General features: G+C 35.2%; 31 protein-coding genes, 3 long non-coding RNA genes, 3 other non-coding genes and 4 pseudogenes across 59 annotated transcripts; 20 read left to right on the top strand and 21 right to left on the bottom strand.

Annotated features, from left to right (window-relative positions):
- Nucleotides 1-6,304: 6,304 nt before the first annotated feature.
- On the bottom strand, nt 6,305-10,384 carry LOC103864340. Its single transcript, XM_033289529.1, has one exon. It carries the CDS (start codon nt 7,960-7,962, stop codon nt 7,636-7,638), a length of 327 nt encoding a protein of 108 aa, XP_033145420.1. The 5' UTR covers nt 7,963-10,384; the 3' UTR covers nt 6,305-7,635.
- A 977-nt stretch (nt 10,385-11,361) lies between these two features.
- LOC103864339 (calmodulin-binding transcription activator 3) lies at nt 11,362-16,751 on the bottom strand. The gene is made up of 12 exons (XM_009142095.3): nt 16,440-16,751; nt 15,720-15,839; nt 15,518-15,633; nt 15,334-15,422; nt 15,111-15,153; nt 14,801-15,014; nt 14,607-14,705; nt 14,249-14,529; nt 14,096-14,153; nt 12,416-14,004; nt 11,713-12,030; nt 11,362-11,646 (listed from the first exon to the last, which is right to left on the bottom strand). The coding sequence occupies exons 1-12, from the start codon at nt 16,477-16,479 to the stop codon at nt 11,518-11,520; spliced, it is 3,096 nt and encodes a 1,031-aa protein (XP_009140343.1). The 5' UTR covers nt 16,480-16,751; the 3' UTR covers nt 11,362-11,517.
- A 3,742-nt stretch (nt 16,752-20,493) lies between these two features.
- On the top strand, nt 20,494-20,566 carry TRNAR-ACG. The gene has a single exon. It is a non-coding gene; the product is annotated as a tRNA-Arg (tRNA).
- Nucleotides 20,561-22,117, bottom strand: LOC103864338. 2 transcript variants are annotated; one of them, XM_033289505.1, is made up of 5 exons: nt 21,891-22,117; nt 21,733-21,809; nt 21,431-21,551; nt 21,053-21,343; nt 20,561-20,969 (listed from the first exon to the last, which is right to left on the bottom strand). In XM_033289505.1, exons 1-5 carry the CDS (start codon nt 21,981-21,983, stop codon nt 20,739-20,741), a joined length of 813 nt encoding a protein of 270 aa, XP_033145396.1. In that variant the 5' UTR covers nt 21,984-22,117; the 3' UTR covers nt 20,561-20,738. The 2 variants fall into 2 exon arrangements, with proteins under 2 accessions (XP_033145396.1, XP_009140342.1); XM_009142094.3 differs by having other exon boundaries at nt 21,431-21,563; nt 21,891-22,116.
- Nucleotides 22,118-22,714: 597 nt separating this feature from the next.
- Nucleotides 22,715-23,667, top strand: LOC103864433 (AAA-ATPase At1g43910-like). The gene is made up of 2 exons (XM_033289369.1): nt 22,715-23,073; nt 23,198-23,667. Exons 1-2 carry the CDS (start codon nt 22,715-22,717, stop codon nt 23,613-23,615), a joined length of 777 nt encoding a protein of 258 aa, XP_033145260.1. The 3' UTR covers nt 23,616-23,667.
- A 220-nt stretch (nt 23,668-23,887) lies between these two features.
- Nucleotides 23,888-26,214, top strand: LOC103864337 (bifunctional aspartate aminotransferase and glutamate/aspartate-prephenate aminotransferase). Its single transcript, XM_009142093.3, has 9 exons — nt 23,888-24,198; nt 24,280-24,493; nt 24,576-24,669; nt 24,748-24,851; nt 24,924-25,172; nt 25,240-25,353; nt 25,431-25,685; nt 25,774-25,887; nt 25,957-26,214. The coding sequence occupies exons 1-9, from the start codon at nt 24,083-24,085 to the stop codon at nt 26,095-26,097; spliced, it is 1,401 nt and encodes a 466-aa protein (XP_009140341.1). The 5' UTR covers nt 23,888-24,082; the 3' UTR covers nt 26,098-26,214.
- Nucleotides 26,215-27,203: 989 nt separating this feature from the next.
- On the bottom strand, nt 27,204-32,000 carry LOC103864336 (F-box/FBD/LRR-repeat protein At1g16930). Of its 10 annotated transcripts, XR_004457148.1 has the most exons (5): nt 29,150-32,000; nt 28,915-29,055; nt 28,695-28,839; nt 28,486-28,582; nt 27,204-28,415 (listed from the first exon to the last, which is right to left on the bottom strand). XR_004457148.1 is itself a non-coding variant. In XM_033289482.1 (4 exons), exons 1-4 carry the CDS (start codon nt 30,065-30,067, stop codon nt 28,575-28,577), a joined length of 1,212 nt encoding a protein of 403 aa, XP_033145373.1. In that variant the 5' UTR covers nt 30,068-32,000; the 3' UTR covers nt 27,204-28,574. The 10 variants fall into 10 exon arrangements, 6 of the variants coding, with proteins under 6 accessions (XP_033145373.1, XP_033145372.1, XP_033145371.1 ...); XR_004457146.1 differs by having other exon boundaries at nt 27,204-27,644; nt 28,304-28,839; XR_004457147.1 differs by having other exon boundaries at nt 28,486-28,839.
- Nucleotides 32,001-45,554: 13,554 nt separating this feature from the next.
- Nucleotides 45,555-47,956, top strand: LOC103864334 (inositol-3-phosphate synthase). The gene is made up of 7 exons (XM_009142089.3): nt 45,555-45,938; nt 46,049-46,117; nt 46,198-46,581; nt 46,658-47,000; nt 47,097-47,273; nt 47,356-47,544; nt 47,625-47,956. Exons 1-7 carry the CDS (start codon nt 45,751-45,753, stop codon nt 47,805-47,807), a joined length of 1,533 nt encoding a protein of 510 aa, XP_009140337.2. The 5' UTR covers nt 45,555-45,750; the 3' UTR covers nt 47,808-47,956.
- Nucleotides 47,905-49,394, bottom strand: LOC103864335 (3-hydroxyacyl-[acyl-carrier-protein] dehydratase FabZ). Its single transcript, XM_009142090.3, has 4 exons — nt 48,841-49,394; nt 48,703-48,763; nt 48,475-48,619; nt 47,905-48,299 (listed from the first exon to the last, which is right to left on the bottom strand). Exons 1-4 carry the CDS (start codon nt 49,037-49,039, stop codon nt 48,042-48,044), a joined length of 663 nt encoding a protein of 220 aa, XP_009140338.1. The 5' UTR covers nt 49,040-49,394; the 3' UTR covers nt 47,905-48,041.
- A 1,777-nt stretch (nt 49,395-51,171) lies between these two features.
- TRNAI-AAU lies at nt 51,172-51,244 on the top strand. Its single transcript has one exon. It is a non-coding gene; the product is annotated as a tRNA-Ile (tRNA).
- A 1,481-nt stretch (nt 51,245-52,725) lies between these two features.
- Nucleotides 52,726-60,244, top strand: LOC103864333 (ethylene-responsive transcription factor ERF056). Its single transcript, XM_033289509.1, has one exon. It carries the CDS (start codon nt 53,902-53,904, stop codon nt 54,610-54,612), a length of 711 nt encoding a protein of 236 aa, XP_033145400.1. The 5' UTR covers nt 52,726-53,901; the 3' UTR covers nt 54,613-60,244.
- A 2,086-nt stretch (nt 60,245-62,330) lies between these two features.
- LOC103864332 (putative nuclease HARBI1) lies at nt 62,331-67,609 on the bottom strand. The gene is made up of 2 exons (XM_033289486.1): nt 66,135-67,609; nt 62,331-65,600 (listed from the first exon to the last, which is right to left on the bottom strand). The coding sequence occupies exon 2, from the start codon at nt 65,568-65,570 to the stop codon at nt 64,311-64,313; it is 1,260 nt and encodes a 419-aa protein (XP_033145377.1). The 5' UTR covers nt 65,571-65,600; nt 66,135-67,609; the 3' UTR covers nt 62,331-64,310.
- Nucleotides 66,523-67,592, bottom strand: LOC103864329 (glutathione S-transferase T3-like). Its single transcript, XM_033289368.1, has 2 exons — nt 66,928-67,592; nt 66,523-66,619 (listed from the first exon to the last, which is right to left on the bottom strand). The coding sequence occupies exons 1-2, from the start codon at nt 67,590-67,592 to the stop codon at nt 66,523-66,525; spliced, it is 762 nt and encodes a 253-aa protein (XP_033145259.1).
- A 15,942-nt stretch (nt 67,610-83,551) lies between the features above and the next one.
- On the top strand, nt 83,552-86,990 carry LOC103864328 (probable trehalose-phosphate phosphatase E). Of its 4 annotated transcripts, none has more exons than XM_009142084.3 (12): nt 83,552-83,761; nt 83,912-84,153; nt 84,240-84,380; nt 84,981-85,052; nt 85,174-85,266; nt 85,426-85,482; nt 85,586-85,687; nt 85,860-85,937; nt 86,060-86,129; nt 86,275-86,345; nt 86,454-86,546; nt 86,679-86,990. In XM_009142084.3, exons 1-12 carry the CDS (start codon nt 83,758-83,760, stop codon nt 86,733-86,735), a joined length of 1,080 nt encoding a protein of 359 aa, XP_009140332.1. In that variant the 5' UTR covers nt 83,552-83,757; the 3' UTR covers nt 86,736-86,990. The 4 variants fall into 4 exon arrangements, with proteins under 4 accessions (XP_009140332.1, XP_033145385.1, XP_018513697.1 ...); XM_033289493.1 differs by having other exon boundaries at nt 83,610-83,738; XM_033289494.1 differs by lacking the exon at nt 85,586-85,687.
- A 10,265-nt stretch (nt 86,991-97,255) lies between these two features.
- LOC117133354 lies at nt 97,256-97,765 on the top strand. Its single transcript, XM_033289367.1, has 2 exons — nt 97,256-97,579; nt 97,661-97,765. Exons 1-2 carry the CDS (start codon nt 97,283-97,285, stop codon nt 97,763-97,765), a joined length of 402 nt encoding a protein of 133 aa, XP_033145258.1. The 5' UTR covers nt 97,256-97,282.
- A 527-nt stretch (nt 97,766-98,292) lies between these two features.
- LOC117133393 lies at nt 98,293-103,817 on the bottom strand. Its single transcript, XM_033289469.1, has 2 exons — nt 101,785-103,817; nt 98,293-101,684 (listed from the first exon to the last, which is right to left on the bottom strand). Exons 1-2 carry the CDS (start codon nt 103,763-103,765, stop codon nt 101,380-101,382), a joined length of 2,286 nt encoding a protein of 761 aa, XP_033145360.1. The 5' UTR covers nt 103,766-103,817; the 3' UTR covers nt 98,293-101,379.
- On the top strand, nt 98,636-100,090 carry LOC117133395. The gene is made up of 2 exons (XM_033289513.1): nt 98,636-99,002; nt 99,092-100,090. The coding sequence occupies exons 1-2, from the start codon at nt 98,697-98,699 to the stop codon at nt 99,377-99,379; spliced, it is 594 nt and encodes a 197-aa protein (XP_033145404.1). The 5' UTR covers nt 98,636-98,696; the 3' UTR covers nt 99,380-100,090.
- Nucleotides 103,818-120,278: 16,461 nt separating the features above from the next.
- LOC103864325 (NDR1/HIN1-like protein 13) lies at nt 120,279-123,578 on the bottom strand. The gene has a single exon (XM_033289504.1). The coding sequence runs from the start codon at nt 121,341-121,343 to the stop codon at nt 120,477-120,479; it is 867 nt and encodes a 288-aa protein (XP_033145395.1). The 5' UTR covers nt 121,344-123,578; the 3' UTR covers nt 120,279-120,476.
- A 236-nt stretch (nt 123,579-123,814) lies between these two features.
- On the top strand, nt 123,815-125,004 carry LOC103864324 (PLAT domain-containing protein 2). Its single transcript, XM_009142078.3, has 2 exons — nt 123,815-124,135; nt 124,285-125,004. The coding sequence occupies exons 1-2, from the start codon at nt 124,064-124,066 to the stop codon at nt 124,759-124,761; spliced, it is 549 nt and encodes a 182-aa protein (XP_009140326.2). The 5' UTR covers nt 123,815-124,063; the 3' UTR covers nt 124,762-125,004.
- Nucleotides 125,005-125,009: 5 nt separating this feature from the next.
- On the bottom strand, nt 125,010-126,964 carry LOC103864323. Its single transcript, XR_004457172.1, has 3 exons — nt 126,755-126,964; nt 125,868-126,298; nt 125,010-125,769 (listed from the first exon to the last, which is right to left on the bottom strand). It is a non-coding gene; the product is annotated as an uncharacterized LOC103864323 (long non-coding RNA).
- On the top strand, nt 126,310-127,544 carry LOC117133397. Its single transcript, XM_033289528.1, has 2 exons — nt 126,310-126,703; nt 126,795-127,544. Exons 1-2 carry the CDS (start codon nt 126,632-126,634, stop codon nt 127,080-127,082), a joined length of 360 nt encoding a protein of 119 aa, XP_033145419.1. The 5' UTR covers nt 126,310-126,631; the 3' UTR covers nt 127,083-127,544.
- A 5,990-nt stretch (nt 127,545-133,534) lies between these two features.
- LOC103864321 lies at nt 133,535-134,816 on the bottom strand (annotated as a pseudogene).
- Nucleotides 134,817-135,359: 543 nt separating this feature from the next.
- On the bottom strand, nt 135,360-143,538 carry LOC103864319 (protein CELLULOSE SYNTHASE INTERACTIVE 1). The gene is made up of 8 exons (XM_009142076.3): nt 143,443-143,538; nt 142,979-143,131; nt 142,545-142,618; nt 139,280-142,349; nt 136,581-139,125; nt 136,028-136,482; nt 135,820-135,936; nt 135,360-135,720 (listed from the first exon to the last, which is right to left on the bottom strand). Exons 2-8 carry the CDS (start codon nt 143,048-143,050, stop codon nt 135,583-135,585), a joined length of 6,471 nt encoding a protein of 2,156 aa, XP_009140324.2. The 5' UTR covers nt 143,051-143,131; nt 143,443-143,538; the 3' UTR covers nt 135,360-135,582.
- On the bottom strand, nt 143,060-150,152 carry LOC103864317. The gene is made up of 2 exons (XM_033289531.1): nt 143,443-150,152; nt 143,060-143,131 (listed from the first exon to the last, which is right to left on the bottom strand). Exon 1 carries the CDS (start codon nt 149,537-149,539, stop codon nt 149,315-149,317), a length of 225 nt encoding a protein of 74 aa, XP_033145422.1. The 5' UTR covers nt 149,540-150,152; the 3' UTR covers nt 143,060-143,131; nt 143,443-149,314.
- An 8,792-nt stretch (nt 150,153-158,944) lies between these two features.
- LOC103864316 lies at nt 158,945-161,200 on the bottom strand. The gene is made up of 7 exons (XM_009142074.3): nt 160,899-161,200; nt 160,705-160,790; nt 160,492-160,638; nt 160,303-160,411; nt 160,092-160,215; nt 159,395-159,668; nt 158,945-159,314 (listed from the first exon to the last, which is right to left on the bottom strand). Exons 1-7 carry the CDS (start codon nt 161,188-161,190, stop codon nt 159,207-159,209), a joined length of 1,140 nt encoding a protein of 379 aa, XP_009140322.2. The 5' UTR covers nt 161,191-161,200; the 3' UTR covers nt 158,945-159,206.
- Nucleotides 161,201-161,472: 272 nt separating this feature from the next.
- Nucleotides 161,473-161,546, bottom strand: TRNAV-CAC. Its single transcript has one exon. It is a non-coding gene; the product is annotated as a tRNA-Val (tRNA).
- Nucleotides 161,547-161,556: 10 nt separating this feature from the next.
- LOC103864315 (UBP1-associated proteins 1B) lies at nt 161,557-163,059 on the top strand. The gene is made up of 2 exons (XM_033289492.1): nt 161,557-162,887; nt 163,048-163,059. The coding sequence occupies exon 1, from the start codon at nt 161,663-161,665 to the stop codon at nt 162,761-162,763; it is 1,101 nt and encodes a 366-aa protein (XP_033145383.1). The 5' UTR covers nt 161,557-161,662; the 3' UTR covers nt 162,764-162,887; nt 163,048-163,059.
- A 904-nt stretch (nt 163,060-163,963) lies between these two features.
- On the top strand, nt 163,964-165,008 carry LOC103864428 (annotated as a pseudogene).
- Nucleotides 165,009-171,834: 6,826 nt separating this feature from the next.
- On the bottom strand, nt 171,835-173,574 carry LOC103864427 (F-box/kelch-repeat protein At2g22050). Its single transcript, XM_033289491.1, has one exon. It carries the CDS (start codon nt 173,521-173,523, stop codon nt 172,399-172,401), a length of 1,125 nt encoding a protein of 374 aa, XP_033145382.1. The 5' UTR covers nt 173,524-173,574; the 3' UTR covers nt 171,835-172,398.
- Nucleotides 173,575-175,370: 1,796 nt separating this feature from the next.
- Nucleotides 175,371-176,330, bottom strand: LOC103864314 (elicitor peptide 6-like). The gene is made up of 2 exons (XM_009142072.3): nt 175,886-176,330; nt 175,371-175,629 (listed from the first exon to the last, which is right to left on the bottom strand). The coding sequence occupies exons 1-2, from the start codon at nt 176,099-176,101 to the stop codon at nt 175,534-175,536; spliced, it is 312 nt and encodes a 103-aa protein (XP_009140320.1). The 5' UTR covers nt 176,102-176,330; the 3' UTR covers nt 175,371-175,533.
- Nucleotides 176,331-177,426: 1,096 nt separating this feature from the next.
- LOC103864312 (protein MIZU-KUSSEI 1) lies at nt 177,427-180,445 on the top strand. 6 transcript variants are annotated; one of them, XM_033289506.1, is made up of 2 exons: nt 177,427-178,693; nt 178,967-180,445. In XM_033289506.1, the coding sequence occupies exon 1, from the start codon at nt 177,899-177,901 to the stop codon at nt 178,661-178,663; it is 765 nt and encodes a 254-aa protein (XP_033145397.1). In that variant the 5' UTR covers nt 177,427-177,898; the 3' UTR covers nt 178,664-178,693; nt 178,967-180,445. The 6 variants fall into 6 exon arrangements, 2 of the variants coding, with proteins under 2 accessions (XP_033145397.1, XP_033145398.1); XM_033289507.1 differs by having other exon boundaries at nt 178,963-180,445; XR_632199.3 differs by having other exon boundaries at nt 177,660-178,866.
- Nucleotides 180,446-181,325: 880 nt separating this feature from the next.
- Nucleotides 181,326-183,434, bottom strand: LOC103864311. Of its 2 annotated transcripts, XM_009142069.3 has the most exons (10): nt 183,145-183,430; nt 182,971-183,066; nt 182,793-182,867; nt 182,644-182,712; nt 182,449-182,525; nt 182,273-182,361; nt 182,070-182,199; nt 181,900-181,990; nt 181,768-181,833; nt 181,326-181,676 (listed from the first exon to the last, which is right to left on the bottom strand). In XM_009142069.3, exons 1-10 carry the CDS (start codon nt 183,313-183,315, stop codon nt 181,557-181,559), a joined length of 984 nt encoding a protein of 327 aa, XP_009140317.1. In that variant the 5' UTR covers nt 183,316-183,430; the 3' UTR covers nt 181,326-181,556. The 2 variants fall into 2 exon arrangements, with proteins under 2 accessions (XP_009140317.1, XP_033145386.1); XM_033289495.1 differs by having other exon boundaries at nt 181,768-181,990; nt 183,145-183,434.
- Nucleotides 183,314-184,961, top strand: LOC103864310 (annotated as a pseudogene).
- A 159-nt stretch (nt 184,962-185,120) lies between these two features.
- On the bottom strand, nt 185,121-185,831 carry LOC117133406. Its single transcript, XR_004457184.1, has 2 exons — nt 185,730-185,831; nt 185,121-185,635 (listed from the first exon to the last, which is right to left on the bottom strand). It is a non-coding gene; the product is annotated as an uncharacterized LOC117133406 (long non-coding RNA).
- Nucleotides 185,742-186,571, top strand: LOC103864308 (protein translation factor SUI1 homolog 1-like). Of its 2 annotated transcripts, XM_033289524.1 has the most exons (3): nt 185,742-185,820; nt 185,994-186,075; nt 186,244-186,571. In XM_033289524.1, exons 2-3 carry the CDS (start codon nt 186,039-186,041, stop codon nt 186,531-186,533), a joined length of 327 nt encoding a protein of 108 aa, XP_033145415.1. In that variant the 5' UTR covers nt 185,742-185,820; nt 185,994-186,038; the 3' UTR covers nt 186,534-186,571. The 2 variants fall into 2 exon arrangements, with proteins under 2 accessions (XP_033145415.1, XP_033145414.1); XM_033289523.1 differs by lacking the exon at nt 185,742-185,820 and having other exon boundaries at nt 185,864-186,075.
- A 1,292-nt stretch (nt 186,572-187,863) lies between these two features.
- LOC103864306 (F-box/kelch-repeat protein SKIP6) lies at nt 187,864-189,387 on the top strand. Its single transcript, XM_009142066.3, has one exon. It carries the CDS (start codon nt 187,933-187,935, stop codon nt 189,040-189,042), a length of 1,110 nt encoding a protein of 369 aa, XP_009140314.1. The 5' UTR covers nt 187,864-187,932; the 3' UTR covers nt 189,043-189,387.
- LOC103864307 (shikimate kinase 1, chloroplastic) lies at nt 189,360-191,962 on the bottom strand. Of its 2 annotated transcripts, XM_009142068.3 has the most exons (12): nt 191,802-191,880; nt 191,438-191,520; nt 191,071-191,324; nt 190,937-190,989; nt 190,819-190,873; nt 190,660-190,732; nt 190,475-190,562; nt 190,299-190,381; nt 190,079-190,208; nt 189,921-189,999; nt 189,766-189,830; nt 189,360-189,687 (listed from the first exon to the last, which is right to left on the bottom strand). In XM_009142068.3, exons 3-12 carry the CDS (start codon nt 191,288-191,290, stop codon nt 189,619-189,621), a joined length of 915 nt encoding a protein of 304 aa, XP_009140316.1. In that variant the 5' UTR covers nt 191,291-191,324; nt 191,438-191,520; nt 191,802-191,880; the 3' UTR covers nt 189,360-189,618. The 2 variants fall into 2 exon arrangements, with proteins under 2 accessions (XP_009140316.1, XP_009140315.1); XM_009142067.3 differs by lacking the exon at nt 191,438-191,520 and having other exon boundaries at nt 191,802-191,962.
- Nucleotides 191,963-192,223: 261 nt separating this feature from the next.
- Nucleotides 192,224-197,208, top strand: LOC103864305 (putative F-box protein At5g44220). Its single transcript, XM_009142064.3, has one exon. The coding sequence runs from the start codon at nt 195,808-195,810 to the stop codon at nt 197,044-197,046; it is 1,239 nt and encodes a 412-aa protein (XP_009140312.2). The 5' UTR covers nt 192,224-195,807; the 3' UTR covers nt 197,047-197,208.
- Nucleotides 197,209-197,701: 493 nt separating this feature from the next.
- LOC108871633 lies at nt 197,702-198,847 on the top strand (annotated as a pseudogene).
- A 4,417-nt stretch (nt 198,848-203,264) lies between these two features.
- Nucleotides 203,265-204,625, bottom strand: LOC103864304. Of its 2 annotated transcripts, XR_004457168.1 has the most exons (4): nt 204,405-204,625; nt 204,160-204,323; nt 203,845-203,966; nt 203,265-203,590 (listed from the first exon to the last, which is right to left on the bottom strand). It is a non-coding gene; the product is annotated as an uncharacterized LOC103864304 (long non-coding RNA). The 2 variants fall into 2 exon arrangements; XR_001958184.2 differs by having other exon boundaries at nt 204,160-204,623.
- Nucleotides 204,626-218,585: 13,960 nt separating this feature from the next.
- On the top strand, nt 218,586-220,468 carry WRKY59 (probable WRKY transcription factor 59). Its single transcript, NM_001302064.1, has 3 exons — nt 218,586-218,803; nt 218,887-219,042; nt 220,252-220,468. The coding sequence occupies exons 1-3, from the start codon at nt 218,586-218,588 to the stop codon at nt 220,466-220,468; spliced, it is 591 nt and encodes a 196-aa protein (NP_001288993.1).
- The last annotated feature ends 1,640 nt before the right edge of the window (nt 220,469-222,108 follow it).

Genomic DNA, 222,108 nt, shown 5'->3' with positions numbered 1-222,108 from the left:
ATTTAGCAAAACCAACTCATAACAAGCTCGACACTATTATACACATAGTCGCTCACATCGGAAGTTGAAAAAGACATTACTAATATATAAGATAGATGAGATAATCTAGTTATCACCAATTCGTTTTAAGTTTGAAATTCATCTAACTTAACATGGTATCAGAGCCCTATCTACACATTCCAACTTGATCCATATTGATCTGGCCCAAAGTTGGCCTATCGATCTTTGTTCGAACATTCCAAAAATGACGCTCAAAGAGTCATTATCTCATGAAGAAAATATTAGAGACACAATCTCTCATATCGGAAGTTAAAAGAGACATTAACTAATATGTAAGTAGATGAACGAATTCAATTGTCACTATATCTATCTTATAAAAATAGAAGTACACTTATAAATTAACTCTTAATTTTTAATTTATTTACATCTCAATGCCACTGAAGTAATAAATTTACATACTTTTTAGTATTCTTGTCTTTTATAGTTTAATAAATGCATTTTCCTAAAATGAAATACAACAAATTATGTTCTACTTATTTAAGGAATCTTCCTATAATCAAGCTAAATAATAAATTACACTTAATCAATACCAAAAATATAACAAAATGTTCATTACACAGACTGGTTATTTTTTAGTTTGGTATATTAACTATGTCTAAAAAACATAGAAAATATTATAAGAAATACATAATATAAAACACACAAAATTATAAATAATATATTCAATTATTTGATCGTATAAATCAAATATAACCATAGACAATATTTTTGTTTTACCTAAATTTTTGATCCATAAAAAATACATTTACACCAACATACGGGTTATATTTCAAAAATATGGATATAATAATTGACGGATCAAAGAATAAAATAAAATTATTCGTTATAAATTATAAAATTTGTGGGTTTAGAATAATATTAAACAATTATTCAATACATATAAATTTTATAAATATATATTACCATTTATATAAGATAATTAAAAAAAAAAGAATTCTAGTTAGTTTTAGATCGAAAGTTTATCTAACATAACACGTACAACATTTCCTTTTGAGTCTTCGGACCTAAACATGCTCTTGGCCACGTCTTAAACCAGATTTCTATATGTCACCAACCACATTTACACCAACGTTAAAACACAAAAACAAATCAAGATTTTAACACTTGAGAATAGTCGATTTCGCAAGACCTAGCAACAAAAATCACCATCACCGTTGATAATACAATTATTTATATTATCTGAATTTATGAGTATGGTTTTTTCTTTCCAAAACGTATAGCAGTTTTCTCAAAATTGGCATTTGGGTATAGGGATTTTTGCAAAATTGACCTACAACTTAAAGTCAAACACAAAACTAACCTCCCTTTTTTTTGAAAATTGGTTTTGCCCTATTCACCCCATAAGTTCAAATAATTTACGAAAATGCCATCAATTTTTTTTTTTCTTTTTTTTTCGAAAATGACATTTTTACTCTCTCACCCTCATCATCTTCAAGTAATTACAAGATTGCCATTGTCATCAATACCACAACCACCATGAACAACCAATTTGAAGCTCTTAATGCTCCCAAAATCGATTTACCCTTCTTCTTTTTCCATTCTTGTGAACTAAACACAACATATCTCTCACTTTCTCTCAACAATGAGCTAAAAAAACCCAAGATTTTGATTCTAAAATTTTTATGGTTCATAGAGTCATAGAAGCTAACGATTATGGGTGGGTGACTTTCGTTTGTGATTCTGTGGGCTTGGAGAAGCCTTATGTATGCTAAGGAACTTATCTCACCAATTTAAGGTATGACATCGAGTTTTTTTCCAGATCTGTTCGTCAGACGACTTACTTGGGAAGTCGTCTGGCTGTAGACGACTAACCTTTCAGTCGTCTGGCTGTAGACGACTTACCTGGAAGTCGTCTGGTCAACGCAGAGGTTATTTTTGCAATTGACTTTGAAATCTGTAACCTGAGACGACTGAAAGTTAAGTCGTCTACTATTGTTTGGTTTCAAAAAAAATTCCAAAGAACCTAGACGACTTACATTTCAGTCGTCATAGGTTAGTTTTGCATTTGACTGGATAATTTCAGAAGTTTGACTTCCCCAGACGACTTACATTTCAGTCGTCTGGCAAAAATTAAAATAATAATATTTTTTAAAAGTAGACGACTTAAAGTTAAGTCGTCATAGGTTAGTTTTGCAATTGAAAAAAAAACTTCAAGATTTAATTATACACAGACGACTTATAATTCAGTCGTCCACCAGACGACTTAATTGTAAGTCGTCCAGGACTTTTTTCCGAGATTCTGGTCAAACCTCGTAAATCCTGGACGACTTACATTTCAGTCGTCTCGTGGACGACTGAATTATAAGTCGTCTGTATATAATTAAATCTTGAAGTTTTTTTTTTCAATTGCAAAACTAACCTATGACGACTTAACTTTAAGTCGTCTACTTTTAAAAAAATATTATTATTTTAATTTTCACTAGACGACTGAAATGTAAGTCGTCCAAAAAGTCAAACTTCTGAAATAATCCAGTCAAATGCAAAACTAACCTCTGACGACTGAAATGTAAGTCGTCTAGCTTTTTTGGAGTTTTTTTTTAACCAAACAATAGTAGACGACTTAACTTTCAGTCGTCCGAAATAACAGATTTCAAAGTCAATTGCAAAAATAACCTCTGCGTTGACCAGACGACATATAGTTTAGTCGTCTAGACAACTTAGATTGAAGTCGTCCGCGTCTTCTCCACTAGTTTTTAAGTCTTCTACATTAGTTTTTGAATAACTTGTATTTTTAAGAGTGATAAGTAACTTCAAGATATGTAAAACTCATATTTACAAAATATGTTCTCTTCCTTAGTTTTACTAAATTTGACTAAGTTTTTCAATGCAAACTTATAAAAAATATGATATGCTTTGACTAGTTACTATTGTTTGTTTCCATCTCTTACCAACATTCTTGTTTATTATGATGAGAAAAAGGCCATTGGAGTTTATTATTGCATATGAGAGATCCAAAGATAAGAAAAAGGCTACTGAAGTCTATTATTTCATTGATTTGTAAATGTGTAAACACATTGTTAGCACATTTAATACATCTTGGAAAACATTATTACTGATTTTACAAAAAATTCACAACTAAAAGAGTATACATGCAATTCACAAAACAGACAACAAACAAAACTATTATAGATCATTCATCTACAAAGACAAGCTTGGATTCCACTTGAGTAGACAAGACCAGACAACTTTTAAGAAGTCCAGACGACTTCTAAGAAGTCCAGACGACTTCCAGGAAGTTCAGACGACTTTGCCAGAAGACTTTTAGGAAGTTCAGACGACTTCCAGACGACTTTACAGGAAGTCCAGACGACTTTTAGAAAGTCCAGACGACTTCCAGACGACTTCCAGACGACTTCCAGACGACTAACAAGTAAGTCGTCCCAGAAGTCTTCCAGATCTGAAAAACCTGCATTTTAAATCCAGATCTGAAAAACCTGCATATTCAAAAACGTTCAAATGGCTTAAAAACAGAAAAAATGAATGGAAGATTAGATAAATCTACCTTTACAGAACACACAAAAATACATATCAAAAAATAATTGATCTACCTTTAAATTAGTGGAAGATGAGTACCATCTAATTAAAAACCTGCAAAAAAAAAATAGATTAGTAACAAAGACATGAGACAAAATTGAAAAATTCATATATAGTTTGGTGTTTTCAAGTCAAAGAGATTAGAGTGGGTTTGGAGAGTTTTAGTTTGGGAAAAAAGTAAGAACTTTATACAACAAGAAGTTACCAAATGAAGAAAAATCAGACATAAGAACTTACCAAAACGCTCAGAAAAATCCAGACAACTTCCTAGAAGTCCAGACGACTTCCTGGAAGTCCAGACGACTTCCTGGAAGTCCAGACGACTTCCTGGAAGTCCAGACGACTTCCTGGAAGTCCAGACGACTTCGTGGAAGTCCAGACGACTTTGTCAGAAGACTTCCAAGAAGTCCAGACGACTTCCAGACGACTTCCAGACGACTAACAGGTAAGTCGTCCCAGAAGTCTTCCAGATCTGAAAAACCTGCACATCAAATCCAGATCTGAAAAACCTGCATATCCAAAAACGTTCAAATGACTTAAAAATAGAGAAAATGAGTGGAAGATTAGATAAATCTACATTTATAGAACACACAAAAATACATATCTAAAATTAATAGATCTACCTCTAAATTAGTGGAAGATGAGTACCACTTGATTAAAAACCTGCAAAAGAGATAGATTAGTAAGAAATACATGAGACAAAACTGAAAAATTTATATAAAGTTTGGTGTTTTCAAGTCAAAGAGATTAGAGAGAGGTTGGAGAGTTTTAGAATGATGAACATTACATTTTTGTTGCAGCCATTTGAGAGGAGGAGAGAGAATGTGTAAATTTTTCTTTATATAGGGAGACAAAAAATCCAATTAGATTAAATATTTTTGACTCAGACGACTTCCTGGACGACTTACATTTCAGTCGTCTGGTGAAGAAATTAAAACAGACGACTTACATGTAAGTCGTCCAGAAGAGTTTAATATTTTTAGCGGGAAATTAAATATTTTTAGCGGGAAACTAAAATAGAAGACTTTCTAGACGACTTACAAGTAAGTCGTCTGGACGACTGAAATATACGTCCTCCGGGTAAATTATTCAACAGACGACTGAAACTTTCCAGACGACTTACAAGTAAGTCGTCTGGACGACTGAAATATACGTCGTCCGGGTAAATTATTCAACAGACGACTGAAATATAAGTCGTCCACACCCTAAACATAACCCCTAAACTTAATTATCTAATTAAACACTTCATAAAACCAAATCAAACTTGAAAAGTGTTTACTATACACAGAAATAAACACATATAAGTGAAAACTAATTTTTGAAAAAAACATTTTAGTTTTCCAAAATCTAACCCTAACAATACATACAATACTACAACATATGTTTGCCAAACTCCTAAACCAAAGTATTTCATGATTCACTACTTCCACTCATCTATCTTCAAAACAAATCAATTTTATCATATCTTAATTTATATCAGTTAAAACTGTTTATAATTACTTGATTTTTATTTTTTAAGCATCAAAATATTTTTTTACAAGATTTATAAATTATTTTTAAAGTAAACTGGTACCGGACGACTTACACTTCAGTCGTCCAGACGACTTCCAACATCTCAGACGACTCAGACGATTTACTGGGGTTATATTCGTAAAAATGGCTTCTGTTTTTTTGTTTGGTCACAAGGGGCTGAGCTGTAATTTCACTAGGCTTTTAGGTTAGTTTTGCATTTGATTCAAGTTTGAGTATAGGTTTGGGATTAAAATCAAGTTGTGGGTTAGTTTTGGCAAAAACCCCTTGGGTATAAGAGGGAAATTAGATTTTGATCCACGCTTTCAAAGCGCGGGTTTATTATTATTATTTTTTTCAATTGACAAATATTTAGTAAATATAATATTTTCATATATTTGTGTTTTATTTTATAAAAGACTTAAACTTTTTATCTTTATTTATCATATTTCATTTTAAATAACTATTTATGTTTAAAAAATTAAACTTTATTTCTTTAACAAATTAAGTTGGTATAACTCTGATAAATTAATTTAATTATGTGGTTAATATTTTAATAAAAAATAATTATATACTTTTATTAAAGATTTATACTTTTCAATGAATTTTTTTTATGAATGCTTAAATTATATTAAGAAAAGAAAAAAATAATAACTAAGAATAATTGAAAAAAAAATATTTGAACTTGGACTCAGTGACCCAAATGAAAAAAAATGTGAGAATTGGATCTGATTTCTTAATCGGCTCAAATGGCCCAAGAGAGATCTGATGTGGGCTGGATCCAAAAAAAATGACCTAATATAGATATGTTATTAATATTACTTGATTGCCCTTAATGAAACATGTAATGTTAGTAAAAAAAAAGATAGGCTAATGTAAAAAGGATAATAAGATCCTGCTTTAATAATATATATATATATATATAAGTTACATAACTTTGATTGCGGCAAATAAAGCCATCTCAACCGTTAGATATATGAATTATTTTTCCATAAATATAAAAAATGACATCAGTAGACCCTAAAACTCGATTTTGTATTTTGTATCTTGTTAACGAAATATACTCACAAAAAATTATATATATATATATACATATATATATATATACATTATTTAACACTTTTACCAAACAAGTACTTTGGGAGTAATGAAAGTGGATATTGGTTGATGTCAGATTGATTTCCGATTTAGATTATTTTTTAATTGATCACAAAATTAGTATTCAACGTATCAAGCACCAGATAGTACGTATTGGATACATACGTCATGCATGGTGTATTGTTATAATTTGTCCAGATTCTCGTGAGTTCAGTTGATATGATCATACAACACTTTTTGTTCTTTTGTTTGAAAGATGGAACATGAAAACGAGACTTTTCCCCTTTTGTTCTCTTATAGAAAGAAATAAACGTGAATGATTCGGAAGTTACGGTTTGCACATCCACGCAAATACTTACATTCGAGGAAGTTTCATTGCACATCGTTGGTTGGGCGATTATCTCAGATAGCTCTTTTTAAGTTGTTCTCACAAAAATAACACTAAAAATAATAAAATGACTAAAATAATTTTTTTTATTTTGAAAATTTTAATATTTTTTTTTTTAAAAAAAATTTGAACTCATCCCCAAAACTCAACTTCTTAACTTTAAACCATAAGTCTTAGATTACTTAACCCTAAATATATAAATGCATATTTACCATTTAATAAAACTTCTTCTATTCATTTTTTTTTTTGAAAATCTATTTTTGTGAAAATAAACAAAAAAGACTATCTAAGGGAATTTCTAGTTTTGTTTTTGGTTTTATGTACTTCTTTTTTGTTGTTGGACCAAAGCCTAAATAAATTATTATGTGAAAAGATTTTTCCTCATTTCCATTATATGGTTTAACTATCTCGAGAGCGTATTATTATAATAATGTTAAGTTATGAATAAAATTGTATGTTGTTTTAGAGAATAGCCTTTTTGGAAATGGGTCAAGTTCAAATCAGTTCAAAATTTTGGTTTGGTTTAGTTAAAATTAATTTCAGCTTTGGTAGAAAGTTGCAACAATTTTTTAATACTAATTTTACGAAGTACAAAATTTAAGTTTATTCAATTTTATTTGGTATATATTTAATTAAAAGTAATAATTTATAGTAAACTTCAGCTTAATTCATTTGTTTATTCAGCTCAGTTGTGCAAAGTTATATATATATATATATATATACACATATAAAGTAATCATTTTTGGCGAACTTCACTTTACTTAATTTGTATATTCAGTTCAGTTGCACAAAGTTTTGCTTCAGTTTGGGTTTGGTTCAATACTTTTATGTAAATATCTTCTTTACCGTATGAATAATTTTGATATTTCGGTTGGATAATTTTGATTTGGTTATTTATCTCCCGTAGTTTTATGATTTATGAAAGAAAATGTAACCTATAAACGGAATTAAGCTTTTATTTGAATGTATTCAGTTTATAAAAATTGAATATAAATACTTATATCACAATAATTTCACTCTTTATTATTAAAAAAAAAAGACAACAGTTACAAAATAAAATCAAGAACATGGCTAAACAAAAAGTTCTCAAGAAGATGTCTCAAGAACTTAAGCAGCTTGAGGTGAACAATGATATGTGACATCGATTCTTCAATCAATTTCCCAACCGAAGCTCGAATGTCACAAGTAAGAGATTGTTTAACCTCTACGCCATCGAAAACTCTATCATCCTCATTTTGATAATCTTCTTCTTCGTCCTTTTTCGAATCATCTGCAAGCAAATGGGGCGGAACTACTGATTCTTGAAACTCCCATTCCTCAACACTAAGTCCCCATTCTTGATAATCGGTTCCTGCCATCGCTAAAGCCTCCATGGAAACGATATATAATTAGAAGACAGTGATTGTAAAATGTGGTACAATTTGTTAGAACTTTCTTGGAATCTTTTGAGCTCTTCTTGTTTGATGAGTACGTGCGGCTAATGACGTTATACATATAGGCATGTACGGATGAGACATTTCTCTTTCTTCCCTGTAATCAATACCAAAAGATCACGAGACATGCTTACAAATCAAACCGTTGAATTGAATTGAATTTCTAAATTGTCAAATACTTTGAGCGAAGCAATATGAACACACAAAAAAAAAAGAACAACATTCTCGTGATTCTTTCTAAAAGTAGAAGAAGACCATTTTGCATATTTCACTATAGAAGGATCTAAAGTATATATATATATATAATACATATATTTGTATTTATCTAGTTTAGGAAATTTTTAGTGTATAAACTAATGATAAATCTATATAACCCTAATTAATCTTATTCTATGACAATGGATACAATTTTCTATTATAATTATTATAATAGAAAATTGTATTATGATTAATGGAAATTCTTAGGGTGGAGGTTTTTAGCAGAATATAAGAAAACGTTTCTTAACTTTTAACTAAAAAAACTCAGAACCGGCTCTTAAATAAGATTGGGTAGTGGATACATTAGGGTTCGTTCTCGCTGGTCGTCTACTCTATCATTGTCCCCTGATATATGTTTGTCACTGCGACGACGGGATGATTAAATCCATAATAAAACGGAAAGTTTAATGTAAGAGAAAAAAAGCAGAAAATTGCAGTATGTCATGAGTATGTGAAATATGTTCAAATCCACCCTAGACCTATTTTATATAACATATTACACCTAAAAATATACAGTAAAACCTCCATAAATTCCCTTAACAATATTTGGCCTACAATAATTTATTAATTTATAAAGTTATTAATCTAATTATTTAAGATTTATATTTTAAAAGTATTATTTTTAAAAAATATATATTTGACTTCATGATATTATATATTCATTAAATTTACTAGATTTGGATTTTGTCTCTTTTTACTAGATTATTTATATATTTTTTGTATCAAGAAAAAAAAATATATCCTTGAATATAAATGCTTTTTGGATGTAGTTTAATAAAATAATACCAAAATGAAAAAGGATACATATTTAAAATTTCAAAAATAAACAATATAATGTTTTGTTTATGTTTATATAAATTTATACAAGTTTTATATATATAGTGATTATCAATTTATTATTTTAGTTAGAATATATTTACTTAAGATAACTTTTTAAGAAAATTATCTTATTATTTTTTGAAATATGTTATAGTTGGGATTATTTACAATGTTTAGATTTTCAGCAAAAAGGTGAAACCATTTTTTTTTCCACAAAAAACAATAAAAAGGTCTATTTGCGGAATAACAAAAAAGGAAAATTAGATTTTTAGAGAGAGAGATAGGAAGAGATAGAGAAAGATTTTGTTAGATACTATATTTTATATATATACTTATTTCATTTTTCTTTTTTGGTGTTATTGAGTCTAATTTCCCTAAAACAAATGTAGGAAGACAAAAAATGACTTCAAAAAGGGAGAAACTTAGAAGATAATGAAGCGTTAGTCCAGCCATTGGCTATATTTGTTTTTTTATATAAATATATCTAATGTATTAAGGGAAAGCTTAAAAAATGAATGTTGTACTGAGCATTTTGATCTTCTTGAAATGGATTTTTGACAATAAAAAAGTATATTTTCTGAGTAATTAATCCGTAGAGAACCATGCATATCTATACTATTAAAGCAAAATCTTTCTTATGATTATGCCCCTGACTTTTCTAATTAATTACAAAATTTTCCATTAATTTTTTTAGTGACTTTTGCAATAATAAACCTGATTTTGCTGGTCAAAACAATAAATTATATTTGTAAGAGCAGTGGGCTTGGGTCTATTAAAGTAAATTAAAATATATGTTTGCTTTGCCGTAAAACAATTATTTGAAATGATTTAAAACAGAAAGTACCCAGAACCGAAAAATTCAAAATTTTTATATATCCATACCACACAAAATATCAATATATTCAATCACTTTAACCAAAACTCAACTTCATATATAACCAAAATTGTTCATATATTTCTAAACCAAAAACCACAACCAAACTGAAATCGAAAACCAATAAAAGCAAATTAGAGTCGAACGAAAACCAAAAATGTTTATAACGAAACAAATTAGTTAACAAAAAGTTATATCAATAAATTTGTCAACAAATATATTCCCGCGCTTTGAAAGCGCGGGTCAAAATCTAGTCTATACTATTAAAGCAGGATCCTATTGTCATAATTACCTTATGGGCATGTTTCCTTCACTAACATTGCATGTTTCATTAAGGGCAATTAAATAATACTAATAACAAATCTATATTGGGTCATTATTTTTGTATCCAGCTCAAATCAAATCTCTCTTGGGCCATTTGGGCCTATTAAAAAATCAGATTCAATTCTCACTTTTTTTTTCTTTGGGCCATTGAGTCCAAGTTCAAATAATTTTTTTTTAACTATTCTTAATTATTATTTTTTTCTTTTCTTAATATAATTTAAGCATTCATAAAAATAATTGAATTTTTTATTGAAAAGTATAAATATTTATTAAAAGTATATAATTTTTTTAATTAAAATATTAACCACATAATAAATTTAATTTATCAGAGTTATACCAACTTAATTCATTAAAAAAATAAAGTTTAATTTTTAAACATAAATAGTCATTTAAAATGAAATACGATAAATAAAGATAAAATTTTTAAGTCTTTTATAAAATAAAGCACAAATATATGAAATTGTGACATTTACTAAATATTTGTCAATTGAAATAAAAAAACAAAAATAAATCTGCGCTTTGAAAGCGCGGGTCAAAATCTAATCAGTTCTTAAAGGTTAAATGGATGTGTCTGTAACTAATGGCAGGACTGTAAATGAAAAGAGATATTTAAGAAACTTCAGCTCCACAGAAAATCTGCACGCTGAAGACAAATTCTTTTGTGACAAGTGCTGCATTTAAAAATGCTGAATCTTTCCTTTTTTTTCCTTAAGTATTGACCTTGCATTTACCACTATTACCTGTATTACCTACATGGAATTGTATAAAAGGAGGTCTCCTTCTAATTAGTAGTACTTTAGTGCTACCTTCAAAGTTTCAGTTTCATACTATGCTAACTGTGCAGTTTACAAGAAGCGCAGAAGAAGCTGGAGATCAAGAAACCACCACACATCTTAGTTACACAAGAAGCTATTTTACAGAGTAGTCTTCCCACTAGAACTGAAACTCAGCAACACACAGTAAGAGTATGTGGACACTGAGTACTCTCTCTTTAGGGTTGTGGTTCAAGTCGGAAGCCGTCTCAACCATGTACAGTTTAATGACGAGGTTACACAATTTGGTTATAAGTTGATTTATGTTCATATCGTCAAATATATAAATTAGAGTAATAATGGATGCAGTTACATAACATGATAAAAGAGTGGATTACATAAGAATTTACAAGTCTAATAAAGTCCATAACTATGACAATATCTCACATAATAGGCTTGAGAGTGGTTTCAAGCGTTCCACAAAGTTGAGGACATAGGCATCATCAAAGTGTCATCATCTCCCAACAATGCCTCAATATCTATCAGATCATCATCAAAACAAGTTGCTTCTTCTGAATTTGCAAGAGCCTTTTCAACCTAAACCAAAAGATTTAATTTTCATTACACAAAGATTAAGCTCAAAACCACATTTAGTATCATTACCTTGCTTTCTTGGATGTCGTTGACCACATTTAGTAATCTGCGGTATTGATCTCTAGCTTCAGGATACTGAACCATTGACTTAACTCTTGCAAGAGCCTTTTCAAGCCTTTCCTCTGTTTGCTTTCTACCTTGCTTGAAGAAATCATCATCTTCTTCTTTCTCTGTTCCATCTTGCATTTTGGTAACAAGTGCGTCTGACTTAAACCCACGCAAACCAGCTCCTTTCCTTCTCCAACGCAGTATCACCTTCTCTAGTATCCCAACAGACCAAATTATCTTCCTGTAGTTTTTCCTAACCTGATAACCTCTTACATGAGCCTGCACGTTGCCAGTTTTGAACCCTTAAGCATTTCATTATCACAACCAAATCGAATCAAGATCATTGGTTTGGTTTAGGGATGGAATTTTTAACCGAACCGAACTCGCCGAACCAAACCAAACCAAAATTTTGGTTAGTTCAGTAATGAGTTGGACTCAATTCCGCAGATTTGTTTTCTTTTCAAAAAATAAAATAATTGTTAACCAAATTTCGAACCGAACTAACCTACTAAACCAAAATTTTTAACCGAATTATCCGAAATTATCTGAATTTTTAACCAAAATAATCGAAACCAAAAACTTCGGTTAGTTTCTATAAAAAATTTAAAAACTGAAGTACCCGAATACTGAACCGAACTTTTTTCCAGTTCAAAAGGTTATGTACCTGTATCTTGATGATTCTTTGACGAGTAATCAGATAATCTTTCCTTCCCTTGTAACCACGGAACTTGTTCTGAATCCTGATCGCAGCAGCTTGCACGGAATCATCACTATGCCCTCGTCCTTGTTTGTGTGTTTTTGGAGCAAGCATTGAAAGAGCACGCTCTTCCGACATCCCCAGCTTCCTATCACCAAACTCTTTCATCTGCTTCTTCTGGAAAGACTGAGCCCTGAAAACCTGATGAATCCGAGCCGCCGCTTGGCTAGCGTTGCGCACAGCTGTGAGAGAGTCTGTTAACGCCGAGCTGGACGGGCTAGGAGCTGCCTCAACCGCTCCTCCTAGAGATGTTTCCGCGTTTTTCTCATTCAGACTGAGCAAAGAAACATGTGTTCTCAAGGCGTATTCCGAGAGATAACCAGCGATTCCTTTGTAACCATTAGCGTAGGCTAGATCAGAAGGTGTGCTTCCTGATGGGAAGTCCGGATTCGGATCAGTCAAAGTTCCGGGAGATGCACCGAGAGCTATGAGAGAACCTATTATCAGCTCCCTGCCAAAGAAAGCTGCCCAGTGAAGTGCAGTCCAGCCATTCACGTCGCGAAAATCAACGCTTACACCAGCGACTATCGTCGGTTCTAACGCCCAGTTGTAGCCAAGAGCAGCAGCAAAGTGTAGTACACCTTGTCCACCTTCGTCCAACACGTTCGGACCTTTCCCACCTTCTGCTATCTTTTGCAGAAGCCATGAGTGTAAGCTTTCCTTCAGAGCTTCCTGCAAGAGGTTGTTCTTCATATTCTCTTGAGAGATTTCATTCATCAGCATCTGATCCAGCTGGTCATCGTTCTCGAAAAGCAGTAAGCTAATCTTCTCGCTCACTTGGGACAAATCACTGTCGTTCCCCCCGGGAAGAGAAGAGTTCGTGCAATCAGATTTCGAGCACAGCAGTTTAACAAATCTTGCCTCCAGACTCTCAATAGAGTTGCAACCGGTGGAAGAATCATATGTTTCTCTATCAAAGCCTTGAGACTCCAAAACCTTGTACTCGAACTCACGCACTTCGCTGCATGCTAACCTGTTGGAACATGTTACATAAAAGGGAACTCTTCCAGCCTCATGCATAGGGGCAACGCACTCGAGTATACCATTAGCTATAATATCCGCTGGAACTTCTGTTTGCCCAAACATGCAACACCACTCTCCACTCTCAGCCATCTTTAAGAACTTTCCACTAACAAGAACCTTCACTTCACAGCCCACATAAGTCCAGTTCGGAGCAAAGTCAATGATGCTAAAGAGCTGTTCCTTTGATAAGGAAGGACTCATAACATATCCACCATTAGACACATCTTCACTCTCAACTTCTTCCCAGTAGGCTGTGGAACTCGAATGAGTAAAAGACTCGTTTGCATCGGCAGTAACACCAACATCTCCGAGTTCTCCGAGCTCTTTGCTCATCCAGCGGTTGAAACTGTCCATTTTTTTCAAGCCTTCTTCACCTAATGCACCGTCTAACAGATGCTGTTTCATCGTAGATAGATATGGAGCTTTTTCACTTGAAGCTAAATTGCTTAGCGCATTTGGCTCTATATCTACAGCTGATACAACAACAAAAAAGTTGAAGGTTAGCTTTTAAAAACATGTAAATTTTGACCTATTACTGAAACAAGCGGAGTGAGAAGTATAAACCTTGTCCTTGTAACCACAGTGAACGATCAGATGTAAGCCCTGAATTTAACTCCTGATTCTGTGAACGGTTGAAAATATAATATCATTCACATGTTCAATGAATACATAGACTATCAATCAAAAACAAGGAGTTCAGATAAGTACTGTGTGTACCTGGCTTTTGACAATGGACTCCTGTAGACTGGCAAAATCTTGCATAGTAAAAGAGTAGCTTTGGAGCATTTGATCAAGCCCTTCATGCTCACTGTGAGGCTGCATAGGTAAACCTTCACCTCCAGAACCACAGTTTCCCAGTATCTCTTCCCAGGTTTGGGAATCAATGGATTTTTTGTTTTTTATGCTATTTGTTACAACAGGACCGTTGATAGTTCTGCCTTTTTCTACCATAGTGGACGAGGAGATTGTGTGAATCTCTTTCTGATAGCTATCCCTCGCTTCTTACCAAAAATAAATAAAAATCAAATACCATACGACGTTTTGTAAGTATCAAATCAGGTCACCGAGAGCTTACGCGTCAAAGACATCTGATAGTAAGGATCAAAACTAGTAGCTGGAGGCTGCTGAAGTGCTTGATGTGAGTAAAGTATGGGGCTCCCCTGCTGATTGTATGCTGTAGATGAAAGAATGAATTATGCTATGCATAAGATAAGATACCACTAAAGTAAGGCATCCTCCACGTGACATTATGTATGAAAGAAGAAGCACCTGATTGTGCATCTTCAAGTTCTGGGGTGTGAACACCATTGACACTTGCTGAGTCAGTAGCTTGTGACTGATTGTTGCTGTGATCATATTGGTTAATGCTGCCAGAAGCATAACCATTACGTTCACTGGTGTAGACTTCCCCAGTTTCTTGAGAAGATCGAGTAGAATCTTCAGTCCTTTGCATCCGATTATAAGAAGTAGAAACTCTACTACCCTGATTCATTTACAAATCATACACTCAAAGAGTCAGCTTCCGCAATAAGAAAATAACAGGGCAGAGAAATGAATTAACAACAGGAAGAAGTCCAACCTTAACTTCGAGATAATGGACAAAAACAATGTGGGAAAGCTCTCTGCATAGGCAACCAACAAAAAACAACAAGAGACTTAGTAAAGGAGATTATTATATGTATTGAATTCTTTTGAAGTTATAGTGCTTGAAGGTCAATGTTCTCATCAACTTCAAAGACATAGTAAGAGGGAATCTAACATAATAACGCAAGCAAATGCTGTTTAAGTTATAATAAGCTTACTCTTGAAGCATCCAATAACTGCGTCTTTGAAAATTTTCATTGTCTTGTCCATGCGCATAGTAACAATGTAGAACATCAACGCTTCCAGCCTACAGGGGATAATCATGAGCAAGAGAAATCACTACCAGCATCTTGATGACATCAACATATCTTATGATCTTATGTTATGTTATCATCTTACTACCTTCAACCTCTCATGAGCTTCTTTAACTGTCTTTCCATCTCTTTTCTTCCTCCAGTTGTGACCGTCTTTCCTGAAGTATCTGAGCACCTTTCGATCAAACAGAAAAACAGATCCACCTGAAATAAGACAGTGATTCAGTACAAAAATCATTCTTAAAACTTAAAAATGGGTGTACACGACCAGGAGAGATGATGAATTTTACTTGCAGGTGTAGTAGGTGGCTCAGTAGAAATTTGAAACTTTTGGTAATTCTGTAAGATCTCACAAATTTCAGGAGGACGAAGCCATCGATTCCGTGCTTCTGAAAGTATTTGGCCAACATCTGTGGAGGAAACAAAAAAAAAAACTCTGAGATCACTCTATCTATAAAGCTTTTAAGGCAATCTATAGTACATTTGGTTGGTAGCTTCAAATCTAGTGTAGCTAAAAAAAGAAGTCAACTTCCTGTTACAAAGCAGTTAACTAAAGTAAACCCAACTCAATATAACTGAACCCTTTCTTTCTTTTATTCTCAGCCAAAGATTACATGTCCAAATAGTGAATCTTTTCAGCTTATACAAACCATAAACAATAACTAAATCTACTTAAATGATGATTAAGACTAAACCAAGAATTAGATTAGATTTGTTTTCAACTTAAACAAGTATTACAAGCAGACCATGTAAGTGAAAAAAAAATAAACGTTACAAAATGAAGAATATTCAGATAAAAATATGCTTTCGAGAAGAAACTATTCACTCAGACCAATCAATACTCATCATGGATTAAAATAAACCCCTTTTGAATAGATAAAAAAAAAGATAGAAATCTACAAGTTTCATATAAGTTGTACACCAAATAGATCGAAAAATATTAAAGATTTTTACCTAAATATATATTTGACCCATAAAAAAATACCCAAAAAGAAATATTAGGAGATCACCTAGTTCGTTATTAAGGCCAAAACGTCTTGCTTCCGCCATGGATTCCTTTTTGCGATCTCAGAGTCTCAAAGCAGACATCAACAAAAAAAAAAAACTAGGAACAGTTGAAAGCTTTCTTCTTCTTCTTCTCAGAGAAACAGAGTAATCAAAAGAGGTGGAAACGAGAATCGAAAGGATCAAAGTGAAGATGAGAAATCGACCAAGGAAGCATCTGAGTACTGAGAGAATGAGAGAGAGAGAAGAGAGAGAGAGATGGCCGCCGAAATTGAATTTCTAGTCAATTTCCTCTGACGCAGCTTCCGCGACTCTGCCTTTTTTTTATTCATTAATAATTAATCTTTCTGTACTAAATTATAAAATGGGTTATTTGTTCACGTGTTCACACTACATCCTGCTTTATAATTCCTTGTAATAAAGCTGCTAATCAACTTTATTATAAAGTTTTATAAAATGAAATCTTAATTCGGTGAACTATTATCTTCATGGACTCTGATCACAGCCATTCTCTAAAATTAGTAATTACCCAAAAAAGTTTTTTTAGAAAAATCTATACTAATCTGAGGTAACGGCAACCTCTACATTTTCAATCCAGTTTGGCATATTCCCTTTGACGTATTTTTAAGCCCATTAAAAATCTCCAGGCATGGAATGTTAGTTGGCCTATAAACATAAGTAACTTGAGTCCGTAAGAGCACACACATCAAAATAGTCTTTTCTCACCCAAAATATTACTTCAAAAAAAAAAAAAAAAGAGATTGTAGAAAAAATGGAGAAGAGTCTTTCAACATATTTTAAGAAACCCTTTTAGATGATAATTGTTGTAGTTTTACCATGTTTTTTTTTGTTTTTGAAAATCTATTGTATTTGTTAATATTAGGGCTTCTTTTTGAAATTTATAACTTAATTATTTATAACTATGATGTTAGCAACATCCATGTTTACTTATGTTTCTAGTTAATCAGAGAAAACTACTCTCATAAATAAATATCTAGATAGCAACTTTTTGTTAGAGATTAAACTAATTAGTTGTAAATACTTTCCTTTAAAAACGATTTTGTATTAGATATTTCATAATTTTAGGTGTTCTAAATATATTATCTGGTTCGTTTTTATGGTTTAGCAGCAATATAATAATCCTAGATGATTTGATGATTATTTTCGCCTCGAATATAAGAAATTGATCTTACAGTTATTTGGATATATATTTCATTAAAGATTTGGTTTTTATATTTTTATTTCCTCGCATACTAACTGGTAATTTTGGTTAAAATATTTATTGAATCGGTCCTTTTAATTTATGATTATGTAGACAATACGAAATTCTTAAATTTGATTGAGAGGTTGTACCAATCTTTTCAATAACATCCATGAGAGACGAATGATTGACATGGAAGCTTATCAGATTCATCATTTTATAAATATTATTTCATGTGAATTATAATGTTCTCATGTTTTATTAGAAAATGTATGGCCAGTTGAATTACTAAATTTTATATCTTGTGTTATGTATGATAGATGAATGTTTGAGAAGATACAATATTGGTTTATAATTCGGTTTAAGAAATTAAATGAAACAGTATGTCTAAATATCATAAACATAGCATATATTTATGAATAAAGGATTTAAAGCAAATAAAATTATATTTAAATTTTTTGTTGTGTGAAAGTTACAGTGGGTGATATATTGAATAAGTCTTTAAATAATATTTAATATTTCAAATATAAGTTTTTTATTTAATTTTGTGTAATATTCTTATTTATATTTAAGTTTTAAAAATAATATATTGATAGGACACTATTAGGTAAAAAAACATACATTAATAAATTTTCTACAGTATGATCCAAATAAATTAAAAAAATGACACATGAAAAAAATCATGACTTATATTTTAATAGATAAGATAATAATCAATAAGATGGTGTTATATAAAATGTCACTGGTCCACTTTCAACTTCCTTTCTTTTTAATTTATCTTCTTTCATTTTCTTCTTCTTCATTTTATCGGCTTTCAATTGTTCTTTTCGACATTCTTCGCTACAAAATGGAGATTCACTGTATTTTTATGATACAACAACACAATCATTAATTCAACTGCTGTAAAACAACTAATATTAATAATAAAAACGGAAACACATACTTGTACATGTAGATATCATTCTTCTTTTCATTTATAATTTTCTTGCAAAAGCTACATTCATTTTTGAAATAGCTTAGGTAGTGTGGATCTTTTGGAGAAACCATATGAATGCCTTATAAATGATTTGACTGAAATTAGATGGGGACAAAGATATTTCAATCATGAGACTGTATGTTATATACTGGAAAAAGCTTGTGAACTACATCATTTTCAAACTTATCCAATATTTAATTCTAATATATTTTCTAGATTTGTATCTTAAATAGGTCTATTAGTTTAAGTCATATTAAATATTTCTTTATAATGATTTTTTTGAAAAGATCTTTCTATATGTACTAAATATTTTTATGAAACATAACAAAATTTTATCCAATTAATAATACCATATCTCTATATAGAGTAAGATTTCATTTCCTCATGTTGCTACTTCATCAAAAGGTTATCTAAAAATTTGAAAGCTAAACATAATTTTTCTAAACTTAAAAACAGTTTCAAATTCTCATATTTTATTATTTAAACCAAACCTCTTAAAAACATGTAATAACCTACCAAAAATATACAGATTTGACAAAACATACAATCTTCTCAGCACCCGATGGACCATATCATCTATATTTCAGTCTATGCAAATACGACCACAAATGAGCTTCAACTAAATCCATTTGGCCACCCAATAGAGCATACGAGGAGTCCAAATAAGGAGAACCAAACCAGTAACTCGATTTAACAAGAAGATCCATCGTGTTTACTAAATGGGTCAAACCGACATTGTTTATGAATAATCTTCAAATCCTTCAATTTTATTTGATTAAAAATTATTTATGGAAGCAATGAGAGTCTGAATATCACCTATAAGCCATCCTAGACGTCCTAGCATGTGCCAGCATCCTTCAATTTTATTCAAATAAAACATATTGTTTGAGTAGAAAACATTATGAATAACACTTCATTCGGATTCACCATTCGAGTTATCATCACCACATTAATCACCATTTTAATCAAACTCGTCTTCATTTGCTTCATTTGTAGTATCATCAGGAATATTTTTGTATTCACGGTTATTCGGATCAGTAAGAAAGATGGAATCGATTGTTATTCATGTACCTCGACTTCATTGATCCACAAATCTTGTTGAAAAGTGGTTCTTTTCCACTGACTATTCAGCCATGAGATGTAAGTTTAATACCACATAACCTAGTTGTTCTCAAATCTTTAATCTAAGGGTATAAAATGAAGCTAACATGATTAATACGAAAGCCTCAATTTTTTTGTATCTTCGTCCAACATTGACATCAAAAGCTCCAAATTTTTTTATGATGACATGGTCGAACCATTCACATTTGAAAATGACACGTTTCAATTTTAATAACCGGTGAAATTCTACTTCAATAATCTCTTGAAAAATCCCTAAGAATATGTTCCATGTGACATATTATTTTAACTCTTTTTTATTCGTACATCAATCATTAATGAGTCGTAAACTATTTCGTCATCAACTATTCGTTAATTTGCACTTTTACAACAACTCTTCTTCTAAGTTGGTAATTCATCGTAAAATTACATGTATTTTTTATGTATTTTTTGTCATAACGTCGTCAATTTACTACCAAAATTTGTCGTAAAATTTTGTCGTTATACGCATGTTTTCTTGTAGTGAGTTTCTTAAGTTTTGCAAGGTTTCACTTCTTAGAGGTGGTGTCGATCAATTAACAAACCAGCAAGTTCAGATCAATCCAAGCTCTAAAAGAAGTATTAACCCCAACCATTTGTTTGAACAGCATTCAATTAACAAACCATCAAGTTCAGATCAAACCAAGCTCTAAGAGAAGCATCATCCCCAACCATTTGGTTGAACAGCATTCTATTTATGATGCTGAATGTTATTTAGTTGGACTTTATCACAATGATGAACAAAGACTCCATGGCCCAATGGATAAGGCGCTGGTCTACGAAACCAGAGATTCTGGGTTCGATCCCCAGTGGAGTCGATTACTCTTTTTTTTTAATAATCATGTCCGAAATATGAACTACAAAAGACGTACGTTTTATATTATAAAATGAGACCATCGCCAAGAAACCACACGAACAACAAACCACTTTGGTCAAAGCATCTTTAGGAAAACCAGACCCTACGTACGAAACCTAAAACTTGAACTCATTTTAGACCAAGGAAAGGCTGCTCTCACCACCCGGAGGCCTCCTCGCTCCACCATAGTAATCCCGATACTCGGACTTGCCGTCTGCAAATATATTGTTCCCCCTCATCTCCCGCGACTTAGCTGAGCTATGCATCTTCTCTGAATAACCAGGAGGGATCTTATCAGATTTGAAGATACCGTTGCTCGTGAGTTGCTGAAACTTGGGGTTGTTGTGGTGTATCTTCCTTGATGACTTCACAACATGTTAAAAAGCGATGCAATTGTCAATCTATAACCATCACAAAGTTAAAAAAAAATAACAAACTTAGTACTTACATTGGAGGCTTTAGCAGATTCCTCCAAGTTCTTGTTTCCTTTAACTTGCTGTTTTGTTGCAGCTACTTGGGTTTCAGGAGGAGGAGGAGATGCAAAGATGTCGCGACCAGTGATTGCTTTGGTCTTGGAGTTGGATAACTGCTTCTTTTTGCTCTTGGAGTCGGCCTGTGTTTGCACAGACCTGCCCAACTCCTTAAGCTTTGCAGCCTCGGGTGAAGAGGTTGTTGTTGGTTTCTTAGGAGTCGCAGCAGCGTTGTTGTTCTCTTCGCCGCTGAAGGATATCTGACTATCCTGCAAAAACGAGAGTAACCAAACCATTATGAATGAATAATCCTTACAAAGAATGGGAGAAGAGACCAGAAGAAAAGAAGAAGTTACCTGATCATGATGGTAATGGATCCTTGAAGTGTGAGTTGGATCACCGTTGGTAACGTTACCATTATCAGAGAAGATATCACTACCAGTCATTTCCTTTAGCTTGTGGCCACAACAGTTCTTCCTGTATGATACACTGAAAGGTACACATCATCATACCGGTTATATATTAAACCGGTGGTTTAGCTTCACTTCACTAACCAATGTAATATATTATACTAAACCATGTAACAAACTCAATTCCTAATTACAGTAAAATCAAGGATTTGAAATATTGAAATCAGGAAGAGATTGGGAATGGTTACTTCTTGTTAAGAGATTTGGCTTCCTTGTTGGTGGTTCTACCACCACCGCCAAGGACATCGCCGATGTCATCAGACGGCTGCGAAAAAGAAGATAGAAATTTTGGAACTGAAACTGAATCAGACGACGAAGGATGATGATATTTTGGAGGAGAACGGACCTGGTTGGAGGGATTAGCGGCGGAGGAGTGGTGGATCTGGGGCCAAGAGAGAAGATCGGCGGTGGAATGATGGGGATCGCTTGATCGCTCCATAATCTCTCTTTTGATTTGATTTCGTCTTGTTTTTTTTTGTAACTGTAAATAGTGTGCCTGTGAGAAGGCTTTTTAATCTATTTTTCTGTCAACAGATTTTTTTTTTTCTAATTTTAGTGGAGGTTTCTTTTCTATTTTACACTAATTTAAATTAAGAATTGACAACCCACGGTTTGTTTTTTTTTTCATCAACAAATTCGATTTATTTTGTTTAGTTATGATTCATAGAAAAATGTATATAAATCATTTATATTTTATTATTTTAATGCGCGGATTAAAAATTTAGTAACAAGAAATATTTAAATTAATGTTAAATGTAGAAAATGCAAACTTTCTTCTTCTTTTTCTTGGGTGAAAATTGCAAACTTTCTTGTTCACTACTCTCGAATTCCTTATAAATAAGCACATATAAGTCTCCAATTCTTTACCAAAGCTCCTCTTTAACAAAAAAGATGGTGACTCTCTATAGTCAAGTTTTTTTTTTTCTGAAAAAGTAAATGGTTAAACCGGATCTATTAAAGACATAAATCTAACTTCTAGATGGAGGTACAGCCCACGGATAGACCTTCTCCTGGATATTCAAATGAGCCGAAATCAATAGCTCATATCCGTGTGGCCAGCGGAGTTCGAACCAGGATTCGCCGTATTGGGTTTACCGGTTTAGTCTCTATAGTCAAGTTCCTTCAGTATCTGCAATTTTCTCTCTCTACACCTCTTTTTCTGCAATCACGATGCTCTTTCGTACAATCCTCAACGAGGTTGTTCCCAAGCGAATCCGAGAATATGTCGCTCTGAAAGTTGTGGACTTCTTCTCATCTTACTTTCAGTCGAACTTCACCTTTGTTATCGAGGAACAGTGGGAGTTTGCTGATAACCAGACTTTCCGTGCGGCTGAAGTTTACTTACCCACGCGTCTCGCCGGACTCTCCACCAGTGAACTCCTTGTTGGTTCGAGTGATCTCAAGAACCCAGCGGCTGAGCCAAAATTTGGAATCCCTGTGAATACAAAAATCATAGATGAGTTTGAAGGGATTCGCCTTGAGTGGACTCTTCACTCTGTTGAGACTAAGAAGTATTGCCGGGAGAAACGGTAGGCTCTGTTTAACTTATACCTTTGATCTCCTTTTTTTTTTTTTTTGAATTAACCATACTGCTCTCTGCCCTGCGACCATATAGCCCACACACTCTTCATTCTTCTTCTCAAGCGTATGAATCTTCTTCTCTTCTGGGCAGATATCGTTGTCTGGTCTACTGAACTTTGTGGATGGACTTTGGTCTAGCTGCGGAGAAGAAAAGATCATAATCTTCACAACAAATCACAAGGAGAAGCTCGACCCGACTTTGTTGAGGCCGGGAAGAATGGACGTTCACATTCTCATGGACAATTGCACACCCTTTGTGTTTAAGAAGCTTGTGGCTTTGTACCTTAAAATTAATGAACACGTCATGTTTGATCCCATTGAGAAGCTTGTCCTTGAAGTGAGTGCAACTCCGGCTGAAGTCACGCAGCAGCTCATGGCTAATAAGGACGCTGATATTGCGTTCAAAGGTCTCCTTGAATTCTTGGAAACCAAGAAGATCAAAAAGGAAGAAGATTCCAAAGTGGAGGAAGCAGCGCCTGCCCTAGTATAGAGGGTCAGTGCAACCGGCCCTATGGCCCATTTCAAATTCTTTTTTTTTTTACTTTTATTAACGTACATAATATTACGTGAGCAACCAATCTTTGTGCTAATAATGTTATAAAATATGATAATATAAAATATTTTAACTAAAACTAAAAAAATTCGTGAATTTGTTTAATTTTTTAAAATAATTTTAATAAGCATTTAAATACAAAAATTGTTTAAGTCTTCATGGCCAATGCGACAAGTTAATGATAACGGGCGTTAACAAGTCTTATCATCTGGGTTGACGGAGTTAAAAAAGTTCACGTCCGTTAATCTTCCCAAAAGAGAAACTTTATTAGTTCCGGCGATATTATCAGCCGCCGGCGACTGACAAGGGTTGGTGGCCAATTCTTTTAAAACTATAAATAAATAATTTTACCCTCACCAAACTCCTCCAACAATCTCTCGACTCGACTCTACTCACCAACCCCAATGTGTTCTCAGACCTCCGCCGCCGTCATTTCCTCCGCATTCACCGCCGCACCGTACCCAGATTCCAAGAAACCAATCGGGTCGATCCGGTTCCAACCACTCCCTCTCTCCCCCTCGTGAGTTTCCTCTCTCTGTTTCAACATTCTAAAGTTTAGAACTTTTGAATTTAGATTTGAGCTTTGGTATGCAACGGTTAGGTACTGTAAGGTTTCATCTAGAATCAGTGCCATGGCCAAACCAAATGATGCATTATCAGTAGATACTTCACTTAGCCCTCGTGTCAAAGCCTTGAAACCCTCCAAGACTATGGTTATCACCGATCTTGCCTCCACTCTTGTTCAGTCCGGTGTTCCCGTTATCAGACTCGCTGCTGGAGAACCTGATTTCGACACACCTCAAATCGTAGCTGAGGTTTATAAAACATACATTTCTCCCAAGTGGTTTCATTATGTTCTCTCTCTGGGATTGTGCTGAATCATTTTGTCTCATGTAGGCTGGGATGAATGCGATTCGAGATGGTTTCACTAGGTACACGCTGAATGCAGGTATTACAGAACTTAGGGAAGCGATCTGTCACAAGTTGAAAGGTAAAAAGATAAAAACACTTTTTGCTTTGTGTTTCAGTTATGTCGGAAAATTGAGTTAAAATGTTTGGTTTTTTTCAGAGGAGAATGGATTGTCTTATGCACCGGATCAGATCTTGGTTAGCAATGGAGCTAAGCAAAGTCTCTTACAAGCAGTGCTTGCTGTTTGCTCTCCTGGAGATGAAGTAAACTAATAACTAAACTTCTTTGGATTTGTTTTGTTTTGTTTTTATAACTATGGAGTATTGTTTTTGTAGGTTATAATTCCAGCACCGTACTGGGTGAGTTACACTGAACAGGCGAGGTTGGCGGATGCAACACCTGTGATTATTCCTACCAAGATCTCTGATAACTTCTTGTTGAATCCAAAGGATCTTGAATCTAAGTTGACTGAGAAATCTAGACTGCTTATCCTCTGTTCTCCTTCGAACCCTACTGGATCTGTTTACCCCAAGAGTTTGCTTGAAGAGATTGCACGGATCGTTGCTAAACATCCAAGGCTTATGGTATTTAGCATTAAACACACAGCTCAATCTTTTGTGGCTTCTTTGCTAAATCTGTTTCTTTTGTTAGGTGCTATCAGATGAAATATATGAACACATTATATATGCGCCTGCAACTCACACAAGCTTTGCTTCTTTGCCTAACATGTATGAAAGAACTTTGACAGTAAACGGTTTCTCAAAGGTAATTTTTTATTATTTAATCTTTGGTTTAGTGTTAACCGATGTAAATCTTTACTGATGATCATATGATATGTGAAGGCTTTCGCTATGACGGGTTGGAGGCTTGGATACCTCGCTGGTCCTAAGCATATAGTGGCAGCTTGCAGTAAATTACAAGGTCAGGTTAGTTCAGGAGCTAGTAGCATTGCTCAGAAGGCAGGTGTTGCTGCACTTGGGTTAGGAAAAGCTGGAGGAGAGACTGTAGCTGAGATGGTGAAAGCATACAGAGAGAGACGAGATTTCTTGGTTAAAAACTTTCGTGAAATGGACGGTGTTAAGATCTCTGAACCTCAGGTGCTCTTCTCTTTGAAGCTATTTACTTACTAGTATCTTCTTCAGTCTTTCTTGTTCTTGATTGTTAGTGTTATTATTTGCTTTGCAGGGAGCCTTTTATCTCTTTATTGACTTCAGTGCTTACTATGGATCAGAAGTTGAAGGTTTTGGTTTGATCAGTGACTCATCCTCTCTTGCATTATACTTTCTTGACAAGTTTCAGGTAAACCCTTTTCACATCTACATAGTTCTTTAGTTAAAAGTGTTGATATGTTTTTGTTGTTTCCAATAGGTTGCAATGGTTCCTGGAGATGCTTTTGGGGACGATACTTGTATTAGGATTTCATACGCCACATCTCTCGACGTTCTACGAGCTGCAGTTGTGAAGATCAGGAAAGCTCTTGAGCCACTCCGAGCCACTGTCTCCGTGTAACGGTTCGGACACACAAATGTGTTTTTGATCGTTTATATGATGTTGTAAACTATATATCTACCTTGTCTTCAATCCAATAAAATAACTCTATATAAACAATTCTGATTATTTTTCTTCTTGATGTTTTGATTAGTAATCCCTAGTCATGATCTAAGCTAAATATCAAATAGAAAGAAAAATAGCACCTATATATGTAAAGAACCAAAAAAAGGTAGTTGCACTATTCAGCATACACTATTAGAAATCACATATTATACAACCATTTAATCATCACTGAAACAAATTAGGAACAATTGATGTGGATAAACACATAAGAAAATAAAGTAGGAACAAATTTTTTTATCAGCAAGAATCATAAACAAAATGATTTTCTCAGATTTTTTTCAAAAAAATGTGGAAAACAGAGACAAAATACCTAAATGTAGAACATAGATCAATGTTTTAAAACTACAAATTGGAAAATATCTAAAATTGAAATATATTAAACTATATATAATAAATAAACAGTAAACCAATAATATAATCGTAAAATCAAAACAGAGTGTGTTTTTTCTCAAAATGTGTGAAAACAAAAATATAAACTAATAAGCATATATGATAGATCAGTAACCTAAAAGGAAATCTTACAAAGAGATTTCTATGATAGATAACAAAAAGGCTATGATGATCAAATTCAAGTATGTGATGTATAAAGATTTTTTTAAGATATTAAAGAGAAGATGAAATGTTTATTTAAAAACAACAAGTTAGAAAAAAGTTAGTTAAAAAAAGTGAACAATAAATCTTACTGTAAAATTTGTCAAAACTTTAGACATGGCTACATAAAAAAATTATGGGCCCTTATCTTTGTGGGTTCCAGAGCTCTTCAATCAACATGACTCATTGTCAAAAAGTTCATGGTCTGTTCGTACAGTGTTCTTCAGAAACAAGTTGTACGTCACATGATTCCTTCTAAGTTTGAGCAACTATGGTTTCGCTTGTGGACGTTACCCGGTTATGTAAATCTTCAGCAAAATCCCTTTCGGTTAAGTTTAGGTTGATTCAGTTCAGGTGGATCCCACGGGAGAAAAACAAAGCTGCCGATGCTTTGGCTAAGAAAGCTTTGCGCCTTGAAACTATTGTATTGAACTCAACCCTTAGGGGTCTTTAAAGTTTGAATGAATGAATGAATGTGTTACAAAAAAAAAAAAAAAAAAAAAAAGTTAGAAATGGTAGCGAAGCATATTATCCCTCTCTAGCAGTCGTAAAAATTGGCCAAAACAGAGGATCAAAGTGTAAGGGAACAATGGTGAAGAACAACCACACACACTTTTCTGCCAAACCGTAAGGGTTTATGAAACAATGGTGAAGAGAAAAAATCTTCAAAAAGCTGGAATGGACCATGAAGAACCCAAAAACCATAAACAAACAAAAACACAGCGGCACCTCCCACTCTAAGCATTGCATCACAAACACACACAGAAAGACAATTTAGTTTGTTCATGGGTCATTTGCGACGCAGGTGTTCCGGCAACGCGTCCATGGTTGCAGGAGAAGTATTGATCAACCTACTTTATAAAACAGGCATTAAATGATGTAGAGCATTAAAGTAAACAAACTCGGCAAACTAGGAAACACTTGAAACAATGTAAGAAACAGTCATGAGAAAAAACATGCAAGTTCTTAAAACTAAAGTCTAAAACACCTGTTCCTCGCAAAGGACTAAATCATATCTTACCAACAACCTACGTCAAATCCCATACAAATAAACGGTTTTGGTCAAAACAAAAATATACAAGCGTATTTTAACAATATATCACAATAGTATCCTACAGAGGGGATTAGGCAGTCAACCCAATAAAAACTATACATGCAACAGGTCGAGCCATTTGGAGGCGGACAGCTCAATTTGACTTCTCTACGCATATATAACATGCATACATAGGTGTCTACTTACTCGTATACCTTCATATTAATTGTGTACATTATAACATGTCATGCATACTTAATTGTGTACTTGCTTTCTTATTTTATCACTTAATTCGTACTTCCTTGCTTGTTTTTTGTGTTTCCTACTTTATTGACGTCCTTGATTCATTGATTAGTTCTATCTTTTTTACTTGACTTTTATGATAATGTATATGCTTTTCAATATTTTCTTTGATAATTGATAAGTTAAGCGAGTGATATACGTAAAGTAAATAAATTAGAATTGCATATTAAGTACCGTTTATGTAACACCTCAACAGTCATCGTCTGTGAGTCTCTACGGACTCCACATTCGTCTGACAGCTTATTCTTGAAAAAAACATGTTTTCTTGAATTACAAAAGATAAAACCTGAGAACACAAAAAGGTACCAAATAGCTCAAAATAGGATTATTGGTTGGCCTAATGGCTGGAAACAAACCTTAATTTTAATGCCATTGCATACAAAAAAGGATATTATCAGAGACGGCCTTGAAAGCTGGCTCTCCTAATCCATGACAACTTGACACCTCATAGATCTTCTCGGGATCAATTTGATTTCGTTGATGATGTTACAGAAACTCGCACTTAGTGTCAGTTTCTTGAGAGATGAACCATTCTCTAGAAAGTATTTTGCTAATTTCATCTTACTTGATGTTCCCGTGAGTGGTGTCCCTTCCTTTTGTATGTTTACAACGTAAGGTGTCTTCAGATGAACAAACTCAAGAGATGATTGGAAACATTGTGGCACTGTTGAAAGATCAACCTGCTCTGTTTCTGGAAGACAATCAAATTCCTGATTCAATATAAATAAGAGTTTAAGTGCTTGTTATCATAAATCTTAGTGAACCCATGAGTAAATGAGACGCACCAAGACGGCCGAGTGTACATTTGGGCAGCTCTGAAGGAATGTTGGTAACATTTCCCACGATGTTTCTTGGAAGGAAGCATGCAAGCGAGTCAAGTTAGGGAACTGAGGTAGCTGTTCCATTTTGCAGAAATCATGAATAACCTGAGAAGTGAGGAAAACATGGCTTCACTGAGACATGTGATAAAAAAAATATTTATACACAAACATAATGCTATTGAATCAACCATGTACATACCTCTAGAGTAGCAGCAGAGATGATCATCTCGCTTACTGTAGATAACCCGGTAAGAAATTTACCAAGCATAGATATCTTGGACGAATCATCTGGTTCCAGTGGCTCACAATATTCCACATTAAAGATAACATCAATGTCTACCTTTGCAGAGGGACCAATGTTGTGTATTACGAAGCTGTCAGATCGGTGATCACTAAGTGTCATAGACTGGAGTCTTGGAGCATCAATTGCAACAACATGACCTTCACTTTCCCAACGCTCACATTCTATTTTGAATCTCGTTAGCGAATGGGAACGCACACACACAGCTTCCAGAGAATCATTGGGATCACGGGCTATGGTTAACTCCTCGAGAACATGACAACTTGATATCAGAGTTTCCAGAGTCGAATCACCATCGTACTTGACCATCTCTAGATGCATAATCTTGACACATGGCAACGAAACAGATTCAGGATGATCCAAGAATACGCGGTAGAGATGTATGTTCACCAATGTCTCACATGAATAGAGAGATAAAGGCATCTTAACTAACTCGTCCTCATCAACCTCATTATGAAGATTAAGATGACAAACTCTACGCCTTACAACAGCATCGATCCAAGACTTGAAACGAGATGCATCATGGTCATAAACCTGGTAGATCAACTTGAATCTCTTCAAGTGTTGCTCACTGTCGGAACACAGAAACTTATCAATGAAACCCACAAAAACATCATCGTCTGAGAATTTATTGGAATCTAAATCCAGAGCAGGAACATGTGGCCAGAGATTTCTCCAACGTTTTGACAACACACTGGTACAGACCGATTCCTCCGTGGAGAGGTTAGAGAGTATTTTACATAGCAACAAATCAGGTAAGTTGCTTATCCTGTCAGAGATGCTCTGTTTTTCTTTGGCAGAGATTTCATCATCCATGTCTAATGTCTAAACCCTGAATTTTAGAGGAATAAATCAGAGATCTCAACGTTCAACTCAGAGCAAAAAAAAAAAGAAAAAAAATAACAAACAGAAATGACCTGATAAATTACTTTCAAAGTTCTTTTTTCATGCGAGGCTAGGGGGATGAAGTAGATTTTCTTGGTGCGGAAGAAGACGGGAAAAAAAGTGAGAATAGCAGTGTCTCCTGGGAGGAGATAGCTTTCTTTTTGACTTCTTAGATATTTTCAAGATGCAGACAATTTATGAACTGCCTACGAGTTATTACGTGCGCCGTCTATTTTGTACTCAAAATAACTATAAGAACAATTTTTAGTGAGCAGTTCTTATCTACTCCACAACAATCCCAATGACTGAAAATTAATTGCATCACGAACTAGAGCTTTTTGTTTTGGGATAATTAGGTGAATATACAAATTTTGCCATAAAATTAGTAAAGTGTGCATATATCCCTTATATACTAAATCACAAGTCACACAACCAATCCTATTTTGTCACATGTTTTAAGTTTCATTTATCAAAAAAGTTAAAAAAAATTGAAACAAAGCAGTTTTTGACATCTATATTTCCAACGAAAAAAAGAACAAAATTTTTGTATTCTTTGCCACGATCTCCACCTCCTCATCCTACATTAAAATCAGTTATTCAACAAATTTGTTTATTAAATGGTTTCAAACAGTTTAATTTCTTCCATGAGGTAACTGATGCTTTCATCTCTCCCATAATTTTATTTTGATATTGATAACATCCTATCCTCATCTTTCTTTTTCTTTTCTGGACGAATTTTCAATCTGATGGTGGCTGTATAGTAAATGAATAAGTGATAAAGTATCTTAATTCCAGCAATTAATTATGTTTTGTTGTACAGTTTGCATTCCTTATGTTTTTGTTTTTTATTTCTTTTTTTTTTCAGAGGAATCATCACTTTTCTCATTACTGTTTTCAATGTAGAAAATGATTCTCAGCTTAAAACAAATAATTTAAATTGAAGTCGACAACGATTGAAGAAGAATTAAAGGGAAAGGAGATAACTTACACGAAGACTCTCAACCCACATTCCTGTTCATGTTTTGATCAATAGGTCAGATGCAAAACCTTTTAATTATTCAAAGTAGGCATATAACAAAACCTTGACCACTAAATTTGTTTCTTTTTAAACAATAGTTAGTGTTGTAAACATTGTATGGCTGACCAATTATTAAATATCGAATTGGTAAAACTCTTAAATGACTAATTTTGGACAGTAATTTATATAATAAATATCATAGGATTAACATATATAAATATATCTAGATATGATTGAGGTGAATTCGTTAAAACAAAAATAAAATATTATAAATAATTATTTAAGTATGCTTACATCTACAATAATATTGGTCAACCAAGTATACTATCTAAAGTATGCAATTTTTTAATATACTTAAATATCATGTTATCATAATTTATTTTCTTCCGATTATTCAAATTTACTTTTACTAAATTAAACTAAAAAAAGGTTTTTGTTATCAATTAAAGATAAGAAAAAAAGAACAATGAATTAAATACCCGAGCTTTGCTCGGGTGAAATATACTAGTATACTATTAAAAGAGAAGTACCAAATAGAAATACTCCTTAGTTTTACAACTTATTTACATTAAAATGCCACTGAAATATTTATTGAACATATATTTAAGCATGTTTGTCTTTTCCTAATTTAAATAATAGATTTAAGCATTTAAAGTCTTTCCAAAATTTAAATAATAGATTTCTTTTATCAAATCATAACCAAAATAAATTTCCTAATATATTCCATATTAACATATTCCATATTTTTAATATTTATAAGTAATAAATAATAAAATAAAAAAAATCACACATCATAATCAATTTATATAACATATAAATAAAATATAAAATAGTTTATTCATATATTAGTATAATGCTTTCATAATATAAGTCCAATTAGTTATAAATATTAGATTTGTTTATATGATACATTCATTGTGATATAATAGACGATTAAAATCACAAAATTTAATATACAAAGTAATAAATAAAATTGTTACGTTTAAAAATGTTATATTAACAATTATGTAATATATTTTAATTTATATATATATATATATATATTATACCATTAGTACATAGAAACAAATTAAAGTGAAAGCAAATATTTATACGGTCACAGGTCAAGCTCTAGAAATAAATAACAACAACAAGATAATTTTTTTTTAACAAATTTATTTTAATTGAAACTATAGTTCCAAATATGTTTATATATTTTATGTATTTATAAATTTATTTTCTTTATTTTTAAGGAAGCTTAGATTTTGAAATTAGAAAAAAATATGACCACCTCTATATTATTTTAATTAGAAAATTTAAAATTTATATTAGAATGTTTTATTAAATTTTTAATTTTTATTTTTATTATAACTGCAAAGATTAATTTTCAATATGAATTTATGTTTCAATATTACAAATGCATCATTTAATATAAACAAAAAAAACTAAAAACATAAAATAAATACCCTGAATACCCACCCGGTCGGGCGGGTCAAGGTCTAGTTTTAAATTAATTTGCGAGATGATGTCGATGAGTAAAATGACTGAAATGTCCTCACGTAGCGATTAGAATTTAGAATCATAGTTCATTTTTCCTTAGCCGGTTATTTTGTCATCTTTTGCCAACACGCATGTATTTAGACTACGACATCTACATATCGAAAAATGTGGAATTACAAAATGTCGTAATATCATGTTGTACATACGTGGGCAACTCTCGAACATTAAAAAAATAAATTAAAAACCTATGTCTCCATCTAACCAGAGTTAGACATGAACTATATTTTTGAAGCCTGCTAAGCTTTTTATTGGGTTTAACTGTTGTAATGGATTTTGTTCATTCGGCAGCCATATTTTAGGGTTTCAGTAGTTATAACACCTCTATATATATCAACCTCTTAAACAATCTATGTCCATAACTTTCTCCTTCATATATTTCTATCAGTGTCGCTTTAACTGGGGTAACATGAGACTCATAACGATCAATATTCATGTTTTAAAGCGATCGGTATAAAAAATCCAGTACCATTTGAGTGAAGAAACATGTCAGTGATACTAATGAGTCTTCCCACTATTCCATTTGAGAGACAATGATAATGAGAGTGCTAATGCAAAGGATACTCAGGGACAAGGATGGACAAAGGATACTGGCCAGTCGTAAAAGGATTGCATGCTTGCAGTTTTAACTACCGCCACTTGGATTCAATTCACGCTGGAAAAGACTATTTACAATGTTTGATTTTCAGTAAAAAAAGTGAATCGTTTTTTTACAGCAAAGAAAAATGTAAATTTTTTAATTAACCGAGCAACATATCAACATATTATTGGATGGTGCCATTATTTGATTTGCTGTTAAGGAGTAACTTTTCTACAAATAATTCTTGTTTTACTACATCATAACATTGGCATGCAAGCAGATCCGTGATAGTGTGAACTCAGACATAAAAACATTCAACAGAAATGAGAACACACAAAATACTACTTCGTCCTTTCTAAAATCTAGTTAATAGGACCACTCATGTTTAATCAAATTAAGTAAATAACTCCACACTTTGGATGGTTTGTGGTTAATGCTTCGTCTTCGCTGCATTATTAACATTCACTCACCAGGTCCACAGCTATTCACGACTCTTTGACAATGATGTTTTAACAATCGTGATTCAATAATGTTAGTACGTAGTACAATTTTCACCATGAAAGTTGAAACATATGTATACATAACAATATAGCTGTACTAAACTTAATAAATACATATATTAGTCATTGGAAATGACAGTCTATCGTCCATAATGAACATATCTAACTATAGTCAGACAACACATTTGACAACAACAAAAAACTATAGACAACACGTAGAAAATATGATTAAACGGTTTTACAAAAAAAGAAGAAGACATTTTACGACAGATATATAGTTCTATTCCAACACATTCGTGTCCATGAAGGGACTGTTCAATATACATTAAGTTTGCCAAATAATTATTCTTTTTTTTTTGAGGAAAAAAAATATAGTTCTTCTTACGTTTGCCAAATATAATTTTATCTATATGTAAGACACAAAACAAGAGATACAGCAGTGTCACATAACCGGGATTAGTTGTAGATGAGTTTAATAAATTATTATGCCAAGCATCAAACAGACCGTCGTGTTGACAAAATCTTATTGACAGTCGAGAATATGGTAATTTCTAAGTATTGGGAGCAATCTGGGCACTACTCTAGCCTAGCTCAACCACTTTTAGGAAATTACCTCCCCACGAAGATCGTGTTGACAGTGTCGTATTGACAGAACCGCTTATGCTTTAATTAATGCAACGGACAGAATCGGGACTTGCGATTGAAGATAGAAATCAAAGCTTATCAAAGATGAGATAAGTTCTGGAAAACTTAGGAATTTAGAAGAACATTGGAGAGAGAAAATATAGAGAGAAGTTTTTATGAAATTATTAGATCTTTTCCAGGCGCCGTAGAGCCAAGGACTTCTGTAGTAATATGACAACCGGGGAAGAGCTCGATTCTGATAGGTTTTGACTTGAGCTTTATTGTTAATGACCCTGAGTTAGCGACTCGAAATTCTTGCTGGTGAGGTAGCCACATCGACGGAGAAAGAATCTTGGGATTAATGATCGTTGTGTGGGCTCCGGTGTCTATGAATGCGATGGCGCGAACCGGTTCTTCTTGACCAGATGGGTCTAAAATCATCACTGGTAGATGAGGAGTTTGTATGTCGTCATGTCGCGATATTTTTGTAATTTTGAAGCAGCAATCATTTTCTTCTTCTGCAGATGAATCAGACGAGTTGTCATAATCTGAGAAGCCACAAATAGCATCGTTGTCGTCACTATCATAAGATAGAACTGATTCTAAATCGTGGCCTTCGAGATCAATATCTGGTGCTATTTCAGATATTGAATTGATTAAGTACTGCTTCTTTTTAGCTGACTTGTTTGGACAGTTTTTTGCAAAATGTCCTTCCTTTCGACATAGAAAGCATTTTGTTGATTTCCTTAAGCCTCATTTTTTCCGAAAGAATCTCTTGCGTCTGAATCTGTCGGGGCGCCTAGAGAATCGTTTTTCCGAAAGAATCTCTTGCGTATTGTTGTTTGATATACTTGCTGCTGTCTATATTCGCCAAGTGAATTCCACCATTCTTTAAGGGCTCCAGATAGTCTTGCTGTAAACTGCTGGATCACCAATTGCAAAGGGGATGTGATAGCTTCAGAATTCATCCACGCATGAAACTCGTCGAGACGATCATTCCACTTTTCAAATGGTATATCATCAAAAGTGAACACCATAATTTTTGAAGAAAATTGCTTCGTTGGAATCTCTTGATTTGGAGGTTGATTTGGAGGCGCATAGTTCATCTCTTCGTCGCTGGAATAGACTTCGTTGATATCTGGCTCTTTCTTTGGAGTACTTGACCCTTCTCCGATTGCAAATTGTCTTGGTAGGGAACTATCATTCGATTCGGTTTCATAGTCACTGGAATTTGTGTTTGAATAGTGACTAATTCTCGTAATCTGTCTGGAAGACAAGGGTTGTTGATCCTTTTGAACGGGCAATTCCAGAATTTCACTAAGGTTATTGAGCAGATTGGCCATTGAAAATTCGATTATTCCAATGTCCTTTTCTTTCTTTTTGCTGTCTTCTGCTGACTCATGGCTGGAGGAAGATGTAAGAGTCGGTTTCTTACTAGGGTTGACTTGAAATTCCGATTCTTTTGAACGTCGAGGCTTGGATCGAGTCGTCTTGGTATGATAGTTGGTTGAAGTCGAACCATAACGAGATGTAAAGACTTCATCAGAGGACAGAAAGCTCGGAACCGAGGATCTTGTTTTTTGTGTTTGTTGACCAAAAAGGAAGCCAGGTGAGTAGGATCCTTGGTACATTGGTATGCTTGAAGGTGTGCCGCCAAGGGGATCAAAGTACGCATTAGCTTGCTGGTTTTGAACCATGCTTTCTAGACATTTTTGGAGATCTCCTAACTGATATTTAAGACTAGTTGTCTCTGCTTCTTTGTTGTGAAATTGGGTTGTCTTTGCCATCATTTGTTTCGCCATGGTCATCAGCAATTATTACGATGGAGCGAATGGTTCTCAAAATACGATTTCGAATCCGTCTATTTAAAGGGCTCAAAGAATACTCTCGCAGATATGCTCAGCAGAAGTCCAGTAAAAGAAATACAAATAATGGTATCAGAGCCTGATTCTCAGACTTGCGTTATGATAGATCGAATCCTTGTTTATCACTGATTGTTTTAAGAAATCTGGAAAACATCCTCTCATAATGTCTACCTCAAATCCTACATCCATTGATTCCCAGTTTGCAATTTCTACTTTCCCTCGTAGTAAAAGCCGTTCTTCCTCTTCAAAAATAGATTCCCTATATGAAATCGAATATGTTCCAGGCGACCAACTACCCGAAACAACCCTTCCCCTTGTAAACCCATATGAATATTTTACAAAAAAGCCTAGCGCCTTTTCTGTTAAAGGTGTTCGAGATCTCATAAAACTTTCATCAAGTCGGAAAGTCATGGAATATGTCCAGTCCAGCAAATTCTCGTCTTGTCAAGTTCCAGCTACAGAAGAAGAGCAATTTATTTCTCTAAACATCCCAGAAAACCTACCTAGGTTATGGCAGCAACAAGGCTATACTCATCTTCACTTTGGTGTAGTACGAATTGGGTTAACCTTACATGCGAGAAAAGGTTTACCTGTCATTGCTCGTATAGCTTTAATCGACTCTCGATTAAAGTCCTACCAGCAAGCATGCATTGGAACGGTTCAGACAACATTAAATGCAGGAACAGTATTTATAACACTGTTTCTAAACTTTAATGTTTCTTTACAAGATCCAAATCTCTTAAAGACGCTTAAAGTTCAACTTCAACTAGTCGGAGCACCTATGCAAGAAAAAAGTGTAGCAGCTACCTTGCATCATCAAATAGTCTACCGAATTCAAGACCACGCACTTGATCTTGTACTTCCCTCGTCAGACGAAGCACTATACCTCGAAGTCACTTCAGCATCTCAAGCGCCAAACTCGATACAAATCCCTCGACAAATTTCTCGTGAAGAACTGTTGCGCCGACTACCGGAGTCATGGGTAACAAGTTACGAAAAGCTTCATCAAGCTACTCAATCACCCATTCAATCATCTGAAGTCAGCTTTCACTCTCGAAATGATGGAACAACCGAGATCAAATTCGAAAAACCCCGATCATCTTTCCGAAAGCAGTTGTTCACTCAGTTCGCAATACAGATTGATGAACGAAGCTTCCACGGTCCAGCAAAAGAACAAAATCCAAAACCAAGTTCTTTTGAAAAGGATGAAACTGTGATCTATCCTTTCAAAGACAAAGACGGACATTGCTACTTCGATGTTTGTTCATGTGCTACTTGTGATGAAGCAAGTTACAGCTACGAATCTGATGAAAATATTCGCATACGTCGAAGAAAGAAGAAGGACCCACTCTACAAAATATATCTCGAAGGAGACACATCTGTTGGTCCACTTGGTGAAGGAAAGTACGACTTTATAGTTCAATACTCTGAAGAGAAGGATGAACCAAGGCAGCAGATCATGATGATCAACCCCAAAGACTTCCCGCCACAAGAAGAATTTTTAAAGAACAATGTTGCACATTGCCCAAAAATTCTTTCTCAAACCGTGGACTCATCTGGTCCTAGCCTGTTAAGTCAAGCGGAGAAGGTTCTCAACTGGCAAACAGAAAATTCACTGGCACAAAATCAACTCTTATCGACCATAAATCATAAGGTTGATCAATTGGCAGAAGAATACAACAGCAGATTACTCAGCCTTCAAAAATCGATCACTGATATACACGGTCGACTAGGCTATCTCCATCAAGAAATGATGACCATGGCGAAACAAATGATGGCAAATATAACCCAATTTCGCAACAAAGAAGCAGAGACAACTAGTCTTAAATATCAGTTACGAGATCTCCAAAAATGTCTAGAAAGCATGGTTCAAAACCAGCAAGCTAATGCGTACTTTGATCCCCTTGGCGGCACACCTTCAAGCATACCAATGTACCAAGGATCCTACTCACCTGGCTTCCTTTTTGGTCAACAAACACAAAAAACAAGATCCTCGGTTCCGAGCTTTCTGTCCCCTGATGAAGTCTTTACATCTCGTTATGGTTCGACTTCAACCAACTATCATACCAAGACGACTCGATCCAAGCCTCGACGTTCAAAAGAATCGGAATTTCAAGTCAACCCTAGTAAGAAACCGACTCTTACATCTTCCTCCAGCCATGAGTCAGCAGAAGACAGCAAAAAAAAAGAAAAGGACATTGGAATAATCGAATTTTCAATGGCCAATCTGCTCAATAACCTTAGTGAAATTCCGGAATTGCCTGTTCAAAAGGATCAACAACCCTTGTCTTCCAGACAGATTACGAGAATTAGTCACTATTCAGACACAAATTCCAGTGACTATGAAACCGAATCGAATGATAGTTCCCTACCAAGACAATTTGCAATCGGAGAAGGGTCAAGTACTCCAAAGAAAGAGCCAGATATCAACGAAGTCTATTCCAGCGACGAAGAGATGAACTATGCGCCTCCAAATCAACCTCCAAATCAAGAGATTCCAACGAAGCAATTTTCTTCAAAAATTATGGTGTTCACTTTTGATGATATACCATTTGAAAAGTGGAATGATCGTCTCGACGAGTTTCATGCGTGGATGAATTCTGAAGCTATCACATCCCCTTTGCAATTGGTGATCCAGCAGTTTACAGCAAGACTATCTGGAGCCCTTAAAGAATGGTGGAATTCACTTGGCGAATATAGACAGCAGCAAGTATATCAAACAACAATACCATTGCTTCTTGGAGAAATCCATAGAGAATTCATTGGTACACCCACACACCAGAAAGAGCAACTACAATAAGAATTCTTCTCAGCAAAGTGCTGTTCGTTAAGGAAGAAAGACCTTTCAAAACACTTTGAAAAACAGACACGAAGATACTACGCGCTAAATGGCCTTAACAATCCAAGCCTGAAGCACGTATACCTCTCTTCCATCGACGATTATCTTAGTCAGAAGACTAAGCTATACATCAGAGATCAAGGTCAAACAATAGAAGACATTTCCATCGGACAAATACAGCAATATGTCTTCAGAACGTTGGATAAACTCTGCAAACAAAAAGAATTTTGGACAGAGTTTATGGATAGATCAAAGCAACTATCGAAGATATGCTCCCGACCGGATCTATCAATCAAGTGTTCTAAGTCCAAGAAATCTTGTTCGTGCGACCCACGACAGATTCAGACGCAAGAGATTCTTTCGGAAAAAATGAGGCTTAAGGAAATCAACAAAATGCTTTCTATGTCGAAAGGAAGGACATTTTGCAAAAAACTGTCCAAACAAGTCAGCTAAAAAGAAGCAGTACTTAATCAATTCAATATCTGAAATAGCACCAGATATTGATCTCGAAGGCCACGATTTAGAATCAGTTCTATCTTATGATAGTGACGACAACGATGCTATTTGTGGCTTCTCAGATTATGACAACTCGTCTGATTCATCTGCAGAAGAAGAAAATGATTGCTGCTTCAAAATTACAAAAATATCGCGACATGACGACATACAAACTCCTCATCTACCAGTGATGATTTTAGACCCATCTGGTCAAGAAGAACCGGTTCGCGCCATCGCATTCATAGACACCGGAGCCCACACAACGATCATTAATCCCAAAATTCTTTCTCCGTCGATGTGGCTACCTCACCAGCAAGAATTTCGAGTCGCTAACTCAGGGTCATTAACAATAAAGCTCAAGTCAAAACCTATCAGAATCGAGCTCTTCCCCGGTTGTCATATTACTACAGAAGTCCTTGGCTCTACGGCGCCTGAAAAAGATCTAATACTGGGATGGGATTCATATTATGCCTTCAAGAAAAAATTTGATATCTCTATCGAACCACACGGATTAAAATGGAGAAGCCTCTTCAAAGCATTCACGTCAATTCCACGACTTTTCGCAATTGAAGGATTAATTTCTCAAGAATTTACAAAGATCAAGGAGAATTTGACGGAGATTTCTTGTGCAGACTCTCATACAGAATTCCTACAGAAATGCAATAACCCGCTGTGGTTAAATTCGGAGTTCTTTGTTTCTTTGCCATTCAAAGAAAACATACAAACAACTCCGACTAAAGCTAGTCATGCGGGAATGCCACCAACCCTACTGCAGCAAGCGAATGAAGAATGCGACCAGCTAGTGCAACAAGGAGTAGTCTCTGCAACAAACTCGCCATGGGCATGCAAAGCCTTTTACGTTAACAATCGTGCAGAACAAGCAAGAGGGAAGCTAAGACTAGTCATCGACTACAAACCACTGAATCAGTATCTACAAGACATCAAATTTCCGCTACCAAACAAAATGGCGCTTCTTCAACATCTTCAAGGGGCAACTATTTTCTCAAAATTTGATCTTAAGTCGGGATTCTGGCAACTTGACGTTCATCCTGAAGAAAGATACAAAACTGCGTTCTGTCTTCCTAATCGTCATCTGCAGTGGAACGTCTTACCTTTCGGACTCAAGACCGCACCATCATTATTCCAACAAGCGATGCTTCGTATATTCAAGCCTCTACTTCATACGGCTTTAATTTATATTGATGACATACTGTTGTTCTCGTCTACCAAAACCGAGCACATTCAGCTTCTTCAGCAATTTCAAAAAATTGTCATTCAATATGGAATCATGCTTTCGGCCCGAAAAATGGTCATAGCCCAGCCCAAAATCGACTTCCTTGGAATGCAAATCAAAGATGGCAACTTTACGCCTCAGGCCCATCTGGCTACGATGCTCTTAGATTTTCCCGACGTAAATCTCACAAAACGACAAGTCCAACAATTCCTCGGTGTAATCAATTATGTTAGCGACTTTATCCCGCAACTTTCGCAGCTGACAAGACCCCTACAGAAAATGCTAACGAAGAATCCACCAAATTGGACAAACCGACAAACCAAAGCTGTCAGAAGCCTAAAAGTAGAGGTGCAGAAGCTACCGCCTTTAAAGATTCCCTCCACTGGAACACGCATTTTACAGACTGACGCGAGTGACAAATATTGGGGAGCCATTTTATTCGAAGAAATAAATGGAAAACGTCAAATCTGTGGATATAAAAGTGGACGCTTTAAAGATTCCGAGATGCATTATCACTCTACTTTCAAAGAAATACTGGCCGTCAAAAAGGCCATCGAGAAGTTCGAGTTCCATCTGATAGGACACCGATTTCGCATCGAAATGGACATGTCATCTTTTCCGAAGATGTTACAATTCAAGCAGAAGATGGTCCCGCATCAGCAATTATTACGATGGAGCGAATGGTTCTCAAAATACGATTTCGAATCCGTCTATTTAAAGGGCTCAAAAAATACTCTCGCATATATGCTCAGCAGAAGTCCAGTAAAAGAAATACAAATAATGGAAAGCTCTTCCACAAAAAGCTACTATGACTTCGCCTCAAACATACCCGACGACGCTCATTCGCTTATCAACAAAGAAACCCTACAGGAGCACCTCCGCAACAAGATCTTTGCCTATCAATCCATCATCATGTCAAGATACGGATCCCATAATCATCTTATTTCACCTATGGGAATTCACCCGGACTACCCGTTCGCTCATCTCTACAGAATCGAAAACGCTTACTTACCAAAAGAAGTTCTTTGTTTTCTCTGGTACCTCTGCTCGATCTACACTATTGGCATAACCTTTGATATTCAATGTTATATCAGTATATCAACACGCAACTCACCACCTCTCAACGAGGTCACAGGGAATGCCTTGCAACATTTCTGACCTGGTTGGCGCCATTATCTGCCTGGAACGGTAAGTTAAGGAAATCAGCGAAAGCAACAGGTTTATCATTCAAGAAGTTAAAAAGTCAAGGCGGTCTCAACCCTTTCTTCAACCCTCACACGATATATTTCTTCCATCGCCCTGTTCAAGTCAACAAAAAAACCGGTAAAGTCCACGCACTGCCTACTCTCATTCACCACAATGACTACCAACGAGGAGTCAGACCAGATTTCAACCTCAACGACAACAAGCCATTTGAAGACTTTCAAACTCATGCGTTCCGCCTCAACAGTGCCACACAATCATTTCCCATTCCCTTCGTCCCGAACTGGTTCTATTACCCAATAGACTACCAAATGAGTCTCGACGAAGATCTGCAATTCTACTTGGATAAGAGTGACGAACCACAAGTGGTTAAACGAGCGCAGAAGAAAGAGAAGCGTAACTCTGAGTCCCAGGAATGCCCGCCAGAATATTTTCAAGACGCCCAGCTCCCAGACGACTCTATGAACATCGATGAGGTTGGAAGAATGTTCAACATTGATATCAACGACGACTCACAGCAGCCTCAGGAGAAAGAGCCAGAGAATGTGTACGAATATCCAGGAGATGTATTCGAATGTCCAGATGATCACTACGGATGTTGTGAGAAACACATCATCGAGTTCGAAATGGACCACTAAGCAAGTCGTCTGCAATGTTTAATTATGTAAGATAAGTGTGTTATTATGTAAAATAAGTATAATGAATAATGATGTAAGCGATGATGTAATCGCTACTAAAGTGTGATGTAAGCGATGATGTAATCGCTGAAGTAAGCGCTTATGTCAGCGCCCTATCTTGTACTATAAATATGTGTGTACCCCCTTTGTGAAATATCATCTAATAATTTCATAAAAACCTCTCTCTATATTTTCTCTCTCCAATGTTCTTCTAAATTCCTAAGTTTTCCAGAACTTATCTCATCTTTGATAAGCTTTGATTTCTATCTTCAATCGCAAGTCCCGATTCTGTCCGTTGCATTAATTAAAGCATAAGCGGTTCTGTCAATACGACACTGTCAACACGATCTTCGTGGGGAGGTAATTTCCTAAAAGTGGTTGAGCTAGGCTAGAGTAGTGCCCAGATTGCTCCCAATACTTGGAAATTACCATACCCTCGACTGTCAATAAGACTTTGTCAACACGACGGTCCGTTTGATGCTCGGCATAAAGAAATTACCATACCCTCGACTGTCAATAAGACTTTGTCAACACGACGGTCCGTTTGATGCTCGGCATAATGGTATCAGAGCCTGATTCTCAGACTTGCGTTATGATAGATCGAATCCTTGTTTATCACTGATTGTTTTAAGAAATTTGGAAAACATCCTCTCATAATGCCTACCTCAAATCCTACATCCATTGATTCTCAGTTTGCAATTTCTACTTTCCCTCGTAGTAAAAGCCGTTCTTCCTCTTCAAAAATAGATTCCCTATATGAAATCGAATATGTTCCAGGCGACCAACTACCCGAAACAACCCTTCCCCTTGTAAACCCATATGAATATTTTACAAAAAAGCCTAGCGCCTTTTTTGTTAAAGGTGTTCGAGATCTCATAAAACCTTCATCAAGTCGGAAAGTCATGGAATATGTCCAGTACAGCAAATTCTTGTCTTGTCAAGTTCCAGCTACAGAAGAAGAGCAATTTATTTCTCTAAACATCCCAGAAAACCTACTTAGGTTATGGCAGCAACAAGGCTATACTCATCTTCACTTTGGTGTAGTACGAATTGGGTTAACCTTACATGCGAGAAAACGTTTACCTGTCATTGCTCGTATAGCTTTAATCGACTCTCGATTAAAGTCCTACCAGCAAGCATGCATTGGAACGGTTCAGACAACATTAAACGCAGGAACAGTATTTATAACACTGTTTCCAAACTTTAATGTTTCTTTACAAGATCCAAATCTCTTAAAGACGCTTAAAGTTCAACTTCAACTAGTCGGAGCACCTATGCAAGAAAAAAGTGTAGCAGCTACCTTGCATCATCAAATAGTCTACCGAATTCAAGACCACGCACTTGATCTTGTACTTCCCTCGTCAGACGAAGCACTATACCTCGAAGTCACTTCAGCATCTCAAGCGCCAAACTCGATATAAATCCCTCGACAAATTTCTCGTGAAGAACTGTTGCGCCGACTACCGGAGTCATGGGTAACAAGTTACGAAAAGCTTCATCAAGCTACTCAATCACCCATTCAATCATCTGAAGTCAGCTTTCACTCTCGAAATGATGGAACAACCGAGATCAAATTCGAAAAACCCCGATCATCTTTCCGAAAGCAGTTGTTCACTCAGTTCGCAATACAGATTGATGAACGAAGCTTCCACGGTCCAGCAAAAGAACAAAATCCAAAACCAAGTTCTTTTGAAAAGGATGGAACTGTGATCTATCCTTTCAAAGACAAAGACGAACATTGCTACTTCGATGTTTGTTCATGTGCTACTTGTGATGAAGCAAGTTACAGCTACGAATCTGATGAAGATATTCGCATACGTCGAAGAAAGAAGAAGGACCCACTCTACAAAAGATATCTCGAAGGAGACACATCTGTTGGTCCACTTGGTGAAGGAAAGTACGACTTTATAGTTCAATACTGTGAAGAGAAGGATGAACCAAGGCAGCAGATCATGATGATCAACCCCAAAGACTTCCCGCCACAAGAAGAATTTTTTAAGAACAATGTTGCACATTGCCCAAAAATTCTTTCTCAAACCGTGGACTCATCTGGTCCTAGCCTGTTAAGTCAAGCGGAGAAGGTTCTCAACTGGCAAACAGAAAATTCACTGGCACAAAATCAACTCTTATCGACCATAAATCATAAGGTTGATCAATTGGCAGAAGAATACAACAGCAGATTACTCAGCCTTCAAAAATCGATCACTGATATACACGGTCGACTAGGCTATCTCCATCAATAAATGATAAACCTGTTGCTTTCGCTGATTTCCTTAACTTACCTTTTACCTGCACATAGCACACTATAATTTTTATAAGAATTTGATATCAAACTTCCAATCGGAGAGAAAATATTAATTTGGTATTTACTTTGTAAACTACATGCATCTTCTAGAATTCTCCGAAACAAAAAAAAAAATATTTCTCAAAGAAAACAAACAAAAAAGTTAACTTCCACTCCATGAGTCCACAGACTCCACACTTCACACATGTAGCCAATAAAATTTCCTTGGGACCCTCTAGACTCCACAAACGGTCTACCTTACCGTTAACGGAGGCGTTAACTTTCTCACGCGCTCTTCAGACGTGACACCACATCATTCGCCACGTGTAGACCCAAAAAGACCAGTTCCACATAACAGATTGCGCGTGTCGTCCACTCGTCTCTCGGTGGCTAAACACTGTCGTTTTAACCGCGTCTCTCGTCTTTCTCGCTACCTCTCCCCTCGGGGTCCTTCGAGAGTGTCTTCACAGATTAACAAAAAACAAGACTTGTCTTCACGTATATAGACAGACCCAAGCTTCCAACGTGTCTCTCACATTCTAGTTTCATCCACGCGTGTGAACCAAGCAAACACGTGTGGTTTAGTGGCTCTCAGTCTCTCTTGGGCTTAGAGTAGTGGGCTCGCTCGTCTCACTGAACCAACCATCTCCTCTCAGACCATCACAAACATTACGCCACGTGTCCCTCCTTCTCTATATATCCTCGCTCTTGTTCGTCGATTCAAGATCACAAAACCAAACCAAACACTAAAGAGAGAAGATGTTCATCGAGAGCTTTAAGGTAGAGAGCCCGAACGTGAAGTACACAGAGAATGAGATCCATTCTGTGTACGATTACGAAACCACAGAGGTCGTCCACGAGAACCGTAACGGTTCTTATCAATGGATCGTCAAGCCCAAAACCGTCCAATACGATTTCAAAACAGACACTCGTGTCCCCAAGCTAGGGTAATCAAGTTTGAATCTTTAACTCGTGTTCTGTAATAACCGGGATCGAATTCATCTGGGTCGGTCTTAGAATCACGAACCTTCACTCACGTGACATTTTTGATTTATAGGGTTATGCTTGTTGGTTGGGGAGGAAACAATGGATCGACTCTAACCGCTGGTGTGATCGCTAACAAAGAGTGAGTCAAATCTCAAATGTTTTGTCTTTTGTTGTTCTTTCGGTTAGACTTTGGTTTGAGATGTCAAGTTGTGTTGCCAGAGGGATCTCGTGGGCGACTAAAGACGGAGTGCAACAAGCGAACTACTTTGGCTCACTCACTCAAGCGTCTTCGATTCGTGTCGGATCTTACAACGGCGAAGAGATCTACGCTCCTTTCAAGAGTCTTCTCCCAATGGTGAATCCAGACGACGTTGTGTTTGGTGGTTGGGACATTAGCGACATGAACTTAGCAGACGCTATGGCTAGAGCTAGAGTCCTCGACATTGATCTCCAAAAACAGCTTAGGCCTTACATGGAGCACATGGTCCCGCTCCCTGGTATCTACGACCCTGACTTCATCGCTGCGAATCAAGGGTCACGTGCTAATAGCGTGATCGAAGGTACCAAGAAAGAACAAGTTGATCACATCATCAAGGACATGAGGTATAACATAACAACATGTGTAAGACTTTTAGAGATTTGTTGGTTGGTTTTGTGTAATTGATTGTGATCTTTGTAGGGAGTTTAAGGAGAAGAACAAAGTGGATAAGGTGGTTGTGTTATGGACAGCCAACACAGAGCGTTACAGCGATGTGGTTGTAGGGCTTAATGATACGATGGAGAATCTATTGGCTTCTGTTGAGAAGAACGAGTCTGAGATCTCGCCTTCTACGCTTTATGCTATTGCTTGTGTTCTTGAAGGCGTTCCTTTCATCAACGGGAGTCCTCAGAATACTTTTGTCCCGGGGCTTATAGAGCTGGCTATATCGAGGAACTGCTTGATTGGTGGGGACGACTTCAAGAGTGGTCAGACTAAAATGAAATCTGTTTTGGTTGATTTTCTTGTTGGAGCTGGCATCAAGGTAAAAAGAGAGAAAGAAAGCTTCTTTGTCAAGTAAGGTTCTTTCTTGTCAGTGAAGTAACTTTGTGAGTGATCTTTTTTGTTTTGTGTCTGGCAGCCTACTTCGATTGTGAGCTATAATCACTTGGGAAACAACGATGGGATGAACCTCTCAGCTCCGCAGACTTTCCGGTCCAAGGAGATTTCAAAGAGTAATGTTGTTGATGACATGGTGGCTAGTAATGGCATCCTCTTTGAGCCTGGTGAACATCCTGACCATGTCGTTGTCATCAAGGTTTGTTTTTTTTGAGTCTAGAGTCAGTAGTTCTTCTTTTGTTTATACACACGTTTCAAAGTCTATTGTTGTGTGTTGGTAGTATGTACCGTATGTTGCGGATAGTAAGAGAGCCATGGATGAGTACACCTCGGAGATATTCATGGGAGGGAAGAATACAATTGTTATGCATAACACTTGTGAGGATTCTCTGTTGGCTGCTCCAATCATCTTGGATCTTGTTCTTCTCGCTGAACTCAGCACCAGAATCCAATTCAAAGCCAAAGGAGAGGTTTGTGTTCTCCTCTACCTAGTACTTGAGTTTCTCCTGTGATCTTGTTTTTTCATGTTTGAATCTTTTTTATATTACAGGGGAAGTATCACTCTTTCCACCCAGTAGCAACCATACTCAGTTACCTCACAAAGGCACCTCTAGTACCGCCTGGAACGCCGGTGGTTAACGCTCTATCGAAGCAGAGGGCTATGCTGGAGAACATTCTTAGGGCCTGCGTTGGGCTTGCCCCAGAGAACAACATGATCTTGGAGTACAAGTGAGAGGACAGGGAGGACGAAGAAGAGCAAAAAGGATCTAAAACTTTAGCTTAAGCTTTTGGATCAAATGTGTAATAGACTTAAAGAGTAACTATCTTTGTGTTAAACCAAACTTTATTTATTTTATTTATATCATGAATCTCTTCATCACTCAAGAGAGACATTAATACAGAACACACAAGGCCAAGAGAATCACAGAAAAAGAAAACACATATAGCAGCGAGTGAGACTGTGAGATCAGGACGAAGTACCTGCAGAAGAAACTATCGTGAACTCGCCTTCGCAGACCAAGGAGGCACCCACATAAGCTTTACCTTCCATCTTAGCAAGCCCGAAGCGTTTCTGGAAGCTGAGGATAGTCATCCTCATGACCAGTGTGTCTCCTGCAACCACTGGTTTGTGGAATTTCACTTTATCAATACCGCCAACGAAGAAGTTATCTTGAGACCCTCCTACTTCCGGCAGCATTACTATGCCTCCCACTTGTGCCATTGCCTAAAGACGCACACAAACTCAACTTTTTAGTTAAGCTACTCATAAAACGACCATTTTAATTTTGGACCGAGCTAGACATGATCATTAGGCCCAATTTACATCCTAAAATCATATAAAGATGTCACACTAACCCAAAGGTCTAAAACTAACGTGAGACTTTAAGCATTGTTGTTACCTCAATCATGAGAACACCAGGCATGATGGGTCGATCAGGGAAATGACCGGGGAAGAAGTTGTCATTGATAGTGACGTTCTTAATAGCTACAGCTGAAACACCAGGCGTGTACTCTATCACTCTATCCACCAGCAGTAACGGAAACCTAACAAGATCGAATTAAAGAAACAAAATGATCAAAACTTACAAAAGAAAACGCTTCAATTCCTAGAAAAAAAGTGTACGTACCTGTGAGGCAATATCTCTTTGATCTTGTTAATGTCCATAACCGTTGGAAATGCTGAAAACTCTGGAGATTAAAAGAAGAGAAGAGTTGAGTTAGTTGGGGAAGGATTGAAATGTCAGAAAGTCCAGAAATTTTATTACTGAGTTCGATTGGGGTATCTTTTTCGGATGAGACATTATCGGCATTGTTGAAACAACGAAGCGCAAGGGAACTAGGTCGCTTGTTGTGTATGAGAGAAACAGAATGAGATCTTGAGGAAAGAATGAGAGGGATTCTTGTCTGATTATCATGATGACTCGAGCTCAGGGAGAGTACCGAGTTCAACGTAGTAATAGCCATTATCAAAGAACACAAACAATGAAGAGAGTTTGCCTGCCCCTCATGCTTCCCCAATATGCTTAAATATCCCTGTCACAAAACTATTTTCTTTTTTCTTTTTCTTTTTTTCTTTATATCAAAACATGTTTAAAGACCTTTACTGACAATGTTGTGGAGGAAGTAAGAGATTAGATTCATTTTCTTTAGGCATAACCAATACTGTTAGTTCCACGTGAATGCTTTAATTTAGTGGATTTAAGGTAGAGATACTAAACTTCATCAGAGACAAATTAAAAGAGAGATTCTTTTCTTGATTTCCCGAATTCTCTCTCACGAAAGCAAAGAAGTTTTGCTCAAGTCTGTTGGTATGGGAATGCCGGTCTTTGCGATGAGTTGCTTCAAACTATGATAAACCTTGGAGAGTATATACAAGGAAGAGAAGAGGCGGGAATATGGTTATATGGATGTAGAAGAGAAGTGAAGTGAAGAGTAGAAGACTGTTATTGAAAAAAAGTATTTACAGGTTGCAACTATAAATACATTTGATAATTGTTGTTTTAGCTCTATCGAATTACAAACTGAGAAGTGTAGAGTGACGATTGTAAGACGAGGTGATAGCTCGTGAGAAGTCACCAGTTACAACTGTTAAGAGATAGATAGGAATACGACTTTGATTCTTATCAAATTGGTGCGGTGAGCATGGATCGAACACGCGACCTTCAGATATAAGGATCACATAATATTATATATAATTGTTCTCAACTGAGCTTGTTAGGCTACCATCAGAGTGATGAAATTGTGTGTGGCACCACTATCTAACATCACAATCACTTCTATTTTTTCCCACTAAACCTCTCAGTTTTGTGGCTCAGTTTTGTGGTTGTTGGTGATGGTTGGCCCAAAAACACATTCAATGATAACTCCATCAATTATGTACTTGTACCACCTTCAGCTTGAACTGTATCGAAAAATTTCTCCTCTATAAGATCCACTTATTACCCTTAAATAACTGTCAGCACTTGAAGTTTTTTATTGGCACAAACATGACCATAAAATGTTTCTCACTACACTTGTAACACAGTTTGTTCTTCATGTGATATTCATACTCTGCTGGTGTTAAGTGTCTGCGATCCTTCTGGCCAGTATTAACTTGTTGTTGGCCTTGCTTTAGAACTTGTTTCTCTCCTGTACTACCACCTTCGAGTAGCAATGGTTTTGTACGCCAACTGTTTGTTGTATTGTACGCTAGCTGATGATGAGTTTATGTTGGAACCAAAAGCGATCTTGGAAACACGTTATGATAAGGAGCGATGTTTGGAGGTTCTATTTCAGTGGAGAGGCCTGCCGCCTTCCTCAGCATGAGAGCGTGTGGATATCAGTTTCCTTCATTTCAGCTTGAGGGCAAGCTGAATCTTGGCGAAGAGGGTATTGATAGATATTGGAGAGTATATACAAGGACAAGAAGAAGCGGGAAAGTGAAGTGAATAGTAGAAGACTCTTATTGAAAAAGAGTATTTTCAATTAGGAATAATGTTGCAAATAACAATACAGTTTGAGCATTGTTATACCTCAATCATGAAAACACGCATGATGGGTCGATGAGGGAAGAAATCGTCATTGATAGTGATATTCTTAATACCTACAGCTGAATCACCAGGTGTAAAACTCGATCACTCTATCCACCAGCAGAAAAGGAAACCTAAAGATCTAAGAAACATCAATACCTCTCCTCCACAATGAACAAAAAGATCAAAACTTAACTCATCAACTGCTAGAAGACTAAGAAAAGTGTACCGTATCTGTGAGGCAATATATTTCTGGCCTTGTTAACGTCCATTACTTTTGGGAATGCTGGGGCCTCTGGAGATTCGAGAAGCGAATAGACCGAGAGAGTGAGAAGAATTGAAATGTCACAAACGTCAGAATGTTGAGAAGTGGTGGAGGAGGAAGGATTGAGAGGGATTCTGGGGTAATTATGATGATGACTCAGTGAGTCAGAGCTCGGAAGAGTAAGGAGTTGGACGTAGTAGGCTAGTAGCCATTGTCAAAGTAACAGTGAAGACTGTGTTTGAGAGAATGTGAGACAAAAAGAAAAAGCGGAGATAGGTATGACATAATAAATATTAAATAGTTTAGATATAGGTAAATCAAAAGGCCTATTAGCTCAGTTGGTTAGAGCGTCGTGCTAATAACGCGAAGGTCACAGGTTCGATCCTGTATAGGCCATATTTTTATTTATTTTTCCATGCATTCTCTCTCAACATCATACAAGCTAAGTCATACACTCATAAAACTAAACTCTAATTTATAAAGACCAAGCATTGAATCATACAAAGTATATGCATGAATGTTCTTCTCCCATTTGACTAATATTAAAAACTAATTGAATTTACCTGGATCCAAAACATTGGGTCAGGTTCATGAACATTTTAGCATTATTTTTAGATTATCTCGAACATGAGTTGTGGTGACATAGTTGACGTGTCAAGATGTCGTCAACTACTTTGATGAAATTTATTAGTAACGGGGTATTATGAATTTAATAGGTGGTTTATTGGAGATGATTTATAGACTTTGATGTGTATCTTTCAAGTTGAAACAACGTCTTTAACAGTCTTTATTTTTATAGTAAAAATTTAGTGAGATATTACCAATTAAAAATGTTCTAACATAAATCTAACTATATTAAATGTTATTTTTTTACCACATAAAAAATTGGTTATTGAGAATATTCATGCTTTTCTTCTGATTTGACATTTTTTTAAACTATGATTTGACAAATTTGAGGACAGTTTTGATAAGTAACAATCTTTTGAGGAATGCAGCAATTTCACATCACTAGATACCTTTATAGTTTATAGACCTTAAATATTTTCTTTGATGTTCATCTTAAATATTGGTTCTATCAAGTTGTCTGAAACACCTATTTAACACTCGCGTAAAAACACCTATTTCCAACTGCCATTTCGTAGTCCTAGATCCTATTGCCCTTGTTGGCTTTCTTGGCTATTTCCAACTTCACTTATGATTATCACAAATTCATCCTATTTCGTTATGCAATTTCCAAAATCATCCGTTTCATTATATATAACATCAAATTCCTTAAAATAAATGGACTTTGTGGTCTTTTCAACCGGAATTATAACTAAACACTTGGTAAAATGGCTCCTTTGTGGTAAAATGACTCCACTTATGAATCCTCTTGACGTTTGAATTCAATACCTCATGCATGAGTCACACCAACATTCACATGGATGGTATTTTTATTTTTTTTTTGTGCATAAGGTGATATCTTATCTATTAAAAGAGAAGTACTATTTTTATCTACTATTTAGAAGTTTATTAGGACCATTTCATTAATCACATAATATGACATAATAATTAATAGGAATATTAATAATAAATTAATTTTAACTATAGATTTGAATTTTATCTTCAGTTATAACAAAATCTGTTGAGAAAAATCTAACAAAATCCTATTAAATTTTTAAATAATTTTTATTAAATATTACATTAATTAATTTCGTAATTAAGTAATATAATGCTTTCATTTAAATAAATTATCATCTACCACTAAAACGGGTTCAAATTTGTTAATCATGTCAGATTTTTTTTTATACAAATGAAGTTATTAACATATGTTAAAAATTTATTTCTACAGCTATATATTTTCAAAAATCATATGTTGAAGAATATTTTTTATTTGATTATTTCAAATTATGAAAACTCGAAAACGTAATAAAAAAGGGTAAATGTATAAAACAAACTCCTATATTAATAAAGTAATAAGAAACCTAAACAATAAAATTAAAGAATTATAAAATACATAACACTAAGATATAAATTGTATATTTAAATTTATATAATAATATCAAAATTAAATATTTATAAAATGAAAATATATCCGCACAGTGTGCGGAATAAACTCTAGTTTTTTTATTATTATAAAGTATTTATAATCCCCATTCTTCTTTGCCTAGCCCGTACCTAGAACGTAAAGTCAATAGTGTCCACATAAAACTACAATAATCTAATAAGATGCTATATATCATCAAATGCGCATGTATATATTAGTTACTAGAATCTCACATATTTAAAGAGCCTTTTGTATTGGTCCTTTCAGTTAATGGTAAAATGGTTTGCAGGCAAGTTGGCTTTTCAAAGAATCTTAGAATCAACCGTTTAGTTATTGTGTTTGTTGTTCTGGCTTTTACAACCTTTTTGTAAATTAAACTAAAGAATATTTATCAATTCTTAAATGTGTACGAAATGGTCTAAAATCAAAGTAAATGTGAAAAACACGTAGCCATAGTAAATAACTCTCCAACTACCATGTGCCATAAGTATTTACTTCACCACTATCTTCAACCTCTATCATCAAAAATAATATATCTTGAAAATTTATAATAATATGAAATCATATAATTAGTTTGAGCTTTTTCCAAAAATTGTTTTGTTTCCATACAAACCTAAAATTATATGATCAGGTCACTAAACACATTTAAAAGATTCAAATCGTGGAAGCTTGCGATTGATTGGATGGTCCAAAACCTTTGAATTATTCCCCAAAATTGGGTCATATATTGTGTGTTAAAACCTGGAATTAAAACATGTCTTAAACCCAATAAAAACATATATTTTATTTCTCCGACCGGCTAGGTCCAAAGCACATCTAGACATGGCAATCTCCTATTGGTTCTTACCTTCATTCATGATTAATATAAAATTTGATGATATTTGTGATGAATATTTCTTAAGTAATGTTTAGACGAATTCAATGGATACAGCCGTTATAAAAGCCGTTGCTTTTTCCTTTGTGTATTATAAAAATCTCACCTTTACAAAACTCAATTGCAGCCATAGATCTCTACTTCGATCCTCTCATGGAATCCAAGCCCCTCGGCCTAAACCAGCTCACACCATACCAAACATACCAGATTCAGAAGCAGCTCAACCATAGGCGCAGCACAACCTCAACCCTCTCTCCAAACCAAATCCTAATGAAGAAACTCTCACCTTCTTCCTCCAACTCCCAGAAGCTCTACAAAGGCGTAAGGCAAAGGCATTGGGGAAAATGGGTCGCTGAGATCCGTCTGCCTAAAAGCCGGACCCGGCTCTGGCTCGGAACGTTTGGAACCGCCGAGGAAGCTGCCTTGGCTTATGACCAAGCCGCTTTTCAAATCCGTGGAGATATCGGAAAGCTTAACTTCCCAGACATCAAACACGAAGAGATCAATTCTCTCCCTTCCTCTGTTGATGCCAAGCTCCAAGCTATTTGTCAGAGTTTGAGAAACACAGAGGAGACTTGCTCTGTTTCGGAGAAATCAGAAGACATGTGCTCTGTTTCGGATAAAACAGAGCTTTTCTTGACAAAAACAGAGCATATGGAAATGAAATTCTCCGATGATTCACCAAGAACCGACAAGAACTCGTTGTGGGATGAGTCTAAATTGGAATCTTCGTATTCAGAACAGGGCATAACGTTCCTAGAATTCTCGGATTCTGAGTTCGACGAGATTGGGAGATTCGGACTTGGGAAGTTTCCTTCGGTGGAGATCGACTGGGATGCGATTAGCAAATTTTCTGAATCATAATGCTTACGAAGTATTTTTCCTTTGTTGGTCGTTTAGTGTGTAGATAATCTCCATGTGTTGGTTTGGCTCGGTAAGTTTTAAAGTCCTTGCCGTTTAACTAACCGTAGAAAATCTACTTATCCGAAAACAACAGTTATGTAATTTTCTTTTGTTTTATACTTCACTAGCATAAACCCGCCCGTAGGGCGGGCGAGCAAGTGAAAAGTAATTGAAATTATGTTATATTTTAATATGTGTAAATATTTTCAATTTATTCTAAACTAAAAATAAAGTTAATCTTTAATATCTATTTTAGTTTTTATTAAAAACCAAAGACCTGATAAATTAATAAGAAAATATTTTTCATTAATGTAATTTATTTTACCTTTTTTATCTTTGCTATACCTTTATTAAAAAAGTAAGTAAATTACTTGTGATTACAGTTGAAATTTAATATACAAATCATGAATTATTTCATTCTTATATATATATATTTTGAATATGTTGATATTTTTCTTTTCTTTTATATATTTTAAACCTATTCATGATTTAGATAATGTGAAAAATGAATCAATTTAAAAGTTGTTTCTAAGGTTAGTTAAATAACATAACAATTCAAAATTGATTGTTTAAGAATATATATATTTTATCAAATTAACCATACCATCCAAACAGATTAAGATTATTAAACAAATATTGTTTTTAGAGTAGAATTGGCTGTTATTTTTATTTGATTACCTTTTGAATATAATTATTTATTATTAAATTTTGTTGTTTTATTTTCATAATATTATATTTTGAATAGATATATTGCGTACTATATTTTTGGACTGAGTAACATTGATTTACTGAATAACTATGTTAAATAATTTTTTTATAAAAGTATATTATTATGAAATTAATTATCTATTAGAGTATATTGGTATAATATAAAGTTATAAGGGTAGATTCAAACCATAATTACTTTGAGATCATAATATGCAGATTTTGATGCTATAAAAGATAATGTATCTTTACGGTATTTAAACCAATTTTTTTTGCTTAAGTTCATAAAGAACTTTGGTAAGCATATAATTTTTTTTTAGTAAAACTTGGTTAAACTGCTCGGTTGACCAACTGGTTTAGAGAGATATAGAGAATCTTAAAATTTACTGAACCAACTCTGCATCCATGTTTGTATTTCTCTTCTGATTGTCCTCTGCTGTTACCATTTTTGTTGTTGTTGTAAAACCTCTGTTGTTACTTCTCGGACAGAGCCACATAAAAAAAGCAATTGTTGCATACTCATTCTTTTCTTCTACTTGATTGGTTAAGTAGACTCAAGTCCAAAATAGTTTACAAAGCTTTCATGAGTCAAAATATAGACACGTATAAACATTATCTTACCAACTCTACTATTTTCTTTTTTTTTGTTTTTGGTAAAATTTACAAAATTATGCTTATCTTACCAACTCTACTATTTTTCGTTTTGTTAAAATTTACAAAATTATCTTACCGTGGAACATGTAAAATATGTAATCATTTATATTTTTTATTGTTTTCCTTTATCCCTCATCTTTGTTGTTGAGGAACGTTACCCCATAGTCTAATACTCTAATCTCTGTTGACCTTTTTGCTCTCCTACCTTGGCTTTGTAAGAGGAATGCCATTGACAATGGCCCCAGCTTTGCGCACAGCAAGGATACCATTGGATCAAGCTGTGTACGAAAAGAAGAACCAAGATGGCCAGAATCATCTTTCATCTTTCATTATTTGTTAACACTTTTTTTAAATCGTAACACTTCTTTCACTAACAGCGTAGTTTTTCACCTTATAGACACACCCTTCCCAAGGTACTCTTTTCCACCATCCATGAGCTCAAGAGCCTCGCAGATACCAATGAAAGCTCCACTCGAAACGTTGACACCCCTATACCGTTATCAGATAAATATCCATCAATCATGACTTTCATTTATATGAATCCAAATTAATCACTAATAAACAATTAACGTGAGACCAAAGAACATATCCAAATCATGAAATCTAGGTGAAGGATCAATGAAAACAGAACCGCCGCAAGAATCATCTAAACATTATCAAGACCATAATCGATGAACGACCCTCCATCATCTTCTCACAATATGTATTCACACTATCTAAAGCCTAAAGGACACAACATTGGTATGTTTTCTAATCTTTATTAAGTGCATATATATAGGAGTTTACCATAGTGTATTGTCGTTTTGCTTCAATGGAACACACATGGGGCTTCTGCCGCAGAACCTTTTCGAATTCATGTATATGACACTTCAAGTACCGCTCGATGGTTGTAATATCCATAACTTACCAGGATGACTTTCCTAGGATCTCGATATATATATGCCTTCCATCTTTATTAATTCCACGATTCATTTCAGGATAGTGCATTATGATGTTCTCCAATTCTTTGAACCTGTAATCATGTTCCGAGCAATAAAGCCAAAAACGTTATTAACTTGGGCTTGCTACTACGTACTCCTTTCTGTTACATCTAATGACCAAATATAATATCCAGTTACCTTTATAATGTGATCTGTTCCAACTTCATTTTTCCATTTAAACATGTCTTCCCATCGTCGAGGAGGTTTACATTTCAACGGCATAGATAGAAACTTGGAGGCAAGACCGCTGTCGCTGTAACATCCTCGGAGGAAGGAGATCTTAACTTCTGCTTTCGGAGAATGTTGAACTCGAGGAATTTAGAACCTCCGGTATTCTTCAATTTGGCGGCGACCATATGCTCGTGAGGTAACGAACTGAGGCAAGCAATGTAAGTTAGCAGAAATAGATTAAAAAAATTGGGAGATGGAGATCCAATCGAACCAATGTAAAGAATCAATCTCATGGTCGATGATGATTGATTTATATAACTAGTTTGGGAGAGGGGAGAAGTTGAAGAGAGTTGAATACTTTAAGTTCCTTAATTTTAGAGCGCAATAATGGAGGAAGATGGGTGATGTTGGAGATGTGTAACGAAGGTGACGATTTGTTAACCGAAGTAAGTTTGACAGAGATCTCGAAGAGTCGAGGACGATGACTATTGTATCTGACGTGTCTACACCATAGATCTCCTATTTCCACCCTGTCATCCAACGTGTCCTCACAGGAGAGAAACAATCTCTTCTTTATATATAAAGATTCCTTTCAAAATGATGTCTTGAAGTTTTTTTTTTTTTAATACATACATTTTCATTGTGTTTTTGTTATATAATAATGATAAATTGTAAACTTCGAAGAAACTAGTTGTGTTTTCTGAATTTCGATTAGCTAAAAATGGTGAGAAATAGTTAATCATAATAATAATACATCCATAATCAAGCTTTTAAGGACACAAGAATTAAGAAATCCACTTTCACCTTAAAAAGTAACACTAAAAATATAAATTAAAATTACTTTAACCAATCAAAACTTTTTTTTTATAAAGTCTCATTGTTCACACGGTATCTAATAAAAGTAAAATTAACATAAAAATATAAAAACATCATTTATTTTGAAACATAAAAACTCTCTAAAACATCATGTATTTTGGAACAGATAGAATATTATCTTTAAAAAAAACTTTGTGAGAAATACTTGTAAGATTGATTCTTGATTTCGTTCTTCTTATATGTACATAATGGACTCCAATGAAACTAAGACCCATGAAGTCACTAAGTAAAATAAGTCGACATCATTCCCGTTTTCACAAACAATACTTGTTAATAGCAGTGATTGTGTATCTATTTGAGTTTTAAGGCGACTGTGTGGACTCTATTTTAATATTTGTGCTCCCTCTTATATGTATTCCTAGTATTTTAATTTTTAACTAGTTTTTACCGCATTACATTGGACCAAAAATGGTGCATATTTACAATATCTTGTAGAGTTTTGTCTTTTTAACATTTAATGTACGGGATTGGCTGAGATTGTGATACTGATACTGTGATAAATGCGATGTCCAGTTATGACCATGGAAACTTATCATTTATGTTTTTCTTCCAGTTATGGTAAACTATAAATTGAGTGCATGCTGCATTATTGTTTGGAAAATATGTCTGGAAAAGAACAACCAATTATTAATCGGGTCTCTTATTAATCTCTAACTAGATTAAGACCCGTGCTTTCGCGGAATAAACATTATATATATAAATTATTTTATGTATAATATGTTTTTATATATTATAAAATAATAAATATATATTGAATAATTAAAAGTCAGTAACTATTACATATATAAATAAACTGGTGCAAACATATAAATTAATTTTATTAATCCAAACAATATTTTTTCTATTCGATAAGATATATAATTAAATTTAAATCATAATAACATCCATAGTATATTTTTAATATTAATGTCTATTAAATTATGTTTTTTACTCATAAAGTTTTTTGATCACTTGTATTTTTTATAGCAAACATTTTAAATTACTCTTTCATCACCTGGCTAGCCATCCGTGATAGGCTCTCCACCGGTCGTCGTACAAGCAGTTGGGGTCAACCGCAGTGCTGCATTTTCTGTGGGGAACCAGATGAGACAAGAGATCACATGTTCTTTGCTTGTCCCTATACGTTTATGGTTTGGTTGAAAGTGACAGAGAATCTATTTGGATTGGATCCTGATCCTGACTGGGACATAACTCTGTCTCGTCTGCTCATGGGTTCGTACGATCACCTCACCTTTATCCTTCTGAGACTGGTCTTCCAAGTGTATGTTTACCTAATCTAGTGTGGGCGTAATGAAAGAAAACACAAAAGCAGCAACAAGTCAGTGGACCAGCTAGCAAAGTTGATTGATAAGACTGTAAGGAACCGTATAACTTCCCTCAAGTACACTTGCAACCCGCGACTGCAGGGCCTGATGATCCGATGGTTTGAAGCACACGAAAGTACAACTTAGGGGGGATTAGTGGGAGATTGATTTTTAAAGAGTTGAAGAATTTAAAGATTCTAGTGTTATTGGTAACATGATTCTTAAAGTTCTAAAAAGTTTGGTGTTATTGGTGTGGTGATTTTACAATTCCATATAAATCTTTTGTTATTCAAAAAGTTAAGTATTTTTAGATTTTGTAATTCTATTAAATTGTGGTGTTATTGGAACAATGATTCATTATATTTTAACTCACTACTCAAGACTTTCAAAATACTAGACTTAACCCATGTATTCTCAAAGTTGAGATGACAAAATCAATAATCTCTTTATCAAACATGCAAATATAATACGTGAGAAGCATTATCAATTCCATATAATCTCTTTTATCAAACATGCATGTATATAACTATAGATTCCATGCACAGTCACACTACAACACATCAAAATGATAAACCTAGAATTCTTTTATACACTACAATACGTTGAATTCCCTCCACAAGCAACTCTATTAAAACCTTGGTTTCCTCTGAATTTCATAGGCTATACTGATTTTTTTCTTTATCACCCATTGCAATCTTATGTGAAGTTAATCAAATATTAGTAAGAACATACACACAAAAATATTTTATCACAAACAAACAGGTAAACATCAAAGTTCTTGCTAGTAGTCTAAACAAATAAAATAATGAAAGCAAACATAAATTTGAAAGTAACAAATATAACAATCAAACCATTTTAATACATGATATAATGAAAAACAGAAAAATATATCATAAAAAAAAAGAGATAAGAAAAGAGAGAACCAGAAACTTGTATTACCTTGCGAGCTTTGATGATAAAAAAAAAAGCAAAGAACAATTCTAGAACGCTCATTTTCTTTAAACACAATTGAACACTTATTTTGAATATATTATATGGAAAATAGATAAACAATAGTAGAAAAAGTTAACATAAATCACAATAAGTCATCGCCAATCAAGCCAAAAGAATATATGGATTCTATAAATATGGGAAGATATATTGTCAGAATCAATGAAAATATTTATAGAATTAAAATCCTCTTGACTTTTGAAATCAGCTTGAATTAGCTCCCCACTAACTCCCCCTTAGTTTAAGTAGTTTCAGTTTCCTTGTCTAAGTTTAATCTTTTGAACTCCATATAGTTGTACATATATTATTTTAAAGTGATCAATTAATTTAACATTTCATCAAAAAAAAATTTAAATTACTGATAACAAAATTTTCATTATGAGATTAGTAGCTTTTGTAATTTATAATTTAAAAAAAATAAGTTGTCAATGTTTGTTCAAAGCTTTTATCAAAAAAAAAATTGTTCAAAGTAAATTTCAAAATTAAATATTTATCTATTTTATATGGTGTATAGTTTAATTTAAAATGATATATATATATATATATCTATTTTAATCTTAATAGTTAATTAAATAATACTTTTTACTTATATAATTTTGTAATCATTTGTCTTTTGTTATAACAAAAATTTAAAATCATGGATCACAAAATTTGAATGTGAGGCTTTTAACAATTTTAGTAATTTATAGTCATTTTGAAAAATTTAAAATATAACATATACCAAAAATCTTAATTTTATTATATGGTTAATATAGTTGGTTAATTTATTTTAATAATTTAAAATTAAACAAATATGATAGAAGATACACTAATTTTTATTAAATCTTTATTGTTCAAAACCATTAATTGTCATATATACTTAAGCCACATTAGGCATTTCTGTAACTTTTATTTAAGGAAATAATAACATTAATAATGAATTTATTGTTCGTTTAATAAAAATTTATTAAATCATTAGATGAAACAACCTATTTCTCTAGTGATTTCAAGAATCATCCTAGTGATGACACGTGGCTACAAAAAGAAGTTAATGTTTTTCAATTAATATATAGGGGATATATTAATTGAAAAAAATTAGAACATTTTAGGTAGTCATGCGTCATTCATTGAATACTTCTCAGAATTTTTAGAAAAAATAGATTGGTTCATCTAGATATATATTTATTAAACTATCAAATTGATTAATAATTATACATATAATATTTTTCATTTTTCCTTAAATAAAAGCTACATATGATTTCCTATATATTATTTGAAGATCTTTTAAAAAATTAGAATCTAACTTCTGCTGGATTTGTTACAAATTTCCAAAATTTTAGCCCAAAAACGATTAGCCAATATTTAGCAGATCTTGAAAATATTGACTTTTACTTCTTTTTTTTAACCAAATTTCGAATGCAAATTGACCAAGAAAATCTACTTCATCAATGATCTCTTCTTTCCTTCTCCTTTTTTGGTCAATCAAGTTTACTAAGATGCATATCTATGCTTCTTGTGGTTTGTGGAACTCGTTTGTAAGCAAGGGATGCAGTTTACTTGCTGATGAAGCATAAGGAGGTAGGTTACTGAATTTGGATGCGAGTTCAATTTCTGATAAGCTAAAGTTGATGGTCTGTGAGGACTGTGGAATCGATCGAAGCCTGGTCAATTTCCAAATGAGCTACTTACCCTTCTGATTTGATCAGTACCCTTGAGTCACTCCTGCTATCATCAACAATGACCGGAAAAATAAAATTTTTTTGACATATGTGAGGACCAACCTTCCACGCGCTTGTGTGTGTATTCAAGCAGACATTGTACAAATATCAAGTGAGTTGCTAATAAAGCCGAATTCATATCACCCTTTACTACAGTGAGTTTCAGTGTTCTGGTTTGAACTTTTGATCAATGATACAACATAAGCAAGACCACATGTGTATCTCTTTATACCACATCCTTAAACAATTTAAAACCTTAAAAGCATAAACTCTTGTTTTGGATTAAAAATATTATCATTACAAACAGAAACAAACTGATTTTAGAATAGAATAATTAATTTTTACAAACATAAAAAAATGGAAGCATAAGTTCTTTGTTTTGGATTGAAAATCTTTCTATAATGCCAATCTCCTTGCGTTTGTCGTCTACACACCTAGCAAACCTTGATCATAACCTGAAAGAGGAACTAAGAGACTTGGACAAAATGAGAGATTCAAAAGTCAAAAGCAAATGGATGGTGGCAATAAGGATTTGATCAGTGTAAGGTGCTGATCCACCCTTGCATGGTGACAACAAGGATTTGACCAACAAAAAAAAAAACATAACTCACAATAGCAGTACGCCCACTAACTATTGTAAACGCTCCCAAAGGAAGATATAAATTCTTACGGCTAAGAAGAAAATTGAACAAAATGGCAAGTCTCCGCTAGTCAATTTGTATATGTGCCCCTAAAACTCACTAGTTGTCCAAATCTTAAACGTGGAAATGAGAAGGCCAAACCATCAACGATGGACACTAAGAGAAACTCTGACAAGTAATGCACTTGAAATAGGATCAAGAGCTACCTGAATTGGTCCGGACTCTCCCACACCTCCCTCTAAAACTCTACTAACGTCCAAGGCAGAATACACACGTCAAGATATGTGTTTAGACCGTAAATGACCTGACTTAATCATGATTATGTTCAAATTCGGGGAAGGTCCGATGGAGAGAGCTTATGGGAGTTAGTTATGAGCATCATGCCGCTAGTTTCATAGTCTAATCTGTTTGCAAGTTGAAACTCATTCGCTTAACTCACAGTAAAGTTTGACTTACCAATAAAAGACGTAGGAGTAGAGGAAAGAACAAATTCACAGTAAACATCTTTTGGCTTATTTACGATCATGAGACTCTTAAGATTTAAGAAACTCGATTTCACGATGCTTACATAGCTCTTTTGACTTTAATGTCTTGCGATCAAAGGCAGCGAAGCGGAAATAGGTTTGGATTTTTTTTTATTGGTATCTTGGGGTTGGGGATATCTCGAGCTTCCATTTTCGATGGAATTAATAAAGTAGGGTTTTGTGAATACTGGGTTTACTAAGAAAAAGAAAAAGACAAGATTTTGAGGAGAAAAAAAAAGAGGATCTCAAAGTTATCATTGAACTGGAGTAAGCACAAGAGGAAGGCTGACGTGAGAGAGAAGTTGAAGAAAACATGACGAGAATCAAAGTTTAGGTTTTATTTGTATATGTATGTATTTTTATTTTAAATGTAAAAAGCTAAATAAAATTAAAAAAATTGATAATAATTTTGATTAAGTGCTAAATGGGATTTTTTTATTGGTATCTTGGGGTTGGAGATATCTCAAGCTTCCATGATTTCGATGGAATTAATAAAGTAGGGTTTTGTGAATACTAGGTTTACTGAGAAAAAGAAGAAGACAAGATTTTGAGGAGAAAAAAAAAGAAGATCTCAAAGTTATCATTGAACGGAGTAGAGCACAAGAGGAAGGCCAACGTGAGAGAGGAGTTGAAGTCTTGAAGAAAACATGACGAGAATCAAAGTTTAGGTTTTATTTGTATCTATATGTATTTTTTTAAACGTAAAAAACTAATTAAAATTAAAAATAATTTGATAATAATTTTGATTAAGTGCTAAAAGGGATTTTTTTATTGGTATCTTGGGGTTGGGATATCTCGAGCTTCCATGATTTCGATGGAATTAATAAATCAGAGTATGAGCATTGGGGAACCCTTTGGGGTTCACAAAGATTTTTTAATTTTTTTTTGTAGGTTCATGAATAGTTATGAATCTGTATTTGTTGTTTTCTGCATTGGTGAATTTCAAGAACGAGTTCATAAGAATAAAATAATAATATTTATTTTATTATTTAAAAGTTTCAAAATATTCAGAATACATGAATAAAATATTAAAATATATTATAAATATTTTAAAACTTTTTATTCAATACATTAAGAGTAGATTACATAAATCAAGAAATTTAATAACATACAAAGCTTATTCATCTTCATCACCAAACTTTTGCCATATATTTTCCATTAAATCAGCTTTCAAACGAGCATGCTTCTCTGGATCTCGAACTTTTCTGCGCATGCCTAACATATCACCGACATGAATACTTTCTCTCCTTGTCACCCTCGAACTTCTGCTTGATTCTCCTGACTCGAACTCAGAAGTATCAATTTGAGCGTATCCGTGTCGTTTGTTCTCTACTATCATATTGTGCAATATAACACAAGTTCTCATTATCTTTCCTATCTTTTCCTTGTCCCATTGTAGAGCGGGGTTTTTAACAATTGCAAACCTCGATTGCAATACTCCAAAAGCCCGTTCGACATCTTTTCTGGCGGATTCTTGCTTTTCTGCAAATTTCTCGGCTTTAGGACCTTGAGGAAGTGGGATGGATTGGATAAATGTTGACCAGTTTGGATAAATTCCGTCAGTAAGATAGTAGGCCATACGATAAGTGTGGTTGTTGACCTTGAACTTAACTTTAGGTGCTCGACCATGTAAGACATCATCAAAAACAGGTGATCGATCAAGAACATTGATATCGTTGAGGGTACCTGATAAGCCGAAAAATGCGTGCCATATCCAAAGATCTTGTGATGCCACGGCTTCTAAGACAATTGTCGGCTTTCCTGAACCACGTGTGAACTGACCTTTCCAAGCCGTTGGGCAGTTTTTCCACTCCCAATGCATACAGTCGATGCTGCCTATCATCCCCGGAAACCCCCGTACCTCTCCAACATCGAGTAATCGTTGAAGATCCTCGGCTGTAGGTTTTCGTAGATACTCTTTTCCAAACAATTGTATTATTGCATCAGTGAAATTTGCCAAACACAAACGTGATGTACTGTCACCAAGTCGGACATATGTATCTCCCGATTGACCATATGCCAGCATACGTATAGCTGCCGTACACTTTTGAAGTGCAGATAGCCCGTTCCTTCCGTGAGCATTTCGTCTTTGCTGAAAGTAAGGAACTTCACTACTTAGGCGTTCGACAATGCGAAGGAACAATGGCTTGTTCATTCGAAAACGCCGCCTAAACAATTCCGGTGGGTATGTAGGATTTTCCGTGAAAGAATCGTTCCATAGTTGAGTGTGTCCTACTTCCCGATCTCTTTCGATATAAGCTCGTCTCCTCGGCTTGTTGGCTTGACCATCAACTATTGCGTCGATGTAATTGTCAACTACTTGGTCGACTATTTCGTCTAAAGCTTCATCAACTTCATCCGTTGATGAGGAAGACATTTGTCAAGCACTTTATTTATGTTTTCCTTCCTACAAAAGGCAAGTAGGGGGTTTGTAACTCCATCATTTTTTATTTATATTCCATCAATAGAATTTGTTTGTTTCCATAATCATTTATTTTTCATAATCCTATATTTTCTTTTTCATAATCCTTTATTTTTCACAATCCTTTATTTTTCATAATCATTTATTTTTCATAATCATTTATTTTTCATAATCATTTCTTTTTTATAATCATTTATTTTTCATAATCCTATATTTTATTTTTCATAATCATTTATATTGCATAATCCTTTATTTTTCATAATCATTTATTTTTCCTAATCATTTATTTTTCATAATCCTATATTTTCTTTTTCGTAATCATTTATATTGCATAATCCTTTATTTTTCATAATCCTTTATTTTTCATAATCTTTTATTTCATAATCCTATATTTTCGTACTCATAATCCTTTAAAGAAGTTGTAATTTTTTTTTTGCAATTTTCATTTATTTCAAAAACCTTTATCTTTTTCATAATCCTTTTATAACCCAAGCTATTACTAAGATGCATGTTTTATACCTTGTTCCGTGTTTGATTTTGTTTCTGTATGTGAAGATGGAGAGGAGAGCTGACTTCGTTCTTCAAGATGAGAGATTGTCCCGATGAGAGCTGTTGTAGTGAGCTGGTCCGGACTTGGAGTTACTTTCTGAAGATGAACGATGAGAGCTGTTGTAGTGAGGTTGTTCTTACTTGGTGCATGAGCAATTGAAAGTAATAGAAGTGCAATTGTTTTGAAGTGAGATAAGTGCAATTGTGTTAAAGTGAGAGATGTGAGCAATTGAAAGTAATAGAAGTGCAATAATATATAGAGTTCGAAACCATATTACATCCGTGAATCAACTTGTCACTGACACAATACATAGTACATCATCCGTGATTGAAAACTAGTGTAGAAAGATACACAAGCCTACACTATCCCGTGACAAACAAACAACAAGGCTTCACCTGCAACAACTACTGACCTCCAACACCTTAACTCCAACCCGTGACCTGCACTCTCAGACCTGCAAAAGATAAGAAAACAGAGTCAATACAGCTAAACATAAACAATTTGTTCGACTCATAAAGAAGTTCAAGCATTCAACCAACAAGTTCAAGGAATCAACCCAAGCAAACTCTCGAATTCAACCAACTAGTTCATCGATTCAACCTAAGCAAATCAACCTAAAATACAAGTCACTCACCAAATTAAAGCATTTCAGATATTAGTTTTTTCTTAAGGGATAGTTCTTGATTAGAAAGTGTTTCTTCATTTTTGGCAAGGAGACGATCTAGGATCTTTTGTTTCGAAATGGTATTTTTCATAGCTAACATGCTCTGTACTTGATCATAAGCTGCTTCATTCCCATGCTTCCTGCGCTTCGCTGCTTTGCTCGCCTTAACACCAGGAGGCCTAACCTCTTCGTCGTCAGCCACCACCTCCGGTCCTGCTTCCTTCCTCTTCTCCTTCGCACCATCTTTCGACAACGAGTGTGATCTCCATTTCTGATCAAACCGCAGCTCCCTCCAGCAATGTTCAAGTACGAACTTGGCATGATAGTCGTTTAAGAAGATGTCATGTGCAGCTTTCATGACATCATTCTCATTTTGACCACTCGCTTGTTCCTTCAAAGCGGCTTCATGGCAACCCACAAACTTGCACACCTGCTCATTAACCCTTCTCCACCTCTGCTTACATTGACTCCATTCTCTAGGAACGGAGCCAATGAGCTGAGGGCTTGAGTTGAAATAATCATCTATTCTCTTCCAAAACGCCCCTGCCTTCTGCTCATTGCTGACTATAGGATCCTTACTCGTGTTCAACCAAGCGTTGATGAGCACAAGGTCTTCTTTGGGTCCCCACTTTCTCCTGTCCAATGGCTTAACTAAACCGGGCGAGTTACCATTAGCCTCAGCAGAGTCAACGTCTATTTCTTGATTGCTCTGCGAAGCTAATAGATTAACAAACCCGGCAGAGTGTTGGGAGAAAGGTTCCATTTTCGTTTAGGTTTTGTGTGGTGTTTATATGTTACTGTGTTTTTAGTTGTGGATTTCCTATGTTTATAAACTACTTTTTCGTGTGATAGGATAGGACAATTAAACAAAGTCTACCTACCAGACATTCATTAGAAAAGTTTTTTACAGACCAAGTTGTTCACATAGAGCAATGAATACACTTCAAATCAATCGCATATATTAACTACAGCAAAGTACAATCGCAAATTGATCACAGCAACCAACAACCAAGTGAGCATTAATTATAGTTTTATTTAAGTTGTAGTTAGACTACTAGTTCTCGTTGTAGTTTGCTTGGCTTGTAGTTCTAGTTATAGTTGTAGTTATCTTAAGCTTTCATGAAGTTCTATTTCTAGTTAAGTTGTCTCATACGGTTAGGTTTATATTTAACAAGTTCAACTACCTCTACTTTTAAAAAAGCATTAACATTATCAAACACACATATAGCAATCAAGAATTTCTAACAAACATTTACGAACTACCTCTACAGGGTTGTTGAGTGCTACCTTTGCTTTTCAATCGAAGCTGACCTTCTCCAGCGTAGCCACCTGGACGGTGAGGTAATCTACCTGCTCACAGAGGATTTTAACCTGTTCCTGGACATGGAAACATCAAAGAATAAGTGTTAGTCACGCAAAAAAATTACAAAACTATAATGTTTATGGAATGAAAGAGCAAGGAAAGTTGACTAACCTCCAGTGTCTCAATCTGCTTACTGAAATTCAACGTCCCCAACATCACTTGCTCAGCCTCCTCCACCCGCTTAGTCAACCTTTCAATCTCCTCCTGCACACCTATCACCCAAGGCTGACGATAGTGGAATCCATCAGCCTTGGTTACAACATAAACAAATATCAGAGACTTGTCGATTCGTAATCCCAAAAACGATAATCAAAGCGTGTAAAATAAAACTTACCTCGTAGTTCTTGCAGGTGAAGAACCGCTTCCCCGGAAGAGTGTCGTAGTCGTCCTTCCGGCGAACCTCATCAATGATTCGCCCCCCACATGGACACCTTCTAGGAATCCCGTACTCAGAATCGGGGACGGACCCTAACTTGTTGATGTAATCCTTTTGCCTCTTTGAATGTCTTCTCTCCTCTGCCGGATCCATCTGTGCCACAAATCGCAATTATTAGCACACATTAACGACATATTATGATTAAATGAACCCTCAATCGAACTCCCATATCGATTAAGAACTCTAAAAAAACCCCCAAATCGATTTTAAATCACACAAATCGCAAATCCCTTTCGAACATACAATCGACGCTAACACACCGTGAATCTAAGTAATACTGACCTAAGAGCGTCGAGAAGTGATTACAGAGTCGATTTGATGGAGAAAACCTCCAGAATTCGCCGTCGCACGGAATATCGCCTCCGAGAAAAGAAACCCTAGGTTTTTCAGAGAGGAGAGAAATGAATCGAGTTACGCGGAAACCCTTTCTTTCTCGTCGTCAACGCGGAAAGGAGAAGTCAATCAGTGATCGACGCGTGGCTTGAACTCGCCTCTTACGGGTTCAGTCCTAAGGCCCGGTTCATCGAATTAAACCCATTTTTGATTTTCTTTTAATCAATCGGCCCTAAGAACTCGAGCCCACGAACCCGATAACAACCGCTAATGCGGATGGTCTTAGGGTTTTGTGAATACTGGGCTTATTGAGAAAAAAAAAAGAAGACAAGATTTTGAGGAGAAAAAAAAAAGAAGATCTCAATGTTATCATTGAACGGAGTGAGCACAAGAGGAAGGCAAACGGGAGAGAGGAGTTGAAGAAAACATGACGAGAATCAACGTTTAGGTTTTATTTGTAACTATATGTTTTTTAAAATGAAAAACTAATTAAAATTAAAAAATTTGATAATAATTTTGATTAAGTGCTAAATGGAATTAACATTAATATAAGTACTAAGTGGACAACAATGCCAAAATTGATTTTAAGTGGACAATATATATGTTTTTTTGTTCTTAATTAGCAAAATTCCCTTTAAAGAATAGATACATGCCACTTGATTTTTAAGTTTACAAGAATTTTTTGGGGGTATTTTTTTTACAAGAGTTTCCTAAGATACTCTCCTTTTAAACAGTCATAGATAGATTCCACGATTCCAATTTTACAAGAATATATAGAAATATATCAAAAATATGATATTTATAAGGTTAATATCATCTCTTTTTTTTGAGAATATCTTAAATGAAATCTTATAACAACTTGATCGAATATGAGATATATATTGTACTCCTACTTTATCACTGCCTTTAAATTTATATACCCCAAATTAAAGGCACTTCGCTTTCTACTTCTTCTATCTTATTTTCATTTCTTTATAGCCAAGAGGACGACAATGATTGAACACAAATTATTTAGTCATGTCCTCTTTACACTGATTTTTAATATATAAAACACTCAAAAACATGGTATGGTTATTTCAATTGAAAGTAATACACTTCGAAAAAAAACTAATAATAACCATAGCTTAATGTTTGAGTTAATCTTAAAATCCACAATTTTTATATAAGTAGGACTGAAAATGAATATTGTTGTTTGAATTAAATAAATATCCACTTGTTTGTGTGCACTATATATGGTGTGAATAATGAAGGGGGATTTTGTGTCTTGCACATTTTTTGGGACAAAGATGCCCACCATTAAAGGAGCTTAGTGTCTCATCAAGTGTCCGATAAAAAGTTGTAAATATTTTAATGGATCCCCTATATATTAATTGAGGAACATTTGAAAAGATGTAACCTCAATTTTGTATTAATTAAAAGAGGCCCCAATGCATAGGTGGCACTCAATTAGGTAGTCAATTACATTCAATTGAAAAATAAGTAGGTCCACATTCGATTTTTATATGTTGTTAGATACATAAGTTGGTCAAACTATATGATATAGTGATATGATATGATATTTTCTTTCCTTAAATAAAACCTACGGAATTACCATAAATGACTAATATATATATGACAATTAATGATTTTAATAATAAAGATTTGATAACAATTTATATCTCCTCCATCATTTTTTGTTTAATTTTATATTATTAAAATAAATTAAACAATCAAATTAGCTATAAAAATAAAATTTAGATTTTTTCGTATATGTTATATTTTAAATTTTTAAAAACGACAATAAATGACTAAAACTATTAAAATTATTATGTTAAAAATTAATGATCAATGGTTTAACATTTTTATTATAAGAAGATACACATGATTTTAAAACCATATGAGTAAAAAATATCATTTAATAATAACATAAATATATATATATAGATTAAACACTATATACCATAAGATTACATAAATATTTTAATATCAAAACTTTAAATGAATTTTCAAGAACGTTTATAAATTATAAACTTATTAAAGATTTCAGATTGAAAATTTTGTTATCGATGATTTAAATATTTTGTTATAAAACGATATGAATGATCATAGAACCGTATGATTATAAATTCTTATTTAATAAATAACTATACAAAATATACTATTCTTAGAAAAATAGGTTGGTCTATCTTAACTTATATTACACTTTTTATTAAACTAACTATCGAATTGATAAATAACGTACCAAAAAATGTTTTGCACTTTCCTTAAATAAAAGCTACGAAATTACCTAATATGATTAACGTATATGTGAAAATTAATTATTATAAATAATAAATATTTGATAACAATTTTTGTGTCTTAGTTCTTTTTTTTTAATTTTATATTATTAAAAGATATTTAAAAATCACATTAAATATATAATAAAAACATTTATATTTTTTCTTATATGTTATATTTTGAATTTTTCAAAACGTCTATAAATTATTAGAAATTTGAAGATTCCCACTCTGAAAATTTTGTGATCAATAGATTATTTTTTTTGTCATAATAAGTTACAAATGATCATAAAATTGTATTAATATGAACTTTTATTTAATATTATAAGAAGATACACATGATTTTAAAACCATATGAGTAAAAAATATCATTTAATAATAAAACATATATATATATAGATTATACTATATACCATAAGATTACATAAATATTTTAATATTAAAACTTTCAATGAATTTTCAAAAACATTTATAAATTATAAACTTATTAAAGATTTCACACTGAAAATTTTGTTATCGATGATTTAAATATTCAGTTATAAAATGATATGAATGATCATAGAACTGTATGATTATAAATTATCATTTAATAAATGACTATATAAAATATACTATTCTTAGAAAAATAGGTTGGTCCATCTTAACTTACATTATATTTTTTATTAAACTAACTATCGAATTGATAAATAATCTACCAAATTTTTTTTGCACTTTCCTTAATTAGAAGCTACGAAATTACCTAATATGATTAACGTATATATGAAAATTAATTATTATGAATAATAAATATTTGATAACAATTTTTGTATCTTAGTTCTTTTTTTTAATTTTATATTATTGAAAGATATTAAAAAATCACATTAAATATATAATAAAAATATTTATATTTTTTCTTATATGTTATATTTTGAATTTTTCAAAACGTCTATATATTATTAGAAATTTGAATATTCCCACTCTGAAAAATTTGTGATCAATAGATTATTTTTTGTTATAATAAGTTACAAATGATCATAAAATATAACGCATATGAATTTTTATTTAATAAATATTCAAACTAAATAATATATATATATATATATATATATTTATATATATATATATATAAATACTAATGATTTAAAGCAACAAGATTGGCTGATCAATTTAGTCGTCCAGTTGAAATCTTTCAAAAGTATGTGAAAGACTAAAGTCAAAGTAAATATGGATTTAGAATAGTAGTTATATTTTACTAACCGAAATACCGAAAAACACCGAACCGAACCGAAACCAACCCGATATTCGGATTGAACACCCCTAATCCAAATGAAGCCAAACTATTGTTTCATTCTCTAAAATATAATAAAAATAATAACTTAATCCCGCGCAAGGCGCGGGTCTTATCCTAGTTGTAATGTTAAACCTCCTCAATTAAGTTTGTTTTGGTTAAAAATCCCTAAACAAATATTAGCGAAAATCTAATTTTATTTAATGAAGTAAACCTTTGCCGGTCATAATAACCATTACTAGTAAATTTTTAGTTTAGGGATTTCTAAATTAAGTAAACATAGTTGAGGAAATTTACTATTGAAAATTAAAAAAAACAAAATATAATAACACTATCTAAAATTTAGTAACTTTAATTTTCAAAATTAGCATTTTGAAAAATTTCTGTAAATATATGGTCTCATTTATTTTAAAATCAACATTATATGTATAAATTGAAAATGTAAAAACCCAAAAAATATAACAAAAGTTATCTAAATATTTACCTTTGATAAAAATTATCTAAAGTTAAAAATGTAAAAAACAAGAAAATATAATAAAAAATTATATCTTATGTAATAAAAATGACGTTAAAAATCTTTAGATAATTTTTATTCTATTTTCTGGTTTTTACATTTTTAATTTATACATACATAATGTTGGTGTTAAAAACAAATCAAACTCATATATTTGCAGAAATTTTTGCTGCTAATTTTGAAATTTAAGTTACTAATTTTTAGATAATCTTATAAAATTTTGTATTTTTTTATTTTTAATGATAAAACTCCTCAACTATGTTTACCTAATGTAGAAATTCATAAACTAAAGATTTACTTGTAGTAATGGTAATTATGACCGGCGAGAGTTTAATTCATTAAATAAAATTAGTTTGGAGGGTTTATTCATTAAATACTTAGTTTATGAGTTTTTCTCCGAAACAAACTTAGTTGAGAGGTCTTAACTTAATACTAGCTTTTGATCCACGCGCCCACGCGGATGTATGTTCGATGTAATTATATGTTTTCGTAGTTTTAAAAACATTCTTGTTACTGTTTCATATGTTATTGAGTTCTGACATTGGTGTATCTTGTTTATTCGGTTTAGTGTACATTTATAAACTATGAAGTTTTATTCTTCTTATATTGTATTTTTTTTCTTTTGCTTGGTAAACTAAACATAAAGTGCATAATATTAGAGCATGTAGTTGAGGTTTAATAGTATTATTAAATAAGAAAATATATAACTAAAATAAATATATTGCATTAAAAAGAAAAGCAATTGTAGTAATTATATTAACAAATTGAAAAAGAAATTTTTTTATTTTGTTTATATAGCGTTAAAAAAATTGATAGAAACTATAAAACCAATTGGAAAAGTAACTCCAAAAATATATTAAAATATATATATATATATATATATATATATATATATATATATATATATATATGTAGTAATTATATTAACAAAGCTTAATTATATGAATTGATTTGGGCCTTTTGGTTATGATACTGAAATTACTATCATTTGTAACCCAAAAATTAGTGGACCTGAAACAAAAATCAAAGGTCATATAATATTTTTTTTCCAAAAAAAAAACAGAAAACGACTGTCTTTATTGACTTTTCACTTTCCCATATAACATCGGTTTCTCCCACTGATCTCTTCGTCGGTGATGTATGTTGTTCTGACGAGATATTCTGAAACGCCTGTGATTTTTTTCACTAAAAGGATTAGAGAAGATAGATCTATTGATTACGCCTGAAGATCATGGCATATGAAGGTTTTTCCTAATCTACTGATCTACAGATTTGTTTCGATTATTTGTGAATTTTATAAAATGATATGGTGCTGAAGCTATTGGGGAAGAGGTATATATAGCTTGTTAGGAAAGGGTTGAAACATTCGCGTATTAATAGCTAAGATTTTGTTACTTGTGAATTTTTAGTATTAAATAGCGAATATACTATACAATTTTATTCTAAGAATGTATTTTTTGTTAGTTGCTTATCGAATAAAGGTTTTTAAATATTAGATTTTTACGTGATCTACAAGAATATGAACAAATAAGGATGTTGTGGTCGTTGATTGATATCAAATATTTAGAAGATTTATTAAATATAGAAATATATTATGGAAGGTAATCATTAAGGTTAATAATAAATGTTTTACGTGATTTGCAAGATTAGAAATAAAAAAGGATTATTCGGTAGTTTATTGATATCGTATTTTCTTAAATACAGAAATAGATATTGTAAGGTAAATTTTATTTTGGAAAATAATAAATGAGTAGTTATTATTTTGAATTATTAAATTTAATTTGAAAAATCGTATTAAATAATCAAAATGTCGAGTTTTAATGCCAGTGGTATATGTTGGTAAATATTGTGAAATACTTAGGGTTAAATATTATTTGTACTTTCCTTTTAATAGTTTAGATTGAAATATAATTTTGAGTATGGTGTGTTAAACTGTAGATATAGGAAAATATGATTTTATAACCATAGATTTGTATATACTACATATACAAATTTTGAGCATGGAATTCCATCGGTAAAGTTCTAACAAAAATATCTTATAAAATGATAAAAAAAGGAATAGTATAAAGCAGAATGAGCAGCATGTTTTCAAACGAAGACAGTAAGAATCCCTCTAGAACATTACATTTGTCATTTTGTAACTGGATAGATTTTAAGTAAAATGAAATTTAAATATTTAATCAAATGCATAAATAATAATATTTTGTGGTCGAGATATCTGTTTTATAGTATTAATGGTTTAAAAATAAGATCATAATTTGATATACACGAGTCTAATAAATTGTTAATAGTCTAATACTTTTAAAAAAAAATTAGAATATAAAAACTAAAATGTTTAATTAGGACACTAAACATTTTCGAAATTGACAACCAAATATCTTTAGTTAATTTTTTATTCAAGCATGTATTGTAGCAATGCATCAATCTAAAGTCACATAAAAAAATCAATGATAAATCAAATTTGATGTATAACTAAGTTGTTGTGGATAACTAAGGTTCCAAATAGTAACGGATCGCACCGCACTGCCGTTAATAGTAACAATAACTTTTACATATACCTATACATTTTTATGTGTTATTACTATTAAAACTGTACCGCACTTATCTTTCAGTCATTCTGCACATTACTGTTTTGAGTTTAAGTTCCTTTAGAAGTTTTTAAAGCCACATAATTTTATGAAGAGTCTTCCGTGTAAATTTTTTTCGGCTTCAACAAAAAAGTAAACATTTTCTTTTGCCTAATTAGAAGAGTAAACTTTGTGTTTTGTTTTCTTTTAGATTTTTTTTAGATATCAGTAAATCGCCAATATACATTACATAAGCACTAGGAACACCTATAACCAATTACTATTGTCTTTATATTAGTATTTCTTTTTGTCAACCTTTATAATTAGTATTTAGAATCAAAATTATTTCAATATATATATATATATATATATATATATTTTCTTTTAAATATTGCTATTTCCTTTATAATTAGGAGGATAAACATCAATTTTATTTTTATTCTATATTTTTAAAAATGTTATTTCACAGAAGTATATCGAAATAAACTAATCTCTATTACAGTGTTTTTTTTAATTATAAAACAACAAAATATATTGAAAATTGCCTAAAAAGTGTTATGTATTGGATATGATGTCCAATCCGGATCATAATAAACCGTAAAAGTCAGGTCATAATCGGAAGACGAGAATATATCTTGACCGTTTGTAGTCAATAGAATTATCCAAATCTTTGACTTAGAATCAAACTAATCCAAAACGTGTGTAAACTTTATAGAGATGGATCAATCTCCGGAAGCTACTAATTAAAGCATTTCTAGTGTATCATTTCATTTTTATTCTAAAATGGTGCAATACCAAAGTTTTACTCCAATATATTATTTTATTTTTAATTCCAAAAAATAATATTCTAAAATAGTTCCACTTTTATTTAATTAATAATTGTTAATAATACTTTCTACTTATAAAAAAATTACCATTTAACCCCAACTATTTTTTATTTTTACAAAAACTCCATATAAATATGATTTATTTAAATTAAATAGTTATTATTAAAAAGTACAATAATCATAAATATATATATGATAGAATATTTTAGTTCAATAATGAACATTAGAATATTTTTCTACAAATAGTCATTTATTGCATTTTCTAATGAATAATGAATTTTTTTATCTTTGATTTTGCTAAATAGAGCAATACATTTTTAAAATCAGTTATTTTTATCATTTGGACAATGCTTCACCCATCGTCGCGGTTCCAGAAATAATTTACTAGATTACTAAATCACTTTACTTATTTATTTTATATTTTTATGTTTAGTTTTGATATTTTTATTAGTTTATGCATCCTTATTTAAAATTATTAAATATTATGAAAATCATATTTTTCATGTTATTGTATTACTGTTAAATATTTAAGTATTAAATAAAAATAAGGAAAAGTAATTAAATAAAAATATTTAAGATTAAAAGACTATTCTATAAATTAAAAAAAAAAATAACTCCTAAATAGATTAATAGATAATATTACTCCATAAATGAAGTAGTTCTAACCACAGCGCCATTTTAGAACTGAAAATAAAATGGAATTAGAGTATACTTTATTCCAAAATGATATTTAGAATAAAAAATAGAATAGGATTGAGATGCCCTTACATAGCTTCCACATATGTTCCCAATCACTAAATTGCAGCCGCTCAATGTTGTATAATTAAGAATCCAAGATCATGTTCTCTTTATTTTTTTTCTTGTTAAAGTATTAGTGTTTTATGTAAGCAAGAAACAACAGGACGTCGAGGATAAAATATTTCCAGATTTAATAAATTGAAAAATTCCAATAACGGGTTAAAATTCACTCGTTATTTTTGAAGAAATTCACTACACAACTGGAATTTATTGATGCTTGAGTTATTGTTTGATCAATATTTACTCTAGTTATTAAATAATATTTCTTCTGCAGTTTTATATTATATGATATTTTACTTCATTGCATACCAATAAGATTTTTTTTTAAATCACTAAAATTTATAGTTTAAAGTTATTTACTTAATTTAAAATAAAATAATAAAATAAAATTATTTATAATAAATAATTTTGGTAGTTGGTTAATAGGATATTTCTCAGAGGTAGAAGCAGATTCACACCACCTCAAAAAAACAAAAAAAAAACTGTATAAAACAATATATGCATTTAATACATTCAATATTTTTTACCTAATATTGCATTTAAACATTAATATATATATATATATATATATTCATATATAAAAATATAGAAAAACATAGACAAAACAAAATATTCTTTTAAAATTTCTAATAAAAATCTTCAAAACATTTTTTTTGACATTATAACTTTCATTTAAACTACAAAAATAAATAAATAACATAATATTATTATTAATTATATTTTATTAATAATTACTATATTTTATAAATAATTATTATACTTTATCATAATAGTATGTTTTGATATTTATAATATTATATATGTTAATACTGGTAATCTATTATTAAACTGCTATTAAATCTTATAATCAACCAATCATACAAATTGTTTATTACCGATAGAAATCGCAACCACATCCTTGAATTCTCGCGAGCGTTTTAGCCATGAGACTTTAAATAAAATACTTAATTAGGTTATTATAACCGCCGGACGGATAAATTGCTTGAAGCTTCTTATTTATGGCTAATTTATCTAATTAGTTGATATATTTTTCGCCCCCAATAAACTGATTTTTATTTTTTCTGTTGTTCCAACCCTAGTTTAAGATGGCACGATAAATTTAGTTTAAATATTGTATATTTTTGGATGTTGTATAGTACTCTTTTCTGTGTAGAGATCGGTCACGTGGTGGGTGGAGACAATTTTGATTCGTTTCACGTGAAGTGTCGGTTCCAAAACCTGGCTGAGAACTAAACCTATAAAGATCATGTACGATATATGCACAGTAGCGAATCCAAACTAATTTCTGACTGGGTGCACACCGTGTAAATTTACCAATGACAATATGTGTATATATGAAATTAGGCTGAGAAAAACACTATTTTTAAAAAATATTATGGGTGCATGTGCACCCCCTCTCTCCTTACTAGCTTACAATAAATACTTTTGTTTTTCTTGCTGCACAGATTGTAGCTACATTCCATGTGCTCTAGAACATAGCCTCGCAATGTAATGAGTTCTACTGCAAACAATTGTTTATTACTTAGTATATATAATAATTTTTTTTTTGTAAATCTAGTATATAATTTTCTTCTTAATAGATGTGTGCAATCTATTGGTTAAATGTTTGAAGTATTACTACGGTATGCATGGTTAGTCTGCTCAGAATTCTCTTATTACTGCAACCCGGTCCGTCTTATTATTTATATGAACATTGTGCAAATTTTAGTTCCATGAGAACAAATAAAACAGTTTGCAAAATGAATCTTAAGTTTTTGAAATCTTTAATTATTATAAGAATTTTCAAAAAAAAAAAATTGGATCTAATGCAAATGTTCCTTTTGCATGCATATGTCTAGGAACGACACTGCAACATAAAATTGACCAACTATATATGAGATTATAGTTGAGTCTTTCATTCAAGAAGCATGACCAATTAATGATAAACAAAATATAATCGTGTAAACATGTTGACAAAAAATCAGTTAAACATTTTTTAACTTTAATTTTTTTTAAACTTTAAAATTATAAAAAAAAAGCTAGCAAAAATACTAGAGCGATTTAAGTTGTATCATATCCATAGATGGGAACATGTGGAATGCCGCTCTTTTCTTCTATTTTATGCCAACATATAACAGTTTTTTTATTTTTTGAAAAGGACATAACATATTTTTCAAAACAGAATTTACATAACATAGTTTAAAGTTCAACAATATAACAAAGCTTTATATAAAAAAAAAAGCTTTTATATAAAAGCTGGTGCTCTCACTACTACAAAATGCTACAAAATAGTAGCACACTGCAAAATAAACACAACGGCTGAATCAATTTTTGCTTTAATCATTTTAAACTTTGATTGGTAAATATTTTAAATGATTTTTTTTTAAAAAAATATTTTAAATGATGAATACAAACCAGTCTAGTTAGCAATCACGTAGTCGCCTCTTTGTTGACACCATTCAAAATGTACAATAGTAACTTTGAATGACGAATTAAGTGAATTGTAAAAAAAAAAGAAAAAAAAGAAAGAAAGTAGTAGTAACTAGTAAGTGTCAACATCAACCATCAGATGTAGATAAAAGACATCTGAAGAATCAGGATCTCATCACGAGCTCAGTAAAGACGAAGATCTGTATACCTCAAATCTCAACTAATCAACTTTGTTTTTTCGTTAGATCTCCAATGAGATGAGAAGACATGAACTATTAATAAGGGGATTTGCTTAGTTGCTTTTTCAGGGACTACGTGCCAGATGTTGACTGGACAGTAAATAGTTGTTAACTACCTAGCCATGTGGCATTGAGTGAACTGCAACAGCTGTTAACACAGTAAGACCTAATAAAAACAAAAACGTGTTTGATTGTAGTTTGGTGATTCTTTTGTCTCGTTATAAAACTGCATGTTAAGGAAAATAAAATAAAATAAATTGCATGTTATGGTGATTGGTTTAGAGCACTTTCATAAATAGAGCATCACAAAATATATTAATAAAAACAGTAAAGTAAAAAAGAGATTAGATACCGGTTCTTGTTAGGACCTTTGAGATTCTCAGAAACCCCATTATACATTTGTCAAGCTGTGGATCACTCACTTGCTTTAAAAATTAAATTTAACTCATTACTAAAACAACATTAGAATGACATTACTTCATGGTTTAGATACTCAATGTGAGGTCGTGACAAAAAAAAAATTACTCAATGTGAGGTTCTGAGCATTGATTGGGGTTGCTCTTATATTTTCTTTTTGTCAAAGAAGGGGTTGCTGTTGTATGTGTGTGTATTCCAAGTCTTATTGGTAACCTTAAGATAAGGCAATGGTGGATACATTTTTGATTTCCTTTTTAATCACCTAGTTCCTAAAGGAAACCTTGATAGAATCTTTAGGTTACACGAACCAATTCTGAATATCCCCTATATATTAAAAGAGAAACATTACAACATATTTTTGTAGCCACATGTAATCACCACAATCATTCTTAGAATCCTTATAAAAATATATTGGTCCATATAAAAATATATAATAAGCGTTTTATTAAACTAATCATAAATTAATCATAAATGTTCTTCATTATTTTCTTAAATAAAAATCACGGAATTACCTAATGTGGTAAAAGTATATATGCCAATTAATGATTTTGAATAATAAAAATTTGATAAAAATCAGTATATTCTCTATCATTTTTAATTTATTTTAAAATAAATTAAATAACCACATTAACTATATAATAAAATTTTAGATTTTTTTGAATATGTTATATTTTGAATTTTAAAAAACGAATATAAATGACTAAATTTGTTAAAAATCTCACACTGAAATTTTTGTGATCCATGGTTTAAAATTTATGTTATAACAAGTGCAAATGATTACGAAATTACATAAGTATGAAGTCTCATTTAATAAATATTATATATATGCATATTAATATTTTTTTAAAATAAATTATATACAATTTCGAATTTGATTTGAAATTTTTTGATAAACATTTTGAACAATTATTGACAACTTAATATTTAGATTTTAAACTTTGCATTGAATGTTTTTAAAATTATAAATTACTAAAACTATTTAACATCCCATGATTTTTTATTGTTATCATTGATTTAAAAAATTTGTTATAAAGAAATACAAACGATCAAAAATAATATGAGTATAAAATATTTTTAACAGATGTCAATATTAAAAATGTACTATATATCTATGTTAATATCATTTAAACTTAATTTTATAACATATAAAATAGAAAAAGTGTTTGTCTGGATAAATAAAATTTATTTAAGTATTTGTACCAATTTAATTATATACATAATAGTTACTAAATTTTTAATTATTCAATATATATTTATTATTTCATAATATGTAAAAAATATATAATACTTAAAAATAATTTATATATAATATTTATTTCGCGCAAGGCGCAGATCTTAACCTATTTTTATGTATTTTAACTAGTTTTCGGATTATATTTGTCGTGTGTTTATGAATATTTTATTAATATATTTTAAACTTACTGCAAATTATGATATATCTTGTGAAGTACACATAAATGATTTCTCATCAATAAAAATGTGAAGGCAAAGCCTTATATGTATATAACATATATACAAATATTAGTCAAGAAAGACTTATTCATTGGCAAATTTATACATGGTAACATGGTAATCGTAAGGTCATCTTCATAGCTTTATGTCATGATGTAGGATTGTTAATGGTGTATATATTCCACAGTAGAGTTTTCAGTGTTCATATCCCACTATAAAATCGTTAATGGTGTTTATACTCTACGTAGAATTATCAACGGTGTTTATATCTCACTGTAAGGTCATTGACTGATAAAAAAAAATGCATCAATGCTGTAGTTATGCCTTCATCATCGTAGTTGGATCTGAGAATTTCATGGGTAGTTCAAGTTCACCATCACTCTACTAGATCAGTATAATATTTGCCGGAGTCTTTACCCATATATTATATTCGTAGACTAAATGCATAGCTGATAAAACAAAATGAAGATTCATTTCTCGAATCTTAAATTTTAAACAAAACACAACATGGCGAATTGTGAGTTTTACAGGATAGTATTGTCATATAAATGGATATTTTATCAAGGTATGGGATCTTATTGTCTTTTTAAGTGGTACAGAAATATCAACTACGGAAATTAGGAATTAAGTATAAGTTTATCTTGTGTACAACTAAAGTGGAAGTAGTTATCTGGATCATGAACTATACGATCGCACAATAAATCTTGATAACTAAAAGTTTTAGTAACAAGTTGTTATCGTGAATGATGTGAAAGATGGCGTTTTTAAAAAAAAACTTAATTTGGCTTGTGAAAGATGGTGTTTACATGAACATATAGCATAAATTTTGAATAGAAGAGATAATTTTTTTTCCTTGAGCACACATCTAATATGAAAACGGATAAGTATCATATATAATGCTTATTTACATTCATAAGACAATTGTTTTGTAATTATACTTCACTGGTTTAGATGTTCGAACTATTTAGATATTGTCTATCTATACTATTATTTGTAAAGTGATTTTTCGCATTCGAGCTTTCACATTAAAAATTAGAGCAGTTAATATCGTTTATATCCTTAATGAATATTCATATATAAAATTTTATATAATTTAAAACGAATTTTATATTTATAATATTAAATTTTATAATAAGATAGTTTTTATATAGTGTGTTGTTATCTTGAAATAATATTTTTCTATTATAATATTTTTACAAAAACTAAGATATAAAACAATCTATAATTAAATAGTTATCAAGCAAAATTTGTATAAAGATATTTTCTAAAATATTTTTAATATGTGAATATTTTTAAAAAATTTAAAACAATTATAAGCACATATATTGTATTGAAAAACTTTGTCATATATAAATAATTTTATCTTTGATTTAAATTTTTCTAAAATATAAGAATAACTTATTATGCTGGTTTTTAAATTAATAAATCATAAACTAATAAGTATCTATAAAGATTATGTCATTGTTAAGTTGTAGATAACAAATAATGTTTTGATTTTCATTTAAATATAATATTTTCTTATTCTTACAAATAGGAACTCCAGATTTATTAAAAACCATGTAAACAATGATTTTTGCAGCTTCTGATGATTGATTGATTGATTAAATTACTTTGAATTTAAAAATTAAAAATTTATGGTTAAACGGAACGTGTAAATATATGTCACGGTCAAAAAAAAAAAATATTTGATTAATTTCCAAAAATAAATATCTATTTATTCTGGTGTCAGCATGATCAATTTGGACGGGACCACGTGACACTTGATGGTAACGCACCAGCGCCCGAATATGTAATAACCAAAAGATATCGAAAGCAAGCCATCAAGGAAGTCACCTAAGGGACCCGGCTACACGTGTACAGTATAGTGGGACTCGCACTCGATGGTTTCGACTCGGACACAACACAATGTCTGAATTTTCATTTGTTTATAATATTACTTTTTAAAATGTTTTCTAACTTTCTTGCAACTATAAAATCAGTCCACCCCCTTACTCTCCAATCATTCAGTCTGATTTTATAACTTCAAATTCAGGTTTAGATTTTTATCCTAAATGGGTAAGTTTTTATGTTCTTGTTTTTTTCTTATAATGAAATTTTGGTTCTTAAAACCCTTTGACAAAAAAAATGGTTCTTGCAATGTATATAAAACACACAAAATACAGTCACTTATATGCTATCTTCTCTGTTTCAATCTTATTTCCTCAGTGAGATTCATCGAAGAGAATATTACTAAAATGTTGGAGACAAAGATCATCTCTAAGTCGGAAGTTTTATATGCTGGAGGAGACGACGGAGACACGTCGCCGGCGACTAAAATTTTTCAAGATTTTCAGATCAACGAAGAAGACGTCGGAAGAGGAGGAGGGCTAATAAGATCATGGGTTGATTCCATGAGAGCATGTTCTCCTACTCATCTCAAACCTTTCGACAACCAATCTTCTTGGATCGTAATGTCTTCTTGCTTACCTCTGTTTTTTTTTTGTAACATTAAATCACAAAGTATTTTATTAACGAGAGAATTGTGACTATGTAGAAAGAACATCCATCAGCTTTGAACATGTTCGAAGAAATACTTCATGAATCAGAAGGAAAACAAATCGTCATGTTTCTTGATTACGATGGTACTCTCTCCCCCATTGTTGATGATCCTGATCGCGCTTTCATGTCTAACAAGGTACGTTTCCAGTTTCTTTTTAGCGCAAAAAAAAAAAAAGCGTTTCCAGTTTCTTAATAAACTTTTCAGAATTTTTTTAAAATATTTTTTCCTGCTAACCTTCAAGATTAGCATCAACAAAAAAACACAGTACAAGGTGTATTTTTACGTTTGATCTAATAAATATCACATAACACAGTAACGAGTAAAATAACATAATATTCCATAAAACGCATAACAACGGTAAAGAAACAAAGTTTCAGTTTTTTTTTGGGTTAAAAATAGTCTTACCATTTCGTTTAGAAAGAAATAAAAAAAAAGTTCACAAAAATAAATTTTAATACTTTCGATGAATTTATATTAGTTAATAATAAAGATTGCAAAGTTCGAAACTTAATTGAGTTTCTTGAATTACTATTGATTTAAAGTAATCAAAAATAAATAAATGCAAAAGAAATTGATGAATTTATGATAAATGATTATTGTGCTTTCTTAATATTTGTGAAAATATTAGAAAATTTACGAGTGGATGTAGTAAGAAATACAGAGTTTATATAATTTGTCGGTTACAATTTGTTAAGTTATTTTTTGTTTCCAATTTGTATGAATTCTTTGTTTCAGATGCGAAACACTGTAAGGAAACTTGCAATGTGTTTTCCAACAGTCATAGTTAGTGGGCGATCTAGAGAGAAGGTATCATATAAGCTTTATCTTATAAAAACCTTTAATTTTTTTTTTGTTTGGACAAAATCGTCAATTCTTTATTTTGACGTATTCACAATTAATTAACCAAAAGAAAATTATGTTTTTTCAGGTTTATAGTTTTGTGAAACTAACTGAGTTGTACTATGCTGGAAGTCACGGAATGGACATCAAAGGACCAGAGCAAAATTCCAAATACAAAAAAGTATGGATACATGTCTAGAGGTCCACAGAAAACATAATCGATATAATAAAGTCTTTTCCTTCTAATTTTCGTTTTTTATAAAAAAAAATAGTAATTTTCATTTTTATTTTTAAAAATACTAATTTTCATTTTCCCCTCATTTCTTAAAACACAATCCAGAAAACCCAATCTCTTCTTTGTCAACCCGCGACGGAGTTCCTTCCGGTGATTAGTGAGGTGACATTCTACATCGATCAACTATGATTTTTTTTCTGTAAATTATATCAATATTTTTTCACCAAAAAAAGATTATATCAATATTTTTGTTTTCTTTTTCTAGGTGTATATGAAACTAGTCGAGAAAACAAAATCGATTCAAGGAGCCAAAGTTGAAAACAACAAATTTTGTGCTTCTGTTCACTTTCGATGCGTAGACGAAAATGTATGGACAAAATAAATCATATATTTTATATCAAATTTAATCATATAAGCAATAAGAGATATGTTAGTAGCCTCGTTAGGTATGTTCAGATACACTCAAGTTGATTTTGTTATGTTTTTAGCAATATAGTTTAAAACAACTTACCACTAATATATAAATGATGAACTAACAGAAATGGAGTGACTTGGCCCATCTAGTTCGATCAGTTCTGAAGAACTACCCCAAGCTCATGCTTACGCAAGGAAGAAAAGTAAGTTTAGTTAACAAAATTAGAGAGAAAATATTGTTTTCATAAGTAGTGGATGTCTCTCAACTAATTAAGATTTTGTTTTAATCATGATTATTTACTTTTTCGGTCTGATTTAATTTCAGGTGTTGGAGATTCGTCCAATCATTAAATGGGACAAAGGCAAAGCACTTGAGTTCTTGTTAGAATCCCTCGGTAAAACATTATGTATACCTAATTAATTGATTGCAGATTCATTGTTCACAAACTTCATAGTGGTGGGGTATAAAATGGTCCTAGTGGTTTAGATGTTAAAAATTATAATTGTTCACTAATTAAAATGAGCATTTGACATGTGTAGGATATGAGAATTGTACCCATGTCTTCCCTATATATATTGGAGATGATCGTACCGACGAAGATGCCTTTAAGGTATATAAATATTCTTAATGCCTCGACAAATAATTTATTCAAAGGTATTTAAATAGATAGTTTAAATTAATCTTTATATAAATATTGATTGAAGTGACATTGTAACAGATTTTGAGAGATAAAAGACAAGGTCTTGGGATCCTTGTATCCAAATACGCGAAGGAGACCAATGCTTCTTATTCTTTGCAGGAGCCAGACGAGGCAAGCTGTCTTACTCTGTACACATAGCACATAATTTTTTCTTTTTGAAACTACACAGCACATAAATATTCTGTATCTTCTTGGTCTAATGTGGATTTCTGATTCATTTTATTTTTTAACTTGGTTTAATAGGTTATGGATTTTTTGGAACGTCTGGTGGAATGGAAAAAGTTAAAGAGTGGGGAATGAAGAGTTTACAAGTACATGAGAATCATTTTCTTTTTTACTTTTTGTTATTTATTAAGATTCTAACGTATCAAATGATTAAAAAATAAACAAGAAGACAAATTGAGGTTCTTGATCCTTTTTCCATCTTGTGTTTTGTGATTAGTCCCTTGTTGCTATCAACGCGAATCTTCAAACTGTAAACATATAATTTCATGGAGAATATATACTTCTCTGAAGTCCGAACAATATATTCGAAATCTAATCGATTTTTCTACACCAAAACATGATCTATGTATATATCTTTTGAGATCTGAAAATTATGTAGTAAACATATACTTGCAAAATTTAGTTCTACAAAAAAACGGTGACGAAATCTTAATATCACATGATTATGTATCATTTGGAAACAATTTATATTACACGCTCTTTTTGTTATCTCCGATATTAAAAAAATGTTTTTCTTAATTATTTCGAGCTTCTAAACTGTCAGAGCTGTCTATGAATAGATTGCTAGGACGGTTTTAACATTTGGCATGTATGACACTATGACTACATCATGAGATAAATCATATAGACAACATGAGCCCCATAATGGGAGCTGTCTTATTAAGTATAAATGGTAGGACGATTTAAACATTTGGCATGCAAGACTACATAAGACAAAATCATACATATACAACATGAGGCATAATGGGAGATTTAGCATAATCGTATTAAGTCGGTGCTGTAATAAAATATGGTTTACTTGAACATTTTGTAGATTTCAGTAATGCATAAGTTAATATGCTAATTATGTATTTCCAATGGAATCTCATGTGAGGCAGCTACATATGTGTTTAATCTTTAATACTTTGGAAAATAAAAATAAATTAATTAAAGTGATCATTCAGACAGAACATTACGATATGTATAACCGATCGTCGAAGTTAAAAAAATAATGTGCATCGATGTGTCATTTCTGTAATCACTCCTCAGTAAATGAATTATACGGATTGATGTTTTAAGCTCTTTTAGTCATTAAGAAAATTAATACATTTTTTTTGTTTTACTTATAAAGTTTCTCCACTCATATTCTTACATTTTAATTTATGTTTTAGTTTAAAAAACATATGTGTTAATTATATTCTAAAATATTAATCTTTCAAATATAATAAAAATCTAAAATAGTCAAATTCAGAATAAGAATTCATATATCTTCCAATCGATTCTCGTTGAGGCAAACTACATATATGTTAATTATATTCACATACAACGATATATTACATATGGCATGAAGTAAACCCTTTAACAAAAAAAAAAAAACATATGGCATGAAGTATTTATCGAATGTATCAATAATCTTGGAACATACTGACTGATAAAGCAAATCCAAAATCGGCCCATTTCAAACGGTTAATGGAGACTTCACAGAGATGACTACTAGGTCCTAGAACATCTCAAACAAGACTTCAAATCCTTCAATTTTGAGAATTTTAGCTTTTTAACAAGTCTTTAAACTCTCAAATTTAAAGTTTTACAATTCAAAATCTTAGGGCACTGTTTATTTTTCATTTTAATATTATGTATTTACGTATAATTCTACTAACACTAATTTTTGTATCATTTAATTTTTATAATTATATCTCACTTAAATATTCAAATATAGTTTTACACATATATTATTATTAGTACCTAAAATATATTAATATATTAAATTAAAATAAATATAAAATAGTATTATGTAAAACAGAAGTACTATGTATATGTAGTTAAGAAATTCATATATAACTCTTTTCTCTAATTGACACTTTCTTTTCACAAATTAAAGATTATATATATATATATATATATATATATATATATTATAAATATTATGTTTTTTATTATTATTGGGTACTTGTTATTATATATGAGGATTAAAATATAATATATAAAAATATTTAAAGATATATTTAAGGTTTATTGTTGGAATAACTTACCATCAAACTCTCTTATAAAGGATCACCTTACTTTAAAATGAGTTTTCTTGTTAGAGATTTTTTATTGACTAGTGTACATCCCCAAAAATCGAATATCTACTCTGTATTCAACCAATGTTTCAATTATCATCCACATTCATGACTGACACTGAAAGTCTGAAACCATTTGTACAAATATCATAAATATCATTAAACAAATATTGTGTATAATTTCTTGTTAGTAGAAAATTGTATCAGTTAACTTATTTATGAATTATAATTTTGTATATGTAGTATATTGTTTCCTTCATTTTAAAAAGTTATCTCCTTCGTCTAATTGAGTAATGTTTTTTTTATATATATTTGCCATTACATCTAAGTTAGACTAAATTCAAACAATTAAGTTTTTTTTTTGAAAAAAAAGGGTTAAACCCGGGTGACCGGATCTATTAAAGACATAGATCTAACCCTTGGGTAGGAAGTGCAACCCACGGATAGATCCTCTCCCGGATATTCAAATGGGCCATAAGCATGGGCACATATCCGCGTGGCCAAGGGGAATCGATCCCTGGCCTAGACCAACAGGGCAACTCCTCCTCTAATGGAAAGCACTAGACCACCACGATGTGGTTAATTCAAACAATTAAGTTATCAAACCGGTGTTACATAATCGATATAAATTCTCAGATTACGAACATTGCGTGCTATCTTGTTTGTTTTTGTGTTTATTACATTATATATATATATATATATATTTCTTTCAATGATTTTTTTTAACTTTCTCTTAAAAACCTTTTATTTATGTTTGTAATGATGTTTGTTAGTAGAAAATAAAATATTGGAGAGTTCATATATAGCTAATGAACAAATATAGGAAACGATAATTGGTACAATATTTTTTTGGAAAAAATGCAAGTGTGGATCTAAAATCCTAAAACAATATTTAATTTAAAAACGGAAATGTATGTACTTCCAGAGTCCAGAGTCCAGACTCCAGCGTGTCTGTATGTGGGACGATGCTCCAAACTACTTGGTGACATGTGAATGCATGTGGCTCATATAGCACATGCCCAAATTATAAAGGGCAAAACTTTGATCACCAATCCTTTTACCTGAATAATTATCATCTCTGACACGTCTAAATTAAAATGGATTAATTTTTTTTTTTTTTGCGAAATCTGTATGTCTGAGTGGATGGTGAATTATCAAACGACAAATAAAACAAATTTTAAAGAAACCAATAAAGAACTTTTAAAATTTAAATGAACTTTTTATGTAGAGCCGCCAAGAGCGAAGGAGAGTAGGGAAACATAAATAAGAGAGGCATAGGCGTGCGCTCCAACCAACAAACCATGTGAAATTATATATGACTACAAATAAAGACAGGTTTGTATTTTTCCAATTTTATAGAATAAATATTTGTTTTTACATTAATATGGGTTTAAGAGGTTATATATCTTATGATCAGACTGAAAAAGTCACTATATCAGTTTATTTATTTTTTACTTTTTGATAATGCGTTTTATCAAAAAAAAAAGGATAATACATGCATTCAACTCAGCCATAAACCTGACTTCAAATAAAGACAGGTTTGAATGTTTCCAATTTTATAGAATAATTATTTGTTTTTACATTAATATGGGTTGAAGAGGTTATATATCTTATGATCAGACTGATAAAGTCACTATATCAGTTTATTTTATTTTTTTTACTTTTTGATAATGCGTTTTATCAAAAAAAAAAGAATAATACATGCATTCAACTCAAACATAAATATGGCGAAGTACATATTTTAGAATGTACATTGCTAAAAATTCTTTTAGTAGATTAATGTTCTTTTATATATTCTTTACTTCATTTTAAGCCAAAAAAAAACTGAAAACAATTATAAATACAAACAAAACCATTTCTTCGATGTAAATTGTTGTTCGCTTTTTCGCTCCAGCTCATTTTTGTATGCGAAAACAATGTATATTAATCCTTTATCCCAAATTTTTTATTTCATTTTTGCATTAAATCAACATTAAAATTTTATTTCTTAAAAATGTTTGAAAATAGTGTCAGTCTAATCTAATGAGTAAAATTGTCACATCTCTCTATATTCTTTTAATATTATAGAGGGATGCCTGGAGCAAATTCATCTCTATAGTAGAGCTATTCTATTTTAGAGTAAAATATAAAGAGGAAAATAGTGTTCCACTGGAGATGATATTATGAAGTGCCATTTTTTGCCATGGAAGCCTAGCAATTTGGGTCTTGACTGTATATCATTTATAGAATTTATAGAGTAAAAGAGTGGGATAAAAAAAATTGTGATTAGTCTAGTTTTCGTGCTTCTTGCCAATCAGGTGAAAAATGCAGAAAACATATTTACTCTCTTTGTGTTAAAAAAAACATATATACTCTCTTTCTCGCTAGTATTGTTTTGTCTTGTCTTTTCTTTATTTGTGGTAATATTTTCTCCTCTTTTGGGCAAGAGAAAAGTAGAGTAAACACAAATTTTTTTTTTTTGATAAAATATTAAATTTTATACTAATTTTTAATTTTTGGCAGAAATACAGAAACAATACGAAGAAGACAGAAAACCAAAATCTAAACAACAAATAATACAATAGGGAAAGAAACGCTACAAGAACAACCAATAACTAGCCTTAGAACAATACACTAACGAGAAACCTTCTTCACGACTAAGAAGATAAAAAAACTCCAACCACATCAATCCAGCCATGACAAACACATGTTGCAGCTTCGTTGGAGAAGTACGAAGCTTCAACCATATCAGATCCGCCACAATAAAATTCACCGCAGCTTCTCCGAAAAAGTATGAAACTACAACCAGATCAGTCCCGTCACAACGAATAAAGAGAATGAGAAGGAACGGAAATGAAAAATTATTCTTTATAAATAGTAAAATAGAAAATGAATAATAAGAAATCTATTATTCTTTTTCATTATTTGGTCACCAGTTAGATCCTATGCAATCATTTGTAGAAATAAATAATATTTTATGGTATTTAAGAAAATTTTAATTATATCACAGAGAAATATGTTAGTCAGATTCGACAGTCTAAAAATTGAATTACTTAATTTCATATGATTCTTACTTAAAACTCATCCATTAAAAATAGTATATATATATATATATATATATATTGAGGTTATATTCAAATTAATAAGAAGACATATAATATTCGACAAAATATATTCCAAAATGGGCAACAATAATGTTATCATGATTAAGAATGTGAAAGTTCTCCAAAGTTGCCCTGAATAAATAATTGAGCCTATTTATTTTCACTTTATAGTGGAATATCTTTATCCACAATTATTGTTTCTCCACTTTGGTTTTCTGAAAATGACTACTCAACCTTTTCTTGGTATGTAGCAGTGGCTAAAGTAATTGATTCCTAACGTATTTTCGATAAATTAATAAAAATCATACACATTTAATATAATATTTGATGTCCATAATATAATATTAGCCCAAAAAATAAACATTGTATTTTTTAATGTGTAGTGGAATTCAAGAATCCACGGATTTTGTCTTTGTACTTATAAAAGACTAGTATTAGTTTGTTCTTGAGTAGAAATAACTTTCGTAATTAGTTTAAAAATTGGGATATTTTGTCAGTGAAATTATAATATTTAAAACAGTTAAAAAAATTTAAACTGAAAATGTTTTATTTACATATAAAGTTATTAAACCATAGTGACACTTATAACAGAAACCAAATGGAATGAGAATATCGGACTGTATAACAGTTTTGGCACCAAGTTAAGATGTGTTCTGGAATGCTTAATCACAAATACAATACAAACATAACTGGATAGATTAATTAAAAGATACGGGATCGTCACAAACACCAAACCGTATTGCTAAAAAAAAAACACAACAAACTGTATAAAAAGGAAGAATTTATATTTTACCACAAATTTGATAATTTTGTAAGAACCTTTAAAAGTTTATCATTTCCATAAATATCTTAAATTTATGATGAAAAAAACTAAACTAACATTTATAAATATTTAATAATAATTTATAAAACATTAATAGAAGTTTATAAACCCAATTCTTCCCTCTAAATACAAAATCCTGAACAATAATCACTAAATTATAAACTCAAATGTTAAAGTATTTTTGATCAAAAGTATTTTTGAAAATTGATAAGCAATTTATGGTATTTTTAGCAATTTCTCATAAAAAATTCGTTTAGCTATATATATATCTGTTCATTTTTTCTGCAAATATTTTTTTGAACAGTAAAATATAGATACATGGAAAATTAAAATGGTTAAAAAAAGTTTTCTACCTAGGTATTTTTTTTGTCAAGATTTTCTACCTAGATAAAATTTGAAATTGTCACATGATAAAATCACTCAAATCCACCACCAATAGCTCTTTCAGTACCAAAAAAAATAATGTAAACATATCCGATAGATAACAAGGATATGTAGTTGGTTTGTGGACCAAATTGGGGTTTAGTAAGATTAACGAGGTCCAATACTGTATATTGGAACCCAATTTCTCAGCTTAAAGTCAGTTTCCATTCCCTTATTGATTGTCGTCAAGAGTATCCTCTCGTCTCAGACGCCGGCAACATCTTCGACCCCTGCAACTACGCTGTCTCTTCTGCTAGCTACCCCGCCACCAACACTGTCTTCTCCGCAGCTGCGCATCAATTCTTTTGAGTCAAGAACAGCCATGATGAGGCTCATTGCTGTTCCGGAAATGACATTTCTTGTCTTTCCCGACGAGTTCTCTAGTACCGGAATTCATGACTATACTATTTGCTGTCCCGGCTTGTCCTCTGTGAGGAAAAGAGTTTCAACCTTCTCACCATCTTGCTTACCGATCATTTTGCTATCTGGATTCACTTGAGATTCACCTAGTTTCCCGGGTCATCACTGTCGGTGCTAGAGCTGATCAAGCCAACTTAATGGAGTTCACTTACCCGCTCTTCGACCAATGCCGCACTTGTACCTCATCCTCCTGTCTATACGGTTTTGGGTGTGCATCTTGGTCTCGAGGTCTCCTACCTCTAGTTACATCAAGCGAAGGACGCTTATCACCTGAGACGATTCACAATGGACAAAACTTGGGTTCAGCCCCTGTGGTGAACTCTTTAATTCACCTCACTTTTTTAGACCAATCAAATTGCCATGTAGGATTAATGAAAGAAAAAATTAAAATCCTTTAAAAAAAGGCAAATAGCTAAAGAAAAAAAAAAGGAAAACGCCTATCTATTAACGCCGTCGGCTTCTTATTAACGAAGGAATAGAAGAATGTGATCTCCATCTGCAAGTTCGTCCCCATCGCCCACAGATATAAGAAGCTTTGTTTGTCAAGTTGCTTTCAAATCCTATATCGATTTCACCTTCTTGAAACAAAATCAAGTCATGTGGCCTTATGAGCTAGAAAGAGAAGTTTGTGACTGTAATACTACATCCTCTCTTTTTCCTATCAAAGGTTGGTCCTTTTTGCTCAATCATAGCTCTGTCTCATACACTGATACACGCTTCTCATATAATGTTATGGAATGTCTATGTATGTTCTTCTCACACACGCTTCTCAGATAATAATACTCCTTAATGGAGTTTTAGGGATCCTTTTTGATCAAATCTTTTCTGAACTTCAGATGCAGAGAGAAACAAAGGAAAGAGGCTTCATGGCTTTAATTTGTGAATAGGAAGTTGATGGAAATGAACAAGCTCTTGATGGAGGAGAATGATAGAATCATTCCTATGCAATGCTCTACTACTACTACTACCACCTTACATATGTAGTCACACTGATCTGCTTCTTCTTTTTTCCAGGTCGCAGAGATCATCAAGGATCGGCCTTCATGGTTCTGTGAACGCACGAGCTAGCTGTTGTTTATGAATGTGTTGTATTCTTACGAGACTTTAGAGAAGTGAAATCAATGCAATGCATACAACTACAAATGCGAGCTCTTGAATCTGCTGTTGTTTACGCTAATGTTCCTTTGATATGCATTCATTGACTAAGCAATATTGTCCTGCTTTGAAGTTGTTCTCAAAGCATTTGAAAGTTAAGGAACATGTAGTGTTGTATTCTTATGAGGCTTTAGAATCTGCTGATAGATTTTAATATAACTGCAACGTGATCTTCCATTTTTGATTCTTGCATGTGGATGAATGTTTTTTTGTTTTTTTTTTTCTTTTTGTGAAACTTTGGGATATGAGGAAAAACTTTGAAATCTGTAAGGCTAGTGCTCTGCAGATCCGATTATGTACCCATCATTATTTTTTTTGTAGCATTAAAGCCTAACTCCGATATTCATGTTATTTATTCCTTTATCTGTTTGTTTCATGTCAAAGAGTCTGGAGATTTATGAAAGATATCGATATTCCATAGGCATATGCAATCCTGAACCTAATGCTCAATTGTGGTTCCTGCTGTAGCATTCCATGTTTGTTACTATGTTTTCCAACTGTCGATTCACATGATTTGGCAAGAAAGAAAAAACGACATGAAACCAAACCAACGGCACCGGAACAACTTCTGCGACAGCTTGACAAGCAAGTTCGCAATCGTCTCCTATCCCTTCAGAAAGTGAAGAAGGGAAGATATGACAAGGGACTGCAAATTTGGTTTGCTGCAACGATTTAAGTTTCAGGCTCGAGGAGTTTTTTTTTTCTGAATAAAACTTTGATTTGAAAGCAACTTGACAAACAAAGCTTCTTATATCCGTGGGCGATGAGGACGAACTTGCAGATGGAGATCACATTCTTCCATTCCTTCGTTAAGAAGAAGCCGACGGCGTTAATAGATAGGCGTTTTCCTTTTTTTTTCTTTAGCTATTTTCCTTTTTTAAAAAGATTTTAATATTTTCTTTCATTAATCCTACATGGCAATTTGATTGGTCAAAAGAAATGAGGTGAATTAAAAAGTTCACCACAGGGGGTGAATCCAAGTTTTGTTCATTCACAATCGATCTCAAACCCCCTTAATTGGATCTTTCAACTTCGATGTCTCCGACTATGCCATGTTGTTCCGAACAACAGTTTTAGGATCTAAAGTGATGAATTTCTATGGTTTTTTTTTCATTCCTTTAACACTTCTATCTTCTGTTTTGTTGTTGTATTTGTCGTTTATAGTTTTTCCGTCGAGATTATCTCCGGATGTAACCGTTAACCCATTGGACTTTTAGTTTTTAATATAATATTTGGTGAACCAAAAAAAAGTAACAAGGACATACTAAAAACTCAAACGCTTCTTCTTTAATTTTATTTCAAGAAAATGAACGTCATCTATATAAAGGAAATACAATAAAACCATCACAAAAGCTACATACATAGAATCTTGAGACGGGTTATTTAAAGGGAAAATTGGATAAATAGGACACTTTGAACTTGGATTTGTCACATTAGGATTTCTAGAAGATATTTTAGGAAAATAGGATTTTAGATCTTGTAAAATACCAAAGTACCCTTAATTTACCAATTATGTTGAATTTAAATTATAAATTATAATAATTTTCGTAATAAATTTTAATGTTAAAATTAAAATCCATAAAAATTAAAAAATAAAAAAAACACTAAATGGGAAAAAAGGAGACGCGGGATGCCGCAAACCTAATTCCCCTTTCTCCTTGTCTTCTCCGTCGTAGACTCGTCGCTCTCCCACGGCGATTTAGGGTTCAACGGTGAGAAGCTCTGTTCTTCGTCGGTATTTCATCAGCCCGTGGTCTCTACTCTCGTCTCCGTCACCATCCTTTTCGATCTCACTGAAGACACAACGGCTGCGAATCGTTCTTCCTCTTCGTCGGGTCAAATCGATTTTCGAAGTGTTCTTCCATCAATTTCGCCTCTCAATCTCACAATTCTTCACAGAAGGTATTGGATTACATCTATAGATTCTCATATTAAACGAAATCGAAGTGTTCTTCCATTAAAGCTTGATTTTTTTTAAAATGATTTGGCGTGTTTCTTAAACTAATTTTGTTTCACGGATTGGTTAAACATCTTATACATTATTATTTGTGTGATGATATTGAAACCTTTACATGTTGAACTAATAATTTTGTCACGGTTTGTAGCTATGTCTGAGGAGCTACCGAAGAGGCTTTTTAAGGAGGGCGAGGAGCCCCGAGTTACTCAGATCAACAACAACTGCAGGATCGACTACATAATCCGAAAGTTCCAAGCGTGGCTGCCAAAGGAGTTGGATGTCGTGAAGAAAGACCCGGTTTTTCATCAGATTTTTAAGCTCCATGAGAATGGTCTTGGATACTCTGCGAGGGTGATACACAGCTTCTTGTGTAGGGAGCTGGTGACTTTCTTACAGCACGAGCTATGGTTTGTCTTTGCGAGGAGACCGCTTCGATTCTCATTGCAAGAGTTCCACGCCGTAACCGGGTTTGAATGCGATACTCACATATTCGATTGAGGAGTTTGAAGAGTGGAAATATGATGGTGGTTTCTGGAGCAAGGTTTTGAGGAGAAAAGATGGAACAATTACACTCTTCAACCTGTGGACTAAGGACAAGGAAGCTGTAAAGAAATGGAGAATGCAGATCGCATACGTCTTATCTACTTGGCGATCATTCTTTGTGTGGTATTGGCGAGAGATGAGAAGCTAATATCCCCCTGAAGTACATCGCGGTGGTCATGGATCTTGACAGAGTTCGAAGGTATCCTTGGGGAGTTGCTGCTTATGACCTTCTCTGCAAATCCATAGCCAAAAATCGTTCCCAACTGAAGGAAAAGACCACTAGCTATGTCTTGGATGGCTTCTCATACGCCTTGCAGATTTGGGCAATGGAAGCGGTGCCAAAAATCGGGAAGCTTTGTGGAAAAAAGCTGGATAAGGGTTTCAAGGACGGTCCTAGATGCATAAACTGGATGGGAGCTGCGAAGGTGTCATATGAGGAGATCATTCGCTTGGAGGAGATTATTACACCCAAGGTAATTTTATCTATTTATGACGACTCTTTCCGGTTTGAAATGAGTAGTTAGTATCTAACTGTATTTCCCTTTCTTGTGTAGGATGACATCTACCCATACATCTCATGGACAGGAAATTATGATGTTGTCAAAGCTCAGGCGTTTCGCAGAGATGATGATGTGGAGGATGACAGAATCAAGTTCTGATGGAGATGATAAAGAAGGGGCATGATTTTAGTGAGCATGTTTGGGAAACTGAAGAAAATGAAGTGATTTCTTTATCTCTCGATGACGAATCAGCTGTGAATGATGAAGCAAGCGTGAATGTTGAAGCAGCCGAGAGTGATGACGACTTTCAGACTCCGAAAGGATCAAAAAACGTTGGTTCTAGATCAAAGAGGGGTAAAAAGAGGCTTCCCGATCGTGGTATGGAGAAGAGAAAGCATAAGGTTCTCGCAAGTGGCGCAAAGCAAGCTCCTTTTAATGAAGACATGAAGGCTTTTATGACACAGTTGTTTGAGCACAACTTCTCTGGAATGGAACAAAGGATACAGAAACAGATGGCCGAGACATTTGAGCAGATGCGGACAGAGCTTAAACAATCACGTAAGGAAGCCAGCGTTGAAGTTGAGCTTGGAGAGCCTTCACCGACAAAGCCATCGACGAGCCAGGCACCGTTGAGGAGGTCCACACGCGGGGTAAACAAACACTAGTCTTCACCATCCTCTTCAATGTTATTTTGTCTTGTTTAAGTTCGTGGTTTGCGTGTCTGTTTGTTTTATTGGCATCTAAGTTATCGGCCTGAATTTTGTTGTACTTTATAAGGTCTCGGTTTGTATGTGTGCTTGGTGTGTAAGTGTCCTTGGTTTGTAAGTGTCTTGTTTGAACTTATGTAATGGTCTGGAACTTTTATGTAAAATAATTATGTAATGATAATGTATTTTGGTGTCTCAATTATTGCTTATTTGTCATGATATAACAGGATGGTTCCGAGACTACATTCGATGTGAATTATAGTGAAGCAGATGATTTGGGTCGCGGGATAGGTACACAAGGGGTTGAAGGGCTTTCTCAGACGTCGTATGTGCCAGGCTTTGATCCATCTCAGGACAAAAAAGAAGAAGACTGGTGGACTCCAATGACTTCGGTCCGAGGTTCAGTGGATAATCCAGTAAAGAAAGAAAAGACAGAGATGAATACAGCTCCACCGCCGTCACAGTGGGAGAAATGGTGCAAAAGAAAAGGTCATGGACTTCAGCTTAGCGATTCACCATTGCCAGAAGATGCTTCTCCGCAGGCGTCACTTTATTATATCTCCGAAGAGTCATGGAAAGGATTCACGGAATGGGCATTAAAGCCTATACCTTTAACAATTGGTCCTACATGCTTTAATTTGTCTGTAGCTACAAGAGTAGTAAGTGCTGGAAAATGGCTTGGAAACGAGGTAATGAATCTTGTACTAACCTTTAGTGAATTTATCTTCCTAACACTTCTTATATGCTATATTACTTAACTTTCATTGTAAATTTTTAGGAGATGGATGCGGTTATGTTTATATGGCGTGTGAACACTACATTGAATCGTTGGGCCCCTCGGCGTGTTGCTTTCATGAGTGCTATGTTTTGCCTCCAAGTAGACGCTGCATACAAGAAGTTTTTACCAAACAAAAAAGCCTATCAATTGCCTGATTTCCTTCTTGGGTACGGCAGAGGAGAGCTTCCATCTCATGGGCGGACTGATCTAGTTTGGGGTGTTGATGTTGATCGACTCTACTTTCCTCTGTTTGTAAATGGTAACCATTCAGTTCTTTTTACATCCTAGTATACATTTCTTCGTTTACAAATTTTTGTGGACTCGAACGCAGGTAATCACTGGGTTGGTGTCTGTGTCAACATCATTGAAAGAAAAGTGGAAGTCTTTGATTGCGGTCGGGGAAAGAACAGACAGTACGTTGAGAAGTTTGCTGCTATCATTCCTAGGATAGTGAAGTCCGTTGCACCACAAGAAAGACAGAAGCAGCTACTCCTCTCATCATATTCTATCGTGGATGTGCCTATGAAGTTGAGATTGAACAAAAGTTGTTGTGATTGTGGTGCATACGCTCTGAAGCACTTGGAATGCTCGCTGCTTGGTCTTGACGTCAGTTTAGTGGATGATGAAATCATTATGGGTTGTAGACAAAAGATTGGAGTGGACTTATGGGAGGCTGCACACGACCCCATCTTTGCTGAGGTTATGACACGATATGTGCCTTCACCATGGGAGAGGTCTGAGGTCTTTGACCTGGAGGATGATTGATTAACTGTGATTTTAGTAGTTTGGTTTGTTAGAATTAGAAAACAACTTTGGCTTTGGTATTTGATTTGAATTAAGAAACAACTCTAGCTTTGATTTTGTATAAATTATGAAACAACCCTATAAAGAACAAAATCATAAAAACTGAGGACCCAAACCCTAAACAAACCCTTAACTAAAACCATAACCATAGACATACCCTAACCAAACCCTTAACTAAAACCATAACCATAGACATACCCTAACCAAACCCTAAAACCATAATACAATCATGATTCTTAATCATACCCTAAACAAACCCTAAATCTGTAATTCATAGTCAAACCCTTAACCCTAAACAAACTCTAAAACCATAACCGTAGACATACTCTAACCAAACCCTTAACTAAAACCAAAGTACAAATTAATCCAACGCCTCAAACACACACCTATTTATTGATTATTTTTGTACATTGGTCACTATCTAAGTACGTCCGTCTACTATGTTTGATAGATGTTTAAACACTAATTTAGAGGGTTCAAAGACAAAGTTCTTGTGGTGTTATCGATAAATTTAGTGACTTTTTTCTGCTCTGCCTTAGCTAGAATACGCGTTATGGGAGTATGAAACGACGTAGTTTTGGTTATTTTTTTGACCTAATCTCTTTTCTTCCTCATTCTTCCTCGACAGAGAGATTGCAGCGGCGAAAAGTTGGAGATCGACTCCCTCATGTCTTCAGTAAATTCTTCATCCACTACAAGAGATCGCCTCGCGAAACAACGGGGAATTCCCACAAGATGCAATTGCGGTGAGGCAGTGAATCGTTTCACTTCAAAAACAATTCAAAATCCGGGAAGATTATTTCATTGTTGTCCTTTGGGATCTCAAAAGGTTAGTCATGTTATCATATAACTATCTCGTTGTTGTCCGATGAGAGTAGAATTAGTCAATCTAATTGTGTATTGGATGTTACTGATGAAGGACAAAACCCACTTGTTCAAATGGACTGACAAGTCAGTTGTTGAGGAGATTGAAGACTTCCAAGACCTGTTTGACGTGTTACTCGTTGACAATTCCGAGTTTCAGAAATCAGTGAGAGCTGGTGAGGCCATGATGACACGCCATGAGAGTAGAATTCAAGAGATGGAAGATGCAATGTGCCATTGCGAAGAGAAGACCTTGGAATGCATTAGGGAACTTAGGGGCATAAAAGCTTTGTTTGTGTGTTGTTTGGTGATGGTCTTCTTGTACCATATCTATGCATGATGTTCAACAAAGGCAGCGACTTCGCGCACAACTACTTTTATGTGCTTCCTCAACTTGTTGTTTCTTTTTTTCAAAGTTAAGACCATGTTTCTTGTTATTTCGAGGTGATCATCATCTACTGAAACGAATTATTTTGCAATTACTTTGGTTATTACTAGAATAAATCGATTTGTCTCTATAGTATAGCAATACCAAATTGTCAAATAGGTTCTTAAACAGAAGATCAAATTATTTCAAAAGCAATAAAGAAAAACAGAGACAGATGCAGACACATAACAAACTAGATGGGTAAATCGCATGTTCCTCTCTTGTGTCCTTCAGTTCCACAACGGCTACACTTATGCTTTTTATTCTTCTTTGATCCTTGAGAAGATGCGATCTTGTCTTCTACTGATTCATACCTTCTCTTTACTGGTCGACCAGCACTCTTTCTTGTCTTTGGTGGTAAAACCTTTGCAAGTTTAACCTCAGCAGGGACATTCCATTCTGACTCTACAACTGCTATTGGATTAATGGAATCTGCATAGGCGGTTCTCCACGCTGCAGTGCTGTATAAGGCGTCAGTGAATCTGTGCACTTCCATACCTGTCAATCTCAAAAAAAAACTTGATCAATATGAAGTCTATATGATGAAAATCCCGAAAATAAATAATTCTCAAGTATTCATGTGTTTATACTTCCATACCTCGTGAATAAATTGCAGGAATGGCGTGTCGGCAAGGAATTTTTCCTATATCATACTTACCACATGTGCATGTTCTTCTTTCCAAATCAACATGACAATCATATATGTCTCCTTTTACAACCGATCTGAAGTTGTCAACCTTGTAAACCTGGAATCCTTTTGCCTTCACAATTCTCCTATCAATCTTTCTCTCCACCTTAGCGGTTAAAGGATCTAGATGCTTTGAGCTTAACAAGCGACGCTCATAGAACCATCGAGTCAACAGTTCTCTTATACTATCAAGCAAAGGAATAACCGGATATTCTCTAGGTATTCTAAGAACTGAATTTATAGACTCTGCAGGGTTCGTGGTCCTAATGTCATACCTGGAGCCAGGGAAGAGAGAACGAGCCCATTTGCGCACATCAGCCTCCCGTAGATATCTTCCAAGCTCAGGACTCATATCAAAAATTTCGGTGATACGTTCTTGAAATTCAGTGTATCTATATGCCCGTGAAGCCTTTTCCACCAACGCAGTCAATCCTTTTGTCTTGAAAAATGAGACCACATTGGTCAATAAGTGATGAATGCAAATTCCATGTGCTGATCGAGGGTAGACAGTCCCAATAGCTTTAGAAATAGACGCATTTCTATCTGAGACAAAAGCTAGGTCTTGACAATCAGCAATAACCACTTTCAACTGTCTGAAGAACCACCCCCATGAATCGTCATTCTCTGAATCAACAACCCCAAATGCAATCGGATACAAATTAGAGTTACCATCTACAGCAGTAGCAACAAGAAGTGTCCCTTTGTATTTATTTTTCAGAAAAGTTCCGTCAACGACAATCACCCTTCGCATTGCATTGTAGAATCCTCTAACTGATTGCCCAAATGACATAAATAGATACATGAATCTTCCCTTCTCATTAGTTTCATAGTGAGTATGCGTACCAGGATTTGCTTCTTTAATCATATGCAAATATGCTGGTATTTTAGAGTAACTGCGATCTGGTATACCTCTAGCAGCTGCAATAGCAAACTCACGAGCTTCCCAAGCGTGCCAATAAGTAATCTCACAACTATGCTCCATTCTCATAAATTGAATGATGTCATTCGGTTTTGGGCCATCGTTTGCATCATCAAATCGATGTTGTATCAGAGTCCCAATTGTTCTTGCTGATGCTGTTTTTCCGAATTTCCTTTTCTTTGAAGGAGCACATGAATGTCTTCCATCATATTGGTTGATCATGAAATATGTAGACCCATCTATTCCTTCTGCACGCCCAGTCCAGTTGCACAATGCATCCTTACATCGAATATACCACCATTTTCTCGTGGATTTGATAATAGTGTAATCGAAATTATTCTTCATCGCCAAAATTTCCATTGTTGCCTTCAGAACCCCTTTACTTGTGAAAATTTGATCCTTCTTCACGAAGTCTCCTCTCCAAGCTCGACCATCCTTATCACTGTCTCCATTGTTTTGACAAAGTTCAATGTTTTCACTCCTTAAAGGACCGCAACCATCTGCAGCGACATGATTCGTTCTTTTAACAAAAGACTCCTTTGACGGCTTGACAAACTCTGCTCGATTTATCTCAGGAACTTCTTCATCCTCAACATTACTTGAATCACAAGGCTCCTTATTCAAATCGATATGGACTCGTTCCTTTTGATTTACACCAGAAACAGAGAACATCACACACAAGGTAGTAGACGATTCCCTCTTTGCATAGCCCACAAAATTAGATGCTTGCCGATTATTGGTGATAATAATAGGAGGATTCCCTTTTTGATTCAACAACGAATAACTGAACTCGGCATTAATGGCATTATGGTCCACCCCATAATCCTCACACACCATTATCTTGAGCTGCTTCAACGTAGTAGTAGTTGCTAATGTTACCATTCGACCACGCCTTTCTTTGTCTACCACGAAACTCCAGTCATCACCGCGACTACACATCCATTCACCCGATTTGACATAGATTAGAACCATGTTGTGCTGATAGAGAAAAGAGAGATGATTATGTCGATGAAGAAGAGAGAAACACAAAGAACGACGACAAAAGATCGTGGGAGAAGGAGAAAAACGTGGGAGAAAATATTCTTGGAGATATTTAGGGAAGATTTAGTTTAGATTTAGGAAACATCTTTAACCGATTATGGAAGTTTCCATATTTTTCGGATTTCCTGTAGAATGTATAACCTATGTAAGTCAGAACACAGTAGAGTAGATGTGAAACATATTCTTCCCTAGACGCCACATAAGGTAAAAGACAGACCATATCATGGCTCCAAATATAGATAAGGTATATCAACGCATTGTGGCTACATGTCGTTATCAAGCTAAAGGTATAAGAAAGATATCTTTCTTGATTATAACGTAACGTAACCTAGCTTTGGTTAGAATATATAAGAAAAGATAGGTTACGTTGTATACCAAAGATATATCTATGTATAAACATTAGTAGCCGAATTCTAGACTAAGTAGATGACCAGAATGAGTATTGTAACTGTAACTAGAAGATGAAATAAAATATGATTCATTTAAAAAAAAAAACAATTTAAACATAAATATTGTCATACTTATGTTTCCAATAGTTTTGATATTTTTTAACATTTTTAAAATTCAGTTTACAATTTTTTCTATTAAAAAGGGTAAAATATGTCCAGAATTGTCCAAAATATCAGAAATCCTATTGTGACAAATAAAAGTTCAAAGTGTCTCATTTTTCCAATTTTCCCTTATTTAAATACAAACTATGCATGTATAAAAATAAAAAGGGTCTATATACATACGATAGTTTGATCCCAAAAAAACTTAAATTAAGACAGAACATATATTCATATTATATATATATATATATATCGATATTTGGACTTACATGGATTCCTTTGTTGGTGGTAATTAGCCTTATTTCACCCGTTTGACATCAGCTGAATCATCTTCCATCCAACCTTCTCTACATTTGTTGGAGGTTCATTCCTTTGTGCTCTCCTGCTCTCACATCAGATATAGACGATGTTAACTTCTTCATCTCTGTGTTGTTTACGCAAAAAGCGAGATATCGAAAGCGAGATATCAAAAATAAAAGACCTCCTTACTCTTCATGTATTCCTCAAAAGGTATATGCATGTCATTCCACCTGGTTAGTCACCATTTTCACTAGTTCAAAACAGTTTGTACACTTTCGTCTTTCTTGTGCAATGATATGTGAGACCATAATAAACACTTCTAAATTAGAATGTCAAAAGAGAGACTTCCTCATAAATTCACAATTTTCATCACTATCCAACAAAATCCTTTGTAGCAATACAAGCCCATACATGAAAAGTACCAGTCACCTTCCAGGAACCATTTATAACAATGATATCATGTACAATTTAATGATATCGGAGATGAGAAATATGATGTGATTTCATGTTGTGATCGAGTCCCAAAATTTTGCCTTAATCTTTGGAATTTTATAAACTTCTTACTCCATTCGTTTCGTAAAGTATTGTTTTGAAATTTTATTTTAGCTTTACAAAAAGTGTATTCTATATTTTCAACACCGCATTTAGAATAAAAATCTAGTCTTAACCTATTGTTTTAATGTATTAATTAGAAATATAAATTTATTTAATGCATGAATAGAAGATAAAATATAATTTTTAAATAACTTTCAATATATGTGAAATTTTCAAATGACATTTTTGTGAAATAGAAAAAGTATATGTCTCCAATAAATTTAAATAAACTATCATTTTGTCATATCAAATATACTTAATAAACTATGTAAATTTTATAATGATTATCTTTTGGTAGTCATAGAAAAAAAAACAGAATTAGAAGAGAGATGCCGTTAAAGAAACAAAGCCGTTAGTTAGTATTCGAAAATAGACCAATTTAATAACGCTAGTGTAAATTTTTTTATAAAGAGTGTGACATATTTTTTCTTCTTATGTTCAATATTTTGCATATTGTGTATGTTGATATGGTTTTTTTAAGAGTGCATCTTGATATGACTTTTCAAACAAGTACATATAACATGTAATTTGCTAACATAATAACCCGATTTGACTACATAACTCCACTTATTATTGTCACGTTTGTGTAAATAGGATTAATCGAAAGAATTTATATAAAGGTTGACTAATAATTATACGCTTTGCAGAATGCAATCATATCAGCATTCATTCACCAGATTCCATCAAAACTCCACAATTAAATGTACTTGACTGAGAATAATATTTAAGATGGATGATTTATATCAGCACTAATACACAAGATTCCATAAGAATTCTGTAGTTAAACATATCTGGACGAGAATATTAAAAAGATGAGTGATTTTCTGAAAAGTGTTAGTGTTACAACCCTTTAAAAAATGACTTATTCTTGGGTTCACCCTATGGGGTGAACCAACCAATAGGATTATGTTATTTTAAATTTGATATCTATTATAAAAGTAAACAAAATATTGTCAAATTATATTATGTTTTTAAAATAAAAAAATAAAAAAAAATAAAAAATAAAAATAGTAGTAATTACAAAAAAAATATTTTTAAGAAAAAACTAAACCCTAAATCCTAATCCCTAAACCCTAAATCTGAAACCCTAAACCCTTGGGTAACCCCTAAACCCTTGAATAAATCATAAACTCTAAATCAAAAACACTAAACATTAAAACACTCAAGGGGTTTAGGATTTTAGTGTTTTTGATTTATAGTTTATGATTTACCCAAGGGTTTAGGGTTTATCCAAGGGTTTAGGGTTTCGGATTTAGGATTTAGAGATTAGGATTTAGGGTTTAGTGTTTTGCTAACGACGTTAACAATATTTTAAAAAAAATTATTTTCTTTTGTAACTACTTTTTTTTTTACCTTTTTATTTTACAAATATAATATAACTTGACAATATTTTGTTTCCTTTTTAAAAAAGATATCATATTTGAAATAATGAAATCCTATTGGTTGGTGAACCTAGAGGTTCACTTCATCCTAGGGGGTGAACCCAAGAATAACTCCAAAAAAATTCGTTCGATTTTTATGTCCAAAAGGGGTTATACGTTTTGCATTTTGTTTAAAATTAGTTGATATTCAATAATCACTCCATACTGAAGAATCTAAAACTATTTGAATAAACTTTTTAACCGGAGGTCTATCAAAACCTACTGTTTTTCTTCCATAAGAAGGAAAGTACTATCTAATTAATTCTTAAGAGTCTGTTTTCCAAAAATAGACTTATAAATTTTAGAGAAAAAATCAACCGAAATATCAAAATTTGAATTTAGAACTTTTATTATCAATGATAAAAAAATGATTCTCAAATTATATAATATACAGACACCATATTTTTAGTTTTGTTTAATACGTACCATTTTCACTACTCACTGACTCGATATCAAGAACCTTTTACAATCGTAAGCAACAAATTATCAAATTCAAGACATATCTTCTATTTTCTTGTATATATGGTTGATGTAGGAGATGGATTACATCCCTCTACAAGGCCCATCACATAACAGGCCCTAGCCCGACAAGGTCGATCAAGCTTAGTCGGCTTAGCGGCTAGAGACGTCAGCTCGACCTCAGAGTACTTTAAGCCGGTCAGCTAAGCCGATCAGCTATACTCGGCTTGGATGAAACAGTACTAAGGCCCACATACTCGGCCTTTGGGCGACAAGGCCCAAAGGATAGGCGCGATTAGGGCACCACGCAGAAGGGCACTATAAGAGAGAAGGAGGAGGCAACGAAAAGGGGGACTTTGGGAGAAATCACATACTAAGCGGCTAGATTTAGGGTTTCCTAATCATCTCTTTGATCTTGTCGTTTAAACCTCTGATCTTGTCTCCTTACCTTCGATCAGTCTTGTAACCCACTGTGTTGATTCTAATAAAAACGTCTTTAGTCATCCCATTTTCTAAGTTATCATTCTAATCGACTGAATCCTGTACAAACAATTGGCGCCCACCGTGGGGCTGACTAAAGCAACGTTCTAGATCTACATGGCTCAAGACGACGCCGCCTTCGGCGCCCCAGGCGAGGAACCGACGCCTACGCCTGCGGCCGCGCCGCCCATCACCTCAGAATTCATGAGCTCCGTCATGGCTCGACTCGCCCGCCAAGACGAAGTCCAAAAGACAACCAACGACCAACTCGCTGCGTTGGTCGCGGCGCTCACAGCCCCTGAGGGACAAACTAGCCGTCCCCAGCTGACACGCCGCCGCCTCTTCAACACAAATCCTACGGCAGCCGGAGTCGACCATATCTCTGACGACTCGGAGCCTAACGAAGCCTTTCTCGCAGACGCTCCCCCAGCAGGCTCAGATCTCACGACAATACGCGAGCTCGCCGAGCTCAAACTAAGCCTTCAACAAATGGGAGAGAAGATCCACCATGTAACCAGCGCAGCTCCGCAAATAGAGAGCGTACTCGCCGCAACCTCGCGCACTCCTTTTACTCGCGAGCTAACTAGCGTCCAACTCGGAAAGATAGAAAAGCTGCGCCTACCTGAGTACAAGCCCGGCGGAGACCCGATAGAACATATGACCGCTTTTAACATCGCGATGGCGCGAGCTCGTCTCCCCGACGACGAAAGGGACGCAGGTTACTGCCAGCTGTTCGTCGAGACTCTTCACGAGCAAGCCCTGACTTGGTTCTCCCAGTTGGAGGAGAACTCAATCGGATGTTTCCGCGACCTATCAGCAGCTTTTCTCAAGACATACATCATGTTCACAAAGCGCAGCGCCACCGCGTCCAGCCTATGGAACCTCAATCAGAAAAAGGATCAGAGCTTGCGCGACTACATGGAGAAATTCAAAGCCGTAGTGTCAAAGATTGAGATCCCAGACGGAATCGCTATCGATGCATTGCGCAACACCTTGTGGGTCCACTCCAAGTTCCGAGAAGACCTGTACCAGAATCCAACCAAGTCGCTCCAAGACGCTATCGCACGCTCCGATAACTTCATCCGAATGGAGGAGGACACCAACGCAATCCTCAGCAAGATGAGCGCACCCAAGGCTCCAGCGGCTAAGAACGCAAATGCGCGACAAGAACCGCGCCAGCACGCTCCAAACGACAAAAACGGTCCCAAGGATGGTTACATGTATGTCGTGAACGAGAATAACACACCAATCTCCACTCTCGTAGTTCGCGGGGAGGGGTGGAACAAGTGGGTAAGAGAACTCGAGTCATCCGACCAAAAAGTCGATTCTGTTTGCACCACCCAACCCGCAGCTGGAGTCGGATCAGCAGCAGGACCTTCCCGGACCGTCGACCTCACCAAGCATTGCAAGTATCACGACGTCAAAGGACACGATACCTCAGAATGCAAATCTCTCTACGCGCATTACCTCTCGTCCCTTGCAAGCGGCGAGTTTAAGTTTGAGCCATTGAAAGCCAAACCAAAGAACGGTAAGAGCTGGAGCAAGAACAAAGAACGAAGGTCCCAGCGCAAAGCCACTGGCAGAGGTCGACAAAACGACGCTCCGCAACGAGACGACGAGGAAGAAACCCCAAGGGATAACGGCGGGGGAGACTCCTCAGCCGACGAAGAGCATCCGGCTAATCGCAGACGCATTGAGGTTATACTCTCTCAGCAATCCTTGTCGTCCGACGAAGATAATGACGATTCGCCTGTACCCGGAGACCTGAGAGACAGCCTTAAACGGCGGCTCGCACCGGAAAATGGAAGCGATACCACACGCAGAGATCTCCGGACGATGCTAGATGCACGAAAGTCTCGGCGCATCTCGACAAGCGTTGGCAACAACAACGAAGGGCCAGTCGGCGACCTCCGAGACAAACTCAATGCCGGAGTAAGCGATCTCCGCGTGAAGCTTAACAAGTCAAAATCAACAGACTTACGACGACAGTTGGAACGAGCTAACGGTCAACCTCAACTTCCACCTCCTGATACCAGCGTACCAAAAGACCTCCGCGCCTTACTGAACTCCAAGCGAGTCCAAACGGGACAGTCTTTAAACGTCATCATGGGGGGTTCCCCTAGCGGCGACTCAGTCCGTTCCGTGAAAGACTATCGTCGACAAGTCACGACGTCCCAGAAGTGGCCGAGTAAACCGTCGAGTCATCCTCCAATAACCTTCTCATCAGATGACGCTGAAGGTGTTCACGCGCCCCATAATGATCCCCTCCTCGTCGTCCTCGGAATTGGAGAGTATGATGTCACCAAGATCCTTATTGACACCGGGAGTTCCGTTGACCTCATCTTCCGAGGAACTCTGCAGAAGATGGGAGTCGACCTCGACGACATAAAAGCGTCCTCCAGAACGCTAACAGGATTTAACGGGTCATCCGAAACCATCTTGGGAACGATCCGCCTCCCGGTGCGTGCATGCGGTGTTACTCGAACGGTCAAATTCGCCGTCGTTAGCACAAAAGCTCCGTATCACGCTATACTCGGTACTCCTTGGTTACACTCGATGCAAGCTGTCCCTTCCACCTACCATCAGTGCATCAAGTTTCCCGGCGCGGACGGGAAGATAAAAACATTGCGTGGGGACCAAAAGGCCGCTAGGGATCTCCTAGTCGCCACGGTCAAACTCCAACGAGCGTCGCTACTCGTGAACTCAGTGTCCCCTCCAACCCCAAAAGTCTACTCCCAGGAAAACGAGGTCCTCGAGTTACCTATTGATGACGCCGACCAGAGCCGCACCGTGAGAGTTGGCGCATACCTCTCCGAAGAAATGCAGCAGTCAGTTCTGGATTTCCTCAGACAGAACGTATCCACGTTCGCTTGGTCCATGGCAGACATGAAAGGCATTGACCCAACTATAACGACGCACGAGCTAAATGTCGACCCAACTTTCAAACCTATCCGACAGAAGAGACGTAAGCTCGGCCCCGATAGGTCTAAGGCCGTGAACGAGGAAGTCGACAGGTTACTCGGTGCAGGTTCGATTGCCGAGGTCCGCTACCCCGAATGGTTGGCAAACCCAGTAGTCGTCAAAAAGAAAAACGGCAAGTGGCGCGTCTGCGTCGACTTCACCGACCTGAACAAAGCCTGCCCAAAGGATAGCTACCCTCTTCCCAACATCGACCGCTTAGTCGAGTCTACAGCTGGAAACGAGATGCTAACCTTCATGGATGCCTTCTCCGGTTACAACCAAATAATGATGCACCCGGATGACCGCGAGAAGACGGCCTTCATCACGGATAGGGGAACCTATTGCTACAAAGTCATGCCATTCGGCCTGAAGAACGCCGGAGCAACCTACCAAAGGCTTGTGAACAAAATGTTCGCAGATAAGCTGGGTACCACCATGGAAGTGTACATCGACGATATGCTGGTTAAGTCGCTCCATGCCACCGATCACCTCCGCCATCTACAAGAATGCTTCGAAACTCTCAACAAGTATGGCATGAAGCTAAACCCAGCAAAGTGCACGTTCGGGGTCTCTTCTGGCGAGTTCCTTGGTTACATTGTCACACAGCGAGGAATCGAGGCGAACCCAAAGCAAATATCTGCGGTTCTAAACCTCCCGAGTCCGAAGAACAGCAGAGAAGTGCAGCGGCTCACGGGCAGGATAGCCGCTCTAAATCGATTCATCTCCAGATCCACCGACAAGTGCCTGCCATTCTATGATCTCCTGCGAGGAAATAAAAAGTTCATTTGGGATGAGAAGTGCGAGGAAGCGTTCACTCAACTCAAACAGTACCTGACCACGCCCCCAGTACTCGCTAAGCCAGACGTCGGTGATGTTCTATCTCTCTATGTCGCAGTATCACAGGCTGCAGTCAGCAGCGTTCTGATAAAAGAAGACCGCGGCGAGCAAAAGCCCATCTTCTATACGAGCCGACGCATGACAGCACCAGAGACGCGTTACCCAACTCTAGAAAAGATGGCTTTAGCAGTCGTTGAAGCAGCGCGAAAACTACGACCATATTTCCAGTCGCACTCCGTGGAAGTACTGACTGATCAGCCTCTCCGGACAATACTCCAGAACACTAACAGATCTGGCAGACTCACAAAGTGGGCTATCGAACTCGGCGAGCTCGATATCATCTACAAGAACCGCACGGCAGCGAAATCCCAGGTCCTAGCCGACTTCTTGGTCGAACTGGCCCCGGAATTAGAGCAAGATCTCACATCCCCAAGCTCAAACTGGACACTGCACGTCGACGGATCGTCGACCAACAAGGGGGCAGGCGCCGGAGTCCAATTGCAGTCCCCGACCGGTGAGCTAATCAGACAATCTTTCAGCTTTGGCTTCCCCGCGTCAAACAACGAGGCAGAATATGAATCTCTGATTGCAGGACTCCGCTTAGCAAAAGCCGTCAAAGCTAAACGACTAAGCGCTTATTGCGACTCCCAGTTAGTCGCCAGTCAGTTCAGTGGCGACTACGACGCCCGCAACGATCGAATGGACGCCTATCTCAAAATAGTGCAAAGCCTGGCAGCAGAGTTCGAATTCTTCGAACTCATCAAAGTTCCGAGAGGAGAGAACGTCTGCGCCGATGCCCTCGCCGCCCTTGGCAGCAAGCTTCGTGATCAAGTGAAAAGAACCATCCCGATACATCGTATCGAGAAACCAAGCATCGACGTCCTAACCGATCAAACCCTCATCGCCCAAGTCATTGAACCCGCCACTCCAGACGACGATGGGTTTGGCCCTGACTGGAGAACTGAATTCATCAACTACCTCTCGAAAGGGGAACTCCCAGCAGAAAAATGGGCAGCTCGCCGGCTAAAAACCCGCAGCGCCCATTACGTTGTTCTCGACAATGAACTGCATAGATGGACTGCGAGTAAGGTGCTCTTAAAATGCATCCATGGCGACGAGACAGCAAGGGTTATGGCGGAAACGCATGAAGGCGCCGGTGGAAATCATTCGGGCGGACGTGCGTTAGCAATAAAAGTAAGGAGTTTAGGTTTCTTCTGGCCAACAATGAACGCCGATTGTGAGTCTTATGCGAGAAGCTGCGACAAGTGCCAACGGCACGCACCCAGCATCCATTGTCCAACCGAACTGTTGCGAACAACCACCGCTCCCTACCCGTTCATGCGATGGGCGATGGACATCATAGGACCACTCCCTTGTTCCCGCCAAAGACGCTTCATCCTCGTCCTCACCGACTACTTCACCAAATGGATCGAAGCTGAAGCATACGCTCAAGTCACAGACAAAGAAGTCCGCGGCTTCGTCTGGAAAAACATTATTTGCCGCCACGGACTGCCCTACGAGATCGTCACCGACAACGGGTCACAGTTCATGTCAGGCAACTTTAAGGAATTCTGTAGCAAGTGGAACATTCGACTAAGCCCGTCCACTCCACGTTACCCGCAAGGTAATGGCCAAGCCGAATCCTCCAACAAACTCATCATCGATGGCATTAAAAAGCGTCTGGACCTCAAAAAAGGTCACTGGGCTGACGAACTCGACGGAGTCCTATGGAGCCATCGCACGACTCCACGAGGATCGACTAAATCGACACCCTTCTCTCTCGCTTACGGTGTTGAAGCCATGGCTCCTGCTGAAGTTAACGTTTCAAGCCTCCGACGTTCCAAAATGCCTCAATACGTCGAGCTAAACAAGGAGATGCTACTCGACGCCCTCGATGAGATAGAAGAACGGAGAGATCAAGCCCTGCTGCGCATCCAGAATTACCAACATCAGATTGAGAGCTACTATAACAAAAAGGTCCGGGCCCGACCTCTAGAACTCGGTGATCTCGTCATGCGCAAAGTGTTTGAAAACACCAAAGAGCTTAACGCCGGTAAACTCGGCGCCAGGTGGGAAGGACCATACAAAATCATCAAAGTTGTTAAACCTGGCGTATACCGGCTCCAAACCTCGCGCGGAGAAGAAGTCCCGCGATCATGGAACTCAATGCATCTACGACGTTTCTACTCGTAGAAGTATCTTAGTAAAAAAAAAAAAAAAAAAAAAAAAAAAACGAGTAGATGCACCCCCGTGGTCACTTCTACTCGACCGAGTAAATGCGCCACTTACGGCCACTTTTACTCGGGAGAAAAACGAACTACGAATGGCTTGATCCTCAACCGAGGTACGTAGGCAGCCTTAACAGGTCCAGCTGTAACAAAAAAAAACAGAGTAGATGCACCCCCATAGTCACTTCTACTCGACCGAGTAAATGCGCCACTCACAGTCACTTTTACTCGGGAAAAACGAACTACGAATGGCTTGATCCTCAACCGAGGTACGTAGGCAGCCTTAACAGGTCCAGCTGTAACAAAAACAAAGTCAAAACCTTACCTAGGTCTCAATTGAATAAACAATGACTTTCACATCGTGGTTCCCGTGCCTCCAGCAGAGGATACGCGGACACTCACATTCCTTTGCTCGCGGCTATGTCCTGATCAGACACTTGGCTCCAGGACTTTAACAGTCACGGTTCACCTATGCCTAAGCATTGAACCGACTAAACAGAGTGAATCTTTGCCTTTTCTCGACTAAAATGTAACGGCTTAGCTACCCGATTGCTTAATTGTCACTGAGGAAACGGACAGAAGGACCTTTCACTCTTGTACTCAATTCTTTGTTATCGACTTTTGGACAACTCCAAAACGAAACATGATGACAGCCGAGTAAAACCAATTACCGGTTCATCACTTGTCTATTTGCAAAAATTAAGAATATGAAAATCTGATGTTTCAAAACACAACAGATAAGTGAAATCGCTTAAGGGTTGCAAATACTGACAAGAAACACAAAGTAGAAAGAGTTTTAAAGTACAACAACAAGGTCTATCAAGACCACCGATGAAAGCATCCTAAATATAACATACAACAAGATCAGACGACAACGTCTTGGTCATCCCTACTCGGGTCAAGCGCTTCGATCGTTTCTTCTTCAACGACTTGATCGCCAAGGCCTTCAACCTGAGCAGAAGGGTCTGGAACTGGCAGGTTCGGGACCATCTCTTCAACAAGCGCCGGCGATGACCCGTTCTCCTCCACGCCCACTCCGTCCTCTTCCCGCTCCTCAGATGAAGAAACCAAGACCGGATCTTCAGCGGCTACATCCCCCGTATCCGTTTGAATCGCTTCCCCGGTCTCCTCGGGATCGCTCCCGTCGGGGCGCTCCTCGATGGTAGTTCCTTCGGGAACGACGATACGCTCCGACAAAGCAGAAGTAATGTCTACCATCGGCTCATCGACTGGATCTTCAGTCGCCTCGCGGGAAGTGATCAACTGGGAGGCTGATTCGTGGCCAATCAGACCAACATTTGATCCATACGGGTCGAGTACCCCCATGAGCTCTTCATTCACAAATCGAGAAGGGAGGCTGAGAGGAGAGAGAGCATAATCATCCTCAGAGAACGGCTCGAGGTAAAGATTGGCGACTTCAGCCTCATACATCTTCTCCTGCTCCGAGAAGATGTTGATCATACTCGGCGGAATCGCGATCCCGCTATCTTTAATCATCTCAAGGCATTTTTTGGTTCCTGAAGCCTGCCCATATAAGTTCTTGGCCTTCTCTCGCGCGATAAGGCGATCCAGATAGCCCTTCATCTTACCGATACAGCGAGTAGACTTGTCCGCCATAGCCGTTTGGACCTTGATCCTCTCGCGGGTAACCTCCTGAACCCTGGAATCCCTCAGGCGTTGCCTCTCTTTGACCAGCGTTCCGACGACGGCGTCCCTCTCTCCCTCGAGCTCAGCCTTCTCCTTCTCAAGGGAAGCGACCAATCGCTCTAAGCGAGTTTTCTCGCGGAGAGCGTCCTTCTTCGCAAGACGGTCAGACTTCAGCTTGTCTTCCAACTCCTCGAACTTAACTCGGAGGACCTCTTTCTCTTTGGCCGCTTTGTCGCTGGCCTTTTTGTTCTCGGCGCGTAACCTCTCGATCACGCCCAATCTGGTCCGTGCGAGTTTATCCGAGGCGCCCAGCTGGACCATCGTCTGCTTCAAAGTGCTGTCGTACTTCTCCACGAGATATTCATGCTCCCGTCACTCTGCGTGAAGCAAAAGAGACTTAGAAAAATTTTTTAAGAAAGAGAAAGGGAAACAAGGGGAAAACAAGTTTACCCGTCTGCCCGCCATAGCCGCGTCAATGTACTCCTTTTTGAAGTATAAGTCGTCGACCGGCGGCAACTCTTTGGTCCCGCCACGAATCTGACGAGTCAGTTCAGCACACGGAAGTGGATTCAGAACCAACGGAGTCGCCTCGTCGTAAAGGAATTCTACGTGATCCGGGAAGTGAACTCCTCCTCCCGCCTTCCGCGGAAGCGAACCTCCGCTTCCCGCACCAGTCTCCCTCGCAGAAGACGAAGGGGCTCCCTTACTCGACGGAGATTCATCCCGTGAGCCATCTCCGACTTCGGTAGCTGGTTCCCCACTTCTAGAAGGAATCTCGGGAGCAGAAGTCCCATCGCCTTCCGCTGACTTCTTCTTCAGTTTCTTCTTGGGACGCTCCTCAGGCGATCCCCGAGTAGAATCGGCCGGATCGTTTCTTTCCGCACCATCATTCCCTGCGGCAGTTGGAGTCTCCATAGCCCCAACAGAAGTCTCTTCACGAGACCTTTTCTTGCTCTCCTTTTTCTTCTTCTTCTTAGCCGCGACTTCAGAGACATCGGCAGAAGGTTGTGCCTCTTCCAAAGGGACACTCCTGTTCTTGGCCTTGGCCCTATTGGCCTTCCTCTTTGGGGAACTCTGAGCTGGCGGCTCAGAGTTCACATCTCCATCTGTGGAAACAGGCCTGACTTCTGAGGCACCGGCAGAAGACGATTTCGTGGAGAGCATTTGAAGCTTCCCTTTCAACAGGGCACTTAAGTCGGGAACTCCCTCCATCTTTCTAGCTTGGTTAAGGAGTTTTTGTTGCTTCCGAGTAAATAGGGAGAGACGTGATTTGCGGGGACCGAGTACACAAGGAAGTCTCGATTCCCAATCAACTATATAAGAAAGAGAAATCAGACACGGAGACTATGAAAAAGGTTCAAGAGCATCTCTCTAGGGTAAACGGCAACTTTACCTCTGGCGATCCTAGCTTGTTGCCGACGTATCCACTCCCGACTAAGATCCGGCCACCTGAGATGACTATGCGTCGCGATCAGTTGAGCAGTCTCGAAGAATTTCTCTGGATAGGCAATTGTATTGGGATGACGAACTGCAAAAGAAAAAGGGAACATCAGAACCATCGACCAGAATACGAGTAAACAGACAAATTTCTACCAAGTTGCTGATTCCATAAAACGCGATAATCGTCCCCCGGCGGCTCCTCGAAGGCATGCTCGTCGGACTTAATGAAGAAGTAAGCGCGTTGCCAATCCTGCGTCTTGTTGGGATGACCAGTCAAAACGTTGTAACTCGCTCTCATCTTTACCGAGAAGATCCCGTTAGGCTCCGCCTTCGTGAAAGTCAGCTCCTCAAACACCCTCACGCTCATCGAAACATCCATCTCCGCTGCCATAACCATCAACATGACGGCTATGCGCAGCGACCCGTTCAGCAGCTGAGAAATGGCGATATCCCGACGAAATGCGTAAGACGTGATCAGTCTGGGGATTGGGAACCAGAGCTTCGTCTGATCCTTGAAGTAAGATTCATACACGCACTGGTAACCAACCGGTGGCGACCACGGCCGCTGATCGGTTGACGGAATGAGGAAGGTGACTCCAGCGCCACCACTCTCTCTTAGCAATCTCTTCACGGTCTCGTTGGAAGAACAGGAACTGAAAACGTTCCCCCACGATTGAACTCGCGGGTCGCGTAACGCTTCGGGAGGCAGCGAAGGTAGTTCTTCGAAAATCCCACCAGGGTGATATATCACAGGACGACAGTCTACTTCGTAGAACGGAACACTTCTCGGAGCAGGGAGACGGCCTGACTGGTCGATACGACCCCTCCGACGAGCCCGTCTCCTAGGTCTTACGACAAGGCTAGGCGCTTCAGAACCACTCGCCTCTCTATCCTCGTCCTCAACGTTTTCTTCGATTTCTTCGCGAAACTGTCTATGGGCATCAGCGACCAGAAGGCGCTGGGAAAGGCTCATGTTCTCCGTATCCCGCAGAGCATCACGATGGATTATGTCGAAATCCTCCAACGGACCCCCGTCCGCATCCCTAGCCGGGCTTGGCGAAGTAGATATATCTTTCCCTTTTTCCTCGCGCGATAGCCGATTCCCTGAAGCCATATCTCTTCTACTCGGGGGGACGACTAAACCAGCTAGAACGCTAGCAAAAAACCCTATGCTACGGAAGGCTTATCTAGAGAGAGAAAATAAAAGTAGAGAGAAGGGAGAGAAAGTGGAATACCTGAGCTTGCAGAGAAGAATGACGAAAGCAAAGGAGAGGCGCCTATTTATAGCAAAAACGAGGCGCATCCTTCGAAGCGTCATCATTAGGTCTACAAAGGCCTAAATGGGCTTCAAAGGCCGCCTAAATGCCCAAAAACCTACTCGCGACGGTTCGGTTTCTCGCCAAAACCGGTTTTCAATCAAGAAACCGGACCGAAATTAATCTCCGGTTCTAGCCCGAACCAATTCGACAGAGTTAACCATCCAAAGACCGCCTGGACTCCTAATCCGAGAAGTTTACCTCCCGAGTAAAACACAACGCATCGTGAGAAGACGTAACGCGGAGCGACTAGACGCGGCACGCGACTAAAACCATACACCAGTAAAACGAGCTGTCGTCGGCATTAGGCCCTGTTATATGAGCGAACCTGACCCACAAATTCACTGAGACCGACAAGCCGCTCACAAGTGAACTGGGGGGGGACTTATTGTAGGAGATGGATTACATCCCTCTACAAGGCCCATCACATAACAGGCCCTAGCCCGACAAGGTCGATCAAGCTTAGTCGGCTTAGCGGCTAGAGACGTCAGCTCGACCTCAGAGTACTTTAAGCCGGTCAGCTAAGCCGATCAGCTATACTCGGCTTGGATGAAACAGTACTAAGGCCCACATACTCGGCCTTTGGGCGACAAGGCCCAAAGGATAGGCGCGATTAGGGCACCACGCAGAAGGGCACTATAAGAGAGAAGGAGGAGGCAACGAAAAGGGGGACTTTGGGAGAAATCACATACTAAGCGGCTAGATTTAGGGTTTCCTAATCATCTCTTTGATCTTGTCGTTTAAACCTCTGATCTTGTCTCCTTACCTTCGATCAGTCTTGTAATCCACTGTGTTGATTCTAATAAAAACGTCTTTAGTCATCCCATTTTCTAAGTTATCATTCTAATCGACTGAATCCTGTACAAACAGTTGAGCTAAGCCTAAACTGCATGGAATTGTGAGTGGTACTCGGAAACAAAGTTTCTGTAAAACTTGGAGACAATTCTTCTTCTCTTTTATCTATTGGATTCATTATATATGTACAAGATATGTCTTTTTTTTTTTTAGCAACAAGCATTCATTTCATTTTAATAAAAACCATACAGAAATTAAAATGAGTTTAGCCCAAAGCAATATGGGATGAGAGACAAGCTTTTGCAAGCCCATCTGCTAGCCCATTATTGGCTTTTGGGGTGAAACAGAAACGACAATAATCAAAGGGAAAAGATGCAGAGAAAGAAATCGCGTCGATGTCAGATAGAACTCCGTAGAGTTCCGTCGTATGCCGGCGAGAGGAGATTGCTTGGACAAGCACTTGGGAATCTGATCGTATACAGATTGTATAGTAGTTTTGCGAAGCAGCGTGGAGGAGAAATTATGCAGTTTAGGCTTAGCTCAACCATATATACAAGAAAATAGAAGCATTATATCCCACCAAATTCTTTGAAATATGGATACTTGTATTTTTATTTATTTTTGAATAATATGTAAAATTTATTCTTAAAAAAATATTTTTTACAGACTAAGCTACTGGAAATAAAGATTGTAAAACATAACACAATTTTCTTTTAAACTCCTATCGTGTCGATAGGCCATACTTGAAGGACAGCTCTGTAACGTCGAGTCCTCCTTGAAACCATTGTGAGGCATTGATTTCAAATCTGCCTATCAATAATTTTTAACAGTGCAAAGGCCAGAGTTGGTGAAAAACACCATGCCGTGCCATTATTCTTTTTTCTCCAAACTGAGTAAAAAATCATTTGGAAGCTATATCTCAGGAGATAGAGCTCTCGCAACGGTCGAGAGTTGTCAGGCAGCAACTCACTGATGTTTTTCATTGAGAGGTGAATCGGGAGAGCAGGAGACCTCGAGTCAGATTCCGCCATATGTCTTGAGAGTAGATGGATACTTGTATTTGTAACATTATGGTTTGAGCAAAGAATTAGGAGATGGACTCATCTAAGAGATTGACGAATTGTCAAAAAGTTGATTGACCATAAAATCTAAATAAGCTAATTTTATATGTAGTCTCCGAAACAAAGATACATCATAAAAGAAACAAGCTCTGTTTTTTTTTTCTTTTTTTTTTGTCAGCTACCCATTTAAACTAGATCAAGTGGTAGTCAGACGAGCCAGTTTTTCGAAGAGCACCTCCGTCTAACCGAATCTGATCTATATGGGGAAAAATATAACCTATAGTCTTTGCTTCTTTTGCTAATTCGTCACCCCGACCATTCCTACTCCAAAAAAATATGAAATAAGCTCACATCCTCGAAATCATCTTCTAATCTATGGAACACCTTGATCTCTCTATTGTTCACGTTTTCTTTTGTCGCTCAACAATAGTGTAAAAACAAAGACATTTGGAGAACAAATTAAAAATAAACAATTGAACATTACATCATAAGTATAAATCATTACAGCACACTGTAACTCTACGACGCAATCACCTTATATGATATAGACTGTCAGTTCTTGAACTCACTCTCACAATTCTCCGACACAATCTCGACCTTCTTGGCATCTAATAACCCCTTAACCTTAACATCACAAGTCACCACCACTTCCTTGTTCTTTTTCAATGGTCCTGCTTCATAGTCCGCCTTAAGCTCCATCATCAGCACCAAACTCACCGGTTGTTTCGATCCCCGAGGTGGCATAACGGCGTTCTTGGTCGACCCATTGAGCTTTACATTGACGTTGTCAGATCCAGACGCCGCTTGGGACATCTTTGGGAATTTCCCGCGTCCCAGGCTCTTGTTCTTGTACGTTAATGAAATCATACCGGTTTTTTCCATCATATAGCTTACCCCCATGTTAGACGTCGGATTCTCGGCTCTCAACGTGATCTCGATATTACTAGGTTTTACCGTTAATCTCTCGACTGCGAAAACTGGAAGAGTGGGGTTGAAAACGAAATGAAGGATAAGGGTGATTGCACCAATGATGAATCCAAAAAAGATCAAGATGATAAAGAACCACATAAGACGTTTAGAGCACCCATTCTTTTTGTTTTTCTCCGGGTTATTACGGCGTTCTTCGACGTATTTTGCGTGTTCAGGAGGAGGAGTCCAATAGACTTGATCTCTCGGTACCTGGACAACGTAAGTCTCTAGCTCTGGGATTGAATGGGGAGGAGGGAGAGACCGTGGAGGTGTGGCCAGGATTGGAGAGAGATTAAGAGAATGATTACGCCAATGGTGTGGTGGAGGATCTTGAGAGGGCAATGCGGAGAGACTCGAGGTTGGACGGTGCCAGGCGGAAGGAGGATCGTCGGATTTGTCATCGTCAGATTCATGGAAGGTGGCGGAAGGAGGAAGCCGTGGCCCCTCCATAGAAAGGTGGGAGTTACTAGGATGTGCGGTGGAGATTGGCTTAGGGGGAGCACGAACGAGAGAGAATTGAGAGATGATGCGAAAATTAGGGTTTGCATGGGAAAAGTAAGTGGTTGTTGTTGCACTACTCAAACTTTTGGTTGGCTTGGAGAAGATTTTGCTATTTAGAGCTAGCCAACTCACCTTCAGGTTTTCTCTTTCTGTTATGATAAACTATAATCTAGTTTGATGATTATTAAAGAAGACGTTATTAACGACGTGGTTCTTTTGACAACCAATATTCTGAGACCAAAAAAAAAAAAAAAAAAAAAAAATATTCTGAGACGAATTAATCATCTCCTTCTTACAACAAGACTTATTATTAGGGCATCTGCATCAGTTGGTATATATCTAATACAGTTTCTTATGATTAAAATAAAGAAACAAAAATTAAGGCAGTAAAAGAAAAAATCAGAAAATACTCGTGAAGGGTCTAGATATTATATTAAGAGAGTGAAAGACAAATCGGAAAATGCTCTAAGCTTTGTTTGTTGGCAAGTTCTAGTCTCATGCTCGTTAAGAATGTTTTCATGTGTAATCGATTACAAATTGCTCATAATTACCAGTTACAAAAAAAATGTTCATAATTAAGGAATGAGTGGGTATGTTGTTTTTTTTCCATATTGAAACAACATTGAGACTAGTTTTAATCAATCAATTATACATCCATCAAACAAAATAACGCCATCAGCTTAGTCCGGCGGCCGCCTCCTCGTGCGGTGGCCGGCCTCCATCTCTATCTCTCTCGTCTGTCTCCCGTCTGTCTCCTTCGTTGTTCTGCGGCATTGAGGGTGGTGTTTGACTGTGTCTCAGATCTGGTCGCTCCGGCCATAGATCTAGGGTTAACAACGGCGGAAGTCTCTAGAGGACGGTTTCTTCCACCTTTGTGCTTTCCCTCGTCTGAATCGGAGCTCGCCAATTTTTTTCCCAGATCCAGTCTTGTCCCGCCGAGTTGGTGGCGCATGTTGTGTCGTTAAGCTCCTCGTTGGCTCGATTTACCTCCGGGGTGGCTCCTGGTGGTGGCTACAGCTGCGTGTGGAGTTGGGGGTCTAGGGTTTGCCGGAACTTGGAAACTCGAGTGGTGTTGAGGCACTGGTTCTTGGTAACTCTAGATCTCTCTTCTGAATCTGAGAGCCACCGTCGTGATCTCAGGTGGTGGCTGCACGTGGGTTTCGTCGAGGATGGAGACGTCCGTCCGGTTTCCCTGTGGCGTCGCATAGTGTGTGGTTTCACATGGTGCGCTTTGTGGTTTAGCTCCCGTGTGCTTCTTCATCGCTCAGAACTCAGTGGTGATGACGTTTGTGGCCTTCTCCGTCGCTAGCTTTTCTCAAATAATCTCAGCAGGTTCGTGTTCGTGGCTTGGCAACAACTTCTGGCTCGACTGTGTTTTTGCTGGTGTGATAGTAAGTCAGCGGGGGCTCGAGCGTGGCTTCGGTTTAGTTGCCTCCGGAGGAGCTGTCCGTCTACCGATCCATATTCTCTTCGGGTTGCACTGTTGGTCTTCGGCTTATTTTCGTACCGCCGATTGTCTCTTTTATCTTGCTTGCTTTGGGTCCGTGGTTGGATTTTGCACTCTGCTTCGCTCTGAGTTATCGGCTAGAAGCTGTAGGTAACTGTTGCATTCAGGGTTTGAGGGCGCCCTTTTCTTAATGCTTGTGGCAATCGGCCGGTCTTCTCATCTAGTTTTAGGGTTGTAAGGTCTTACCTCGTCTTTCTATTACTTTGTTTTAACCGATTGTGCTACGTTGTTGATCAGTCCGAGCCTTTATTTGCTGTCTATAGTTTGTTCTTGTGTTTTGTTGTTGTTTTTATTCCCGCTACTAGTCATCTATTGTATCGTCTGTCAAAAATTGAAAATTGATAATAATATTTAACATTTTACCAAAAAGGCCAGAGACAGATTCTGGTTTCTAAATTCCCTCCCCAAATTATTAAACGTATTCAAACCGGAGACTTTAAACACAAGTGTCTCGGGTCATTTCCAGTTGAGCCAGTTTGTCATAGGTACCATCGTATAAATTCCATGAATAATATAAAAAATAACACAATATTTTTAGAAAAATTTATTCGGATAGAAAGAAACACTTTTAAATAGAAACAATTTTGTATCTTCAACTCAACTTTATCTTTCAAATCTAATGTTATCATAGATAAATTTATATATCTATATTATTTTAAAAAATAAAATTAATATTAGTTCTTATGTTAGGAAAAAGAAATATTATTCTTCTGTTTTTAAAATCTGATATAGTTTATATAAAAAAATTGGTGTTGTGATACATGAAAATATAAAGGAAAATCGTATCTTCATATGGCCAACAATTTTATACAGCCGAAAGTTTTGGAAAAAGCACACAGAATTAGTTGTGTCCACGTGAAACATGTTGAAAACACTATATTTAACCCCAAAAGGTATTGAATGCAAAAATTAAGTATTCCCAAGGAGTAGTTTCGTAATCTGACAACTCATGCCGACCTCTTGGCCGAGTTAACGACGTGCTTGTAGGATCCCTTATAATATTCTTCACTCATCACACCGACCAAACACGCCACGTCAAGACACACCCCTGCTCCAAAAAGCAGACGATAACTACCATTTTTTCTTGAAACACCTAGTCAAATTTATTAATAGTCGGACAGATCAGATCTCTCTCTAGTTCATACATTTAATATCTCCAACGATGGCTCGCCGTGACGTTCTTTTTCTCTCCGTCCTCCTCATCCTCGCCACCGTCTTCTCCATCTCATCAGCCGTAAGCTCCCTAAATCTCATCATCAGCACTAGGTTTTACTTTTTTTTGTCCTCCTATTTCTCTTTGGAACTTCTTGTCTTTGGTCTAGTTGAAAACATTATTTTCTTGAAAATAACGAAAACATTTAAATAGTTTTCTTGATTTTTCAGGACGATGAACCTGATTGTGTCTACACATTCTACCTCCGAACCGGTTCCATTTGGAAAGCCGGCACTGAGTCGATCATAAGCGCTAGGATCTACGACAAGTACGGAGACTACATAGGGATCCGAAACCTAGAGGCATGGGGTGGGTTAATGGGACCAGGTTACAACTACTTCGAGAGGGGTAATCTCGACATTTTCAGTGGGAGAGCGCCTTGTCTTCCGAGCCCAGTCTGTTCGTTGAATCTTACCTCCGACGGCTCCGGCGACCACCACGGTTGGTATGTCAACTACGTGGAGGTCACGACGGCTGGAGTTCACGCTACGTGCTCTCAGCAAAGCTTCGAAGTTGAGCAATGGCTTGCGACTGATACGTCGCCGTATGAGCTCACCGCTGTAAGGAATAACTGCGCGGTATCGCTGAGGGAGAGTGTCGGTCGCGTCGGGTCTGAGATCCGGAAGACTCTCTCTTGGATCGTATGAAGCAACGAATGAATGGATGCTGTGTGTCTTGGAGAGTTGTTCTATGTCGTCATGTGAACGTGTGATGCCAATAAAAAAAATGATTGATCGAATAAAGATTGAGTTTTTTGGTTGTGTATGACTTAATCAATTATCTTGAATTAAGAGTGAATTTTGTTGGATTAAGAAAGGGCCAACAAGAGATAATCACTTGGTAATGTATTTTGGTTTTGATAAACTAAAACGTTCAAAGTTAGAATATTATATGATGATGTCAAATATTTACCAAACACATAAGAGTACAAAGGGACGTAGACCTTTTATTTATGATCTAAGTCATCATTAACGTGTTAATTTTCTCCCCACATTATTAGCATTTAATATTAAAGTGATGGATCTTTAAGGAGAGCATTACACTATATGTTACATTTTACAAGAAAGATAGACCATCCATTTTTCTGCAGCACACTGACGATCCGAGCTCTGCACAGGAAGCCAGCTCACTGGATCTTCACAAAGGCCATTGAGAAGACATCAAATAAGGCGATTAAGTGATACAATATATGTTAAAATTTAAAAATCATAATATAGTCAAAGTGACCTGGTCGATTTACTTGGAGAGGTATGGCTCCAGTTGTCACAAGTTCGTTCTTTTGAATCTCTACCATTGTCTGTACACATGGAAAAAGCTCTGTTGCCGCACCTCTCAAGCTGTAAACAGTAGAAATCTATATATATGATGTTAAATTCCCTACACATGGTTACCAAAGCATCTGTTTAATAAGATTTAGCAAGGAAGCATTTGATATAAACTATTACTTAATTTTTTTGGCAGTTTTTAAAAAGTGAGACTGGCGTAGTACCTGGTTGTGAAAGCTTTGATGGTAGCAATGCTCGGCTAAAAGTAAGATTCGGTGGCCGGTGTGAGGAGCAGCAATTACAGAGGACGAAGACACTTTCAAGGAGTGATCTAAGGTTTGACGGAAGAGAATCTCAAATACCATGTATGAGAGGACGGATCACGGAATTCTGCAAAATCAAACAGATAATATATTTCAATCAAGAATCAAACAATCAATTAAAGACATTTCTATAAGATAAGTGTGATAGATCGAAGATGTCCTTACCTTTTCATCAAGGAAGAGAGCGTGATTCCCATAGTGTTGTGGGAATCCCAAAAGCAGAGGAGGCAGCCAACTACAGTTAAAGCTTGAGTGATGGACGCCAGTTTGAGTAAATGGAGAAGCAGAAAGAGACATTTTCGAAAAAATGTTGTAAGGTTAAACTGGTAAAGGAATCGATCAGTTTTTTCGAGATGCAGATTTGCTCCATTAGAGATGAAGTTTATGTAAAAAGATTTTACGTAGGTGATACGAATCGGGACCATTAATGATGAAGTAATTAAAGATGGGGAGATGTAGAGTTTGCCGGAAATAAACAGGTTACGAAAAGACAAAGGATCAAGCTGTGTTTTCCAGATCTGTATGAAACTATGAAGAAAACCCTACGTTTACTTCGACGATGAAGCTTCACCATATGGGCTGACTCAAACTGTAAACTGCATTAAAAAAAAGAAGCTTTTATTTATTTTGAGTAATAAAGGCCCATTTCATTTAGACGAAAATCATTATAATACATGTCGCAGCCCATTTCTCTAAACTCGTAAGTACATAGGTTTTTGCCGGTCTGACGTGGCAAAAAGGAACATTTCTACTGGTTGAATTTTTGATCCTATGTGGACACCTTCTCCATTGACTATATCCAACTTTTTGTATTGTTAGATTAGATTGGGTCTTTAACATATTTAGGCATTTTCCACTGGAAGAGGACTTTATATCTACCTTTTGGATTTTCTGTTCCTAAAATGTTCCTATAAAAAATAAAAATAAAAATGAGATATAGAAAAGAGAGAATAATTAAGTCTGGTGATTTAGAGCATGTCCTCAGTAAGGAGCCCTTAAGGGTACTTAACAATTAATTAGTAATAAAAACAATGATTGTAAGAGTTAAGGACCTTTATTTAGCTAAATTAATTTTTCTTTGTCCAATGGTAGGACCTCATAGGGGTCCTTAACTTTTTCTCGAGCGGTGGGAGATTCGCGACGAGGATAAAGAAGATCCAAGGTGGAGGTGAGACTGCGAGCAAGACGACGACGGCGAAGCTCGAGCTCGACGACGAAGGTGAGCTACTGTCGCAGTGTAACATGGACGGTGGCTTGAAGAGGCGGAAGCTCGTTGATTCCGACGACAGTGGAGGATTGACGCCATGGAGAAAGCTGTCACGGTTTAGAGCTGAACGGAGATGGGGAATCGCGGAGCGATGCGGCGGCTTGGAATGGTGAACACGGTTACGACCAGAGGGCTTGATGCTATCGCCGGAGAAGCTCAGATTGATGACGAAGTGCTGTAGCGGCTATGGAGAAGCTTGATACGAAGAAGAAGGGGAGTCGGAGCTCGAGCTCCTAAAGTTTCACAGCGGAACAAAGGAGAGAGACACAATCTCGACATCCAATGAAACACTGCCACCTAGGGTTACTTACCATTTCCTAAAATCCCATAATAAGTACTGGTCCTGTCCTTTTTCCTCCTATTTCATTTATTTATTTTTTTTCTTTTTTGGGAACCCTGCGGCAAGGACCGCCGATGGACATGGTCTTAATGATTGTTACTTCCATCACCTTCGTTTCTTTCTCTGTATTCAATTTTCTTTCCCATCTTTCTCTTCTTCTTTAAATCCATTACCATTTTTTTGAAAATTTGTACTTACTTCAAATTCCAGCCATCTTAACTCCTCGTTTCGTTCACCGCCGATTTCATTCAAATCTTCAAGTTAATCTTTTTTTCTTAGATTTTTTTTACATTTACTTCATTTGACATGGGAAAAACCTTCGCCATTACGAATCTTGAGCCATCATCACCGTAAGTTTAGGAAAGGACTTTTGAATCGGATGCGCTCGCCCAGCGAGAAAGGCCCTGACCCTGCCGACCAAGAAAAAAAGAGAACGAAAGGCGTTCCTCGAACTTCGTATTTTGGTGAACCCATAGACATTATCTTTAAAAGGAATTGTGTGGTAGGTTTGTTCTGGTCATCGAATATGTGGTCAGAGTCTGTGTCTGCGGTAATTGTGGTGTTGAGGCTGCAACTACAAGTGAGCAACTGCAGTGGATTAGAGCAGTTTCCGGTGACCAACTATAACACTCCCGATCGTAGATGACCGGAAATGATACGGTCGATGTTCCTCGATGGTCGATCTGAGATTCTCAGAATACTTCCAATCGCCTTAGACCAACAACCAAAGAACACCAACGATCCTATCAGATATCACTTTCGGCTTTTTAACCCAAAAAAACAATACCTGATAGTTAATTCGTCCGGACAAAGACTAATATCATATGGAACCCGTACTTTGAAAACATTCTTCAGATATCATTTAAAATCATCTTGCCAAATTTGTTATAAATTAACCTCGAAGTTTTTGGTCAACAAATCTTATACATAAGAAATAGCAAAACGCCTTTGCAAGGATAATAAAACTACCGCTGACTAATGATATTCCTTCAAGTCCTAGAGTATGGTCTCCCGTCTACTGGTTACCTGCATAACAAATGAGTCATGAGTAACTAGTTTACTCAGTGAGCCTAGTCCTGCACCCCAACGTATATTAGTAATATCTCGAGCAATCAACTCCATTTGTATGCAGTGGAAATATATTCCATAACTAATAAGAATGCATATATAAGGCCTATCATTCCATCGATGTGAATCTTATCTTAAACATCATCTCCACGACACCTGCCATTCACTCATACTTATAATATTTATATATAGACTAAACACAGAAAACCACCAAGGCTAACCGAGCCTAGAGGGAAAATAAATATAAATACCATCTCCATTAGATATTCCAAGATCAAACATTAACGATGCATGCAGTTACACGGCCTACAGGGTGCGACCCCATCATCGTGTCTTTGTATACTTGTTCCGTATCGCAGGAACAATTCATGGTAATGCGGGAACTTTCGGGAGAGTGAGTATACAATAAGACTTCACATGAGTTATACTCATTTATTTAATATTATGCATATGTATTAGTACTTGAGAACAAGTACTAAAGTTTGGAATAAACCTCTATGATCATTCATAAATATTTATTAAGTGTTTACACTAAGTAAACACTTCGCCAATTCAATATTGATCAAAAGACAAAGCCTATCAATCAACTACATTCAGTATTGATCAACCATCTATCTAGACTCACCTTTAATTCATAAGATTGGCTAAGGAAGAATAGACTCGAGCCCAACTAAACGTTCACCACTTGCTGATCACTCCCAAAAAGAATTAGGGCAAGGCATGATCCGGCTGTTCTGATCACCCTCTTCGACCATCCGAATACAAACCACAAGAACTCATGGTTAGATGATCTCAGATGGTGCTCTCCTCTAAGCTTAGCTCACGGCTGAACCGATAAAAACAGAGATAAGGTTCGGTTCAAATCAGAAACAGAACAAAAGCTACGGTTTATTCTGCATATATCATCTTCTTCTTCCCCACATGTTCTAGCTGTGGCCTGAGGTTGAAGATTAAACCAACAGAAATTTTCTCTTGATTTTTCTCTCTTCTTTCTCTGGTTTTTCTCTCAATCTCTTACAATTTTTTTTTTTTTTGGTTTTCTTGCAGGTCATGGATGACCAGATGAGAGAAGAGGGTATTTTATATCATAAAGAGTTGCTTCAGATGAGGGTTTTCTCCCACAAAAGACAAAGTTGAGGTTAGACAGCTGGTGATATGCTTCAGCATACCAAGCAGCACAAGCAGCTGAACATTTCCTTTCCATGAAGAAAGATACAAGCAGCTGAAGCAAACAACTTGTGACCAGCATGTGACTTCTAATGAGCAAGCATGTAAGCAAGTAGGTGCATGTCATGTGACCTAATTACTGAAGAAGCAAGTAGGCTAGAAGGTGCAAGGCATGTGACTGTTCAGAAATAATTTTAAGAGTTTTGTCGATATTCTTCGGACTGTTTCGACTAAATATTTTTCATCCTTTGAATCTCGTCCTGCTCTGAATAAACTCGTCCAGCATGAATAAAAATCGACAATAATAATTAACACTCGACCAGAACCATCAAGAGATGGTTTTTCGACCAAAAGACAGCTCCGTCGAGAGATTAATTCACCGTGTCGATTTTTATTTAAATTCTAATCGATCAATCTTCAAACTGATCTTAAAGAATTTTCTCGACCAAAATTCTATCTGCTCGTGCGGGTTATTACACCAACTGCGCCGGTGTGGCAATTGTGGTCATCGGGTACTAGTGTAGGCATAGTTGTGGTCAGTGGTCAATCTGAACATGTAAGAACTTGAAGTTGTGGTCACTAGCTACTGGTAAATCCATAGAGTCAGACTCAGACTGTTGGTAGGGATCTTTTCATTCTTGTGGTCACTCCACAAAAAAATATTGTTCTTGCCAACTCTTACACACATGGTGGGGAAAATAGTAATTGACTTATGAAACGGTGCCATATCTTCATCTCCTTGCTGTAACTGGCTGCCAATACCATACCTTCTTCCAATTTCCAGAACCTCATGCTATTCACTTGCCCCACCCATAGCTGTGTTTACTGTGTTTCTTAAGAACCTCACATCATTCTAACAGTGAGCGTCATGCTTCTGTTGATTACGGCTCCTTAACAGATTAGACCCTGAACCATAACTATTGTCTTCAGCTATGAGTGTTTTAGGAGTGACATCTTTTGGTGGAACTGGAGTGCTAGATGGTGAAGTTGTAGGAGAGATGGAGATCTTGTGGTGGTGGAGAAAGATGGAAAGATAAGAAGATAAGATTTTTTAAGTACAAAGGGTTTTTAGTAAAATTGCAAGAACAAAATACATGATAAGTAGAAAATATGTGTAAGTGTAAAAAGAAATGATAAAAGTATGTGTAGATGTAATATTTTCATCTTTTAAGTTTGGTCTGAAAAACCAGATGTTCACATGGCTGTCTGTCGGATCTCATTAACAAGAAATAAACATATTGGTTCGAGGCCATTTTCAAAGACGCAGCCATGGGCGTTTATAGGTTTGAATTATGAAGTAAAATCAATTCTTCTAAAAGAGATTATTCACTTTTTATAGATTTAAAGTTCAAAACTGGATGTTGAATTATAAATAAAGTATAACTTCTTTAAATTAATACTCTATAAATTAATATACACTAAAATTTTCTATAAAATAATATAATTTTATAGTCTCAAATTGAGTTTTTGGTTTAATTAGTATATCGATAAATTAATATCTTTATAAATTAATAAACAAATTATAGTTTTGGTGTAGCCCCAACATTATTAATTTGTAGAGGTTTCACTGTATATCATATTGACGTAAAGTTCACAAGAAAATCAATTAAAACGATAACAATGGTGAGAAAAACTAGAGATGACAAAAATTAGCTCTAGATTGGTGAAGAAAAGAAATAGGACGAGAGTACAAATATAATGTGCCTTAATTTGTATAACAGATAACAAAGCAGATGTGTATTATTTTTTTAATGCAGTTATTATAAATAATTAGTAGAATAATAATTTTTATGTATAAAATTATCATATAAAATCATTATATCATACATAAATTATTTATTTCTGGATATTACATATTTATTATAATACATATAAAAATAATGTTTTTAAGCAGTTGTAGAATTTTTAAAAATTATAATTATAAATATTAAGTTATATTTTAATATGAAATATTATTTTTAAAATGTTATATATATTAATTATACATTTAAGTAGTATAATATAATATATTATATATACATTGATTATAAATTTTATTTTTTAAAATAAAAAATTAATTTTTATATAAACATAATTTTAATATTATTAAATTAATTAACATTAATTTATATATTTTGGTACTTTCTAAATATAACTTTGAATGTTAAGTTTAAAAAAAATGAAAAGTATAAAATAGTATCATATATTTGTTATAATAATTTTGAACTAATTAATAATTATAATAATTTTGAACTAATTAATAACACTAACTTAAATATATTATTAAATAAAAAATAGATTATTTAAATGTTTGGTGTGATGAATAGTATTACATCTATCATTTGCTATAATACTATCACAAAACATTAATTTGATAGGATGATGTTATTCTGGAAATTCTTTTAAAAATAACTAATACTAAATTTGGTGCGTTTGCTGTCCAACTGGAATTGCCTTCACATATTTCATCAGATGAACTTATATGTAGTTTTATCTTAATTTAGCTATAACATATATTTGAACTATACTGTCTTTTTGTCACATCATACTGTCTACACATAATAACTTACTGATAAATTTAGGAAAAATATGACTATTAATTTACTTCTTGTATTCGGAAAAATCGATAAACCTCATTCGACGCGAATCAGCCTTGCATTCGGAAGTAGAAGCGCTGCGGTGGGCAATGGAGAACATGCTTCAACATGCCATAGTCTTAGAACATATTGTAAGGAACTGATATCAATGATAAAGAAACTTCATGTCTGGCCAAGTTTTGCAACAAAACTGGAAAGGATAGAGATGCTGCAGATATCTTTCCCGGACTTCAACATCATTCATATTCCACGATCGTTCAATCAGATTTCAGATTTTTTAGCTAAGACCGCTAGATCTTTCAATAAAGAATTACATTTTATTGGTTGTTCTATTTCAGACCACCTCGAATTTGAGTAATAAAATGGTCATTTGACGTTAAAAAAAAAAATTTACTTCTTGTAAAAAGTACTTCACAGCACAAATAACCTCCAACACAAAAAAAAATGCAAGACCGTAAAGATCATTCATTGGCCAACATAAATCAGAAAGTGTACTAACATATCCGCATCATCATTTCTAAGAGCATGCACACATGTTTCTCAAAGAGCATCTTAAAACCAAGTAGAAAAATATAGAAATTTAAATTCTCAAATTATATTTTCGGAACTCCATTAGATATCCTTTTTAACGCCAAAAATATATATCCGATAGAGTTCCAAAAATATCTAATTTGAGAACTCCATCATATATCCATATGCCAAATGTTTTATGATGAATGATCATTTCTTAAAAAACTCAAGAACTCTATTAAAATAATAATATTAATTTTTAAGAAACCCAAAAGAGATTTTTAAGCGTTGGACATGCTCTAATCCCACCATAGAATGGAAGTGTGTCCATGTAAAATGCCCTTTATACTTTCAAGACATTTGAGGTGCTCTTAAAGGCTTTCAGACATCCCTCAGGATCTGTAGGGCAGTTGGATAAGACAAATCATTGCTACAACAAGAACCACGAACATAAAAGTAGTCTTCGTTGTCGTAGATTCTTTGATTATTAATCGAATTTGTGCACTCTGTTACTTCTTCTCTATCAGTTAGATGCATCCAAGCGGTGGGTATATCGAGCAAGATCACGAATCACAAGCACTCTTTCTATAACTCTTGGAGCGATTTGACTCAGATCTACACTGTTTGCAATAAACCATGTGGTGGATCGTTCTACGGCTCTATTAGTTTTGATTTCAGCGCCCATGTAGGGTGTTCTGGATTTCCAACCTATGTAATGAATCAAAGCCATCGGCATGTGTTTTATGCAAGAAGTCTTTTCTCTATAATACAAGATGAACGTGAGGAAGCAACAAAAGATGAACAGATTAAAACATTAGATGAAGACATTGACTCTTCTTATTGCAATCACACGTTCATATATATGATTTTATTCGATCAGTTCATTTTACATTACTCTATCAAATGTTCATAGACGACAGTTTTATTCGATCGGATCGTTTACATTATTGCAACCACACTTCAACACAAATCTCCCAGACATTGATTTACAACACGATCCTAGGAGAGACTCTTCCGGATCTCAGAGCCTACCCGGCCCGACCGATAGTACTCTCCATAGGAGAAACCTGGCAGTTGTTCCGTACGACAGTGAGATTATATGGAGGCGTATCGGTCGCAAGCCATTGCTCCACATCGAAGTATTGATGTGCACTCTTTACATGAACACTGACCGTTGTGAGATCCACGTAGTTAACATACCAGGCGGGGTAAACGCCGGAGCCGTCAGAGGTCAGACTCAGTGAACAAACCGGGCTTGGAAGACACTGCGCCTTACCACTGAAAATGTCCAAACTGCCTTTCTCGAAGTAGTCGTAACTTGGTCCCATTAACCCACCCCATGTCACTATGTCTTGGATATCAATGTTCTGTCCAGATTTGTCGGAGATTTTAACGCTTATGATCGAATCTGTGCCGGCACCGTCCACCGGTCCGGTTTCGATGTAGAATGTGTAGACGCAGTGTGGTTCACGGTCCTGCCAAATTAAAAAGAAGGGACATTATAAGTTTATAACCTAATTAATATATGTATGAATACTAGATGGATTGGAAAAGGCATAGTCTACGGGTCATGTTGAGACTTAGGAAACTTACGGCGAATGCAACGACAGAGATGGTGATGATGATGAGGAGGGAGAGGAGGAGAACTTCACGTCCAGCCATAGTTGGTGATATGAATGTAAGAAAATGGACAACTGATCTGTCCCAACTACTAATATAGTTTGAGACTTAGGAAGGGCAGATAAAATCAGATCACATGCAAGAGTGAATGAACTGCAATTCATTTCCCATTCAACACATTTATTAAAATGTGGTTCTCCCTAGTAAATATAATTAAAAACTAAAAATAAATAGGTGAAGCTGACGTGGGAAGTTTTGGTCCGTCATATGGCCTACAATTTGGGACAAATCCTAAAATGCAAAAAAAAAAAAAAATAGGTTACTTTTCCTAGTTTATTCCCCATGTACGTGAAAATGCAAAGAATATGCATAATTGGAAAATGCATGTTGCAAAGTAGTTACGTTAATTTTCTAGCAAATTGTTTTAAATAAATAGGGTAGAAATATCTACATGTGGTCCGTGTAATTATTATCTTGAAGAAACAAAAATTTAACAATAAATTGTTTATAAATAGTAATTAGAGAGAAAATGACTTTTAAAAAAGAGCGAATAATTAATGAACAATTTTGGGGGGGGGGGGGGGGGGGGGGGGGGTGGGTGGTGTTGGGGGGTTTGAAAACCAAATGAATGGATTTAGCTAATAAGATAATCGAAATGAGTTTAGTACTACAAATCTTGAAGAATAGTTTTATTTTGAAAGAAGATTTCTTGTCAATAGATTTTTTCTTAATGATACTCGTCCAGAAGTTTCATCAACAAAAAAGACTGTACTTCTGAGCTTTTACCAGTTACCAGTCAGAAAGCCCTCAGATTCTTTTTCTAGGTAAGGAATGCATAAGACCAGCAAGAGCTTGGGGATCTTGTTCAATTGTTGTATCATGTGCCAGATAATGAATATGCTATTGTTATACTTAACTGCATTCTTTAGTTATTTGACACTTCCGACATATCTGTTCATTTGATTAATATGTTTAATAAAAATGTTCGGATAGGTTTCATTAGTCAGAATCTCTCAATTTGCTAAGGTGCTATTGTCAAGAAAAACTAAAACTAAACCAAAGTGACACACCAGAAGATGAATAAATGAAGTTACACAAAAATAGAAATGAGGACAATAAAATGTAACAATGAATATAATCACTAACAAACAGTTAGAAAGATGATTAAAAATAGTTGTAAATCACCAAAACATTACATTACAATACAAACTATACACAGTAGCAATACAATGATCAAAACAAAAACAGAAAAAAAAATTGGCCAAAAAACTAGTTTTGATTGAAGAACTCTCGCCCTCAAAAAACAGAAGAGTATAAAATGAAGTGATGTTTTTACTTGTTAGACCACTGGAATTCGATTTCAAGGTTTCTGGGGCCACTTTTGCTCTCTGGTAACAAACTGTATTCACCTGCAACTGCTCCCAGCATTACCACTCGATCGATTTGGATCGTTACTTTCCCGAATGAACTCTGCAGAAACAAAAACGGAGGCCATAATAAGCCACTGATTCAGAATGCAAGCATTGAAACTGTTGAATATGAGTCAAGTTTGATGGGTATGTAATATACCTTTCCCATTTTGCTCTTGTTCTTGCATGAAATGTGGAGTTTTTGACCTTTGGGAGGGCTCTCAAATGACCACGAGAAACTCTCGTCCCACTCTGGATTTGGACCAGTCGATATAACCTGAATAAACAAAACGATAAATTTAGTTAGTCTCTCGGGACTTACTAGTCGCAGTAAGCTGAAGTAAGGGGGGGGATGAGTCATTTCTTACCTTGGTTTGTCTTGGAGGAGTGTTACCGAGAGTTATCTTACAAAACACGCTGGGGTTACCAACAGATTGCTTCATGTTGTTACCGCGTTTGATCGTGACCACTAGAGTACCTGGCAAACACTGCAGGAGGAATTCAGCTTTCTCCTGGAACCGCGGTGGACCTGATTGGATTAGGTACTGAAGTAAAGGGATGGCGTCTGCAGCAGCAACTGATTGGGCCCTAGAAACTTCGGCTGGACACGCTGACCAAGCTTGTCTGAGAAGAAACAGCGCATCCAAGGCAGCTTCTTGAGTCGCCTCTGACCCTGTCTTGAGGGATGTAACTAGATGCGGTATACTTAGTGTTGCAGGCTCAGTGGCTCTCAGACGCGGGAAGTTGTTAAACAAAGAGTTTAAAGCTTTTAGATACTCGTCATTCACGGTTCCAGAGGCCCATAAGTCCTTCTCAATAGCAGCTGCGAATTAGAAGGAAGTAAAGATAGGATAACATAAGATGAACAGTAAGAAAGAGAAGAGCGAAACGATAAAGAAAGAAAGTGTATTTTTTCCTCACCAGTTATTGCTCTGACCGTCTCGCTAGATGCGTACTCTTGCACGGTGTGATTAGAGAAAAGTAGTTTTACGAACATTGCAGCCTGAACAGACGTATCCGGGTCACTGGAACTGATCAGATCTAAGACGACCTGTACACCACCTGCCTCGGCAACTGCTCTTTTGTTGGACCGGCTATGCATAACAAGGTTTTGCAGAGCACATATAGCCACTACTTTCATTTCTTCTGTGGGTTGTTCTTCAAGGACATTGACTAAGGCCCGGCAAGCAGAAGCTGCGTCGGTGCTTCTAGCTAGTGCCTCGTTTTGGAATAGATCACCTAGAGCCAAAGTTGCCAGTAATCGCGCCTGCTGAGCTTGAGTCTGTGGATCCAAGAGATACTGGGACAAGGGTAATATTGCAGTCTTGGTGGCTTTTGAATCTCTAATCTTCACGTTGTTGAGAAGTACCTCCAGCAGTCTCGCTGCTGTGTCCTCACACTGATGTGACCTTAGAAGATCAAGAAGAGCTTCTATGGCTCCGCTTCCAGCCATAGATTCAGCACTGGTTCCATCGTCACTTTCCAACACTAGTAGAGTGTTAAGTGCACCAACCACTGTGTTTTCAGATGCAGAGCGTAGCAGTCTTACGAGAACAGCAACAGGAACTTCCAGGTAAAACTCGGAGCTAAATTGCAAGATGATTACCAAAATCGATGCCGCTGACTCCCATAAAACATTTGAAACCGATGGATCAGCTTGCAGTATCACCTTCGACAGCTCACTCACACCACCTTCTTTAGCTATTTCATTTGGCCATGTTAGAGCAAGGCTAACGAGAGCTTTCACAGCTCTCTGCTGCAATAGGTGTATGCCAGATCCAAGAACATGGATTAAGGGACCAATCACATGTTGTGTTAATGGATCCTTCTGCAGATGCTCTTCGAAGAGCAGATGAGACAGAAGTTCAGCTGCCAATTGCTGTACTGCCGGGGATGTAGAGTCCAGCAGTGGGATTAGTGGCTCAATCACTTGGTGCGGAGAAAGTGTATACTCAGCTCGGCATTGAGGATGTTCTAAGATATTTACTAGAACTTGCAACGCACTGTGCTGCCCGTCAGGTCCAAACTCCAACCTCGTCAGCAAATTGAAAAGAGGGTCCACCACTTTTGCAGCAGATTGTCCCTTGGCTATAGTAGCGTTATTTGTAAGGATGCGGAGTAGTTCTGAAAATGCAGCGCAAAGAAAATCTGGAGCTTCATGGAGAATATCAAGTACGCAATCGATAACTCCAGCTTTCACCATTTCCAGTTTACATGCAGGCCTGTCCTTACCTAGCTTTACTAGAGCCCTTGATATAGCCTCATGAAGCACATAGTTTTTACCATAGAGAAGGCCAACAAGAGGAACGACAGCACCATGAGCAGCAACTAGTTCAGCCAGTTGTTCATCATCGACAAGCTTGTCCAGCGCCCGAACGACGGAATGCTGTGCAGGGCTGAATTCACTCACAAGGAGAGAGACGAGAGGCTCAACACAGCGCGCTGCAGCAACCGTAGATCTAATCCTTGTATTGGCAAACAGAACATAGCACAATTCTGCTGCATCCCCCTTCAGCTCCATCGAACAATTTGAAGAAAGGATCCTGCAGAGAACATCCACCGCATTCATCTCCACATCTGCGACTGCCAATGCCCGAGATGGATTATCACTCAACAGCCTAACAAGTGCAGCAATAGCAGCATGTTGCTCCCTCTCTGAACCAGTATTGAGAATTTCTACCAATGGCTGCACAGCTTGTCTGGAAGACTCTGCATTTCTTATATGATCAGCAGTAAAGAGGCTATCCAATGCCTTGGCGGCACTGTACCTTGCTCCTCTTCCACCTAGTCGCAGAACTGCTACAAGTTGGCTGACAGCGCCAAATGCCGACTCATGCCTTCGAATTTCAGCACTGCTAAATAAGATGCCTAAAAGAACTGTTGCAGCTTCTTCTTGCTCATCCTGAGGTCCAAGAGAAAGATATTTGGAGAGGCCCTCGAGAGCACCTGACTCTACCATGACAATCATGTTTTGTGGACAGTCTCCAGCAAGCTGAGTTAGAAGATTAAGTGAGAGAAGTGGAGCACCGGGGCGGTCTGGAATTGGTTTAAGAAGATCAACGAGTAAGGGAATAGCCTTTCGTGAAGTAGCCCCAACTCTTATATCTTCAACTCGAAAAAGCCTCTCAAGGGCAACTTGGTCTGGGTAACGCACTAACAAGAACTCCTGTGATAACTGCAGAAGTTCTTTAATGTCATCATCAGAACAACCAAGCAAGGATATGAACCCAGCCGCAGCACCGGAGTTTGCAACAGATAGAAGAGTTCCGCGACTACCATTACAGACAAGACTAGCTAGCGCTTGTGCTGCAAAATATCTGTCTGCATATTCCTCTGACTTCACCAGATTTGAAAGCACTGGAACAGCTTTCATCGTTGCATTTGCGCGAGTGATTTCTCTGTCCTGGAAAAGTATGGCTAGCAGTAAAGCGCAGACCCAAATGTTGGTGTCTTCTCCATTATCAGCCTGAAATGTATAAAAGTATTAGGAGTTACAACAATATAAAGACAGCCTAGCGTGCCAAAATGAGTCAAGTGTAGCTTAGATTGGTAATAAGTTTTCTTAATAGCTTATAATAAACTTTGAATCAAAGATTGCAATCTACAAGAGAGTTAAATACCTGGAGAAAACGGTTGCCTATTCTATCAGTAATCAACTCGATGCCTTCTGACTCCAATATTACTGCTCTGCTCTTTTCATCATGACAAGAAAGAACCGATAGCAACCAGATGGCTAAATTGTCACCAGCGATAAGTGTTGCTCCCGTGGAACCCTCCCAGATTTCTGTTGCTTCTTCTTCTTCATCTTCCACCTTTTCTTTGGGATGAATGCATATGCAGATATTATCTCTCTCATCCTTTTCCTGATCTTGCACACATATCTGAGGTGAATCTAGAATCCGAACAAGTGCTTGAACGAATTTGGCACACAATTGCGTCTCATTCAGATTCTCTATCATCCTCTGGTCGTCAACTTTGGCTGCACAGATAATAATAGCAGCTCCTCCAATTTTTATTTTCTGGTCCCTGGAATTTATCACCCTTTTAGCTATAGATGACACACAATCTCTGGCATTGTTGACCATGTTTCCCAAAACTATAGGCTGATCTCGGCAAAGTCTTGACAACACTTCAATAGCTTTATCCTGTAAAGAGGGATTGGTAACACTCACTATAGATGAGACTATTGGGGCCATACTGTTAGGAGATTCAGCCAAAACAACCCAAGCTGGTTTTACATTTCCATTAGCTCCTGACCTCGAGAATATAGCAAGCGCATCTAGGGCCTCTGATATCGCATCAGATCTTCCGTCGGCAGAGTCTAGAAGAGACACTAAAGCAAGCACAGTTCCAGCACGGTTCACAGAATCTGTCAAAGCAGAATTAATTCCGTGACGACTAAGCAGGCGAGCAATTGCTGCAGCTGCAAGCGTCTTCCCAGACACTGTTCCTTCACGTAAGATTCTTGTGGCTGACAAAATAATTTCTTCAACAATGACTTTCTCTGAAACTTCACTGTCTAATATCAGATTAGCCAATGCGCACATTCCTTGCTCAGCAACTTCCAGAACGAAAGAGTTGGCAAGTGAAACCAGAGTAGGCAATGCTTCTCTGGCAGCAATGGCCACATCGCGATTCTCCTTGATTGAGAGTAAAATTGCTGCCATACAGCGGGAAGACTCAACAAGGATCTTCTCAGAATCAACATGTAAGAGTTTTATGGCCGACAAGAGAGTTTTGAGGGCTAGAGCGCTCTCACGCAAATCCTTTCTGGTCTGGAAGATAGCTGCAAGAGCTGAGGCTGAATTTGCTTGAGTTTCTTCTTTTGCGGAGCTCATCAACTTGATCATGGTCTCAACAGCATCATTTGACGCACTGCCTTCACGCAACATGTCACTGAATGGGACCACGGAAAGCATGCTTTTTAAGGCATCCAAAACATACATTTTAGACTCAGGTAGATCGCTGGTCAGCAAAGCAGTAAGCTGACTGATTGTTGCGGTATCTGATTTATGAATCAAGTGATTCAATGTCTTGGCAGCAATTTCCTTACCATTGGAACTACCGTTCTTTAGTAGCCACAACAGAGCAGGGACAGCATCAGCACTTTCAACACAAGCACGTATATCTTCGCTGTGATTGCACAAGTTCCTAAGGATAGTTGCGGAGTCTTCCCTGGCTTTGGCAGACCCTGTCTCTAGAATCTGAACAAGTGGAGGAATACCTCCAGCAGCAGTGATGGCCCACTTGCTTTCATCATTTTCGTTAGACAAAAGGCAAAGAAGTGCAACAGCGCATTCTTGCTGCTGTTCGGATGAAAGACCCAGAAGAGATATCAACAACTGGATCCCTTCACGGCCCTGTAGTGCATGCCACAGGGTACCTTCATGGTTGCACAGCATAAGAAGAGCCTTCACAAGCTCATCTTGAACCTCATTAGCTGCCATTGTTACTAAACCAACAAGCAAACGTTTTGCATCCGAATTGGAAAGTTTAACAGCGAGTATTGAATTCCCATACAAACTTGCAAGTGCTTCAATGGTACGTTCTTGGACAAGGAATGGTAGACGAGGCTTGAACTGTTTCAGCAGAGTCTGCTCAATGACCAATGGATCTGATGCCCTGGTCGTTTCTGCTTTGCCATCATATATCATCAAAGCTGAAGCCAAAGCCCCAAGAGTGTCGGCAGTTTGAGCAGGTGAGGAGCAAGATTCAAGACTCTGACCGAGGCTTGATATGACATATGACAAACCACCGGAAATATTAGCAAGGGCACACATTGCATTTTCTTGTAATGCTTGCGCATATTCACCTTGCATGAATTCTTTCGATGGAGCTATTGTTGCATTTATCAAAATAGGAATACCATTGGAATTAGCGATTTCTCGCTTTGCTTCTTTAGATTGAGCAGAAAGTGATTTGAGAGCAGCAGCAGCCTCTGCCCTTACTGAGGCTTCATTGCCTGATCCTAACAACTTGAGAAGCTGTTTTGTAATGTCCGCAGTCAATACACTGGAGCAAACAGAGGCATCCTCCATCATCATGCAAGCAAGAAGGAAGCACACATTAGATACTGTACTAGCCTTCCCGCTTGTAAGCAGCTTCACAAGTACATCCATTCCCCCAGCTCGAATTGTTTCAGACCAGAATCCTTCCGTGGTGCTAGAAAGGTTCTTAAGTGCACCAGTTAACAAACCATCAACCTCTCCTTTCTTGTTTCCACTGCGCAATTGGTCCCACAGAACTGGTACAACCCCCTCAGTGGAAAATATTTTCGATCCAACATGGTCTTTCACCCCACCTTCAGAAACAGCATAGATTGTCTTAGCAGCAGCGATCTGTCCTTCAACTGAACTAGACTTGAGAAGACCAAGCAATGGGGGAATGCATCCCCCAAGTAACACCTTAACTCTAAGTTCGTTCTCCTTGCAGAGTGAACACAAGACGGTTGCAGCTTGTATCTTCACTCCAAGTGATCCTGATCGGAGAAGAGAGACAAGTACTGGCACAGCTTGGGAGTGTGATCCGACAGCACTGAATGCATTTTCACGCATTTCGATAAGGTCCAGTAACTGTTTCAGGCAGTATTCTCTTTCTTGTGCAGATGATGACCCTTGGCGCAGCTGCTCAATGCATTGGGCAACACTTGCTAATGTCCCATCTGGATCTTCCATGCTGGTTGTACGATCTCTGCAGGTGACAGGGAAATGTTAGATACTAGTCACTCATAGGTGTACCTTTCTACGTAAATGCTTTCATTGAAAAGGATAACAGTGATCTTCAAATGCACTCTTAAACTAAGATTGCGGTGCAACAAACACTCATGATCGCTAACATATATCACTGACTGGCTCCTATACAGTAACAAACAAATATTTGCGTTACCTCAAATTCATCTTGGCGCTTGAATGTGGAGTTGGAGGCTCTGAATCTGGAAACTTCACATCCCCAGCTCTCTCCTGCAATCATGACCACGCAACGTAAATCAAGTTACAAAAAAAAAAGTATTTCTTGTAAGACGTATAATTGAAAGCGTTCAGTGAAAGAATATCATCTAAGATCATGACGCTCTATCAGATATCACAAACTGAAACAACGCCAATTGTTAATTTTTGCATTTGTAGTATTGTCCATTGGTTTAGGATTTAGTAAAGAAGGAAACTTTATGACATTCCTTTTGCTGGATGCAGACGTAGAAGGAAAAATGAAACAAAAGATGAGTCAAGGAATATACGCAAGCGATAAACTCATGTTTTTTTTTTTTAATCGTATTTCCCCCACTCTTAACACTAATACGGAGAAATGAAATAAGTGATTACAGTGTCGTTAGGGGCAAGGCCATTCCCATGAGCAGAAGCAGAAGCGAATCTCCAACCGAGTGCACTAGTCATATTTTTCTCCTCAAATCAAAACTAGACCCAAAGACCTTGCCCGGATCTACTCAGCCAAACACCCTCAGAACATCAACGCCCCTGCAGATATCATGCAAGCAGATGATCAGATAAAATATACCACACAAGTATGAACAAAGCTATATGCAATGGCAAACCAATCACTCTATCTAAGCTAAATCTTGATCCAAATCGTGATGGTGAGATTCCAGATTCGAACTAAGCTAAATCAGGAAAGTTTTGCGAATGCAGGATTCAGATCGTGACGCAATCTAGTTTTCTAATCGGAGCTGAATCTCGGATCTCACTGAAATCGACATCTAGTCTACACACAAGAGATCCGATGTACTAAAGCATGCAGATAGATCCATTGAAGAAGAAACTGAACTAACCTCAAAGGAAATGCGAGAAGAGGGAAGGAGAGAAAGTACAATCAGTTCTGCATTTCTCAGTTTCGTAGAGGAGAAGCGAAGAAGACGAGATTAGAGAGAGAGGAGATTCGGATTCTCTTTCTTTCTTTCTTTCTGTAATTATTTGACTACAAAAAAAAAGTATAAAAGGGAGGAGAGGAGAGCTGTGTGTGGGCTGGTGGAGAGTGACAGAGTGTTCTCATACTGGAGCCGGCTTTGGATTTCTCCACCGACACACACTCGAATAACTAAACGGCTCGGCTCAGCTCAACTCGGCTTAGCTACCGACTCTATTAAACTAAGGCCAGTGTCATTATGATTTTATTTGATATATAATGCCCCAATTTCTTTTACAAATTAGAATTTTTCAGTTTTATAGTGGTTTGATCAAAGATTTCATAATTTCTTGCACTGAAATATATGGATTTCGAATTTATAATGCAGATTAATTAAAAAAATAATGAAAAAAGATTATTGAAAATTTCCAGCATGTTATAACATCAAAAATCCATGTCCATAAGAAAACTCATTGTAGTGCAAATAGAATCTTTAGGCTTAAATCCTCAAAATAAATAAATTTATCAGTTTTAAGATCATCTTGTAATATTTCTTTTATTTAATTTTTAATAAATAAATCTGTAAAAGATTAGCTTCATAAAGCTGTTCTTGTGGCTAATTAACATTTAAATTTGTTCACTTTTCAAATTCAGTTTTACAATTTGTTTGATTTTTTTTGTCTATTGTTAAAAATTTACAAACTTAACTAATAACTGACTGATTTTTCAATAAAAAAATATAATAACTGATAAAAAATCATACTCTTATGTAAATTTAGATTATAAAATAAATGATCAGTTGATTGTTATTCTATTATTAATATATCCATTTGTAGAGTATAAGATGGATTTTTAAATGTTCATGTATTATCAAATTTTAGCCTGGATTACTACAAATGAATACAATTGCTAATCCATTAATTTACAGTTAGATGACCCAAAATAATAATTGAAATGTTAATATCATTTCAATTGGATATAAATTTAATTTATAATTTTATTTATTTATATGTTATCTATTATTTATTCATAAATTAATTTTAATTCATTTTTGGTTTGATATAAAATATATTATTTGATTTAATAAGGAATTATTTATTTTAAATATATTAATATGGCTATTAGGCTTCACTTGTCATTAACAAGCTACCTAAAATACCATAGCAAAACTCTATAAATAATATTTGATAAATTAATAGACACGGTAAATTAATAAATACTTCTGGTGCCAAGTTGTACTAGTGTAAAATATGACATAATTCAAAAAAAATAAGATAACAATATTTAGAAAACTTCTAGCTAAATATATAGTTCCATTGAAATCATAAATTAATAATTACGATATATAAAAAAATTATATATACATAAATAAAGAATTTTATTGTTTATTAATTTGATAATGTATTGTATCTTGAGTTTTTAATTTTCATTTTAATATTTTGATGTTACTTTAACGAATTACATATATAACAAAAATTGTATACTTCCATATGTGTTCAAAATACATAAAATGTATCAAATAATCTCATAGAAATAGATGAAATTCAAATCTATAAAGTTTTAACTAATATAATAATATGAAATAACAAATTCTTTTCTTATTTTCTATAAAAATACTTTTAAAAATATAAGTCTAAAGATGAAAATTTTCTGTAAATTAATAACTCTATAAATTATCATAGTCCCAACATTAGTAATTTATATAGAATTTTTACTGTATACAATAATAAGCAAGATACAAGAAAAAATTACCATTACTAACATAGGAGTTGATTGGAAGATGTTGTAGAAGTTGTGAACCACTTTTATTCTTGTAGTCTTTTTAAAAAACAATCATGTTTCAATTTTTAAAACTGAGTCTATAGCTAAAATCAGTTTCTGTATAGTTTTCATTCAGCGTTTTGAAAAAAGAAATATTAAAGAAAAATCGATAAAAAAAAATTGCAAAAGAAAATCGATAAAAATTAGATTTGCTGTAGTTGTTATTGGATCTATATGTTGATTAGTTACCAAACTCGAGTAATTAGTCCATCACGATTGTGATGGCGAAGGTATGTGTCACCAAATACATTATGGAAGTTACTAAAAACAATTGTCAACAATCACAATCATTTCGAACTATTTCATTGACATGATGTTTCTATCTTGTCCAAAAATGACAGCCATTTTTGTCCGAAAGTGAGAGAAGTCGGGGTAACAAATTAAAAAGATGGTAACATATATAACGTGGGAAAGCGAAAACGCCGAAAAGCACATGGCCTCATGCCTAGCTAATGGGAAATTGGGAATAAACGACTCAAAGCTTTCTCCAACGACGCATGTTTTGTTTCTAGCGACAACTATGCCCATGAAAGCATATGATATGTAAATTGTGCATAACCATATTGCTTCCATCACTAGCTTAATCTACGGCTTGTCTCTGCTACTTTTCAAAAACTGTATGATCTTTGTCAAAGCTGCAATGGTTACTCACATTTAAATAGAAAGCTTTCAAAAAAATAAAATTATGTATAACCATATGGTGCACATGTGCTCTTTCGTTATCGCCAATTATTCTGCATGCCACATTATTCGCAAACTAATTAACAATCATGAAGATTATGATCCCAATAGATTATGGTCCTAATAATTGATTTAGTGCGCTACCTGTCTTGTAGATCTCCTAGGCAGGCCCGATATCTTTGTTTAGTTAGCCAAGCAATAACAAAAGTATCTTTACACCTCATCCAAACACCTTTGGGCTCCTCGAACTTAGACAAAAAAAGAAGTAATCCGCCTAGGGGCGGATCAAGATTTTTTTTTTAATGTGTGGCATAATAAATAAATAAATAAATATATATATAATTAAAATATTAAATAATTAAGTGAATTGGACTTTATTTCATTTTTTTTACAAAAACTTACATTAGGCACTAGAAATTTACATCTTATTTTTAAATGAACCAAAAGAAATAATAATTTTTATATTTTTGGTAATTAATTTTCACAATTTTAAATCTACACTTTAAGTAATTTTAAATTATATACTGCATATAATAGTTACAACCTTTATTCCTATTAGTTTTAAAAATCTATGTATTGAAAAAATAAAATAATAGAAATAATCGTTAGAATTAAACTAGAATAAATGATTTTTGTAGAAAATATAGTATTAGAAAAGAAAAGAAAAATATTATAAAGAAAGAAAAATAGTTTTGTGTAAACCAGAGAAGAAAAGAAAAAGAAAACTATTTTACCAAATATTAATTAAAAATGTGTAGAAAATTGAAAAACAAAAAAATAATCTTAGGTAGCAAAAATGAGGGGAAAAGAAAACTATTTTATTAAAAAGTAATTAAAAATGTGTCGAAAAGTAGAAACTAGAAAGACAATTTAAAGGGTTTGAAATTGGAATTGGCCATTTGGAACACAATGTAGCCATTTAAACCAAAAGAGCTACCCATTTTCATATGTCTAAGCATTTCACATGAGAATTATATTAACAGTATGTGGCATGTGCCACACTCTTTTCCAAGGTGGGTCCACCCCTGATTCTTCCTAGTGTTTGCGATGTCCACTCTATATGTATGATCTGAGTCTTGCCCACCACTCTCTAAATATAGAATGATATAAGCCAAAGACTAAATATTACTCCTAGGATTCTAAAGCGAGAAATTGGTCGATGAGTGGTTCAAAAAGCTGATTTAGTTTTAGACAAAGGAGCTACGGAAATGAGTTAGGTAATGGATGGATTGATTTTCACCACACAATTTGTGGAAGACCTATGCTACAATACAGTTTCTCAAACAATGGAGTTTTGGATCTCGAGAAAGTCTTAGAAAGAACAAGTGTTATATGAAACTCAAGTGAAGAAAGTTCAGTGTTTTATTTTAATAAAAGTCTTACCAATTATAGAGCTGCAAGGGGAATTTATACAATTATCCTATCAGCTCATAACCTTCTAGGGTCAAATTCAAAAACGAGAATCAAAAGGATAAATGACAAGCTACATTTCATTAGCTAATTTTAAGCAATTTTGAAACAAGTTGTCAAAGTCTCAAAGACATAAATCAAGTTTATTAGTTCAAGATAATCATATTGAATGGAAATCAACTTTTATTTTCTCACCTTTGATGTGGTTGCCTTGAAAAGTTGGTTTTATTCCAAGTTATTGATTCTCTTGAGCTATTGATCTATTTCTTCTTTTAGAATAGTCGATCTTCGATAGTGATAAACAGAACTTGGAGTTAGACCTGTTGGGAAGGAATGGACATGAATCTAGTGGTTTTAATGTGTAACCTTCCTTTTGACTTATCATGGTAGACAAGGACATAGGCAGATAAAAACACGTGGGGTCAGGTGACCCTAGTAAAATTTGGGAAAAAAATTTAGTGTATTTTTTCGTCTAAAGATTTTATAATATTTAGTTAAAATTTAGCATTTGGCCCTATTAATTTCTGTAAAAAAATTTATATGTTCCCATTAATTTGTTAAAACAAATTATTTTTGTTATAATAAAATATATATATATCTAATTTAAATATTAAATTTATATATTATAATTTTAGTAAAAAATATTTCTGGTTCCGCCACTACTGACAGTGGGAATGGCTTAGTCAAGGTTGTCTTGGTCGAGTATGGTAGCGTTTCTGACCCAAAACCTCTAAACATAAGAAGAAGAAAAAAATCCCATCTCGATCATTTTTTAGAAAAAAAAAAAACATAAACACGCCATCATTTACTATTGTTTTCGTTCATAATAACTTTAACTAATCTATGCTACCTAAACAATTAAATAATTACCCGAGTTCAATTCTCGGTAGAACCTACTTTTTCATCTTTGTGGAAGCACCGTAGCCTAGTGGTTATGGTTCAAAGGCTTCTACACCCAGGTCTGGGGTTTAAATCCCAGACTATGCAATTTCTTGCAGATTGCACAGGAAATCCAGGTTTCAATTCCCGGAACAAGCGATTTATTCAACAATTATGCGATTACGGAAGAAAGGCTTACAAGAGTTTCTCAACATGGTGCAAGTAAATCCGGTCAGGCGTGATCTTCATAGGACGGCTCAAATGAGGCAGTTAGGCGTAGATCCTCATAAGGCAGGTAGTATTGTCGGTAATCGAATCGTCTTTGTAATCTTTCTCATAATTGTAATATCTAAATAAATCCCCGACAAAAAAAAAAAACAATTAAATAATCTCGACATCATAATGGGAGGAAAGTAACCGATCAAACCACTCAACCTTCCCCATATATAACCTCTACTCTACTTCTATCCAGTTCGATCATTTCACACCAGATTTCCTTTCAGTTTTTTGTTCTAAGGACGTTGAGTTCAATCTCTATATATCTTCTTCTTTTTTTTTGAACAACGTTCAATCTCTATCTCAGATCCTCATTATATCATAACACTTTTCTTTTTAGTCTTTTTATTTAAAAAATGTCAACCACAAAACTTTTGCCAAAGAAGTCTGAAATAAATAAAATAATCTCAACATCAACATCGTTTTGTAACAACTTTTCTATAAAAGGGAAAATCTACGTGACCAGGCCTCAAAGTCAATACTTTTATTTCAAAATACACTGTGGATAAAGAAATATTTTACATGTTGATTGAATTGTACGAAAAATGCAATGTTTTTAATACAATTGGCAACAATAACATTTAGCAAAGTAACACAAATTACGTAACTTAAAACCTAGACGCAAAGGATGGCACTTGTATCACATCACACACAAAGCCACAAAGTCTAACTTATAGAACACACAAAACCACAAAAGTCGAACTTATACAACACAAGACCGTCTCACACTTTCAATCTTGCCTTCTTACTTCTTCATAAGTTGCCGACAGAGAAGACTTGACTGGAAATATTCTGGTACCACTCTTTCCAGGGGCGGCAGAAGAAACTCCGACGGTTTCTCCACCGTCCACCCCTCCATGTCTCTCCTTTTCTAGTCTCTTCTTCATCATCATCTTCTCCTTTTGTTTCTTCTGCATGACTTGTAGTTGTGCGTAGTTTGCTCCCATTGAAGACATTTTGTGTTCTGTTTCAGTTATGTAATTAATTTGATTATTATTATTATGACAAAAGAGGAAGTGTTGTGAAAAGATTTAAGTGCTGAAGGATGAGTTTGGTAATGATGAAGAGAAGAGTCGTTATTTATAGAGAAACGGCCATAGAATGGCCGTTTGGATATGATTCCACTTTAATCATTCTGCTTCTCCACGCTCGTTCTCTTTTTCCTTTTCGCTATTTCCTTTCTTTAATTGATTAATTCTCTGACTTAGACCTATATTGCCGACTAAAAATTTTAGTTTATTTTTTGGTCGGCTAAAAAGAGTATTATAGCTTCAAATTAGTTAAAGGGGGTTTAAAGTAAATGATCCTTTGTATCTATTCTATTAAAATGGAAGCAGTCTTGATAAATCTACTTATAAAGGTTGTTTGGACCTTTTATTTTTTTTTTTTTTTGGTCTTTCTTATATATTATATGTTATTCCTATTTAATATCACTTTGTTATCAGCAAAATAAATATTATTAATTGGGTTTTGGGCGTTTAACTTAAAAAATATAATTTAACTGATACAGCCCATTCAGAAAAAAAATTATAAATCGAATTAACTTTTGTTACAGAAAAAAAATTAACCAAATTAACTTTAGACCCATTTTTTCAAAATCCCAAATTATGAAGACCATTTTATACATAAATACATATAAATGTAACATAATTTAAATTGTATGGATTTCTAATAATAAAATATATGTCACAAACTGATTTTTTTTTTTTAAAAAAACTGATAATAGTTTGATAGAAAATTAAAAAAGGAAAAAAAAAATACTTGCTTCACTATTTTGGTAGATTGATAATTAATATATTTATAAATAAACTTAACAATATTTGTTAAAAGAAATTTCTTATACAAGTCAAATATATATTAATATATCAAAAATTTATAAAACAAAAAACAAATTATATTTTTTCTCAGTGGGTTAATAACGGTCTTTTTGATTTTTAGATACTTTTACTATATTCATTTTATTATATTCTATTCCACTATATATGAGTTACTAGATCTTACGGTTCGACCACAAGTCTGATTCGGATACGAAAACTCAATGAAAACATTGTACCCGACTGAAATAATAATAATAAAACAGCTTTAAATATTTTAGATATCTAATAATAAACATAAATTCATTTAATATTTGAGTTTACGGTCACCAAAAAAATACCCGCGCTTCTTAAGCGCGGGTCAAAATCTAGTTATACGTTAAAAAAACGTGTATGATCTCCAAAATACTAAAGCCCTATTATAATCGTGTACATCTTTCAAATAAATTGTAAACATATCATGATTTCAAAACTATTTTCACCAATTAAAAGCAATCTGTCGCATTATACACATAAAACTATTTTAAAATTTTCATGTTTTCTATTATTATCTAGATAAACGCTTTAATTCCGAATGCATAGATGAGAGGTTAGCTCTTGTATTTCTTGCCCAATAAACTCTTCATCTTCCTACAGTGTACTATACTAGACTTGTTCATAAAAGTTATCATTTTTATGATTCTTCAATAAAACACCATCTTTCCAATCGATGAATAACTCTGTGGTAGAAAAGTTTTTACAAAAAAAAACCAAAATCTATGTTTATTAGTTTATTACATGTATAAATTATTCGTGAGTGACACAAAAAAGTATAAGTTTAAAAATCAGATTAGTTGGCATAACCCCGTTTTTGGACAATCAGCATAACCCATTTGATTACAATATAATGTAACAAGTAAGGGGGCGACTGGTTTTCCTGCTACTACCCGCAAACGCAGCTTTTGCGGTTGGTAGCGGTTGTCGGCGGTTTGCAACAATCACTCATATCGCTCTAAACTGCTTCAAACTGCTCTGAATCTCATAAATTCAAAAGCTGGCTCCAGCTAGCGTTTGTGGCTGCGGGCGGTTGCGGGAGAGTAAAAATTTTTTTTTTAAACAATATATATACAAAAGTAAAAATATTTAATAAAAATTTTAAAATTGAAATTATGAAAATATTAAAATATATCTATTATATTTTAAGTAATATTATAAAATTTTATAATAAAAACAATTTCAATAAATTTTCAAAAATTAAAATTATAACTTTCTAAATATACATTTTATATTTATTATAATTTTATGATTTTTGATATTTTTATAATTATATATAAATGTAAATATTGTTAATTTATTATTTGATTGTTACCGCATTTGGTAGTTAACCAGTCATAAATCACCTGCAAACGCACCAATTTTTAACCGTAATACCAGTCATACAAATCTCTTAAAACCGCTAGAAACCGCAACTGCTCGCATCCACAAACTCCCGCAACCGCAACCGCAACCGCTGCGTTTGAACCAGTCAGGCCCTAAGTGAAAAAAGTGACACACATTAATCTAAGATTGAATTAGAAGGGAGGCGTTAACTAACTATGGTCACCTTCGCTTTAAGGTCGGTTCTTAAGCCTTTATGCAATTCTATGATAATAATAAATTTTGCAGGTTTACGCTACTATGCTAAATAAATTTGTCCTCGTTCAAAAATTCACCGACCAAAAAATATTTACCGACCAAAAAAACTCACCAACCATCGAATGTCCGTGTCGGGTAAATACATAGAATTCGTCTGAGACTAACGTTTCGAATCATCCTACTTTGCTTAAAAAGAATCACCTTACTAGAACTGGAACTCTTTTTGTTAAAGTACTAGAACTGGAACTCAAATATTACAAAGTCAAATTAATTAAGGAGGAGGTGATACAAAACGCTTTATCCAGAAATGGTAGATAAGGTCGGTGTAATACATTAGAAAGACTTGAAGGTTTGATGAGGTAAGAAATATTCAAGAAAGCTTTTCACCCTTGCACATATGGAATTTGAAACTTTATATAGTGATGAAATATATGATAAAACTACGACAGTTTCAACTTTCGAGAGTGATGTTTGCGATAAATTATTTTCAGTTAGGAAGATGGTTTCAAAACTAAAAAATAATATACGTTTGCGACTTATTTAAAAAAATACAACAACCACAAGAAAGCTTCGGCGATATTGAAACCAAACATATATCTTAAATTTAAATTCAAGAGCGGATAGTCTAGCATGTGGTGTTCACATTTAATCGTCCTATTTTATCCACATAGATACGAAATCCACTATTTGGTTAACAAAATTTTAAAAGATTTTGTTTACGTGATGATAAAAACAATCACTTTACTAGTTATTTATGTAAATCGTTGATAAAGAAAGATTAAAATATGTGTGGTTGCTTCTCTTTAAGGCAGAACTCTCTTCTAACGATGCATTTTAACATTTACAGTTTTAATAGATCGCTAAATCTTGTTTATCTTCGGCGCAAAAACAGTCGATCAATTTAGTCAAAAAAACACTCGATCAATAAGCTATTATGCACTTCAAAGTTTTACAAACCTAGACTCATTATACTTCGCCTAGTTACAAACATAATTTATAAAACAAAGATAAAATAACTCAAACGATTTCACATATTTTAATCGTATGCTTGTTTCTTATTCAGGCTTAATTGGTTTAAAGTTTATAGCTTCATGTTAATAAACATTATTAATAAAATAACACATCATAAATCAACATACTGCGGAGTCGGATTATTGGCAAGGGGATCAGTTGATCCATGTGAATTTATGATTAAAATAATTTTTACATGTATATTTCTAAAAAAATTGAAAATATTGCAGAATTTTGTTATTGACCCCTATAATATATGTTTATTAGGAATTGACCCTGCTAAAAAAAGTCTGCACTGTATACATGTCCGATTAAATCCTATATGGGATACTTTGAGCGTTCATATTCGTCTAATCGTCTTAGTCGGTCCTAATTAGCCTAAGCAGGTCAAGCATAGACTTACGGTCTCCTTTTATTTTCAAATGCTAAAACGCAAAACAATTTTTTATTTGAAAAATACATAACGTGATCTTTAATATGCAGTCTTAAAAAACTCGTGACCGACACTGGTTTAACTACTAGGAATATTTTTGCTTATATGCTTTAATATGGATATAAATATTAACAATCCAATTTTTTTGAAACTCTAACAGTCCATTGTTAATTTACTCAAAGCACCAATTGCATAAACTAAGTTTTACTATAAAAAAAAGATTTGAGAAGGGGAATGATAAGAGTCAGATAAGGACTTATTGGCCACTAATCTCCCACCACAACATACAATATAATATATTTGGACTTATACATTACGAATATATCCACATAGTTTATTTAGATATATATATACACGGACATGCATGTCTTAACTAGTTCTAGAAAATTTTACGAAAACGTAAATGACGGATTATGGTAATAAAACAAGTACGTTTATTTACGGGTTTATATATAGACAATAAACTTTATATTATTATTTATGCATCCATGCATGTTTTTTTGAACTTTTCGTTATGTGTATTATTTCTAAATAAGCTTATAAACATATACACACACATATATACACACATAGATATATGATGATGCGATAACTTATTTAAGTCTGTGTTAGTGCTAAATATGCTGTTATATATCAGAGAAATTCTATGATGAATTGACTTAAATTGTATATTGGTGCTTGAGTGGTTTCAACTTATACTGGTTAGTGTATTTCTTTTATGTTGATTAACTGGTAAGAATAAAAGGCGAGCACTTTCAATTTATAAATTAGGTGCATTTCATTAGTTTTGTTAAATAAATGCTTATCATTTTCGAAAACATAACTAGTGGTTCTGTGACAGAGTATTTAAGGAAATGACTTTAAAAAGCATAGTTTTTTTTTTACGCGACATTACAATTATGAAAAATATTACATAGATAATTTAACAACTGGCAATACTATATGTCTTACATGGATCTATGCCTAACTGTATCATCTGAGCCGTCCTATGAAGATCTACGTCTTTATTCCGTAGTAATAAATTGCTCTTTCCGGGACTTGAAATCTGAATTTCTTATATTCTGCAATAAATTGCATAGTTTGGGATTCGAACCCCAAACCTAAATATAAAAGCTTTTAAACTTTAACCATTAGGCTACGGTGCTTCCACAAAAAAAAAGAAAAAAGCTTAGCTCTGTAATACTTCTTTTAACTCAAAACAATTATCTGCACTAAAACGTTTAACATACTGGCAATTTGAGATCGTATCAGTATATACTTTTGAGTTACAAATGAAGTTATATGCATATGATTGTTTGATAAAAGAATTTAATTCATGAGGAATCTAAGGAGGTGAGAGACATCACTACACTCTGAACTGGAAGCTCTAAGATGAGCAATGGAGAGCATGCTACAACACTCGACATATCAGAGATTTGGGACGGATTGTAAGGATCTGATATCAATGGTAGTGGATCCACTAGCATGGACAAAGTTCGCAACCGAGCTAGAGGTCATTCAACTTCTGAAGATGTGTTTTCCGGACTTCAAAATCGAATACTTCCCAAGAGTGCAAAATGGAATTGCTGATTCATTAGCTAGGAATGCCCGATCTTTTCATAGGTCTTTGTGCTTTGTTGGTTGTTCTATTCCGGCCTGGTTACCTAGGCCACCTCAAGTTTGAGTAATAAAATAGCCGTTTGTTGCCAAAAAAAAATAAAAAAATAAAATAAAAGAATTTAATTCATATGACCAAATATAAAAGTTTTTTAATAAAAGAGTTTAATTCATATGGCCAAATTTTAAAAGTTTGTTCCTTGATGAGTAACTTACGAGCAAAGAGTTTGGATCTAATAAAAGAGAGCAGGGGGCAGTTTGTCCCTGGTTGACCGTAAAGGCCACACAAACGAAATAACTTGACAGATTTCTAGTGTTTTAATTTCTAACTTATAGTATTAAGGAAATCATGATATTGAAATAAAAGAAGTAGGGAAAGTGGAAAAGACAAAAGTCATTAACAATTTTAGAAATCTATCAGCCAAGCAATTCAATAAATATTGTTGGTGATGAAGAATATACCATTTTTGTCAGTTTCACAATATAGTTTCACTATTTTTGACCATTTTGAAACAATTCGAATTTTTATTTAAAGTACAGTCTAGTATTATCCTATCTACCAATTATTTTATTGGTATTACTAAATTTTATATTGGTTGATATTCCAATTTAAATATACTTATGTTTTATCAGTTATACAAATATAAATCATATATGAGTTTGGTTGAATATAATTTAATGAAGAACATAAGCCAGATGAAAATTCAGTTAAGCACTAGTGAACGATGTATTCAAGTCATTTTTGTGAAGTCTGTGATAGTGTTTTTCGATGATATATTAGTATACAGTCAATTAAGGATGAGCACGAAGAGTATCTGAGACAAGTGTTGCACTTACTTCAAAAACATACTCTATTCACAAACCGAAAGAAGTGTCTTTTTGGATAGAGTCATGTGGATTACTTAGGCCACATAATTTCAAAAGAAGGAGTCTCAACGGTCATGATAGCTTGGCCAACTCCAAAATCCGTGAAAGAACTTTGCGGCTTCTTGGGTCTGACTGAGTATTACATATGTTTTATGAAATCATACGGTTTTATTGCAAGGTCATTAACAGATTTGTTGAAGACTGACAGATTTGTGTAGGATCAATAGACTCAGTTGGTGTTTGACAATCTGAAACGAGCAATGGCTTCAGCACCAGTTCTGACTTAATCATATTTTCGAGATAAGTTCGTCATAGAGGCAGATGCATTTGGTTATGGATTGGGAGGGTATTAATGTAGCATTATAAACCAATAGCATACTTTAGCAGATGTCTCTCAGACAAATAGCAACTGAAACCTATCTATGAGAAAGAGCTAATGGCCATTTTTTTAGCTGTACAAAAATGGAAGCACTACCTTATGATACATACAGACCAACACGTTTGAAATTTTTACTGGAACAAAGGGATGTGTCAGTAACTAAGCTGTTGGATAATGATTTAGAAATCATATACAAAACAAGAGTAGACAATAAGGTAGCAGACAGTCTTTGTATTGGAAACATAAGAGAAGAAAGATGTCATGTTAGGTGCTATCAGGGTTACCTTTAATCTCAAAATACAGAATTTTTTTGAGGAAGTAGATAGGATGAGGAATTACAAAGTATGAGATGACAGTAGGAACAGAACATAGGCAATGATATTATGTGATTAGTGGCTGCATGTTTTACAAACATAGACTGGTTATTTTGAGATCCTCTAAATTTATTCCCTCTTAAGTGAATATTATGATGGAGTAATGGGTGGACATTCTGGATTTTGGAAGACTACTAAACGATTCCAACATATATTCCATTGGCCAAAGTTGAAGGAATATGTTCGTAAATACGTTTCTGAATGCACGATTTGCCAAACCCACAAGTACTCAACACTTAATCTGGCTGGATAGTGCAACCCATACCATTGCCAACACAAATATGGTCAGAATTATCGATGGATTGTATTGAGGAATTACCGAAATCTTAGGAAATTGATGTGATTTTCGTAGTCATGGAAAGACTCAGTAAGTATGGGTATTTCTTGAGTTTAAAACATCCATTTACAAACAGCAGCAGCTGTATTCGTGAAAGAGATCGTACAATTGCATGGATATCCAAGCTCCATCATCTCAGATAGAGACAAAGTGTTTCTGAGTAAGTTTTAGCAGGAATGTTTCCGTTTGGCTGGACAAAACTTAAGTTCAATACAACTTATCACCTCCAAAGCGATAGTCATACAGAAGTTCTTAACCATTGCTTGGATTCTTATTTGAGATGCTTTACCTCAATATACCCCAAGCAATGCCATCGTTTCTTATCATGGGCTGGGTACTGGTTAGGCCTGGGAATTCGGGTCTTCGGGTCGGATTCTAGTCGAGTCTTGTCAAGTCTGGGTCCTTTGGATCTTATATATTTAGACCCAATAGGATAATTAGAATTTGTCGGTTCAGATTCAGTTCGGTTTGTGTCATTCGGGTCCGACCCAAAAATATCCGAAAACACAAAAAATACTTGAAAATATTTAAATATCCGAAAATATCTGAAATTTTACCTACAATCTGATTCCGAAGAAATGAAAAATACCCGAAGTTTTATTTGATTATCCGAATTATATTTTTGAAAAATCTAAAATTTTACCCAAGACCCAAACCATACCCGAAAACCCAAACCAAAACTTAAAAAAATATCCATAATACCGAAAATATATTGAAACACCCAGATATACTAATATATACTAGAAGTTTCGGGTACCTCATCGGGTCTCGGATTCGGATCGGGGTCCCAGACCTGCAGGTCCTCAACAACAATACCCAATAGGATAAAAAATTGGTTTGGTTCCTACCCGAACTGAGATTTTTCGGATCGGTTTTGGGTCGGGTCTTCAGATCCGGGTAAAATGCCCATGCCAAGTACTGGTACAATTGTTCATACCATTCTTCCATACAGACGTCCCTATTCAAGTTAGTATACAAAAGAGATCCCGGAGTTGTTGAGGTTTGAACATGGTTCCAAAAGTAACTTTGAGCTTGAAGAGATGCTCAAGAACAGAGATACTACGTTATGTGATGCAAAGGATCATTTACTAAGGGCTCAGGCGGCAACGAAGAATGGTATTTACAATTTATTGGTGATTAGCATCAACGGTATTTACAATTTATTATTGGATCGTTGGTTTTTCTTAGGCTACGGCCTTACCGTCAAACGTCCCTCACCAAGACCTTTTGCCAAAAGCTTGCAACAAAATATTATGGTCCTTTTCCGGCAATAGAGCGTATTGGTTCAGTAGCATACCGTATTTCTTCCAGTATTCACGTGTCCCAACTGAAGCCTGTGGTAGGATGAGATCACATAGTTTTAAATTATCAGTCTTATCTGAGGAGTCGGAGAGGTTTATCTTACAGCCAGAACATTTAGTAAGCTCTCTCTATGATGAGGAAGGTCATCTAGAGGCTTTAGTTCACTGGAAGAGCTTACCGGTTCACGAGAGGTCATGAGAGCTTACTTGGGGACAAATTCAATTTTAGCGAGGGAGGTATTGATAAGCCTTGGAGGTGTAATATAAGGAAGAGGTTGAGAAGCAAAGATGATAAGAAAGAAGAGGAAGCTGAGCTTGAGAAGAAAGGAGAAACCGTTAGCGACTCAGCTGATGTGGCACTGACCGTTGGGAGTTAGTTAGACCGTTAGGATTACAGTTACGATCGTTATGAGTCGACTTTATAGAGCATAAGTACTTGTAGTACGAGTCTATTGTGTTTGGACTTTTATGAAGTTTGTCTAGTGGACTCTAAAGACACTCTTTAGTGGTCTGGGCTCAGCCACGGAGAGATACCGTGTTCGGAGGTTTGTAACACAGCGTGCAGTACTTTACTCCTATCACAAACACTTCGTACTGACGGCTTACGTGTGAGTCGGTGATAAATAGACTAGTAGTAATCCCAAGAAAAAACAACACATGTATGTTACTATTTACCTATATAGAAAACATTAGGAGCAAACATGCAACTCAAAAGTTCAATTCGTCAACGGGAGAGGTCTCTGACTCTAAATTTCGAGCCTTTCTTTACAAACAAGACGCATCTATTAACTTTTAACATTCATAATCTTTCTAATCTGAGTTCTCTCTCACCACTTGGTCAGATAAATTTCCCTGTGAGCAGTTGAAACATCTATGACAACAAAGCTATAATGGCTTTCATAGCAGGCCAAGCGTCTTCAGCTGTTGGACATGCTCAGACGGTAAAACCGGTGGCGACCAATCAGATCCCGTCATTTCCCCATCTACATCCTCAACCACATACTCCTACAAATCCCAAAATCAAAAAAATAAAAACATGCTCACAGAACCAATGAAGAAGGTAACAGAAAAAAAAAGAATCTCACCTTTGTTAACATTCTTTTGGCGAGAATGTGGTAATGGCGCTGCCAAATACGTTGACCAACCATGGTTGCAACCAATACGCTGTAGAATATACCTATGACCGTAAATAAACCGAGAACTACTAATGCCATTATGAAGATCAATGGCAATCCAGCTTCCCCTGCACCTCCAAGGCAGCCACCACATTCACTAACTGCACTTGCACATCCTTCGGTACATGCGGTGCAATCTGCCCACATGCAAATAGTTCCTGGTAGATGGCAGTCTGCGCATATACTGCATATATGTTTCAATAAGTGGGTAAAGTCAAAACGAACCACCGGAAGATTATCTATGATTAAACCTTCAACATATCAAGAAGCTGCAAGATACATAAAACTAGTCGCAGGATTTTGGCACATTATAAACCCTATCTATGGGTATCTTGTTTCTAAGGAGAAAATTTATCTATTGCCTATTCTTATTATCCACCAAGTTCTCTAGTTTTACTACAAATATACTATTGGTATGGCTTGTCTATACAGAGATATCATCCAAGAACTCGAGAAAAGCAAAAACCCGCAATATTCAGTTAAGTTATCTCTAACACAACTCTATCGTGTGACCAACTAAGGAACAGTTCTAGAATACATATAAATTTGTTTTTTTTTTCAAATAAGGAACAATAAATAATAAGAAGTATGAATGAATGGGTTATACCCAGGTTGACAGCAGCAGAGACACAATTCACGGCAAGGCTGAGCTAAGTCATTGCGAACTCTGCGGTCGTAGCAAGTTATGAAGCATCCAGATAGACCCAACAGAGCAAAGAATAATAAAGCTCCTGAGACAAAAACAAACATCCTCACGTAAATAAATGAATCAATTGGCATATCTTTATATTATCAAAGAGGAGAGTTTGGTATCATACCACACATGTAGTAAAAGGTGACTTCACTGTCAAAACCCCAAATATGACGAAGCCATGATTGCTGGTAACTATCTATGAAATAGACCATGTAGGCCAATGCAGCAATTACCTGAGAGAGAAGATGAGAAAGTCTGAGAATTACCAAAATGAAAAGAAAAGCAGAGAGAGATGAGAAGTGAAAAAGATTACAAGCTGAACAGCAAGAAAGATGGATAAAATGTCACGAGTAACAAAGAAGCGAAACTTCAGTGTCCTCCATTTCGTATCACCAGCGCCATGAACTCTGAGATAATAGGGAGCCTTGCAAGTAGTGCAGTGTGCAAACGCAAAGCCTTCCTGAAATGCAAATAAGTTTACCCTGATATACTGACTAAACAAGACCTCTAAAAGAAAAGGAAGTACCTTTATAGCTCGCCAGTGATCCAAGCAATCACGATGAACATACTTTGAAGTTCCTTTGCATTTGCAAGGGGCAATGAAATCCCTACCTGACACAATATTAACAAAATTGAGCAACAAGTAGCTTGCACAACTTAACCAAGCATCGATCACTAGCAAAAACCCCCATTAAAAGGAGAAGCGAAACTAGGGGTTACCATCAGTCTCAAGGCAGATTCGGCACTGAGTTTGCTCGCCATGTCCCGCTTCGAGATCGATCTCGGAAGGATCCACCATCGGCGACGGCGGAACTAACGGCGACAACTCCAGCTCGTCCGCCATCTGAATTTCGAATCCCCACCAACACCCAGAGAGAGAGAGAGCGCGAGAGAAAAGAGAGCTCCGATCCGATTTCGCTCTCGACCTTTTTTTGTTTTTGGTTGCCGTTAGAGAAGAAGTAATTGTGAGATGATGACTCGGCACCGGTTCTACGCCGGCAGAAAGTACCATATTGACATTTTTGCCCTTCTAGATCACATTAGTTAATTATTACAAGATGAAGATTATCGTAATTAAGTGTTAGGATTTTGGATAACCTTTTAAATAATTTTTTTGGTTACTTCAAAAAGAATTCTAATTAGAATCGTCTTGGCCCGGCTGCGTGCTTGTGGACCATTAAAATAATAACTGGGCTTATATATAAGATAAGTAAAGACATTTGGGACCGTATAAGACGAATTTTGGAAACCTTTGAACTATAAACATGAAGAATTAAAAAAAATAAAAACTAAATGTCTGAGCCCGGGTTCGAACCGGGGACCTCTAGTGTGTGAGACTAGCGTGATAACCGACTACACCACCCAGACGCTTTTGTTCATGATTTTAACTTACTGTATTTATACAAATGTGTATAGTGTTTCCATGGCAACCTATTTAAAAGGGAGTTACTTTCTCCAGGGTTTTGTCTGGACTGCCGTCAACAATGGCGAAAGATAGAGAAGATCGTAAGAAGGAGAAGCGAGAGAAAAAGGAGAAGAAAGAGAAAAAGGAGAGAAAGCGCCGCGAGGCTGAAGAACTCGCGGTGAGGGAGAAGAAGATCTCTAAGAAGCACAAATCCAAATCCAAAGCGGCCGAGAAACCCGAGAAGAAACCAAAGAAGAAGTCCAAGAAACTCCAAGTCGTCGAAGAGAAACCACTCAAGAAGTCGAAGAAACACAAGAAACCAACTGAATCCGAATCCGAATCCGAATCCGAAGAGACTGTAACCGTCCCTCCCGATGATTCTCATCCAATTAAGATCCCTACCAACGAGTCCGATTCTGACTCCGAGTTCGACAAGGAAGACCTCAAGCACCTCCTCGAAACCTACACCAAGGAAGAGCTCGTCAACCTCATCCACAAAACCGCCGAAAAGGGCTCCCGCCTCATCTCCGCCGTCCTCGAGTCCGCGGAGCTAGACAGCTCCAAGCGGAACATCTTCGTCCGCGGCCTCGGGTGGGACACGACGCACGAGACTCTCAAGGCGGCCTTCGAGGTCTACGGGGAGATCGAGGAGTGCTCCGTCGTGATGGACAAGGACACGGGGAGAGCCAAAGGCTACGGCTTCGTCATGTTCAAGACGCGTAAAGGGTGCAGGGAGGCGCTGAGGAATCCCGAGAAGAGGATGTTTAACCGAACCGTGAGCTGTAACTTAGCCGCGGCTAAACCGGCTGGCGCTGGGAAGGCGAGGGAGCCGGTTGAGTCGGTTAAGATTGATTTGACTCAGAGTGAGGTGGTTTTGCCAGGGCCTCCGCCGGGTTTGGATTTGGGTTATGGTCTCGATAAGGGACACAAGAATGTGCCGCAGATGTATGGGGGACAGAACATGCCCTTTTACGGACATGGTCACGCTCCTCCTGGTTTTAATCCAATGTATTTCATGGGTAATCAGATGGGTCCGGGTGTACCGAACTTTCCTATGTTTGGGCCTGGTATGATGAACCATGGGCCGCTGAACCATATGGGGATGGCGGGGCAGTATGGTGGTGAGGGTAATGGTGTTGGTCCTGGTTTTGATGGTGAACGTGCTTGGTATCTCAGATAAAGATATTTAATGCTGTCTTCTTGTTTGATTAGATTTTTAATGACTAGTCTGGTTGCTGCCTTTCTGTAGGAAGATAGTTTGCGAATTGCCGGAGTTGTTTTGCGTTTCTTTATCTTCTACATTAGTGTTTCAATCTTGGTTTCGTGTTCTGTCTTCTTATCAACAAGTGTTTATCCCCATATGACTTATTGTGAGGGAGATATGTGCTTAAATGCATATTGTCTCTTGCTCTTTAACACTGTGTTCTGCTTTGTTCTTATTGGAAAAGATCGCTTTGAAGTTAGTGGTTTTGAAGTAGTTTGCTACCTTCTGTTTTCCTTTTTGGTTCTTCTATATTCTTTCCACTACCAAACAAGCTGCTGGGTTTCGGATTCTTTTTTTTTCTGTGGCTTCGTGTATGGAATTTTCTCGTGTGTTTTACGTTATACCATCAAAACGTCTGGTTTCTATAGCTGCAAAGGGTCATGCTAAATGTCATAGCTGCTAAAACTCTGTATCTTAATCTGCAGTTGTCTTGAGACCCGTTTGTAGGAACGGACGTGATGGTATAACGTTCTTGTTTTAAATCGTTTCTCTTAGTTTCGTTTTAAATCGTATCTTTCTTTAGTTTTTCAAGATTCTTTTGAAAGATTCCTTTTGATTTTTCTGGGAATAAGTTTTGCTATCTATCAAGCATTGATTTTTTTTTCTTTTCAAGCAAAGGTTTTATGCACTACTTTCTTTGATCACTCGCACTCTTTTTTCTTTTTGCCTTTGGCTGAGATTGCTTTTGTATCTGTGTTTCAAAGTTTTCTTGCCTACGATTGAAGATGGTTTTGGTTCGTTGGTCCATGTACCCAGTTTACTCGCTCTTGGACAGTAGAGAGTATAACTCTGGTTGAGCATCAATATCTAGAGTTTACAGATTTATGACCGATGCCAATCCTTGTGTTCTTAGAGGATCAATCTTGTTTTAGGTTTTCTATTGTTTCTTCATCTCTAATGTTTTCTCTGCAGCTGTCCATGCGAAACCCACCTATGGTTTTGTTCAGTAGAATCAGCTTTGGTTTGGTTTTTCCATCATTTCTTTTCAACAGTGAATTTTTCCTATACTTATTTGTGAGAGAGAAGGATTTGTTTTTTCTTCTTTCTAGTGGTGCTCTGAGGATCTGATGACACAGAACCCTCACTGGTCCAAGAAGATTACGTCTTTATGCAGACATGTCTTCACTGATCAGTACATGGTTTTGTGTGATTGCCTGCCACTCGCTGGAAATTGAAATTGAGATTTTACTTTCTTTCATAAAGACCTTTTTTTTTTTTAAGTTTTAACTATCTGCACCTCGGATCACCGGGTCTGACCCGTATAGAACCATCGACATTCGACACATACTAAAAAGTATAGCAGTCACAAATCACTATTGGCTGCTAAATTTAACATCGAACCGCAAGTTTCATCTCAAACGCGCGATAGATGCATCAAACTCATTACCCGACAAACTGAAATAGTAACTAACTTAGGACTCTGTTCTGTAATTCTGCAATGGCGAAAACCCTAGACAAATCTAATAAGCTCAAATTCGTGAGATCAACAAGAACCTGAATCCTCAACTCCATATTCAATTTCCACGTCAAGCTTACGGACTTCCATGGGAGACCACACGCGAGGTACTCTTCTCGGTGTCGTCCAAGGATACGGCGAGATTGAGGAGTGCACCGTGGTTATAGATAAGAACACGGGTAAAGCTAAAGGTTCAAGACGAGGAAAGGGGCTAAAGAGGCTCTTAAGGAGCCTCAGAAAAGGATTGATTCTTAATACAACTGCGACGTGCCAGACGGGTCCGGGCTTTGGTTCGACGGATAATCAGGGACTGTCAGCAGTTGCAAGGGCAACATATGTTTACCCTGTTTATGTTAGGGAACCAATACCGTCCTGTTTATGGAGGTGGAATTATAAGGAATCCAGCATTGGCAGCAGCAGGTGGAGGCTACATGCATCCCATGTGGGCTAGTGCGTTGAGTCAGATGGGTGAGCAAGCAGGTGTTGGTATATCAGGAGGTATCGGGTCTTACTTTAGAGGTCAGTGTCTGCCTAGTGCTTATCCTGATTTGGTCTGACCGGGGAATAGTAAAGATTCTGATGCTGGTGGCTCCTTCCATGTCTACTCAAACTTTTCATGGTACCCTCACTTGTAACCTTTAGTGTTTTATAGCAATGTATGCATGTGCTCATATTATGGTTTAAATGTCTTTGGATTAACATATATTATTACATGGCTCGTAACGCGTGCTTAGATTAGGCTTCTTAAGCAGATAGAATGTTGCATGATTCGTAATCAATATTCATGTTTCATGAATCTGATTCTTAATAGCTCCGTAATAAATATTCATATATATGTTATAAGGCTTTTTGGTATGGTAGTATCAAAAAGATGACTCTGAATCCGTATACTTGTTAATGTGATGGCCTCAAAGCAGAAGAAAGGGTATTTCTAGGTGGAACTGGTACAAGAATTAATACCTAAAATTGTCATCAGTGGCCTTTAATTTAATCAATCTCACTTGGACTATTTTCAAGTTTTGATTAGGTGATTTGTCACTGTGACATCGTTTTCTTTATTTTCTTCATTTTTAATAGTTTTGGTTTCATTTATTTATTTGTAGTTTCTGGTTATATAGTTTTTTTGTGACATTTTTATTTTACTTTCTTTTATTGGCTGTGTAAGGTCGGTGATGGTGGGGATGAAAGTTGATGAGCTTTGTTTTCATTCAGATGCATATTTTTCATATAATTGGTTTATTTGGTTTTAGTGTTGCACTAATTAAGTTTTACAATCTGATGTGATCCAATCGCTCACTATGCTCCTTCGCTCATCTGGTTTTGGTTCTGGTATTTGGTTTTGGTTTTGGTATTTGATGTTTCTCACACATGTTTGTAGTCTCTCTAGTTCTGGTTTTAATTTAGTTTTGATGTTTGTCTCTTTAATTTCCTTTTTTTGACCATGAAAATTGGGTATTGTTCCTGTTTACGCTTCTTTACGTTTCCGCTTCCACGTACCCGCTTCCGTTTCCATGTAACATAGGGCAAAATTGGAGGCCGTCGTTCTGCAAGTAAAACTCAGAATTTTGTTATATCCGCTCTAATGGAACAAAATCTAAAATTAATTAAAATTAGACAGATTACCTCGAAGTCCTTGCAGGTGAAATATATATTCCCAGGAAAAGTATCAAAATATGTTGGATACTTTGGTTTTAGAGAGACCTCGTCGATGACTCGTTCACTACATAGGCAACGGTTTAGAATCCCGTAGTGGACATCGGTTACGTACCAAATTATGTCGAAGTGTTCATTCATCTTCTCCCTCTTGTTCATTTTCTCCTCCCATAGATCCATGACGCGAATTCTTAGATCTCAGTTCGTGATGCAAGAGGAGAGAGAGATGGAGAGAGAACCCTTGAGAAGAGAAGTAAATGAAATGAACCAAAGAAGATAGAGAGGGGCGAGAGATTCTAACTTATGGGTTTTTTGTTTGGGCGCCAATTCAAATTTTTCAATTCCCCCCCAGACTTTTTTTGTGGTAGAAGTTTTACAAAGTTTGCAGTTTTAAAAATATTTTCAAAGTTTCACTTTCCAATTTTTTTTTTATTTTTCTTAGTTGTATTTGATTCAAGAGAATTATTTTATGGTTATACCACATATATTCAGATTGATACAATCATTTCTCATCTAATCATGTAATAATATTGTTAATTTCATGAAATATATACGTTTTATATTATCTAAAGGCCAATATCAGGAAAGTTATGTTTGGTTTGTTTTCTTCAGCTCCGTACTTTGCAGATGATGTGAGCTGAGCATGAGAATGATAAACATGCAAGTCTGGAATTTCTTTCTTCTATCTCCGTTTTTTTTTCTGTTTCATTTCGTATTTCCTGATATTTAACATCAAGTCAGTATTTTCTTTTATAGATTTTTGTTTGTATGTTTTCCTTTTTTTCATTCGGTTTAATTTTTGTCCGACTCAGTTTGATAGACAAGCCTATTGCTCATCTAATTCAGTGTCTTACTCTTAGCAGAATATTCGTTAATCGAACTCTGTGTGACCTTAGCTCTCTTTTGATAGAAAAGGAGTTACGATCATAACACAGACAAAGTCGATTGTTCCACAAAACCTTTCTCCAACGCGATCAAGAACATCTCTGCACTCGTCTTAATTACAGTTGTTATCAGTTGTCCAATCGAATTTGATAAACACTTTAGAGTGCGGATAAAAGAAAGAAAAACACTTAATAACCGATTCTCCAAACGTTGAGATTTGTGTAAACCAACATCACGCAAAGTCCCTATTAGTGTTTCAGAGGTGAACAGAAGATGAAGATCTCCTTACGTCATTCATGGAAGATAAGAACACAAGATGACAAAGGAGAGAGAGAGTAAAGCAAATGCCTTTTCTGTTATTGAATAAAGTGTGAGCAACACACGTTATATACATGTTAACAGCTTATCCGGAACAAACCGGTTATAGAATCTAAAATGTACAACTAAACCGTATACACTATACCGATAATAAACCAATATTCCCCCTCAAGATGGAGCATATATGTTAATGAACTCCATCTTGCTCATAAGATGTCGAAAAGAAGAAGGATACAGAGGTTTAGTAAGAATATCGGCGAGTTGATTCGCTGTCCTGACATGAAGAGTTCTCACTAGACCTTTCTTCACCCATTCTCGAACAATATGACAATCACGCTCCACATGTTTAGTCCTTTCATGAAAGACAGCATTGTTAGCTATATGTATGGCAGCAGTGTTGTCACAATATAGAGGCGCAGCTTCCCGAGTCTCTATCCAAAGATCCTCCATCATATTTCGAAACCAGATCATCTCTTTAACTGCTTCAGACATTGCACGATACTCTGACTCAGCGGAGGAGCTAGAGACAGTGTCTTGCTTATTAGACTTCCAAGTAATGAGAGAAGATCCAACAAAAACGCATAGACCAGACACGCTCTGGCGAGTATCAGGGCATGAACCCCAATCAGCATCAGCAAAAGCAGAGAGCTTCAAGTCCGAACTAGCGGAGTAGAAGAGGCCCAAACCAACTGTGCCTTTGAGGTAATGTAGGACTTTGTAAGCTGCTTGGAGATGTGGAGCTCGAGGAGAGGAAGTGAACTGACAGAGTTTGTGAACTGCAAAGGTAATATCTGGCCGGGTAAAGGTTAGGTAGAGAAGTTTGCCAACAAGCCGACGATACATTTCTGCACTTGGTAAAAGCTCACCGTCTTCAATGGACAACTTAACACTCGGGTCCATAGGGATAGAAGAAGGCTTACAGCCAAGTAGACCAGTATCAGTTAGCAAGTCAAGTATATACTTGCGCTGGCATACAGAGATGCCTGCTGATGATCGAGCAATCTCCAGGCCAAGAAAATAGCGTAGAGTGCCTAGATCACGCAGTTTGAAAGAGGCATGAAGAGCTGTTTTGAGTAACTCTGTGGCCTTATCACAGCTACTAGCAATGATGATGTCGTCGACGTAAACCAAGACGGCCATGTAAGCATTTCCTGAGTGTTTAAGGAAGAGAGTATGATCACCCGAAGACACTTTGAAACCCAACTGTAACAATGTCTCAGAAAACTTCAGGAACCATTGGCGTGAAGCTTGTTTGAGACCATAAAGCGACTTCTTTAATTTGCAAACGGCATTAGGAGGGAAAGATTCCCCCTGTCTTGGTGAGTATCCCGGAGGTAGAGACATGTAAATCTCTTCGTCTAAGTCACCGTTGAGGAAAGCGTTTGAAATATCAAGTTGAGAAAGGGACCAATTCTTTGCAGCAGCGACGGCAAGAAGCAATTTGACAGTAGAGAGCTTGGCAACGGGAGAGAAAGTTTCGACGTAATCAATTCCTTCTTGTTGAGTATAGCCCTTTGCAACAAGTCTTGCTTTGTAGCGTTCTAGTGTACCATCTGCATTCAGTTTAACCTTAAACACCCACTTGCAACCAACTGCTCGTTTTCCTTCGGGTAGTGAACATACCAACCAAGTATTGTTCTCTTCCAAGGCAGTGATCTCAATTCCCATAGCATCACACCATTCCTTTAACTTGCATGCTTGAGCAAAGTTTCTTGGTTCAGGAATGCTATTGACAGCATTGATGAAAATCCGATAAGGATCAGAGAGACCCTCATAAGAGAGAAAGCTTGAAATAGGATGCTCGGTGCAGGAGTTAACAGAGTTGCAATCATAATCTTGCAGGTAACGCGGGGTTTTAGAAACACGGCGTGTAGAAGATTGCGTATCAGTAGCCAAGGAAGGACCATCAGTAGAAGAGCTTGGCGTGTTTACTCCAGCATTATCAGTATACAACTGAGGGAAGAACTCAGCTTGACCTGCAGTAGGAATAGACTGAAGAAAGGGAAAGAGGTTCTCATGGAAGACCACATTCCGAGAGATAAACACTGTATGACTCTGAATATCAAGAAGCTTGTAGCCTTTATAACCCGATGGATAACCAAGGAAGACACAAGCTCGTGCTCTATCTTGAAATTTGTGACGACCCTTAGGAGATGTGCTAGCATAGCAAAGACATCCAAACGTCTTGAGATTAGAATAATCTGGGAGTGTAGATGTAAGCATTTCAAAAGGGGTCTTGTTACCAATGACAGAGGAGGGTGTTCTGTTTATTAAGAACACAGCAGTAAGCACACAATCTCCCCAGTGACTAAGAGGAACTCCAGACTGAAAAAGTAGTGCTCTTGCCACGTTAAGGAGGTGTTGATGCTTGCGCTCCACGACAGAGTTCTGCTCAGGAGTTTCAGGGCAGGAGTGATAAGATATGATTCCCTTTTCCTTGTAAAGAGCGTCAAAACGTAGCTCAGGAGCATTATCAGCTCGAACAGATTTGATGCGAGCGTCATATTGTTTCTCCACCATTTGAATGAAGTCCGGGAAGACAGTGAGAACATCACTCTTTAACTTGAGAAGGTAAACCCAAGTGACGCGTGTGTGATCGTCAACGATGGTGAGAAAGTATTTGAATCCTTCTTGTGTGGGTTCTGAAAATGGCCCCCAGACATCGATGTGAAGAAGTTCAAATGGCTTGGAACACAGCTTAGGATGTAAGTGATAAGACAATTTCTTTTGTTTAGCACGATGACAAACTTCACAATGCATTAAACCTTTATTCTTTGTCTTTGAAAATCCAAGTACATCAGAAAGAAGTTCTATACGCTCAAAAGAACTGTGTCCAAAACGTTGATGCCAAACAGAAGCATCAACAACACTATTAGCAAATGAAGAAGAAGAAGCAGCAGCTGCAGGACTTGTATCAGCAGCATCCAGAACGTACAGCTTTGCAATCCTTTTACCTCTTCCAATCATCGATCCCCTGATAGGATCCTGTATAGTGAAAGAACCAGAATCAAAGATCACTTGAGCACCAATGTCGTCAGTTAAAGAACTGACACTCAGAAGATTAAGTCTGAATTCTGGAATAAAGAGAACATTCTGCAGAGTCAAAGTGTCATTGATATTGATCCGACCGATTCCACTAACTTTGAGTGTGGAACCATTGGGAAGATTCACGTAATGCTCAACAGAAGTGTCAAGAGTATGAAAAGCATCACGTTGATGAGAAACATGGTGAGTTGCACCAGAGTCTACGATCCATGTGTGCTTGTCAGTGGCACATTTAGTGACATTGAGAATCCCAATAAAACTGAATGTTGAAGAGGAGAAGGATATACCCGACTGGTCAGTAGGCTGAGATGCAGAAGGAGCACCATGATCAGGCTGGAGCTGAAGCTGAGAACTGAAGTAGGCAATAAAGTTCTGAATTTGATCTTTGTTCAGCTTTCCAACGAGATTGTCAAGACCAGAAACAACAGAGGGAGAGTCCTGGACAGCAACGTTGGCTGCAACAGCAGGAGGTTTCTGTTGTGAAGGTTTATCAGTATTCCATTTCCCCTTCTTCCATCCAACAGGGTATCCATGAAGCTTGTAACAACGGTCAACAATGTGGCCAGTGTTTCCACAGTGAGAGCAAACTGCTCCAGGTTTCCTTTGAAAAGCATTCACTGCACCATGAGAAGAAGCGCTTGAATCAGTAGACAAGGCTGAGTTAGAAGATGCAGGCAGCACAGAAGGCTGAGAGACACCATGACTAACTTGAAAGGCAGTAGGAGTAATGACAGAGTTGAACTGGCGCTGACTATCATCTTGGTCTAAGATGTTGCATATCTCAGCAAGGTCAGGGAGAGGCTTTCTCATGAGAATCTGACTACGAATGATAGAATATTTCTCATTGAGACCGGCCAAGAACTTTATGATTCTGCCTCGTTCGATCTTAGCTTTGGCAGCACGTTGACTGAGACAACTCGTTGTCTTGCAGCAGAGACAAGTTTCAGGTGATTCCGTGCCATCCAAGTTATCCCAAAGGGTTTTGAGAGTGGTGTAATACCCAGATAGATCAAGAGAACCCTGACGGAGATCCTGTATCTGTTGAATCAACTGAAAGGTTCGTGGTAGGTTTGTCTTATGAAAGCGATTATGAAGATCAACCCATATCTCTGTGGCATCATCAAAAGACAAAATACTACCATAGATTTGAGGAGAAACCGAGTTGAGAAGCCAAGATTTTACCATGCTGTTGCAACGAGACCAGATCCGAAAGAGAGGAGTAGCGGAATCAGGACGAGGAAGAGATCCGTCAACAAATGCGATCTTGTTCTTCGCATCGAGAGCAATCTTCATCGCAGAGCACCATTGGGTGTAGTTGGAACCATCCAAAGTAATGGAGATAATCAACAGCCCGGGATGATCGGCGTGGTGAAGAAACAGCGGCGAGTGAACGCTATCTGGGTTCATCACGGTGGCAAACGGATCCGGAACAAGCGAAGCACCCATGGTTCCAGCGGAGGGAGAGGGGCTGTTAAGCTGTGGATTCGAGCTGCCAGCACGTGTGAAACGACCAGTTCGGCGAGAACGACGGAGATTAACCACCATCGCAGCGACGCAGCAAAACGACAAAAGAACCGAGATTGAAGAAACAGAGCAAAACGGAGCTCAAAATGATCAGAAAGAAACGATGTTGAGCTTGAGCTCAACGCTCTGATACCATATTAGTGTTTCAGAGGTGAACAGAAGATGAAGATCTCCTTACGTCATTCATGGAAGATAAGAACACAAGATGACAAAGGAGAGAGAGAGTAAAGCAAATGCCTTTTCTGTTATTGAATAAAGTGTGAGCAACACACGTTATATACATGTTAACAGCTTATCCGGAACAAACCGGTTATAGAATCTAAAATGTACAACTAAACCGTATACACTATACCGATAATAAACCAATAGTCCCGTCATGATAAGCATAGAGAACATCCTCACCACATGATCTCTCGGATTGTATACACTAGTTTCTACCACATTCCACCATGTAAACCTTCAGCTCCAGCAACGCAATAAACTTGCCACCCACCGGTGCATAAGAAAATACAAGAGGCTAAAAACTATCTTCCTTCAGGTGCATAAAGAGAGAGTAAGATCGCGATAAATTTTTAAAATACACTTTTTAGCCTTTATTATTTTCTTTCTTCCATGACAAATCGTTTTTAGTTGGCATTCCATTGAACAAAAGAACACATTATTCATATGATTACATTCCGAAGCAATGCAAAAATTGACTGCCATATGGGACCGTGGCTACAATACCAGACCACTCGATCGTCCCAAGAATCTTTTCTCCAACTGTAAGGAACGAGAACAAGAACATCTTAACGCTCTTAGTATTATCGACTAGGTCATGCTTAACGAACTCAAAAACCGCTAGCTTCCCTTGGTATTCCGCCACTGCCTGCTTCTCACCAAAGTGACACACTTCCTCAGCACGACTGACCACTCTTCTCCAAACGTTGAGCTTGGTATCAAACCACATTAACCCACTACTGCAATAACAAGCATAGAGAACATTCTCTACCACACACACCCAAGACACTGCTTCACCTAGCTTCTCCTTTCTTCTGCCCTCTCTCGGATTAGATTCAGCCAGTCTGTTACTTACCATTTGATCCATACGCTCTCCTTCACCTTTTCTTGGATTGTATACACTGATTAGACCAGCTTCCACCATGTAAACCTTTCGCTCCAGTGAAGCAAACCTTACCATATTATCACACCACATTCTTGGTTGCACTTTCTCCTGCCCCTCAGATTTCCAAATTTTTGATTTTGGATCCAACACTTCTACGTTAATCTTCTTCCTGTCAACCCCTCCGAATATATAACAACGACAGATCACGTATATCTTACCATCGATTACTCCCGCGGCTTTACTCCGGAACCCAGGTTTCAGGCTTGGTCCCTGGCTAAACTTTCCAGATCGAGTATCAAGAATCCAAAGATCATCCGAGAGGAAGTAGATCTCTGGTCCCACAGAGACAGCTGAAGAGCGGGACTTGATAGGGTAAGGATGACAAGGGAACAGAACCAATCGATACTCAGTCGTAGTTTTCTCAATGGTAAGCCACCGGTGGGTCCACGTATTATCGTTAATTTCGTAGAAACATACATAAAGGGAACTCTTGTGCAGGAGGGATCTCAAGCGGTTGAGCTCAGGCGAACTAACAAAGGTTTTTAGGGTTTTGGATACGTGAGTGAGGTTTAGGTTACAGTTTCGTGGGACACGGGCTAGACAGCTTAAAACGATATCTTCAGGCAATGACAAAAGATGGTTATCTTTATGAGGTGGTGGTTGTTCAGGGTTGGAGGCGCTACACATCATGTATGTTGTTGAGATGAAAACTATGAAGAATTGTGATTAACCTAGTATGACCGGCTTCAAATAATACTCTTGTTCCCAAAATTTTATTCTCATATTACCCGCTTATATAGGCTTATATAGGGTTACTGTTTCCCTCTCTTGACATCTGATGCAATCTCTCGCTGATATTCCTCCTCTGCTCAACAGGTTAATTCCAAGAGGGAGTGCATTCTGAAGGATTGACCAAAGAAAAGTCTTCATTTTTGGTGAGGACTTCGATGACCAAACGACCTTAATCCAACTGAACTCATCTTGTGGTACTGACAATGAGTTTTGTGTAGGTACATAAGCAGCAAAGTAACCCGATTTAGCGGTGTAAATGCCAGATTTGTAGTTCTCCAAATAAACGAGTCCTCTGCCCCTTTGACGCTTGGTTGAATGCTTAGGATCTGAGGAACAAACGCTGGTAAGAGCTCTTTAATTCTTCCTCTATTCCCTTTAAGGTCAGATGTCAAGATGTCAGCCACCGTTAGATCAAGCGCCTCCTCTCTAATAGGGCCCATAGGTTTTAGGTTCTCATCCAAGAAAATGCAAGAGTCCTTCCATAGTTCAATTTAAGAACTTAGAGGTGAAAAATCAGTATAGATTCTCATCTGCCACTAAACCTAATTCATTCTCTCTTTCACTATTCTCTTCTTTCTTCTTTTTCGTCTCATTTTTTCCCTATTGTTTTTTTCTTCAGATCAGTTCTTATTCTCTCACTAGGAAATAGAAGCTGATATCACTAAGGCTTGGCAAGTTATTTAGTCATATATCGAGTCCTACCCTACAGATGATCAAGAAGAAGAAATAATTCGTGTGGATAGAACGTTTTATGGATGATGGACATAATAGAGTAACTCACACAACTGAGCAGAAACTCTGCTGCTGCTTAGCCTATGATACTCTTATCTTATTACATCCGTAAATGATCGAGCAAAGAATACTGCAAAAAGGTTCTCGTGGTCAATGCAGATCCATTCCTGAGAGATCCTCTCATGTTGCTGCAGAGTGATGGAAGTTTCAGTGAAGAAAAAGAGGATAAGCCTAGCACAAGTAATCAGTCTGACCTCGACTTTGGTTATCCGTCCAGTTAGATTTATGAGGACTGCACTACAAGAGAGTATACTAATTAAGTGAATAAGAATTACTGGATGCATGCTCTATTTTATTATAACATATTGCTGTCCCTCCAAATTATAAGCAGGTTATTCTAGTTTTTTTTTCCTTTTGTTTACATTGTGTTGTACTGTTTCTATGATACATGTCGCAGCACCAATATGTTTGGTATAATCTTGAATCTATGTTGTCCAAAATTTTTTTTTGAATCTCTTGGAGGCTAGTGAGGATTCAAAGCAGAAGCAACATGATGTATTTTGTCTTTTTGCAAGCATGGACTGTCCTGATACAGTCTATTGCGGGTTTCAATGTCTCTTGGAGTATAATATTTTGGGTGCCACAGCTCTTAAATCTAGTTTTTTATTGTTTGCTTCCGTGTTCACATCGATCATGTTATGTTTGCATAACTAGACATCTTCTCAATTGTCAATGATGTTTCTTACGCAATTCTGTGGTTATTAGCGTTATAAGAGATAACGAGGAGGAAGACGTCGCTGATGGCCTGATCATCACAGATGAAGCAGCTGAAGCTCAGGGTATTTGCAGCAGCAGTTTAATGTAGCAGACACAACACCGAACAAAAGGAGTTTAGGTGGGAGAAAAGGAAGAAAAAATTACAGTACACGATAAATAAGCTGAAACAAGAAAAACAAAGGTATGTTGTGTCTGTCTCGATGGTCTCTAAGTCTTTTTTCTTCTTGTATATACGATGATGAAATCAAAACCAAACTTCTTTACTTTTATTTTTTCTTGGATTAGATACTTTCTACAGAGACTGCCATGCCATGGAGACGGCCTGAGGACATTAAGACCCCATACGTGAGTTTAAACATGAAAACATACAAACACAAAGACACAAGTCTTTGATCATAATCAGTCGATTTGACCAGGGCGTCCTGAGCTGTAAGCTGGCCTTGGTCTCCTTCTTACCAGTCTTGTTACCATCGCCATAAATCCTGTCTCTTGAACCTATTCATTAACATAAATATAGCTTTTACCTACCACACATATCAATGAAAATACAGTTGGAATTTAATTCTATATATTTTCAATATTAACTTTCTTACTTATATCTTAAACTTCCTCTTTTGTAGTTTTAGCTTACTAAACACTTATGCTCCGGATTGGCTTCTAACCTCACTTGATGTTCTTATATATGTAAATTTAGTAGTATAATCCGTAAGATAAAAATGAGCTGACCAGATTGAGAACATAGAGAGCTTACGATTTCAGATTCATGGTCTTCTTCTGATGATGATGATGATGAGGAGGAGGAGGAGGAGGATGGTGATATTGATAATGACTCAAGACCAAGACATTTCAATATGGCTTGAACAGTTTTGTGAAAGGCAGAACATGGAGAGTTGAGAAGAGAGTAGTAAACTTCTTTTTCTTCGTCTTCTCTTCTGCTTCTTCTCTCTTCTTCTCCTTTAACTTCCATTTTTCTGCTCTCTTTTCTCTACTTAATTCTTCCTCTGCTCAATGCATTAAGTGTTGGGTCACATATGACCTTACCTGCTTCTCTGTGTTGTTACACAGACATACCTTACTTTGCATTTAATATATTTTTTTCTTACTTTTCTGTTCATAATATTATACATTTTTATTAAATGTAATTATTAAAATAACTAGGGTGACAATTCAACTAAAGTCCCATAAGCAATTAAACGGAGGGAAATTGATAAGTTTACCAACTGAAAAAGAACAGCAAATAAAACGTAGTAAATTTTTTTGAAGAAATGTTAATCTAGTTGTTATATTTTTTTTATAAACATGTTTCTTTATTTAAATAATGGTTACAAACTGACTAGTTTAGCTTATAAATTGAAACTAGATTTTGATCCGTGCGCCTGCGCGAATGTATATTTTGAAAAATATGTTAATATTTGTTTTTCATGTAATTAGGGTTTGGCAAAATGAATCCGAGGAATATAAATGATACCGATCCGAAAATATAATACCAACCCCGAACATAAATTGATTAAATATTTGAATTATTCAAAATTTTGTTATTTAGAAAACCGAATTTGATCCAAACCAAAGTATTCGGGTACCCAAATTTATCTAAAAATATATTTATATATTTATATATATTAATTATTTTTAGATTTAACGTATATAAAACATCAAGAATGATACTTTTATATTGGTTTAAATACTTGAAAATATATATAGATAGTCAAAAGTAAATATATGAAATAGTTAAAGTATACTCAAATCACCAAAAATACTTAAAATAATTATTGATTCTGAATCCAAAATTTTAAATCAAGCCAATTGATAAGTTAAGCTTATGTCATATTCTGACATAGGAAGTCAAATTATACAACAAAACAACAAAAAAAAGAAAAGAAGCTTATACCTTAAAAGGAAGCCAAATTCAAACGAACATAACGTAAAAAACCTGGACTATAGCTAGTGCATTCGTAAGATGACAATAAAATTAGATTTTATATTCATATATGTAGTTGTATAACTTAGGGTGCTTTGTCTCTTACTGCTCATAATTTTGTTTATGGATCTTTATTTTTGTCGTCCTCTTTACTTTACCTCTTTGGACCAGTGTTCCTTATGCAATAGATAGTCCATTCTTACAAAAACACAAATAAATGTTCGTATTTATTATTCACTCATCTTTTTATATTGTCTTCTGTTGTTACAGCCTAAAAATATATTTTATTTGTTATACCAATATACTATTTTTATATATTGAAATATTCATCGACGTCTTGTTATTGTTTTTTATTTATTTTCAGTTTCTTAATTCAGTTAACCGTGGTTGGGTTAAATTGTGGTAACAAACTTGCAAGATCCAGTATACACCAAGTTGGACTTAGACGATTTACAGCAGATTACACCTGAACAGTTGAACATTGACCTATACAAACAACTACGGTTTGATGTATCTCTCACTATTTTTGGTAACTGTCGGTTGATTTGTTTTCACATCTATTGAAATTAACAGCTTCTTAAAATAGAGCATAGAGCTGGCTGATCACACTTCAAAAATAAAAACAACAACTATATATAAAGTATTACCCAATATGAACACAAATATTTAACCATTCCAATTTCTAATAAAAATAGTAAGCCAAAAAAAACTCAAAGGTGTGGTGGGAAAGGAAAAGCCAAAGAAAACAAATGTAAATTAGTTGATTAAAATCTTTTTTTCTCGAATAGCAAGACAAAACCATTCAACAAAAACGCTGTCGTATCTTAGTGGACGTCTCCGTCGTAAATGGCCATGGGGGAGCCAAAGCCAAGGGTAAGCGGTGCTTCTTCCTCCACGGACTCATATTCAACCCCTTCAGCGTCACCGACACCAACTCCAGCTCCACGTCAGCCCGTCACGTTACTCGAACCATCTCACCAACACAAGAAAAAAGGCAAGAAAGTCTTCCGTGTCTTCCGCTCCGTGTTCCGTTCTTTTCCCATCATCACGCCGGCGGCTTGTAAAATCCCGGTCCTTCCGGGAGGTAGCTTACCCGACCAGCACCGAAGCGGGTCAAGCGGGTCAAGAGTCTCCGGGACCTTGTTCGGATACCGTAAAGGCCGTGTAAGCCTCTCAATTCAAGAAAACTCTAAATGTTTTCCATCTCTCGTCGTCGAGCTAGCAATGCAAACAATGGTGCTACAAAAGGAGCTGAGCGGAGGAATGGTTCGGATCGCTTTAGAGACGGAGAAACGAGCTGATAAAGAGAAGGTTAAGATAATGGACGAACCATTATGGACAATGTATTGTAACGGTAAGAAAACGGGGTACGGTGTGAAACGTGACGCGACGGAGGAGGATCTTAACGTGATGGAGTTGTTAAGACCGGTTTCGATGGGTGCTGGTGTTTTGCCTGGGAACTCGGAGGCTGAAGGACCTGACTCGGAGATGGCTTACATGAGGGCTTACTTTGAGCGTGTCGTTGGGTCTAAAGATTCAGAGACGTTTTATATGCTGAGTCCCGAAGGGAATAATGGACCAGAGCTTAGTATCTTCTTCGTAAGAGTTTGATTTGATGTAATGGTCGGAGACAATATATGGGTACGTTCTTGATTGTATATGGATGGAGAAGGTGGCCGGAACGAAGATAGATCTTGGTTTGTGGATTGAAATGTGATTATCTAATCATGATGATATGTCTATGGGTGCATATGGGACGTATTCTTTAGGAATGTGATGTATTCTTTAGGATGAATTATATGAAACTATTTCAGGTTAATAACATGCACATTTATTCAGGTCTGTTTTTTATTTTATTTTCAAAAATTGACAAGGTTTAGTCACATAAGCTGACAGTAGACTTGGCTCAGGCAGACGTCAAAGAATGGAAACAGCAACAATAAAGCAAATACGGTCAACAGGAGTAATCTTCTTGCAAAATCATCGAGTCCGTTGGAATCGACCTCGGCCAGGCCATTTAAACTCCAATTACGATGCAGGTTAAGATTCAACAACGAATAAGGTTTTTGGTGGATGGACTATTCGGGATCATCATGGTGTATAAAACTTTCAATTGGTCCGTCCATTTGAACTGTCGACACGGACTATTACCTTTTAGGTTACAATTAGTCGGTACGTAATAGACATCGGTCCAAAAAATGTCTGAATTACTTATAGGCAGGTCAATGGACGTCCAATAGTATCAATACTTATTTCTTAATTATTATAGTTTTGTGCTAAGATAATTATGTTTTCCAGTGAAACTGTAAAATTATATGTTCTCTCAAAAAAACATAAAATTATGTTTTCTTGCCAAAACAGTAATATTATGGAAACTTATTATTTTTCGTTTTTTGTAACTCGTGTTAGCCACATTGCACTTGAACTGAATCCAGATTTTTTTTTCTGGTATTAGTTGATTTTCAAATTTATTATTTGAATCGAATCAAATCACTTATATATTAACTGAGGAGTATTACAATATTTTTTTGTATCCACATGACATCTTCTTAGAATTTTTAGAAAAATTAGTTGATCCATCTAAACATATACTATATTATATTTTTTTATTAAACTAAATGTAAAATTGATTAGTAGTGTTCCAAAAAAAAATTCCGTAAATAGAAAATACGAAATTACCTAATATGATTAACATATATATGATAATTAATGATTTTAAATAATAAAGATTTGATAACAGTTTTTGTATCCTTCATCGTTTTTGTTTAGTTTTATATTCTTAAAAGAAACTAAACAAGTAAACAATGACATTAGTCATATAATAAAAAAATCGATTTTTTCTTATATGTTATATTTTAAAATTTTTAGAACGACTATAAATTATTAATACTGTTAAAATTTTCACATTAAAAAAATTGTGATCAATGGTTTAACTTTTTGTTATAACAAGATACAAATGATCGTAAAATCATATGAATAAGAAGTTTTATTTAATATATATTCGGATGAAATATATATATATATATATAATTATTAAAATTAAACTATATACCATATAAAAATACATAAATATGTTGATTTCAAAACTTTCATTGCCAAAGTATTGAGACCCTTAATATTTTAATTTTGAAATTTTCATTGAATTTTTAAAAATGATTATAAATTATTAAAACTATTAAAAATCTTACACTAATTTTTTTGTGATTAATAGTTTAATTTTTTGGTACATAAATATACACATGTTAATCAAATTATATGAGTAGGAAACCTCAATTAATAAATATCCATATTAAATATATCATATATCTATGTCAAGATTATTTAAATTTAATTATATAATATATAAACAAAAATAAAATGATTATTTTTATTTATTTACCAATAAAAATTATTGTAAATAAAAAGAGAGATTATTTTGATTTATGTGATTACTCCAGCTTAATTATATAGCTAATAGTTACTAGTTCGGTTCTCAATTATTCAATATATTTATTATTTCATAATATATAATGAACACAAAATAAATAATAATATGTAAAAGTAATTTGTATATATAATATTCATTCACCTTCGTCATCTTGGGCAATGCGGTCTTCACCTAGTTAAGAATTATTTGAACTTCTCTAAACCTTTTTTTGTTTCTCAGCAATCCTTTTTATCCAAACTATCTAATACCCAAATAACCGATTTGAACTAATTAAATCAGATATTCAAACTCTCATACCTAGTTGAAAGTGTCACCTCTTGGATCATGAAAAGCAAACCCAATTTTTTTATCGTTTTGTGAAAGGAGACGTGTTTGTGCGGATCACACTGCGGCCGAAAGAGGTGGTGTGACCGCATGAAAATTAACATTGAATTCACGGTAACTAAGTCACAAGACAACATGAGAACATGGAGACAAAAGGAGGTGACACGATCTCTTGTTTGCACTGTCGGAGTTTTTCACTCGTTTTTATTATTTGCTTTCATATTTACTTGATGTTCAATTTATTAAAACTTTTTCTATGTTTTGTGATGATTCTTGGTAGTTGATTTCAGGATTCTTAAAGCTTTCTTTGCTGAGTATTTGTCAGTTATTCGCTCTTATTTATATTCAAAATGAGTTCGAAAAAGTGTTGTAGTAGTCATCTCGGTGGGATACAAAGCTTTTGGATTTGGAGCTACTGTTTATGTCAATTTCATATTAAGATTGTGTAATTTTGTTTTATGCGTCTCCTATTTTTCTTAAGACCATTTGTGCAAGACTTTTTTGGATTCGATCAGTGGAAAAAGTTTTAAATTGGTATTTTGAAAAACAAAATATTGCGGTTAAGGCAATGTAAATAACATGTCAGGCGCCAAGAGGAAACTTTTAGTATAAAAATAGATAATCTATTCTGTCTTTTCTCGTTTATATATTTAAGAAAATATGTGACTCGATTTAGTGGTCTTGGAACTGGATTGATCAAAAGAGAGTTAGAGATAGTTCACTGTATTTGAAGAATCCAGAGCTGCGCCAAGTCTAGGAAGCTGTCTCAATGGTCTTGATACATTCAAGAACAGATGCATTGTTGGACATTGCAGCCATTAGAGCTTCATGGATGGTCTTGTTGTTCTTCAGAAGAGAAGCAGAGTAAAGAACCTGCATAACCAAAAATGAAGATTCACGAGTACTGTAAACAAAAGAAACATGTATGAGAGAGATAATGCCTGTTAATGTAAAAGGAACATACAGCCCATCTCGTTAGATTTTGCTGCTGTTCATTACTGATTTTAGGTTGGCTCCTGTTGATGAACCTCTGCAAGAAATTAAAACTCAGTGTTTGTGAACTTGTGAGTGGTGAGGTAATAAGAACTAAGAGGACCTGAAGAGAGAACAGATCCGCAGATTGGCCAATCACTTTGTCATACTTCAGACCCTCAGCAGCAAGTCCAGCCATTGCAACAGCAGCCAATCTGAGAAACCACAAGAAGATTCAATATTGGGTTGTGATTATATTCTTCTTTCTCTCTTTTTTTAAAAAGAAACTATTACCTATCAAGCTCCTTTGAGTCAAGCTGGCCGCTGTATATTAGTTTAGCTAGCCTCTCGTCGATGAGATTGACGTGTTCTTTACCAATATCTAGCGAGTACCCGAGGATTGGAAGTCCAATTAGGTAAGCCACTGGAAGTTTCAAGTTTAAACACAATCAGAAACATTTCACAACCCAAAAATACACACTCTTTTACAAATGTACCTAAGAAGTGAGCTGCTTCGTGTGCGGCAATACGTTCTTGATAATCAGGGAAGAATGTCGAAAACCCGGAAATGGCAGCTTGAAGAAGCCTACAAGCAAAATAGCTGAATATATCAAATCTGTAACTTAGAGAACATAATGTTAACAAGCATACAGTGCTTTAGTTGTTTTCATACCCCGGTGAAACGCTTCCCACGGCTAAAACCACCAAAGATATGCTCCCAACTAAGTACGGCACAAAGAATCCCCAGTCCTGTCCATGTTCAACAGTTATTTTATCAGTATAGAATCTAACACAAACCGAAATACTGTTAGACAGTACAATACTAAAAATAACACCACCATTGTCCAAGAGACTGTAAAGGGTTTACCCCGGGAAGTTGGCCGGCAAGTACAGCTATGAAACCGGTTGTTCCGACAACAGTGAAAAGAAAAGCAGCCTGCATTACACGAACTCAGTCAGAACAACCTCCATTAACATACACAGTCCAAACCTTACAAGAAAAAAAATAAAACTTACATCGTTCCTGACACTAGGGATGGCAAGAGTCTCTGCGTTCTTGATTCCGAGAGTTGTCAGCTCCCGAAGCGATGTCTGAAACAAAAAAACAAAGACGCATGAGTTCTTCAACTCCAACTCTCATCCACTCATTCGTTGAATATACGGGTAAGCTTAGATAGAGAGATCGGATATACACCGTACGACGCGACATGTAAGGCTGAGAACTCCATTTCTTAGCCCAACCTTCTTCACCCAAACGATCCAGAGCTTCCTTCACACCACTACTATCTTTCTGCGTCAAACTCAAAAACCCACTTCCAAGTTACGAGGAGAGTTCATCTAGTTATAGAATTAATGGAAAAGGAGGGACCTTGTTAATGGCGGACTCGAGGGTACTCAAGTCAACCCCAGGAGAAGCCGAAGCAGAAGAAGAAGAAGGCGAAACTGCTGCTTGAGTCGGAGGGTTTCGTGGACGTAACCGGAAGCTATAATGCCGGCGAAACGAAGCAATGCCCGAGGAAGAAACAGCTAATGCAACCATGGTTTTTTCGGAGTTTTACGAAACAAGAATCAGTTAATGCTTCATCGTCGTCTTCTTCTCCCAGGAAGGTGAGGAAGAGAGCGCGTGGCGTCTTTCACACCACCGATCATTGCTTTCCGCCACGTCAGTGCTTTTAGATAACGGCAGTATCTCCGGTTTAATTCCAGTTTTCCTTCTTTTTCAACCGGTTTCATTAAAAAATTAAATCGAACCGAAAATATGTAAAAGTAGAGTGACATTTTACGTACGAAATTCAAAACTGAAATCAAACCGCTATTCGTAAATACCACACTATTTTTATACTTTTGTATCGAATAAAATCAAATAAACACCATAATACAAATATATATTTATAATAACTATATCAAAATAAAAATAATTAATATTTTTAAATAAAATTTACAGTTTTATTTTAAAAAAAACAAATATTTGAGACAAAAATATCTAACTAAATATTTTTATTCAATAAATAGTTTAGTATTTTTATTTAAAACATTCAAATATATGCTATTTTTTCTGAATTACTTGATACTTTACCTAAATCTATACTATATTAAAATAGATATATGAGCTCCATTGAGCCTATCCACCTCAGCATGGAAAATCATCCAATAAGATGGATTCTTTTTGCCATGTCATTCGTTCATTCACATAACACACGGACCTCTCCGTTTCGTCTTCCTCCCATTACACCACTTCCGATTCTCCTTCGCTTCCACATCTAAGTCTCATAAAGTTCATTTGCTTATCATAAAGTCTCATCTAGCATCGAGCGAATCATCTTTCACGTTTCAATCGAATCCACTCGGTGTTTCTGATTCAGCCTCGAGATCGAACCGGAAACCGCCGTTGAAGATCCAGCCGCTGAACAGAACCGAGTGGATCCAATTCGCAACCGCAAATCCCCAGCCAGAGCAGCTTCCCGTACATGTGTCCGCGGAAGAGAAGATGCATTACAGAGGAGTGAGGATGAGGCCGTGGGTGAAATTCGCGGCGGAGATCCGAGATCCGAACCGTCGGGAACTAGGGTTTCGCTCGGGACGTTTGACACAGCGATCGAAGCCGCTAGGGCTTACGACCAAGCAGCGTTTAAACTTCGAGGGTCTAAGGCCATTGTGAATTTCCCGCTTGAGGTAGGGACGTGGAATCAACGCGCTGACGTTGGACAGAACAAACGGAAGCGAGACGGAGAGGAAGAACATACTTTTACGACAACCCGTTGCACCGGAGAAACCGTTCTCTCCAACCACCACCTTTCCCCGCCGATCTCGCCGACGTCCATCGCTCATCTCGTGAGAAAGCAAGCAATCGTGTGACGACTATCCAGTCATTTGGAAAAAAAAAAATCTGCAAGTGTGTGCTGGCAGCGATTGATGTAATCGAGAAAGCAAACAATCGTGTGTTGCTACAAGTGATCCTCATTGTCTTCCAATCTGCAGGGGTGTGCTGGCAGCGATTGATGTAATCAGAGGCAGTTTACTAGCCGGGGTATTAACCTTGGCATCCTTTCTATAATTCATCACCGATCAATTTTTTTGTCGCCAACTATTAACCTAGCTTAACTTTGATACTTACTGCAGATATTCTACTTTGTCGGCTGCGGTCTTTTCTGCTTGGAGGCGCTTCTCAGTCTGTGGGTTCTCCAGGTAAAGTGATAATCACTCCGTGTTCTTCTATATATCAGCTAATGGATACGAAACCAAAATATAAGCCAAGCTCCTGCTTTGATAATTTCTTTTATCTTTCACTGGTGTGTGCCTTAAAAATTGTTATTTTTGTTTGTTTCAGAAAAAGCTAGATCCTTCTGTTTTCAAAATTGGAAGCACACAAGCTGCTAAAAAGAGGTGGGTTGCAATGGGAAAGCAAGTCTCTAGGAAGGTATTGAATTGAATTGTCTTGGCTTCTTTTTATTCATCATGTTGACTTTGTAATCTTTTGTTTTAGGTTCAACATGTTGAAGATAAAGTGAAGGAGTCTCTTCTACAAATACAACAAGGACTGGTTTGTTTAATCAGAACTATTATGTAGAAATCTAATCCAGCTTTTTATAATTTAAGAGACTAAGTTGGCCTTTCTTGCTTTCAGGAACTTGACAAAGAAAGTCTCAAACTCTCTCAAAACCAGGAAACTCTTAGTAACAAAGTAACTACCTGCGCTTTTCCTTTTTTGTAAATTGTTTTATCTTTTGGGAGACATTGTTTTTAAAGCTTACCTCCTTTCCTTACTTATTAGGGGATGGACGGGATATTCTGATGTTGAGAAAGGTCCTACATATGCTTCCAAAAGGAAGATTTTCGCTACTGACTTGACTCGAGAAAATCTACACAAGTGAGTACTAATCACTAATGGTTGTTTTCTAGACGTATTAATTATGTTGTTGGCATTGGAAAAGTAAGAGAAAAATGAGTACTCACATGCAGCTGGCAAGAGTTGGAATTCAAGGAGTATAACTTCAATGCTAAGGGACAACCTCTTCATGCTAGCTATCTCCATCCCCTTCTTAAGGTACTCAGGAGTTGTTGAAATCGTTTACTTCAAGCGTAATGTATCTTAGTGTTTTGTGTAACTCATACTGAAGTGTAGTTTACTTGATGGGTAACTGTTCTGTTTATATCATGGTGTTTTGTACCCATCTGAGTGTGTTAAACTCTTATTATGACATTGGTCTTCTTGCTCAGGTCTCAGATTCTCTGTCCTTTTGCCCATCAGATCAACAAAGTTTCATGTCTGAACTTGATTCCCAGGTCTCTACTGCCTTTGGTAAGTTCCACTTTGATCCATAGTCTATCAAAATACCTCTGCTTATCTGCCTCATTTGTCCATTTAAGACTTATCTTAAATCTTTGGTTACAGTTTTTTATATTTGGAACATGGGCTATGGTTAATGTTTCTCATTTGCTAATCAGTTTATTTTTTAATTACCTGCAGACCCGTTTGCTGATGCGAATGCTGAGGACTCAGGTGCGGGAACAAAGGAGTACGTCCACATCCGTGTGCAGCAGCGCAATGGTAGGAAAAGCTTGACAACAGTCCAAGGGTTGAAGAAAGAGTATATTTACAGCAATATACTTAAGGACCTCAAGAAAGAGTTTTGTTGCAACAGTACATTGGTTCATGACTCTGAACTCGGACATGTTCATGTTTATTTTACAGCAAGATATTTAAGGACCTCAAGAAAGAGTTTTGTTGCAACGGTACATTGGTTGCAAACACAATAATTGCATATAAATAAATATATTATCAATTTAAATATCAATAGAATAAATTATTTTCATATATTCAGAATATTTAATATTAAATCAAACATACAGAGTTTTTTTATCATAGCAAGATTATTTTTATCACGTAAAATACAGTTTAAAAATACTCATGCATTTGAAATATTTAATAAAAAAATAAATATCAATTTTTTTACATATCACAAAGTTATTTATTATAATAAAATTTTCCTTTATCGTGTAAGAATATAAAAAACTTATGTATATATAAAATTATATACAATATATATAGAGAGATATATCTCTTTTATTTAAAAAAATAATAATGATGTAAAATATTATTTTTGGTAACACAATATAAATTATTTTTATATAATGATAATTACCAAATAAAAAAGCATTTTAATTTACGATAATATATTAACAAATCTTATTATTTATTTAAGATATGAAGTCTTTATAACACAATATAAATTATTTTTAGACAATGATAATTATAAATCAATTAAATTTCTTTTAATTAATTGTTAATTATATACTAACAAATATATTTATTTATTAAGGATTATAAATCTTTTAGTGGCTTTAACTTTAAGTATGAGAGTTCAGAGGCAAAAAATCACTTTACAAATTACAATATAGAATATTAAAATAAATATAAATTAATTAAATAAATAAAAGTTCAACTATACCAAACAATCCGCGCGTAGCACAGATAAAAGATCTAAAAAGTCAACAAATAAAGAACCGGTATACAAGTCGGTGGTACTTTCTTTTAAAGACAAGTACAAAAATAAAATTTAATAATTTTAAAACCAATCAAAATTTATACAATGCTAATTATAAGCTTTACAATTGTTTTACATAAAAATAAATAACCAAGATAAATAATATATATAGATCTTAACTTATAATTTAGTTAACTTTTTATTAATATTACTAATATCCTACATAAAATTCCAATAAAACACAACAATTTGTTTCAAATATTTTTAAATTTGCATTTATGTTTATAATTCTATAACAAGTTTCAGTGTATATCATATTTGTTTTATTTTAAAATATAAATATAAAATTAAACTAATATTATAGGAAAAATCCGGGCGTAGCCCGGAAAACCCCCTAGTTATTTTAAAAAAAATCTGAACTAGAACTAAAACGAACCCAAAATGGCAAAATTGCTTATTTTACCAATTAAAACTTAATTTTCTCTTTTATTATCTAACTCAAACCGAACCAAAAATTATTCAACTGAACCGAACCAAATATTTTACGGTTCTTAAATTGATTATAAACTTTCCTACAGAAAATAACCCAACCGAACCGAACAGATACCAGAAAATAAGCTCTCTCTCTCTCTCTCTTTAAAAATCTCGAGTCAGTGATCGACTAAGATCCCATGGCGGCGACAACGAGTTCCAGCGACGATCCACCTGAACCGAAAACGCCTACGCAATTGATTCCGTCGTTACCAGACGACGTCGCTCTGAACTGCCTCGCACGCGTCTCCAGATGCGACCATCCAAACCTCTCTCTCGTCTCCAAGTCATTCCGATCCCTCCCCAAATCTCCCCTCCTATACTCCATCAGATCCCTCGCCAACGCCACCGAAAACATCCTCTACGTCGCCATCCGCGTCCCTCCCGAAACCGGCGCCCGCTGGTTCACCCTCCTCCGCCGAGCTGCAACGAACTCTCATCTCCTCGTTCCCATCCCTTCTTGTCCCTTCCCCTCCCTCGTCGGATCCGCTTACGCCGTCGTGGGATCGGAGATCTACGTCATCGGCGGATCTGTTAAAGACGTGCCTTCTTCGAGCGTGTGGGTTCTCGATTGCAAGATCCACACCTGGCGACGAGTCAATAACATGAGGGTAGGTCGCGAGTTCGCAGCGGCTGGTGTGATCGACGGGAAGATCTACGTGATCGGAGGGTGTGTGGTTGATAATTGGGCCCGTTCGAGTAACTGGGCCGAGATGTTTGACGTAAAGGCCCAAACTTGGGAGGCGGTTGCGAGTCCAGGGGTGGAGGTGCGTGAGAAGTGGATGCACGCGAGTGCTGTTTTGGAAGGGAGAGTCTACGCGATGGCTGATCGAAACGGTGTCGTTTACGAGCCTAATGAAGGGGAGTGGGGTGTGCCTGAGAAGAGGCTTGATTTGGGGTGGAGAGGGAGGGCTTGTGTGATTGAGGATGTTCTGTTTTGTTATGATTACTTGGGGAAGATAAGAGGGTATGATCCGAAAGAGAGGGTTTGGAGAGAGGTGAGGGGTGTGGAGTCGCTTCCCAAGTTTCTTTGCGGTGCTACTATGGCGAATAGGGGTGGGAAGCTTGCGGTTCTGTGGGAAGGGAAAGCTGGGAGTGGAGGTGCTAGGAGAATGGAGATTTGGTGTGCGGAGATTGAGGTTGAGAGGCGTGGAGAAGGGGAGATTTGGGGGAAGATACTGTGGTCTGATACTGTGTTTACGGTTCCTGATAAATCCGCCATTGTGAATTGCTTAGCGGCTACAGTTTGATTGATGATACATACATGTTTACTCTCTCCGAAGCATCACCATATAGGTCTGTTTCTGTTGTCTTTGAGTAACTATCATTTTGATGAACATAGTGATTTAGAGTGCTTTGTGGGAAACGGTGGATTGACAAAGAGTATGAACAGCTGGCAAGTGTAATGAAGTTTATAGATTGCTGCTTTGTACTTTGGGTTTTAATCAGCTTTCTTTTGTATGTTCTTGTCTCATTTCGTATGAGTTTGTAATTCATGCGAAAGCTACTTTCAGATTTCTAATAAAACCAGTAAGATTGGCTGGTTCACTTGTCTTGCTCATTGCTGAAAACAAAAAGAGCTTTGTAGAGTTTTATATACATGTATTGCAGCATTTTCATTGAATAAAGCATTATTTTTTGTGGTTTTCCACATTCAAAATCAGACTCCTGTAAACCCCACTAACCCACTAACCCACAAACCAGTAACTAAACAGGTCCTCGTTGTCTAGACAGCTCCCAACTTGCTCAATTGCCTGGCTATGAGTGATTGCATCGTTGACTTGATTGAACAGATAAATTAAAAGACAGAACTGGAGGCTGGGATACTAGAGGTCACCGTCAGGGATCTCCACTGTTTCTTCCTTTTCTAGAAAGCTCTGAACTTGCTCAAAGGCCTGATGATGAGTGATTTGTTTTGTTAAGTTTGATTGAACAGATTAATAATGAAGACACGGAGAAAGGACCTGACTTACCTCAATGGCGATTTCAGTTGGTGTGAGATCAGAGACGTCTTTATAGCCAAGCTTAACTGCAATACCTGACAATTGAAGGACACAAAGAAAGAAAAGTCAAGTTACTAGCAGAAGTCTCCAGAGAACAAAGTCTCTCATCACTAAACAGGACATACTTTCTAAGGAGACTCTAGCATTTGCGTTTGTGTATGCTTCACCGCGCTCATCCCAAATCGTTGAAAGACGCTTGAAAGCCTGGAGAGAAGAGAAAAAATGATGAATGATTTGTAAGTATCCAAGGCTTATGATTTGTACAACACAGTCAGGTGAGTACCACAGTGTATGCATCTCCTGATTCATCGTGTAAAAGTGGCCGCGAATCAGTTCCAACAGCAGCGATTCTATGTGCTAAGGCTTCAAGAGGCACATCTAGCCAAATGCTGACTCCTTTGTTCATATATTTCCTGATAATATCATCAGATTAGCAAATGAACTCAGAAGGAGACCTGAGTTTCATATGTTTGCGACTTCAGATGGGATGAAGATAAACTCACCAGTTAATGGGTCTTATAACTGCACCTCCACCAGTGGAAACAACAAGTTGATACATTGAAGAGAGCTTCTTTAGTGCATCAGTCTAGAAAGAAAGAAAGAAAAGTGAGATTTTTAAGCTTTAGAAGAGCTTTGAAACATAAACCACAGACTAAAAGAATTAGTCATAGAACTAAACCTCCTTTCCTCTAAAGAAACTCTCTCCATGATGCTCGAATATCTCTGCCACAGAAGTTCCATTCATCGCCTCCTCAATCAGAGTGTCACTGACACGCATCCACAAAACTTAAAGAATGTTACAAATTCATAACATCAACATATAAAGGCTTATTAACACAACTCGAAAGAAGCAAATATACATACCAGTCGAAGAAGGAATAACCGAGCACTTTAGACATTAACTTCCCCACGGTTGTTTTCCCAGAACCCATCATTCCTGTGTTCATCATTGAATCATCAAGTTACAAGAAAGTATTAAGAACAAATCATATGCAAACAAACGGAACAGGCAAAGAAACTGACCAACAAGGTACATAGACCGTCCATTCAAATACGGCCTAACCTCTTCTGCTTTTCTCTGTTATAGAGGAAATTAACACAAATCTAACAGAGAAGATGATGTTATACAAGGGTTACTTGCCTTGAGGATTAGATCTTCATCAAATGGATGAACACTTCCCGCCTCCAACAATGCTACAAAGATAAGTTAAATATGGAATAAGATTTTCCTTTATTTGAGACACTCAAAAGCTATCGAGATGTTTTCACAAGAACCTGAAGAGTTGTTGTCAGAACATGAAACCTCTGAAGAAACCGATCTCCGTTGATCATATCTTCTGTCAGGTTGCAAATGAGCCAAAGCAACAAGACCTCTGAACCTTTTATCTTCCTTAACTCGCTGAGAATACCGCAATGAACCAAGCGGCTTCCCCTCAAACTTTCTGCAATCAACCCATGAAGGGTACTGAACCCTCTGAGCAATAGCTGCTTCCATATGCAAAACACTTATTACAAAGTACTCAAAATCCCTGCAAAAAAAGCAATATTAACTGGGTTCAGCTTCCTTTGCAGCTACCAAACATCATTGTCACCTTTGTAAAGGAAGAGACTTTAGCTATAATTAAGGACAAGTATTGCTTACAGGCATCAATATCACCAATGAATCTCAGCTTCCATCAAAGGAAGATTCTTTCTTTTCTTAAAGCAAAAAAGAAATCGATAAAGCTGTGGTGAAATCAATGGAGAAAAAAAAAAAAAAAAGATTAACAAGTCAGAGTGTAACCAGAAAATTCGAGCTTTCTATGGAAAAAATTATTATACAAATGAAATTGAGTAACGGAAGGGAAATAAGAATGAGACTTTTCCGAAACAAAAACATATATAAAAGATCATAATTTTAATTAGCCCTAATAAACTCCATTACAGAACAGAAAATTACAACCGTTCAGAGTCGAGGATGAAAGACAAATTATACAGAAAAATCAAAGGAAACAAAAGGGTTTCACCTGAAATTCTCTCCCGCTGGCAGAGACGGACCTCTCTCTCTATCTCTCAGATTTAAGTTTTTTTTTTTGATTAATTAAATAAGTGACTAATCCATTTGGGTGGACGAGTAATTAATACAGAACAAAGATGAGGGGGTTGGTGAAACCAGAAATGGTGCTGGCCTCTAAGCGTCTCATTAGTTGTTTTGACCACAAACATGTTTTTCCTTAATTATTGTTTAAATAATGATTTCTTAAAAAAATGGTTTAGATGTTCAAAAATTGGCCTAGACATCCAACCAGTGTTTTGAAACCCGACCCGGACCTACCGGTAAACCCGTCAATCCAGAAAAGATCCGGTTTGAATTTTGTGAAAAACCCAATATTTAGAAATCCGCAAAAACCCACAAAACCCAGTAGAACCCGGAACCCGATACCGGTTGAACCACTAGTTAAATCAATAAATAACTTTTACTTCTTTTTTTAATTTTTAATTATGTTTTTAGATTATGTTTTATATTCTAAATTTCTAATTAAGAAGTTATATACTGACAAAAAAAATTAGGTTTTTCCTTTTCAATTTTATATTTGTGATTTTTAGATTTTAATGAAAATTTCATTATGCCAGAGAACCAAAACTAGTCGATGTGATTTGGTGTTAGTTTATTTTCGTTATTGATAATTTATTATAATGATTTTTTACTTTTTATTTATTTTGTATAATTTCATTTATTATTCACATTAAACATTTAAATATTTATAAATTTTATGTCTTGATTTTTTTAGATGTCATAACTATTATCTTGTTAGAAAAAATTATAAATAGTCTAAATTATTTTTTGATATTTTTTATATCAAATGAAAATAAAAATATAGAAATTAAAGTTATGTATTTTCTAAATGTTATTAAACATAAAAATATACATATCCAAACTATTATTTTATGTTTATAAAAATATTTAGAAAATATTAAACTTTAGTTTCTATATTTTTATTTACATAGCTGATATATTATTATATAATAAAATTAATTAATTTATTAACCCACGGTTCGTCCGCGGTCGACCCAGTGACCCATCGACTCGGTAAGTCGTCCGGTTCAGTGTCCGGGTCGAGTTTAAAAACATTGCATCCAACCAATCAATAATCTCATATAAATTGCCTAACTACCGAATAACGATTCTTTGAACATCGATCACAAGATTTTAGTCCGGAGCATGTAATTTTCTCATATCTAAAATCAGATCGCTTAATGTTAACTTCGCACAAACATGATATATTCAGATGTACATGCAACCTACTAACTAGGTAACTAGTTACTCATGAATTTATATTTTTTTTATTCAAGAAAAAAAAAAGAAAACAAGAATTAGGAAAGAGGTTGGTAGCTATCTATTCCAACAACAGGTCTATTGCACTATTGAAAAGTTGGTGGTCGATGTTTCCGTCTTCGATGTTAGATTGCGACACGCTCTGTTTCGCACATGCTTTTGCCTTTGTCTGAGTCACTCTGAACTACCAAAAACTTAATAGACACTTGCTTTGTCAATGAGTATTGACTTTTATATCAATGTGTATATTGAGTATCAGAAAATATTAGGTTTACAAAATTTATTCCATGAATTTGACTTCTTCTTTTTTAATTATTTCTTAGGACTACATGCAAAAATTAATCCAGTTGGCAGTCAGTAGCTAAAACTAAAAAACACAATGTACATCATATTCTCAAAAAGAAAATTATATGACATGGAACTGTTGAGCTTTAGTAAAGAAGATCAAGAAAGAATAATAACACTTAGACATGGAGAGGAATGAACTATGTATAGAGGATAAGATCATGAGCCACTCGTGCAGGACCAGAGTAGCCGTTTGATTCAACTCATAAAGACAAAAGCAACCTGCATTTTGTCGGCTATTGAACAAGAAGATAAGGACAAATTCATTAATGAAGTCGTACGTGGAAGAGCATTTGTAGTAGCACCCAAAGGGAGTCTAGGTCATGGTGGTTACTATATATATACGATAAGAGTGTATGGAGAACACATTACAAAGCATAAACTTGTATTTTGTTCTTCGGGTTGAGTTAGAGATATAAAACGAGAGAAGCATTGTAAGAGGTTATGGGCCGGGGCTTTGGGCATTCACTCTCTTATAACGTCTAATCTAGTGGATTCCGAGAGAGAGAGATCCCAGCCATACATAGAACCTTCGTTGACAGGTGTGAACCTGAGAAACTTAGTAAATGTGTGTGTGCTCTTGCCATTTCTTTGTTCAGTTCTCGCTCTGTTTTCGGGCTTGAAGTTGAATCCTCTGCTCTACTTCTCTGCATCGTGTTCTTGGTGTTTGATAGGAACATCTCTAAGTATTAAAGGAGACGTCATGAGGTTGAAGTTTCTTCACAGGAACTTTCAAAATAACTTGTAGCGAGATTTCACAAACCTAAGCATATGTCATGCAAAACTCCGGCATATCACTATCACTGATGCGAGTGAGTTGTTTTGACACCCATAGGCAGTATACCCAAAAAATAATAATAGGAAAGACAAGCAAAACATTAAGAAAAAAAAATCAAGGCTGATGCTGAGGAAGACTAGCAAAACCAGTGGCAGTGGCGGAGGAATAAGAGCGGCATTCAATCTAAATTCGTCAATTCCATGAGGAAAATCAGCAGGAGGGTCTTGAAAGCAACTAATCGGGACACCAGAGACAAGATCATCATATTCTACATTTCCCATAATTTTCTTTGGCCCCTTTAACTTGGTCTCATGAAAGCGCGATCATTCTAGGCCCTAAGAGCACCAGCATTAATAAACCCCCGGTTGGGGTTCATAATTTGAATTTTTTTTTTTTTTTCATTTTTCGTTTGTTATTTTTTTATTTTTTTTTAAAAAAAAATTGACCAATAGCAGGCCGCCACGTGGCGCGGGGTCCGCTGAACAGTAACGACCCAGGTTCATACAGAAGGGGCATGGCGAGACAGAATCATCACTATAACATATTATAATATTTTTTTTTCTCGAAAAGCGTGTGAACCCCCCTAATGAACTTCCAATGCTGGTGCTCTAAGAACTTCAACCTTGTGTTTTATCTCGACAACATCTTTCTTGAAACATCATACTTCGTATTTTCAACATTAGCCTACTGATAATATGATCGTCAGACTGAGCTGGCAACTCTTTAGGAACTGATCATTGTAATCATTTTAAGCACCTTTTCATCCTAGCAAAATTAATGTCCGTCCAACGACGATGACCTTGCCATTTCCTAATTTGTAACATGTCCACGTCCTTTAACCCCATTTCTTTTTTTTCTCTTGTGCAAAATCACCAGAGCCGTGCGAGCACTAACAGCTTCCCTAAGCGATACTATTTTTTTTTATGAATCTACAATAATAAAAGCTATTCTAGTTTAGTATAACACAGATCCAAGAACAAATCATTTACCCATTTTAAGGGGAAAAACTATTGTTTCCATATTTTGTTTGGTTTCTTAAAGAAACCATGCATGTTTTCATTCTAATATCTGTTTTTAGCTTTTTGATTATCCATAAACTACTAACGATAACGATGCTATGTTTATAAAGTTGTTTTATATGAGATCTAATTAAGAGAATAAATCATAAGAAATGCTTAAAACTTTTTAAAAATAGATGCCCTTAAACCAAGTTTTTTTTGACATCTAATAAAAAGAATAAATCATAATAAATGCTTAAAACTTTTAAAAAATAGAACCAAGCTACAAAAGAAAAAAATTAGATGCTCTAGGCCAATGTTTATTTTTTCGTCATGTAAGCACGGCTCTGAAAACCACGATGATCACCTCCGAAAACTAATTTGTGACATGTCCACGTATTTTTCTGATAAGGAAATATTTTTTAAAGACGGTCTGAAATCTTGAAATGTTTGGATAAAGATCGATGAGCATTTTGGGCTGGATTTATGTGGATCGGGCTTTTATACCGTATCAAATTCGGTAGGCTTCAAACCTAAAACAAATCAATGATATTTGGGCTGTATATTATTTATACATGAAAATAAAAAAAGAGACAGCAAATGAGGGCAGAATAATCTCTGATACTGTCAAAGTTGCAGCCAGCCAGGCAATCATGGAACCAACGCCGCCGTCACTTGGGGTTAGAAAACGTAGGAAGAAGACGATTTCAGATCTGCTTCCGATCGATCTAGTTATGCAGATATTCAAACGGTTACCGGTCAAAACTCTAGCGAGGCTTATCTGTGTCTCGAAGCTCTGTGCATCCATCATCCGCAGCCGAGATTTCATGAAAGTGTTCCTTACCAACCGACATGGTCGTCTCTTCTTCACCTTCAAGCGTTACAAAGATAGTATCCTTTTCACGGCATCCCTTCAAACCCTAAATCCATGTGAAGCCTCCGTAGCTATGACTCATCCTGCATTTGATGTCGACGCCAAGAATTGTTCCTATCTTCATGGTTTGATTTGCTATGCAAGTGCTTGTGCATCGAGGGTTCTAGTATACAACTCCAGCACCAGAAAATTGACCACATTGCCCATATTCCAACCCGGGACTCCTGTCAGAAACCACTTCTTAGGTTATGATGGTATTGCTGGTGTTTACAAAGTGTTGTGTAGGACAGGACCAAATCCTGTTTTTCAGATCATGACCTTAGGAGACGGGAGTTCATGGAAGACGGTTAACGTTGGTCAGTACTCTCATTTTCCTCTCAAGAAACATATATGTATCGATGGTGTTTTATATTATGAAGCTTGTGCTGACAAGAACTTGAAGGGAACTGCATTCATCATGAGATTTGATGTTAGGTCTGAAAGTTTTGAACGTGTCAAAATGTCCGGCGATAATGTCAAATGTTCAGCAATGGTAACGTACGAGGGGAAGCTGGCTATCATTTCCAAGGTAATTTCAGCTGATGGTGGCGTGGTTTTGTGGGTTCTTGAGGATGCAGTGAAACATAAATGGTTGAAGAAGGTTTTTGTTTTGCCTAATTCGTGGACAAGTTTAGTTCAGGGCCAAAGCACAGCAGCTTATTGGTTTCATCGTTTCGTTGACGTCAATGATGCGGGTGAATTTGTTTTGGCACCGTCAAGTGTGCGTATTCGACACTATGTTCTATTTTATGATCCAAAAAGAAATAGTATGAGAAAAGTCGCGGTAAATGGAATCAAAGTGCCTATACGTTACGACAGCAACAGACGATTTAATCGTCCCGATTCTTGTAGTCTGCTCCATCTCTTCTCCAGTCAGGTTGAGAGTCCCATGTTTCTGTAAGAATCGTAAGATGATGGTCTGTTGCAACCTTCAAACTATGTTGAAATGTGACCTAGCCGGTCTTTTGTTTATTGGGAAGTCTCATGTTTGTGTTATATTTGGTTACATTTTCACCATATCGACAGTTTGTTTATGTTATATTGGAATATTGGTTACATTTCCCATTTGCTTGTTAAGCCTAAGAATTTCACCTTCACATAATGGTTAATGTTGAGTTGCTTTTGTAACACAGTTCAGGACTATATATGATCTTGTGCCTATCCAAGATATATGTCAGGACTACCAGAAAGACAGACTTTTTGGCCTTTTCTTACAAGCTCGTTCCCATCTTTCTTTTGTTCTTGTCTAATTAGAGCATCTCCAAGGGAGCTCTATTTTTTCCTCTATAATTTACACTAAAATAGAGTAACTCTATTATATAGTTGAATTTGCTCCAATGGTTATAGTGAAATATAGAGTAATCTTATTTTTTTACTCCAAATATAGAATGAAAAAACAAGAATACTCTATATTTCACTCTATTATAGAGTGAACCATTGGAGCAAATCCAACTCTATAATAGAATTACTCTATTTTAGAGTGAAATATAGAGAAAATTATAGTGTAGCATTGGAGATGGTCTTAGTAGTCCCCACGTTTGTTTATTTTAATGTGACTTGATGATCACGCAAAAAAAAACATTCATATTTTATTCATTAATTCCCTGTCCTCTTCTTATAGAAAAAAAAGGACAAAACATTCCTCTCTTCGCCATGGAAACCCTAGCAAGGTTCATCTGCGTATCCAAGCCCTGGAGATCCATCATTCGCAACCGAGATTTCGTGAATCGTACTTGATCAAGTCGTCGACTCGTCCCCAAAGCCTCATCTTCACCTTTAAGAGCAGGCGTCACATTAAACATTTCTTCTTCTCATCGAGTCAACGCCAAGATGGAGATGAATCATCATTATCTTGTGTAGCAAGTTACCATCTGACATGTCATTCTCAACCGTACACAGCCACAACTCCATCTGTTCACGGTTTGATTTGCTATGGACCTCCTTCTAAGCTCATGGTGTACAACCCTAGCACTAGACGGTCCTCCTCCTCACTCTCCTGGGTCTCGTATATGTATAGATGGTGTTTTATACTATGGAGCTTATCTTGACTTAGATTCACGTAAACTTACTAAAGATCATGCAGTCATGAGTTTTGATGTTAGGTCTAAAAAGTTTGATCTTATCAAATTACCACAAGGAAGAGCAACACAGTTTACAAGGATGATAAGATACAATGGGAAGGTTGCTATCATGCTTTCTGGTGGATTTCAAAGTTACCCTGGTCGAATCGAATTGTGGGTTCTAGAAGATGCTGCCAAACATGGATGGTCTAATCAGAATTTCGTTTTGCCTCTCTTAGCTGACCGGAACACAATGTGTCAAGTGTTTTGTGTCATTAATGATGATGCTGGCGAGTTTGTTTTGGCACCAGAGACTTTGCGTGCACCACCATTTTGTGTTTTGTCTTATGATCCCAAGAAAAAAGCATGAGAAGAGTTGACATTGGAGGAATCGCAGAACAGGATCTTCAGTATTGGGATGTGGATTCGGATCGACGTACAATCTCTATCTTCCCTGGTCAGGTTGAGAATCTTATGTTTCTCTATGACAATCTTCAGAACATTGAAATGATTGTTTCTTTAGTAGAATCACGAACTGTTTTCTCTAACTCGTTTTCAACTTCAGTGACCAACTCCATCTTTTGTTCTTCCGTTGTGGTTATATACTTGGGAGGGTTCATTGATCATATTCTTTGTTTCTGACACTTTGTTTATAATTATTATCTACTCTTGCTCTTTGTTTGCTACTGTAAATTTGTTTTCTGAATTTCCGATAAGAACACAATCAATATATTGATAAGAACAAATGAACTGCAAGGAAGAATTCAAGTTTGTTAGACTTGCAACTTGCAAGCTCACCAAATCTTGAATCTCCTCAGAGAAACAAGCCCAAGCAACGAGATGCACAATAAGCATGAAAAGCTATGAAAGACTCTCCTTCCTTTTATATAGACAAGGTACGGTTTTACAACTTGACTCAACTCATGAAATGCCAGCTCAGCAACAAGCTCATCTCCAACACTTACTTTGCTTCCTCTCCACGTCATATCAATTTCTCATTTGTCATTTAGCTTCACATAAAGCATAGGATTAAGTTGCTTCTGAACACAGTTCAGCAATAGATTGTTACGTGAAATGTAACGATTCTGGTCAAAAGCAAATGATCTCAAGAAAATAGGATGAAATTCATAGATGAAAGAACAAGTACAAGGTTTTCAAAGACGTTCATGGCGTCTATACTCTCTCTATGATCCTAAAAACTCAGATACCCCCTTTCCAAAACCCTACAGCTCATATATAGATAAAGCATAAAGTTAAAGTAACTAAACCATGGTTACTCTTTTATTAAACTAGAGTTACTTCTACTTATTCTCTCTTAACCGATGCCCACACGTATCATAGATTTATGTACAAGTTTTAACCTTTTCTGATTTTCTCCCGAACATCAAATGCGGATCTACCTTGTTTTGTAAATGCAGGTAATCTCAAGGATATGATATATAGAGCTTGTCAAATAATCAATAACTAATTTAGACAACTCAGAATGCATGAATAAAATAAATTACGATATGAAGTTCCAAAATGTTCAAAACCAAGAACAAAAACATAAAAAATTAGAGAAGAATGCAGACGTAAAAGCGTATATCACCCACCAAAGCGGGCCTATGAAAGGATTTGATCATGTATTCAGGACCGACCACAAAATGAAACGTAAGACCGGAACCGACCATTTCAAGGTACCAAATCTTCGCTACGTAATGTATTAGAAATGTAATAAAGTCTTGTAACATGGCTATTCAGACGGTTTGGAAAATAATAGTCTCAGACACAAGCTGATAACCGATAGCAATGATCACAACAGTATGACAATGAAGATCTCTTAGACTATATAACGTCCATAAGTTGGTTCTGAGTTTTGTAACCAACCTATTCTCTGAAATAAAGTAAACTATGCAAACTGTTCCATAAATTCTACCTTTTATAAAAAGGTTTTTTTCTTGCAAATATGTCTTAGATGTTGATTGTTTGTGGATTTTGGATTAGTTTTTGGATTTTTTTTTCCGAAAACCATTTTTCATCCAATTAAGTTTTAGTTTTTAGTTTTTGTTTTTATAGAAACCATTTGATTTGCCAATCAAAATTTCTAATAAATAAATTTCCTAAAATTTAGAGAAACTAGTTTTTGAAAAGTTTAACCAATTTATTAAAAAAAAAACAAAACCAACTTTTGTGAGCTTTTAAGAGAAAAAACGAAATTTGATTTTTTTTTGTAGAAACTACAATATATACATAATTAATAATTAATAAATAATATTTTTCATAAAGATAAATAATCATACAATTTTTTGTACATTATCTATAATTTAAAAAATAATGTGATATAATTTATTTGTGTTTCATATCTGTAAAATAAATTAATATATTTTATAAATAATATTAATTAATTTTAAAACTGAGTTATTAATTTCTATATATAAAATAATTGAAGAATTTTAATAATTATTAGTCACATTAAAAAGAACTAAAAATTATAAAAACATAATATGTTTTATTAATACAATATATTGTATTAGTCATGAAAAAAAAATAGCCATTCAATTTTAAGAAAATATAAATAATTTAAATGAGAAAATTTATAATTACTTTCAAAATTTTAAGTATTTTTTATTTTTTTCATAATTTATAAGAAAAAATATTGCTATTACAGTTTTAAAAATTAAAAATAATTTATATAAGAATCTTTTCTAAGTAGTTTCAAACTTTTAAATATTTTTTTTTTATTTTTGTACAATTTATATATATTTATGATAAATATTTTATCATAATATAATTTTATATAAAACTATAATAATTAAATATGTTATTGTATTTTATTTTAAATAATAATCATAATATTTTTATAATTTTAATTGTAAATCTATATATTTTAAAAAAAAATTTGTATTATTTTAAAGTAATATATTAATTAATTTTGAAAAATAAAAAAAATACAGCAAAACCAAAAACTATAATCAAAATCTAAAAACCAAAAACGAAAAACTGAAAACAAAAAACCAAAAACTAAAATTTAAAAACCAAAAATTAAAACTAAAAACTATTGAAACAATCATCACCTTAAAACTCAAAGTAAAACACAAAACTAACTCATATTTTTTTTAGAACTTTGACTTGTCCTATTCACCTCAAAAGTTCGAAATATTCACGAAAATGCAATTTTTTTTGTTTCTTTTTTCCGAAAATGAGTATTTTACTCTATCATCTTCATCTTCATCAAGTATTTACAATATTGACATTGCCATCAATACACTAATCACCATGAACAACAAACTTGAAGCTCTTAATGCACCTAAAAATTGATTTTGTCTCCTTCTATCTCATTTCTTATGAAGTAAAAACAATATCTCTTTCACTTCCTTTCTCTATTCATCAAAAAAATCCAAGATTTTGATTCTAAAATTTTGTAAGGTTCATAGAGCCATTCAAGCTCACAATTCTTGGTGGGTCGCTTTCGTTTGAGGTTGTGGGTGCTTGGAAAAGATTTATGCGTGCTAAGGAAGTTATCTCACAAATTTAAGTATGAAATCAATTTTTTTTTCCAGATCTCTCCGTCAGAAGACTTCTGTGTAAGTTTTCTGAATGTAGAAGATTTACACGGAAGTCTTCTGGTCAATGTAGATGTTAGTTTTTCAATTGACTTTATGTGTGTCGTTTTTAGACGACTTTTTTGGAAGTCTTCCAATTTTCTTTGTTTTAAAAAAAAATTCGAAAATCCTAGAGAAGACTTCCATTTAAGTCGTCTACGATAAACATGTTAGTTTTGCATTTGACCATATTGTGTCAGAAATTTAACTTTTCCTAGACGACTTACACGGAAGTCGTCCACAAGAAAATAAAACTTCAATATTTAATTATTGTTAGACGACTTCTATGTAAGTCGTCTCGGGTTACTTTTTCAATTGAAAAATAAAACTTAAATATTTAATTTTATCCAGACAACTTACATGTAAGTCTTTCGATAGATGACTTACACGGAAGTTTTCCAGGATGTTATTTCGAGATTCTGGTCAAACCTTGGTTACCACAGACGACTTCCGTGTAAGTCGTTTACCGGAAGACTTACAAGTAAGTCATCTGGATAAAACTAAATATTTAAGTTTTATTTTTTCAATTGCAAAAGTAACCCAATAACGACTTACATGGAAGTCGTCTAACAAAAATTAAATATTGAATTTTTATTTTTTTGTGGAAGATTTCCATGTACATCGTCTAGGAAAAGTAAAATTTCTGAGACAGTGTGGTCAAATGTAAAACTAACATGTTTATCTTAGACAACTTACCTTGAAGTCTTCTTTGGAATTTTTGAAATATTTTTAAAAACAAAAATAAGCCAATATTTACAAAGCAAAACTTCCAAAGAAGTGTGTTGTAGAGTAGACTTCTCTTGAAATCTTCCATTGTAAATTTTCAATTCAAAAATGACATTTCTGACGATTTCCTAGAAGTTTGCTGGGCGACTTTCGAAGTCATCTACGTCAATGTTTAATAAACTTTAATTTTCTATAAATTTTATAAAGACTTTTGAATATTTTCTTGTTAATTCATGTATATTAGTCAATATTGGGGTTTCTAAATGAAATTTATAACTTAATTGATGATAATCATGGGGTTAACAACATTCATGCTTATTAATGTTTCTAACTAATGAGAGAAGACTTCCCCAAAAGTCTTCTACGTTAGTTTTTGTAAACTTGTATTTTCAACTTTAAAATATATTTTTTTAGCTTTCAAAATGTGTTAAGTAACTTCAAGAATATCAAGTCATATGGAAGATCAAGTTATGTGGTTTAATGTCTAAGTTTTCTTAAGAAGTCTTTCCGCTTAGCTAAATGTTGTAAGCTAATGAGAAGAAATTGTTAATTAGATAAATGTTGTAAGCTAATGAGAAGAAATTGTTACTTTTTCATATGGGAGATCAAGTTGTGTGGTTTAATGTCTTATTATATGTTACTTTTTGAATTTGTGTAATGTTTGATCTTTTGTGAATTTGACTTAGTTTTTTTTATCGGGTAGAGTGATAAAAATGTTTCTTGGTATGAGTATAGATCCTTGATGTGTTGAATTTGGTAACGAAAACTAAAAAGATCTCATTTGATTTCACTTCTTCTCATGTTGTATCTACGTCCCACATACAACGTTTTAATGATCAGCTCAACAAAAGACCTTATACTCATGTACAATGGTTTATACAGTTGATTTCACTTCATATAGTATTATCAGCAAGTCACCATGAAAGAGCTTCTGATCGCAACTCTAACAGCACCCACCACACTCAGTTGCCTTGTCTCCGGTCTCTACTCTTTACTTTCACTATCTTTGCAACTTGCTTCCATTTGAACCCCTACAAAATATGCTGTCTGAAACCAAACACTTCATGTCTCTTGTAACCTACAAGACATTAAATTAAATAAGAACATAGCAAAAACGTAGACAGTTACAAAGTCTCAGTCTCAGTAACAACTCAGAAAATGTCTAAAAAGTGATCAGATATGAATGAAAACAGTTACAACTTCATATGAATGAAAACAGTTCTAAAAAGTGAATCAATATTTGAGACTAATTGTTTATAGAAACGATCATAAGCTTATCAATAAACTAGGAAGCATAGGATATATTCAATCAGACATACATAAGGAACATACCAGACTTCCGCCATGAAGGGCAATGGGTATGAGGAATAAGACAGAGGATTCCATCTTTCTCTGAACTTATGAGAAGTTGCATTCTCGTCCAACAAAGCCGTGTGGGAACACAAAGTAAGAATCTGAGATACATAAATGTTACAAGTTGACTCAAGATATGTAACAGGTAAGAACCATAAAAGCCCACTTATTTTTACCAACTCAGAAAATAACAGGTCTTGCTCAGGCTGCTGGGCAAGACCTGAGCAATGTTAACAATTTCTTGAGTAATGTTAACAATTTCAATCAACTTAGGACAAAGTTGCTTGCTTTTACCTGAGCAATGTTAACAATTTCTCCACAGACAGCTTACTCACGACTCATCCGCCGTCAAACTCCGTCAAGCTTCTTCTCCATCCTCCTCCACCAAGAACACACACACAGAGAGACATAGATGAGAGAGAGAGAGAGAGAGAGAGAGAGAAAAGAAAAGGTCAGACCTTTAACCAGAAAGAATGGAGGTCCCAGGAAGAGGAAGAGTGAATAAGTAAAGAAAACAAAACCGAAAGAAAAGGTTAGACCTTTAACCAGAACTCTGCTCGGCGAGCCTCATCTTCTGTCTCTCCATTAAAGAAATCAAACCATCTCAGTGCCAGAAACTCACACATCTGACCCAAACACCATTACAACTTCATGAATGATCGAGAGAGAGGGGAGAAGAGAAGATGACAAGGGAAGGAGAACAGCCGTCAGAGAGAGAACCAAAAAAAAAATTAGATTTAAGTTTTTTCTTTTGGGTCAGAAAGAAACTTGGATTTTAAGTTTTAGTTTTATTTTTTCAGTTTAATATTTTTTGGTAAATAATGAACGCGAAACTAAAATATTTTTACCGGAAATAAAAGATTTTAATATTTTTAACTCAGAAGACTTGAAAGTATTATAATATAAAAACACAAGAAGATTTTCTGGAAGTCGCTAGATGACTTCCAATGTTTAAACGGGAAACTAAAATATTTTTATCGGAAATAAGAAGATTTTAATATTTATAACTCAGAAGAATTGGAAGTCTTCTAACTAGGTCTGGGCATTCGGGTCGTCGGGTCGGATTCGGATCGGATCCTTTCGGGTCCGGGTCTTTCGGATCTAAGAGTTTATGACCCGATAGGGTAATTTCAAATTTTCGGTTCCGGATTGGTTCGGGTCGTGTCGGGTCGGGTCGGGTCTTAGATAGTTAGACCCATTCGGGTAACTAGAACTTATCGGTTCAGATTCGATTCGGTTTTGGGTCGGATTCGGTTCGGGTTCAATTTAAAAAAGACCTAAAAATTCAAAAAAAAAATCTGATTAATATTTATATATCCAAAAATATTCGAAATTTTATTCAAAATTTGTGTTTTTATTATATTAAAATGTGTATATATATTAAATTATTCGAGATACAACAACAATTCGTTGTCTCCTAGTGGTTGACCCCATGTTCTCTAGATGAATAACCCGTCTTCGATTCCCCCTTGATGCATTTTATTTAATTTATATTATTAATTCGGATACCCATCGGATTTCGGATTTGGGTTGGGTTGGGTCCAAGACCCGCGGGTCCTCTGCAACAAAGACCCGAAAGGGTAATTTGATCGGGCCGGTTCCTACCCGAACCAGGTTTTTTCGGGTCAGTTTTGGATCGGATTTTCGGGTCCGGGTAAAATGCCCAGGCCTACTTCTAACGTAAAAAAAACACAATAAGACTTTCTGGAAATCGTCAAGACGACTTCAAGAATTTGAGTGAGAAAATAAAATATTTTTAGAGCAAATAAGAACGCTTTAATATTTTTAACTCGGAAGACTTGGAAGTCTTCTAACGTAAAAAACAAAAGAACACTTTCTGGAAGTCGTCTGGAAGACTTCCTGGAAGTTGTCTACACCCTAAATATACCCTAAACTCAAATAACTAACTAAATAAATTTATTTTTATTAAACTTAAATACAACTTAAAAAGTGTTTAATAAGCACAAAACTAAACGCATATAGATCAAAATATAGTTTCAAAAAAAAATTAAGCTTCTCAAAAACTAACTCTAACAATACAATACTACAACATATGTTGTCAAACCCTAAACCAAAGAATATCATGACTCACTATTTTCACTAATCTATGTTAAGAAAATTCCAATTTTATTATATCTCAATTTATATCATTTACAATTGTTTATAATTACATAATTTCAATTTTTCCCCTATCAAAATATTTTTTACAAAATTTATAAATTATTTTTAAAATCTACTATACGAGAAGACTTTATGAACCTTAGAAGACTTATAAAACTCAGACAACTTTATTGGGTTATATTCGTAAAATTGAATTATGTTTTATTGTTAATTTGGTTATAAGAGGCTGGTTATAATTTCACAAAGCTTTTGAGTTATTTTTTGCATTTGATTCAAGTTTAGATATAATTTTGCATTTAAAATCAAGTTTTGAGTCATATTTTACAAATTCCCATTATAAAAAAGCATATGTGAAAGCATCTTTAGATGTAACCTCTTGCAGATATTTCTAAGAAAATTAGAAAACTACTCTAAATATTTGAGAAATAGAGATTGAGTGCAGGATCTGACGACTGTTATGAAAACACTGTGATTGATTGGTGGATCAATTACCTAACAATTCCCTTTTGAATGTTCACTCAGCTTTAATCTTCAAACAACATTGTTTCACTACAAACGAATCTTTCAGTTAGCCATATAGGATTGTGGATTTGACTGGCAAATAGTAAGGTTTATATCAAAAGAAGTTTAGAACAAAAAAAAAAGTATAAAGTTTCTACCATTCAGCCATATGACAAACTCATTCACTACAAAATTCATATAACTAATTAAATAGCCGCAAATATTCGGAAACTCACTAGCATCTTCCTGTTATATATGGTCTTTGCTCTTTCATCTAATATTTTAAAAGAATCTGGACGACCGACGACAACTGGTTGGTTCTTGTCCTTATCTAATGAGATTACCCCTCAAAACTTTGTGGTCAAGTTGTATTTTTTTTTTTAGTTTTCCTTTTAGTTTCAAGTTGTATTTTTTTTTTTTTTTTTTTTTTTTTTTTTTTTTTTTTGTTTCTTCTTTGTAATCTCTGTATTTTTTTTCTTTATTTCAATATGAAAGCCAGTTAAAAAAAAAAAAAAAAAACTTTGTGGTCAAGAATGTGCTTATGCGATTTCTAATTGACTCGTATATTTTAGATCTATACTATTATTTGCGAAATAAATTTTTGCAATAGATTTTTCACGTTAAAAATTAGACTGGTTAATATCGTTTATACCCTTAATAAATAAAATGTATAAATAAATTAAAAAATAAAAACAAAATTTTAATTAATTTTGATTAGATAATTGATTAATATTAAAAATAGTAAGAATTATCCAAAATCTGAAAATATAATTTAAAAAAGAGATAACGTTTGTATATATTGTATTGTTATCTGAAAAAGTCTTTAACTAAAAAGTTAAAAACAGAAATTATATAACTAAATATTAATTAAATAAAATTCTTAATTATATAATTAAAAATAGAATATTGAATTATCCAAAATCTAAAAATATAATAAAAAGATAATTTCTATATATATATATTGTATTGTTATCTGAAAAAGTATTTTAGTAAAACGTTAAAAACATAAATTATATAATTAAATCTTAATCAAATAATTTTTTTAAATTATATAATTAAAAATATAACATTGAGTTATTTTAAGATTTATTTTAGTAATGAATATAGTGTACAAAGAACTTGTGTACAAAGAACTTTTCAAAAATTTATGAAAATGTTTAAGTCCGCATCACGGACAAAATACCTAGTTGTATATTATACACCTACTCACTTTTAACAATTCGATATTTGAACTCAGTAGTGAATCATGTATGACGTTAGCTTATCAATTTTTAATGATAATTCTTGCAAATATTGCAAAGTAATATATTTTTAATTGCCATTCGTAATATACGGACACACAATTCTATACGACCAGCAAATCACAATTTCCAAAATTCAGTCAAATAAATTTGAGTTTATTGAATAGTCACATGTATGTGAGTTTAATATAACATGATACTTAGGTTAAGATTATCTTGCGAGGGATAAACGTTATATATAAAAATTATTTTATGTATTATATATTTTTATTATGAAATAATAAATATATTTTAAATAATTAAAAGTCAGTAACTATTACATATATAATTAAATTAGTGGGAACATATAAATCAGTTTTATTAATCCAAACAATATTTTTTTTCTATTTGGTAGGATATATAATTAATTTAAATGATATTAACATACATAATATATTTTTAATATTTATCTATTAAATGATGTTTTATACTCATATGGCTTTTTGATCATTTTTATTTTTTATAGCAAAAACTTTCAATTACTATTAACAAAATTTTCATTGTGGGGATAATAGTTTTAGTAATTTATAATTTTTTTAAACTTAAGTTTTCAATGTTTGTTCGAAACTTTTATCAAAATAAAATTGTTCAAAGTAGATTTCAAAATTAATTATTTATGTATTTTATATGGAATATAGTTTAATTTAAAACGATATATATATGGGCAATTCTCTCAAATATCTTTTTAAGTTTTTGTCACAAAAATAGCCCTAAAAATGATCAAAATAGCCCTTTTTATTTTAATTTTTTTATATTTTTTTTAATTTTTAAATTTGAAACTCTATCTCCAAAAACCTCACCCATTAACTCTAAACCCTAAGTCTAGATTAGTTAACCCTAGGGTAAAAATATACTTGAGAGATATTTTTGTGAAATAAACTAAAAAGGGGTATCCTATGAAGTTTTTTCTCTCTCTCTCTCTCTCTCTATATATATATCTTTTAATCTTAATAATTAATTAAACTAGACTTTTTACTTATATGATTTTGTATCATTTGTATTTTGTCATAAAAAAAATTTAAACCATGGATCACAAAATTTGAATGTGAGACTTTTAACAGTTTTAGTAATTTATATTCGTTTTTTAAAATTCAAAATATAACATATATACACAGAAAAATCTAAATTTTTATTATACGGTTAATGTGGTTGTTTAATTTATTTTAATAGTTTAAAATTAATCAATTATGATGGATATAAATTAATTTTTATCAAATCATTATTATTCAAAATCATTAATTGCTATATATATACTTTAGCTACATTAGGTAATTCCGTAACTTTTACTTAAGGAAATAATAAATAACACTAATAATAAATTTATGGTTAGTTTAATAAAAAACTTTTTATATAATTAGATGAATCAACATATTTCTCTAATGACTTTAAGAATCATTCTAGTGATGCCACGTGGCTACAAAAAAGAAGTAACGTTTCTCAATTAATATATAAGGGATATGAACCATATGAACCAAATGAAATTACAACGTATATGACTATGATTTTTAGTAGAATATTAGATTTTTGCATCAAATATTAGTTAACCAAGCCTAAAATACAATTAAGTAAAAGAAAAAAATGTTTTTGGTTTTGTCAACCATATTAACCGAGAAGTTTCTTCAGATGACATAATGTCTAGTAGGCACAGCTCTTCTCGGTTATTTGAAATTTATAGCGAATGAGTCAACGTGACTATGTCCAACATGCGAGACCAACAACCGTTTATATATGGAAGATATTCAATATGGCATCACATTTTATTCTTACAAAACTCTCGCAAAACGGATGTTATACTGATCTTTCAATCATGTAAAAGTAGATACTTTATTGTAACAGTGAAAATCACTGTGAAATATTCGTATTGTAGCAAGTAGCAACGCCCAGATAGTGAATTCCCAACTTGTAACTTGTAAACACACAAAGAATTGTTAACCTTCCAGGAATGATCATTTCATTAAAAATAGAACTGGTATTGTAGTAAATTGTTTATGTAAGAACCCCAAAATATACAGCTTTATTAACAAACAAAAAGAACTGTTCTTTTATGTATAGTTAGTTGGTTTTTTATCAAGATCGGACTCATATAATAAGTTAATAACCAATACTTTTTAAGGTGCAGAATGAAACTGCAACCCCCGCGAGCTAATGTGAAATAGTTAACCTTCTCTTTATTTTTCCATGTTCGTTTACTCAGTATGTGAGATTCACCATCCATCGGGGATGATCGATGTGTGATGTTAGGAGTTTTCAAGGTTCCTAAGACAAATGCTGTAGTATAAATGATTGTCGAACCAGTTCTGAGAGATATCAAAGCACCGAGAATGCAAGTAATCACTTAATCTAAGTGCAACCAATGATTTAGATGGGTTTTTAAACTATGACTAATTAAAAGAAATAACTAAATGATACTTTCTTAACTATTGGAAAAGAGAACTCATGGATATAGGGATTAGACCTCGGGTGATCGAGTTTCGAACTAAAGATGGCAAACGATCAATCAATCTATTAACCTTAAGCTTGGACACAATCCTAAACAAACTCTATGTCTAGATGAATGTTCATTTACTTAACACAATTCAAACATCAAATGTCTTTGGTTGAATAATATGAAAGCAATCATAACTAGCAAGTCCAATGGCTATCTTAGCACCTCTAACAACAAATGTCTTTGGCAAAGTATGCTAAAAGCTAAGAAGAGTTGTCTCGGGCATTTCTGTAAGACCCGATCCCGGCCGACTAGGCCGCGGTCGATGCCTCACGTCGCTCGGTCTATACACTGACCGAACCTCTAAAAATTTTGCCCTTTATTTAAAAAACATCGCCCATAGGCGAGGGCTAACTCAGATCTTAGCTCAAGACTACCTTAGTCATTCCCTAGCTTAGATCATTTCAACTTATGCACAGCGGAATAACATCTATCATTCATTGGACTAAATCCATTCTAACACTTGTCTGGTCAGATCACCTCAGCTACTGGTCAGTAAACACAACTGCCAGCTAGCTCCAAGGTCGAACCTGAACCTAGACCAAGTCATACAATCAGAGGTTCCGTTCCCCTAAGCCATTCTATCTAGATCTATGCAACATTGACAGATCATACCTTTGCCACATTCCCGGAGCTTGTTAACTCATTGTCCCAGCTGACTTAGCTGTCTTAGCTAGCTCACCCAGCTAGTTGAGCTGAATCACTTCACTTGAGGTTTGCTGCTCCGTTCCAGCTGATCGAGCTGCGAGGTAGCTTTGCCCAGCTCCCCGTCCACTCGTCCAACTCCCTTATACCTGCATAATGTGAAATAGTTAACCTTCTCTTTATTTTTCCATGTTCGTTTACTCAGTATGTGAGATTCACCATCCATCGGGGATGATCGATGTGTTAATTTTGGAAGATTCAAACTACTTATTCACTAATTAATTAATATACAATCACTACTTAATATTTTTATATGTTTTTGGCTCACTTAATATTAAACATCCATCGTTCTACAACTTATCTCAAACATGTTTAATCATACTAGAGTTTTTAACCGCGCTACGCGCGGTCTATGTATTTTAAATAATAGTTTTTTAAAGAAAATACTTTATATGAAATTTTATTTGAAAAAAAATAAATTTTATTTGAAATTATGCTCTATTTTACTTTTTGAAAGCAACACTTTTATATTTATGTAAAATGACTAATGCAATCAGAATATTGAAAATTATAATCATATATTTTCATATACTCTAAATAACAAATGTATGAAAATAAAACATGAAGTATTTCTATTTCGTCTGATCTTTCTTTGTTAATATGAAAGGTTAGTAAATAAAAGCAATAAAAAGATCCTTCGTATAAAAAACTAAAAATGATAAGATATTTGACTTAAGATAGAAGTGTGTATGAAAATAACACAGATCATATGTATGAGCATAGAATTAAATATGCTTGCAAGGAGTGTAAGTCTGTAATAGGATATTTCCCTTGTTACTTAGGCAATTAAGTTTTTTTTTTTTTTAAAGTGTGTAGGTTCTCTTTTTATATAGATTTTGTAATTTTTATTAAAATGTACTTTAAAACATTTTGGAAAATTTAACTATTTGTCATTTGTAATGATTAACATGTATATATCTTAAATATATTCTTATTTCAAAACATAAGTAAATTAAATTTTAAATCTAGTTTTAAATGTGTTAGTTTGAAATTAAATCAGGATAAAATATCTTTTCATATATAAGAAAGGTATTTTAAAAAAATGAATTTTCAAATTCAAAATCATTAAATAAAAGTTTTTCAGTATCCCTTTACTATTAGGTGAGTTGTATTGTTTGAGTTTGTATTTTTTATAAGAATTTATTGGTTAAATAATTTTCATTATTTTTGCTTTATTTTTTCTAGTAAATTTGGAGTAAACTTATCATTATCTTATTTTATGCCTGACATTTTTGATATTTACATAATAAGTTTAAAATTTATGAAACTGAAAAATAAGTAGCATAACTAAAACACTAAATGTGAAAAATTAGTTTAATATTTTTTATCTAAATCTTTAATTTCCGTTGATATCTTAAGTAGTATGATATATATTTTTGTATTTTAATTTTTTATTATTTTTGTTTGAAACTTCGAGCAGTGTTTACAGACCTGTTAAAGTAAAATCTTAGTAATGATGTTACAGTGACTACTAATTTTTTATAATAATTTTCACTAATTTTTAAAATATATTTTATATGTTTAATTAATATAGTTTCTTAATCATTATATATTTGAGGATTAATTTTAGTCACCAGCATGATTTTCCTTCCAGTTGCTAAGGTAATTTTATAAAAGTATTATTTTCATCCTATATAATTAGTCGCACAAATGTGTACTTACAATAAGATTTATTTATTTAACATTCATTTTTATTGCATGTTTTCTATTGTGTATCTACGTAGGTGTAAACCTTCCTATTACTTCATTTTCCCTCTCGATTAAGAAGTTTATCTTTGTATAATGTAGATTTTGGCACTTATATGTTTCCAACCATTTTTCTAAATTTTTAATTATATTAGGATTTTATTTATTTTTGTCTTCAGTTTTTAAATTTTTTTTTCATATCCATATGTTTTCTCTAGTCTTTACTATATGTTTAATTATGTACTCAGTGTTTAGTTATTATTATTTTCAGTTTGACCATTGATTGTTGTAACTTGGTAGTTTCTTATAATTGTGATATACTTTTTGATTAATTTTTATTTTTAAGATATTTAAAATTTTCTATGTGTATTTGTACATTATTTTGGTAAATTTATATTGCTACGCGCAGATTATTATTATTAACTTTTGTATTTTTAGTATGTTTGTAGTGTTGTTTGTCGTTTTTTGTTCTTTTTGTATTTAACCTTTTTGTTTTTGTTTTTCAAAAATTATGTTCAATTGTAATTTTAATATATATTGTTTGTTGTTATAAATGAAAAAAAAATTATTGAAAAAGTTTATCTATGTTAAACATAATTTTTTATTTTAAAATAGAGTGACATATTAGGAAAAAAAAGACTAACATACTATAAAAAAAAAGGAAGTAGCATATGTGGTGTCTTTTGACCAATATGATTTAGTATGTGTAAACTCAAGCAAATGGATAAATATTTAAACTGATTCCAGATCTTCCGTTAGCATCGTTAAGCATCTCTCACTCTGCTGATGTTGTAAGTCCACTAATCTTTGTTCTGTTCACTTCAATCACAAAACATTAAAATATAAAGTAATTGCACTAACACCATTTTCTTCCCTATCTCTTGTTTTGAATCTTCATTACAACTGCTCTGCACGTTCCTTCATTCCACAATCAACTGATGATGTCGATAAAGAATTGCAGCGTGTGCAATCTCGTTTGCTCTCAGACTGTGTGAACGTATTATATAAAATATTTGTTGCTGTGCACTGTTTTGTTTTAAATGCACTATTTCTTATATCTCAAATAGAGGAGAATGAAGCAGGACCAATCCAAAACATGGACGAAACGCATTACTTGCATTAAAAATCAAGAGATTTCATAACATGATTATAAAGTATCAGCTTCAAACACGATAAAGGGTCTGAGAGATCTTCCTTTATTGACTTACTCTCGTCAAGATGGGTCTTTCAACAATCTCCTTAAGTCGACCTCTAAAGACATACGAATCTTGTCCTTCGTTGGCCACTGTATACACCTGGTACGTTTGCTAATCTAATCTCCATTCACTGTATATAAGTATCATATGCTAAATTGTGATTCTCAATTTCGATAGAGAAAACTTACGACCCAAGTCTTTTCCATGTAAAAAACATATCACTGCATATTTAGATTCTAATTGGTTGGATCCGCATATCTAAGAAAGCTTTGCATTTTCCAGTTTGGAACCTGCAGTGAATCCAGTAATCCAGTATAGCTTTATTTTTCCCATCTGATAAACACAGACAGTATACATGTTTTGAAAGAAAAGGAGAGAATCGACCATGCGTATTTTGATCACAAGATAAGTCTCTAGGAAATGGAAATAACCTCGAGATGTTCTTCACGGCCTCTGAATATCCCTTTTTCAAAGCTTTCTTCTCCTGTCAAATGTAAGAATATTTTAACGAAAGATTACCAGGGCAGCACACCAACGCAATATGAATGGAAACTAAAGATGGTTTTATTTATAGCAGAAATCGGAGGATAAAAATCAGACTTTTATCCTATCTTATGCTGAGTGGACATGTCTCCATTGGCAACGGTATAAACTAAACTGAACGTGAGTATAAATGTTTGAGAGTTGAGTAAGTAGCAAAGACGATACCTCCAAGTAGTAGTCCATTAAGTCTTGAACTTTCTTGCCCATAACCTCGGTACCGGCGTCACCAAGGAGGACAAAAGTTGCCATGTCGCCATTGTCATACAGGGACACCTCCACACAACACGTTCATTAGCTAACCATTTCATAAGCCACAATCCGACCTTCTCCTTAAGATTTGAATCTAAAGTTACCAAAGACGATTTTATTTTTAACAACCACCAGTGGAAGCTTCAACAGGAATATTTAAACCAACTAACCTTCAACTATTTGAGTTCCAGTCACATAACAGGAGGATGAGAAGCATTTCATGAATATCAAAAGAAGATCAGCATGGAGGTTGGAAAAAGTCTCAACCCTCCTGGGTGTGTATTCAAACTCTCACAGAAAGTTTCATATGTTGGCTTGAGAGCATGTCTCAGTTTCCACTTAATGCGATAAATACAGAAGATAAAGCTTACTTCTTTAGCAAATGAAATTCTCCAGTGTCACCTGAAGGGGCTAGTTTATCAATCAAAGAGAACAATCAAAATACAAACAAAAGACGTACTCGTTGGGGTTTCAAGTACTTGATCTTAGTTAACATAATAGTTTTTGGGCTAGCGCAAGCAGTAGTCTTTTCTGACACAGAAGGATAAATTAGTGACAGGAAATTATCTTTAAACGCCCGCTAATTAGCTAACCAATATCTGATCACTAAGATGCGATAGTAGAGTGTAAAAATTACCGTAGAGAATGGAACATGAATACAGCCTCCTTTGGCTGTGTTCTGGGAACGAACGTGCAGCTCAGCTCCGCCTCTCCCAAGCCAGAAGCAACGTCGTTGAAGAATAGAGCAGTGTGTGGCTTGACCGGTTGATTTCTCTGTATTGGCTGCCGTGTATTCTCGGTGTGAGTGAGCAAGAGGAAGGACAAAGGTCTTTGTATGGGTCACAATTTTGATTATTGTAACTGGGAATTCAGAAGTACGATAACATTAAGACAAAATTAATTGAAGAAATAAAGTGGAGTTTCGTTTGTGGAGAAGTTGATCGATCAGAGCTCTTTGCGCTTTGAATCGGAGAAGAGGAAGAGGCAGAGGCGTAGTTCCTCGAGACCTCCGTCTGCATCGCGATCTCCGTGTTCTGTAGTTTATTTTTTTTTTTACGTTTGTCGACATAACACAATAGATAGAAGCCCTGGCCTAAAACAAACAAAGCCCATATGAAAATAAAATTAAGAAACGAAGGCTCAAACGTAACATAACACAACGGATCTGACGTGGCAAAAAAAAAGGTTCTGGTTGGAGGATTATTTTAAGTGACGTGGCAGCACAGATTTTCAGCATATGCTGCTTTTAGTATTGTGATAATATTTTTTAAATAAGCAACCAAAAAGATAAATATACATAGTGATATATATAACCAAATAAATATCTTTTGTTTTTTTTACATTTTTTTTTAAGAATACATGCATCATTTTTTTCTTCTATTGGGAGAATACATGCATCATTGATTATCAGAAATTAAGATTTTACAGAAACGTTGTCCAAACATTTATTTTTCATCTTTGTTCCCATCTTCTCACTCTCGTTTTAATTACTATCGGTGTTTTGACTATTAATTGTCTTGTTTGCCATTTTTGGTTTATTATAGTCGTTTTGTTTTTTCTACTACTTGTTTTTTTGTAACTTAGAAAAAATGCTAAACTAAGTCTATTAAAAATACAAACCTAACCTTCGAAGGGAACGTGCATTCCAACAGATAGATTCTCTTCCGGATATTCAAATAGACCAAAAAACAGTAGTCTATATCCGTGTAGAATGACCAAAAAAAATGTAACTTAGTTTTGCATGACAGATAAATCGAACTTGAAATGTTATGACATTCCAAACCGTTCTCCTTACCACTTGGCGACCAAGCTTCGTTCTCCTACCTTTTTCGTCAATAACTTTTGTTAAAAACTGAAAAGAATGTAAACACAACTCAAAAAGAGAAATAAACAGCTTAAGAAAACATAGAGCTAACGTATTCAGCCATAGTTGATGGATGAGGTGATAAGACTTGAATAAAAAGGTTTAAGTACTTTCACGCTTGTGAATTTCTCGCGCAAGATCAAGAAACGAGGAATATGCTATAAAGAAGGTCCTTCAAAAATGAAGTTTTCCACGTGGCAATCACGAGCATCGTTGATCAGTCATGTGCCTACGAAGTACCAACGACAAAAGCCATATAATTATAAAATTATTTTTGCTTAAAACTAATTAGCTCGGCTCCACGGCAATCAGCAAACGGAAAATTACGTAAGACGGTTGACGTCATCTCCCTGACGTCATTGCCTCCGACCTTATTAAAGTTAGAGGCTAAGAAGTAACCAGCAAGTTATATACACTACAAATATCACCATGCAATAAGATATTATAGCAACTATTACATCTCGACATTGGTTGCTAGAATATTCGAGACTTTATAATTCTAAAGTTTTGTTTATAAATTCAAAATATAGGTAACATAAGGTGCGCGTCCTACATGGCTATAAAGAAAAGTCGCACTTTACATGTTTCACAAGCTTTTAAGAATAGTTTAGAATTTTGTTAAAGAGAGTTAATTAATTAACCACTGGCTCGAAAAAAAAAAGAAAACTATCAGTGATGGTAAGTTGGTAACAATTTATTGAATTTCTTAAAATGCGATAGGTGCTTGTTTATATATTAATTTGGCGACGCATGCAAAGGTTGGTGTTTGACCATACTTCTTTTCTTTTAAAGACTACTTGCAGTGCCCTATAAGGCATTGAGTATTACTTTTAGAAATAAATAACCATGGAACTACTTGTCCTATAAGCATAAGATCCGTAAAAGATCTCTTTAAGTGTTAAATTTTTCATGTTATAATACCAAAAACGGTTGTCACTCTTTTGATTAGGCCAAAGTTCGAAAGACTCAGGAGACATGGTCATATAGTAATTTCATTTGCAGCATACAGATCCATGATTATAAACAAATTGTCAACTACGAAAATAGTAATTCCTGCAATTCGATACATTTAGCATGAATACTCATGAATCATGATGCCTTTAAAACTGTATCTAAATATTTGACCACTTTCGTGAATAATCAATATTACGATTTTTCTGTGTACCGCGACAACATTATATTACGATATAAAGTACTTGGTATTGTAGTCTGTAGAAAAACAGGTGAAAGCTTAAAATCATTAATATTGTTAACCAGAGCTAGGTTTTTGGTAAGATTTTGAAACCATTTTTTTTTGTCAAGAATGTGAATTTATTTCTGATGAAATAGCAAGGAGATGCAAGAAAATCCTGGATCTAACCTGCATACAAGCAAATTCTATCTAAGAATCCCTAAAAAAGATTTTTTTTTAAAGACTCCTAGAAAATATATTAGGTTTAATCCTAATCAAAAGACTTGGATTAAAGGTACGCAAAATATTTCGATTTCAAAAGATTTTGAAACCATCATCTATTGGTTCGCTTGCTAGCTAAATCCACTCAGGATCTAGCTTTTATCAAAAGTGATTAATTAGTGTAACATTATTGTCAAGGGACCCGTGACCTTAAACTCGAGGATTTGATTGGACAAACTTCAAAGAAAATCTGTAAAACCTTTTTATAATCTCTTGTACGCTATTTTTCCATTAATTCGGATAATTATGTTTTTTCCGAAAATTAAAATTCAGATATCTTGGTGTATAAACATTAATGAATCTTTGGTTAAATCACTGTATCAGGGGGCTTCCACATCTGTAAAACCTTTAAGATGTGAAATAGTAATAAATAATACTAATACTAATAAAGAAAAACACTTGTCGTTGTAGTAATTCCATTCAAGAAGTTTCGTTGAATCAGAGCATGATAGTAGCCATAAATATTATTTTATCACTTATTTAAATGCAAAGACACTTTGGTGATGTTATATTATTTATTTGATTTTTTCCCTTAGATTTTGGTGTATATATAAACAGTATATATGTGCTTAACAAGATCCCTCCTCCTCCTAGTTCAACAACGCCAAGAAACACTAAACAACATTCTTGAAAGAAAATGAACTACCCTTCAAACCCTAACCCTAATTTCATAGATTTCCCTATAACTTTCACATCCGATGATTATGATGATGCTTTTCAGATGATCATGGAACAAATCAGCCTCGAGAATCACTCACCCACCTTGAGTTGGACTTCATCTGAGAAATTACTGGCTGCAGAAGTCACAAGTCCCCTTCAAACAAGCCTAGTTACCTCACCTATGAGCCTTGAAATGTAAGTCAAAATTTTCTATCATACAGCTTAATTACCATATATGATAACAGTGATATATTTCAAACTATAATAATTTTATATAGAGAGGACAAAACTGAGATCAAGAAGAGGAAGAGACACAAAGATGATCCGATTATTCACGTGTTTAAAACGAAATCTATTGAAGAAATTGCTTTAGATGACGGATTTAAATGGAGGAAATACGGCAAGAAACCGATAAGGGGCAGTCCATTTCCGAGGTAAATCATTGATTCTAACTTCGTTAGGATGCATAATTATTTTTATATATAGTTACGATTTATCGACTCGTACATGCTTATATTTAAAGTTTATGACAACTTGAATAATAGGATTTGCATATTCCTTGTGCTATAGTTTGTGTTTTTTGTCTTTGTTTTTTGCTAAAAACTATAGTTTGTGTTGGTTTTGAGTATCGCAAATGAAATATGTCCACTTGATAATTAAGGAAGTATGCATCTCTTAAAGTGTGTGTATTAGTTAAGTGTCAAATAGCCAACTTGTTTACATGGTCGAGGCTCTGAGTTTTACAAGTTAATTACTGCAGCTCTTTTTGCACTAAGCCACCGAGGTATGTCAAAATCAGACAAAACCTTGTTCATCGGTTTAGTAAGAAATAAAATAAAACCAAAGTCTAGGAGTTTCAGTTTCTCTGTGTTACACATTTATTCATTGCAGAAATCAGTCAATCACACAACAATTTGTATGAGCTTGTTTCTACCTACAAAATTCGATTATATAAATATGATAAAGTGTGTTCCAAAAAAAAAAGATAAAGTTTCAATAATCATTATATTTATAATTAAGAATTAGCACCCCTTTATGAGTTTCGACTAATAAGGTTTCTCATATACTATATAATATTGTTAGTGTTCCTTCTTCAGAGGAGATGTTTCGTGTTCAAATGCATGTTTCTATATGTATGTTTATGTGTATAAAAGCCAACATGCAGATATATATACATATATATGCCATCAGCATATATATAATATATCTCAGTGTGTGTTGGTTTTATATATTCATGTGGACCATGTGTTCTAAATATACAATAAGTGTAAGGCATATAATATAATATATTAATTAACGTCTACTGAATACAAACTAATTAACTTTTCAAGGACTTATTATTCTGTTAACTAAAAAATTGTTCATATGCTCCAGTTTTATGTTCACTACTCACAAGTTGTTACTTAAGCTTATAACAATTAACACATTGGAATATAATACTTAAGTTCTTTGTTGTATGTTACCATTGATTTCAAGTGGACATATAAATGACGATATTGTTATTTGTAAGCTAACACTGGTTCTATTATTATTGGACCACACTATCTATTATATATAGCTGATTATAACCAAACCATTATATTACAAATCATATAGAATCTGACAGAGTTTACTAAGCGATTTGTGTTAATTATTTGAAACAGGCATTACCACAAGTGTTCGAACGCCAATTGCATCGTGAAGAAGAAGATCGAGAGAGATACGAGCAATCCTGATTATGTGTTGACAACTTACGAAGGGAGACATAATCACCCAAGCCCTTCTGTGGTTTATTGTGATTCAGACGACTTTGATCTTACCTCTCTCAACATTTTGTCTTTTCAGACACGTACTTATAAATATTCACATTCAGCTCCATGACCATACTTAAAAGTCTGTGTGTCCAGATGTGTATATAGTGTAAATATTCATCGTAATCACGCATCATATGTATCCGCTTGTACTTGGTTGGGTCGGTTTTGTAATGTACTGAATTGGGGGGGTGGGTAAACTGGAAATCATCTTGTATGCGCATGCATTATGATAGTAAATGTTGTATATAAATATATTAACTGATTTGTAGATAAGAATCACTTAGTTCAGTTTATAAATGTCTTGGTATCTTTATTCTTTAAGTTAGCAAATTGAATGTAAACAAACAAAAAATTGGTGTGGGTATAGCATACATATTATGATATTAAGACGAAGGATTCAAACCGTTCATTTCAATTCTACCACAAATACTTCTTATGTAAATCATTTTAAACATAACTTGCAGAGTGTAACCAAGTGATGGTAGTGGCAATCTCTTAGGCTTCGTGTGTACTCACATGGGTTCGATTTTCTCTAGGAACTAAATTATTACTACCTGGTCAGTCTGGGTTTGGGTTTTTGCCCAAATGATTTACATGGTGGGCCATAACAGATGATTGATCCACCTCCGACTATTCCAAACTCGGATCAGACTGTGTGATACGCTTTCGGACTAGTCCACTTTGTAGCACTAAGTGCGTTCCTCCCGGACCGACCAGATCAGCCGATAGGATTTATCAAAAAAAAAAAACTAGCAGAATATGGTAGTTAGAAAAGTGTGCTAGAAAATTGATTTCTATATCTTACTTTTATACTAATGTTTACACCACCAAATAACTGCTTCTAGGAAACATAATTGCAAGTATGAAAGTAGTTTGCACAGAAAAATATCAATTTAGGATCTGACTGAAGATCTAACCATGATAAGCTTCATATTATATCTTTTCTGGATACATATTCCCTACATGGTTATGGCATAAGGGTGCATTTGTACTAGGTCTCAAAAAACATCTGCACTTTTTGGGGCTTTTTAAAGTTGAGTCTTTTTTCTGCAAAATTCTCTTTATTATTCTTGCAAATCTAAAACCATTGCATACGGCCCACAAATAATAATGAGTCGGCCCTGTCAACATGCTTAATAGAAAAGATGGGTAATAGATTATTTCCGTCCAAGAAGAAAACAAAAGAAGCTAGATACAACAGATTTGATCCAAAGCAAACAAAATATCGTGCGTGTGAAGCCATAAAACATTTTTTTAGACTAAAAAACAGATGCATTGTCTCATAACTCTAGTCACAGTGTAATTGTCACACAGTGAATACATTTCTTAAAACTCAAACATTATTATAGAACTTTTTTTTTTAACAACTACCATATTTCGAACAAATATCATATTTTGAAAAAAAAACAAATGATAAAAACCTAAAAACTCAATTGTATGGTTAGAAACAAAAATAATGGTAGTTTATAAATCAGTTTTCGATCAATAAATAAAAGACAAACAAACCCGCGTTTTCTAAGCGCGGATCAAAATCTAGTTGCTTATTATCTTTTTAAATTAGCTTAATTAAAATTTAAAATTAATTTAATTAATTGCATATGTTAAAAAAAAAATAAATAAATTAAATAGAAAAGAATATTACTATTTTGGTTAGTATTTTTTTGTGCAAGATACGATTTTTCAAAAATGGTAACATAATATTTCCTA

Source organism: Brassica rapa, chromosome A04, assembly GCF_000309985.2.
Source record: "Brassica rapa cultivar Chiifu-401-42 chromosome A04, CAAS_Brap_v3.01, whole genome shotgun sequence".
NCBI classification, from domain to species: domain Eukaryota; kingdom Viridiplantae; phylum Streptophyta; class Magnoliopsida; order Brassicales; family Brassicaceae; genus Brassica; species Brassica rapa.
Note: the sequence above shows the minus strand (reverse complement) of the source record. Positions and strands in the feature narration are given on the sequence as shown.

Excerpts from the sequence above, each read along its gene's own strand:
- LOC103864340 (XM_033289529.1), bottom strand. The coding sequence starts at position 7,962 with ATGGAGGCTTTAGCGATGGCAGGAACCGATTATCAAGAATGGGGACTT.
- LOC103864339 (XM_009142095.3), bottom strand. The coding sequence starts at position 16,479 with ATGGCGGAAGCAAGACGTTTTGGCCTTAATAACGAACTAG. Across the intron at positions 15,015-15,110 it reads TCCATTATCTCGAAGTTAAG|GGTAGTAGAGTTTCTACTTC; the intron begins GTTGGACTTCTT and ends TAAATGAATCAG. Across the intron at positions 14,154-14,248 it reads AGTCCATTGTCAAAAGCCAG|AATCAGGAGTTAAATTCAGG; the intron begins GTACACACAGTA and ends AACCGTTCACAG.
- LOC103864338 (XM_009142094.3), bottom strand. The coding sequence starts at position 21,983 with ATGGAGCGATCAAGCGATCCCCATCATTCCACCGCCGATCTTCTCTCT. Across the intron at positions 21,810-21,890 it reads CCGCTAATCCCTCCAACCAG|CCGTCTGATGACATCGGCGA; the intron begins GTCCGTTCTCCT and ends TCTTTTTCGCAG. Across the intron at positions 20,970-21,052 it reads AATCTGCTAAAGCCTCCAAT|TCATCAAGGAAGATACACCA; the intron begins GTAAGTACTAAG and ends CATGTTGTGAAG.
- LOC103864433 (XM_033289369.1), top strand. The coding sequence starts at position 22,715 with ATGCTCTTTCGTACAATCCTCAACGAGGTTGTTCCCAAGCGAATCCGA. Across the intron at positions 23,074-23,197 it reads AAGTATTGCCGGGAGAAACG|CTTCTTCTCTTCTGGGCAGA; the intron begins GTAGGCTCTGTT and ends AAGCGTATGAAT.
- LOC103864337 (XM_009142093.3), top strand. The coding sequence starts at position 24,083 with ATGTGTTCTCAGACCTCCGCCGCCGTCATTTCCTCCGCATTCACCGCC. Across the intron at positions 24,199-24,279 it reads CCACTCCCTCTCTCCCCCTC|GTACTGTAAGGTTTCATCTA; the intron begins GTGAGTTTCCTC and ends TGCAACGGTTAG. Across the intron at positions 25,173-25,239 it reads CTAAACATCCAAGGCTTATG|GTGCTATCAGATGAAATATA; the intron begins GTATTTAGCATT and ends TTCTTTTGTTAG.
- LOC103864336 (XM_033289478.1), bottom strand. The coding sequence starts at position 30,067 with ATGGATGATGAAATCTCTGCCAAAGAAAAACAGAGCATCTCTGACAGG. Across the intron at positions 29,056-29,149 it reads TCTCTGCTGCTACTCTAGAG|GTTATTCATGATTTCTGCAA; the intron begins GTATGTACATGG and ends CTCACTTCTCAG. Across the intron at positions 28,840-28,914 it reads ATGTACACTCGGCCGTCTTG|GAATTTGATTGTCTTCCAGA; the intron begins GTGCGTCTCATT and ends ATATTGAATCAG.
- LOC103864334 (XM_009142089.3), top strand. The coding sequence starts at position 45,751 with ATGTTCATCGAGAGCTTTAAGGTAGAGAGCCCGAACGTGAAGTACACA. Across the intron at positions 47,001-47,096 it reads TTGTTGGAGCTGGCATCAAG|CCTACTTCGATTGTGAGCTA; the intron begins GTAAAAAGAGAG and ends TGTGTCTGGCAG. Across the intron at positions 47,545-47,624 it reads AATTCAAAGCCAAAGGAGAG|GGGAAGTATCACTCTTTCCA; the intron begins GTTTGTGTTCTC and ends TTTATATTACAG.
- LOC103864335 (XM_009142090.3), bottom strand. The coding sequence starts at position 49,039 with ATGGCTATTACTACGTTGAACTCGGTACTCTCCCTGAGCTCGAGTCAT. Across the intron at positions 48,620-48,702 it reads AAAGAGATATTGCCTCACAG|GTTTCCGTTACTGCTGGTGG; the intron begins GTACGTACACTT and ends CGATCTTGTTAG. Across the intron at positions 48,300-48,474 it reads CTGGTGTTCTCATGATTGAG|GCAATGGCACAAGTGGGAGG; the intron begins GTAACAACAATG and ends GTGCGTCTTTAG.
- LOC103864333 (XM_033289509.1), top strand. The coding sequence starts at position 53,902 with ATGGAATCCAAGCCCCTCGGCCTAAACCAGCTCACACCATACCAAACA.
- LOC103864332 (XM_033289486.1), bottom strand. The coding sequence starts at position 65,570 with ATGTCTTCCTCATCAACGGATGAAGTTGATGAAGCTTTAGACGAAATA.
- LOC103864329 (XM_033289368.1), bottom strand. The coding sequence starts at position 67,592 with ATGGAACCTTTCTCCCAACACTCTGCCGGGTTTGTTAATCTATTAGCT. Across the intron at positions 66,620-66,927 it reads TATGATCAAGTACAGAGCAT|GTCTGAGAGTGCAGGTCACG; the intron begins GTTAGCTATGAA and ends TATCTTTTGCAG.
- LOC103864328 (XM_009142084.3), top strand. Across the intron at positions 85,483-85,585 it reads TCCTTCCGGTGATTAGTGAG|GTGTATATGAAACTAGTCGA; the intron begins GTGACATTCTAC and ends TTCTTTTTCTAG. Across the intron at positions 85,938-86,059 it reads TGCTTACGCAAGGAAGAAAA|GTGTTGGAGATTCGTCCAAT; the intron begins GTAAGTTTAGTT and ends ATTTAATTTCAG.
- LOC117133354 (XM_033289367.1), top strand. The coding sequence starts at position 97,283 with ATGGATCTTGACAGAGTTCGAAGGTATCCTTGGGGAGTTGCTGCTTAT. Across the intron at positions 97,580-97,660 it reads AGGAGATTATTACACCCAAG|GATGACATCTACCCATACAT; the intron begins GTAATTTTATCT and ends TTTCTTGTGTAG.
- LOC117133395 (XM_033289513.1), top strand. The coding sequence starts at position 98,697 with ATGACTTCGGTCCGAGGTTCAGTGGATAATCCAGTAAAGAAAGAAAAG. Across the intron at positions 99,003-99,091 it reads GAAAATGGCTTGGAAACGAG|GAGATGGATGCGGTTATGTT; the intron begins GTAATGAATCTT and ends GTAAATTTTTAG.
- LOC117133393 (XM_033289469.1), bottom strand. The coding sequence starts at position 103,765 with ATGGTTCTAATCTATGTCAAATCGGGTGAATGGATGTGTAGTCGCGGT. Across the intron at positions 101,685-101,784 it reads TCCTGCAATTTATTCACGAG|GTATGGAAGTGCACAGATTC; the intron begins GTATGGAAGTAT and ends TGAGATTGACAG.
- LOC103864325 (XM_033289504.1), bottom strand. The coding sequence starts at position 121,343 with ATGGAGGGGCCACGGCTTCCTCCTTCCGCCACCTTCCATGAATCTGAC.
- LOC103864324 (XM_009142078.3), top strand. The coding sequence starts at position 124,064 with ATGGCTCGCCGTGACGTTCTTTTTCTCTCCGTCCTCCTCATCCTCGCC. Across the intron at positions 124,136-124,284 it reads TCTTCTCCATCTCATCAGCC|GACGATGAACCTGATTGTGT; the intron begins GTAAGCTCCCTA and ends TTGATTTTTCAG.
- LOC117133397 (XM_033289528.1), top strand. The coding sequence starts at position 126,632 with ATGAGATATAGAAAAGAGAGAATAATTAAGTCTGGTGATTTAGAGCAT. Across the intron at positions 126,704-126,794 it reads TCAGTAAGGAGCCCTTAAGG|GACCTCATAGGGGTCCTTAA; the intron begins GTACTTAACAAT and ends GTCCAATGGTAG.
- LOC103864319 (XM_009142076.3), bottom strand. The coding sequence starts at position 143,050 with ATGACTAGTGCACTCGGTTGGAGATTCGCTTCTGCTTCTGCTCATGGG. Across the intron at positions 139,126-139,279 it reads TAGGCAACCGTTTTCTCCAG|GCTGATAATGGAGAAGACAC; the intron begins GTATTTAACTCT and ends TATACATTTCAG. Across the intron at positions 135,721-135,819 it reads ACAAGAGCAAAATGGGAAAG|AGTTCATTCGGGAAAGTAAC; the intron begins GTATATTACATA and ends TTGTTTCTGCAG.
- LOC103864317 (XM_033289531.1), bottom strand. The coding sequence starts at position 149,539 with ATGTCTTCAATGGGAGCAAACTACGCACAACTACAAGTCATGCAGAAG.
- LOC103864316 (XM_009142074.3), bottom strand. The coding sequence starts at position 161,190 with ATGGTACTTTCTGCCGGCGTAGAACCGGTGCCGAGTCATCATCTCACA. Across the intron at positions 160,216-160,302 it reads CACCTTTTACTACATGTGTG|GAGCTTTATTATTCTTTGCT; the intron begins GTATGATACCAA and ends TTTTTGTCTCAG. Across the intron at positions 159,315-159,394 it reads CCAAAAGAATGTTAACAAAG|GAGTATGTGGTTGAGGATGT; the intron begins GTGAGATTCTTT and ends TGGGATTTGTAG.
- LOC103864315 (XM_033289492.1), top strand. The coding sequence starts at position 161,663 with ATGGCGAAAGATAGAGAAGATCGTAAGAAGGAGAAGCGAGAGAAAAAG.
- LOC103864427 (XM_033289491.1), bottom strand. The coding sequence starts at position 173,523 with ATGATGTGTAGCGCCTCCAACCCTGAACAACCACCACCTCATAAAGAT.
- LOC103864314 (XM_009142072.3), bottom strand. The coding sequence starts at position 176,101 with ATGGAAGTTAAAGGAGAAGAAGAGAGAAGAAGCAGAAGAGAAGACGAA. Across the intron at positions 175,630-175,885 it reads AAGACCATGAATCTGAAATC|GTTCAAGAGACAGGATTTAT; the intron begins GTAAGCTCTCTA and ends GTTAATGAATAG.
- LOC103864312 (XM_033289506.1), top strand. The coding sequence starts at position 177,899 with ATGGCCATGGGGGAGCCAAAGCCAAGGGTAAGCGGTGCTTCTTCCTCC.
- LOC103864311 (XM_033289495.1), bottom strand. The coding sequence starts at position 183,315 with ATGGTTGCATTAGCTGTTTCTTCCTCGGGCATTGCTTCGTTTCGCCGG. Across the intron at positions 182,526-182,643 it reads TTGCCGGCCAACTTCCCGGG|GACTGGGGATTCTTTGTGCC; the intron begins GTAAACCCTTTA and ends GAACATGGACAG. Across the intron at positions 182,200-182,272 it reads CGAAGCAGCTCACTTCTTAG|TGGCTTACCTAATTGGACTT; the intron begins GTACATTTGTAA and ends TGAAACTTCCAG.
- LOC103864308 (XM_033289523.1), top strand. The coding sequence starts at position 185,907 with ATGGGTAACTGTTCTGTTTATATCATGGTGTTTTGTACCCATCTGAGT. Across the intron at positions 186,076-186,243 it reads CCAGGTCTCTACTGCCTTTG|ACCCGTTTGCTGATGCGAAT; the intron begins GTAAGTTCCACT and ends AATTACCTGCAG.
- LOC103864306 (XM_009142066.3), top strand. The coding sequence starts at position 187,933 with ATGGCGGCGACAACGAGTTCCAGCGACGATCCACCTGAACCGAAAACG.
- LOC103864307 (XM_009142067.3), bottom strand. The coding sequence starts at position 191,290 with ATGGAAGCAGCTATTGCTCAGAGGGTTCAGTACCCTTCATGGGTTGAT. Across the intron at positions 190,209-190,298 it reads GTTATAAGACCCATTAACTG|GAAATATATGAACAAAGGAG; the intron begins GTGAGTTTATCT and ends TGATATTATCAG. Across the intron at positions 189,831-189,920 it reads TGCTAGAGTCTCCTTAGAAA|GTATTGCAGTTAAGCTTGGC; the intron begins GTATGTCCTGTT and ends TTCAATTGTCAG.
- LOC103864305 (XM_009142064.3), top strand. The coding sequence starts at position 195,808 with ATGAAAATAAAAAAAGAGACAGCAAATGAGGGCAGAATAATCTCTGAT.
- WRKY59 (NM_001302064.1), top strand. The coding sequence starts at position 218,586 with ATGAACTACCCTTCAAACCCTAACCCTAATTTCATAGATTTCCCTATA. Across the intron at positions 218,804-218,886 it reads TCACCTATGAGCCTTGAAAT|AGAGGACAAAACTGAGATCA; the intron begins GTAAGTCAAAAT and ends AATTTTATATAG. Across the intron at positions 219,043-220,251 it reads AGGGGCAGTCCATTTCCGAG|GCATTACCACAAGTGTTCGA; the intron begins GTAAATCATTGA and ends TATTTGAAACAG.